General features: G+C 38.5%; 2 protein-coding genes and 1 long non-coding RNA gene across 21 annotated transcripts; 1 reads left to right on the forward strand and 2 right to left on the reverse strand.

Moving 5' to 3' along the window:
• Positions 1-3,392: 3,392 nt before the first annotated feature.
• Positions 3,393-79,937, reverse strand: LOC138064057 (dmX-like protein 1). Of its 5 annotated transcripts, XM_068924837.1 has the most exons (46): positions 79,730-79,937; positions 69,843-69,968; positions 66,758-66,835; positions 64,569-64,647; positions 63,800-63,932; positions 60,875-60,941; positions 57,793-57,968; positions 56,549-56,735; positions 54,967-55,135; positions 51,337-51,549; positions 50,423-50,676; positions 49,645-50,329; positions 48,965-49,086; positions 48,309-48,398; positions 47,874-47,976; positions 46,338-46,454; positions 45,416-45,643; positions 42,989-44,671; positions 42,305-42,415; positions 40,885-41,054; positions 39,608-39,705; positions 38,735-38,900; positions 37,768-38,020; positions 35,268-36,358; positions 34,857-35,048; positions 33,481-33,557; positions 33,165-33,292; positions 32,303-32,551; positions 31,816-31,929; positions 21,735-21,898; positions 20,497-20,633; positions 20,078-20,163; positions 19,236-19,437; positions 17,754-17,871; positions 15,816-15,878; positions 13,868-13,954; positions 13,035-13,156; positions 12,775-12,916; positions 9,109-9,159; positions 8,770-8,830; positions 8,086-8,213; positions 7,139-7,231; positions 6,621-6,712; positions 5,806-5,858; positions 4,066-4,283; positions 3,393-3,645 (listed from the first exon to the last, which is right to left on the reverse strand). In XM_068924837.1, the coding sequence occupies exons 1-46, from the start codon at positions 79,814-79,816 to the stop codon at positions 3,421-3,423; spliced, it is 9,288 nt and encodes a 3,095-aa protein (XP_068780938.1). In that variant the 5' UTR covers positions 79,817-79,937; the 3' UTR covers positions 3,393-3,420. The 5 variants fall into 5 exon arrangements, with proteins under 5 accessions (XP_068780938.1, XP_068780940.1, XP_068780939.1 ...); XM_068924839.1 differs by lacking the exon at positions 31,816-31,929; XM_068924838.1 differs by lacking the exon at positions 9,109-9,159.
• An 8,079-nt stretch (positions 79,938-88,016) lies between these two features.
• Positions 88,017-101,038, reverse strand: LOC138064072 (uncharacterized). 2 transcript variants are annotated; one of them, XR_011137321.1, is made up of 3 exons: positions 100,920-101,038; positions 100,292-100,434; positions 88,017-95,454 (listed from the first exon to the last, which is right to left on the reverse strand). It is a non-coding gene; the product is annotated as an uncharacterized lncRNA (long non-coding RNA). The 2 variants fall into 2 exon arrangements; XR_011137320.1 differs by lacking the exon at positions 100,920-101,038 and adding an exon at positions 100,729-100,828.
• Positions 101,039-107,921: 6,883 nt separating this feature from the next.
• LOC104150538 (tRNA-uridine aminocarboxypropyltransferase 2) lies at positions 107,922-229,772 on the forward strand. Of its 14 annotated transcripts, XR_011137311.1 has the most exons (10): positions 107,922-108,083; positions 138,864-138,954; positions 143,074-143,168; positions 163,405-163,594; positions 197,336-197,464; positions 201,512-201,661; positions 219,053-220,387; positions 221,829-221,977; positions 228,027-228,181; positions 229,684-229,772. XR_011137311.1 is itself a non-coding variant. In XM_068924928.1 (7 exons), exons 1-7 carry the CDS (start codon positions 107,929-107,931, stop codon positions 221,829-221,831), a joined length of 813 nt encoding a protein of 270 aa, XP_068781029.1. In that variant the 5' UTR covers positions 107,922-107,928; the 3' UTR covers positions 221,832-221,977. The 14 variants fall into 14 exon arrangements, 5 of the variants coding, with proteins under 5 accessions (XP_068781029.1, XP_068781026.1, XP_068781030.1 ...); XR_011137313.1 differs by lacking the exons at positions 228,027-228,181; positions 229,684-229,772 and adding an exon at positions 224,726-224,970; XR_011137315.1 differs by lacking the exons at positions 228,027-228,181; positions 229,684-229,772 and adding an exon at positions 201,863-201,993.
• The last annotated feature ends 29,007 nt before the right edge of the window (positions 229,773-258,779 follow it).

Here is a 258,779-nt window from a genome sequence, read left to right on the forward strand (position 1 = left end):
AAGTAATTTGATGAGTGTGCTGAATCTGCCATTAGAGGTGGTGCTGCTAGTCTTCGTAAAAACAAACGGTTGAAGAATTACCATGGAGAACGGATCCAGTCTCCAAGCTCGTCTCCTTTCAATCACGGTTGCTTTTTTTCTTTCCGCAAGTCATACCCATAGTAACTTATCAAACCTCACGTCCTGGTAAGAGGAAGGAAGTGCTACTTAGTGTAGGAGATTGCATCAGTTCAGTTCCTGTAAGTGGTTTCCAAAAAGCAGAACAGGTAAGCTCACCTTATATGCCACACCTGCAATAAAACTTAAGTATATTCCACTCACCATCTTTTTCCATAAACATATTTTGCAACATCAGCAAAACATCTGTTTACAACTCGTGCAGCAAGCCAGTTTAAGTACCCAGATGGCCAGAGTTTTAGCTCTTCCAAATTACTGATTAAAGTAATCGTGAAGAACTCGGATGACAAAGCTGTTTGAGGTAACTGAAACAATTAGCAACAGAAGAACGTAAATCTGATTGTATTACGTATTGCTCCATAGACTAACACAAGTCACAGCTCCTAATCTGTGATATTTAGAAGGGACATTATCAACTACAAAGTTTTTTTTTTTTTCCTGGACGTGAAGTTATCAGTGATTCAGCACTGGTAAACGTAGTTTTTAAGTTCAATTTGGACATATGCCCACTTCATGCCTAGAACCCTGGGTAACCAGTACTAATATTCTGTTCGAGTGTCATACGTAGCAACGGGCAAAAATCAGAAGGTGTTGAGGGCAACAGCTGGAAGAGCTTTGAATTCAGCTTTTCCCCCAATGACTAGATTTTGCGTTGAGAGTGTCCCTTTAAAAAGGTTCAGATACAACAGAAGTTGACTCATTTTAGATTTAGATCTTATAAGAAAGCTACCACTAAACTGACTTAACAGTTGTTAAGCATCAATGAATATTATACAAACAAACATCTGCTTTATAAATGAAGTAGCAGCAACATGGACTTCTAGGAGGTTGAGTCTCTGCAGGATTTATTTGAAAGATTATGATGTGGCAAATACACTGTGATTTTACATAATTTAGTTTTGAGAGTAGCTTATGGTAACTACAAACATTACTGAAAATGCCTGCTCCCAGTCATTACTTTTCTGGTATAAGCGTGAGTTCGCCAGGTAAATGAAGGAATGGATATTCAAAGTGCGGTTCTACTCAGAAAATTGGCAACATTCTATGTCTTGGCAAATCCCACATAAAATCTGCTCAGTTTACAGATGGAAAAGACAGCTTTTTCTAATTGCCAGGACAATAAGCTGAGCTTGAAATATTAACATTAACAAAATATATATATATATATATATATATATTTAAGGACAGAACATCAAGGACATCATTATACAATGTTCTCATGATTCTGTACATTTTTGTTTTCTGAATGTAACGTCTATTAATTCAATGCATTCATAAAACTAATGCATGTACATAAGCAACTACAAAGTCAGGGTTTCAAGGGATTCTGTTAGTGTTACTGCTAATGCCACAGCTTTGCTTCTTTAATAGGAATAAAGAGGAAGAAACTCAAGCCACTGAGCAGAGTATGCATTGGGCAAGTCTGTTCTGTAAAGTGGTGCTGCTTCTAGTCACTTTTTTGGTTCATCACTGTACTTAAACTGTTTTAATACCAATTTACCTCAATATTAATAAATGTGGAAGAACAATTAGAATTGAACCACTGAACAGCTGTATCAGTTTGAAATGCTGCCACATATTTCTTCATGTCAAAAGATTCACATTCTGTTTATTGCACAATTTGAAAGTTCAGGTAACGTGCATAAAAACCTTCTTAGTGTTTGCACTGTGACTTGCGAAACATACATTTAAAAGGACCTTAATACAATTTACAAAATCTTTTTAAACAATTTTATATTCTTAAGATAAAAGCATCCTGAGAATGTTACAAAGTTCATTTTACAAGCCCTTCATTTCTACTATGCTTTATTTATCCCCTCAACCCTAATCTGGCAAGTTTTTTAATATCTTGATGCTATATTTCACAAAATATCTTTTAGCAAAAAAGTACACCATTTGCGTTCAAGTAACCCAGCCTTGCATGTAATTTACAACTTAAATGTTTATCAAGCTTTCTCAAGTTTTGAAATAGGTCAGGAAAAGCAACTCAAAATACCCACAGAAACAGTTTTTAGCTAAAAAAAATTTAAAGGCTTTGTGCATTAATATTTTGGTCAAACATTTAAGTTATACAGTTTAATATTTTGGCAAAAAAAAAAATCTATCCTCTTCAATATATTTTTCTTTCATTTTATACCAGATGTAAATATACAGTACAAAGCAGCAGTATTAAAGTTCTTTGCTGTTAAGCTTTTTTTTTTTTTTTTTTTTTCCTTTGTTAAAGTACTTAGGCAAAGCAGACAAACAAGAACATAAGTGCTGGAAATCAATTGAGTATCTTTGGGCTAAATAAGGTCTTACCAGAAAAAATGTAAAAATAAATTAGTTTTTTCCTCTACAGACGTGTAAATAAATACTCTTTAAAGAAATTCTAATGTCATATCCTAAAGCAACATCTTCCTGTATTTCGTGATCAAGACTAAAGCTTCACACAATCTTGACAATTTTAATAGGAAGATATCCATTTAATATTTACATATTTTTGTAAAGGGAGTGTTCAGGGTTAAAAATATACCTCTTTTTAAAAGATAAGTCTGCCATCCTGATGGCAGTGATTCAAGCTATAGAACAGAAGACAAGTTACAGAATATCCTTCAGTTTCTTATACCCTAGATCAGAGAAAAGAGTTCAGGTGAATTGCAGAGGTAAACAGCCTGGATTCCAGGAACGGAGAGAGACAGTGGCTCATTCTATGAACATCTGCTTGGCCAGTTTCTGATACAGTAGGAGTATCTACCGAAATAGGCTTTGCTATTTTTCTAGACAGAGCTATACATTTTTATCTGTGGCTGACTGAAGTTTAGAGGAGAGAGCGGATGCCACAGTGAAAAAGTAACGTTATCTAAGGTTTTCATCTGGACCTGGTTTCAGAGAAAGGCCAGGTGAATATAAGCAGAGGCCATGCCCAGATGGTACACTCCAGGTGGGAGTATAACTACCAAAACAGGAAGAGTAAATCACTTCAGCCACACCTTAAGAATATCGTATATATATATAATTCAGTGTCATGTATAGCTTATTTTAGGCAACAATCAGAATCTGAAGGACCTCGTTAAGCTTTAAGGCATCAGTGCATCAGGGACTAAAAGATCCAGGTAATAAATATGAAAACAACAACAACAACAACGCAGCAGTATTTTTGTGGCATGAGCTATCACGGTCTATTTGCTTCATTGACTAGTACGGGAAAAGTATTTTTGGGGTGATGGTGGGGGAATGTTACACACTCTATTGAGAAAACTATTAGATCATAAACTTCACATCATTTTTTAACACTTCATTTAAAGGGCTGAATCTATCAGGCAAGATTCTCATCTTTACTGTTCCGTCGGCACCACAGGAGAATATGTGATTTGCTGGTCCTGCCTCAATTTGCATGACCCCTGTCCCAATGTTTCTGAAGAGGGACTGTCGAGCATGCTCATTGATGAAAGTGTGAAGAAGATTAAAGGTAGACAGACTCCACACCTGAAAAAAGCATCAAAACATCATCAATCTCAAATGTAAGGGTAATTGCTATGATCTTAAAACTAATCAGTCATGGAAAAATCGGATTGGACTACATATTGCATTTGTCTTTCTGACACCAATTGTAAAAAAATAAAGACATATAGCAAACAATAGTGACAGAGCTATAGAATACTAATAGAAATATTTCTTTATGAATAACTGCAAGGAGGACTGCAAGATAAGACTAAAATTTTGTAATCAATTAGTAAACACGAGGGTCAGAGTTGAAGACAAATGCAGAACGTAGGACATATCTGATCATTCCACACCTATGTAAGGTTTTCACAAATTTTAAAAAATGAATTTGAATTTATACATCAGCAACAGCAACCCTTCTCCCCCCTCCTCATTAAAAAAAAAAAAAAAAAAAAAAAACACCTTTATGTTGCCTTCAGCAGATCCTGTGACAAAATACTCTTCCGTAGGATCAACGGCAATTGCTTTGACTGGAGAATCATGACTCTGGAGTAACTGTTGCTGCTGTTTTTGGCGAAGATCAATGATACAAGTAAAGCCTTTTCTGCCTCCAGATATTAGTAGCTGATGTTTTGGAGCATATGCTAGCACAGTTGCTCCACTATCATGACAAATAAAAGCTGAAAGCCAAAGCAAATGAATTTAAATAAAATACACTGTACTAAGTTTAATTTTCCATCAACCTCTCTAATGGTTTAGGACAGTAACAGTGATTTTGAAACTGTAATGGAACTGGCCATAACCAGTCCGTTTAATACAATACAGTATATATTAAAACCTAGCTTCACATCAGACATCCTGAAGTTGTTGTATTCCCAAACTAAGCAATTACACTCTGCATGAAAATGATAAAAAAACACACAAACAAAACCCACAATGCTCCTTGCTGTCCCTCTGTAATCAGACAGATTCTTCTCACTTCTCATATATGCCTTTCACAATAATTCAATTAAGAAGGCTTCGCAGCTCATCTCTGCCCAGCCTTACTCTAAGTTGTAGATATTGAAATGTACTCTTCTCATTACAGTGAAACATTAGTAAGAAAAATAATGAAACCCAGTTAAATATAGTTATTTCATCTCTCAAAACAGTCTAATCAAAACAGATGCATGACAGTGATCACCACACTGTCACCATCGAGCCTACTCATGACAGTAGACTAATTTTTCTAAAGCATTTTTTCACTACTCTATGTAGGTATCTACACATGCACACATATGCTAAAAGCATTAAAACAATCCACCATTTGGCATAGTACCTAAAATAAAAAGGATATAAAATTGGATAACCTTTGAAATCAGATGCATTGTATGTTTTACAAACATAATAGTATCTTTAAAAGTTCTTCTCTAAAACTTAGTATACTAAGATCTTGATTTGCACATCTGCTTGCTAAACCTTTTCACTAGGGGGGAGGGGGGAAGGTCAATGAAGATTTTCTAGAAAATTTGGTATATCTATTTACAACCATAATTCCAGAGATTTATTTCCATAATCAGGACTTCCCTGAGGGTTGGATTTTCACAAAGGCAATGAAATTTATTCATTCATGAAAAGCATATCTGCTCATACACTTTACATACTACATAGCAACAGCTAATGCATCGGGACATGTCTGATGTTATCTTTGCAATACCATTATTTAGTCTAATACTTAAATGATAAAATAAATTAGAGAGGGCCCTCTCTAATTTATCAGCATGGACACTGCCACAAGAACACAGAATTGAAGGGTGTGTATGTATATTCATGTAAAGATAGCAACTGTAATTTAAAACTGTGGTTTTTATAGTTGTATAGCTATTGCCTTCTCAATACTCTAGTCACTATAAGCAGGAGTTGCTCAAAACATTAAAAAAAACCCCGAGAAATTAAAGACTTCTAGCTTTCAGAGGCTGCGCTCGTGATGCAAAGATACTAGGGATGCAAAGGAAGAAGCTCACGTCCGTGAAACTGATCGTTTATATATACCACTTATCAAGAATCTATTTTTAATATAGATTCCTGATGATGTACCCACATAGGACAGTGCAAGATGTTTTGCTACTAAGTTCAAGTTACTTCCCACAATAACACTTCCATAAAGATAGACACACTCACATTTAATATGATCAAATATTTTGCTGGATGTATTTTACTTACCATGCACCAAGCTATTTGTAGGTGAAACCAAAGTATCCCAAAGACAAATATTTCTATAGAAAAAAATAATGTTGTAATTCAGCAAGAAGTGTTCTAAGAGGTATTCTGAACACTTGAAATAAGTCATCTGAATTATTTTAAAAAGTTATTCCATACACAAAAACATTGAAAACAGACTTTTAAAAGTTAATACCTTTGAGCTGACTCCCAATTACTCTCATTTATTTCCCTTGTCTATGTGTCTATTTTTAAAGAATTTCTGACTTTCCCTAGTAAGAAACCTTCCATTGCTTAAATCCCAAATAAGAAACCATTAGTCCCTGGATTTGACAGAATCAGTTATACATTCACTGGAAGAACATGCCTGCTACTCAGTCATTCTTCTATTGGTTACACTCATAAAGGGTTCATGTTAAGATACAGTCTTTTGTGGCTGATATCACCTGCATGCTAGTATCGTTTTTGCTATTTCTTAATCAAAACTTACTTTAAAAGCTAAAGGTTAATAGAAATGCTATTGACAACCTCTGAAATCTGTTTAAAAACAAGCAAACAAAACACACACACACCCCTAAGAAGGGCTTACATCAAGCACGAATGGAGGATTTGTGCTCCCTTACAGAATCATCTTTAGTAGCTATGTGGAATTTAGATGTAAATTCATCCCCTCCCTGGAGAAAAAAGAGATCAGAAGTACGCACCTTGCTCTCAAACTCCTTAAGGAGGATCATTTAACCTCCCCCCCCCCCCCCAAAAAAAAAAAAAAAGGACACTTCATTTTCTCTTTATCACAGCAGCAATTAACAAATTCTTACTTGTTGTCTGTAGACAATCCTGCTGTGGCTATCAAAGATGATGAACTGATGAAAACAAAGTCGTTGGCTGTTTTGTTATGACACTGCCAGGTCTGAAAAATTGCAGTTCAGAAATTACTTATTAAATAAAGCAGATTTTGTGTTAGCATAAAAGCTTAAGCCTCCTCAAGGAGGTCAGCTGCTTCAAAAACACTTATAAAGAATACAGCATATAATGGTATGTGAATATCTTCTGATACTCTTAATTTTTCACTGAAGTAGACTTTCCAATTCCGTTTCATTGAAATCATCTCAAAGAACATTTATGTTATTTCAGATGTAACACTGCATCTCCAAATTAAGAAATATGATTAGCATTTGAGAACTTGTCTGTCAGATGGATCACATAACAAAATATCAGTAAACTTCAATCAATACAAGTTATTAGCACAGTCCTAGCTCACCCCTAACTACTCTAAAGGGGCCAGAAAAAAAAACACAACACAAATTTATGGAAGCCAGTTTAAGTTTCAGCTCACCAAATACGGTTTCGGTGAGGTTCCAGTAAGCGGACAACACTTCCAATTTGTTTGATATAAACTGATATATCCATCAGCATCAACAATTCCAAACTGAAATAAGAAATGTAAGTTGTAAGTATGTATGTATGTATGTATGTGTTCTATTGCATACTTAAAACCATATGCTTTCCATTTACTTCATACATTAAGAGCAACTATATTATCAACCATTTAGTCCACTAAAAATAAATTCCTTTGTCCCAGGAATCTTTACAACTGCTGTTTTTCAAGGCAACTTGTCAATCTAATTTGGTACATACACTGATACTGTACTAACACATAAGGAGATCTCTAGTGTACACCGCCACTTTGGAAACAGTGGCATGCCTTCTGATAATTTGTAAGACTTCAGAAATTTTTAGTCTTTCCATTATGTTTTGGGGGAGGAAACTACCAAAACAGCAGTTTACACAAGAGCTGGAACAAAGCGTTTATACAATTGTTATAGCACAGCAATATTTAAAATGGTAGCTGTGTCCATATATGTCTACAGAGACCTCAATAATACATAAAGATTCCAAGAAATTTTGCTCCAAGAAATTCTAGTTCATCCTTCAAATAGTGTGTGTATATATATATACACACACACACACACACACATAGAGAACGTGAACATTGACAGTACATATGAAGGATGACCTATTATTTTTCATTTTATTTACAGAAATAATATATAACATACTATATAGATATATCATACACAAATTTTAACATTTTAAATGTGCAGCAGAAAAGCAGGGCCTTGAGAATTATGCTGTCTTTCCATGTCTGAGAACACAGAAGTTATCTTCTACAATCAGAGAAACTAGTTCAGGTTTGAAGAATCAGATGTTTCTGCTAACCTACAATTTTTTTTTTTGTTGAGTACAAAAAGAGGGTAAGTGGAGAAGCGTTCTGTCAGTTACCTTATTTCCTTGGTAATTGAATCTCATTCGAGTTACCCTTGAATTGCCACCAGAACGAAAACATGTGATTTGCTGTGCATGACCCCATTCAAACATTCTTACACTACCATCTTGAGCACCTGTCAGATCTGCAACAGAAAAATATTTAAATAACTTTTCACAGATGTCCTAGCAGCTGAACAGGAAGGTTTCTTTCAAAATTTAAAGAAATGTCACAGCAACACACAAAATCCTCAAAATAGTCAGCACTATAACAACTGCATAGTACCTGCCATACCATAGGAGCACTGGGTACCACTGAAACTTAACACACCTACTACTCAAACCTTATTGAACTTTACTGGGAACAACATTTCTTGTTAATCACAGGAACTGTATTTAGATGGCCCTGAAACACGAGGCTACTTACTTGGAGACACTGAAGCACCTTTTACCCCCTACCTAGGGGGTAGGTTTAAAAATCACCGTTTCCAAAGGTCGTTCTACATCCCCAGAGGTTTGGGGGTTTTTGTTTGTTTGTTCGTTTTAGGAAATCATTCTCCTTTTTAAGTATAGGGCTTAAGTGATTTTTAAAACATGTGACAGATTGCTGTGCTAGTACCAGTTTGCAGCATATTAAGAAACAGGGCCAATAAGCAAGTATATAATCTTTGGATAACTTTGTTTTTAATAAAGTGAACTTACAATATGGTAATGTTGGATGAGAAGCCATTCTTCTGACATTATTAATAGCTTTCTTGAGCATCTGTTCGATATGCAAAATAAAAAAATAGTTAAATACTACCACTGAAGAAAATGTCTCCTACCACTAATTATTTTAGTTCAGTAGGTAACTGTTTCCTTGAGAAATTCCTATTGAAAGCAAGTATTGCTTTTAGAAATTCAGATAGAAGTTAGTCTCTCCCAAGACTAGCTAGTGTAGATGTTAATGCTTATGCAGCTTTTACGCCCAGGTAAATATTAACTTTTGGCTTCAGAGATTTATGGATCCAAATATGAACACTCCTTAGACTGCAGTCTTACCTCTTTTCTTGCCAATTCCTTTCTGATTCCATTAAATTTATTGGAATATTCCTGAACATTGTAAGACAAGCAAGAGAGGAAGAAGCAGAAGCATGTAAAGAAAGAGGTAAACAAACTTTAACAGAAATAAAAAAAATAGGAGGGACTACATTAAATGATTTTCAAGACTAGTTAGTTTATTGTCACTGACTGAAAAATAACTGTGATTATTTGTGGCCATCCAAAACAAGCAACATAGCTAGCAATAGGTAAACCAAAGATTTTTCAAGAGCATTTATTAACGGCAAAAATACAGATCCAATAGATTCTCAACAGCACTTTTAGTCTTATATTCCAAACTTTCCTTTGAGCAAGATACATTACCAAAACCCTATTTTTCCCATGCAGATTTAACTGATCAATTCCCTACTAGGAAGAAAGAGCTCAACAGATAACTGGAGACATCAAACAATTAAGATAAACCCCATCAAATTAAGTGGAAAGTCCAGCCTGTAATACTACCCCAATGGGAAGGACAATGTGGGGAATTTTCATTAGGGAAACGTCTCCATTTTTAACTTGCATGCCCCTCCCTTGGTTTCTTTCTGCTAATATATTCCAAAGTTAAGTCTTCATTCTTTTCTGTCAGTTCTCCCCAAAAAGCTTCTGTCTGTTTTGAGGACTGCCTTTCCTCAGAGAATTGCTGGATTCAGTTTGCTCCTGCATGAATAATCTACTTGAACATTCATGAGAGAAGAGGGTATAAGCTTATATTTGGACCAGGTGTTGTATTTTTAAATGAACACTTCCAAAAAAAGCTTGTTGTCACAGCATTCATTTCCAACATAGTAGGTTCTCACCTACTCTTCATCACTGGTAAGTTGACACTGACCCGTCTTCCTCAACTGCTGTAATTCTCTACGGTATTCTGCCACTACTTGACCAAAAAAACAGCATATAGCCACTCAAACATTTTAAGCTTGCCATTCTCCCTTGGCCTCCAATGACATTAATGTGCCACCTGACATGAAGTATTAAATTACAAACTGTTGCGTATTCCATACTGCGAAATCTGATCCAAAGAGTTGAAAAAGCAATGTTCTCTAGCAATCCCAACTTGCCAATCAAGGAAGATAAATAGCGCTAATAAATTCTTCTCCTGCTAAAATTCATTGCTTTCTGGATTAGGATTAGTGTGGAGTAATTGCATTCCTCCTGATCAGATTTTGGAAACAGATTTAGACCTTTCAGCTCTCAGATTTGTTGTTCAAGGGAAAGCTGTATGCCTCTTAGATAACTAATTTTATTTCAAAACGTTTTACTGAAGATCGAACGATAGATGAAAATAAGAACTCCAATATCTGTTTTTTACCTCACATCTGTAAAACACTTTAAATGACAAGGACAAACCCTGAAGGGGTTTGGTAAAATATTGGAAAACAAAAACAACATATACATTTTAAGACATTAGGACACGACAGTGGAGAACAACATACCTCAACCAATAGCACGTACACCAGTCAGTAAACAGTTGCAATACTTTGGTCTCTAACATGTAAGCTCGTCTATGCCCAAGTGACAGAAAAACTCAGAAGTTATTCATGCTCGTTATCTTTCTTCACCAAAATAAAAGGGGTGCGCTAAGCTTTATAGCTAATAGCGTCTATCCAGGAGTCAGTGAACACCTGCTTGCTTCATTCAACAGATAAACACGCACCATCTTCTCCTAAGCTGTCCTGGATGATGTTTTAGAAAAAGGGAAAATAAAAGCTTAAGGAGGTATGTCTTTGAAACACGTGTTAACACAAATCTTTGGTGCACTCTCTCTGATTCAGAAGCCAAACACCATTATCAAATGCAAATAACGTAATGGACACTTGATTCTGCTAGTCCTCAGCTTCCCACTAACTTTAGCAGATGGCTAAAGTTAGCCATCTGGGCTAACTGGGGAGTTGGCTGCTCTGGGCCTAGCATACTTAAGACTGAAAAAAAGAGCTTAAAATTTGACCAGCAGTTATGAAACTGTGGCGAGTAACAAAAAACTCAGAGCTAACGAAATGAAGTTAACTGCCTTAGCATTATAGAAGAGTCCACTATTTTTGAAATACTCTGCCCTGTTGATGGGGTGAAGCAAAAACAGGACCAAAACGCCAGTAAGAGTACCGAACTGCAGGCTATATATCTATTAAATGGGCTCCGAATTACGGAAACGATGGGAACAAGGATCACAAGCAGTATGGGAAGGAACAACGTAATAAATAGTAGCAACACAAAGTCTTCTGATGGAGGTGGTTTTCCTCCAGATTTGAGCCCTGCCACAGTAACTCCAGCTTCTCTCAACATTCCCTGCATCTTCCTTCTTTTACCTGCATCTCCATTCAGTACCTTCGCCTCTCCTCCCTAAGCAACAGTTAGTGCATGCTGTGGTTGGTTCTCTACTCCCCTATCGGAGTCTAACACAAGGCCAACCAAAATATAGGTTTAAGACAAGGTGCAGATGTACTCAGCACAAGGTGAGTACAGGCGATAAGGTGCTTTGTGCGACCATTCCAGTCCAGTTAAAGGTGGCTCCAAGCAAGCATCTCCCAGCTGACTAATCTACAGACCTGCATTAGTGAAGGGCAGAGCATCTACCTTGCATGGAAACTAATGTAAGTATGTCAATGGCCAGATTAGAACCATTATTCAACCTGAATTAAATCTGTGCAAATAGCTTTTTGCTGAGGTCCAAGCTTTATTCCAGATTCAGTCTCTTTCTAAAAATAAGAGCTACCATTGTACAGGTGTCACCGCTGCTACCAGAAGAATCACTCCAGTCTTGCAGACAAAGTCATACTTTACTAGGTGTCCTTCACTAATTTATTTCAGAAAGGCAAGACAGTGACATTGATTATCTCCTCTAGAACATGCGCCTCAGAAGTGCACAAATAATACTATTAAGTAAAGTTATGGAGACACTGCACAGCACTTCAAAAGAAACAAGAAAGAGCCAACACTAACCTTGGGGATAAAAAACCCACTGTCCTACATCCGTGTGACATGCAGTTCCAACCACATGTGATATTTGCAGCTGGTACTGTTTCTGCAATATCAGCTTCCTCGTTTTCTCATGACTCCAAAAATTCCCATTTCCCAGAGTTTAATTCATTTCACTTGAAGGCTTCTTTGTCCAGCCAATGAAATTTGCTTTAGGATTTCATTCACTATCACTTCTACAACACAGGATCATACTAGTGTACAGTGCAATAAAATGGCACTTTGTAGTAGAGTAAAAGTTGATATTTACTTTTAAATAAAAAGTGGAATAGCCTGGAACTCAGAATGAAGCTTGAGATTCTGCTTTAACTAAAAGCAACCTCAATATTTTACACAAACATTTCTACCCAGTCCTCATACATCCTCAGTTTATGCTGTTCAAGTACAGCATTTGGCTTCAGCTCATTAAAAAACAATTTAAACTGTAACCTCCTACCTAAGCCTTGATTTTTTTTATTCTATTTTTTAATGACTTATCTTAAGTATTTAAACCCATGGATCAGATCATTAAAAAAAGTCCAGCTCTTGTCTTGATTATACACATAGGCTGCATTTATTCACAGGCTAAATGTAAAATATAAGTGGCAACACTGAAGAGAAAGTAGAGATACAGATAGAGTAGAGAAAGCTAGTCTTTGGCAAGTTACTTACCACAGATGCACCCCGGCCAGTTTGTGTACTACCAAGCCAAGGCATATTAATAGGTGTGCCAGGATTACTGTGAGTATAAGGAGTAGTTCCCTGAACATTTACCAGATCATCACGAGCATGTATAACTAAGAAATCATCAGCCCTATAAATGAAACAACATTACAAGTTAGATTGCAAGGAACAATATTAAGCACTGTGCTTTCTTACACTATGCATTTATGAAGAGTCAAGCTGCATTACTGGAAACATAGAAAGTATACCCTTTATTTTCTACTTCCATGTCATCATCAACCCAGGTATAGATTTGGGTAGCTAAAATCGCAGAAACATCTAATTCTTGAATGTCATGACTTGATGCAATGGCAATGCAGTTTCGATTTGCCTGAAAAAGTAACACAAACAAGAACAGTTACAAAAGGAATACTCAAAACGGTGCTTTTGGACTTGCTCTGGTTTTGGCAAAATTGTTCACAAAAACATACAGTTAATCAGTTTGCAAATACAAACGTTTTTGCCTAATCTATATATTTAGGCTAAACTTGATGTTTCCTTTTAAAAAGTTTGTTTCTATCTGGGATAGCAACATAAACAATTTGTATTTTAAATCTTCCCTCCCAAGCAGCTCTAGTTTCTCCATACTTGTCTCAGAGAACCAAGAGGTTACTACCCAGCATACTATACTACATTGCTTGCAACCACCTCCGCTCTTCTCATCCACTTCTTAATGCTTAAATGGTTAGACAAGAGAAGACCACTATTTCCCTGTTGTCTTGGATGGAGAAGGAAGGGGTGTGGGGGGGTGGGGGGAACCACACACACACACTACTCTATATAAGCTTTAAGAAAAAAAAAAAAAAAAAAGTAGAGAGGCTCCCTCTCCCTCCCTTCCATCTATTGCACAATAATTAAAAAAATAGAACAGAACTGTGTGTCTTTAATAGGATAAATATGAAGTGCTTTAGAGAAAGAAACACTAAGAATTCAAGCTATCTCAGGACAGGTGGCAAAGGATATACCCATTCACAGTGAAATTGCCACTTGTTTAACAGGAGAAAGTTAACACAATTAAGTTACCCTACCTCTTTATACTCACTTTATTGACTGCAAAAGCAGTAATGATGTCAGACTCTTTATGAATTATTCTTGCCTTTCCTCCTGGGTATCCCAGATCTGTTTCTATCTGTATTTAAGAAGTAAAGCATATTATAAATGTAACAAGTTTCTACGCAACATTTCCCCCCCCCCCCCCCCCCCCCGGGAAATAGAGAGAACAGATACAACCATATTATTTCTCTCAATTTGAGGTATAAGAAATATGACAAATACGACCTGCAATTATCACGATAAAGGTTTCACATGTAATAATCTTGCTTCCCAGTGTCATGTTGAGATTACCTGAGAATACAGAAGACTTAATTTGTCCTAAGTCCCACTTACTGTGTCTGTTCTCATAGTTTTTCAGGAATACTGAAAACCAGTGAGGCTACACATAAAGTTGGGGGTGTTGATTAAAAAAAAAAAAAAAAAGTCTTGATCTATGCTTAGAAAAAAAAAAAAGTTTTGCTAAGTCTCTTCAAGTTGTTACCAAAACTTAATTTCACCACTAAAACTGATGAAATAGTCCAGAAGAAAGAACAGATAAGACCCTGAACAGGAAAATAAATTTGAGCTTTTTCCAATTCATCCACTCTTCACAATTGCATAAGTCTGCTAGGCTGCCCTGCACATTCCAGTATCACAAAACAATTAGCAGGTATTTTAAAAATTAACTTTTCACTATCGATTTTTGTTTTGTTACCCAATCTAATGTAGTATTTGACTTGTTTACCTTTTCTTATTTTAGAAAATAGAAAATTTTATTTTCAAAATGAATCCAGCCATACATCAGCACATTATTAAATTCTAAGCTGCATCTCCTAGCAGCACTGCAGTACTCCTATTCAAAATTAAAGAGCTCAGGATTTCAAGTATTAAATTGACAGACTAGAGGAACTGTTGTAGATACAGAACAATTTTACAGTAAGAAGAGACCCTGCAAAACATAAAAGGCGATGTGAAAATTCAAATCACACAAATGTAAAATTTTGTACTTCCTCTAAAACACAAAGCATTATTCTAGAACTACCGTTTTCCAGCCTCTCCAACTCGATTTCTTCATTCTCTAGTCCTCAAAAGATTTACCTAAGGGTATTTTATTTGAACAACAGTAAGACAGTGCTGTCCAAAAAGCTGCTCACTGGCAAAATATATACAAATTGCAAACAATCTTTCAAGGTTTGGAAAAAGGCTGTAGCTGTTACATACAACAGAATGGAATACTCCTTTTTCAGGCCAAAACCAGAATTTACAAAACACGTGTTGATACCCTAGTAATCTTATGTCCTAGCTAAAACCGCATAAAACTGCGGTGACAATCAGGTACAGAAAGTGATCTCTGATAATGCGGCGAATAAACCCTCAAGAAATAACGATTATTTTTTTTGCAGTCACTAATACTGTTCCATCATATATATGTGAACACAAAGTGGTTAATTATGTATTCTATTCTATTTCCAGAATAGAAAAATTTTAAAGACGTTGTACAGGCGAATTCATTGCCATGTCAAAACTAAGGCTCATTAAAGGTTTTAAATAGCAAACTAGTGCGATGCTAACAAGCAGCACTTTGACTTTAGACTATGATTATCCATCTTCACCGGGGGAGGGAGGGGGAGTGGGAAGAGATTTCTAGTCATTATACACACGTCAGAGCTCCTGTGCACCCCTTCCCATAATACTACTGCATTTTCCAGGCCACTTGGGCAAATCTCAGCCTGCACTCTGTGGCTGGAATAGCTATGGACTCTGATAATACTTACTGTGCTTACCTGGTTGTTTAGTCCAGCTTTCTAGAACATATTTAGTTTCAGATAGGCTCTCTATCAAGAGCAGTCTAACTCTTAAATGCTTGCAAGACTAAAGGTTTCAGTTTTTGTGATGCTGCCAAAAATTTTTAAGAGTTAATGCAAAGTCTAAACAATTTGAGCATAACTACTGTGTACCTTATTGACGATGGGCTCCTCCATCATAGGATTTTTCATGGCTTCATTGTGGTCCTCTAACGACTTCACCAAGAAAAGAACAACCACAGAACAACAAGAACAAAAAAAGATAAGACATAACATACAAGGAAATCCTTAACTACTTGTTATTTATCCCAATACAGAACAATTAAAACAGTAAGTTGGCATACACATGCACGTCACATACATATTTTGTTGTGTAGCAACAGTAATTCCCAAATTCCAAACTCTCTGTTGAGTGCAGAACACACTAATTTACATATTTTGTACTGTCAGATCTCTTGGAAAATAAGTGATCTCCACTGACATATTATCAGTAACAGCTGTAACCAAAATAAAGCTAACAAACCTATACTGTACAAGGCTGCTAGTGATCCTACTTAGAAACATAAAATATTTGAAAAATTCCAAAACACCTCTCCATATAGCATAGCAGCATGGCTGCATTAACATAAGACTATCAGAAATAGGGCATCTTCAAAGGATAAGGCAAAACGAACAGCTTCCTCTCAACTGCAACCTGCAGTGAACACAGGTAGCTTCAACACCCAACCAAGCTAGTAGTCTAGCTGTGCCGGGACAGAGATGAGCTCATGCAGAGCTCCTTGCTGCCATGGCTTTACTAGTGATGAATACTCCTTTCTCCTACATGCTTAGTGTGTTCTGATCTGATCCTCTCTCCTCCATTTCTGCTGCGAGGTATTTTTTCTATGATACAAGTCATTCATTTGAATCATTGCCGCACTTACTGACCTGAAGCATACAGCCTAGAAATAATACAGCAACGGAGCAAAAATTAAACAGTAATCAAATCCTTCAGTAAGTTTTGGCATGCTGAGGTTAGATGATTAAAAACTGTAGAGTTTTAGGCTGAAGAATTAAAATGAAAAATAAGAACAATTACAGGAGGAAGCTGGAAGTTTAGGGACATTCTACATTTAAAGGCATTCTGTACATTGTACAGAATTAGGTATAAGTATAGCCAAGTTCAAAGTTTAGGTTATCGCCCTACCTTTCATCTAAAGATGAAATTTTTAGAAACCACTAATCCAAAGGAAAATTCTTTTGAATACTCTCAATCTTGCTAATGTGCTGTTCTGAGACTGTAAAGGTCACAACTGGACAAGCGTGGGATGTGGAAAGATAAGAAACAACTATGTGCAATTTTGCTGTGTTACACCGTGACGTGGTCAAACAACCCTGTACAAGTAGACCTGATCAACAAGACTGCTCAGTTTAAGGCTTGAAAGCAGCTTGATTGATCAGAGGACAAGTGGCAGAACTATGGGACAGAATTCCAGGGAACAGGAAAAGATACTGCACACTAATAAATCAGTCCAGGAGTAGCGGTTAAACAAAACAAACAAAAAATCCGAGCAGCTATAGAGGGGAAAAACAACAACATGCAGACCTAAACTTCAAAACATTTAACTGAGTCTGTGACCTGGAATATATCTAAAGGAGGCTACTGTTCCTGTAACTGTTGCATAACCATTTTCTTTTTAAAATTGAAATATAACATGATAGAAACCAGCGGGTAAACCTGGGATGGAGAGAATAAATACGGCAAAGATCAACTCAGATTTTTACAATTTTGACCAATTACGTTACAAATATTTTGATCTTTGAAATTCTAAGGTTTGCCATTCTTCTGAGGTAACTTCTATAATGATGTTAAGAAAGCTAAGTTTTTCAGGCGATCTACAATTCAGACACTGGTTATTTCAGTTTTCAGTGAAATAATGGGACAGAGATTTTCAATGAAAAATACTGTAGATACAGACACAGTCATAGACAAATTTATTATTCATTCATGCGCTAGAAAGGAAAAAAAAAAAAAAAACACACCCCAAAGGGGCAGGTTTCTTAAATAAAAGCTCACAGATTAAGTTGCAATAGTTCATATACTATACCAACCTCATTTAGGCATCGCTTCTTTGTAAAAATATTTCTGATAAAGGTTTCCTGGACTTCCTCCTGTTTAACCAAGTACTGCCAAAGTCGCTTCACAGATAGCGCAACATGACTGTTAGATCTACAGATCAGAGTTAAAATGAATATTTATATCATGCTTATACTTATAAGAGACTGCAATAATTTATATACTAACCAAACTAAGTCAGAAGAAATGCTAAGGCTGAACTATAGCTCTCTAAGCACTGGACAACATCTATCCACAAATATTCTAGCACCAGCTTCCCGGCAGACCTACAGATGAGAGGGGGAGCAAAGGGAAGGAAGAAAAGAATATCTTTATATCCTACCTTGAGACAGCTCAGAAAAAACTTCTTTCAGAGATTATTACACAAAAATAAGATTAGGCTACACATTATTTGTCTACCTTCAAAATAGATCATTTACATTCATCACTGATAAAAGCTCCTAATACAAGGACAATTAATGACAAGCACTTCCTATTAAGGAACAGATCATCAGCTGTGCAACATCTCTGAAACCACCATGACAAGCTAGAACACTGCAGAATCAGTTCAGAAATGACAGTAGCCTTTTTTTGGTGTGGTTTATTTTAATAAAGAGTAATATATAGGCAACAAATCTAAGTTGCTCCTCTAACGAAATCTAACAATAGCTCCTCAAAGCAGGCCCCAAAGCATCAAACCCTAAATCACCTGAAAAAATTGTAAAAATAATGCCATGCAGCAGATGCACGCCTCATAAAACCTAGACCACACCACAAATGTTAGGCTTTCCCTTTTTTATCCACTCAAGTTACGGGGCAGGGAGGAACGTGCGATAAGCCTAAGGTATTTTGCAACAAAAAGTTGGACTTTCCTGTTGGTTCTGCAACTATAGATGACAGCAAGATTAAAAAAACAGAAGTCTAAGAAAGTGACAATTGAAAGTTGAGCATACTTCTCTGACTGGAATATGCAGTTTTACGGATTCACAACTACACAACTACACAATCATAACAAATGGAAGACATTTCCCCCCCTCCCCCCTCGATTTTAGGAAAGGGTATCGATAAGAATCTAATTTTATTCCCTCCTAAGGGGGAACAATTATTTAATTCATTATTACTCATCCTTAACGACTATCTTTCCCAAGGCAAGCTTGGTTTTTGGGTTTTTTTTGCCAACCATAGTCATTCTTTACAGACACTCACAATCAGTTGGCTATGTTAAGCTTCAATTAAAAAAAAAAAATTAAGAACAAAGTTAGAAAATATTACCATTTTTCTTGGTCTTGCTTTGGACCAGATATGCGTGAATTCTGATGCGTATCCACAATTTACGAATGGGATTATTATAGCAAATCTAGAAAGTGGCATACGTAGTTATCAAAGTTCTGGTCTATTACCTGCACTGACAACATAATACGCAGGATATATAATAAAATACACTATAGTCAGTGTTGGCAGAAATCACACACACTCACCTGAAGGGAGTGTTTGCAGGCTCGAGTAAAGTTTTATGGCGAAGTAGCGCAGGACCAGCAGCTAACGCATCCTCAGAAGCATGAACTGAAATATAATGTTGAGGTGGACCTCCATATAGCTCAAGACGTCGCAGAAGGACCTGTTCCCAGCGCTGTAGTGTTTTCAGAACTGCATGGCATATTGGGGAACTAACTGGAAGCTCTAAAAAGACAAGCAAACAATTGAAAAACCCCTGCTTCTCCATTACAATCATCATGCAGATGATTCCACTGCTGAAGGCTGGATGGTACTTCCAACATCCCCGAATTTAAGCTTCATTCAAACCTCAACTTAATACTTGCAAGTATTAAGAGATGAACTGCTTTATGCTGCCGGAACTAGTTACAGGAGCAGCATTCTCCAAGGCTGACTGAAAACAACCACAGAATAGGAACGATGTACTTTGAACAACAGTGTTGTTGTATAGTTGTTGTTGTTGTTGTTGTTGTTGTATAGTGCTCACTGAGAAATACATATTGTAAGCATTCTCGCATGCCTAAGAGACCTAAGGATAAACTAAGCGCACAAATAAAGTACTCGAGAACAAAGAGACTTCTGCTGTGACAACGGTATTTTGGATCCATTATCTGCTAACTGCTAGGCATTCCTTCACACCCAGTCTTTTAAACCACTCATCACATTAGCCCATCAACAGAATGATCAGAACAAATTAATCCCAAACCAGAGAAAAAGTTAGAATGTTTAAATTAAAAATAAAGCTAGAGCATTTTTATTACTCAACACATGACTGATTTTTAAACGTGGTTATTAAATACGAAAAGACAACTCTGCTGCTTATTACCTGAAAGATCATGTCCAGCCAAAGGGTAGAAAGTCTTCAAATTGTGAAGTACCAGCTGAACCATTGCCAGTCGCATCAGTGACCAACTAACAAGAAAGCACTGTGTCATTTACTAATAAGAAAATAAGTTTCTCATGTATTCACAATTAGGATTTTTTTTTTTTTAAATCTTAAATCCTCATGTTGTAAACTGTTCAGGACTATGAGCAGTATTTTTAGACTTTGGAAGACATTTTGAATGCAAGAGTCACTATATCACGTATCAGCAAAACAAGTAAAATATGAACTATAAATTACTAACCAAAAAGTCTAATGCACTTCTATGAAATGTCAAGTTAACTGCTGCATTATATCAAAACGAAATGGCCACAAATGCAAGTCCAACCACTGCAGAACACCTTGAATTCCAAGTCAGTTACCTGTATGAATTTGAATTAGAATGCTCTTGATTATGTGAATTTGACAGAAACACTTCTCCATCAATATCATCATCTTCATCACTTTCCTGACTCTCTTCTGAATCATATTCCACTCTACTTTGTGATGGAAGAAAAGGCTAAAAAAAGGACAATATTCCATGAGTATCTTCTATCCAATACTTACCAATATTTAGTGTTTTACATAAAAAATAAGTATATCATCTAACTCAATTTAGTAATATTTTGAGTTTGTACCTCATTAAAAGGTAAGTGTTCATGGACACAGCATACTTCAATAGCTTAACTGTTTTCTGAATTGCTCAAAATTCTAATGTCAAAAATGAAAGTTGTAACATTTTTCTAAGTCTTATTTTGCTTTACTTTCCCTTCAGACTTCATGTCTCTGTCTCCTTCTCCTGGTCCCTGAAAGGCTCAGGGAACTGAGGAACAAGAAAATCCTATCCCTTGACTGCAGAGCTCAGTATTTACAACAAGGGCACTATCACTGTCCCACTGTTTTATTCACTATTTGTGCTTTTTTTTTTTGTCCTTGCTCCTAAAACACTGCCTACTTTTTTTTTTTTTTTGGTTGATATGGCTGATATGTCAGTATACCATATAGAAATGTGTCATTTAACTAGAAATAATGACATAGCTTTCTGGAGAGGAAAACATACATTTTCATATCTATACAAAATTCAGGACTGTATCTGTGCATCTTTCTTACTCATATTTGTAGTCTTAAGAAAAGGTGCTCTTAACACAGCAAGCCTTCTGCAGGAGTAGTACTTCACACATCACATTTGCAAGATCTGCCACTGCAGACTTCGCACAGAACAATGTAACTTGATTTCTAGTTAAGCATACAAGTTTATTTCACCCATCCCCATTCGACACTGATGATCAAAAGCTTCTCCCATTTCCTTTTTCATCTAAACAGCTGATCCGTTGTTGCCTGCATATTTGTACTCTTTAGCTGCAAAAAGGCAACTTTTTACATTGTTCATATCGTTATCTGAAATCAAATCGATTTCATAATACAGTTTTAAATAAAGTTGTTTCAAATACAGCAGCTACAGCCAATATTTTAGAAACCGTTGAAATATGAGTAATGACAAAAGTTAGCTTTTATCACACATCTTAATTTAAATACCTAGCATAAAGACTAAGTAGAAAAAAAATTACTATTCCAGAAGTGATAAAAAGGTGCTCCAAATGTTATAATAGCAAAAAATTACCTTTGCAATGAAATAATCCCAAATACTAAGCTCAGGAGGAATAAATTTTTCTCTGTAAGACGAAGATTCCTGGTCTACCAATGGCAATGAAGGTGACTGAGAATTCTCTTTTGAAGAGGTTTTTGATGAAAGTCTGAAACGCTTTTGCTGTTTCTCTCCATCATCTACAGAGGAAGAAACCAACAGTACAATATATTGCTTTGCGTTGCCAGCCCCCCTGCCCCCTTGCTTTTTTTTTTTTTTTTTTTTTAAATAAAGAGATTCATGAGAGAAATTAAGTGTCTTCCTCATCACAAGTTCTTCCTCCTTACATTCTCAGAATTTTAGCTTAACATTTCTATATGAAACAAATGTAAAGAAAATTAATCCTCAGATATGCAAAACTAACAACTAGAACTCAAAAAGGGGACAACCCCAGAAAATATAATATATAGCAGTAGCATATGCACATAACTCCATTAAAAGCTTTCTTCTTGCAACATGGATGACATATCACAATTTAAATAACAATATCACAAAGAACTAGATTACTTAAATAAACCCTACCGAATGTTCATCTAAGCTGTTTTTTTAGGATAAGTCAACAGTCTTATCTTTCAAAATATGTAGTGCAAGTATTTAAGCTTACCATTCCTACTGCAAGTTTCTGCAAATGAAGATTTCCACCTGTTCTATAGTTGACCTGCTTCCAGAGGACCCCTTAACAGTTCGATCCTGATAAATCCACTTGTCCTAACAAAACTTCTCCAGCAAACATGAAAGGCCCCATTTTCACCATTACAATTAAAGATATGTCTTATCAAACTGAGAACTGCTATGACTAGTTTATTTGCAGTAACACCCTAGTTCCAAGGAGCTGAGGGTTCCCTCCTCCCTTAAGAGAGCCACTTTTTCCTACTGAATAAAGGCAAAGAGATTTCTTCCAACGCCATTCTCCAGGATGAGAGCACAAGGAAACTGTTTATCCAGACTATCAGAAAAATCTTAATGCAGTTGTTCTACAGCTACATGAACAAACAAGCTTTGTTTTGGAGCCTCTATTTTCCCTCTATCATTAGGGAAAAATAACGGCTTACTTCAGAGAGTAAGGAGGGGCTCACATAACCTTATCTGACGACCTGAAGTCATTCCTGCTCTTGCTGGCTGAACTCTACTCGAATAAAGTCTTTTTACCAGTAGAGAGGGAATGATGTGGATTGCCACTGTCCTCGAGCAAAAAAGCAGTGCTCTGATTTTCCACAACACTTCAGTGGTGGAAAGGAAGAGGGAGAAAGGGAACCTGTTCCGAGATGTAACATAACAAGACGACCTTCGTCCTTCTTCAATTACAGGAAGAACAAACAAACACACACACACCCTTGCATCCATTTCTTAATTGACAGTGAAATTGGCTCTTTATTTTCAAAGTCATAGATAGATATAATACATGAAGACTAATTACTATAGTGAAACAATTAAACGCAATCAAGGCTTAGATAAAACAAAGAAAGCTGAATTGTTAAGGTGAAAAAGAAGTCCTTCTAAACAGTCTCTATAAGAAAAAAATCCAAAATTTTCACCACCTATTTAATTGAGCACTGAACATTTAACTTTTTTCCTTAAGCACTTCAAAATCGTCACTTTAAGGCTATGCAACTAAGGTTCGAAAATTAGAATATCATCCAGAAGAACTATGAAACAAACCTGGACCGTGTTTTTCTTTTTGTAGTACAAAAAAGAGCTGGGGAGGAAGAGTCTAGGAAATCTTTCCATATAACAGTCGTTTCTTGTTCAAATAAGTGGCTTTTTCATTTTGTATACAGTAATAAGCAAACCAGGTGGCAAGTCGCAAAAGATCTCGTCTACATGCCTCTGCTAAGTAAAGGAGAGTGTGGGCTGCCTTACAGTTTAAATTTAACTGATGTAATAAAATAGCAGTAATAAATAGGCTCCAAGACAAGCAACCTGCAAGCTAAAAAAACGTAAGAACAGATAGAGCTGAGCCAGATTGGCTTTCAAGGATGAACACGAAGATCACAAACGCAAACGGCTGCTTTGTGTTCTAACCTTATTCCTTTCTGTTACCAAATGCCCACAAAAGCTTCCACTGAAGCTGCTGAAATTACTTTCTCCCGTTAATAATGCTGAGGATTACCAAAAGAGAGGCAGCAACCCTGTGTATGAGTGGAGGGAACTACTGCAAGTACTTCCTAGTTGTATTTTTTGTTTGCATGTCTTATCCGCAAGAGGTTTTTTAGTCTTGACAGATGCTTGAAAAACTATTTCCTTCTAAACTCTTCTGGGAACTCCAGTCACTTGAAAACAGAAGATCTAACACTCCGGACAAAAGAAAAAACAGAGCCAGTTTAAGAAGTTACACGCTACACTTACAACTTACATGCTCATAGCAGAAATGTCTCCCTGAGCCAACTGTGAACCCTGAGAAAAGCAGGATTTAAATCATTGTGGGCTTTTTTTTTTGTTTTGGTTTCAATAAGTTTGTCTTTTTATGCCTCACTGGCACATAAGAATGCTTTTATTATCATAATTTTTTTTTTTTTTTTTAAAAAGGGGCACGATTTATTCCACAAATTCAGTGGTTGATTTTTTTGCATATTAATTTCCTGAACATAAAATTGTCTAAGAATTTTCAAAAACATTTTTGACCACAATTGGACCATTATAACTACAAACAGCTGAACTACAAAATAATTTCTGTAGAATGTAATAAAAGCTGGAGACATTATTTCATCTTGCGCCACCATCTAGAAATTACGATATCGGGATAGCCTGTTATGCTACTATACTGTAACATAGACTTTTCCCCCGCCATTAGGGAATATTATTTGGAATTCACTTACCTGTATTAAAAGCTGCAAATATAATAGCTGTAGCACAATGTTTTCTCCTTTTATTATTTAAAGTTCATCAGCTAACAAAGAGCATGCACATGCATTACTCTGTATGGAATTTTAGCAACTGCTTTAAAAAAAAAAAACTCACTAGGCAGAAAAATAAGGAGCATGATTGCAGGTTGCAGACTGATAAGGTTGCATGATGCAGAAATAAGCAAGAATAGGTTTGCAAGTTGCTTTTCAGAGCAGAATTCAAAAACCAATGCCGTGCTTTGAAACCCTACTCTTCACGTTCTTTTTCAACTTTCATATTTTTAAGCATGTTACAGGCTAGGCATTGATAGATAACTCCATATTTAAGACAAATCAAAGTACAACTACCTAGACCTAGAGCGGTTTTGAAATACATATTACTGGTGCCTTCTTTGCATTCTAAAAATCTTTAAATAAATTTGCAAATTCATAAAAAAAACTAACACTGTCATTTAGGATTTCAGATAGATTTTTTCGCTTTCAAATTAATTTTCATGTATTTCTACTTAAAACTACTTCACCTATTTTGCATCCAAAGCATTCTCTTTAGTCTCATTAATTTCACATTTTTCTTTTAAGTATAGTATTATTTTCCAAGGAAAAAATGGAGTATTTCAGAAAAGAAAAATGCTTCCATTTCTACCAAGATCTAACACATGCAATGATGTTCCAAAGACAGGTTCGTTCACCTCACCTCCTTTCTGCCTCCCCAGGCAGACCAAAAAGACAGTTCTCTTTCAATTTCCCACAAAGTTAAAAAGCAAGTCAAAGCTACTGTGTCTTACTGAAGACGACGTGCATGCATTAAACTGACAACAGCCCAAAGAAACGCAAAATGCGAGCTTTCAGTTAAGAAATGTAAAATTATCAAGTCCTCCACTTACAAAATCATCATTCCAGACTGCAGCAGCAATAGAGAGCAGCCTTGCGGAAGCCCAAAACAAAGTGGAATATCAGAGATGTGACAGAGAACTAGAGACCAAGTCACATCTTGAATCACTGTAGTAAGCGCAAAGCCCTTTATAGATTGTTGCAATCCTTTCAGAAGCTATGAAGGGCAACGTGAACAGCCATCAAGTGAAAGCCTACACTGCTGGACTTTTTCAACTTTGCAGGCATACAAACTCTGAAAATCTCACCATATTTTGTTTATTTATGGACAACAGCCCTGATCTACATGGCTTCAGTCATCTGGCCAAAGTACCCAAATTTAATGAATAAGCACACTTGACAGTAGCAACCTGATGATATTCCATAGGATTACATTAGTCAAACTATACAAGACTACCACCTCCTTTGTTATATTTACCTACAATTTAATGAGCACTGATTCACTGAAAAACTGAAAGCAAGTGTACACTGAACACTCAGATGTTTTTGAAGATACGATATACATTGTGTGCATTCCAACACACTGTGAATGGAAACTTCTGAAAAAATTAAGAGATAAGCACAACAAAATACTTGGTGATGTATACAGACTTTCTTGACCTTTCCTGTTCTGAAAGATCTAAGGTTTCTTCTACCAAAATAACTCCTTCACTCACAGTGCAGACACTTTGAATCAAACATCCAATCTGTTTTTATGGTTGACTTAACCAAGAAAAAGACACAGTAATAGGGAGAAGACTTCCTTCAATATAGAATAGGAAGGCCAGCCAAGTAATGAAGATTGCTCAATGCTCCAAAGTGCCATAAGAAGTCCAGCCTAACACTGAAGCCTGTAATTCTGAGCTGGAATTTAAGGTGAGTAATCTCAGATGCATGTCAAAATTCCAACTACTAATCATATCATAGGGAATTCTGCATTTAAAAGGAGCAGTCTGACATGGCTATTTGTAGTTCCTTCCACAAGCTGAAAGGCTTTAGAACTTGGGGAATCTGTCCTTTTATCTATTCCGAGATTAAGCCATTCCTGAAGAAAAAGTTTAAGTGAGGACGCTTTTTACTATTGCTGGTGAAACTGATTATCAGTATCTGGTCTGAAATAGCAAGCTTCTACTTTGACAAGGGTTAGAAGCACGACAAACGCAGGTTGTTTTTTGTTTCTCTTTTTTCCTTTTAAATAGTGAAACTTGACGAAATTTTCCTCACAGCAGCACATCAAGCAGAGAAGTGCGAGTTTTGAGGTTCTGTTTCTTCTTTATACTTCCTTAAATAAACCTCGACCAACCAAACAATGATTTCATCTTTTGCTTAGGCACTCTGCTACGCTAAGGCAGACATTCATAAAATCTGTAATAGTAACATGTTCTGTTGAAAGTCATGAGTAAGTTTGTGGAAAACTAGGGAAAGCTACAAATCAATCCAGAAGATCCAAGGAAAAACATACAAGCATAAGACTGACAGCAGGTCTGCATGGTCTGTGGACAAGTTTTATCAGTACATCCAAATTATTAAGGCTTTTCCTTCTCAAAACCTCTGGCATGTTAGGCAAAAGTCAGCACAATAAGAGATGGAGTTCATCATTTTTCCCTACAGAACTACACCTCTAGCACTAATTAAGAATAAAAATGATATTAAAACTTTTTTAATTGTTTGAGAAGTTAGGACATCGGGGAGAAAATGCAGGACAGGGATACCTGCTTGAAACACCCGTCAAATTGTTTCACCCAAACTAACACCCTCTGCTCCCCAGGTCAAGATGTGGGTTCACTTCCCAGCTTTCACTATACACAGATGGAGGATAAAAGAATAACGTAAGCTTGCCTAGGCTTTCAATAGGATTCAAAGTATTCAATGCAAACGGTGCTATGCATACCGGAAGCAGAACATTTCTCATCATCGTTCCTTACTTTGTATAGACGACTAGTACACCGGACGTTCTTTAAAGACATGTTATATATCTGAAATCCAAAATGACTACTCAAAGTACATAATGCATACTGCAAAACACTCAGTTTTTTGAAATACGTTTTGCAGGTCATTTATTCTTGCAGCATGGAATAATTGAGTATATGAAATGAAACTATGGATTTCTAACTGTTAAAGTAAAATTCAAACTCATCCTTAAGAAACATCTCTCTGTAGACTTAAGTTACACGTTTTTCCTCAGGCTGTTCTGAAGAGAAACTATATGGGAAATAGACAAGATCTTCCAAAAATCATGACCAACAATAGGGTTATTTTTCAGAAGCTAATTTCCTCTTTGAAAATACAGTATGTCCACAAACTTAAGAGATTAATAAGAACACAAATTCTCATGTTAACCCACAGTTTGTCATAACTATTTACTGCAACTGCAAAAACAAGAAACGTGGCTGAGAAGTTTAACACATGCACCTCTGATGCAGCTCTGACACTATGTTTTGTCTCATCTTTACTATGAGACAAACAAGAAAACAACAGTTTTTCATACAAATTAACTACTAATAGAGGTCAAAATTTACAAGACCATCAAGACCTACTTTTTAGTTCCTGTTTTCCTGGGGTTTTTTTGTCTACAAATAAAAATTGAAAAACAAGGATCATATTTAATTACAAGAAATTCAAATTATGTATCAGGAAGTTGATTGTTCAAGTTACCCAAAGCAGGGGGCAGAGGGAAACGACACAATCCAAATGTTAACTTTGCTGGCCAGCAGCGTATATAACCCTGTATCTCTTAAAATAAGTTCAAAATTTACAGAGCTCAACATCCACATTCAGGCTAAGCTGCTAAAAAAAAAAATCACCTAAACATCAAAGGGGATATCCAATGTAGTGACAGGTTGTTTCTTGGAGGATCATGCTTTTTTGGAAGCTGCATTGCTTTATAAAAACTCAGGCCAAAGTCTTATTTATGAACAAAGAACTGAGCTTTAAGGGTAAGTCCTTCCAGTGGCTGCAGGTCTATTCTACCAAGTGCTATTAGTGCTTAGGAAGGATATCACTAGTGCTCTGGGTCATCTGGCTGAGGAGCAGACAATTTTCCGTGATGCTACTGATGAAACTTGAACTTTAAGGAAGTTCTTCTAATGACTCAGATGACTGGAAAAAAAAATCCACCTAGTGCAATACTGAACACATACCTTACTGCCACAAATAGTGGAGAGATGGCTATTCTTCAGAATATATTAGCTGTTAATACGAAGCAACTGATGGCTCAGCTGAGTAACTCTGCAAGAAACATCACCGCCGTGAACTTCTATGTCACTTAGGCTCTTCAGGAAACCTAAACTGATTCTGGTTTAATGTTATTTCTATTTCTGAATAGAAACAAAATTTGGGGAGCAGATGAAAAGATAGCAGGGTTAGCAGAACCCCTTTGTGAAGCCAGCTGGAAAGAGTGAGGAAAACAAACAGTATATTGTCAAACTCGTGGTTATCGCAAACAGGAAGCACACAATACTCCAGAAGACAGAAGTGAAGAAATATAGAAGAGCAGATCATCTTATTCAGCTTGCCCAATCACTTACAAGTATAATTCCTGAACTAGGAGTCAGTTTCCAGTAACACTACCATGTGGAGACACATGAGTAGCAGAGAGAAACAGAGTCCATCCTCCAAGGACTTGTATTCCTTTCTTCCTGCTGAGGGGTTTAAAGAAGGGCAGTGATTGACTCAGAATTTTTGGTCTGGCACCAAATGGTTGCCTTAAAAACAACAATGGAGCAGCTGGAAATCTTAGCCTCATTCTTCAGTGAGCACAAAAAGAACCTGGAAACTAAAGGGTAGGATTCTTCTTCTCACTCATGCTTTTTCCAAGAATAAGAGCACACAGAAGAGGAGGCCCAGGACAAAATATTTTCAGAGAATCTTCCGGCAAAGAGCTAGCACCTTCAGCCTCATGGTTTGTAGGTAACAATAGCCATGACAATTGCAAGAACCAGCAAACAAGTTGTATTACATGTTAGCTTAGCACATGTAGGCCAGAAAGGGAGAGGAGGAGGTTCCAGCAGCTAACACACCAGGCATGTTCAGTTCTTCAGACAACGAAGAAGAAACATACAACAAAAATAAACTTAGCGCCCACACCAAAACTTAAGTTCTGATGACCAGGTAGCACACACTGCATTAAAAATTGTCTGGAACAGTATTAGACCCTGGTATTGAGATTCCTCAACCAGCACCTCCTGCCCCCAGGAGAAGGTACCACTGGAGACAATGGTACCTTAAACTCAGATCCTTAACGTTAAGTGAAGAGAGAGCGCCCAGACAGGCCTGGCATGACGGGAACCAGCTGGAGACCGCTGCTGATCCCAAAGAAGCAGATGTATCAGGCTCTACTTTTAGCAGACCTTGCGAGATAAAAGGTATTAAAAACTCTGAGTTCTTTTAGGTTGGTTTTTTGGGGTGTTTTTTAACTGGGTTGGATGAGATAGGAGCCTTAACAAAGGCAAAGGAAGGAGAGAAACGGCACGTGAGACACCTTAGGATTACCAGATCCCAGTGCAGAATGAGAGTAGAAATAAGTTCTCTGCCAAACCCTTCAGACTCACTGTTCTAAGCTAAACGAAAGCGTGCAGGGACAAGGACCAATAAGCAGGGCTGAAAGAGAGTACCCAGGCCTTTCGCTTTTAGTGCGGGACTTGCATGACTGGAGAATTGTAATGTTTACGATAATAGAGATCCTTACCATTAAAAATTTTTTGCTTTGGATCTGCTTTTGGGAGTGAAAATATTTCACAAAAATCTGAAAATAAAAACTAAAGAAGTTTCTGGTTACACATAACATAAAATGGGAAAGCTATAGTCTACAGATTATAAGGACAGAACGTGTCATAGCTGACCGGACCAAGCAACTTAGTGTCCAGTCCATTCCTGGGCCTTTGAGAGAGCAAAATGACAGCGACAGTAACGACACAAAATTACAGTCGATTTTAATCTGACTCCTCGGCTTCACTGAGGCTCTATTTTTCTAATGCATTTTTTCTTCAATATTTAAAGCAATTTGAAAAGATTTTTCCTCCAAAATCTGCACTAGGTAAACAAATCACAGAGGTTGGAAGTGACACGGGGAGGTCACTGGTGCAACCCCCTGCTCAAAGTTACTTAGATTTATTAGATAAGGCTGCTCAAGGCCTGGCCTATTTAAGGATTCAGCTCCCAGTACGGAGATTCCACAACTACTTTGGGCCCCTCTACTGCTCTTTGATTGCCTCTACAAAATAGTATTAGAAAAGGTCCTTTCTTTCCTTAAATTCTCAGTCTCAGTTCCTGACTTTTCCAGTAATATGGTTTCACTAAATCTGCAATCAGACAATCAGAGCCGGTTTCCAAGAAAAATATACAGTAGACAGGCCTTTAATAACCTTCAGAGTTATCTTTCTGCATAAAAAAACCCACAATTGATTATCTCATTATTTTAAAAAGCTAGCAACAACGTTAACACACCTTAGTACATCGTTACAAACACCTAACACACCAAGAGAAAAAGCCAGTTATGCCTTCAAACAAACCCAATATGGCAAGTAGTTACTTTAACAAAAGGATATTGAGAAATATTTATCCAATGCCATAGTGAAAACAGTGAGATCTAGAACACAGCTCACTTTTGACTAGAGTACTATTTTAAAAATATTTTTCTAAACGTCTGACCAAATCAGTATTTAACCAGATCAGACTCTAGTTTTCTCTCGAATGCAAGGTTCTTAGGTCAGTTTATGTATCTACTTCACATATGATATATGAAGTCACCGTAGTTTAAGCAGATTCACGCTTATAAAGCCTTCCTTTTTTAAAATTAGATATTTACAGGATAGCTGCTCTATGTTTTATAGAAACCCAACTAAATTACAAAATAGGAACTTGGATCAAAAAGAAAAGCATTACATAAGTCATTCTGGACCTCAGGATAATTTATCATTATCTGAATTTAAAACATGAAGAGTTATTTGCTTTTCTAAAGGGTTCTCACACTATTAAAATAGCAGTAACATGACTTTTTTTTTTTCCAGTCTAGAGCAAAACACTTAGAAATCCACATGCATAATAATGCTTATATTCACAAAGCAAAACAAGCAGCTCTCCAAAGATGCGAAATACTTCTGATCTTTCCAAACCATGGTTAAAGTAATTTTGTATTTTATATTTGAAACTGGTTTCAAATGAAGTACTACATTAGCGCCATTGTTTTTAAAAGGTCCCATTCAACTGCCTCTGTGTTTACATAACATTGCTTTATATTTTGATGTCATGGCTTGCAAACAGAAGTTTTTCTCTCTTTCTACATATGCAAAAATCACACATGGCAAACTGCATGTAGAGGCCTAATACTAAATCTAGTGTCTTGCCTGAAGACTTGGTAGGACTATGAGTACTGAAGGCAGTAAGGGATTTGGAAAACCCCACACATTCCATCGAGAACACTACTACCTGATGCGGGCTAGGCATTGGGAAGTGCCTACCTGCCAAAGAAAGAAAACATACTGTATTTGTAAAAAGGGAATATTCCTGTTAGGACAGAACTGGAAAGCTTTAAAATAAACATAAAAACTATAGCAGTACTGAAAACGTGCTAGTTAAGATTAAGTTAGCCCCCCACATTACAGCAGTTGTACTACTTTGAAACTTTATTCCAATATCGTTCACTTGTTTTAGATTCTTTTCTATAGAATACCTAACGTCAATGATTTTAAATCCTTTTTTTTCCTTCGGAGATCTGAAAGTATACTGGATTCTTACTGAACACAAACTGTTCCAAGCAGTTTTTCTTATGCTTTCAGCAGTCAAATTATTTTCTAAAAAAGCTAAGAGTTTAATATAAATAAAAGAACTAACCAGTTTTTGTCTTTAATTGCACCTGTCCTCTGCTGCGAGTATGAGCTCCTCCTCCAAAGACAGCAGACCACATTTTGTCGTTAAGTGGATGAGCCATAATTCTATACAACTCATTGCTGGAATGTGTTGCTAGGCCATGGATGAACAGACTAAGATAGATTGCAGTTAGAATTTCACATAGTAAAACTGTGAGACCCGGCTGGGCTTCTTCACCAGCAGAATTCAAGAGACGTATTAGAGCTGTTATACCTAACATGGGGGAAAGGGGAAGAAAGAAAAACAAACACTCCCTTGATTATATGATCTCATTGGTATTTTGAGCGACAACCTATATCAGTTACTACACTCCTGCATAGAAAAAAAATTGTCGTTTCAGAGGAAACTGGAAACTCCACAAGAAAGCGAAATTTTGCTTATATTTAGCAGTTTATTATAGCTTTTTGTCTTCATATATTAGACTAACAGCTAATGAGATGCTTCAGAAATTTTCAAGAACAAATGAAAAAAATCACAGAAGAGCACTCAAATTTTGGGATATATCTTGAAACAAGACTGCCAGTTTAACTTGTGCTGAGACACTGTGATACAACAAGTAAGTCTACTAATATTAATCTTCCTTCCCATGTGTCTCAGACCTACTCTTTGCTGGCTCCTTAATTCTTTTAGGAAAGGCTTAGCTCTTTATTCTCTAAGTTTAATACAGTGCTCCATGATTTATTTAATACATTGCATACAATTCTTGCACTTTATATAAAAATATTAATTTCCCTATGGTCTTACTATGGTATGGTCTGGACTCTTACAGCAGATGCAGACAGCTACATTTTCCTTAAGAGGAAAAAAACAAAGCAACTATGAATACCTGGCCACTGAGCAGGTGATGTATTGGGAGTCACTGTTTCATCTAAGCTTGTCGTTCTTACAGAATGACGATGAGTTAGAAGCAATGTCTGATACACTGTTCCAGTGAACTGATTTGCTTGTAATGAGCTGTGAAATAAAGAACTGTGATGACATATTTATTTAAAAAAAAAAAAAGTATAATTGCTCAAGTGATAGCCCTTGGTAGATGCAGGCAAACTTAAGTACTGACTTTTGGTGCACTACAAATTATGGCATTACTATAGCGAAACAGAATCTTGACCTTTCTCTAACGTTTGCTTTTAATAAATCTTTACCTGTAGCTGTGGCCATCACAAAGACATTGGTAGATGCAAGCAGAGAGTGATGCTGCTAAGGTATGCATTACATATATCTGGAAGACAAAGTTTAATAGAAAAGATTACACTTCAAACTGAACAGCCATTAGTATCAAAGTACTTGAATATATAATACAAATTTGTAACTGCAGAACAAACACTGAATACAGAAGAGATAACAAGCGCTTATGGAAAAAGTCACTGACGCAGTATTCTTCTCATCAGAACTCTTCTCACTTAATTCCACTTACTTTGCACTGAAAGAGACAGGGGAAGCACTCACCCATCCCTCCAACCCATAATCACAGCTCAGCTCTACCTGTGGCATTCTTTAGTCCAGAGACAGCAACATCTTAAACCACTACACTCACAACAGTCATTAAGTGATTGGACTCCTAGAGAGTATTGACATGCCGGCTCAGAATACAAAGGCTTTACTTCAGAATGAAGCCTGTAAAGCAGCCTGGTTTTGAACAACTCTTGCTGCACCTCAACAACAGACACACACACACGATTTACTTAGTATACACTGAACACCACTATTTTTGTCATAGCTGATGTGTTTTACGTATCACAAAATATACTTACGTGAAGAGCTAGAGAGCCTGTTGATCACAAGTTTCAGTTAAAAATTAAGTTTAATATAAATATATACATTTGTTTGTTCCCTCTGAAATGAAGCACCAGACTAGTAACTGAGCAGCAATCGATCTTTTGGGACTCTCTAGAAATCCCCAGTAAAAGTTAACTGGATCTGGGACCTAACACATTCAAAACTTCAGAACATACTCAACCTAAAGCTTTAAGTTTAGTTTTCAGTCCCAGATTAACTACAGGAGAAACCTTATGCAAACTTAAAAAAAAAGACTTCATTGTATGAGCGCATACATTGTTTCACAGAAACAATGCAGACCTCTCTGCACTCTGCAGACCATCAGTTTTTGTATTTCAAATCTATCAATTTTACTTAGGTCTAAGAGAAAAAATACAGAACTTATTGTTAATATAACAAAAATAGTGTTCGTATTGCCATAAAAGGCAAAAGTGACACTGACAGCGTAGCACAATATGTTTTCCATAACAGGTGTCATCCCGGAAAAATATCCGATCACGAGTGTGGCCAGTCTACTTCAGCTTGTAGGATCGACGCTCAGCACCTCAAGAACGGGTAATAATTTTTCACTGGTCACTGTTTTAGCCCATATTACAAAGAAATATTTGTTACAAAGTTTTATTACTTGTCACAGACAGGCACACGAGGAAGTTTTCATGCCGTCAAAAAACATTCATCACTAAGCAAACTGGATAATAACCACACACACAAAAAAGCAAATGACTACAACAAGAAAACACACCTTGTTGTTCTGAGCGTCTGGATGAGGTGGCGAGTCAAGGTTTATTACGGCATGTAATATATCATGAGTTAAGTTACCAAGATGTAGCAGTGGATTAGCCACCACTGTTTTGGCACTAGCTGTGCAAGCAAATAGGAGAGGTATGGAGCTTTGCTCTGGTGAAGGGCTGGGAGGAGTCTGTACTGACTGTTCCTATAAACAAACAGAAGAAAAATGTGATAGTACAGCTTCTTAAAAAGAAACTTTAAAAGTGGGGGAGGGGTTTCTAGAAAAATCATAAAGTATCAGATTATTATAAAACAGGTATACACTATAATAGAATTATTCATTTCCAAATAACACAAAACATTCAACAATCTTGAATTGTTGAAACCTGAAGCAAACACAAATTACCCCCCACCCCCCACATACCTGCTGAGATTCCTGCAACAGCAGAATTAGTTCCATTCTGACAGATGCCAAGCCTCCACCATGAGAGCCATGAAGTATGCAGTAACTAAGAAACATTCTTAGGAGTGACTGGTATTTCAGGAGCCACTGACGTCTTCTCTGAAAGTTTTCTTTCTGTAGCATGTTTTTTTGCTGGTCAGGTAAGTCTTCAGCATTTTCATTTAATGCAACTTCCTCTGGCATCACAGCAATACCTGACTGTATCTCTTCCACTTCAGCACTGTATTCACAGGTTTTCTGAAGAGCTACCACTTCTCTTTCAAGCCACTGATAAAGCTGATACCTTAGCTTCCCACCATCTACCTCATAACCAGTGGATAGTGTACGAAGCTCTACAGTAAGAATTTTCAGGCATGCTCTGAATTTCAGCTGCGCTGAAATTATATCTTCTGATGCACTTAAAACATCTTTCTCATCAACTGCACTAAAAGATCCTGTGTAGCTAGAACTTATTTCATCTAATTTTTCACTTTCCTTCAAAGGCTTTAACTCTTTCATTACCAGGGAAGAATCTTCACTCTCATCATCTTTATCACTGTCCCACTGTAGTTCCAAAGGCTCATCTTGGAATACCAGACTTGGTTGGCTCCAGTCAAACGAAAGAGCTGAACTTGAATGCTTTCCTGATGAACAATCTGAAGAGGACCCCAGACCGTTCAACACTGGTTGTGACCAGTCAACAGCTGAAGATCGGTCTTTCATTTCCAACCCTTTAACTGGAGAAGATGGTGAAGAGTCTTTACTAGTATCCATTAAACTAGGGGATCTACAGAATGGCTTTGAACTCTTAACTACTTTCGGCATCTTTGATAATACCTCTAAAGCCAACATAGGACAACCAGCTTTTAAGTGAGCATATGCAGTAGTGAAAAACAGTCGTCTTTCCCCCAGGTTGATTTTATCAGCTAATCCATTTTCTACTGTTAGACAAACGTGCGTGGAAGATGCATCAGAAGAGCCAAAATGACGTCTCAACAAGAGAGGATGTGTTCTTAAGTAGTTATAGAAGTTAAACACTGCAGGGTTACAATTGGATGAGCCTTCTCCTTCCCCTGAAAAGATATTGCATCATGAGGAAAATCTACAATTCTGTATGAAATAATCCATCTACAAAGTTTTATCTTCATCAGAACGCTATTAAATCTTAACATCCATTTTACTGTCAACTTAACTGCTGTCCCCTTTAAATACTCTTAGAAGGAAAAGAAAAAAGAGTAAAAAAAAAAAAAAGACATAAGACCTAAACACCACTAAAGGAAAGAACAAATTTCAGGAGCTTGAACGGGAGCATGCAAGACCCATAATTTGGGAAAAACTATCGCTTCATTTCCTTGCAGTCAGACTAGTTCTGCTGCAGTCAAAGGAGACTGTGCTCTTATTCAGAGTTTAGATTTCTAAAGTCTTCATCGCCAAGTCACTGTATGATAAGATATTACATCATACTAAAATCTTCTGCCTCAGAAAATGATATTTTCTAAGTTTTAGATGAGTCTTTCTTAATTCATCTCTTAACAAATGCCACTCAGTACAACTGGGAAATCCGTAACATACATACAAGTTAATATCTGAATTATGTACAGCAAAGGAAGCGTGCAGCAATGTAGCACCTATGGATTTTGCTTTCATGCCCAAAACAAGTCTAGAAAACTAGGTACCATCTTATTCTGATATTTTACACATGGATGGTCAGAGAAGTCATTGGAAAGCTTCAGCACAGGATGATTCACAGAGCTTTCTAAGAGTCTGGGCTAGCTGAGATACACCCTTTTGTTTGTTGTCTGCAGTTATGACACAACTAACTACATATAATACAAAGACATGCATGAAATAAGAGCAACTATTAAGAAAGAAAACAAAGCAAAACCCCACAAACAAGTTATTGGGCTGATTAAAGAAAAATTAGTAGCACTTAACATTTTTTTTTTTTTTTTTTTTTTTTTTTTTTTTTACACAGGAGGAAGTGACCAAGGTGAAAATAACTGAACAGCATCACACTAAACCTCAAAATAATCTTTTCTATGGCAGTGTATGATTCTGGTCAACTCTTCCTGATGACTAAAAACTACAAAATAGTATGTTTCCTAGGCTCTGCTGCATAACTACGCAGTCAAAAACTTTTCTTAGATTGTTACAGAGTCTGATTAAGTTAATTAGTCTCTTAAGTTCCTGCAGGAGAAATAGCTGAAGAGCTACACCCCTGCAGGGTCATTCTCATTATACTGATATTCACATATTTAAAGGATAAATGAAGTACCCATTCATGCTACACAGGATAATCACACACACACACACACAAATCATTTAATACAAAGACCACATACATTGCTACAATAAGCTGTTCACTAGCAACAGTGAACAACTGTGCAGTACAGAGTCATACTCAGACTATACTTTACAATAACATTACCTAAATGCATTCAGTTACAAATTAACCCAACAGCCAAAGTATTTATATTCTTACCACCTTCATCTCCAACAGAATGTTTAATTAAAGTGTCAAGAGCTTTGCTATAATCTTCCAAAATCCAGTAAGCCATACTTCGTAGAAAAGGATCACAGTGCATATTTCCTGAGCTATCTTTTCCAGGAGACACACTTCCCAAAATTCTCTTCTGTAGTACAGATTTGTAAGTACTAGACACTTCAAACTCTGACTCATAAAGTCTTGATATTACAAGAGCCAATTGAATATCATTCAGTTTTTCAAGGCAGACCTAAATGAAAATAAATATATTAACAAAACCCAATATTACAAGTCCATAAAAATCAGCAGGAATTACGCATGACAGCAATCACCAACTGTTATGTGCAAGATCTGAGTTACAATTTTTCCTCTTAAGTCTGACATGACACTGGATCTTTGAAACCAAAGGGTTCAGTAAATCATTGTCAATGTGCACGGGCCACTTCCTGAAACTATGCTCTGATCAAGAAGCTTTCAAAACAATTTCTTCATTATCACACAGCAGAATTCCCTCCCAATTGTTATAGCCTTTTAAGGAGACCCAGGAAATACTTTTCCTGTGAACGGATTTTGGGAGGCAACACACAGCACTGTCAAAGAACCTTCGTTTTCAGATCTGGACCTCCTAATGCAAATTACGCTGCTTTCAGATGTGACAGGTCACAGTTTGATAGCCCGCTTGATTTTATTATGGAGAAGTGAATCACAGAACTTTTTGGTAACACTAAAGTGAGAGCTAAAACAGAAACAATAAGCAAACATCAAGGATTTGTATTTGCCATTAACATAAGGGAGGGGAGGGAGAGGAAGAGACAGCACAAACAAACTGGAAACTTCGAAAGTCATACTAGTTCAAACTGAAAGGTTTCTCACACAGTTCAGTCACTTTCAATACATTTTGAAAATTCAGAGTGCTAAATACAACAGTCTTAAACCTTAAAAAAAAGCCCAATTATTTTATTACCTCCACTGCATCTTTTAAGTGTCCCGCCAACAAGAAAAATGCTGCAGAATGTTCGAAACGCTGCTTGCCAAGCAAAGAAAAAGCGTTCTTTAATGCTGCTTTACGCCATCTGTCCTCAGTAAAATTGTTCCCAAAAAACTGTGTCATTTTAGTATCTTTTTGGGACCTGCAAATTGAACATAGTGGATAGAAATATTACATATTTTCTTAAATTTATTTTGGCTTTTGATTTCCTCACATGTCAGCAGAGTTTTACACAAGTCTTTTCGTTAGGAAAAGCAGAGGCTAGCACAACTCTGGGAACAAGAGAGACTTCATGTTTTGAAATGAACAAAAACTTTACTAAATAAGAAATCTAATGTTTCTGCATTAGTAACAAATAACCAGCTAGTCTGATGCAAATATAGAAAAGGCCATTTTTCCCAGTTGAGTTCTTAAAAGCAAAAAACATTTTTAAAAGGTTTTTGAAGTTAAGCCTTGTTATGAAAGGCTAGACTGCAAGCCAGTCTTAATTCAGCCTTCTGAATTTACGGTAAAATTTAGGTAGTGTGCTACTTTTAGAAGAGATATCTATTGCATTCCACACTTAACACAGGCACTCCTCTAGAAGTAATTCAGAATTAAGTAACAGGTGAAAGTTATAGAAAATTTGAGACTAAACTTTAGGCATCCACCTTTAGAAACAGCAACTAAATTACCACAGTAGATACAGGAAGCTTAATAGCTACTCATTTAATTTAGCATGTGATTTAGAAATTGCCTCTCCACTTTCAATGGCAGTATTTGTATTTCTCTTGAATTATCACATTCAACTTTTTTCCAGATTAGACTAGATACTATGAAACTCCATTTAAGAGCCTGGGTGTCTCCTACCTGTATAATCCCCAAATCACAGCCTTCTTTTTCATTGCAAGGTAAAAAATTGCTGCATCAAGTGGATCATTGTTTCGCTGAAAGGCTGCTTTAGCCACCTGTGAAGACAATTCAACAACAAGAATCCCATCAAAATTTAAAAGACTCTTTAAATAGGATACAAGAAGCACCAGGAATCCTATGTCCCATAGTGCTTAGAAATTATTTGATATATGATCCCTCCTCTCACTACAGGTCTGAGATGAGAATGTGTGTGGAAGATTCTGCTGCTTCAACCCCTTGTTTTCGTTTGATACCATTTAATTAATGCTTTTCCCGTTCTAGGAGGGTTTTTTTTTTTTTTAAAGCAGATCAAATGGGAATGCCTGCACTTGAAATCAGATCCACCATCATACTAAAATTACCTTATTAGCTGGTCTGGTAATCAATAGATAGATACCTGAAGAACACTCTTGGATCAGTCAGAACAAGAGAAAAGTTGTTCTTTTGGTGGATTCCCTTCCAAGAGCGGATGGATAAAGGGGGTAAGGGGCAGTAAGAGTAGTCCAAGACCCACGTGGGTAACCTTAAATGCAGGCCTATGAAACTCAGAGTCTAAGTGTTAGGCAGGTAAAGTTTCATAAACCGATGATTAACTACTGATGACTAAAAGGAGCTGAGACACGCGTTTACTAGTTCATGTTCTGTACTCAAAGTCTCTTGTACATGTTATTTTCTAGTTCAGCAGACCTGGCTTTTCCAAGAGATTAAAACAAGCACAGCAATAAGGCTAACCTCAACAGCATCTCTGACAGTTAAGACGTATTTCCAAACAAAGAACAACACAAGCTTTAGTTATCACGGAAACGTATTGACTTGCAAGACATACGGTAGCACTACTTTTCACAGTTTTCTAATGAGAATTTATCTATAATTTCTTTCCTAACCTAGGAGAGGCCCTTGCTATTAAAAAAAACAAAAACCCCACTCTGTTTGCTCAAAACTGTATATTCAGCCTCCACCATAAGGCTCATACACTACACCCCTCAAAACAAAAGATCTAAAAACTCAAAGTATACTTCCTGCTGGAATCTGAAACTTAAGCTACTGTTAAAAAAAAAATCTATTAAATACAAAAGTTCATATCTGTAAAGTAAACTAGATTCCCATGAGTTATAGCAAGAAGTATTCAGAAGCACTTAATATACCTCATAATTCATCACTATATTCATAGATAGTAAACACTAGAGCTATTTGAAAACAGTTTGGTTAATTTTCTTTCAGGATGCTATATTTACCTTTTCCATGCATTTCCGCAGGCTACGGCTATTTCGGACCCACCATCCTACGCCCATAGCTCTGAGTTCTGACCATGTTGGATCACCTTTCTGCATTGCAGGGAGCATGCTCAGTAGTTCTTCTTCTGCTACTGAATGAAACGCCCAGGCAAAATGACTAGTAGACAAGCCTAAATAATTAGCCATTAGAGTGAGCGAGAGAGAGAGCAAGACAGAGAGAGAAGGGGGGGGAGAAAGAGATAAAGAAAAAAAAAGAGAGCGTGATTCACTAATAAAATAATCCACAATATAAATTTAAGGGACATGGAAGGGGAAAAATGGAAAACAGTCAAATTGTTCATTTTGGATTTTTAAGTATGCCATTGATAAGACTGCAGAGACTTGGGAATACACGCAAGCATTACAATACTAAACAAATCCATTAGAGGAAAACATTTTTCCACTTGCAAACTGTTCATTATATATTTTGCAAGGAACAGAGTGACTCAAAATCTACTTATAATGAGGGGCCTTAAGATTAGCTATGATACCAAGTGCAACCAGCTAATTAAACTTTTTAAAGTTGTGAAAATTACTTTCACTATCTTGATTTCGAATGGCTTAGAAAATTTGAAATTTGGAATTATTCTGGTAGAAAACAGGTTTGAGAACAGGCGCACAAAAGGAAACCAGAAGAGAATTACTATTACTAATCAGCAACAGCTGATTAGCAAGTTTCAATCTCACCTGAGGGGTGATAAGCCATGAGACTGGAAATGCAGTCAACTGTCATGATGACTAATTAAAGGGTTAAGAAGTAATCACAGCCAGGCCCTTAGATTTGATCAGCAGATGTACCAATTAGCAAAAGTATCTCATTCTGCCATTTGTAGTATCAGGTTTAAAAAAAAAAAATTCAAAACTATAAGAAGAACACTTTATTTGAAATAGTTCAATGGATAATGATAGTAGGAATATAAGGACTGAATAAGCCATTAGAATCTTTTTCAAATAAGTATTCAAAAAACTCATTAGGCAAATACTCTATATTTTCTACTGCATTATTCCCACAGAAGGCTACTGGAACAACATGGTACCAGAAGTCCAAAAACAGCTCTGGGAAATAGAAGAGATCTGAAACCACAAAATTATTGATACGTTGAGGAGAAATAAAAAAAAAAAAAAAAACCACACCACACACATTCTAAGTTTCAAGACCTCTACCTAAAATAAAGTATGCATTTTCTGCTCTGGCATACATTTATATTGAACAACAACATATTGGGTTTTGCGGTGGGGGGAGGGTTTGGTTTGCTTTAAACAAAAGGACAACATAATTGTCTCGTTAACTTCGCAGAGGCATGTCAACAGCACAGCAGATCACATGCATAGCCACCTCACTGAATAGGATTCACATGACCTAAGAAAACGCTTCAGTTACCTTGGCGAAGCAGCTGAGCTCGATGTACAGGCGGGAGCGATGTTGTTAGAAACGTGTGAAGCCGCACAGCTAATAAAAATTTTAAACCACACTCATCGAGAGTTTCTCCACCTGTAATTAAACATTTTCATGTGCTTTTCAAGAGAAACCATTAAAAACAGCTTTTAAGTTGCTTAAGAGAAGAAACATCCTACAATTCTGACTGCTGACGCTTTAAATCCATAAACATAAGTTTAATCCAAAAATCTTCCCCTCAATACAAGAGGAAAATTTCAAACCAGACATTGTGAAGTTAGTTGTTTTTAAACACACAAAAAAAGAGAAAAGTGGTTTTTCATTTGATAAAAAATAACTTATTTATCTTAATTTCTCTACATAGTAGAGCTAACAGTGGCTCTTAAGAGTTCATTCTTAAAAATTGATTGAGAAACACAATTATGGTCTGTGGACTGACTAAAGGAACACCAAACTCGCATTAGCAGTTACCAATACAGAATTTGAAGTCTGAAGTCACGAAACTTTAGTGAAACATCTGTTGTGACAACAAATAATACAAGCAATACTATGAAACAAAACCATCACATGCTTCAATAAGCCACAAAAACCTCAAAGGTAACAGAAAAAAACTTAAAAATAATGTTTGTAAAACACAGTATTACATCTAATTTGAGAGGGACACCTTACCCTGGTTTCTGTCTCTACTTTCTCCAATGTCAGTACTGGTAGTAGCAATTGTATCTGCCAAGGCCATCAGTGACATTTGCTCCATCCTAGTGAGACCTGGTAAGCTCGAATGAAGCAAGTGACAAGAAAGAACTTGAGCATGCTCTGGCCCAAAGTAGGTTGGGCTATACTGAGAAAGATCAATGACCTTAGGTTTTGTGTCATCTTCATCTGCATCAAGCATTACAAGTTCCTCTGTACTTACAGCAGAATTTTGAAAAAGATCTTCATAATTGTCATTGGGTGTATCTTTATTATTTTGATTATTAGACTTTTCTGAATGAGAGGGATCATCATCGGCAGCAAGCAGAGCATATAAAGGCAACGGCGGAACTGAGTCTATTTCGATATAGTCTGTGTTCTCAGTTTTGCTGAATGTCTTAGGATCTCTTGCAGTGCTTCCACTAGCACTGATTGTAAGAGATCTGAGTTTCCTATCATGACTAGGTTCAGATTCATTTATAGCAACAACTTCTCCAGCAATGCACTTCACTAGATGAGACAGAATGGCTTTTGCTCTACGTACTTTACCAAGATCCATAAGCTCCAACAACTGGTGCGGGTGGTACTGAGGTAAAGTGGGAGATAATGCATGAGCGGCTTCAAAAAGACCAGAGTCTTCCATTTCTGTAGACAGATCAAAGGCAGTTCTTTTCCCACTAAGTTTCTGTGCAAGGCTGGTCATAGACCTGGTCAAGGTTCGTTTTGGTGGATGCAGACCTGAGGCAGCTGACTGGCTTTGTTTCATTAAGCTTGTTATACATGACGTACTTCCGCTGTAAGAACCCATACTAACCAGCTCCTGCTTGCAAGGAGGTTGCCACTGAGAATAGACATGCATTTCGCAATCCATTCCAACTACAAGAATGCCATCACGCACCCAAGACAAAGAGACCGGAAAAGGAGGTGACCCTTCTACAGAAGAAACCAAGTCAACACAACGCAGTAGAACAAACCTAGAAAGGGTTGTAGCCTTCATGCTGCCACTGTGAGAGATCACTACAGCCTCCTTACCATTTTGTTCTTGCGTCTTCCCAGAGAGTTGGCCAAACATATATAATTTTGATCCAATTCCCACTGTCAGAATATGTGAACCATCTTCCCTAGACATCCAATCTAAGTGAACCAAGTGCTTAGTGCTGGGTATAATATTCCCACTATGAGACAGACAAACTTCCTGTCGGTTATATGCCACTAAATTACTATCAACACTCATAGCAGGGTCTAACATAGTGCCTATTTCATTTAAATGCAGAGTCTGCTCTAGAATCCAAGAAGAGCCCCCTGTAGATTCACATTCAAAAATACTAACATCCATTATAAAGTCTTGAGAAAAGTGACTATTTTTAGACGTTGTCTGCTTGTATGCTACAGCTAATCTGTTTGTGTGTGCACAACTAACTTCAACTGGCCTTCCTGAAACATTAATGGCACTGCTGCTAAGAAGTCCATCCTCAATCAGTAATGGCCATTCTTCCCATATATACGTAACATCACTATGTACATTATATTCTGGCACTGAAGAAGCTGACGATTCGGTAGTCACTCTGCATCTCCAGAAACGAACTTTTCCATCAGAGCACGAAGTAGCCAGTAGATAAGGGGCATGACAAACAGGGTATATGGAAGAGGAACTCAGATGTCCTAAAATAAAATAAAATACACTTTTACCAGGACAATGTATTAGAACGCAAGCCAAGAGTAAAGACCTTTATATTCAGTTACCATTTCACTATTCTGAAAGAAAAAGCATTCGGATGTCCTCATACAGAGGGTTGTTTGCTGGTTTTCACAAAGGAAACACAAGGAGACAGAAATACGATGAATTTGTTTTGCCCTCAGTCCCCACTTCATTCTCTAGAAAGGAATTAAATTACATGTTTTAAACCTGCATACTAATTTTGTTAGGTGCCAGTTTTTACACTGTAAGAGAGAGGACTGAAGAGGGGGGGGGGGGGGGAAAAATCAATCCTCACTTATATTCTCCATGGCATGATTTTAATGGACGTTTATTGTTTCTCCTGTCAGACAAATACTTCTCTCAGAAGTCTAAAAGGTTTCTAACATATTTTTGAAAGACTGCTGATGAAAGCCTCAAAGTTTAAGAGCCAATCCCACAAAGAAAATTTCATGATGGTTTGCAAAAACAACCTGGATTTCTACAAGTATTATACCTTACATAAAAGCTTTACTTTAGCCATTCATTTCAGGATCCAGATAGGAAGTCAGGGTATCATATTTTAGCAAACCATTTGGATCCAGTTACAAGTTTTTAATTCTAACTAAAAATACCAAACTACTCGTTTGTCACCATTTTAAAATCTACTGCTAAATCAGAAAGGCAACAATTCCTTATTTTATTCAAAAAAAAAAAAAAAATTTACAAACCTGCTGATGGTTTAACGCTTATAATCTCTACTCCTTCTGGCAAATTCAACTCTTGACTATATACCATTTTTGAAGAGAGAGTAAGCCAGCTGGTGCTCTGAAGATTTGCTTTACAAGCCTGATACTTCTGAGTAAAAAGTGATTGGACCTTCTCTGGATCTGGGGAAGAAGAATATAATCCTTCTTGTTGTGTCGCTGCTTCAGCTGTACTTGAATCTATCTTTTCATCTACAAAAAGATGCATCGTTATTAAAGAGAGTCAATTAGATTTCTAACATAAGAATTTTACTCACGTAAAAACACACTCCAGAAAAATATGGACAGAACTAGAGACTTAAAATTTTACTTTCATGATAATGAAAAATGTTCCCCAACTCACATTTGAAGAGAAATATTGGCACACCACCTATATTGAATACTTCTAAAATTCTAGAACTGCCTCAAGGTCTAGCTTTGAATAGTCTTCAGATTTAAAGCAATCAAATTGTAACCAGAAGCAGCAAAACTGCAGAAGGCAGACATCTATGTGGTATCCATGGAAATTAATGTTTCATGAGGCAAACAACCCTCATAGCTAGAGAAAATTAAAGGCAGAATTCAAAGTCTTAACTCAAGCTGGAAAAAGGTACTTCCAGAACAGTTTTGTTAATATTCACTGAAAATGTAAGATCTTCGACGTTACGGGATATGAAAGCTTCATCCCCTTTTTTATGAAAATCAGTACTTAAAGTAGGAATATTGTTTAAATAATAGACCGTGCATTATAACAGATTACTCTGGTACATAGTAAATACTAGAATATAGAATACTAGAACAAAACCTTCTAACTGAGAAGCAAAATGAATCTGAACTGGTTAGCCCTTATTAAAACCAGTTAGTTAGTTTGTTTTTTAAATGTTTACATCAAAACTAAAGGGCTTACCTAATGAGACGGGAATTGACTTCAAGTGTAAGTGCCACATGTGTAGTAACGAGTGGTTTTGAGTATATTCTATTACTATTAAGTAGAATTTTTCAGAGAATCCATTCTGCTGGCACCCTGATGAAATTCAGAACAGGAGGATCTTAAGGGTTATTGAACCAAACATGACATGACATTTCGCCGGCTAGCAAATAATCTTACTTAAGTTATTGTAAACTGATATTCAAATGCAATGGCCTGGCTATACCCGACTGTTATACAGCTTCTAGCAACAACCATGCTCCAAGTTCCACATATTTTTACTAGGCACTCTGCGGAAAAGTACCTTCCATTACTTTCAACTTGCCACCTACTAGCTTCATCTGATATCTTCTCCATCTTGTATTGTAAGATGCAGTGAATAATCATTCCCATGCATTTATCTGTGAATATCATTAATTCTGGACCCCCAGATAGATAACTAAGCATATCTGTATGTATTCAGTTGTCTGCCTCTTTTCCAAGCTGAGGAGTTGCAGACTTTCAGCTGTTCCTCTTACCAAGGCTTTAGAGTAGCTCTTGTATTTCTTTAGAGATTTTTTTGCACACTGTATTTGAGATGCCAAAAGAAAACAAACTTATGCTGTGGCCTAACACTTTACTTTTTAGTTCCCTATTTTGTTTTAAATTTCTAACATTCCATATGCATTTTTTGACCTCTAGTGAGAGTTGGGCTAATGTTTTCATAGATTTATCTCCATTACTCCCGATCTTTCTCGAGTAGTAATAACTAGCTCAGAATGCAATGTGTACATACACAGTTCAGGTCATTTTTCCTAATGTCTCCCTTTTTTTCTATGAAATAAGTTTCACGTACCATGTTGTTACCCTCAACATTAGGAGGCCGTTCTGCAACCTTGCTCCTTTTTATTGAGCCTTCCTTTTACTCCCTCAAATTAGTTGGTATCATAGACTGTCATTTTATCCTGACCCTTGTTTTCCAGATCATTTGAAAATTTTGAACAGAACAAAAGTGAGATGCCTATATAATTCAACCATTAACCCACTTCACCAAGGAGAACTGATCATCTCTTCCAGTGGAATTAGCAATTGCCCAAAGAGCTACAGAATATCTTCTAAAACTACAGCTATGTAATACCCACACAATATTTAGAACACTGTATTTTACAAGCGCACACGTGTGCAAAAAAACAAAGTAAGCTTTGTCTATGTCATATTCCATAGCTACAAGCTTTGCCTTTAAAATACCTCTTCCTCCCTTGCTGATAACAAAGTTATCAGCAATAGAATGCTTCATACAGTACAGGATGGGTACCTCACGACAAACTACTTGGTCTCAAATTTGGTCAAGTGGCGCTCCTCAAAAAACTCCTATGAGTTCCAGGAAACTAGAATTTCTCTTTGGTATATAAAGATCTTAGATAAACATATTGGACATTACAATGCAAAAAGTTACACAGGTTCTTTTTCATAAAATAAATGTTGAAGATCAGGTATTGTATTTTTCATTCTACAGACAAAAAGAGATTTCTTTACCAGAGTCTGGTAAGTTGTTCTTCGTTTCAGGCATTTCCTTCTCCTGGTTATTCAAAATGAAGTCTTCTTGAAAAACATGAAATAACTGTGTTTTCCTACCGTGCTAAAAAAGAAAGAAAAAGCCACACACACGCGCACACACACACAGACACACACGTGAATATCGTGGAGTAAGTTAATAATGTTGTTCTCTAAGATGGGAGCCTTTAAGTTGATTAAGTTGGCCACATCAATGAAAGATTTCTCAATAAAAAACACTATCATTCAAGTTTTCTTCATTTACGGATATTATGAAACTAGAAGCAGGCACATGCCAGAGTCAAGTCTTTAACTACTTCATCTTTAACTTGATTGAGAGCTACAAATGTAGCCTTCATTTTTAAACACATTTTATGCAAGATATTAATGCTATAAAAAGAATACAAAAGATCTTACAAGCTCTGTGATGGCATCCAGTTCAATAATACATCCTGGACGGGCAGTAGATTGCTGACTCACAATGTTAAAAACTTCACCAACATATTTCTGTTAAAAAAAAAAACAAACAAAAAAGGAAAAAGAAAAAAAAGAAAAAACCACCACACCACAGTGGGATGGTCTTGTTAACTCAGCTTTTTGCATTTCTGAACAGGCTGCAATTCACCAACAACTTTCGTAACATGCTTAGTCTTCCCAAGAGTCACATTATTTTTGGTTGCTGCAAGGTTGCAAGAACTTGCATGGCTCATCTGGAAAGCATCGCAATCAGTTTATTGTCCTTTCACTAAGCTACAACTGTATCTCAACTTTTCCTTAGGACGCACACAGCACAGTTTCTTGCTCTGTTATTACGCCCTGCAGCATAAGTGTTTCATGAGTACTTCCCAACCAAACACTGACCTGACTCCATATGCTCAGTTGGAAAGATTAAATGGAATACAGCATGGCCGCAATGCTAAGAAGCTTTATCGTATCTGATTTTACAAGCAGAGCTAAGCAATTACAGCCTGCAGCAGCCTCTGCAGCAAGCTTGGTCAGATACCAGCAAGCCTGAAGCTCATGCTACTGAATTAAATTACAACCCCCAAAAACTTAGGGCAGGTTTCACTTACTGAAATTTCAGGGTTGGAGAGCTCACACAAAAGTTTTTTAGCATCTATTACAGCTTGATATAATCTCAAATGCTGTCCATCGCTAGCCACAAAGCAGGCACTTGGAGAATTACAGTATGCACCTGAAAAACAGAAAAGCACAAAGTACGCAAACGTGTATCAAACACCAACAGTCCCCCTTTTTTGGCCAGAGACGATTTGGACGTTATCAAAGAAAAAAATATAATATGAAAAAGAATTTTGCCTGTTAACTTCTGTTCACAAGCAAAAAACTACTAAGTTGAACCAAAAGTTACAGCACGTTAATGGAAATCAGAATTCCATTTATGAACTACCTACAAAATCTACCTCTGCTTTTGAGGTGTTGACCGTAGCCTGTAATCATTGTTGAGATGTTTATAATCTAACGTATACCAGCATCTAAGACCCGCACTTCACAAGCTCCTAAATCATCAAGTACATAACGATATGTATTAGAAGCTAGAAAGAACACAGTAAGTCTTCACAGAACGATACACAAGTTAGAAACGTCAGCAACTTAGAAAACTGTAAAATAAAGGGTCCCGGCTTAACATTTCTTCAATACTTTCAAGTATAACTATATTGCCTATTTAATAGCATTTTTGACACTAAATGACTTTTATTCTAAAACACTTAACAAGTCAGGAAACTAAACTCACCGAGGCAATAGCTGGGTATAAGTGTGGGCAGCCACGCAACATTAGAAAATGCAGAAACATGGAGGGAATTGATCCGAGCAAGTTCAGAAACTCCACCAGAAAAGGACAATGGCCCAACAGGATCAACTCGCCAAAGAATAAGCTCACTGTAAACTGCATTGGGATCCTGGGATGTTACATTTGCATTGCCTCTATTCTGATGTCTTAATGGTGACTCCTGAGATTTTAAAGAATCATTTGTCTGTTTTGCATTCTCAACCTCTGGTGACCTCAGAGCATTGTGATGCGAGGTTGTAAGCAGCAATGGTAACACTGAATGGCAAGCCAAGTCGTTAAGATGAAAACGGTGACCACAGTAACGGGATTTATGTGAAATACTGAGTACAGTTGAAAAAGCAGATTCCTCAGCAAAGCTCACTAACCACTGGTTCAGAGACCCATCTGCATGTTTGGAAATCATCATAACATTAGGTGTGAAGATACTTAATTTTAAGCTGTTGGTTGATTTACTGTGCCCAGAAGAGATAAGCATAGATGAAGATCGCGTAAGGCCAGGGGGCTTTTGTTTGCCTTGCTGAATAGCCAAGTCAACATTTTTGGTACAAGCATACATCACTATACTTCTGCAAAGAGAATTTGCATCACCCGTTGGAAATGCAACTGGAATTCTTGAGACAAACGACACCTAGAAATTTAAGGAAGAGAGAAGGAATTCAAGTTATTTTCACCGCATACTTCTCATTGAGTAGCGACACATAATGCAGAAAATATAAAGTACCTGCACCTGGCGAAACATGCCAGGCTGGTATTCATCTAGCCAGTCCACGTGCCATACCAGCAACGAACCATCCATAGGATGTATACTGAAGAGCATGTCAGCATTCTTACTCCATTCAGAAAGCAGTACTTCAATTTCATGATCGATAATGGCAGAAGATAAAGGAATAAAGCTTGAATTTGGAGTAGCTTTCTCACCACCCAGTTCCTTCTTTTCCTGATTTCCTTTTGGTTCAGCTCCATTTTCATTAGCTTCTAGAACATACACAGATATATCCACAAGCTGAAAGCTAGCAGGCAATGGAGCACCTTTCAAGCTTCTTCTACATCATTCATACAAGCACAATTTAAAAATAATGAAAATTCAAACTAGAAGTTCCATTGTAGACCTCAGTCAATGACTAACAAAGTAGATTATTTTGCACCTTAATATGAAATACTTTTTCTCCTCCCACTTAAATTCTTGAATGCATAGGCAAAACAAAAGCAGTCATCTCCCAACTACGCATATTTAAATAAATTGTTTATATAACATTATACAACAAAAATATTTAAATTGGGTGTAAATTAATATTAAAACTAAAAAAACCTCTTAGTTCTAAGATTGTATCTGCTTCCTTAAAGATATTAAAATAACATACCTCCAGGCAAAAGTCTTCAGGTCAGCCTAAACACCTAAGGTGACAGTTTTCAGCATAAAGTACTAAAATGCTCTGAAATAATCATTAACAAACTCAGGATTTCTAGAAACAGATATTTTAAAAACCATTTAGGTTCTTCCAGTGGAAGGGAAGGAAAAGCACAAAAATGCTACCGTAATCTATCTGCATCCTTAGATGCTGAGTCACCTGTCCCTTACTTTACACTGAACAACATTACTTATTACTTTATTAAATGATAGCCAAGAACTTTTACCTTCTTCTGATTTACCATCCACCTGATTAGATTCCTCAGCATTTGTCTCAGGAGAATGATGTTCGAAACTCTTTTTAAGTTGTTGCAAAAATACTTCCATGGATAAGGTAAAATGAAGTTCTTTATTGTTTAGCCAATGCACAACAAAAGGTCCATTTTTTTCTTCGTTTTCACCAAGACTCAGAGATGTGATAGAAGGAAGCAGAGGAATATCTACCAGAAGAAACATTAAAAACATTTTTCAAAACAAAGTAGTTTGAATAGGACAAAAAGTGATTTTTGAAAAATTGTTTTTAAGCAGAAGTGTTACTATGAAAAAAAATGCAGCTGGGAATAAGCGTATTGCTAGTTGTCATTCCTTTCACCAACATCATCCGCTTGTAGTATTATCCTGTTTGGCTGCTATCCACAAGAAGATGTACACAACAACCATGTTCTAAGGGAGACTCTTAGCCATGTTTATGTTAGGGTTAGAGCATGACCCTGGGCTACATATTCATGACAAAGCTGTCCATGCAGGCCAATTTACCCTGCTTTTGCTACTACAGCTCAGTACAAACCAAATCATTTCAGCATAGTTTGCTGATGTTTATTTCAGAACAGGGGCTACAGTATGCATATGTTGGTACCATGGACCACAGATGATGGCTAGGAAGAACTAAGCGACCAGATGTGTCCTCTGCAACGCTATCACACAGGATTGTGTGATATTTCAGGATTTCAGATTCTTATCAACCCCCTTACTACTTCACGCTGACAGGTTAATGTTAAAAATAAAGTAATTACAAAGTGACAGAAATGAGTTTCAGACTGATAAAAGAGTTATAGCATCTAAGATAAACATAGTAAAAAAACAAAACAAAACAAAGACAGCCAAGTGAATTACTGCAGTTTCTCAAATAGGCCATATGGCAATAGCTAAAGGCTCAACCTATACTTAATTCACGCCTAGAAGTCTCCATATTCTCATCTCCTCCTACTCGCTATTTATGCGGTAGTACATGAATTCCATCGCCTGGGAGACAAAATACTTTTTATTCCAATCCTGTTTTTTACACCAGCAATAGTTTTGAATTATTTATGCTCCAGTCTAAGCTAAGAAAATGATAACAGAGCACACAGTTAAAAAGAAAAGAAAGAAAGAAAGAAAAAAAAAGATCAACGTGACTACCTGCAATCTTAGCATAAAAAAGGAACAGAGGATTTCAGAAATACTGTCAGTCTTCCTAGAAAAGACAATTATTGCCAACTACAAAAACATGATAATGGATTTGGCAACAACAGAAAAATCAGAGTGGAGAATAAAGTTTTTTCTCTTAAGGGTAGATAACCACAGCAAACATGAACAAGGTGAACTGGAAAGATGACTTGATATTAGAACATAAATCTAGGTACTTTAAGGATTTTTGGATGTTTGATTGAAGGAAATCACGTTTTTCTCTATTTTCCCATCTCTATACTTCTGTTATTCTACTGTAGGACTACTAGGTCTTCTTGAAGACTACCAACTGTTAACTAATGCTCAGTTTTGGCCAAAATCCTTAGCTAGTGAATTTCTACGTGCTTCATAGTCGCACTTGTTTAAATCCAAAGGCCTTAGAAGGTTTTTAGAAAGAACAAAAAAAAAAAAAAACATTAACTCTTTCTGGCTTTCCCTAAATATAATTCTGTCCAACCAACTCTTGCTCATTCCTTTTACTGAACTCCACCCAGGCTGAATTTAAATTTGAGTAACTCTTCAGCAGAAAAGAAAGTCTCAAGAACTTTGTCACTATAAGAAAATTAGTTTCAAAATTAATGATAAAATTAGAAAATCATGTATCCCTTTATGTGACACGCGTGATGTTTTGACCTTAGTTTTTATCAAGTACTTTGAATATTGTAAAAAGGGCAGATCATGGAGTGAAAGATCATAAATTGATGCGGTTTGAATTAAATGAAAGAGAATACAATTAGGTTTTCAGATAAAAATTGATTCCAAACGGGCAAACCAAAAGGACTACTTAGAGAACCTGGCACTTAAGAAATTGATTGTGAGGCAGAACAGATAGTTCTTCAAATTAAAGCTCAAGATAAGAGTTACTTAGAACAGAGGTTCTAAATAAAATATTAAAGAATCATCCCTTCTCCCCCAAATCTACTGTAAGAGTTACAGACGAAATGATCCAAAGAACAGTATCAAGCAGGATATTACTAATACACAAAAACAAAGAAGAAAAAAAATTTAAAAGGGCAAAGACAGCTAAGGCTTAGACACCTAGAAAAATCCTTTACTACTCTTCTCCAAAATTATTTCCCTTCCTGCTCTGCAAGCTTGCTGTTTGGCTCAGTTACATTGCAAAGACTATTAAAAGCCAAAGTAAAGATTCCTTAGTCTGTATAAACAGAAGTGCATCAAGAGTATGCATTAAAAAAAAAAAAAAGAAGTGTGCTAACCACATGAAAAGGTTTATTAGCTCATTGTATACATTTGATGAGATAGAAATGCGAACAGGAGAACTTGAAGTCTCCAAGATTTGTCACACAAACTTTCCTTTGTGACATTATGTAGCAATTGATGTACTGACTGGAGATATTTTCTGCAGCAACAGGATTGATGGTATTGCACAAAACAGCTGGAAGTCTATTTTTGGCAAGCTTTAAGCAATTCTGGTCATATATGTTAAAGAAAGATAAACAAGAACACGTGAAGATAACTAACTCTCACCTTATAGGAGAAAGCATTTAGAGCTTGCTTAGCCTAGCAAATTGAAAGTAAAATAGGGTGAGCATTTCTCTTTAACCTAGCAAGGATATCACAGTTAAGTATGAACTAATCACGAATATATTTAGGTCCAAAGAGTTGCCTTTCAAAAAGAGCCAGTAGGAGTAAAAATCAAATAAATAAAAATACTATGTTTAAGATGGAACTTAACTAGTTTGTCAAGCCTTTAAAAAGTGTTATATAGTATGACTGCCTGCTAAGTTTGCACACAGGAAATCACATCACAGCAGTAAAACTTAATGAGAGGAAGTTCAATATTGTATTTCTACTCAGTTTTTCCATGACTGGACATACGCTTCATTTTCAACATAGACAAACTTCATTACAAAAGCAGAAGCACTAGTTTCTGAATGGGCTTCTGCTTAGTGCTATCAACACGGTGCTTGAGTGCAAATGAATATTAAATTTATAAAACAAGATGAAGCTCTAGGTCTGTTCCGCTCAGTTCAGAGAAAGTAGTACAGATATGTACGGTTACTTCAGACCTTTGATGTCAGATACTCATTCTGAGAAGCCTCGGAATTAATTTATCAGTGTGTTCTCAATGTGTTATTTTTTGCACCCAGCACAACTCCCAATGAACCTGCAACTCCATTTACAAATACTTACCCTTGTATATGTCAGTCTACTGTGAATCTCAGTTAAAAACAACTCAAAATGAAGGATACTATTACTGCAGAGAACATCTATTCCAAGCACTTCATTACTGTAGTTTCGTCTGTGCATTAAATGAAACCAATAACCTAGGGGATCTCGCACGATTGTATTACTATTTTACAAATAAACCTAAGTTAGGCTTATGCAGCAACACATATCTAACAGGAACCGTAGTTTATCCTGTAGCAAGGATTTACTGCGCTTCTCACCTGTGGCTGGATTGATGCTGGCAGCGATATGAAAGTGACAGAGTGCATTTGCATGCGGAGGGACGTTCCTGTGAACTTCATGAGCATCTTGCTGATGTGGAGAGTATCCAGTGTGTGCTACTACAGCACCGGATCTCCTCCTCCCTCGTCGGAAGTGCCTCAGGTTTAACTGCATGAAGAATAAGGTGTCATTTTAAATTCCTTTCAAAAAGAAAACAGATTTCATCCGTAAGTGGTTTTCTAGATATTAGTACATGAAGTATTTTTTTCACTTTAAAAGCAGCATCAGTGGATTTTCTCACAAAAATCACATTGCTCAGATTGCATCTGCAGTGGAGGGATACCATTACTTTCCAATTTCTTTATAAAGGCCTTTACAGTAGCCTGACAAAGCAACTGTTTTGTATTCTTGTGTGTAGACAATGCTCACTCGAACAGATAAATATTACTGCGTTTTGTAAACATACACATGCTTATTAAAGACACTGAACTAAAAAACCCCAGAAATCGGAATAATCTCCTTCCGGGGAGACTCTAAAAGGAGATTAGATCTGTACTTTGGATCTGATTAGATCGGTACTTCTACTCACACTGCAATGGCCAACTTTAAAAATAAATCTCTTCCACCACACAAACAAATTCATTTCCAAAGCAATTTCTATTAGTTTGGTATTACGCTCTTTGTATTCCTTTTTACTTGCTATTCTTGCCTCCTACTATAGCACACCCATGTAAAATCATTTTCTCCCAATTTTTACCTAATTGTTATTTCTGATATTTCATGTTATCCCTTACTTTCACAGCAGGAATACAAAACTGTCTCCCAACTTCACTTTTCTTTTCAAGAGTCTTTCTTTACTGCATTGTCTTTCAATCTGCCAAATTTATAGTCGACTATGCCGCATTTACTAAGAAAGCGGCCTGATCACGTGCAATACTTCATTCCACTAAGATAAAAACGCCATGTCCAAACACTCTCTACGCAGCTTTGCGGACCTTTAATGCTACATTTTCCTTTTGCTTGCCATTGATAGACCAGCTCATGAGGATCATTTGCCTTAGAAATACGGCTTAAAAGCAGTGTGCTCTACCTGAGAACTACAGCAGCAGAAAATGTCTCTCTCCTCAATATTATCACTGTTTTTCCCAATCGCATAGGCCAGAAAACATCCCACATCTCCTAAGGTGAAAAGCAAGCTCCTGCTATAGTTTTAAGGCAGCATCATTAGCAGGTTTCACAGAACTCATGTAACAAGCTACTCTATACCGTCTCTAGCTCTTTGAACTAGTAGATACTGTAAAGGTACCTGCTTCAGTGACCAGAGTAAAATAGGTAGTAGTGATATAAAGTCACTATATCTTCTAATGTGAAAGCTCAGACGGACTGCTGTCTCAGCATTACTGTTTTTTTCCAGGTTAACACATCGGGGAAGTTTCAAATAAATCCACTACCTTGTACCATAAGTCTGTATAAAATATTATGAAGTAGTTCAGTTTATGAACTATGTTTGAGGTATTAATTACAATCCTGTCTAAAACTGTGTGTGCACGTGTCAGTCTCCTGTTCAATTTCACTTCTTACCTCTAAAGCACTTTGCATTCGTTCCTTACTTGAAGTATTTCTCTTGAAGTTATTTAAGTTCACTGCTTCGGTCCAGCTGTCGTATCCAGCACCATACAACAGGCTGTCATTGGGTAACAAAGTCTCTGCCCAGAGACGACAGACGTTATCCTTAGAGCAAGTCAGGAGTACGTTGCAGACAGCACCACTAACGAAAGAAAATATAAGGTGTAAAGATGTCACTTCCATCATACAAAAAAAAAAAAACAGTATCACAATAAAATAAAGTCCATCAAAATAAAACAGTAGCAAATGATTTCCAACGTCGGTATTCAGAATTATACAAAGTAACTTAGATACTAAGGAAAGAAAAACTCAGCAACATACTTTTGAGCAACTGGACAAATAGCCTTAAAAAAAAGATTCAGCCAAGAACTATAAACGAGTCATACATGATAGGCTTTGACAGCTATTCAAGTTTCTCAATATGAACTACTTCAGTTGTATAGTAAGTTTGACATACACTTACTTTACAACCCTAAATCTTGGGTTCAGTTTGCAGAAGTAGTAAGAACATAACGTAATCATTTTCTGTACTCCTTTTGTTATTTATCCAGATCACACTACTACACAGTATTTGCAAAATTACATATCCAAACCAGAACAAAAAAATATATCAGGAATACAACTGCAAATCTTAAACGCCAAACTTCTCTAATGGCTACTCTTCTAAATAGAATTTGTGGTACACATATATCCAAAAGTCCCAATTAACCTCAACTAAGCTCTGCAAAAACTATACCTATCCTCAGATTTCCAGCCTGTATAAGTTTACAAGTTAGTTTTAAGCTAAGACTCTAAAAGGAGGTGGAACATCTGACAGTACTGTCCACCAACAAACTCTTAGGCGTCATAGCATGAGTGCATTTTCAAAAATCAATTTAACGACTACTTCACTGGTTTTAAGAAGAGTCTCCTATTTAAAGGCTGGTATAAGAGACAGCATATATTTATCCAACACACAACGGTAGGGAAAATTCAAATGGCTACTGATTGGAATATTACTTATGGCATTAGGAAGCTCACAGGCCACAGAATTACAGTTTAAATCAGGTTTCACAGAAAAATAAATAAAACCACCCACCTCCCCCACAAATTAGAGCGCTTCTACAGACGAAGCTATTGAAGCAAATAGAAAGTTTTGTTAAAGTGCTCTCCCCTCCCCCTGGACAGTTTACAACCTTCAAGCTGTTAGAGCTACTGACCGTGGCATGAATTTGCTGGTCTTCCTCCATGAAAAAGCATTTACTGATCGAGGATGGGCCAAATAAACAAATGAAAAATCAACTTCTTCTGCTTGTTTTCCTGGACTCGCACCAGGAGGTGTTACAGCTGATCGCCAACTGTCTGCATTGTACCATACTTTCACAAGACAATCATCCTGAACAACAACAAAGAACAAATAAAAGCATGTTTACTAAGTCGTCCAGCTTCCAATTGAAGAATCAAATGAAAGAGAACTAAGTCTGTTGACATAGACCCTATGCGTTTCTAAGTACCAAGTACTGCCGATATTTCTCTCATTTTTCGTTTTCCCTTCTAATCTGTCTTGCCATTGCTATATTAGTTTTCATTTTGCAGTTTCTGGTTAGGTGCCAATTTTCAGAGAATATTTATTTTCCATAATAGCTACAAAATCTCAAGCTATACTGGATCAAGCTCGCATTCAAATGCTAACAGAAATGTTAACTTATTGTTGTACTTTGAGAGAAACCCCTCAAAAAAAAAAATCTACGCATACAGTTTCAAATCTTCGGAATATAAACAAAGGTCAGAGATGACATCTCAAAAAAAAAAAAAAAAATCAAGCTCACTACTTGGTAACCCACTTTTCTTAGATATGCACACACACACTTTTGAACAATATGGACTTAATGTCCCTATCATTATATGTCTAAAAGGACTAGGTAAGCTAATGTAGATATAGATTTGCAAGTTGTCCAACTATTAAATACGGATGGCACTGAAATATTGTATTAACTTTGGTACATTTAACATGACCCAAATAGGAGCTCGTTTTGCTTTGCTGACCAGCATCCTCTTCGATTAAAAAAAAAAAAAAAAAAAAGGCATCAAAAGCATTCAAAAGATTCTGCACCTATGAAATTAACCTAGTCACGTAAAGATTTCTTTGTTAATTTTCCTATTGATTTAGTTACAGTAATAGTGCTTTCCTTGAGTTTATAATGTAATATAACACAATAGGACACAAAATATTTCAGTCATAAAAACATTACAAGGATAGCATGCCTACAGGAGCCATTTGTAGACTAATTCATTTTTTCCCAATTCAGTCATACTGCAACTTCATACTTGGACTTTACACTATCCATCAAAAACACTATACTGATATAATATATGTTGCGAAGAATGAAAAAACCACTAGGGTTTTGGGGTTTTGTTTGTTTGTTATTTTGTCAAGACCTGTATTTGAACAAATTTATAAGTAATAGTTACTCCAAATATGATTGGAATAATTCTTCTTTCAGCCAGTAAACGGCTAAAGACATCAAGGGACATATAGCAGCTATATGATATCCTGAACAAGCAAAACAGGGAATGTAAGAACTTCTTGCTTCTTTATTATACAGAGCATAGTTCAAAGTCTGGTACTTCACATTCATGTGTTGGAAATAAATCAATTGGAATATATTTTACCTGGAAAAAAAAAAAAATCTACGAGTTATTTTTACAGGTTTAGCTCATTTGTTACATCTTTCTCTCTTCCTTAAAAATAGCAAATGCCTTAAGAGTTATAGCCCTCTAAGCAAGCACTATGACCCAAAGTGACAAGCATAAAGGAAACAATCTACAAAAACGCAAAACAGATGTCATTCACCTGTTCTTGATGCATACAACTGGTTCACAGAAAAGGCATGACAAGACTGCCTTTTAAAAGCAGGACTTAGTTGCAACTTGAACCATCCCTGAATCTCTGTGCTTCAAGCATATATTAGGGGATGTTATGTTCCGAACAGCAAAAAAAAAAAAAAAAAAGAAACCAACAACAAAAAACCCCACATACTACTACCAGGTCAAACACTGTTCTAACTGATCCTTATGTGCGCATACTAATTTTTCATTCACATTTTCAAGACAGACTAAAGCAAAGTGCATGATTAATTTTGATTCTCACATCTGAAAACCTCATTCATGGTATCTCTTTGAATTCTGTGAAACTGATACTTAAGCCAGAGCTTTCCATTACTCTCAGCAATTGCACCATCCCAATGATCCTTACTACTACCATTTTGTTTCCTTTTCAATAATTCCGCAGCGTACGCTACATTCTTTAGTTGACAGCATAAACTTGATGCCTGTCTGCATCTGTTAACCTGTGTAAAGACTGGTTATAGAATAAGGTTTTTATTTCTGCTTTAAAAATCAGTAATCCTAACACATGATTATTTTCTCCACAACCTACTTTGATAATTCCATAAATTCTCACAAGAGGATTCAAAAGGTTCTTACCAAATCTTTTTGACCAATATCAGTGCGAATCTTCCCTCAAAAATAGTAGTATTTGCAGCAACAAAATATTCAGTTACATCCCTTCACAAGTAATAGAAATTCTCATAGGAATTAGTCATTTTTTTCATTGTATTCTCTACACCATCCTGATATTCCCTGCTTTGAACTGTTACGATGTTATTCTCTTACAAAAACCGAATAACTTTCCTAGTACAAATAAAAGATTGACTTGTTAGTGTTTTAGGAAGTCAAAAGATACGATGGTGACACTATGTTTTAGCCTTTTTATTTATTTTGCAAAGGCATTTTATTGCTTTTGCAGATAAACCACTCATTGCTGAGCGCACCAAATGAATCTGTAAGATTGGCCACAAACACTGACATCAAGTATGTGGGAATACACGACTGGAGGGGAACGTGAATTCTCTTATTAGGTATACACAGCTAGGCATACAAGTATATGTACAGTGAAAAAAGTGAAGAGCTATTTTTGAGTTAGAGTATCACAATATTGGGGAAATATTGAATATATTTCCTTACCAGCTGAATAACCAACACCTAACTTTTGCAGTTACTTCATTCACAGATCTCCCCCCACCAAACTACTCACTTTCTGATGTCTTATATTTTGGTACCGAAGTGTCACCCATTCAAAGCAGATTTTTTAAAATTATTTTTCAGTGAATATTTAATTTTTTTGCTGCTGAATTATCCTTCTCTCAAATTCTCATGTGCCAAAATGTAAAGATGCATAAAGGGATTACTGGAAATACTGAGCTTTCTCTCTCTCGCTCACACATTTTTTTTAATGTTTACCTTTCCAGCAGTGGCAAAAAATTCCCCATCTGGTGAGAATTTCATTAAACAAACTTGAGAAGCAGTTCTGCAAAATAAAGAAAATTAAAAATAAAAAATAAGTTTTAATACTTTTTCAGAACTCTAAATAGTTTTTTCCCTTTGAAATTATCAAAGTACTTCAATTCTTATATGTAACTGCCTGCTGTATTGTGTGAAACATTTAATTTAAGCTTTAATAAAAGTCCAGAGAGGCTAGCAGTAAACTTAGGTAGAACATTGGGTTGTGGTCAAAAAGAAGAAAAACTCAGGAAACAGAATGCCCAGTGTTCCAATATTTTATTAACAAAAAGCAGCTGCTAAAGGATTAAACCCGAGTGCTTTACTCCAAACACGCTCTATTTCCACTTCACAAGCCTTTCAAACTGTGCTCTGCCAGTCTGTATTATCCTCCAACTCACCTTTTGTTATACTTCCTGCACAGCTATAACCCAAGAACAAAAATGTGTAAAAGAGTAACTTGGTTAGGAAGCATTTTAAAGCAGTTTTTAAAGCAATGGTCACACTGGTAAAAGGTGCCACATCAAAATAATCTAGTTACACGGTTCATTTCTGCTGTGTTTTATTTTCTTTAGAAAACACTGATAAGTCTGCCTCTTTACAGATTTTGAAGCACTGAGAACAGGGTGGTCATCAGAATTTCACCGTGCAGGACAAATCCAATATAAATCTTAATCTTGATTTATTAGACATGCCTAAGAAGTTGTAAGGCCTAACTTTTGAGAACAATCAAGTTAGCCATCAGGTCAATGAAAGCACGATGCACTTAGCATGTGCAATAACAACAACAAATCAATTACAAAATGTGGGCAAAGAAAGGCAATTTCCAATTCTCAGTTTAAGCAATAGCCTCCTAGCAGAGCCAACATTAAGACATTTGGGAATGCCTATTCAGACGTTAAAACTGATTCAGACAAAGGTCAGTATTTCAAAATTCACCATCCTGCAAATTCTTCATTAAGAAAAAACTTAGTTTAAATTTAACAGAAGTACACATTGTCATATTTGCACTAGAAAACATACAGGCATAAAAGGTGACTCGACAGAGCAAATTCTCTTGATCTTTTCCAGGACCCACTAGTTCAAAGTGCACAAAACCAAGCTTGCTCTCCCTATCCCATGAAAAGAATTTGAGAGAGGAACAAGGAAAGCTATGAAACGAAGTCTGTTTGGACCAGCGATACAAATGCAGAACATACTATTGAAGGTTCAGAAGAAAAGCAGTATCTGTACGATCTTGACTACTAGTACTGCGCTCCAAGATTGCCGCACCATAGCCATGGCATTCTGTCTGCAAGATGACTGCTTCTTGCATTAGACCGAGATGAAGACCCAATAAATAAGTCATTGACTTTTCTTATTTATAAAGTTCATCATATTCAAAGGATAACTTTTCAATTGCCACTTGGATGATCTGATCACCTGCCAAGAACTGAAGTTAGAAATGTTTTCTCTCCACAGACCTGGCCACAGCATGCCAAGCCACACAGAACTCATTCAGAACTGACTGAAAATAACAGTCGTTATCAATTGTCCTAGAGATATAACAACGTCCCGCTCCTTAAACATTTACTGGAAAGTTCACCTACAAGCTTGAGGAATTTATCAGGAGGTTATCCAAGTGTGACTTTGATTTGTGATAACTTATCACTTACATGAGAAAGTTAGCAGACATGCAAATTAGTTATTAAATCCACTCCCTTCCCAAACACTTGAAACCTGTTTTATTAAGCGTTTGCAAACTGAGATGGAGAGAAGAACACCTGAATATAGTTCACAGTTGAAAAAACAGAACATACACCAGCAGTCCACTGAAGGATGAGAGAAGACTGGGCTTGAAGCTGCCTTTCTGCCTCACCCAAACGGCAACTCTGATTACTTCAAAGGCCTATGCCCCAATATCAGTCACATGACAATCTCAGCACTTCAGCTGCCTATGTATGTGATCTTGAGCTGCCTACAGATATGAGAAAGAGCTAAAAAAGATATTCAGTTGGTATCACTGGTGCATTCACAAGAACGCTTGTGGAAAGACTGTGGATTGTTCCTTGTGGAACGATTCTAAAGGAACGATTATAAGACTTTTCTAGGTATGCCCAGGGTACTACTCAATTAACATCAAGTGCTTCATGAAGAATAATTACAGGTTAGTCCCTCCAGCCAACCACTCAGTGAGACTTATTAAGGAGACTGCCATATGGAACATCAGTCCAAAGAAAAAGTCGACCCAGTATATTAGAAGTGCCTTCCTATGGCAGGGAGGGCTGTGATTTAGCTTATTAATTGAAGTACTAGACTAAAACCCTTTGACTTTGTGTGGTACACACAGATTAAAATGATTAATCAACATTAATACCATAAGAACATTCAGAGGTGCAGAATAACAGAAAGCATGAATTTTTGCATGACTGTTCCAAATATCCAGAATAAATAGAAAAAAAAGCAATGGGGGCTGCAGTGGGGAAGAGGGAGGAAAAAGAAAAAAAAAAAAGGACATACACACAGGACACTGAAGGAAGCCTATCTCAATCGGCCCTGCAATCAGAATTTTCAAACACACTACGTTAACCCTACCTATTGTACAAGTAACGAGAAACTGGGACAATGACAAAAGGAACCTTGCCTCAGTATTTTACTAATGCTCAGTGTAATTCAAGAGTTGCTCAAAAACATAAGCTACCTCAAAAATAATCGCAACTGATCTTGCAGGAAGAAAGAAATATCATGCATCCAAGGAAAACACGATTCAAGTTTATCATACCTGAATAGTATTTACCAAAAAACAGTATACCACAAGGTTTTACTAAATTACATTACATATTTCATCTGAAAGGTATGAACCAACAAGGAAAAAAGGAATCACTTGTTTTTAAAACAGTTTCTTACTTGCATTGCCAGATACACCTCCATTCTCCAATGCCAGCATCTGCTCTTTCAGTATTTCTACTGTCAGAAGGGTTTTCCGAATGAGCGTTGGACCAAAGCTGAAGACAACTGGAACCGGTCAAAAGGCGAGTGCCTAACAATATTTACAACAATAGAACCATGAAACAAGTAAAAGAGTATAGTCTTCTATAATGAGAAATAAAAAAATTATTTAAAAATGCAAATCTGTGACTGGCTATTGTGCAGAAAAACACGCCATAAATCTTAACCCTCTTTCTATGGCAACGTTGCTGTAAAAGCACCACTAACAGTGTAAAACCACTGCTACTACAAAACCCTTTTATCTTGAAGACGCTGACAGATTGGGTCAATCTTGCAAAAAGCCACCTTCTACTTTCCTACAATATTTTAATTTGAACAGCTACAGTTCAAACAGTCAAAAATCTATTAAACTTTAAAAGCAAGTTAGCTCTCTAAAAGAGACAGAGCTACTGCAAATGTCCCTCCTTCACAACAATATTTACCATTTCAGCCACTTTTTTGCAGTATTAGATTCTGCTTAGAGTAACGAGTAACACAATACATATGTAGCTAGTGTTTTAGCTCTCCTTTAACAAGTGACAAAGGGTAAATTTCACTCCACTTTGATATTCTGTGTTACGCTAGGAGAAAAGGAAACATTTACTTTTCCTCCAAGGAGCAAGAAAATTTAAGTAAGAAGTTAGCTGCTGTATCAAGTAGTTAGGTGCTACTTAAATTTCATTCTTACCTGTGGGATCCCATGTTAAATTATGTGCTATTGCTTCCAGTAAGATTTGAGCATTCTTCTGCCACTGATAATGTAGCCTCTGAAATTAAGCATTCACAAACATTAGTATGAAAGTTCTTAGTAGTGTTCCCCCCTCCCCGTCTATAATTTTAGAAGCATTACATCTTCACCGCACTCTCTGACTTTGACTCGGAATATACTTAAATTACAACATATCTAATAAAAATTGATCCATTCTGGTTTGTTTTTCAACAGAACATTAATTCGGTAATACAAATAGAAGCTTCTGACTTATTTTAAAAAGCTAACTTGAAAGAATCTAAGTACATAAATTCATCATCAGAAACTGAGTTTCTTAAAATGAAGTCTGATTTTATTTTGGAAAAAAAAAAAAATCAAAGAAAATGAAATATATCAAATGCACCCAATGTTTTTATCAGTAGTAGGGCTGAACTGAAGGATTTGGATAAGGTTATGATAACATGTATGATATTTCCCCTTGCTCATTTTTAAAAATCAAAAACGAAACAAAAAGCAGAATGGTCAAGTGTTTTCAGATTTTGTACTACTACTTCATTCACTGAAACAAGCTGAGAATTAAACTAAGGAAATTTTTATCTGGTTTGCCTTCATAGTAAGTTCCAAACTTGTGTTACTTTGAATTACACAAGAATGAATTCATTACTGAAAATAAAGAGCCAACTTTCTTCGTTTCTCCTAATTCATAAAAGACAGGCAGTTTCAAAGTAACCCTCCTCTACTCCAAAAAATACCAAACCAATATATATGAAAGCTAATACACAACTAAGCCTTTGAGATGTGGTGAAAAACAATAAGCAGCACCTGCAGATAAGAATCTAAAAACCAATGTGTTCTTCCAGCTGGCCTTGTTTGTTTTTAAGATTTCGAATATTCTAATAAATGGAAGACAACCTTACATCAACGTAAACATACTGGAAATTATTGTTTTGAAATTACCTGTGAGAAGGAACTAACTGAATATTTCTTCAGTTACAAATACTTCTGACATTTGAAAGCAAATGATGGGAGGAAGCATGCTTCCGCAGTTTACTTAGAGTTACTACAGTAACCGTCAAGTTTCAAGGTAAGTCTTTTTTCAAGGTAACATTTTCTAGTGATATAGCAAAACACATTCAGGATGGAATTGAGGGCTCTAGTGATCAAAGAACCAACCATATTTTTAAGTGCTCATATGAGAACACAAAGTTCCATTTTACTGTTGTTTGATACTACTGCTTTCCAGTGGTATAAAATGTTATAAGCATTTGATGACATATCTTAAATATATAAAACACCACTATTTTACAGGGACACCATGAACAATCCTAAAATGGAATCCACTATACACCCCTATAAACAATTCTACTACTACAAAGAGAGAGACCAAACCCTGGGGGGGGGGGGGGGGGGGGGGAACAAGCAAGCTCCTGGAGCAACTTCTGCTGCCAGAGCCCTCATATTGTCAAGTTGACTTTAATTAGACACTAATACTTCAATTACACATACTGGCAACCCTTGCCTAGTAAGAACAGTGGTTAAATAACTTGCTGTAGATCATATCATAAGGCAGAAATTAAGATTCTGATGGCTAAATCACTAACCCACCGTCACCCAAACTAAGCCGTGCTATCAAGAGAATATTGTTCTTGTTCGTCACCACAGAACACCTTTTGAAATACAAACACTGTCAAATGTTCTACAAAAGTCATGATAAACTTTTCAAGAAGTCATCAGAATTGCAGATTTGAGCAAGAACGTGCAGTTTCCTAAACCGAGGTTAATATTTGAGTGCTAAACCACATCAGGACATCGAACATACACAAGATGATTCAAAAAGAAATTCCTACTGTAATAGCTATACTCTTCGGAGGGCAGGGGGCTCGCATGTCTTCTTAGGTTCTGACATTTTTCAGACATCAGTTGTAGGGCAAGATAAATCAGTGATATGAAGCATTATAATAAGACCCAGTATAATAAGACCTAGAAACCTGTATGTTAACTAACATACACCTGTGCCTTCCTCCTACCATTTACGCTGCCCCCGGACCACCTTATCTCTCCATTTTATTTTAGCATTAAAAGAAAACATCTTCAAAACTAAAGCAAATCAGAGAAATGAGACAAGTTTTACTACAAGGTAAATGAAATTAGAGTGCTAAATTACTTACAGTATGATGACTGCTCTTCTGATTCAAAATGCTCACTGGCTCGAAGATACAAATCACATTCCCATAAGAAGCTGCAATCTAAAACAAGTATTTATATGTACATGAATACACACAGAAAATAAGCTATAGAACAAGCAGAAGTAAAACGTGGATTGCCAATTCTACTTTTAAATCTCCTTGTAGACAAATGTGAAGCTTGTAGCCATATTCCACATTTGACAATAGAAGAAAACCACATCTAGCAAAATCATGAAGCAAGTACTGATGATAACAGAACAATACAATTTTTTATTCACATATTTGTCCTAACCAGCTACTGAGACTATAGGTGGATATGCACACTTGTTAGATCTATCATCAATATTCTCTCCATACATAATTTCAGTAAATGCTCAAAGTAGTAGGCCAAGTTTGTGTGCTAAGAATAGGACCAACATCAGCTCAGAGTGGTTTTGCAGACTTCTCCAGCAGGGCCACATGCTAAGTGTAAAAACTATTCCAGAAAGGTCGGGAAGTCCAAGCTAAATACCCAATGCAGAGAACTGCAAAAAAAGTAGAAGAAACTAAAGACTAACACAAAACACTTCTTTAAAAGTTGTAGTAAGGTAACAGCTTTCTTGGGTATTTCACAGTCTTATTCCATCACTGGCACCAGCTACCACAAACCTGTGTTGAGATGGAATTACGGACACTTTATCCCAAGACAACTATATCAAAGCAAGTTTAAAAGACTTTGTAAGCAGGGCTAAAATGAGCCAGATGTTTGCTCCAGGCTTCGGGATGACAGCCACTGGTTGACAGCGTTTAAAACTGCTCTGAAATATACAGATGTACAAAAGGAGCTTGCATGGGTCATGCGGATAAAGGACATCCTATGTTCTCAAGTGATGCCTCACATCAAGAGAATCAATGCAATAGCTCGATCTCCAGCTCTGATATTCTGTAATAGTTAATATTCTCTTCTTGCGAAAGAGTAGAGTTTCTCTTTCCTTTTAACAAAATTGAAGAAAGTTAGAGTCATTTTGTAAGACGCATTTTGATTTCAGTAACCAAAACTCAAATAGCTTTAAGAAAACGTACCAGCCTATCATACCTGAATTGTTAGTATTATTTAAATTAAAACTGTGGGTGCATAGTTTCAAAGGCAAGAAGCCCTCTGCATTAAAAAGAACAAATAAATTAATAAAACTGTATCAAACTAACTACCTAAATATCAGTCTGACTCCAAAATGCCAACAGTAATTTTGTCATACTTGCTGAAGGCCTAAAGAAACCTTTTCCTTACATCTCAGGCTAATATTTGCTTTCTCTCGTCTTCTTTAAGTACCTCGTTTACTTTTTTTTATTCTAATAACTCCCTCCCGCATCTCAACAGTGAGTCTAAATAAGCTCAGAGTAATTAGATTTTTCATTTTTCTTTACTTCCAAGTGCGGACACTTGTTCTGTCTCTCCACGTTACATGAGTTTTCAAGACAAACTAACATTAGCATGCCAAAACACTAAACACATAGCATCCAGAGCGACGGCTACCCCATGATATACCCCATATCCAAAGGCTTCCATAATGATATAGCCACTCAGACCAGTCCTCTCTGAGCAGCATTCCACAGAAATGAATTATGCAAGTTTCAGTACTGAAAAACTTCCCAGATTAGCAAGATAAATTCCCCAGACAGCTACCAGATGTCTCCTGTATACTTTGAAAACTCAGTAAGGCTCCTCCACGAATCTTACTTCTAATAGCAGGATCAGAGAGATCACTACCACTCTTGGAGGCGGTACCTGAAGGTCATTTAGGAATAAGTCATCAGCCTTTGTTATTCATTGTCTGGTATTTCAAGACTCTACAAATACATCTAGTCTAATTGCTAACAGCAAATTATACCAGCTTGCAGAATCAAAATGACCATACCGGTCCACTTAAGAAATCCAAAGACTTAAGAAGCTTAATATATTTCAGTATATTAATATCTAGTCCTTTGCAGTTATTTAAGATAGATCATTATCCAAATTATACAGAGCTACTACCATGCAGTGCAGATGATCTACTAAATTTGCCTAAAGATATAGGACAAACAGTGACACGTGATCTGCACGCATATTTCGCCAACAACCAATACACAGCCAGTTCGCTCACACAAGAAAATTTTCTCGTTAACAGCAACCAATGGGGAAACATGCAGATTCTCCCCGGCTTCAAGCTACCAGACAGAGAAGCAGAGGAGAACATTTCCTCATTTTCATTAACATCACTTGAATACTGCTGCAAGAGCTTATCACTCAAAAATATTAAAAGGAACAGAGGGCAGCTGTGAATCATCTAGATCGTCCTCCTTAGACTTTACAGGTAAATACAAAGCTGTTTCCATGCAGCAGTCGTCTTCTCAAGATAGACACCAAAAGTCTAACTGGTAACAGAGTTCAACCACCGCGTGACAACCCAGTAGACAGAGCTACTTAGATCTTTCAAATTTTTTGTACAGAATTCTTCCTGAATTGTTCTGTGGTAAACTGCAGTTACTTAAAAAAAAAAAAAAAAACACACCACACACACACACACACACACCTCTGTAGCATACAAAATGCAACATTTCCAATCCAGTTTAGCTGCATTAGAAAAACAAAAACTGAGAATCAAGGAAAGGAAAAATCTGTCAAGGAGCAATTTTAAGCCTTTATGAACTGCTTGAAGGGGATGTTGTTTCTAGAGAAATCTGAAATTGATTTTTCTGTGAAAACATTCATCTGCTGCGAAACACTGACATGTCAAGGCACGTCCATGACATACCCAGCGGTGTAAAACCAGAATGAATAACTACCTTCGCTCTCACCTTACTCACCTTTTGGTCAAATGCTTGCCATCTTTTATACTCATCTTCCTGTGCAGTCCTCTCTATTTTCTACAATCTCACAACTATGCTTTGTAGTTCACTTTTAAGGTGCTATTCACCCCAAATAAAACAAAGCAGTTATTCATTTTGCCAGTCACTCTCATATTTGCCTTAACTTACAATCATCTCTACTCTTGAGAAAGAGCTTAATGTGACATTGTTGGAACATTATTCAAAACGCTGCTCTACGTACCTTCCCCTGTTGCATTGAACAGTCCACACATCCCACTTGAATGTTTCCATGTTTTGCTCCAGGGATTATCTGTAACCTTTCAAAGTCAGTTCCCAGTACCACAATATCACATCCTGATGCATATGCCTAGGAGAGAAGGGGAAAAAAAAAAAAAAAAAAAGTGAGTAAAGCTACAGTTACCTACAACCACCCAATGAAGAACAAACTAGCGCAGTCCATGTATCTCATCCATGTAGACCACCACAGACAGAGAGAGAGATTTCCAGAGCTCAAACGTCTCCCAACAAGTCTACAACTTATATCAAGCAACAGAAGTGACAGATCACTCTTTCCTTCGTCCAACACAACATTTGTGTAACAAGTAGAAACAGTGGTTCAAGACAGGAAAGAGGTGGCAAAGGTGGAATTATGAAAGAAAAGTCTCTTGGGAGGGGAAAAAATGGGAAGAATATAAAGTTTATGCAAAGCTGTAAAAAATATATTCAATTCCTACACTGGAGACAGACACTTAAAAATAGATATTTGAAATGAGGGAATAAAAACAAGAAGCTAAAATGGTATATAGCTTTCTTAGAGGTAAAATGCAGAAGGGAAACAACGAAGCTGAGCTATAAAAAAAGAAATGCTAGAATTTTAGATTTGTTGAGCCTCCTGCTATTTGCATGCCACAGATTCATTTTAGTGGCAACACAAACTTCAGAGTAAATAAGTAATTTGATGTAGCTAACACATCTATACAGGCAGGTGAGGGGCGCTGCAGTGTCCAAGTCAAGTATTTCTCCCTACCTTATATACATTATACAAGAAATGGGGCACAGATTAAACTGAAGAGGAAAATTAAATATTTGAGACTGTTTATGAAGTGATAGTGAGCACCCTTCAATTATCATAAGTATAAATCATTCAAGGATGGAATTCCAGTGATAAGGAACACATACACAGGGGGAAAAAAAAAACAAACCATAAGAGCCAAGGACCAAAAGGCAGAATTAAGAGTAAAACCAGTAGCAATGTGCCAGATAAATATGCTCTGTTGGGCAAAATGATTCAAGAGCAGAAGAGTCTCACAAAAACTGAAAATGCAGAATTTTCATATGCTGACATAAGGGATCACCCCTTAAGAGCAACACTGCTAATTTCTAGTATATTTACTGGAAACCATTTTTGACTTGAAAACTAGCAGAGAAATGAAATGCTAGCTTTGCAAATTTGAAAGTGACAGTCATGTCTTGAGCTGTTTCCGGTTACAGAATACTTTTTAGCCGAGCCTGTCCTAGACTAACATACTAATATATACATTAAAAAGAAAGAAAGAAAGAAAAGAAAAGAAGAAAAAGGAAAGAAAAAAGACATTCCATCCCAAGTCTTTTTCCCCTATGAATAGATTTAGCAGTATTTTCTTTTCAAAATTAAGTGATAAAGTAATTATTTTGACATCCAAATGACAAACTGAACTTTGGAAAAATGTTCTATGAGGAAGAGGTTCAAAGTTAAAAGAAATCTCTCACCTGGTGACTCACTAAGTCACTAAGTCTTCAGTCCACTGGGTAAAGTTTATTCAAAAAAAATTACACACACAATTTCTTCCAAAGCTATTTTGTTGCGTTTACTGTTTCCTACAAAAGCAGTTTGAAGAAACAACAAGTTCTGCCTTACAGCGACAACAAGGCTTAATTACAAAGCATCTTTAAGTGTATGAAGTGCCAAAGATTGTATGAAGCCCTCCATCTCTTCTGTACGTCCATGTAGGCCCCATCAGCACTTCACAGGCTTACTAGGCTTCTCTCCATCTGGTTCTAACTGCCGAGCAACACAGTCAGAGGCCCGAGATCCCACAGCATCACCCCTTTACAATATTTACATCATGGTGAACAAAAATTAGTATATATAACATCCACCAGCAGTAGTGAAACTAACTGTTTTAACCAGATCTAACCAGATCTGGAACTCTCTCAGCTTTAACCTATATATTAAAAACAAAGAAAAAAAAAAATTAGGTATACTTGGCACTTCTCATCAGAAGAACACAGAGGTAACTCCACCACCACAACATGCTGGAATCTTTACGCACTTACATGTTCATCAGCATTTCAGAAGCCAGTACTTAGAAAAGCACTGGAAGTCAACTTCCCACTACTCCTGGCTACACTGGACAGCAGCTCGGTTCAAGAGCCATGCTAACATCTTAGACATGTTGTTTCCCGAAAACATCCCCTTTACTAATATAAACTTTTCTCTGAGAGCTATAGCTCTTCTTCCCTTTTGCTATAATCTGTTAAAAAAACAAAACAAAAGAAAAGAAAAAAATACACCTATCCTGTGCTTAATTCACGTTATTTTTTGCCCTATGTCACATGTTGTATGCCAAAGAAGAGTTAGTCATATCAGAGGTGATCATTTGAAGAAAAATTGGGGAACATCTTCTCGTACCAACAGCTCGCAAGTCTAACGCTTAATTATATGTGCACTCATAAGAATGCAGATTAGGATGGGGGGCAGGGGAAACAACGTCTTTAGGAAAAGAAAAAAAGAAACCCACCACAACACTTACTCCATGAAGAAAGAGATAACTGTTCTATCCTTACAGTCTTTAAGTTGTTCACATACTGACAAAAAAACTTTACATATGGGAATAAAAAAATCATTTCTGATATTCAGATGGGTTAGACCACACTTGGTCATGTTGAGTTCCCAGTCTCGAGCGAGTTGCAGAATCACCAGTAGCTCTTAAGCCTCTGGAGTCCATCTTTCCCCAAAGAGGCAGGTATTTTAATCAGGGAAAAAAAAAAAAAATTCTCAAAGAACTTCCTAGCATAACTACAGGCAAGCAGAAGGAAAGCGTTTTGAAGGTTATTTAAGTTTAGCCAATGTTTGCCTGCAGGAGAACAATAGTTTCAAAGACAACAGGCACGGGACGCAGAAGTGACAGAGGTTAATGCACAAATGAAAAAAAGGTAGCAAAATAGAGCATAACCAAACTGTTTGGCAAATGAAATTGAGGCTCCATTTGCTACTTTTCCCTACCATCCCAATCGCGTTATATCTCACGCTGATCAGATGCAATATGAGGGAAGCTTAATAGCTCCCCTCTGCCTAAGAAAATCCCTCATTCATTCTTCATGCTTTGTGGAAATTATAAACCAAAAAAACTAACCTTGTGTAAGCTTAGTGTTATTCTTTCTTCAGTTCTTTCCTATCCCCACTGTAACTTTTCTTTAGCTCTTCTCTGTGTAGAGTCTAACACTCTCATGCACGTTCACTGGAACCCAGACTCCAACTCTGGAGGTAGTTTCCAAGCAGTAGTATAGTTTAAAAAAACCACTTCTCTAACACGAGAACACAAAGTTAACTGCTGGACTAATACTGGGCTTCCAAACAATATTTTCATTTCAGAAAAATGTATGAAGTATTTTAGCATAGTAAAATGGAAGAAGTACTCAGAAGTAAAGAGTACTTTTTGCACCCTAATGGTCTCAGAGGCAACAAAAATGAATTCCGCTAACTAGTCAAATTGATCTGCTTTTTTGCACGAGGGTTGTCTACCACAGTTCACATCTTACTCATTTTTGAGATGACAGGTACTACTGAGCTTGTATTCTTCTAAGCTACAGAAATTAAGAAAACGAATTCAAGTGTCCTATCATATTAGGGCAAGAAACAAGTTCAGGTATATACTCTTGTCTACATCACCTCAGTTTAAATTAGTCTTTTGCGGGGGAAGGAAGGCAGGAGGAAAGGGAAATGCTGCCATACAGAACTACTAGGAAAGGATTCCTAAATAGATGTTAAATTAAAAAAAGATAAAAATATCAAGAAGCCTTTTTAGAGCAAGCAGAGCCTCAAAGTCTACTTTTGGCAAGTCAGGTAAGTCCTTCACCTTAAGAATGTTCTAGGACACTTACAAAAAAGTTGTCTCCATACAATGACATAAGCAATAATGTTGACATTATCATGTTCTTGGAATGTTTATTAAACAATGCTTTGTTCTTTTGTTACACAAACAAACAAGGTAGAACTAGTTCCAGCTGCAGAAAGACGGATTTCACTAGCTGGTGACAAAGCAAAACAAGCCTGAAATTAGGAAGTGAAAGATGTTTCGGGCCTGTAAAAATAAATGTTATTTCACATGCAATACTGGGTTCTCACACAGCTTCTACCCATTATTTCAATCGAATGTCAGCTTGTATTTCTAGAACTGTATTTCTTTGGAGAAGATGAACTTCTATTTTGATGATAACCACTCATTAAAAGCTTATCAATTATAAAAGGAAGATATTACAGACATCTATCTGAACTATCCCCATTTCTTCCTAGAGTGACAACCTGATGCAAGTAACCTTTTAAAAACAGTCTAGTACTGGCAAACGGGACCTGAGTATCAAAAGACGACAAGCAAAGGAGAAAGATTCTTGACCTCTCACATAGCACGGCACCTTCCAAAGTCATTAGCTTTATATTTCTTCTATAATAGACATACAGAGTTTTTTTCTACAGGAATTGCTACATAAAGGTTGAGGTGTATCTTACAAGACCTGCACAAACTTTATTCATTCTGCATCTGTTATACAAAAGGAACCAGTACGCATACCATAATTTGCCTGCCTATTTCAGCTACTATCTGCAGTCGCATATAGTACTGTGTGTGCACATGCACATATGTAATTATGTAGTAATACCTGCACAATACATACAAATATATATGGGTATGATGAATGGACAGACTAGAAAGATACAGAACTCTGCTGGGCCCAAGGACGTACAGAACTATGCAGTTGAAGAGAACCAGGGGATGGCTTTTAATAGTTTACAGTAACTTCTTTTGAAATGCTGTCTCTGCCTTTGGCATACTGGAAGCCTAGCAATATAACAGCCCCCACTACCTTTTGGAGACTATTTGGCTACTGCAGAGGTAATTCTCAAGCCACATCTGAGCCATTTTTACTGCTGATGGGCATCCAAGGGTATTTATGTTCCTTGCAAATTATGCTGCACGTCTCAAAGGTCTGGATGCCTGAGCTAACAGCCAAACGGCCGGACTAAGAAGATTTTACTGAAATTCTGTAATAGCTGAATAATATTTCTACGGTATGTTTGAAAGAGGGGATATTCAGTAGGTATTTTTACTGTCTTTATAGCCATTTATTCCTTAGAGGAAACTAAGTTCTCAGTTAAAAGAGAACAGGCACATAAAAGAAAAAGAGACAGTGAAAGAGAGAGATTCCCAGGAGAGACGCAAAAAACATAAGGTACATCCTAGAGCAGGAACAAAAACTAAAACAAAGAAATCTGATCTTTCTTTGCTAATGACATCAGGTATCTGTTTCTTCTCCTTTCTTCATTGAAGTAGGACTATTAAAGTAAATTTATTTTAAGAAAGACTCTTACCATCCTTGAAAAAACATTTCCTAATTTTATCAAAAGTATTTTAACAGAAGATAATTCACCCAGTGAGGACTGATTGGCTATGCATTTTGAATCAGGGCTCATTGAAACAGCACTGCTTTTCTCACTGAAGTGTGAAGGAATTGTATTCAGTTTGGACTTTTTAGTTTGGTTCAGTTAAAAAATAACCTATTCAGAACTTAAACAGTGAACTGTTCACTGGAAAAGAAACAAAAAAAGTATCAGAAAGGCTTCCTTCCCTTTTCTAAATTACTATCAAGAAGGAGGTGCAAACAGAGTCTAATTTCTTGAGGAACTGCTATGACCAGTCATTTCATTTTTTTGACAATGGATACACATGGAGTTCTGGATAACACCAAATTAAAGTATTTTCTAGACAGATAAGTCAATTTTACCATGTTGCAGAATATGCTTTCACTTATCCAACAATTTTATGAAGCTAGAAACCTGTATTTTATATTGCAATCCAGTATCTTCGGAAAACACCGTGTGTGGTCTTGAATAAACTACTCAAAAACAAATTTTTCAAGAGCTTTTTAGCTTAACATTTAAAGTCCATAATTCTGTTGCTCCTACTAAATCAGTTGCAGATCCAGGATGAATTCAATGCACATACAGAGGGGAAATCTGACCAAAAAAAGATTCTGGATACACTGAACGAAAACTCACAATTTAATCTTTCTCTGCCAAAGCCTCATCCCTACAGACAACTGTTCTTTTGCAACTTTCAATGCCACTCCTAGGACTTGTACTTGTAAAGTCGCCATTGCTTATAGCGATTTTTTGTTTCTCCTTCTGATGTTGGCAAAGGGGGAAAAAAAATGGATAACTGAACTGAACAACGAAACCTGCACAAAGTCATTCAACAGTAGGAGCGATATCAGTGTTGATTACCCAATAACTTACATACAGGTCCAGTAATAACAACTATAGCAGTATCCTATGCACGTGAGAAACCCTAAACTTATTAACGCTTGGTTCTTATGCTCAAATATTTCAGACTGGAAAAGATTAAGGCGGCAAAGGGCATATTGTGTTTTTTTTATTTTCAGTACACTTGTCTGCAGTGGAATTTCTGGAGAAGCACACAGGGAGTAAACAGTCAAATTCTGACTTTAGCCATAGGATTTTTGTAGTTATGTAGCATTTAATTCAGGCAATACTGAATTACTAATAAAAGATACACAGCCCTTCAAATTGAAGGAAGTGCAGTACTGGCACACGAAAAATCATACTTAAACAGAATAGGTTACTGACTTGCATTCTGTTTTCAATTGAAATGAATAAACTGTACATTTGTGCTCACACACTGCTTTGCAAATTCAGCTCACACAAACAAAAAATTTACTTGGAGATTTACAGCCAAGTTCTTCATATTCATTTAACGTACCATATTTTCTTACCACCTGCTCTCAGCAGATATTTAACAACAGGGATGCTTACTGCAATATCTTGAAGCTTATGAGTCTTATGCTTGCTATATATAAATAAATGATGTGCAAAATCTCTTTATCAGTGTTTCTCCCTAAGGAAGCTGGAACCCTACTTGACACTTCACATCCTAAAAGAAAGTCAGTACAATGATCCTCTGCCATTTGCCCACCATTAGGATAAATACCTCAAATAAAATCTTAAAGCAGAACTGATCTAACTGTACAATCAAAAAACCTACATGAAATTCAGTTAGTACAGACACTTTTTACCACTTTGGCTTCCAATTTTCAGAGTTTTGGAGAAGAATTTGTTCTTTTTACACTTGAAGTGGGAATATTTGAAACCTTTTACCTTAAATATTCAGTATAGGACAGCAGATAGCGTCCTGGACCACACACTATCTGAAATCAAGGTATTACAGACCAACTTCTCTTTTCAGGCAAAGGCAGCTTTCCCCAGCTGCACAGTAAGTAATCCTGAAATGTTAACTCCTGTGAGATCTTAAGCCATAAAAATTGGAAGCATAGAAGTTTGCCGAGACTTGCATACAAAATCCATAATTGAGGGAGTGAGAGTCTCCAAAACAACGGTAGGAAGGTTAATCCTTCTCACTCTCTGCTCTGCTCTTCTCCGTGTCACTAAATACAAGAAGCCAAGATTAATTCCCAGCAAGGGGGGACCAGGGAGGGGCGGGGAGGAGAAAGAGGACTATACAATGTAATGAGTATGTTTCCGCAAGCTCTCTAAGTAAAATACATACACAGCTATAAACAGCCTATACCACCTTCTGTTTATGCTAAAAAAGAATCTAAAATTAAGCACATAGGAAGTCATTTATAAACTATTTTCATTTTGTTTCAAATGAGATTCTAAAAACTTGTACACATCCATACACTTCACTAAAACTTGCAAGTTGAACATGTCTTCTTCCACTTCCAAAAGATCATTCAATAGTATTTATACTTATTAATACATACATCATAACTTCAGATCTAGGAAAACACCTGTCAGTTTTTCTTGTTGGATTTTCTAAAGGTTTAAGGCCATCACAGTCTTTCCAGAAAGATAAACACTATTTTTTGTACCTTTCGCTTATTAATCTTTTGAAGTCTTCTGCTGAACTTGTTGTTGTTCATTTTATAAAGCTACGTCAAGAAGTCATCAAGAACATTTCTTAAGAAAAAAATGCATTAATAACCTTGGGGGAAGGGGCAGGGGATGACAGATCAAGAGGAGCGTGTCTGCTGAAAACATTGTTACTACGTTTATGTCAGAATAAGTCCTGTAAACAAGAGTCCATGGAAACAGTTACTGAAAACTGTATTTTTGGATCATTCCTTTCTTTCCAAAGGCCCACTCTCATTCTTTTCAGGCACTACCCATTTCTAACGCCTCTATCAAGTTAAGTTACAAAAGAAAGAGGGAGTTCTTCAGTGACATCAATAACTGGACCTCTTTTCCTCAAGAGAAGAGTGTCAAAATCAGAAACTTAAGAGAAGATACTATGAGGATTTACCAGCACCTAACTGTAAAGCAAACTTCATTGTCTCTTAGCCAATAGCTTCACATCACTTGTGGGTCTTTAACATTTCTGGACATGTGAGATTTACCTTAATTCAAATTCAGAGTCCCAATTGCTTCAATTCAAGAAAAAAATCCAATACTCCAATATGAAATTATCTATAGGATTAGGTTTTTTTGAAGCATGTACATCTCTTTACAAGGAGATAGATGAACACGTCAATGCAAAGCCAATCTAACACAGTGGCAGAAAGTCCAAAGAAGTCCAACGGTCTCACTAAAAGCAGAACTAAGTAGTCGCAGACGGAAAAAGCAGAAGCAGTTCCAAGATGTGTTTCACTCTGGAACGCTGACTATACCCCAGACTTCCCAGTGCTGGCATTGTGCTGCTACTACAGACTGAAGCTGGAAGAGGTCAGCTGAATTTAATTACATAGATAAGAAAAGACACAAAAATTAAGTTTCTTTATTCTTGCATTACTGTTTATCATTCTCCTATCAAACTTAAAAGCTGCACTATGCTATAAGCATAATTAGGGGTGGCCAGAAAAACTACAGTTAAAATACTCAAACGTGGTGCACCAAGAAACTTAGCTTAGTCTTACTTCATCTCTCAGTCTAAAAAGGCAGGCTAAAATGGTTTATTTTCGAGTGAGAGAGAGAAGGAAAACACAACAACAGCAATCTAGCTACTTAACAAAAGTGAAAGGGAGAAAAGTAAATACTTCAAGAAAAACACAGAAGCGCTAGTCTACATTACGTGCTCAAGTGTTTATTTTCACTAGAATTATAAACGCTGAGAGGGAGTTCAAAGATGGTGTTAAAACCTTAACGCTGGGCCACAGTATTATAGGATCTTCTTCAGCTGAGACCAGCATTTTAATTATATACCTGACTGAAAGCGAGCGCTAAAATTCCCTCGCACAGAAAGTCGCACGCAGAAGCCGACGTTTATGTAATCTTTCACATGCGTTCCCCAAGCCACCATATTCCTGCATCAGCAGACCTCCGTACGAACCCATGTGCAGTCCTACCTTTCGGCAAGCGGCATAAGAAAGCCACATCCATTTTATTTTTTGCCCAATTAAAAACACACCCCGCCCACCACACACGCTGCTGGCTGGCATCACAGCACTCCGCAACCACCGCCGTTAAAGGAAAGTTTGGCAGGTTCCCCCGCCGCGCCCGCGGCAGGCTCCCCGGCAGGTGTACCGCGGGCCCCGGGGGGAGAAGCCCCCCAACGGCGGCACGGCGCCGCCTGCGCCCGCGGCCTCTGCCGTTAACGGCCGATAACGTTATCGGGGGCCGCCCGCCCCGCCCCGCGCCGCGCCGCGCCGCCCGGCGGGGTCACGCGCCCGCCGCCGCGCCTGACGCAGCCGGTTTCGGAGCCGGCTCCGCAGCGAGCGCAGGCCGCGAGGTGCCGCGGCAGGCGAGGCTCGGCCCGGCCCGGCCCGGCCCGGCTGGGCTGAGCGCCGGCGAAGGAAGGGCACACGCGGTGCCGGCATTGTGAGGAGGCGCGGAGGACTCACCGTGAAGGGCTGGTCGCGGAGGCTCCCCACGGAGAAGCAGTTGTCGCCGGGGTTCACGGCCCCCGTCAGCACCTGGTGCAGGTTCATGGCGACACGCAAGCGCCGGGCGCTACCGGCCCCCGGCCGCCGAGCCGCTCGGCCGTCCCTCGTCCCGCGAGCGGCGCAGGGGAAGGCGGCGGCGGCGGCGGCGGCACATACCGGGGGCGGAGCCGCGGCGGCCGGCCGGCCGCGGCGGGGCGGGGCGGGGCGGGGCGGGGCGGTGCCGTGCCGAGCCGCAGCGCCCCCTGCCACCGGCCCCCGCCGCCGGCCGCGCGGCACCAAACCTCGCGAGAGCGCGCCCGGGTGACGTCCTCGGGCACCGAACCGCGAGAGCGTGAACGAGCCTATCTCCGCAGCCCTTCCGTCGCCAGGTAGGCTTTGGCTGCTGCGCATGCGCGCTAGCACGCTGGGAGCTGCGCCAAGGGAGGGGAAGAGGGGCGAGGGCCTGTCTGCGCATGTGCTGCGGGCCGGGGCTGAGGGGGCCCGCCCGCGGGAGGCCGCGCCCCTGGCGGCGGGGCGGGGCGGGGCGGCTGTGGGGGCCGTTAGGGCCGTTGGGGACGAGGCAGGCCAAGAGCGGGGGCTAATCGTCCGCGCCCCGTTTCGGGGAGGCTGGCCGAGGCAGACGTGGGGTCCCCTGAGGGAAAGTGCCCCATGCGAGGGGGCGAGGGCCAGCGCTGCTGCTGCAGCGTCACCAGGAGGGAAAGTGCGTGTTCCTCCCTCCCTCCCAGCTCGGGCAAAGTGCTGCGGATGCTTTTCGCATTGCACAGCTGCCCGGCCTGCGGCCGACTCGGCGGCGGCTCTCGCCAAAACTTCCCCCACTCAGTGTCTCTGGACGTCCTGCCACGCTGCAGCGGCCTGCGGTGATTTTTCTTTCGGGAGACGTTTAAGAAACAGCAGCTTTTAAAATGCTCGTTAAAAGTCGGTGCGAGGTGACAGCAGAGGGGTATAAAAATCAAAACCTCACTACTTGTAAAAAAACACAAGCTGCGTTAGCATTTTCTCTCCCTTACCTGCCAAATGACCAAACTGAAGAGGGTAGGCTGCCTTCATAATAAGTATTTACAATAATGTCCTTGGTAACTTAGCAGTGCTGCCCTTCCAAATCTTCCTGTTGAGCTGGAAATGGGGCTCACGTTTTTTCCCCTATGGCTTCTCAAGGTGGTAACATCAAGTCTTTTCTTCAAGTCACGCTATGGCTTACAGGCTCTGTGCTTATCTTGATTTCTGGCAGCAAAGCAGAGGCCTTAGTTTCTGCCTAGTTAGTGCTAGTAATTTTCCAAGTGCGTCTGTAAAGTACAAATGAATACAAAAAAAAAAAAACCCGAAGTACTTTTAAATTATTCATGGTCACTAGGACGTGCTGTGGATAATGGTTGCTGAATAAAAGAATTTAATTTTCATACTGAAATAGCTGCTCCTTTGGCCTGGTGGCAAGGCAGAGGATTTGGCTGACCCAGATGGGGGACAAAAGAAGGTGGACTCGGAGTGAGTCAAGTCTGCTGCTCCATGGCCCTCCTTAGTGGAGCTGACAAGGGAGTTTATAACTCCGAATGCATCCAGAGCTAGCCCATTTTATTTCACAGGCTGAGGGCAACGACTGCAACCTTTCTGTAGGGCGTTACAGAGGGAAGCAGTCTGGCTATGGCACAGCTGTTTGCTTGAGACTTAGGAAGCTCAGAAGAAATTTTCCTGGAAGGCCAAATTAGCTGCAGGTTTTTCACCATCTCTGCAACATCAGAAAAAAATGGAAGCCCTCTTAGATGGGTATTGCTTTATAGAACAGGGCTTAAGGACTGGAGAGCTTAAGAACAGAGTTTGTGAAAGGTTCTCACCAGTTAGCGCCAATGTGATGAGATGACCTCGAGTCTGACCCTCAGCGAGAAAGATGAAAAGCAGTGGGACTTGCACATTAGGATGGCGTGAAGATCTTCAGACCTGTCAGGTCGGGTATCTAGCCATTTGAGCAACTCCTCACCTCTAAATAGACTGAAAGATTGAAGTATCTTCACATTGTGGAAAAGCACGGGCATCTTCTATGCTGCACTGAGAGCAGTTTATGTCTGGTTATTTCTTACGATTGTTTTTCTGTAAGTAGTTTTTAGTATTTCATCGATTTCTCATAGAAACTATAGCATTACTTGTGCTTTTCCTCCTAAATTACAGCTGCTACACCAATTTCCATTCTTATGTTCACATTAACCCAGTAGGGAGTGTTAGAGCCTCATTCTGCCTACCAACTCTTCCAAGAAGTAATTACTGTGCACTGGGGAGGTGCTGGGTCTTTCTAGATCTCGGTGAGCAGGAATGCCCACTTGAATCTTTAAGTATAATACAATGTTTAATCAGAATATTCAAACATAGGATTGGAATAAAAGATTAGCAATTACATCTTAAGTCCCTTTTGATGCTGCGAGCCCTGAGGTAATACATCGTTGGACAGACCCCTCAGTTAGGACTCGCCACACTGCGCAGATCCCGCCCTTGGTGAGGCTCCCCAGCCTTTTGGTTTGTGGCATTCTTACAGGATTTTCTTAGACGAAAACAATTCTATTCATCATTCCTACTGTCAAGAAAAAGGATGTTTACATGAGAACATGCTGCTTCACTTTTGGATAAAGACGAGGACACGCGGGTGAGGTAGTTGCTGGTACCAAGTAGGAGCTGCCTATAGGCTCCTCTGTTAGGATTAGCCAGCTAAGTTTATCTTGTGGCCAGGGGATATGTGCAGCACAGCACAGGCCTGTGCCTCCTCAGAGCCCACAATTTATAAGATGCTGCTTCATATTTATACACAACAATGCCTTCTCTTCTTGTATTCCTTTTCCAGTTCTCGTGCAAACAAGGTCAACTCATACCCTTTTTGGCATGGGTCTCACACGTTATTGTAGTATGCATCCTTTGAAAAGCAGACTGAAAAACATCTTACTATACTGGTGGATCCTGCAATAATTCCAGCCAATGAAAGAAAGAGTTCTCTGATTTTTTTAAGGCCTTCTGAATTGAGAAAAACCTATCAGATTTTGTCTGCATGTGCATAGACAGACATTCCTTCAAAGAGTCATGCTTCTCTTGTGCTGGTTATAAACTGCTATCACCTTAATCACTTCTGTTTTGGAGAGGATCAAAAGCTTATCCAATTATCATCAGAGAATCATAGCAAAGTGATCTTATCCTTGCCAGGAGTTATTTGATTACAGCTGTAGAATCTAATGAAGCAATCTCAGTGGACTTTTAAGTTCACAAAAATTATTTTCATTGGTTCTGAGAACGAAAGTGAATTATGAGTGAACTCAATAAGAGGCCCCTGTCTGTGATTTTCAGCATTGCTATCTACCTCTGGTCCCTGCCTGTGAGGCGTTCCAGTTTTAGCTGTGGCCAACCTTCTTTAGCTACTTCTTTTGAATAGGACTGTTTCAGAATACTCTGGACAGAAAAGGTGAGAAATCCCATAGAGTTACTTTGGTTCTCTGAACCTTATTCACGCCACAAATGTAAAGCACATAGGATTTGCAGTATGACAAGATATGGAGTAACAATGGAAATTTAGTCCTAGCGCCTGGTCTAAGGAAGGTGAAGAATTTATGCAGAAGTGAAATTTAGGACACCAAGTAAAAGAATGAAAGCAATAGAGTTTTACTGACAACTGCTTTTTAATTTACATCTAATTACAACACAGTATATGTACAACTGACACACTCTAACATGCTGATGTGGTACGAAAATCGGGAACTTGGAACTTCGTATTTCCTTCCTAATCAGATTTGAGACTATTCAGATTAATATGTTTGGTTTACTTCATAACAGAAAGGACTTTTCCTTTTATCCTGTATTCTCTGGATAAGCTGAGAGCCTATATAATGGCAGGCCAGGCAGGTACATGTCCTGGCTCCCATCCCCGCTTTGATGAGTACTACCTGCCCCTTCCCACCTACCAGTGCCACCAGTCAGCTCTACTGCAGGAGGTCTCAGCCCACACCACTGGTACCTGCCGCTATGAACCTTCAACTTCTCCCCTGGGAGAGCAGCAAAGGAGCTACCAGAAGTGGGACTTGGACATGTGTCCTGTTTGGTGCCCCTTCTCACCTCTTTTGCAACATCTGTCAATTCAGCTACAGGTATAATAAGTATTTTACATTTTATTGTAATAACAAAGTGAGTGCATTATTGCTGGACACGGACAAATTTCAACTCTAGCCAGGACGGTTTGGCACTGCAGGCTTAAAAGGATGCTTCAACTATTTAAATGCAATTAAAAATGTATATCTACATTTTCTTCTTGACAAAGACATACCGGTTGGTTTTGCTCAGACTTTCAAAACTTGACAGTTGTTGGAAGCTAAAGAAAAATCTCAGAAAGTTAATGGTCATCACAAAAGAATTTTAGAATTAAAAAAACTTCCCCATGCACTTGTTCATTTTGTATATTTTTTTCACTCTCTTTTGAGCAAACAGTTTGTCTAAAACCCCTTTGTTTCTTCTTTCTCTCACAAGTTTCTAAAAAAAAATAAAAAGGCATTACATTTGCCCTACAGGGTTACAAAATACTACCTTAAGCTCCTTTTCATTGTTTTGTCCCCCTAACATCAGTATATCTTCTGTTCTCTGCTGGGAGCTCTCAGGAGCTGTAATTCTTTTCAGATGAGACGCTGTCAATTCCTGTCATTCGCAATTACTACTGAACACGCTCACCTCAGTTCTCACCTTTTCCTTTTAAAAGGACAGGATGTTCTCAATATCGGAACAGCAGAAGAGAGGAAAGACTATCACTTCCTAATGTTTTAACATACAGTGGCTGTGTCTGTTCTTAATGGCTGTCACTTACAGGATTTGTGCATGTACGGAAGGGCTTGGAAGTGAATGATATACTGCTTTTTGGATTATTGACCAAAGCATTACTATTTCAATAACAATCAGACCTTTGAATGCTCCAGAAAGCAGTACTAAATATATACATGCACTTTTTGCATTGGTACATCTTGCTAGTACTTCACTAATAATGTCTGAGAAAAATCCGAATGAGAATTCTAAATCATGCACATCTCTTCTAAAATCAAAATTGCACTTCTGCAAAGCCAGTCCATGATTAATAATATTCTTCAGGGTAGTAAAGTAGGAAATTAATATATATTTGTGAATTATTTTACTTGCACATGTCAATGCCATATTTTGTGTTCTTTCTGTACAATAAACATCCATGAGTCATTCATTAACAGCACTAAAATCACTTATGTCAATGATACACAGGCAGCTTTGAAAGAACCTGGCATTTTAAGTGGTATGCTTAGAGCTTATCAACCGAACTAGTAAATGTTGGTTTCTTCCCTGATATCTTAATAATCATCTACAGGTTGGTAGCGTTCTTTTTTTCTCTGAAATAATTATCGTATGCAATTCGTTATATTACTACTTACGATAATAATGCACTATAGCCAGGAACAACTGTACCACCTCATAAACTGTTTGACTTTGCTTGTCTTTGCTGCCCTTGATTCTTCTGCAGGGTTTTTTAGGGATGTGGATGCCTGAGGCAAAAGTCTGACCTTAGTGAGGTCAAGAGCAAAAGCCTTACTGATCTCCCTGAGATCTGGAATCCACCCTCTACTCCCACAGCGGGAATAAGTTGAAGGAGTACTTGATTCTGTTCTTCTACTGATGTAGAAAGAATCGTAACACAGCCTGGCATCTTAGGAAACATAGCATTCCTAAATATATAAACATTGGCATTTAGTAGTATAGACCTAAACAGTCAACCATTGTGAAACATTTCTTTGAGAAAAGCTTACTTTGTTCATTTTTTCACTACCCTATGTTTTCTGTCTTTCGCCTGCAGGTTACAGTGATATTTGCTTCATTTGGTGAAAGACATTTTGTAACAGTTCATGTTGTTATGACATCTCTTAGTATTTATAGTGCAGTACCTTCTCTTTTACATTAATTATCCGGTATAACCATTTCCTTGCTGGAGGAGAGAAACGCTGGCCAGTATTGTTTTTTAGAAGATATTAGAAATGATGCTGTGCTTTATTCAATGCATCTTTTATTTGGCTTGTGGTGATGCTTCCATTTTACAAGCTCAGAGTATCTTCAGTAGTTGTTTCCAAAGTAAAAGCCAACCATTATTAGATTCTTCAGGCTTACAAATTACAAGCTAACAATTAACAAGCTTTTAACATTTCCATTCACATTCAGAGTTTTATATTTATTTCATAGACTGAGATTCAAGCTACTTCTGAAGAAAATGGCTTACATAAGGGCTGCTGGATAATACATTAATTGTTATTTCCCTGTATGTTTATAAAATACCCTCTGACCGCTAGTAATTTAGAAAATGGAAATTAGAGCTTTTTTTTCTTTGCATTCATTGCTGCTGCCTGTACCAGTGAGCTCCATTTGTTCTTACCAGTTCCTCTAGACCTCCCTAAGTGACTTGGCAGAAGGATTGGACTGGGCCATTTGCTCCTATATTCTGTTCACTCTTTCTCTGTCCCTGAGCTCCACGTAGTGGTAGTTGAAAGTGTAATTTGGAAAGCTCAAGTCTTGTCCCCTGTCTGAATGGGCCGTAGAGCTGGTGTGTATTTGACTCTGTGCTAGATGCACGGGGCCTCCTTGCAAGAAGGCCGCAGGGCCTCTCCGGGGAGGGTGCAGGTCCACAGCCCCCAAATGAGGAGAGCAGAGTGGAGCCGGGGACAGTGACCATGGGCAGCTGCGGAGCTAGTGGCCACCACACCAGCCCCAGCACCGATGTGGGTCTGACGTTGCGCCAGGGAGCCAAGTCAGCAGGTTGGGGTCAGCAAGGTACGTGGCTGGAAGCAAGCATGCCTGCGGAACAGGTCAAGCTGGGGGTAAGGGAGGGCCTGAGCATAAACACATCTTCTGAGTGAAGGTGAGGAGGCCCCAGGGAGGCTTCTCAGGTCTTCCCCCAGCTCTTTCCCAGCAGGCTGCTCCAAGGGCACAGAGCTGTGCTGCAGCAGAGCTCTTAAGAGTCAGGTGAGCTGCCTGCGCGTGGAGCAGCTCTGCAAAATCTATGCCAATGGAGTGACCTCGCTCCACCCGTGCTGGCATGTCAACACTGCAGCGCATAGTCAGAGTGATCCCGTGTGGCATATGAGAGCTTGGTCCTACTGCAAATGCCAAACAGAGCCAGTTTCCAAATGCATCAGTCGATTTTCAAATTTCATCCATCAGTATGTCAATGTACACATACACACAGGGTGCACTCTATGTCATGCTGCAGGAATCAGTAACTTGGCAATGACTGAGTGAGGCTTTCTCTGCCAATATGAAGATAATTTCTGTAGCAGGTCCGTTCTTTGCGTAGACTTGGGAGACTCCATCTGGCCTTCAAGTTCCTCAGACAGTTCACCTACTGGCATTCAACTCTGATTAGGCTACTCACATGTACTGTGTTATTTGAAATTTATGTGAGACAACTAGGATATGTATTACCCGGTACTATTTACCAGAATGCATTTTTTAAAAATGTAAACACTAAGTTATTCAAGAAGTTATTGTTTCCTCAGAAATATGGTAGATTTCAGGCTGAGTATAAAAATACCAAATATGTTAACTTCTTAGGTTACCGTGAAATGTAAATGTTATATGATATGTAAATATATAGACGTGTCCACATTCACAAAATGAATGTTCTACTCATTTTGCATGACTCTTCCGAAGAGGAATATTCTGCGGTTTATTCTGAAGCTTCTTACATGTTTTCCTTATCACATTAGAAACGGTGTCACTCCTTATAGTTGTCCTTGTCTCTGACAAACTTTTTTGAAGTATAATGCAGTTGCTTTACTGTTCCTTTCGTAGCTATAGCAAGTATTTGGATGTATATGCGTCCAAATTTGATATCAGTATATCTCCACAAATCCATCGCATGAAAATATTTCTGTGTAGGCCTTTAAAATTTGCATAAGATGCTCAAGGGCTAGCTTGGAAAATCGAAAGCGATTTTATGTTCCTTTTTCAAACTTTTATCTCTTTAAAGAGCTCTATAGTTCAGTTTTATCCTCATGGGAGAGCGGTGTGAGCTTCTGAGGGAGTTAATTATTATTACTCTACAGAGTAGAGTACAGAGATTTAAGGAGACAGGCAGTTGAATATTGGGCAAGAGAAATACAAAATGCATCAGTCTTATTCTCTACTGTTACAGTGTAACTCAAACCATTTCCCCCTTAAAAAAACACTCCTTCTCTCATAGCCGCTTCATGGGGTAGTCTTTCTTTTAGTTCTTTTGCCAGTTTTAATGGTATACAGCGAAAGCTTGGGAGCTGTTTTTCTGCTTGCTACAATTCAGTAGTGGAGCCATGTTCTTCTGTTTAAGTGTTCGTGTACACATATAGAGGCAAGCCTGACCAGTCAGGCACACTTACTTTATTAATGTTGCTGTTATCTTCCCTCTGTTCTGCTTTTTACCTCCACAAAGTGGAGAAGACAAAGCGAGAGCAGTCAAATCAGGGAGAGCTGATTTTTGTGTTATTGCAAATTCCTTCCGCTATTTGATGGCATACAAACCCGACATATTCATAGCTTTCTAGATACATAAAAAGCAAAGGAGATCAGAGCAGTAAGAGACTAACATTTCTGCCTGATGGTAGATCCACAGTTGGCTGTTGTACGCTGAGTAGAAAATGGCATTGTAACTAATGATCTTCTGTGGAACTGACCAGCTTGCAAGGCGTGAAGAGAGCTATCAAAGTTGCCATCCTTCTCATCCCTTGATTGCCTGTATGTAATCTGTTTTTCTTTAACTGGCAATAAGCTGTTTATGTTTTTCTAGGAGAGGATGGGACTGAAACCTCTATTTTATAAATTACAAATTGTAAGATCTTTTGTTTAACACAATTGCTGTCAGGATCTAAAATTCACTTATGCCTGTTTTAAGGCATATTAAAAGGCGGCGGACTGCCCATCAGTATGAGACTTCATCTGTTGTGCAGCTGAAGAAATAAACTCTTGAACTAGATTAAAAAACAGGGTGCCCAGGTTCCTTGTTTTAATGTTGCTGTGACTGTCGATCGTCACTCTGTTGCATGAAGACTGTGACTTTCCTGAAACAGCATGTGGTTTTGTGATGTAAACTGTTTAAATCTGCCCCAAAGCAATAGTGCTTTCTCATGACTGTTTCTCCACTGCATACCGCACGGCTCCACCTCAATGGACTGATTTTATTTACTGCTGAGTCGCTATTTACCACTTTGCTACTGCTTGCAATAGTTGTAATTCCTGTTCGAGCAACTGAACCAGGAGCTTTCTAAAGCGTTTAGGCCTTAATCCTGTCATATGCAATGAGCGCCCAGTGAAAGTTAAGGGTGCTCAGCACCCCAAAGGGCTAGAATGAAAATCTGATTACAGAAACCGTGTGAAATGGAGCAGCTTTAAGAAACTACATTTATTTTTCCATCTACAGCTTGATTCTTCTGGTAGCATAACGTTATTTGTTATTACGTGAATTTTAATGTTTCATTATGCAGAGGCATCAGGAAATATTTTTGCTATATAAAACACTGGATTGCACAGAAGATAGTTGGCAGGGACAACTTCAGATTCTCTGCCTCTATCCTAGCGCCAGTTAACAGGTAACATTGCAGAGGTCTGTTTAAAGGTAATGCATAGAGAATAATTATGGCAGAGAATTATCTCAGTGTTTTGAAAAGATAAAGGGCTGTTTGATGCTGCTGATAAGTGCCTATCGCCAGCAGTTTGGAGGAGTAAACGGCAGCAATACTGAAAGGGGGGAAAAGCATCCTGTTGCTGGCAGTGGGGTCGGTGTGAGAGGCAGAGGCAGCTGCCCAGTGTGGCAGATAGAAGGGGATGAAGGAAGTGCAGGTTTTGCTGGTGTGTATATATATAGATGGTGTGTCAGAAGGAAGTTGGCAATGTTTTATCTGCCTATGGCTTGATTACTGCTGTTTATTATTTGTATTGCAATGGTTCCTGGAGCAGCCAATCGGGAAATGAGGAAATACTGTGCGAGGCAGGGCATGAATAAAACTTGGAAGGTGCATTCTCCACAGTTTTGTTTTACTGCCCCCATAGACCAAGTAACAGGGTAATTTCGGTGCATGTGTGAGCAGAATGGGGCCAGAGTATATCAGAAACATACACCTGAGAAAGAACCAAATCGAAGGGAAAGCGACGGAGAAATGAACTAATAATCGTCAAGACGTTGGTGTCCTACTCTGTTTTGATATACCAAATCACTTGGAACAAAGAGACTCGTATCCAGGCAAGGCTGTTTCAGTCTTACCTTCTTTTCTCCTGCAGTAGGTGTATTTTTTCCATAAGCAATTTACTCTCTCAGGTTTTCAGGCAATGATTTCAAAACACCAAATCAGGTTGAGCCATGTAGAGATTAACATGCCAATGGGGCTACAGTGCAAATATAAACAGCTCTCCAAAGCCTTATTCACAAAATACAGTTAGATCACGTGTAAAAACATTGTGACTGGTTGGGACAGAATATCAGCTGCAGTGTAGAAATGCCCTTAATTGCATTTTGGAAGAACAAATAATTTTTTCTACTTCCATTCCAGTATCTTATCCTGTATGCTAACTGCTGAGCCTCCCCTGCAAAGGCCACTGTGATTCAGTGGCACTGATAAATTTCCCAAACTGTAATGCTTTATTAATACGGTGGCTCTAAGGAAATCTTCTTTGAACTTACTATTAACTACACTATCTCTATTTTTCCAGAGGGACTTTGCAAAGAAATTGGTAGCAAATACAGCCACGAGTCAAAAGAGGACCATGATATGCATTCTGTGTTTGTTTTTACCCGAGTGTTTTCTTCTTATCTAAAAATAGAGAGACCCACTCTCCCTCCAGAAGGAGAGAGAAAGTCTGATAGTAATTGGGAATAATCCATAATTAGGTTCTATGTTTAAACATTCAGTGCAGAGAGGAAAACAACTAAAAAAATCCAGTACTCAAAAGGCTAAACCTGGCAGTTCAATCTTGGAAATCCTTTCCTGCTGTTGGCTTACTTGTCATATTAAATAGTCAAACTTAGATTTTTAGGAGTCTGTGTGTGGATATGTACGCATTTGTGTGGATATGTGTGTTTTTGTATGTGAGACAGAGAGAGACTATGAATCATCCTTAATGCGTGCTACTTGGCGTGTTTTTCAGAATACAAAACAATCAGCAATGATTACTTAAAATATGACAAGATATGAATCTTTAATGATTTCCTTGCCAGATGATTCAACCAAAAGCTCATAATGTCCCGGTTTACAAGATTTTTAGAATCCTAGAAACTCATAGTGTTTTCCTACTACATAAGCAGTACTGTCTAGTAGAACGTGGACTTTTTCCTACATAAAGGGACTACAGTGTCTAGACTAACACAATATAACTATTTGACAAATCCATATTTCATTATGCTAATGTGCTATATAATAAACAACAGAAAAGATGAGACAATTTATCAAAACCGTTAAGATTACCAAATTGGCTTTGGTTATAGCTAGATGACATTATTGTGACAACTGCAATTTTCCATTGAATGGCTGATGGACATGTAATTAAGAGTAACCGTCCTCAAGAAAATACCAATAAAGTATTATATATTGGTTTTTCTATTGCTTACCTAGTTTTACAGCTGTCATCCTCAATAACTTACTAAACTGTAAGCAAAAGAAGACAAAAATGTAACTGGAGACAGAGCTAGAATTGCTTAACAAAGCAAGGCACATATTTTATTACAGGATACAGTTATTTCTAGAAAATTAATTGAGTGTTGAGATTTCATATTCTGTAACTAACATGTTAATTCTGAAACGGTTTTCATGATGAGAGCTTTGAATTTATGGGGTTCCAACTTATATACTATCACTTTTATTTTTATATCGATACGATACATAAAAAACATAAATGCATTTTAGTCTTGGGAAATAGTAACGGTTATAAACTCATTTTGCATAATATTATATTACATAAAAAAATTGGAAGAAATTTAAAGATTCAGACAAGAGAAAAAATGAACAGACTTGCTGCACAACTGCAGCACTGGTCAGATGACAAAGGAAAATGGAAAACAAAGCCCAACGTGAATCACGTACTAAATGTGTTAGCTCTTGATATGATTAGTTTTGGAGAAACCTAATGAGAGAAATATCTACAAGTAATTTTATTCCCTCCTAAGGCAAATGATCTAAGCTTCACTTAAGTGTGGTTTTCGTTTACTGATCAGAAGGAGGAGTAGAGAGACAGGCCAGGGAACTTTCCGAACTCTGCTGTATATTCAAAGCACTAAATAAGAATGTGATCCTCTTTTATGTAAATCAGGTAAGTGACATCTGAAATGAGATGTGACGCTGATGGATAGTGATATATATAAATATTAGTGAAATACTGCACAAGGTGATATGCCTATAAACCAGCCACACAGAGCGCGGCTAGAAGCTCTCACTAGTGACTTCTAAAGATGCTATTTGCAGCCTTTCCATTAAAAGCGCGTGTAAATTTTTGGCAATAGCCTGATTAGAAGACTGTCACAAGTCACAGCAAGCAGGAATAAATTAACTAAGTAAAGAGGAAAGGCTGTAGCCTCTGTAGTTTCTCTTCCATTAGCACTGTGAAGTGAAATACGTATGTTCTTGGCCAAGAGTGGCCACTAAATTTACTCACAGGTGCCACTATTGACGTATAAGTTGCTTTAAAAATACCCTTCAGTGCTTTGCTGACAGGCACCACTGTCACAGCAGGAGCAGCAGCAGCGTAAAACAATCTTTCATATCTATTCAGGCTTTTAAGCAGCTCCATTTGTTGCTACTTTGAACCTCCTTACAAATGGGCTGTAGTCATGGGCCAAATCAGGTCACGTATAGACTGATACAAACTAGATTATTGTACAATTAGCTGCTCTCCATAAAAACTGCCTATACTTCTCTACCTCTATATTAAGGTGTTTATTCAGTGTAGTGCACATGCTGAGCACCCAAAGGTGGTGTAAACTCATGTTCCCACTAATTTAATGGACATGTTCTTACACCTTTCTGACTCCGCCGTATGCACCTCACCAACTAAAATTCTGTTGCACTCAAGTAAACAAGCTGTGTGCAAGTCAAGATCATCTGAAGATCATCCTTTTCATAGCTGTCTGTGAATCTGCCACCAGCATTCATATCAGCGTGGACTTTTTTATGGAAAAGCTATTTTATTCATTTTGCAACTGAGAATGGCATGCAAAATTGGTATTTCACTCTGTATTTCCCTTTCTTTGTTTTACAACTTTAGGTGGCAGCACCATTATAAAGACCTTTGCTGTACGTGATCACAGACATTCACATGACAACAGCATCAGCGTCAGAAGCAGCTCAAACTGGAAAACACTGAAATGCACAGCTTTGCATTTTGCTGTGCAGCCACAAGCAGCATTCATCTGCAATAATTTTGTTGTTTGGCCGTTAAGTGGGTTTTCTTTTAGCACAGTGCTGTTGCTTTTGTAATTTTGATGCTGTCCCCTTAGCTGGCCTTGAACATGCAGGAGATTGATTCCTTTGGCCTGTTTCCTACTCTTCACTGAAGTGCGTGCTGATTTTTTTACTGATCTCAGTGGAAGAGCATTGAGCCATCTTTTCATACCATCTCACGGCAGTTCTCTTTACTGTGAGAGCCACAGAGTGTTGCAGCATATGACTTGGAACTCCTCTTTGCTACAGATCATACTTGTAAGGGGAAATGACAAAGAGTTTGATTATTTATAGTAAGGTACTTCCAAATCCTCAAATAGAAGTCGGTATATATGCACACAATTAATACTGTGCAAAAAGTAACAACTTTCTATGTTTCTTTCTTCTTTTGGATTTTTTTTCCATGAAACTTTCAGTGTTTACTTTCTGACAAGGGGGCTACAGGGGTGTTGTGGGCTCCTTAAAGAAGCAGACCTGTAGCTGGGCTCTCAGTTCAAAACGTGGCTGAACTGTGCTACAACACAGGAGAATTTACGTACATAACGTATGGACAGCAGGCTGCCACGTTCCCGGACTGCTCCAACGGTGTGCACAGAGGCTGAGGGCTGGGGCTGGTCCAGCCTGCAGCAGGGACAGCTCCGAGAGCGCCTAACAGCAGCCTCCCCCCCCCCCCCCAGCACCTACAAGGGGTTATCGGGGGGATGGAGCCAGGCTCTTCTCCATGGCACGTGCTGTGGGGCAAGGCTCCTCTCTGAGGAAGCTGGGCAGGGGCGCAGGTGGCCCAGGGAGACTGGGCAGCTCCCTCCCTCCTCAGGGAGCTTCCAGCCCCGAGGGGACGAAGCCCTGAACCTGGCTGGACCTTGGGTCTGACCCTGCCGTGAGCAGCAGGTTGGGCCAGAGACCTCCTGAGGGCCCTCCCCACCTCAGTTATCCCCTAGGACTGAGATCCTATGAGCCTAGTCTTTGCTCACTCTTAATGACACTGAGGCTATTCTTGACATTAACAGAAAATTACTCAACCTTACAAGTTCATACTAATAAAACACACGTTAGGAACCCTTTCAAGAACTTTTCTAATTAAGTAGATCTCCTCAGGTGCACTTCTTTCTCCCGACTGCTTGCTGCAGCTGCTGACTCTTTTTTCCATGGGAGAGCTGGTAGAATGATCTGTTTCTACATATGTTCCACGTTATGTTTAGTTTGCTGCTACACGTTCCTCCTTCGTATCCCTCACTAAAGATACAGAAATGGGGAAATGGCAGCTCATTCCTGAAAGACTACCTTTCAAAATTTTGTATTTCACAGGGACAGGAGCAATATCCTCAGTAAGGATAGCCCTCTGAGCCCACAGCTTGCTGCTGCATGTACAAATACCATCTTGAGGCTTTAGCATCCTGGAATCCCAGTCATTTGATTATTTTTTGCATTTTTATGATTTTTTTAATTTATCAAGGTAGATTATACTTCCTGCTGTCTTGCTTAAACAAGGATTTCTGGTTACTATTTCATGTTAATTAACATTTCTGCTGGAGATTGTCTCTTTTTGCCTATTGTTCTCAAATTCAGCAGAGCCAAGCTGGGATTCTTTGTAAAAGGCTAAACTTTCAAAAATATATTTGCTCTTTTACGCCACTTCCCAGTAAGTAGCTCAGTGGGTAATACCTGGTACTGTATGTTTCTCACTGAGCTCTGAAATCTTCCACTATTTGTTTAAAATTCCAACAACTTACCATGAACTATTAGTAGACCTACCAATGCTAAGATTTTAAGTTTGGCAAATACAGATTTATTGTGTGCATGACATGATATGTTCTTAGATTCTCTAAAAATACAGTTTCAGCATAATGACACAACATTATAATATCCTCTTTGCCAGAATGTATCTATCTTAGAGTTTGTTTTCTGCATGTCTGGAACTGTGGGGATTTTTCCCCTTTGTCCAAGCTAAGATTTTTGACACATTTCATACCTTTTTATGTTTTTCTATCCCTACAGACTTTTCTTTTACCACCCTTTTTATACCATCTGACCTCCATATATTTTTCTGAAGCATACTAATGTCATGCCATAACACCTGTGCCACCATTATTTTATTACCTTAACTAATAAGCCATTGATGACATATATCTCTGAACTGAAGTGATAATATGGTATGTAGTTCCCTGGATGCCTTACTAGGATGGCGTTGAATGACTTTCTGCAGTGTTTCATCGTCTGCTGTGGTCTCTCCAAGTTTATTCCTCGTTATTTCTAAGACCGGATAATCTAAGAAAATGAATATTATAACAGTCTATCATTTGCAATTGTCAAATACCTTTGAAAGCAACCCTCTTATCAGATGCCTCTTATCAGTCTTTATTTCCTTGTTTATACTGTCATCAAGTCATAGAGTGATAGCTGGAAACCAACCCCCCTCAGTTGTCATATCACGGGAGGCATCAGTGTATTCCTCCTTTCCTGTGGATATCTTGAGTTTCCAGCCTGCTTCTACCATAAAGAATATGTCATAAGAAATGCCGTGTATTCAATTACTCCCAAGCACCTCAGTCAGAATCTCTTTCATTGTTTTACTTGCCGTAACTAATAGGCTTAAGTATTCCACAGGCTCTTCTGTTTTTAATATTACTTCTAGTGTAAAAGGATGTTTACTTTTTCTGCCTTGAGCTTCTGCCTCATGACCAGAGGAATGCCTCTGGGCTAAGGATTCCCTGGGCAGTACTTGGCATTCCAGAGCTTCAATAGCCAAATTATTTCTGCTACTACAGACACACTGATGCCAGTTTATTTGTTCATGTTTCTGGATTCCTCTACCATGCACACACTGCAAACTGCTGCTAGAGGGGGAAAAACAAAACAGAACAAAAGCTTATATTAGCTTTGTTCCTGGTTACTATAAGAAACAAACCAATTCTAAATTTTAATTTCTGCTAAAGAATGTGAAATTTTGAATGGGAAGTTAAGTTTGATTTTTTTTTGTTCAGTACCGTGAACTCTCATTTTTGGCGTTCTCAATTTTTTCTGTTTCTTATTCCGAAGTTACATTTTCAGATGCAATGTTTGCCTGACTATCAATGTTCAATTTATAATTTACATGAATTCCATCACTAGTGAAAGAATCTGCTCCTTTGGTTCAGCTTTTTATCTATCTAGTGTTCTTCTCTATCGCTCTCTGCACTGCCTTCCTATGAATCCTTATTATCTTGATTGCTACTTGTTTTCCTTCACTTCTTTTGCTCTTGATAGCAAATTCCTGCAAAATGTTGGCATCTTTTTGTAGCTGTTGCAGCATTTTGTAGGTGCTGGACATTGTTCATACCTGTGTATGCTCCAATTTTTTGTTCTCTGCAAAGTTTTCCAGCTTTCCAGGTTCCTCTTCCAGAGGATAGCCTGCTTACCATAGCTGTATATTGCTTCCTCTCTAACATTTTCATTCTAGCCCATTTTTTTTTTCTACCTAACACACCTAAAGAACTTTACGAAGGTTAGTCTGTATCGTCTATCAGTTTTTTCCATGTTTTTGATCTTTGATTTCAACTACTGTGTGATATCAGATAACGGAATACAATGAATGTGTCTGAATCATTATTTAGAGATCAGTCAAAAAAATCTGCAGTCTGGGGTGAAATCTGCATTTTTTCAAAAGTGACTTTTCCTAAGAATGCAGTTATCTTTGTGCTTACAGTCTATAAATTTTATTGCTTGCTCTCTCATCCTGATTTGTTATAAATGTTTAAAGATATCAAAGATCCATGATGCAGCAATATTCAAGAAAAACAATATTTTCCATGAGTCTCCTTTCTCCTTGGGTCCAGTTTGTTAAAAACTTGGTTAATTTTTTTCCCTAGGATTTTTGCAACATTATCAGTAAGTTTCAGTCCTTCTAAGTATTCCTTTTTTACCTCACATCCCAGAAGTCCTCTCAGAGGATCCGCTTCTGCTAGTGGCTAGGATTTCTCAGAGATGCAGGCCTGAATCAGGACTGGAGTAGGCTTAATGGAATTATATACAAATAGGAGAGTGGGCCACTGATTGCTTTCGCAGTCTCCCAGGCCAGCCTACGCCAGTTCTGTGTGACAACCCTTTAAAAGCCTATTCCTTACAAATGCATTTTGCATAGTAGTTTTAAGCTGGTTCAAGATGGTAGCTTTTCAAACTAGGTCAAATGACTAGTGAAGGGAAAAATCAGTAAAAAATTTTGGACGGAAAATGATGCCAATAGGCTCTTTAGGATTCACCGCTCCCTCTTATTTCAAAGCATGCTCTGATCCTTTTGCGAACATGCTCATTATTGAAGTGTCTGCCCAACGCTGTAAGCGGTCATTCTCCCTTTTAATGGACAACACTATAAACGAGAAATACACGCCTTAAACTCACAAACCTGGCGTTCCTGAAGCAGGAAGCTACCTCCTAGTAGCCAAATATCCCTCCTGTATCCTGTTTCCCTGTGCTATTTTTAATGGTTTTGCTGGTCTGTTATCTACAGTGCTATATAAAATAGCCCCTCACTCCTCTGTCCTCCCCTCCTGTGTAGCCTGACAATTAAAACTGTCTGCATGACGTACCTGAAGGAACACACTTGGTGCCCCCTTAGGGGCAGCCCCGTTTAGGAGTGATTCCTGGAGTTGAAGCAAACCCTGTCACTCCCATTTAACCTTGGCACAGTCCGCTGTTCTTGCAGGGACAACATCGGGGAGAAATAGTCCCAAGGTCCTTCCAAGAAAAGCCCCGTTGTGACTTGTTGCAAGGCCAGAGGGGATTTGTCGACGGCCAGAAATCAGGCTGAGCTGGGACTGCTGATCAAGGATAATACCGATGCCATGTCCTGATCTGGGGAGTACCCTAGTATACTGCAGAATCGTTACATCTACATTACATCAAGGTTTTTGCTGACATAATTATTTTGGGCATTGATCGCGCCTACTACATTATTTATCACAGCAGATGGTAGAGCTGCAGTAACACAAAATAATCCGCGCTACCGCAACTCTTTACTGAACAAAGCCACTCTGTGGAACTACATATGCAGGTTATTTAGCTTTGCTCAAAGTCTTCTTTGGAACACACACAACTTTTTAGGAAAAGAGATTCAGTTCTGTCCAAAAAAAAGAATTCAGTTGGGAATTGGCAGAGCATTCAAATTCTGCTATTTGAAAGGAAACTGAATGCTCAGCAAAACAGGAAAATTTCTGAAATAGTTTATTTTTACTCTCTCTGATTTGGTAACTACTGGAAGAAAAAGCATGTTTTGCCTGACAGCACTCCTTATTATGCAAGCAACTGTTTGTAGGGGAAACAAATCCATGAACTTTAATGAAACTTTCCTTACGTGCCTGAGACCATTAACATGATGTGAAAATATTAGCATGTGTATTACTAGAGTAAGCAAAATGTTCAGAAGCAAAGCAAAAACAGAATTACGAACCCCCAGGTGTTTCAGCACAGATAACTATGAGGGACATTAGCAGATCATGTATTATTACTAATATTCTGTGTAAAAATGATCTTAATTGTCCACATGCATCCATTTAACAACTCAGGCTCAAACATCCGAATGTATATAAACTAAGGGTATGGTATGATACATGCAGCTTGTCTCAACACGGAACAAAAGGACTATAAATCGTACCTCAAAGCAGGAGATTTGGGCCATCTACACTGCAAGGTACAGAGTGAGGGGACTAATTTCCCTTGTGACAGTGAGCAGGGAGCATGCAGAAAAGGTCCAGTAGCAGGTGCTATCCTGAATCGCTCCTCCTAATGCACTTGTCAGCTCTGCTAAACTACCAGGAGACAATGATCCGCTCTAGTTCTGTGCTGTGCTAACTCGCAGCGTTGTTCACAGTTCCTCCTGCTGATACTGAGTAGCTTGTAAATACCTGCTGTGCCCGGTACTGTTTTCTCCTCTCCTAATACAAGGGATGAACTAACACTCGTAAAGTAACCAGTGCAACCTGGTTCAGTATTTGCCCCTCACACCCTTTATTGGCATCTGCATTCAAATCACAGTGTGATCCTACAAGAGAGGGGCAGATACTCTGCTCTTGTTGACTGGCTGGCTATACTGTTTATTACTAGTGTGGGGTTTGGCCTATACATCCAAGACAGCTGCTCTGCATGCTGTCCCTTTGGCAGAAGAGAATTTCCTGGCCTGCTGCACACTTTCACATCTGTCAATAATTTTCATAAGCAGTCTAGAGATGAAAATGTGAAAGAGTTATGCTCGCATTTTGCAGACTGGTATGCTTTTTCCGTTCTTCTTTATAACAAACTTCAGCTGAACCTCCTGTGCTATTGCTGTAACCAGAGGCTTTTACTCAGTTTGGTTTAGGTTTTGTCTAGCAGCCTGTGTTTAAAGAACCAGAAAAGCAAAAATATGGAATGTATTATACATCTGTTCTGTGAAATTTCCCAGCCTAAGCAATGGCAAGATGTTGCTAAGCACATGGGCATGAGTAAAGTTGCCTCGACATTTCCCTTCTGTATTGTCATGTTTTCCAAATGATCAAAAACTCTAGATGTAAAAAGAGGTACTTCCTTTTTTGGAGACACATTATTGTGGCCAAGAATAAATCACACCGGTCATCTCTCTTGGCTGTAGATACGTTTCTGATAGAGGGAACACTCTGAACAAGCAGTATGTTGTATTGCAAGACAGGTACAGTTTAGACTTTTATCCGTAAAGCTTTTTGCTTGTTTGTTAAGTCAAGGGCAGTGCAGCTATTATTGTGGGAGGGGAGTTAAAGAACAGGGAGGGGTTTCCACTTGGTGACTCCACAGCTGCGTCCTTCACCCATGAAGGGAAGGATATAGCATTACAGACACTGGAGCAGGCAACACTAAAGCTAGAGCAGCCACAGTGATGAGAAATGTTGTAACTGTGAGGTTTGGCCTCATTCCCAGCACAGGTTTCTGAAACAAATACTTAGGTAATGTTTTTGTTATGACTTAGAAATGACTCTGTGGATGCAGAGCATCTAAAATCACTGGGAGAAGGGCTTCTGACATTCCCAAATGCCCTGTAAACGTATGATTGAGCAGCATATTGACTACCACGGGCTTTAATAAAAGCTTACAGTCAAAGATTTCAGGCAGTATTCCTTACCTAGTGCATTCCCAATCTTTTCTCTGCCTGTGACTTGCCGCCTCTGCTTCAGCAGTACAAGCTGATAAAGGTGAATTCTCCATTAGTGCTTCTCAGCTTCTCGGAGACTTTGCATAATGAACAGGAGTCTCTCATGGATAATCCTGAAAATAAGAATTGTGTTATAATTTCTTGTTAATATGCTTGTTTGGTTTTTCATTTGCTCTTTATATTTTCAATTGCATTTTACAGATCCCATATGATATATACAATGTAGCAAGACTGAGCTCGGCTATAGCTGTATCTCTATGCTGCATGGATTTTGAAGTTTCATTTTGATTTTAGACAGGGATGTTCAAATTAGCAGGTAGTCATCAGTTAACTATCACTGCACTGGGCTCCAGGTCATCAGAGTTGTAATCACAAACTGCAATTGCTGGTTTAGCTATGAGTATTACCTCTGTCATTAGCACGGGGTGGGACCATGATGCAATCACCCGAAGCATTCTTACTAAACTTGCAGAGTAGCATTGAAAAGACTGTGTTTGAAGATAAGGCGTGTACATTTTCCAAGCATTGTCTTTTTTTCTTGTATAATATGAAAGAAAAAGAATAAAAATGAACACGTCACGTTATGTATTTCACTTACCTGAGCTGTTTGGTCTAAGGCAACAACTGGCTTTCTCTTTCAAAAACGGAAATGACTCTTGCCATGTGACCGCCTATAAATACCTTTATGGGATTCCATGCGAGTTTAATACGCACAGTGTGAGATCTAGTTGCAATATATAAAAATGAACGTAACTGAGAAGATAGTTGCTTTTTAAAAACATAAAAATGTCCAGATTCATGACCAGACTTCTGCAGGAGAAGTGTGCTGCCTTATCCGCTGATTAAGCAGTACACTGGTATATCACTTAAGAAAGCGCTGTTGCATGAGAAAGATTAATGTCATAGCAGAAATGGAAAAACAGGAAATGTAAGCGGTGGTTTGAAAAAGGAAGACTAGCAGAAAAATATTAGCAAAGCTTTCACGAACAGTGATTTTTAGCTGGAAATATTTGGCTATATTACCAAATTTCCTTACAGCACATTTTTATAGTACTCTGAGCAGGGTTAACTGGCACACACGCTCGCTTGTGCGGCAGAGCTGGGACACCTAGCGGGCGCGCAGCGCACTCCAAGAAAAATAACTTGCTTACTGGCATTTACATTCTCACTGGCATTTTACTATTTTACTGGCAGTAGAGCTCTGAATGACGCAAACAAGACTGGAAACAGCATCTCTGCGTTGGCCTAGTTTTACTCTACAGCAAGGAGGGTGCAGATCTAGCTATTGCAGGCAAGCCGTGAGTCTTACCGCCTGAGTGCTAGTATCGTGGAACCCAGATTCAGCACGGGCAGCTCCCGAAATAACGGACTTTTCCTCTATTCCTCAGTCTTCCTTCCACCACGCTTATGCCAGCACTAATGCCTGGCTGGCCCCGAGGTAAACTGAAGTGATTGGGCTGAAAATAAGCACGAAAACGAAACCTGCAGGTTGTTTGTACAGGCGACCTGATCACCAGTGTTAGCGCAAGGGATGGGTCGAAGACAGGCAGGATCATCACCTCCAGCAGCAGTGACAATTTCTGCCAGATTAAGCTGACATTGGAACTATGATAATCATTTGTGGTCAGATGTTCTCTGCCAGATCCAGATGTGCCATTTGAAGAGGCCGAGTTTTTTCCTGCCCAGCAGCTTAAGACTGCTGTTCTCAGCTAAGACAGCAGAAGAGACGACGCAGCACTCCAGAGCCAGTTTAAAAAAATGTGTTAGCTCCGGCTGTGTCCCAGAGTCTCCTTCTCCATCCAGCCGTGCCAGTGAACAGGTGAATGAAATAGGTGACTGTACCTAACTTCTCAGCACCCACTGCCTGGTGTGAACAGTTCAGGCAAGTGCTCCCCACGGCAGGGCCCTGGGGCAGCCCTTTTCCCTGCCTGTGCTGCTGGGCAGCCCCGTGGCCAGCCCTGGAGCTGCCCCGACCTGCCATTGTCCCCTCCCGACCTCAGACACACCTCGGCGCTGGGGCTGGTGTGGCGGCTGCAGGTCCCTCAGCCACCCCTAGCCACCATCCCTGTTCCTGCTCTGCTCTCCTCGCTCGGGGGCTGCGGGCCTGCGCCCTCGTCGGGGAGGCCCTGCCTGCCCCGCTGTCACCCTCGGCTCCCTGGCACCGTAGCCCGCTGATGCCCCGGCAAGCTGCCTTAGTTCAGCCAGGACGTTTTGACTAACCCAAGCACCTTACCAGCATTAGGAAACGCGAGCAGGTTGCACGCGATTGAGGGTGGGCAGCAAACTCTTAAGAATAGGAGGAAAAATAACTGGAGGTGGCGCACTGGTTGGCGAAGCCCTCCACAGATCCAGCTGTGTACGTGTCAAGTCCTCCCGCCATTTCAGCTGCTGCTTAGGCCAGCCTTCGGCCTGTCCCTGACCGGCACCAGAGAATACGTTCACAGATCCTTAATGAACATTGGTTTGCAACCTCACCAACCAAACCTCTAGCACTGCTATTACTTTTACCTTATTGACTTTTACACAGGAGAAACTAAAAGCATGTATTTGACAGCATAAAACTAACTGGTAGGAGTTTAGCACTGTCCTCCCACAGTGCCTTCAGAATATATTTTGCTGTTAATGCTATTATTATCCTTATGTGTCAAGAGGCTGAGTCAAACCAGTGATAATTAAGTGCTCATTTTCAAATTATCTGTTGCATTTAGAAATGTACTCTTGAGTTTTTAAGTTTGCTAAATACATTTAGGCTTGAACAACATATCTGTTTGAGCTTCATGCGACTTGACCGGAGAGAGCCTGCAGTGGTATTGCATAACGCATGCTATGCTGCCAATATTCAAGAGTTTCTGAGTTGAAATAAGGGGAGGAAAACCATTTTTCATTCAAAACATTACTTTATTAAGAACTCAAGACATGGATGTTTGTTTAAAGTTCCAGCTAGGAGAATGGACAGATAATCCACCATTAAAAGTGACTATCTTATTGGGCGCAGATGCCTGCAAAACCACTGGTGTCACCCCACTGAATTCAGAGCATTGAATTCCAAGCACAGGTAGATAATAAATAGCCATAGGACTACTGCAGAATTTATGAAATTGCTTCAGAAAAGCTATCTTTCTGCCTAACTGGCATCATTTTAAGTAATGAACATAACCAAAACGCTCAAAAGCTGTCTTGCAGTAATAAAATTATGCTTTCAAAAACATATGTAACTACCTCATGATTGTTTTTTTTCCCCAATAAATTGTGTGTTTGCAGCAATGTACTGTGCATCATTATCAAATGAAATAGACCAAATCTGTTGCCATAACTGCATCCATGCAGTTCTGGCTTTGGGCTTTGCAGGTATATGTGTGTTAGACAAAATGTATTCCCAGGTGATAAATGATGCTTGCAGAACTCTGTAGATTGGTTGCAGACCAATCTTTAGGGTCCTAAATGTTTCTCTCTTAAAAATGGCACTAAACTCCCTAAGTCACTACTACTAACCTGAGAAATATTTTAAAAAGCAAGGCCGTTGTCTGTGTTGATATTCATCCTGCTCCAAAGCCTTCAGGTTTCTCAGAAGAAAAATACTACAATGTAAGTACCTTTATATAACTTAGCTGAAATTAGTTCCATTGCAGCTTCCCAAAAAAGTTTCAGTGATACAGAACTGCAGTGAAGGATTACGGCTCTACTCGTAACACTGATTACTGTGTACACTACTACCTTCTCAAAATGGGAGATGATTCTCCCCAAGTGAAAATTTTTCTCCCTAAGTGAAAGGGAGAAAGAAGAAAAACACTTCCTCATATTTACTGCATGTGAAAGCATTCACATTGACAGTTTTGGGATGTAGCAGTCACCTAGTAAAGCCACACCCTCATTTATTTCATGGTAACTCATTGTGTAGTTATAATCTAAACAGAAAATAAAAGTGTCTATACAAGAGCTAGTGTGAGAGCTGGGATGCAAGTTATTGTGAGCTATTTCCTCACTTAAGAATAGCTCTTAGCAGCTTCTCGTTACAGGATATCTCCAGGCTGATGGGGAAAAAAGGCTTGAATTGATGAATATTGCTGTCCCCCAAATGCTGTGATTTTGAGAAGACTATGTTACGGAAAATGTCTGTGTTTTGGCACAGGCTGTAGAAAGAGACGCTAAAAAGCAACAGCCCACTCTGCAGAGGGATTTCCATCAGACAGAATAAAAGAAGAATCACCGCTGCAAAGCATTTTGGACACGATTGCATAAATTTCAGTTCTTATGTCAACAGAAAGAAATGTAGATGAAGATTAAGCAACCAACAGGATGTTTTTCTTGCTGCTTGCTGCTGTAGTTTATGTAAAGGACATTTCAAACCACACCATAGTGACTAAAATATCCGTAATGAATTCTGTGTTTTTCAAGCCACTTGCTATCAGTTGTTGAAAAGTAGTAAATTAGCTTGAATGATGGGCAAATCCAAAGACATTAAACAGAACTGGCAATATCTGAAGCCCACCTAGGTACTGAGTCATGACTTTAAAGAAATATAATATATGAACAGATTAGGAGAAAATATTGTACACAGTTGTTACACTGTTGCTTACTATGCAATCAGTTTCTCCCTGCTGGACGGCTACGTCCTTTCTGCTGTTTTTCTTTTGTATGTGTAATCCTTAACTGCCCAGGCAAACAAACAGAATATGACAGTTTGCTCCCAGCTTTAAGCTGTAAGTCGTTTACAGTATGGCACATTCTAGTGCAGTCACAGGCTCAGCTTTTGCCCATAAGCCTCGCAGAACCTCTGCGCATGTGTAAAAACACGGCACCGCTTGGAGCAGTAGTTACCAAGGCCAAGTCCTTTGTGGGTGGCTGGAGCTGTATTATTCTGACCAGCTACCTTGTCCCTCTAAACCATTCTTTTTGCATCAAAAAGGCCTGCTTCAGGAAACAAGTGGGCTGGCAAACCAGATCTGTGCACGCTTGAGTCAAACAGAAACAAAGCTCTTCCCCCAAACTCACCAGTTCTTGGTTTTGAGTTCAGATGCTGCCAAACTTGTCCTGCAGGTACCTTTAGTCACCCAGGGTGGTATTTACCAGCATTGTGCATGACAGTCTGTAGGTGAATTAAATTTGGAAATCTCTCATCTACTATACAGCTTTCTAAATGTGTATACAGGCTTCTGTTCACAAAATGTTCCCTACTGGGGTGGTGCTTTGTTAATATCATTTTTATATACAAACAGCAACTGTTTTGTGTTGCGAGCAAGCGTGGCAGAAAGATGAGAAACTTAAAAACATTGTCTGTTCTTTTCCCCTGCAGCATGACAGTCTTTGTATGACTATCTCCTAGCTCGCCTGTTTCCAAACTTGTTTCCACTTGTGACTCTACGTCTCATTCCACAGCATCTGGATTTGATTCACAGTCCTCATACTAGTATAAGCTACTGAAATCTCCTTCATCCGAGGTCCCTTTGAGTTCTCCAGGCTCGTTCATGGTGCGCTGGGATTGCAGCTTAGCCAATGAATCACGCCTTCCAAACTCCCAGCCTGACCCCACTTCTACAGCCTGTGGCTCGTGCTGACACCGGTGGCCCTGCCGTGATCCTGTTCAGGCAGTTCATCCAACTTAAAACGAATTGTTTTAGGTAGGTTTCTGCATCAATTCCTTGAATGTATGGCCAACCATGGAAGTGGACAGGAAAGATCTACATCAGCCCTGGATCTAACCACTAGTTCCATGGGAGCACACCCTATATGAGGCTATAGTTTTTGCAACAAAAGTCAGAAACTCAACAGAATTTCAAATGAATATGTTGGTATCTGAAACCATGAGTCAAGCCTGGGAGTAGAAATGTGGCACTTGGACTTAAACTGGCTAAAGCCACTGGGGAACTACACCTGTCATTCAAATAGCCTTGCTTGAGAACTGCTCTCTTGACAGCTTCACATCTCTAAGACATGTATTAAATTTGAACTTCAGAGAGGGGATTTTTCTGAGTACACCACAAGTTACAACAAGAAATTTAAGTTGTTCTTAGTAAAGGCAAAACCTACAATACAAGAAAAATAATTTATTTAAGAATGCAGAAGAGGTTGGACATGTAGAAGAATGATACTTTCCGTAAAATTTAACGGACTTTCCATGCTACAGTGAGTCTACAGCTAGTCACTAAACACATGATCATCCATGATCCCCCAAAAAGGGAACAGTGCAGTACATTAGAGGGTATTAACTGCAAATAAGAAGCTCCCAGTCATGTCACCATTTAGTTCAGTAAGTTTTTAAATTGCAGAAGACTGGCCCAAAGCAGTTACTGCGGAGTTCCTCAGGTCTCTAATATGTGTGGAGAGGTTAATTTGGATTTAAACATGAACATCGGACACTCAAGCTAATTCTGCATTAAATCGGTAGTGGGAACATATGTGGCTATTAGCCTGAAACACAGATTGTCAAGATCTGTCATAAAGTGAGTTTAATATTTTGCCTCATATTTAGCACTGAGGGATTCTTTTTAAACTTTTTCTGTTGTTTACGACTCTTTGGCCTAGAAATCATGCTTCCAATTTTTTTTAGAGGAACATCTGGTTCCAGATTTTCCATCCTGTAGTGAGAGGAGTTGCTGGTTTCTGTTGAGTCCTGGAACAACATGCAGAGAGCAGACGCTGGCTGTAGTCCAAAAGAAGCTAAGGTTGGGCTGGTTTTGGATCCCTGTTACTTCTCTTGGTAAGCCAGGACAGCCATGCTCTGAAAACCAGGAATCCTCTTAACTTCCAGCCTACGTTTATTCACAGGCAGTTTATGTTCATTTGATCTTGTGGCACATTTTCCATCGGCTTAAACCGCTCACTTTCCTCTTCAGATGTACATACAGAGAGAACATTTGGCTACATCTACAAAACCACAGTGGAAAAATATGAAGACTAAAAGCCCAACCATCTTCATATTGTATACGCATCTACTACCACCAGGTCAGAATTACATCAGACGGCTCTGAAGACGGTAAACACGTACACACAATATACTTTATGTTGGATGCGGAAGTGATAACTTCGCAATTGCCTAACCTATCCACAGCTACTAATTTCAGGAAATGATCTCTTGTGTAGAAATTCACTAGTTCATTATTTCAGCTGATTTCTAGTGTGTAAACTGCAACAACCTAGGAGTTGAATTCGGTTTCACCCCAGAGCAGACTCTCTGTATTCTGTTTCCTACTCTACCTGGTTTACCAAGCGGAATATAGCCTGTATCTAAAGCCTGGGCTGTATCTACAGTGTCTTCGTGCAGGCACTGCTGAGGTCGGAAGAACCGAACCGAACCGAACCGAACCGAACCGAACCGAACCGAACCGAACCGAACCGAACCGAACCGAACCGAACCGAACCGAACCGAACCGAACCGAACCCTCCGGCACACTCCCCTCCAACGGCGGCGCAAACACCGCGCTCCCATAGGCAGGACGAGGGAGCCTCCGCGCTCTGATTGGTTGAGCGCCCACGAGGGGGCGGCCCCAGGCGGAGGGGCCGGCGCTTTTCAGTGCGAGGGAGGGGCAGCGCGGGTGCTTTTTCCTGCCCTCGGGCGCCTCCTGACGGCCGCAGCGGGCGCGGGGGAGGCCCTACCGCCAGGAGCCGGCATGGAGCGGGCCGCTACGGCAGGCGGGAGCGTGGCGGCGGGGGGTACGGGCCCGGCTGCTGCCCCCGCGGAGGAGGAGGAGTGCGAAGGCTTCGCGGGCCTGTGGGAGCTGCCGGTGGAGCGCTGCGAGAGGCGGCCCGAGTGCGGGCGCTGCGGGTGAGGCAAGGCCGCGGGCGCCGAGGTGCCGCGGCGCGGGGAGGCGGAGCCGGCGGGGGGAGGCGGAGCCGGCGGCTGCGCGGTGCGGGCGGGGGCCGGGGCTGGCGGCAGGCTGTGGCGCGGCCCTGGGCGACCGTTGGCCGCGACCTAGCGGGGGTGGGGCGATGCCGGTCTTGCGGCAGGCGGAAGCGCTTCGGTGGTGGGTTTTTTTAAATAAAAACTTTTTTTTTTTAGTAAATCTACAGTAGAGAGAGTTATTTGCTTTTCAAAACCGCTCGCAGGGTGATGCTTATATCAGCCTAGCCAGAGACCTTGTAGTGCTAAAGGAAAGGGGGCTGGCTTACTTAAGTTTTGGCTAGCTGAGTGTTTGAGAAGAGCTTACTTGTGCTGGTGGCTGGCTTATTAGACCGCTGACTGCGACACGGGTAGTGATGCCAGCTGCTTAACGGAAATTGAAATCCCCTTGGACCGCGGGATGCCTCTGTGGTTGTTTGTTGATGTGTGTGTATATATATATGTTTGTGTTGAAGCTAGCGGTGGAACTGATTTTCAGGTTGTCTGTTAACAGTTTAACTCTTCCAAAACTGTTGTCTTTGTGTTTGTCCCTGAGGGCTGGGAAACAACTTCTGTTACTTTTGGCACGGAAACATAGTGGATGCTTGGGAGACAGTACAAGTGGGAAGAGTTTGTGTGGATTTTTTCAGTGTTGGGCAGGCACTAGTGTAAAAATATATGTGCTATATATATATAAATTCTTTATGTAACATCAATATCTACCTGTCTATACATGTTTTTTCCTTTTGAAAGGGGTCCCTGCCTGTTTTCATGGAGAGCTTAAATTTGGCTGTACTGGGTTAGATCCAGTATCTGTCTTTCCCAGGATCCCACATGCATGGTCTGCATCTCTGATGCTCAGACACCTTAGAAAATGCCCCATAAAGACTTCAAGGATTTAATTTAAGGTGGGGAGCGGGGAGTCTAGCATGCTTGTAAATACCATAGGATGAAGTGCATAAAACCTCAGTAAAGCAGCCAGGTCCTAGTACCTTATCCAAAGAAGTTTAAAAGCAAGAAACTGCTCCTACTTAACAATTTTATAGATAGTTTTGAAATCTAATTCAGCACTGGAAAATGGAGATGTTAATATAACTTGATGTGAATTCAGATTCGTAAAGCTGTCAATGGCTCTTGATCTTATATCACAAACACGCGTGCTTCTTTTTAATAAAGTGAGTTGGCTGTATGTCAGCCTCAGAATTCAGGCATTTAGTGAAGTTCTGCGTGTAACTTCTGTAAATAATCTTTAAGAAAGTTAATGAGGTTTATTAGCAGACCTGTTATGTGGAAATTCTGCTACGATTTCAAAGTTTGAATTTATAGTTAAAAAAAAATTGTGCAAGTCACAGCATTTGTAAGTGCTAACTATGAAAAAACCAAAAACAAGCCAAACCCCATGGTACATGACAATCCCTCATTGATAATGTGCTGTTTTCCAGCTAGTTTTAGTTCAGAAGTTGTCTTGCCGCAGATGCGGTTTTGTGTTTATTTGGTGTGTCCCAGTAGATTTTTTCTTCAATGAATGTCTCCAGTCTTCCTTGAACCTGTGTAAAGTTCTTAATATCCACAGCATCTTGCTCACAAGGGGGCTAATCAGGCCTACAGCCCCTAATGTGGAGAATTAAATCCTGTTTGTTTTGGTTGTGGCTTCCTGCACACAGTATTCAAGGTGTGGCTAAGTCAGATTTGCATGCTGCAAGTTTCTGTTTATTCTTATAAGGACCTTTCCTTATGCTTGGCTGCTTAGTTTACTAGTAGGCTTTAGATGAGGAACTTTAAAGCTTTTTGGTAAGCCATTTTTTCTTCTTTAAGGGCTAGACAGACCATGTTCACCCATCTGTTCAGTGACCCTTTCAGAGAGCTTCAGTAGTTTTGAAAAGCAGGATTTCTGTTTGCAAAAGCTATATGAGTTGTTCTATGTAAATAATATTTTTCTAAGCATCTGTTAACTGTATTTTTAGTGTAGTTTCTGTTACACATGAACCGTGTTACCTGTTGCAAGTTTCTTTAAAAGTTGGCTTCGTGTTTGCCATTTTCAGTCCTTAGACACTAAGGAACTTTTAAATGAGAGTTAATCCACACTTATTCAGCTATTTAGCCTTGAGTCCTTTTAGGACATCTGTGGGATGGGATTACTTGTGGGTGTTAATTTTGTTGATGTTTTTCCGCAGCCTCTTTTAAATTCCCTTCAACTCTGGATGGATTCTGAGCCACCTGCAAAGGAGGCTTCCAGAATAAGAATCTCCCTATTTTCTTCTATAGTAAACCCTGATGGAAGGGGTATATTCAGCTCCTTATCATGTAGTACTACGAAACTTGCTTTTCTAAAAAACACTAAATGAATTACACCTCACAGAATCAGAATGGCCAAGGTTGGAAGGGACCTCTGGAGATAACCCCCCCGCACTTGCTGCGAAGAGCATGGGTGCAGTAAGGGCAGACAGTGAACTAATGAAGTGGAGAGAGAGGGAAATAGGGGAGGATAAAGAGACTGCCTAGATGCTTGCCTTTTAAGTAACAAGGAAAGTATATAGCAATGCTTTGAATACAAATACATTTCAGTGTTGATCATGCTTAACTGAATTTCGGGATCTATCTGTTTTTTGTAGGGTATTCCCATCTCCTTTCTTGGGACTAGTTTAAGTTATGGAAAGGATGCTTGTTGAGTGTGGCATTCTGAGGCATGATGTGGAGTAGAAGTGACTACTGCGGGGACTTAGGGAAGGTCATGGGATATAATATTATGAGACTTGTTTTTTGCCCTGAGTACTGTCATGATGATGATTTAGTGCAAGTTTAACGAAATCTCTCATTTTTCCAAACTGTAGAAGAGATTTTTGTCTTTAAAGCATTTTAATGAATGTGATTTAAGAGCTAGTACTTGAAATCAGTGCTTAGAGTAGGGTTTGTCTGAATTCAGTTCAAATGCACAAAAGAATGGCCTCTCATTTGGGGTTCCCTTATGGGGGGGGGGAGACTTAGGGTTTCAGGTGGGTTTTTTGTGTTGGCGCTTTTTTGATATGGCAAGGTATTTGTCATGTTTTTTTACTTCTGCGGTTCTGAGTAGGATATCCATACAGAAAAGTGGAAGGTTAATACAAGCAGGAGAAATGGGGCTTAATTTCGTAACTGTTGGCTGCAAGAGGTCTCTGGAGGTCACCTAGTCCTTATGACTCCTGGGAACCCAGGACTGATCACTGCATAGGCTGCCTCGACGTATGTTCTTGTTTCTAGTCCTTACAATCATTTGTAGTCATTAATCCAAGCACTTTTTTTCCTTATCCTTTAATATATTCGGCATCATTCTGGCCTCAGCTTGAGTTATGCCTCGTTCTATCCTTTCACACATTAATGTGCTACAACATAAAATTAGCAGAACTAATACACACACAAGTACCAAAGTCAATAATCCTAACAAATATACTGTCTTAAGCAGTTTTCTTAACCATCCTTTAAGGTCTGGGAGCCAGTCCCACTAATCAAAAGGTTTTTCTTCAGCTACTTTGTGTAAGACTGTTTCAGGGTCTTTAATGTGGTTGTCCTGAAATATCAACAGCATATATCCTTCTGAGGATAAGGGAACTGCAGGAAAACTGGGACTGCATAAAGTAGATTGAGTATCACCAGTATCAGCTAGGTGAGAAGCAATCTTGCTGTTAACAGGGTAAGATAAGTAAGGGCTAGTCTGATCTAAAGAAAGTGAAGAAGTGATGAAGTCTCTGTCCTTCTGGCTGTTCTAACTGCGTTTCTGAGATTGTCATGGAGAAAGGGCTGGGTGCAAAGGTAGGGTTACTGAATGCTGCTGGACTGAAGGACTCATGAATAGGTCTGTAAGGACACTCTCACTTCCAATGTCTTTGTTTGCAATAATTACATGAATTGGAGGATGGTCTAAAGGTCTCCCAAGTCCTTGGTCATGGCTTTCTCTGCGTTCTTCCTCTTCTCCTGCCCCAGCCTCTTGTAGCTCCTCTATATCTTTTAGTATTTCCTAGAGTAAAATGCTGAATTTGTTGTGTCAGGAGTTTAGTCTCACTGTTTATCTTTTTCCGCTCTTGAAGCGCACTGCGGTGATTAGCAATGGTAACAGGCTCAATAAGAGTCTTAGTCTGCCACTTGATGGCAATAGATTGTAATTGCTCTTGAATTTTTGGTTGCAAGCCTTGAGCAAAGGCAGCTGCTGCAGCTTCTGAAGCATTTTCAGTAGCATAGTCTATGCCAGAATGCCTGTTACAGACTTCCTTGAGGCAGTCCACGTAATCTGCAGGGGATTACCCCTCCTTCTGTTTACAATTATTCATTTTGGCCCAATCTATTTTCCTTGGGCGGACTGACTGGATTGCCTCAAGAAGACAGTCCTGAGCTGATATAAGTTCTCTGTTACTGGAAACATTGGGAGGCCAGTGAGCTTCGATTGTTCATTGCAGTCTGATTTCATGCAGCACAGTGGGCACACAGTTGGTTCTTACTGGCCCAGTTTGGATTATAACAACTGTAGGAGTAACTATAACAATTATATCAGTCTCCAATTCCTCTCTAAATTTTTGAGGGTCTTCCCTTATGTTTGGAAATTCTCTGACTAGGTTTAAGTGTCCAGGAGTCTGTGGGGCATGAACAATGACTGCACCAGGGGTCAGTCCTGGGCCCAGTCTTGTTCAATATATTCATCAATGACCTGGAGGAAGGGACAGAGTGCACCCTCAGCAAGTTTGCTGATGATACTAAACTGGGGGGAGTGGCTGACACACCAGAAGACTGTGCTGCCATTCAGAGGGACCTGGACAGGCTGGAGAGGTGGGCGGAGAGGAACCTCATGAAGTTCAACAAAGGCAAGTGCAAGGTCCTGCACCTAGGCAGGAATAATCCCATGCACCAGTACAGGCTGGGGACTGACCTGTTGGAAAGTAGCTCTGCCGAGAAGGACCTGGGAGTGCTGGTGGACAACAAGTTAAACATGAGCCAGCAGTGTGCCCTTGTGGCCAAGAAGGCCAATGGGATCCTAGGGTGCATTAGGCAGAGTGTTGCCAGCAGGTCGAGGGAGGTGATCCTGCCCCTCTATTCAGCCCTGGTGAGGCCTCACCTGGAGTACTGTGTCCAGTTCTGGGCTCCCCAGTACAAGAGAGACATGGCACTCCTGGAGAGAGTCCAGCGGAGGGCTACCAAGATGATTAGAGGGCTGGAGCATCTCTCCTATGAAGAAAGACTGCAAGAGCTGGGCCTGTTCAGCCTGGAGAAGAGAAGATTGAGAGGGGATCTCATCAACGTGTACAAGTATCTGAAGGGGGAGTGTCAAGAGGATGAGGCCAGCCTCTTCTCCGTGGTGCCCAGCAACAGGACAAGAGGCAATGGGCAGAAACTGAACCACAGGAAGTTCCATCTGAACCTGAGGAAAAACTTCTTCACTGTGAGGGTGACAGAGCATTGGAACAGGTTGCCCAGAGGGGTGGTGGAGTCTCCTTCGCTGGAGATATTCAAAACCCGTCTGGATGTGATCCTGGGCAATATGCTCTAGGTGACCCTGCTTGAGCAGGGAGGTTGGACTAGATGATCTCCAGAGGTCCCTTCCAACCTAAACGATTCTGTGATTCTGTGATTCTGTGATCTACTGGTCCTGGTACCTGCTGTAAAGGTGCCTGTATTACAAGTCCCCTCTGGCAGGTTCTGCCAGTGACTGGAGAAAAATTGGGCATGTTCTGATAATTTAGGGGTACTTGTGGCACTTCTGGTATTATGGGGGCAGGGCAAGGGAGTTTTCAAATAACCTTAGGGTTAGTAGGGAGTTGATGGTTTTTCTAACTGATTTGTAAGATGTTTTACTTGATCTTTCAATTTTTGCAGGGAGTCTCTACTTTAGGATTCTGTTTTTCTTTCAGAGGCCTCCTTTACTAATCAACAAATACATGTTATAAAGAGAAGTTATTTGAGTATTTCTTTTTGGATTGTATTTACTGCCACTGATGCTTTCTAATACTTGACAACATGATAGCGAGCTTGGTTTTGAAGTCCAACAGCTGCATCATGCTGTTGGTACTTGGCAGGTGGTCTGCTGTGCTCTTCTCTATACTGCGTAAGCAGAGGAGAACACTTGTGTGCTATAATATTCCTTGCTCTAGCAAAGAACAACCGTGCAATTGTCACGCACAAGCAACAGCAATATATCTTTGTGTAGGAGGGGCATGCAAAGGCTTCTTAATATGATAGATATTTGAAGTATGTCGTAAGATGGGTAGCAATGCATAGGACTGAGAGACTGTCTAATTTGATGCAGATGAATTAGCTGTTCTGCTGTTCTTGCTCTTTTGCTGGGCAGGCGTTAACGTTAGGCTGGCTGCCTGCTGTGAGCTGGGATATTGGACTACAGGTGGAAAGTGGAACTGGGGAAGCCTCACTTGGATGAGCTTAAACTGCCATGAAAGAGAAGGGCAGGATGAATCAATACCGCTAAGTGAAGAGGATCCCTGTTCAAAGTGAATTAAAATAAATTTCATATTTTCTTGAGATACAGGAGGTTACATAACTGCTGATGATGAGGGCATGTGAATGCTGTCATTCCTGGCCCTTGGACCAAAAGCTGGCAGAAGTAAGAAAGACGTATGATAGAGGGTTTGGTCTTGGCAAAGTTAGAGTAAAAATGAGACCTTGGCTGACTTAAGATGTGCTGGTAGAGCATAGGTAGTTTATAATAAAATTTAGTTCTGAGGAGGCGAAAACCTCTAGAAATACTCAGTTATCTTTCTGTAACTGAGAAACTTGCTTTCTAGTTCTTCTAGTCAAGGTCAAAGAAGGTTACATTATGATAATGCTACATAATACAGTTTTATGATATGACACCAGCTCGTGAATGTCCACCACATCAGCATTTGACGAGGAAGATATTTTGGTAGATAGTATTCACTGTTTTGCAGATAGGTCTAAACATGTCTGAAGAGTGATCACTCTGAAGAATTAAGATCTTCATCTGCCTTTGGAGTTGTGTGGAAGGACTTTAACAGTGTAATTCTGATTTACACTGGGGAGTTCCTAGCAGGGAAATACTGGAGAGAAGGATTAAGTTCTAAAAATAGTAATGTTCAGCTGCTGCTGCCACCAACTGGGTAAATATTTGTGTGTGTTTGGGTATAACTGAAGGAAAGAATAGCACTTTATAGACTTTCAACCTATAGAAATTAAGTTAATTTCTTGTAACTTTTTTCATTTATTAATCTTAAAAAACATGATGCATTTGCAATTCTGTGGTACCCTTGAGTTGGCCTAGTAATTGCATGCATAGATTATTCAAAGTGTATCCCAAATGCAGGGACAGAATTCCCTGAACTGGTAAATTGATAAGACTTTTGTAAACTAATTTAAACACAGATGTGCCTGATCAAATATTTGTAGAACATACAGCCTAGACACCTACAAGTCTGTTTCTTAAATAAATAAATAAAACTTAGAAGTATTAGCAGATTTCTCAAGCTGCCATTCAGTGCTTTTTAAATGAGACATTTCAAGATTGTAATTTAATACAGAGGGGTAAAGATGTAAAAATCTATTTCTGTTTCTACAAGCTTGTGTACATAAGCAACTGAGAAGGTAAGAGATCTATCTCCGTGAAAATCGGGTGTCTGACCCTGATTTGGAGCTTTGTCAACCCTGCAGCAAACATGAGTTGAAAGGGGAGGAGCTCTGTTACCATGACTATTTTCTTTTTGATACCTGATTTATGTGCATATAGCCAGCTTGGGCATCTGTATATTTACTCGGAGATCTGAATCAGTGCTCTTAGTGATCAGAAAGCTAGAAGGTGATTTAGACAATGAAATGTTATCAATATGCCTGCTCCCGGACTTTTGGTTGTGCCTTATTAGCCAGCAGAGAATCCATCTGCAAGACCACAGTCAATTTTTTTGAAGCTTATCTTTAAGGAATGTTTTCCTTGATGCACATATATTTAAAGTTTTTACAGCCTAGTGCACAGTTATTTAACAATGAACGCTTATTTCTACAACTGCAAAAGTTTGCTTACAAATTGTGAGTTTATTTCTACATGAAGTTATGTTGATTTTCCTGTTGCTGAAGCAACACAAACATTTATGCAGTAATATATCAGCTTATCTGAAGAGACTAAAAAATTTTAATGCTGTTGAGGATGTGGAGAGCAAAAGTACTCAAAAGCCTGGAAGGCTCTGTCACTCAACTTTCTGTTTCCTTATTTGGCATATACACTCCTGTATGTCTTTGAGTTTTTTAATTTGTTTTTAATAGAAGACTCTCAGATGAAGGAGTTTTAAAGAATGTAAGGAGGGACTCTTGAAATGTTGCACTTAATAAATAAAATCCATGTGAAGTTACTAACAATAGATTAAGCTGCAACTTTCCTGAAATCGATAGATATATGGAAGACTGCAGAAATAATATAGCCTGATGAAATGTGAAGTCTTTACTTCAAAACACAAGTTTGACTGGCAGTACATCTCTTGTCTTGCAGTAGAGCTTCTAGCTGCTGCCATGCTGTTGTTCCAAATCCTTAGGTTTTCAGTGTTTTTGACTGCTTCTGTGAATGCTGCTCATTACCAAGGCATAAACAATTTCTACCATGTTTTAGAGCCAAATGCTAAAGATAACTGAAAAAATTACCAAGCATTAAAACAGTTTGAGTGCTGAATGTCTTGGACCTCTTATAATCTTAACGTACTTTTATTCATGCTACTTTAAAGTTATTGAAGTTCATGTACTAAACTTTCAGTGGCTTATATTGGTTAGAATTGTAAATATCAAGATAAATATTGCTCAGTGGGTTTCAGTTAACTTTCATTCTGCACTTGATGGTTGTATTAAGAATTCCTCATGCTTATGTTTCTTTGGCCTGTAAAAAACCACCATGAGTGGTGCTAGTAGTGTTGATTAGCTTGAAAAAACTTTGGTGACTAGAATGTTACTTCCTTCTGCTTGGCTGAACTGCTAAGGCATTTACTCATTTCCTCTAATATTGTGATTAGACTAATGAGTAGTGACCTTTCTAGGACGCTTCAGTTGGCATCCATTTTTGGTCTGCTGGCCTTGAAAAAAGGGGAGGAGGATGGCAGCTGTATCCTCCAGGACAGGAGGAAGGCCACATCCTTTTAACTGTGGTAGCTGTTGGCTAGTAGCAGTACATCTAGAGGCAAGAGCTGCAGCAGAGAATAATCTTGTTAATTAAAGCAACTCCAGTATCTTTTGATCTGCTTTTCTGTAATTATATCAACTGCAAACTTTGCCCTGGGGAGGGTAGTTATTGTAAGAGAAAGCAAAGATGTTTCAACAATGATTAAATTGGTGAGGTCTGATCATAAGGAATACTAAGAAGACAAATGGTTCCTTTGCAAGAATCGCTATTGATTTTTATAAACATGGCACACGGCAAAACATGAAACAACATCTATTTTCCTTTTTATGGCTTAATGGTTATGAAAATAGATTAGAGCTGAAGACTTTTTATTCATACACCCATAAGAGGTTGGTTTAATGACAGCTAATTCTAGTAATGTTTTCTGGTAATTTTTGATAGACTTTGGCATAGATGAATTCACTTGAAATGTACTGCTGAGAAAGAGCAGTATTTTCTTCTGAGGAAAGCGGGTCCTGGCATATCCTAGTGTTGCCTGTAACATTCCAGTGCTGCAGAGCTTTTTTGAAAAAAGTCTGCTTGATGTTCTTCACTCTGATTCTTCTTTGATTTCACCACTTTTTTTTTCCCCCTCAAGCCTAGTCAAGTTTCATTTTTACAGTCCCAAGCTTTCCTGTCACTTCATATTCACTGTTCAAACCTTCCTCTTCACTTGCCTCTGTGTGCCTAGGATATCTTAGGGTTTTTTCTGCCTCCCTTTGAGAACGAATCATCAGAATGATCTGACTTCCTCTACCTGTTGGTTTTTGCCTGCCTTTCACTTGCACGTTTTTCTTGCCTTCTATTTCAGATTTGGAAGGTGGGTTTTGTTGTCTTCTCTGTTTCTTTTGGTTGACTGTATTTCATCCCACCATCTGATCTCCCTTTCAGATTCATCCTTTACAGTGCAACTGTACTTTGCTTTCTCATTTCTTAAGTCAAATACCAGCTTAGAAGCTCTGGATTCAGTTTTTTTTGGCTCTTCTGTAGTTGTACTATGCTGCTGCTCTTCAAGCTCTGCTGAAACAGCTACTGTCAATCTATAATACTTTTTGCTCAGACTATATAATCCACCTAAAGTTCCTTGCTGTGTCAGCCTTGTAGTAGTAGACTGTGGTGTTAATGGAAACAGCTCTCCTTTGGCTTCTCAGACATTTTCCTCATCTGTGTTTTCCTCCCTCCTCCTGCCTTCATACTGTTTCTGGCTTATACCAGCTACATTCACTACTACTAGTAAGGTTGTGTGTGGTTTTTTGGTTTTGTTTTTAATTCTTCTCCGTTTCTAAAGCTATTTGACCTTTTTGTAATATAGAAAACCTGCAGAACTCTCTGTAACAGATGACTTCAGTTTAATCTCAAGTTTGCCTCTTCAGTATCTTCTTGTAAATTTCCAGATGTATCAGATTGATAAAGGAGAACGTGTCCTTACTGCACTTCATTTACTTGTCTCCCTGGGCCCTGTGTGAAAAACAGGTAAAATGAGTCTTTGGAGCCTCTCACTATGGCTTTTCTGGTGCGATAGTAGTAGATAGAAAATTTATGCCATAAAGTTGAATGCAATCTTTTCTTATCTAATGAGTAGCTACCTACTTATTGTCGTTGCTTTTCTGTGTGTCTGTGGATTTGCATTAAGTTCTTCAAGTTTCAATGGACAAGATAGTTGATCTTGATTTCTTTCTACTTGTTTTTCTTAATTTGATGCATGCTGTGTCTGTGCTAATGGTTGATAATACCATTCTTTGAGACTTTTTAAAAGTAGTCAGCTGTCATCCAGAACTAATTTTGTATTAATATCTTTTCTTATGATGTCATGGAAAAAGACCTTCTTCCCTGTAGTTATATTTAGTTCAAAAGTCTGATTTAATGATGTTGAAAATAGGTGAATCATGCCCTGGGGAGACAGTAAGTGGGGCAAAATGGCATGACTGTGATGTGTTCAAGAATTTCTTCCTACTTTCTGAAGGGAGCCTTTAAGTAAGTCAGTAATCCTTAGCTTAAGTAAAAGAGAAAGCACCTGGAGTTGTGGGTTTAGTAAGGAAGCCTAACAAACTGGAGAACTCCACTGCCAGAAGAGTTGGTCTGATTTTTTCCAAAACTATAAAGAATGAAAGAAAGCTCCTTTATGGTACTAGCTGTGTGCTGATGTTTCTATTATGTTCTTAAAATGTTTGGAAAATTTATGATTTTTCAAAGGGAAAAATAGGGTATATTTCTGTCATGTGATAGACTTTCCAGTAATGTTGAGAATGCATGTTAAATAGCAGTTACTAAAGCTAGATGGTTTTGTTGGTCTGGATAACCTTTTGCAACTAAGATGTTTCAAAAGAAGTGTCAGTAGTTTCAGGGTAGCTAATACTGTGTTTGCTTTTTGTAAAGTCTTGAATAAAGAGGCAATCTCAGAGGAGTAGCAGAAAGCTAATATTGTGATTATGCATATTAAGTATGGTAGACTTCAACTTCATGCTAGTTGCCAGCTTGATTTGTTTTTTTCAGAGATCAGTGTTAGATAGAACTGGCATAAAATTTGACATAGAGCTATATTTATGAAGAAGGGGTTAATAAACAGAGAATTTAAAGAAAAACTGCAGAACTCACTAGCCCTCTTCGGCGTAATGTCCGTGAAGACATTGGTATAACTAAACTCATGTAGAAAAGAAACAGCAGTACTGAGAAACTGATATGATAAATGTAAAATGGAAACTTAGTAGGTTTCAGTATAACTACAGTCAAGGAACTTTAGAACAATTGTTTCTTTGGCTGATCACCAGAGACTTGTTTTTAGTCTCTGAGTAACTTTATGTTCGGGCCACAGGGAAGAAAAAGCTGCTAGTGACCTTTTTCAGGTATTCAAGGGTGGAATAATGAGAACTATTCTTGAGTAATCTAGGGGTGTTAGAGCAAAGAATTGATACAAAAGTCTTCCACCTAGCATTTGAGAATATACAGTGGAAGTGCCACTGAGAGGCAGGTGGCTGGTCACTGGATAATGGGTATCTTATGAGTCACCAATTTGTAGCTTAGCAGGCTTGGGCTCAAGTTGAAAGTATGACAAAATCACCTCAGTCATGAGGTGAGACTGGTGTAAGATGGCAGTAACTGTCAATGACTAATTTAGTTAATAGTGGATTATGTTAATTGGTAAACAAAGAGTACTCTTTTATAAGAGGTCAAAACAGCTGATTTAGACTGTTCTTAGGATTTGTTACTTGTATGGGACAGCAGAATTGCTCTACTCCAGTTTTATAACACATGGAACTTATTTTTCTTGATAGTTGTGAATTCAGTGTTACCTCTGCATAATTTGGGAGTAATCCTTCTAATTTTTTTCCTAAATTCCTAGTAGGATTTGTACAGAAATTTAACTGCTCGTTAGTAAAGAAATGGAGTTCTGAGACTGTAAAATCATTAAAGTTCTAATATGTCTTACTAGTTTTAATAGGGTTTAACTATGTCCTCTAATAGGGAATTTCTTCATTAAAATAGCAAAGAGCTGAGCAATTGCATCCAGGTGTGCTGTTTCTATTGGAGACGTACATATAATTTTTCTCTGAACATCTAAGTTCTTTTGAAAACCCTTATGTATGAGAAGGGCAGCTAATGGAAATCGTTAAGTTGATTTTAAGTGCCTTCTGGAATGCTTTGTCTTCAAGAGATGGTTGGTGATTTTTTTTAGTACAACAAAATTGCTTTCCATCTATGGCCCCCTTGTGCCTTATAAAACTTAAGCGGAGATTCTAAAGGGTACGTATGCATTTTAAACTCAAGTGGTTTCAAAGGAATGTAGGCATCTAAATATCTGAGTGCTTTAGACTCCAAAACCACTTTGGTAGTGACTTGTACGTTTATAACAGTACAGTGGATGCAATTGTTCAAACCCGACTGAAGTTGATTTCTCCTTTAGTATAATTCTGTTATGAGCCACTGCGTTGACTTGGTGTTTAGAGGTATCTGTTAGCGTTTGCAAGTATAGATTAAGTAGCAGTTTTCAGAGCAGAGGAAAATAAAATTTAATGAGCAGTATTACAGGACTGATGAAACAGTGTACCCACAAAGCAAGCTGGTGAAAGGGGAAGAAGGAAAAACGGCATGCCCACATGCGTTTGCCGGATTGGTTAGCGGATGTAATCGTATGTAGCCAAGCTTTCAGACTTTCAAATAGTGATGGATACATTCATTTGAGTTGCCAAGAATGACAGGGCTTTTGACAGTTTTCTGCAGTATCCTAATAGCCAAGCTAAGGAGATGGGGATTAAGTGAATGGGCTATGAAATGAACGAAGAACTGACTGGACCGTTGATCTCAAATTGTAACTTGATTTGAAGTTTATCTGAACAGCTGCTTAGGAGAGGTCTTCCCCAGTGGTTGATACTGTGTCCAAAGCTGGTTAACACATTCCCAGCCACCTGGCCTCGCAGGAAGGGACTGGAAGGTAGAGCTGCCATTCAGAGAGAAGTTGCCAAACTGTCTTGTCAACAGAAACCTCATGAAATTTAACAAAGACAAATTGAAAGCCCTGCACCTGGGGCTGAACAGCCCCTGTTAGCATTGCTGGGGCCTGGCTGGTGAGGGAGCAGCCCTGCAGCAAAGAACCTGGGTGGGCAGCAGAGCAGGCTGGATGTGAGCCAGCTGGGTGCCTGGCAGCGGAAACAGCCCAGTGCACTCTGGGCCGCTTCAGCAAGAGCATAGCCAGCAGCTTGAGGAAGCTGGTCGTTCCCCACAGTGTTAGTTGAGGCTGTCTGGAATGATGTCCTGTTTTGGACCTTCCAGCACAGATGAGGAGAGATGAGAGCGAGTCCAGCAGCGAGCTGCTGAGGTACTGGAGTACATGCTGGATGAGGAAAGGCTAAGGGAACTGGGTTTATTTAGTTTGGAGAAGAGAAAGCTGAGACCTAATTTCAGCCTTTCCCTACAATGGAAGGGTTGTTATTGATCCAGGTTCTTATAGTTGCACAGTGAAAAGAAGGAAGTCATAAGTTGGAAAGAGGGAAATTCTGTTTGGACGTGAAGAAAAAACTATTCCCTATGAGTGGTTAAATGCTGGAACACGTTGCCTGGTAAGTCTGTAGAGTCTGCATCCTCAGAGATGCTCAGAATTAGCCAAGGTCCTGAGCAACCTGATCAGACTTTGAAATTTGCTCTGCTTTGGGAAGCTGATGTAGAGGACCTGCAGAGGTCCCTTCCAATATAAATTATTTTAACTTTTTTTAGATTTGTACTGGTATTGTGCTCTGCCTGAGCTAGTACTTGTAGCCTCAGTGCAGGTAATGCTAGTTCTTTTTGAACTTAGAGGGGCCGCAACAGTTATGACGTGTATTCCCATCAGTCTCTTACTAATGTGCTCAGATGGAGTCTATCCCTGTTTTGTTGAATTTTATGAGCACGGTTGCCAGCTACACTATGTTAATTACAAAACAAATATTTCTGAATTATACAAGAAAAATTCATCCATGTGTTAGACTTCTAGCTTAAGCAAAAAAGTATTATTGTAAGGTGTTTTTCATCAGGAGTGATGCTTGCAAAGCTCTCTCAGTAGTCATTAGGTATAAGTCAGTATGGTTCTGGAGTTTGATGTGGCAAGGGCTATGTTTAGCATTTAAAAGCATTTGGGCTTAATTGCAGCTATAACTTAAAAACAGTGTCTTAATATATTCCCCCAAAAGCTTTAGAATACATAATTTAACTAGCGATCAACTGCATAAAGTCAAAGTGTCTTATACTCGGTAAAAAGTCAACAAGTTTTAATGTATTTTTTTGTTGTAGATTACTTGCTTTTAGGAATGAAATAACTAACTTAAATGACTCGCCTTACGAAATATATCGAACAGTTTTTACTTTTTAATAGCTAGTATATTTTAATATACATCAGTTCACTGTAGCAAAAGGCAGTCAATAAACAACTTGGCTAATACAATTTGTGTGAAAAGTAGAATGTTAAATTTTGAAGTGAAAGCATATCCAACACAAGTGCCTGCTATTTAGAAAAAGGACGCTAGAGTGCAGTGTAGCATTTACAGTAACACTTAAAAGCTAAGACTTAGCAAAGTCTTTTGAACATAGCATTCATTTGCTTGCACACTGCTTTTTTTATACAGTATTCTAACTTTAGGCTCTATAGAAATTCTCTAAATGTATTAGCAGAACTCCATTCTTTTACCACTTATGACGTGCTCCTTTTTTCTATTATCTTTTTGAGTGTTTACTATATTAACAAAAGAGGTTTCTAAGAATTAAACTGCAGATGGTCTAAGTGAACGTTAAAATCTCTGAAAGTTGGGATGGTTACAAAAGATAATTTTAACTTAACAAGGTTGTGTAAAGCTTTGCTAGGAAGTGGTGAGTTCACTGCACAAGTTGAAGATTTTTGAAAATATAGAACTATTTTCCTAATACAAGTTATCATATGAAGCTCTGATGGTAATTGTTTATGTTCTGTTGAAGACAAACTACAGAGTGAGTGGTAGATTCTGCTTTTAACAGGAGTCTGTACCTATTAAAGAAGTTGAGTAGAAGGCATCCACTTTTTTTGTTAAAGTACGAGCTAGAACACTTGCTTCTGAAAGGTGTATGGGTTCTGAGCCAGCTTTTATTAAAAATAAAATAAAAATAAAATAAATAAAAAAATAAATAATAAAAAATAAAAAATAAAATAAAGAGTGACAGAAGTCACTCTTGACTTCATTTGGTGCAGGGCTGAGCTTTAAATTCAACTCTCTCATCTTGTTTTGAAACTGGAATATTCTTGGAAAAGGTTTTTGATATGGAAACGCATGTTGTGCTAGTAACAAATACAATAGATGTGCCATAGACTGTCCTTAAAATGCTGTATTTAATAAGGTAATGTTGCGTAGTTAAACCTAAATTTCAAATGCTAAAGGAGTTATTGCTTATGTGGAGATCAAGTTACTTAGCCAAGTCAATTTTATTGATATTCAGTGTGTATGTTTTCAGAACAAGAGAATAAAACATAAAAAAAACCCAATCTCAAAACAAAACCAAAAACTTTTCATCAGCTGTGACATGGAAGCTGAGAATGTTAGAAGCTTTTTACTCTTGCACAGATTATTGCAAGGTTTCCTTTAATGACAAGGTGCAATTCTTTATTAATAAAAAATCCCCAACAATAATAAAGCCATGTATGAAGCTTTCAGGTAATTTAACTTCAGATGGTGGACCAGTTTTACACCACTTCATTTGCTGTTTGGACCACTGAATGCGTCTGAAAGTTACTGACACTAGCTCCGGCTAGCCTTATTTTAGTCCTTAGCCGCCTTCAGCTGCCTTTTCTCCTGCTCACTTTCACGTCCACTATTACTTTCTTCTACACAGGGTAAAAAGAGCCTACATTCCCTGGCTTCAGTGGATGCCAGACTGGGGAGGAGACGGGGAGAAGCAGTGGCCGGCTGTAATACTAAAGAGTCCTCAGCAGTGAGGCTTTTGGGGATGGTTGTTGGGGGCTATCACTAGCAAGACTATTGGGGACCACAGGCTGAAGAACATCCTGCGCTAGTCCTGGCAGGTTGGAAAAGTTATCTGTCCATGGCTGCACACTTCTGATGTGGTGTATTTGGTCCTCTTCTGAATTATCATGGAAGTTTGGTGCCAGCGAGGAATCAACTTACTCTTGATACAAGAGAACCATCTGTCAGATTTGTAGTATTGTTTCCTGAATGTTTTATAAGCTAATTGAGCAATATAGACACTGCTACTTCAGCAAAAGGCAGTTTAAACTTCCTGGGTTCTGTTAAAATCCTATCAGTGCCTGTGCCCCTCAAGAGTTTATGTAGATATTCCACCTGCTGCCTCAAACATTTGTGCAATTGTAACATAAGTAACACTAACAAGTAACTAGTAACACTAGTGACATGAGTGGTTTAAGTTAGCTAACAGTTTAGGCAAGTAGTAACTCTCATCCCAGTGCTGCCTTGGATCAAGATGGTGTTGCTGCTTCAGGTGTATGACTTCGCTTGAGAAGTTTTTTGTGTGTTTTTTGTAGCTGAAAGGAAGATGAACAACTTCATTTTTTCAATGGAAATAGTGGTCTGAGTTGCAAAGCACATGTTTGCTGATGACTTAAGGGCAGACCTGTCTTTCTCTTTGGAACTGGGTGTGGGTGCAGGGCTCCCCAAACATTTCCCACATGTAGACATGGGTGGCAGGAGTCTGTTTCTGCAGAGCAGCAAGCTGACTTTGTCTCTTCTGAATTGCCCTCTAGAAGAATTTAAAGCTTCATATGTAATATTCATGAATATGTAATATTCATGTTGTGGTGTCTTAATCTTTAACTGAACTGTATTTCCATGTCCAAATACATAGTTTCTGAAAGGATAAGATGAAGTCACTGCTTTGTCAGATAGCAGCTTTTGCTTTGGTGGAGAGCAGCAGTCTTCATTACAAAGCGCTGCCTATTCCAGAACTGCTGTTTAAACAGCAAGCAACTTTGAGTAGGTTCTGCTAAAACCATACATGAGAAAGCAATATGGTAGGGGAAGCTGTGAGAAACCTTGTGGCAAATTTGACTGTAATTTGATTTGTGTTCCCCTTTTTTTTTCTTCCTGGAAACATCACTTTGGTAAAACTGTACTTTCTCACTTAAAAAGGCAGTTGAGCTGGAGAGGGAAGCAAGCTTTCCTTAGGCTATGCTAGTGTTTCTCTAATTTATTAGTTGTGTGTGCTCTTGTGTGTGGAGATACAGATGTTAGCAATGCACTCCGATTTGTATTATGTGTTTTTATATAAAAATATAATTAAAATATGAAATTTGCAAATAACTTTGTATATATACAGTTAAGACTTTCGTAGTCATTATTCATTGCTGACCTAATATAGAAGTTGAGATGCTGTTAAGAGTATTAATTGTTTGTGGGTGTGTTATGCACAATAGTAAATACAATTTAATATTGCATGCCATTTTTTGTCTGTGAAATGACAAACTTGCTGAAAATGGAGCAGCTGAACAAAGTGAGAGTGAGACTGCAGAACGGTAGGTGGCACTGGCATTGCATGGGACTGATGTGCACTCCTGGGGCCCCAGCACTCAGTAGTGAAGGGATGAACTGCATATAAGGAAAAAACAAATTGTGTTCCTGCTTAGTGGAAAGGCCTGTGTAAAAAGTAACTGTTGTACAGGTTCCCTATGTTATCAGTGTGGATGAGAGCTGTTTTACTCTCCATTTTTATCATTTAGTGGGCTCTGAACTGCTCCAGCTCATGCCTTGAAGATCATTTTCAGCTTTCTATCTTCTGTTTTAGTGAAGAGAGTAAGGTAAGGGAAATATTTAAAACCATGGTAGGGCAGACAGACCCTCATAGGCATAGGTAAGTACAAAAGGCAATAACTCTAATTTTAGTCAAATAACTACTCACAACTCTTCACCTTTTTCATTGATAATCCCTTAGGAAGGAGGATATATCAGACTCTATAACTGGAGTTTATAAAATCGTGTACATATAAAGTTCCCATTTGGTATCTTTCAATTAAAATCAGTGAAGTGACATAAATTAAAGAAGGGTTAGAGATGAGAACTACAGTGGATCCTCTTAAAGAGTCTTTATTTTTGAGTGTTTCATGTTCTGATGTTGAAACTAGTTTGCAGCGTTTTCAGATGTGGACCCTTCTAATCATCTTTTAAACAAGCTGTGTTTCAACCTAAAGCATAGCTGGATCTAGCTTTATTTCATAATGCCAATGCTGCAGTTTCTCATTTCCTAATATATCAAAGACTAAAAGGATACAAGCATTTGGAAAAACAAAGCTCTTCAGTTTGAGTCAAACATTCAAATGAATGCTTTTCTGCAGTATTGTAAAAAATATCTGCAGCCAATGGTATGCAGTCTTCATTTAACTGAAGAAATATTTAGACATTTGTGCTCTTCAAAAATACATTATGCTGTTAACCAGAGTGTTCTCTGCATATATACAAATAGATCAAGTATCCAAGATGCTGAATCTGTATTGCTGGATTTTTTTTTTTCCCTTCCTGGATCAGTTGGTTCCTCTGTTCCCAGGAGAATTTTGAGCTTTTCCACGACACCTTTCTGGTTACAGAATTTGCTAGAGTGTCTTTGCTCATGGCAGCCTCTAAGCTTCTAAGAAACAGGCGAGAAATTATAAAGCTGGCAGTGGAAGACTTCAGTTAACACCTTAATTTTAGTGTCTCAGTCTTAATGGTTGAGTTGAAATGGCATTACTGCCTCACCTTGTTCAGCAGATTTCAAGCTCTGTTAATTATCTGGCATCAAGCTTGTCAGAGTGCCAGCTGTCTTGCCAGACTGTAGACCAAGATGCACAAAAATGTCAACAATTTCAAGCACATTAGTTTTTGACTTTCCTGGCCTCTTTGTAATGACTCCAGTGCTGCATAAGCTAAATCCTATTGTTTTGTTAACTCCTATTAGGTATAATGGAAACCATAGCCGATTGTAATGTACGCGGTTGGAGTAGCTGTGTCCTCCTATGCTTTGTTCATTTCAGTTATTAAGGAAAGTTACCTGCCAAGATCTCCTTCTGTATAATATATTAATAAAATATGCAGGGTGTATATATTGTGTTCTTGACTCCTTAGTATCTTTTGTCTTACATGGCATAGGAAGATATTTGTTGTTTTTAATATGTTCAGATTAGCCTTGTAAAGCTGTCATGAACATCTGAGGTTTGAAATTAAGTCAAATCCTCCATTTTTCCCCAAACTTATTTCCTTTATTTATGATGTAGTTTATCTGAAACTTATTTGTCTTGGGAAATGGTTGTTAGAACTCTACGCAATTTAGAACCTTGAACAAAGGCAACGTGCACCTTGTCCACATCTATATTATGTGAAGTGTATTGACTTTTGTCTTTATACCTTCAGTGTGAAAATATGTAAAAGAATATACTCCTTAAGGGCAACTTATACTCTACATTTAGCTTTTATACAAATGCTGTACTAATGAATCCAAACATTTTGTTGGTAATGGTTACCTTCTGTTGTAATGTCAAAGTTCAGAATAAGTGTCTACATTAATTTAAAGCACTAAGGTAATTGCCTACCACTGTAGTGTTATAAATTTCTCCATAAAACCCAAATTCACCCTGAAGTGGTAATTCTGCAGATGCAAGTTTCTCTTCAATACAAAAAAAAAACCTGAAAATTTTCTATTGTACTCTTTACTTACTGTTCAAATCACATATAATAAAAATAAAGCGGCAGTTTGGAGTGATATGTGGACTACAAAAAGCTTTGGAAGGAAAGCTTTCTTGTTTACTAAATGTAGATATTTAGATACAGATATTTCTTTGTCTCTTTCCAGGAAATGAGTGTTTACTTTCTTCTTGAAAAAACTAAGCAAATTTATTAGCTGATTGTCTTTCCCAAAAGACAGGAATGTTGTCCTTAAACAGAACTGAGCTTGTCAGGAAGTAAGTTGCTGCTTCCATCCTTCATCTCCAGAGGTGCTTTTTTTTGTCCAGTTTTGGTCTTAAATCTAGGAAGAATGGCATCTTGTAATCTCTATAAGTAATGCTTTCAAATGTTTGACGGAAAATCATTACAAACTGATGGCTGTTTGGTGCTGGAAAGGAAATGAATTGGTGATGTCAATCCTTTTTTAATGGTTGGTGTCAACAGCAGAAAACCCTGAGATCAAAATCAGCACTAACAAACTTTAAGACTTGAACTGAGGATAGTTTTGGTGTTTGCTTTTTTGAGATATTTTGGTGCTTTCAGGACATTTCCCGAAATGTATTAGGTTGCTCTGGAAGTAATTGTTGAAATGAGAGCTCCTGTAATCTGTGCTTGTTCTGAATACTTATGTTGGTGAATGCTATTTCCTTTGGTTGGGTGTTGGAGCTGGGTGTTGTCTATTGTTTCATTTTTCTTATATCTGTGGTCCTACAATTTGTTTGCGTTGTTATTCAGCAACAGTAAATACATGCTTGTTTTTATGTTCTGCTGAAGCCTGAAGGACCTGAGAACTATTTGCACATGGCTTTACAGCTCTATTCTTTCATGTGTTGCTCTGTGCCATAGTAAACTATACTGAGAATGAATGGACCAGACCAAGGTTTGTGTGGTGGAGGGCTGAACAGTAAAGAATAGCAGCTGCTTAGGGAACAGCATAATACAGTGCAACTATAGAGTGATGTTTTCTGGCTGATAACAGTTAGTGGTTCTGGGATTTTTTGTGAGCCAAAAACTCGTCTTCCTGTTACAGCTCATGATGATGGGTACTTGTTTCCTGCCAGGAATTATTTTTCCATAATCATAAGGTCTACAACTCAACTAAGCGTTTTGTTGATAGCTATCTTCTTTTGAACTTACAACCTGCTTGTATTGTTTCTCCTATTTTTTCTATTTATAGGAAAAAATATGTATTTATAGGTGAGGCAAGTATTTTCTTTTTGGCTTCTCCATGCGCCTTATGACTTTCTCTTTCACTAGTTGTTTCTGCTCCAGACTGAAAATTGCTAGTTTATTTAGTCCTCCTTCATACAGGAAGTGTTTCTGGTATCGACCTGCCTTATTTTTTGTATGGGTTTACTGAAGTCTTTTGCCCAGGGCAAAGGCCCATGAGTTAAATTTACAAGAGAGCACGAGTCCTCTGGGTTCGCAGGGGGTGGAGGGGCAGAACTGATGACAGCATTGTTGAGGAAAGAGTGGAAAATGTAGGGAAGGGCAAAGGGTGTGTGTTCCTACTGTAGCACTGAGGAAAAAATTGCTGAAAGCTGGTACAGAGGGAATCTGAACTCTAGGAGCTACGGTATGATCAGTAGGACCTGCTTTGTTGAGAGGTGGGACTCTCAACTGCTTACACTTTCTGTGTTTCTTCACTGAAGTATCTCTGGTTTGGGTTGGAGGAGGCATTTTTGTATGAAATACTGCACAGCTTTTGTGTACCTCTGCTGTCACAGCTGTTATGGTGCGTATCATGACTGTCTATGCCTTGACCGCACTAGGTATGTTGATAGTGTGTTATAGCAAGAATAGCAGGTAGAATGTTGTCTCAATTGTAGAACTGTCAGAAGACTTTTTTGAAAAAGTGCTTTTTCAAATAGAATGGTAATCTGTCTGTCATTGATCACTTCTATATTTGTGCTACTTTGGAATTAACCCCTTGCAAATCCATGGTTCTGCCTTGAATCTCTTCTACTATAAAATGCTTGTTTCAGTATATTTTAATGAATTTAAAATGTGATGTTATAATGGCTTTTACTGGAGCTAGGGAGAACATGCAGTGGGCTGTATTGTTTCTAGTTCCAAGTTTAAAGTGATCCTGTCTGCTGTTGCTCTAAATGCATGCTCCTAAGATGCCTCTCCCTGTTTGTGTCTGGCATTCCAGAGCAACAAAAGAAGGGAACTGACACTTTATATGCCTTCATATTGAGGCTTGATGTTCTGCCTCAGAGTGCTTCTAGCTACTTAGCACCATTCATGTTTCCTACATGTCTGAAAATGGCCTTTTGCAAAGTGTAAAGACATATCAAATTAACTCACAACTGTCTCATGGTACAGTGGAGGGGCTCTTGTGTAAGTTGGCAATAGTGCTCCAGACTTCTGATTGCCCCAGTTAACTTGTTACAATGTCAGACTGTTTGAAGTCGCTGGGGCCTTTTTTGTTTAAAAAGGACAGTAAGAGCTTTTGTATAGGATAACTTTAAAATGTCTTTACTTCTTTACACCTAGAGGCATTTTGTTTGCAGTGGTTGATAGTGTGTTGGCTGGTAACGTTTTTTTTCTTCTGTTGTGTGTGATCTTTTCCACCTTGGATAGAATGCTTTTATGTGCGTGTCTTTATGGAGAAGGTGGTACCAGAATAATTAGTTTTGTGCTCTTTAAATGTTTCTGGAGCTGATGAAGAGGTTGAGGAACTGGGAAAGGGAATGAATGTTTCTGTGAATATTTTACATATGTATATATATGTGTAAAAATTTATGTCCAGAAATGCAAGTTGAGTAATCAGTAGGTATAATCATCAGTTTAGAAAGCTGTATTTTATTAATATAAATATATAATTATGAGCCCTTTAAGTTACATATTTAAAATTCAAAAGGCATAAATAACTTTCACTATGATTCATATTGTATCTTTCTCCTTTTAAATGAATCAGTTTATTTAGGAAAGTGTGGTATATAAATTTGCTGGCTTATTTTTAAGTTCTTGTGGGAAGCAAAAACTCAGCAATTTGCCTTTGAGTGGGGTGGGGGTATCCCCTCTCTTTCCTGTAGTAGGCTCATGCTATGCTGGTCACTGAGTGAACAAGTGGGTTATTGCTTGTTCTCCATATTCTCCCAGCTGTGTTTCTGATATGGTCTATTTTCTCTGTGCCTGTTGATGTTCATGAACTCCATAAAAATTAATCTTAAATTTCTGTACCTCTTGACTCAGTTTTGAAAGCCTCTTGAAAGAGGTTAGAGGAACAGATGGACATTGGAGCATGGTGGAGGCAGAACGTAATCTCATAAGCCTGATTGATCCATGACTTGGATGAAGGGATAGAGTGCACCCTCAGCAAGTTTGCTGATGATACAAAACTGGGAGGAGTGGCTGATATACCAGAGGCCTGTGCTGCCATTCAGAAGAACCTCGACAGGCTGGAAAGACGGGCAGAGGGGAACCTCATGAAATTCAAAGGGAAGTGCAGGGTCTTGCACCTGGGGAGGAATAACCCCATGCCCCAGTACAGGCTGGGGACTGACCTGCTGGAAAGAAGGAGGAGGCTCCTTCTCTGAGGAGAAGGACCTGGGAGTCCTAGCGGACAACAAGTTGACCGTGAGCCGGCAGCGTGCCCTTGCGGCCAAGAAGGCCGACGGTATCCTGAGCCGCGTTAGGCGGAGCGTTGCCAGCGGGTCGAGGGAGGTGATCCTGCCCCTCTCCTCAGCCCTGGGGAGGCCGCACCTGGACTACTGTGTCCAGTTCTGGACTCCCCAGTACAAGAGAGAGATGGAGTGCCTGAAGCCAGTCCAACGGAGCGCTACAAAGATGATGAAGGGACTGGAGCATCTCTCCTATGAGGAAAGGCTGAGAGAGCTGGGCCTGCTCGGCCTGGAGGAGAGAAGGCTCTGGGGAGATCTGATCAATGTGTACAAGTATCTGAAGGGGGGTGGGGGGGTGTCAAGAGGATGGGGCCAGGCTCTTCTCCGTGGTGCCCAGCGACAGGACGAGAGGCAACGCGCTCAAACTGAAATACAGGCAGCTCCGTCTGAGCGTGAGGAAAAAGTTCTTTGCTGTGAGGGTGACTGAGCCCTGGAACAGGTTGCCCAGAGAGGCTGTGGAGTCTCCTTCCCTGGAGACATTCAAAAGCCACCTAGACACAATTCTAGGCGATGATGCTCTAGGTGACCCTGCTTGAGCAGGAGGGTTGGACTAGAGGATCTCCAGAGGTCCCTTCCAACCTCAACCACTCTGTGGTTTTTCTCAGGAAACGATATTAAACTAAGGGTTGGCAGTTTTGACTGTTCAAAATAAGCAAACTAGAGACTTACCAGTGCTGCTGAAATGCAGATAATTTCATGTGGTTAAGAGCTGTAGTACCTCTCAAAGATGGTTTTTGAAACCTGTTAGAAAGGGAAGTGACGAAGACGGAATGCATGTATGTGGAAAATTGAGACTAAAACAGCATGAATTTATATCATGTTGTTTCTACTAATGGTTTTTTAACTCTTGATCTTGTCTGTGGGGATTAGTCTTCTGTAGGCTAATTGATTTGAATAGTCATGAGGCTAGTCATAGGCATCTTAACTGCCCTGCTTGCATTGCTGTATTTAAAACAACTAAACGTGATGACCATGAATCACTCGGCTGCATTACCTACATACTACCTGCTGTTGGGAAAATAAGAGTAGCGCATGATAATTGAAGCAATGGTAACAGTTGAATTGGGTCATCCTGTTTTCTTATAAAACAAAAGAAGAGAGAACTCCAAATGACTCATTCATCTTTTTCAGTGTTACAGTCTACAGTTTGCCTCTTACAGTGGGGGTTAAAAGCAGGTGTGTGTTTCAATTACCAGAGCGTTGCAAAAGAGCTTGGATGTTTGGGCCATCATCTGTGGAGTTTCTAGTTTAAATCTAGCCTTAATAGCTTTGAATCAGAGGGTTGGGAATTCTTCAGAAACCTGAAGCTTACTGTGCAGGCATAGCTAGAATGAACTTCAGGCCTGTCTTTCACTCAGTGCAGCTGGTGGTCAGGGTGTTTTGGCTAGAATTACAGGATCTGTGTTTATTGTCAGCAGAGCTCCAGGGAATACCAAGTGTTCCTCCTGGCTGCGCTTGCCCTGAATTTGCCAGATGAGTCTTAGCTGTGTAGAGGAAGAAGTAGTTAAACTAATTATTTCCCCTCTGCTTAGGGAAAGAGAGATAGGCTTTCGTTGAATAGGGATGGTTTCTTATCTATAAAGTTGCAACAATTGCATCAGGTCACATACTGTAGCGCTATAAAGAGGGAAAGCAGAAATACTGTCTTGGCACTTGACACTTGGCAATGTCTTTTTAAGACAGCAGTTAAGTCCTGTCTGTTACAAAAGACTGCCTTACAGTTCCTTTAGGACTTGCTTAGAGAAATTCAGAAGTATATAAAAATAAAATTTTACAGCCACAGTACAAGGAGTAAGAAATTCTAGGTAGATTATCTCTAGCCAATGCTATTGGCATTGTATACATTCGTATTAAATTGTGCTGAAATGACTGAGCATGGAAGAATGGCCATTTGAGAGTGTATCAAAGGTCCATCTTGTTCAGCATGCGATCTCCAAGCATAAACAGATCTTAGTCATGAGTATATATCTGAGCAAGAGTTAAGAACAGAGCAAGCATATGCGGCTATTTCTCTCCTTTCTCCAAGTGCCTTTTGCTCAGGGGACTTTCTGAGCCAGATGTGGCTTTGTGTATTCAATGCTAGTGTTTATGTATTCAGTGGATTTTTATTCCATGAATTTCTTAGTTTCCCTTGAACTCATGTAAAGTTGTTGTATTTGCAGCATCAGGTAGTGAGGAGGCCTCTGGCCCCTGGCCTGAGCAGTTCCTGTCTCTTGTTTGTTTTGGACTGGCTTCTGTAGTCTGTCTTTGCGCTCAGTACAAGGTGTGGATAAGCCAGAGACTTATGCTGTGGCGTAAGGACCTTCTCCATTTAGATCTTTCTTCCTTTCCTAATAATTTTTAATGTCTGATTAGCCTTTTTAAGCACTACCAAGCATTCAGCTGCTGTTTTCACAGAAATGCTTATCGTAAGGGCTAACTCCTGAGTACTAATATTTGGCTCTGACCTGAGATTTTTATGTTGGGCTAGGATTGTTTTTTCTACTCCCACATTCATTGTTTTATGTTTGTTTAACTTTATCTGCTGTTTTATTGCTTTGTCACTCATAATTGGAAGGCTCTTATAGAACTGTAATGGTTAATGTTGAAGGCTGCAAAATGTAATTTTAAAATTATTTTTAATGTGTTTGTTGCTGGCAAAACTGAAGTTTGTTCTCAGATTTAAACCCTTGGCACGGAGTTCCGACAAATCTTTATAAAATTTCTGAACATGGTTTTCATGGCTATATCTAATGAACTTGTGTGAGTATAAAACATGTATCAAAACACTAGTATAAAACAAATGCACGGTGACTTTGTGTCTCTCCAGGCTTCTCAGGTGGGTTTTGACCTTGAGAGGCATGATGCTTTGTCCTAAATACCAGAGAAATCTAATTAACTTGAAGCAGCCATTTCTGTTTGGCCAGGCATGTTTCTTTGAAAATACCAAGTCTGGGGCCTGACCTTGGCAATTTGTTGGAACATGAAAATGTTGTCACAATTCATGGTTGTTCAAAAACATCTGCTTCCTTTTTATTTTAATATTTATTAGATAGGTATTTAGTAGGTACTTAATATCTATTTCTAGAACATATGTTGTGGTGCACTTAACCTCTTGGTATGTTTCCCTAGAAAAATTTACAGATGCTGAACATGAAAATGTAACCTTTTTCTTCACTTACTCTGGGATAAAATGCTTGATTTTTTTTTCTTTAGTTTTCTGAATATAGCCATAAGAGTATACTTATTTGCATTCCCAGGATGGTGCCCGTTTTCAGAAGTCCTTTGGGTGTATTGCTTCAGGTTTAACTGTTACATCCTCAGTTGTTTTCCGAGCTGCTGCATCCTCACTTTTAGAGTGTCTCTGCCCAGAAACTACTGGTCAAATTAAACCTCACACCATAGTATGATGCAATCCATTGTCTGGATTCAGTTCTGCTGGGAAAATATACTAAATGTTATTCTGAACATCATAATTAAAATGCAGGAAAAAATGAAGGGAAAGCTGTGACATGACTCTGTGCATGGTTGTTTTCTCTTGCGTGTGAAATATTTTTGCTAGACATAGAATGATTTTTTTTTTTTTACTCCCACTAGTGTCACAGGTTGCTTTGTAATAAGATCAAACAAGAAGTGATATGCTGAAAAACAGGTGAGAACCTCTTGGATAGCTTTGAGCTATAGTGAAATTGCATATAAGTGGATAATACTGCAGAAATCATCCCCTTCAAATCCTTTCCCACTCAAGTTTTTCATTAATATTCCAAATACTATAGTACCTGCCTGTGACTGTATCCTTACTTTGGAGAAGGTTTGACTAGTGAGAGCTTCATCCCTTCTGGAGTTTGGTGCAGATCATTACTTCCGTTTCCGGAAATGGAAGAAGGCGTATGTTTATTGTTAAGTTCTCTGTTGCCGCCCCTACTCTTCTGTACCATCAATTGCATGTGGAGGGCAAGAGTGTACCAGAAACTTCAAACAAAAGAAAAATACAAAAGGCCTTTTCTGCCTAGGTGGCCTTTCTCAGAGTATAGGCAGCTTTTGTGGTGGTGGAACAGAACTTCTCTTGTTCTGAAGTGTTTTCCGTCCTGCTCTTGCAGGCTGATAATGTAGGTTTCATGTAGGGGTAAAGTTTTAAGTATGGGGTGTTTTTTTTCCTTCCACCCTGCAACAGCACAATAACTATTAGGTACCAAAATGAAAGTACAGAAGTAAGTCCTTATGCCCCCAGGATGGGGTTGTAAAAATACATATTCAATGTAATTAGGTACCTAATTGGGTGCTTAAAGCTGAGTGATGTATATACATATGTTAGTAATTAAATTATATTGAAAAGTGCTCTATTTGTTGTGCTCTGCTCCCTACGAATCAAATTATAGGTAGGATTGTTTCTTTAACTACTTAAATGCTTGCTTTCTGGGTTGTTTCCTTTATTTTTATAAGGTTAACAAAGCTCAGAAAAGCTACCTGTGAAAGATATAAACCAGTGTGGAAAATACAAAAAGCATATGTGAAAAGGAGATTGAAAATAAACCAACTAAATCTAGCCAACTTTGCTATAGTAAACACTCTGAGGTCAAATCTTTGGAAACTGTTTCTGTCTGGTTATAAAAGCTAGTGAACAATGCAGCTCTTTGACTTGAAGTCACCAGCTAACTGTTTTGAAATAGTTTTACATAGTAGATTTTCATGCCTCAATCTCTCCAGGAGAAAACGCCATTGTGGCGAGAATGCCCACAAAAACTCTTATTAATGAGAGGATATAATAATGCGGAGAAACCAAGGGATCACACTTAATATATAAATGAGTTTTCAGTAAATATGATGGAAAAAGGAGGGGAGCTTTTACTTAACTCTCAAGGCAGAAGTAACAAACAGCCTGTGGGAGTACTTGCTGCTTCCAAGTTGTTAACAAAACTGATTTTGGAAACTTCTGTTCCAGTCAGTTGCATGAACAGAGGCATTTCTGGAAGAAAGACTGGTGCAGTGCTAGAGAACTTCAGAAATACAGGCTGGTCCAATCTAGAAATGAGGTTGGTTTCAGTGTGCTCCCGGTGAAGGTCCCCAGAACACCCCAGTGACTCATGGAATTGAATGCTTAAATTTAGGCTTGAAGCCCGTGGATTAATACAACAGGATATTCTGCAGTTATGCAGAATATCAACAAGAAAATGACAATGCTAGAAGTGCAACTGAAAAAGAAGGCAAGCCACTTGAAATTTTACCAGAAAGGTGTATTTGAGCAATTTCCATCTAAAATTAAGTTCACCTACTTGGTCTTGAACCTTTTAGTCTAAATCTTTAGGTTTTAGGTTTTTTCCTCCAGTGCTTATTTTGACCATTACTAATTCCGTCCCCTACTCCCTGCCCCTTCCAATATGGACTTAGGTTGTTGTTAGCTAACCTTTAACTGGACTCTAAAGAAAAGGAGAGTAATCTCAAAATAAACCTCAGTCTTGGTAGATAGGACTAGAAGGGGTAGACTTAATTTAACACAGCTGTCAGCTGTTAGAGTTCTTATCTACTGTCTTTCTGCAGTGCTGCTGTTTACTGGTGAGAAGTAATGCTTTATTTCCACATGCTCTAGGGAATAGTCACCCTGGTGTGGGAGAGGGTAACATCAAGCAGTGCCCCTGACTGGGTGTTTGCTCTTGCAGACAAGCAACTGCAGGGTTGAACGGCCTGGCCACAGACTTCATCTCGGCCTGTCTTACGAATTAGCCTCAGTAAATTGCACTTACTGCAGTAATTAATTGTTTTGCATGTGATCAGTCTATACAGACTGTTCTCAGGAAAGATTACAGGGAGCCTGTGGGTCAAGTTATACTTGGAGTTCCTAGGAGTCTGCTGAAAATGCAACTTTTTTTTTAAACCCAGAGAACTTTGCAGACAGGGTATGATTGATTTTTATATGGTGAACATTAGTGATAGCATCAGTGTTAAGGAAATGTATCATTTTTTGAAGTTGCTGATTAAAATATGCTAGTAGTTAGTGATTCCTGTGCATGTATGTATGTGTGTGTATGTAGAAACATATAGGGATTAACAGCTTTACTTCCTCTTTGTTTGACTTTGAACTTAATGCTTTGCTTTTCCCTTATTCTTGATCTTCTAGCTTGTCATGTGCCAAACTTTGTTTAAGTATCATTATTCCACTAGTTATTTTAACAATAACATGTGGTGCACCGAAGACTTAAATAGCTCTATCTATTTTGTATTCTTTTTGTTAGACTTAGGAATTTCAAATTTGAAATGGCTTTTTTGTTTTAATGCTTCTTTTTTACAGTCCAATGCTATTTATCAACATAGTTAGAATTATGTAAAAAAAAAGGAACGTGCTCATAAATATAGCATGTGTGGGGTTTTCTGTGTTTCGTTCTTTAAAGTATTGTTTCTATTGTTTTATATTTGTTGAAAGGCTAACTTGGTGTGAAATGCTCTGACAGATTTTTCCCAGTGTGGCTACTAATAGGTTGCTTCTCTTGCAGAAAGTAAAAGGGTTTTTAGAATGCTTTAATACTAACCACACTGCAGAAGTTATTTGAATGCTGTTCTTAAAACTCATTTGAATGAGGTCTTTCAAAATTTAAAAGTTTTGAACTTTTTTAATTTTTTGTTTCTAAAATAGAAAATTTTTGTTGTTGTTTTTCCATTTTTAGAAACAGGAGTGATCTTGCGAATAGAAAATTACACCAGCTGGTTTAGTATGTTGTGTTGTAAGGGGGAAGCTATTAGTGTGGCTCCTGGGATGGGATATATATTTTAGTACACTTATTCTGTCTGTCATAAATTGCTCATTCCTTTTTTCCTTCTCCTCTCCTATGTCTTGTAGCCGTCCTCAGAAGGTGTGCCTGTGTCCATTCCTGCCAGTACATCCACTAAAAGTCTCCACCTGCTTATATATAATTCAGCATCCAGCAGAGGTGAGTAAGGCTATGGGCATGGTCAGGGTTCCCCTAGAACCTTTGCCAGTTCATCTGAATTACTGAATTCATTTTTCAAATTTAGCCACTGTTGTTTTTCTTCACTTATGTTCTGGAGTCATGCCTTAGTTCTGCAACACAAGACATCTTTCCTTGTCAAAATAGTCCTGTTTAAAGTTTACATACTGTGGTATGTTATAGCATGGAGGCTTCAGGTTGATCCAGGGAGGAGTGCTTTTTAATTGCAGCAGTCCCCTTTGCTAGTGTTGCGCTAAATATTTGAACTAAGCAATTCTTAATGGTGACCCTAAATAGTTAGACAACAAAAACGACAGCTGCAGTTCAGAACAGTATGTTTTGTGGATTTTTTTTATTTAGAGGAGTGCATTTGTGAACCACAAAACCAGGAGCTTGCTTTGCAGTTTGCAGTGTCTCCTTTTAAATGTACTCTTGCTTTTCAAAGATTCTAGGTGAAGGTGAAGTATTTCCTATGTTGGACTTAATACACCTAGTGTATCCTTTTACATTTCCTGTTCCATGCTTTTGAAGATCTTGTGGACTCTCATTTTTGGTTTAACTAACAGCAGATTTTATATTAATACTTTTCTTGCTTTCCTAACAATCCAGTATGATGGTGGGTTACAAGGAGTTTAGGAGCTAGACTGGTTACACGAAGTTGGAGAGATGCTGGGCCTACAAGTAAGGATATGGAGTTTGGAAACCTGAGTTCTAGTGCCACTGTTTACTTACCTAGCATTACACGGTAGCTCAGTTAGCAGATACAGTGTCAGTCCTTGCCTGGGAGAGCTTTAGTGGAGTCTAAATGAGCAAATTGGATAAAGCCTCTGGAGAAACAGAGGCTATGAAGTATTCAGTCCCTAAGCAGCGAAGTGGTGGTTTTTAAGTGGCTTTCCTAGATGCTGCTATAATAAGTGATGTTGTGTATTACTTCCGATTTCAAAAGTACTTAAGTATATGCTTAAATTATTTGCTGGAAAGAGGTTTAAAAATGTGCCCAAGATCTTTGAACTGGGAATTGAATTGGCTTGCATTTCCTATTCACAGTAGAAGGTATTAGAAAAAATAGGCAGATTCTCCTTAAAATTTTTTCTTTATTTCTGTATCCTTCTGAAAGGCCACCTACACTTCTTAATAAGCTAGCTCAACAGCTGTCTATTACAATGGAATGTAACTTTTCCATGAATGTCTTAAATAATGATATTTCAAATGATAAACCAGTAGTAAGTTTTTGCTCTGCTATAAACACAATAGGGACTTAATCACTGGTGGGTGACACCTTTTGGCTAACGGTTCAAGAGGACTTTGAAGTCGTTCTTAAACCACAGAGCAGACAGTACTTTTTTCCTAGAAGGCTAAAGGACGTTATTAACATCAAATCTTTGAGGAAAGATATAGGTCTTCCAGGATGTGTAGAACTTTTGGTTAGGCAGCTGTTTTGATGAACGCTACAGTAGATACAGGTTGGACTCTGAAACCTCTGAGAGGTGACTTGCTCCCTCTCACCAGCCTTGGTGTGTGCCCATTAAAAACTGAGCACTTCATTATTATGCTGGTGGTTTTCTCTCGCTGCCTTCTTCTCATCCCCCTTTCTAATGTCTCTTCAGGGACCTTGTGACTTTTTTAAAAAGGACTTACAGAATTAAATATCAGACAGAAGGGAATACAGAGGATGGAGCCAGACTCTTCCCAGTGATGCCCAGTGACAGGAAAGGAGGCAGTGGGCGTAAATTGAAACACAGGAAGTGGGGACTTGGCTTATCAGAGATAAAGCCAACTGAAACTGTGGCAACCTTACATGATCTTTGAAAATGTTTGTTTTAGATGATAGCGGGTGATGCTTTTGACTCACACCTGCCAAAGGATAGGTTCCTTTTGCTACATCTGCTAGTCTTCAGAATAGAATCAGTTTTGAAGGCAGGTAATTCTTCTGGATTTAGTAACAGAATCTGATCCTTCATTTTGCTATTTCATTGCAGATACTTTTGAATTGGACCATGGAGTGTATGTCATTATAGCAACCAGAGAGTGAATGCCTTTCTCCCACTGTACATCAGTGCTGACTTATCTTCCATGTGCTTTGTTAATTTAGTGGTTTTGGGAGTCTGCAGTGTGATGGTGTGAAATAATCCACTAACCTTGGCTAAATGATATTAGTAAGAGTAATACTATGCAAGCAAGAGGGTTACTTAGGAATTTGGGAGCAGTGTTTCCTGTGTGCTGCAGTTAATGGCTAGAGGGCATGCTGCCAGGTAGACTTGTGCAGGTGTTAAGTATTGTGAAGGAGGAATCATTTATTGTACAGCAGGAGGAACCTTACCATTCATCTTCTGTCCTTGCATAGTAGGTCCTTGCCTTGATAGTTTTTTTTAACTTGTGAAGCAATTTGAAGAGAATTCAGCATTACATGTCAAAGGGTAAATATTTGTTTTTTGAATAGTGTTGGTGCACCTGCTCATTTATTGCCACCCTTTCCATCCTTATGAAGAAGGAAGTCTTCTGACTAGTGAATTAAAAACAAATGATCCCATACTATCAATGATTACTGGTTTAGCTTTGCTGAGATAGAAGGAATCAATGGTATTTTGAGGGCTAATTCTCCTTTCTCTTGCTAACGCTTCGTTCTCCAGGTACTTTGATCTTCGTCTGTTCCTGGGAGACCTTGTGCTACGGTTACAGAGCAAAGTGGTGGTGAATGTAGCAGGATTTCTTCTTCCTTTAGCTCTGTAATGTTTTGTTTATACTTTGGAGGATCAGTAAAATTAACAGAGGGTCTGTGCAAAACAGTGGTAAAATATTCAAAGAACTAATTTAACAGCAATTCTGTGGTCGAAGGGAGAGCTCTGGGCAGCTGTAGATTGATGCTTGTGGAAGGTAACAGCCATTGAGAGCACTTAGCTAATAGCGGCCTTACTTGTTCACAAGTACTGAATTGTTGATATATGGCTCTAAAATCAAGACAGACCAAAAAACCTCATAGGTTTTTACTAATTTATTGTGTGGTTTAGGGACTGAGCCTGAATCCTGAGACATTCAGGTTAAGAATACTGTACGAACTCAGTTTTACTGGGTTTAAGGCTTTCATAATTGTAACTCCACCTTGAGTGTCTTGGCTCCTGCTAGATTCAACTAAACTTCCTTTATTCCTGTTGCAATAAATTGCGAGTTTCTCCTTTACTTTCATCACTCAAACAATTTTTGCTGTTGCTTTATTTTCAGTACTTATCTGCACCACCTTCTCCTTGAGTAGCAGTTTAACATTTTCTAACTCTTACTCATGACGTCTGAAGTATTTGAGCTCAGTTTATGGAACTTCTTGTCTAAAGAAATTAGTGTGTTCTCAGCTATGTTAAATTAAGTACAGAAATTGATTACTGTGTTTAATAAGTAGGTAGTTCTTCAGTTAGCTCCTCTTCCTCTGTGTTTGAAGCGGAAGTCCCCTGGTTCAACACAGTTCTCTCGCTCGCTCTCTGAGATTTGAAGAGACCCTTCTCTGCTCACAGGCACAGTATCTTCTTGTTGTTCCTAGATAGCAAAGATGTAGGTGGAGGCCCAGTCCGCATAACCTGAACAGTGTGAAGTAGGGTACTCATGGCAGTGTTGGTGCTGTGATGTTGGTTACTGTAAAGTGAAAATGGAATTCAATTCCTATTCTGCACTGTCTGTTACTTCTCATACATCTAGTGTTTTTTGTTTTTAGCACCTGTTTGTGAAAGTCAGGATCATCTATACTGGCAGATGAGTTTCTCAATATTGGAAAATGAGTGAAGTTAGCTCCCCAACCTATTATGTTAATGTGAATGCTCTTTCCTTGGCTAATTTTATTATTTTGTTCAATTTTGGTTTTTTTCTGATACTGATAGCCTACCTGAATAAACTTATGGTGATGGTCATAGGTTAGGACAAGACCAAGTTTAACACTATTGGTCAGAACAATATGATTTGATTACATCAGAATCAGGTGTGTGTTCTTGCAGATTTTTTTCCTGTTAGCTGATACGAGTTTTTTTGTGTATGTGTAGTTGACAAAGTTAAATGGAAACTTTAAGAATTCACAGAAGCCTCCTTGGTTTTTATTAAGAAGTAACTTTTCTTTTTCAGGAAAGTCGAGTGTTAAGGACAGTACCTCTGCTAGCTGCTTGTCTCCCTCCAGACAAATGTAAAGTTTTGATTGGTCGACGTTTTAGTGAAGACAGGTGAGCAGGATTGTGAATATATTTTTCTGGTTCTCTGTATATTATTGAGATGTTTCTTCCAATTTCTTTAACAGCACTCAGTGTTCTTAGTTGTTATTTCAATGGCACATCTTCACTTTTGATGTAAGCTTCTGACTTGAAGTAAATATAAACTTGGCACAGTAGTCTGAAACAGCTGATATGTTTTCTTTTACTCAGCAGCTTCCACTATGTTAGCAAGATTCTGTTGCAAAATATTCTTTCATAATGGGCTGATGTGCTCCCTTATTTTTACTCTTCCACAGTATGCTACAATGCCATCTATATTTCAGGTGGGAGGAATGGCCAGTTCTTCCTTGGCTATGCCAGTTAATGACAAGGCAGCCAGTTTGCTGGGTTGCTCTCTTCAGCTGTGGTGCTCTTGAAAGTTCATCTAGTTACTCTGCAACTCTTTATAAAGCTTTTTGTAACTGTATTCTTAGCGGGTACTTGGCTCATCTTGCTGTTTTGCGTGGTTCTTGCAGTGTTTGCCTTGTTTGACAAACCACTTGGTGCTACTGAAATAGAAGTAGTAGTTTGTACTTGAGTGTCTGAGATTGTACTTGAGAGCGGAGTTCTCACATGAAAAATTCTTGGAGAATATAATTTTTGTCAAATCCTTTTCTCTTTCTGGAAAACTGATTATAAGGGATCATGGTGCTTTCAGTTTTTTTTTCTCTGAGACTTTGGACAATATTGGTCTCTAATGTTTTTCATCGTCATTTGTAGCAAGTCTTAGAAAACAGTTCCTGGTAGAAAAGCTGATTAAACTTTACATACGTTTTCAGTGAAAGCAAACAAAAATCATGAATATCGATGAAGCAAACTTTAAATTTGAGTTTAATCTTTGGAGAGAACTTCTCTAGAGTTCACTGAACGGAAACGTTGAGAGGTGATTCAGAGTGCTGCTCCCACTCCATTGCATATAATAACTAGAGCACATTAGAAATACATTACTTTCCTGTTAGTCTTGTATGGTAATAACTCTAATAATTATCGAAAGTTCCAGGCTACAGGGAAACTGTACTCTTCCCGTTAAAGCTGAAAATGAAGCAACTTTTTGTGCTGACGTTATCAATGCAACCTGCTTCTGGTAAATCTCCTTAGAAGTTTTTCTTAGAAGTGATGAATAGTCTTTAAAGCTCCTTTGGGTTCCACCACAAGGACGTTGCTGTAACATAAGAGCCCGTCCAGGTGAAAACCTGTTGTGGAACATCTCAACCCCAGCGTAACTTCAGTAGTTCCAGAATTACCTAGTCCCTATGAGATCAGTATGTTTTTTGGCAGAAAACACTTAAGATGGTGAATTATCAACATACTACCAATGGACTTGAAAGAGATGAAAGTTTTTCCTCAAGTTAATGTGACTTTTGGTGAATTCACTTACCCTGATGCAGAGCTAAAAATATTTTAGGTAATAATCAGGGCCCTACTTTAAGTATCTGTAATATACCTACTTCTGTTGTGCACATATGAGTGAGATGACAGCAGTCTGCAATGCATAGCAATTGAAATCATTCCTCCCTGGGAGGAAAAGGTGAAAAAAGCAAAGATGTGTTTTGTGCTTTACAATCTGTTATTTTCTATATCAGTTTATTAGCTATATATGCCTCTTGTCAGTGTTTTAATCCATGTTTCTTACTTTCAGCTAGTAATCAGTGCTTGAGTATGTGGCTAGAGGATCCTATCAATGTTACTTTGGACTTCTGGTGTCCTGTCAGGATAGGCCATAAACTAGGCAAATATATTCAGAGAGCTCAAATTAATGACCTGAAATGACTTGACGAACTGTTCCTTCTCTGTGGCATGTGCAAGGAATGTGTATCTGCAGATAGGGGTAGAAACATCCCAGGGTTTACTGTGAGTTGGGAGGATCGTAGTGGCTCCTGCCCTGCTGTTAGGATGGAAACCTCCGCTAATGGAGCGCTTAAAGGCTCACAAAATACAAGCTGAACCACTGGGATTTCTGGCTGGTGTGCCAAACTAACCTGGCCCTAATTGGTGGTGGTGGGTTTGGTTTTTTCCCCTTTAAAAGCCATGCTGTTTGTAAGCAGTTTGGTAGCTGCTACACAAGCATCTTCATCAACCTTGCAGCATGTAGTGGGAGGACTTCTGTCTCTTATTTTAAGGAAAAATTATTAAAGGGTGTTTGCTGATAAATTGTATAAGCATTATTGTTATGAAGCTTATTAAGGCCTTACCTTTGATTCTTTTGAAGATCAGTGTGACCTTATTTGTCTTTTGCAGCTTCCACCAAATGCGTGGGAGGAGGGGGGAATAGAAACAAGTATAACTGAATTGATGCCTGCACTTCCGTGTGAACAGTGTCTGCAGATGGAGGGATAACTTGGTGCATGCATTTCCTTGCTTTCATGTTTATTTAGAAGCCCTACTGCACAGTCCAAGACTGGCCTGTAAAAGAGTGATACCCTTGGTGGTTGCTCATATGTTGGTAAATCGTGAGAGTAGAATGACATTAGGTGTACTTGTTAACATAGGATTCAGCAGCCCTTTGCAACAGCTTCTTTTGAACAGAATTCAAAACATCTCCAGCTGGGCTTTGGCGACCCAAATTTTCATTATGGTTTTATGTGAACATTAAGCCATCAGCTAGCTGATACTCTGTCAGCAGCACTGTAGCTCTAGCAGTGGCACACCAACCAGCAATCCGATCAGCTTTCAGGGGTGAACAAACATTACCTGAGGGAGGTGGCCCTTCCAGGCTTACTATATCTTTTTCTTCAGGGGAAAAGTAGATTGTCACCCAAGTATGTGCAGTTTATTTTTCTCAAGTTGTCTTAGCTCTGCAAAATTGTGTGTTCCCATAGTTTGTGATCGTCTGAAACTAGTGAGGAGCACCAAGGAATTTCCTTTTAAAAAAAACCTTCCCATGGAATTGAGTGCTCTAGAGAAAAGGAGATCATTAAAGCTTAGGCTTCTGATGTTTATGACAATAAGATTGAAAATTAGGCAGGAGTTTTTATTCTTGGTGGCTTTTGGTTTTTCTGAGTTCTTGTGCTTAGGTGAAAAAAAAGTCAGGCTGAGCTTTTTTGTTTCCTCTACCCAATTCTACCTCATTTGCCCAACTTTTCTTGTGATTGATAATTGATACACAACTTAATTGAATTTCATATACCTTATTATTGATGATATATTGCAGAAAAGCTGAAGAACCAACTTAGTCTTTCTAGAAGAACACACAGCTAATCAAAGCTTTCTGAAGTTAATGTCTCTAACATAATATTGACACAGGAATAGAAAGATGGGAAAGTGACTTAATGTTAACTTTTGTTTTTTCTTCAGTCTTGTCTGTTCCTCATGCAATCTGGCATTTTAATTCTCTTGAAAAGTGTATAATCAAGTATACTGTCATAAGGCAATGGGCAGAAACTGAACCACAGGAAGTTCCACCTAGACCTGAGAGGAAACTTCTTCACTGTGAGGGTGACAGAGCACTGGAACAGGTTGCCCAGAGAGGTTGTGGAGTCTCCTTCGCTGGAGATATTCAAAACCTGCCTGGATGCGATCCTGGGCAATATGCTCTAGGTGACCCTGCTTGAGCAGGGAGGTTGGACTAGATGATCTCCAGAGGTCCCTTCCAACCTAAACGATTCTGTGAAGTCTTGAAGTTTGACTTGACTGATCAGATAGCATTACTGACTTGAAAGACCAGTTTGGTTGGTTATCTGTAGCTTATGGTTGTGTGTGTGTGTTGTTTTGTTTTTTTGTTTTGTTTTAAGTACTGCTACTTTAACTTCTGAGCTATACTGTTTTGGTGTTGACTACGTTATTGATAGATACTGGTGTTCACTTTTTATACTAAAATGAGTAAGGCAGAATAAACGTTCTGGCAGTAGTACTTATCAAACAGCATTACTGCAGAAATAGCACTTTTGTGAGCAGTTAAGAATTACTGTTCACTTCTGTTTTAGATTGACAGTGAACCCAGTTTTGTAGTAGCTTGTGGAAGGTGGGGTGGGGCAGCACCACTGTCAAGTGAGAGATTGAAGTTTACGTGTGTAAAAATACTTAGCACTTTGTGCATCTGACTTACCATGCTAGTACAGATGGTGAGCCTGTTACATATAGCATCTTCTAAATGTTTTAGATGCAGACTAGGACCGCATACACCAGTAAAGGACTCGGATCAGTCATACTGAAACTTTCAATACCTTTATGTACAGTAAACTTCCCTTCTTGCGCAGTTGGGCTGATTTTGTGGGAACTGGAATTTCACTTCTGCCTTTATGAAGTGACCGAGTAACATGTAGTGAGACACGGGGAAGTTGACAGTAAGGATTAGTAACACCTACCAAAATTGTGCAATAGGACAGCAGTTAGTTTCTACGTGGCTAGTAGTTCATTTCTACTCATTTCTGATATAGGGCTGTTTCTTTTGTATTGCTGCTGCAAAGCACAGGTATTGGATAAAGTATGTAGGTTGGTTATGCTGACAAAATGCATTTTACAAATAAATGACTAGCAACTGCTGTCTGAGCCTTATCTGAGTTTTTTGAACCTTACAGGAAGGAGAATGTCAGTTACTTATTATTGATGTATCAATTTTTTTTTAGTATTCATAACATGGATTTTAGCGGTTTGTAATGACTTTTAACGTCTGCACCTTAATCTCCTTTACTGGGAATGTTAGGAAAATATTTACACCTGTCTTCTAACCATTTCTTCCACTTTATTTTGCTTCTCTGTAGCTTAGAAACACTGCTTTTCTCTTGACTCTAGTAGCTGTTTGCTTCATATCTCTGAGGTTTTTTTCCTTAGTGACTTTACCAGCATTCAAATACCACTCGTTGCTCTTTTTCTCCATGTTAGCATTCACTACTTAGGTGTAGTTTTCCTTTCCTTTTTTTCCTGGCTTTCTAGGTGTGTACATATGCTACAAGTTGTATGATCTTTTCTTTTTCCCGTTCTTTGAAGTCTTCCAGCAGCAGAAGTCCAGGTAGCGTTTCCCATTTTTTTTTTCCATCTGTAATATCATTGTGTCTGATTACTTCACAAATCCTCCCTATGCTTTACATTAGCTACCGTCTATTTGAACACTATTTGACTTATGATTCCTAGGTCTTCCTTACTTTGTGGTCTCTCCAATTCTGTAGCATTAGTTAGGATAATTTCTGGTTCGCAGTTCTTAAAACTTATTGAATCTGTATCTCTGGTTCAGTGCTTCTACTCATCAAAGAGATATGGACGCTTAACTTTTTCTCCAGCTTTGAATACCCCTACCTCTCTGAATATTGTCCAGCAGCTTTCTCCTTCATCCTCTTACTAGGTCTTCAGATGATCTCCAGTTCATCCGTGCTTGTTACAGGGATCATCAGCCCAAACCTGCTTCCTGTTCTCCGCTGGCAGGACTGATCTCTCATGCTATGACAAACGTACTTTCTCTGCTCACCTCACTCTCCTTTGGTTCTGCTATCTTTCCTGCTAAACAACTCTAAATGCTTGTTTAATTCTGCCTAGTGTCTTTTGCTACCAACATTTCTACTGTCTTTGATTCTTTCCTTGAACCACACAGTTCTGCTGCAACTCCTTTTGCTGTTTTTTCTCAATTTTAAAGATTTCTTCTGGGATAATATTGACAGAATGTAATGATGTTTGTTCTTTTTGTTATCTTTCCTTCATTCTGTTCTGCACTGGCAAAAAAATGTTTGTCTCATCCTTTCTTCTGTCTTCTAGATTATGTATTTGATCTAGTGACTGGATCTTTTGATTTCTCTTGGCCTAATCTCTTCTTATTACCCTTCTTTCAAAAGTTTAATTTTGGGATCTTCTAATGCCTGATATTCTTGCACCTTTTACTTTCTGTTGTGCTATCATTTTAGCTTCAAAAATGGTGTTCTTTGGCTTGCTAGATGCTCCCTTGTTGCATCCGTATGTGAAACCAATACACAAAACAAAAGGGAGGATCCAGACACCTGTTTGTGCCTTCTCTTTCCTGTACATGTGTGGCTTTTTCTTCCACAGATTATCCACGAACACATGGTCACATCACCCGCATACTGATCTACTCCTTTGGAATAGAATGAGTGATCTTAATTTTCTGGTGTGTTCTGGTGAATATTAAGCTTGAACTGACAATTCTTGTCCTGACTTGCACCTGTTTCAAAGGTTCTAGCATGCTTTTCTCGGGCCTTGACAAACGAAACAGTCTTTTCCCTTAAGATTTATCCGAAAAGCTACTAACAGCTGTTTTCTCAGCTTATTGACCTGTTTTGTTCTGACTGTTTGACAAGTCAAAACATTATCTCCTCTTGTCATACCAATAATGAGCTTGTTTTCAGAGGTTTTTCTTTGTGCAGAGTACTATCATTCATTTGCTCTTCAAACCTGTGCTCTCACCTCCAGTTGCTCAAAGCTATCAGTTTCTTTTTGATTATTGGTTATGTTTTCTTCTAAGTATCTCTTTGGGCTTGCTTGGTTGTCCTGGAAACACTTGCAGAGCTGATTAACCTCCTTTGTGTGTGTCCTGAAAATTCAAATTGCAGTGAGTTTTAATATGTGCCTGTAGAGGTGTGAAGTTAGGTTCGTGATATATAGAGAGTACTTGGTTTGTGCTCTGCATTTCTTTATTATTAATATTATTATCTGCTTACTCCCTTACTTAAAATGTGTTACTTCTGGTTTGTTAATTCCTTGACAGGAAGTAACTTGGGTCTGTTTTGTTTTTTAACTCCTGGCGAACCTGGGATTTGGCTTCAAAAAGCAAAGATCTTCAGTGCTTGAATTAATGTCAATTAATACATTACCACTTACACCTTTAACTTGTATATTCAGTTGTAGTGTTACATATGTATTTGTGCTAATGCACTTAGTATTCTAAATGCATCATATGTTGAAGTTTTCCCTAGGTGGACTGGTGAGTGATTATATATGCAGCAATCAAGTAGCTTGAATCAAATTTGGTCATGATCATATTTGTTAGCATGGGAACATGGAGGGTACTGAAAACGTACCCTCTTTCTCCTCCTTGTGCCTTACCAACTAAATATGCTCTTGTACATAAAAACTATTTAATACTGAATTATATGCAAAAGACAACACTTTGAAAATATTTCATTGGACTTTTAGTTCAATGGCATATAAGGGAGGGCTCACTCATACATTAGATGTTACATTTAAGTCTTGTTATTCTAAGTTTGATTGGGCATTGTCAGCAATAAACTTCAGTGTTTGCAGCCGCTTTTGGAGAGCTTATTTCTCATGGGTTTCGTTTGCACCAAGAATGTTCTGGGAAAGATTACCGAACTCCCAGTGCCTTGTGGAAGTTATGTTGATAAATGTGAAAGTTGCAGTGATGAATGGGAACCAAGGTGCCCATTTGCACAAGATGCTGGTGCAGCTGAAAGGAAGGTCAAAGGCAATAGTCTGCTCAGTGACATATGTTCAACAATAGATTTGCTATGAAAGATCTAAACTTCAAGCCCTGCCTGTAACTTGCAGTAGTATTGCAATACATGTAATACATTGAGCGAGGACAATTTTGAAAATAGAAAGTGTGGAGATGGCAGGAGGAAGCAAGGGCAAGTGCTGACTCAATTTATCTAGATAAACTACTGTTTATTCTTTCTTAAATAGAAAGTTGGTGTATTTTACGTTGCTGGATATAGACTGCAGAGTGTATGGTGATATTTTTTGAAACTAGGTGCAGAAGCATGTATGTGTTAGATATCTATTGAGATATTTTTGATAAAGGCAATACCTTGAAGAGGAGAAAGGAGGCGGGGGAAAAAAGGATGTGTCTTAATTTCTCTTCTTGGGGATCATTCATGGGACCATATCTAAAAATTGCTGTAAACTCTTTGACCAGTAGGTTTGCTCTCCGCTATGAAAATACAAAGGGACAAACCCAACTAGATTCTCGTTCTTGAATAAAGTATCACTTCTGGAATTCATGTTCTTAGACTACTAATAAACTTGTTGCAGGCAATTTTTTCTTGAATAATAATACTATTCGTTCAGCTCAACAGGATTTTTTGGCATATACTGAACAGAACAGCAACTATATCTGAACTCTAACATGTCAAGAGTCTGAATTATTTTGATTTTTGTCATAGTTACATGAGCAGTCTTGCTACTGCTGTTTGAGTTTCATTTTATACTTTTCCCCTCAAACTGTGGTGACAAAGATTATTTTGACCCTTTATTCATTTTTTTTAAAATGAAATGCTAGTCTTGCTCTCAAACCTTTTCCCTTGGCAAGTGTTCACGCTTACGTAGTTTTCTGATTGTGTGCTGTGATGGAATTATATACCCTAATGATTGATCTCTAATGGGGATGCTGACACATCTCTGCATCCATCACCCTATTTGGGACAGTGAGGAGGTAATTACAAGCTTATTTGCATTGCTCTCTAAAATCAGACTGCAGAAATCTCTTCAATAAATTCTGTAGAGAAAAACTGCCAGCTGTGCTACAGATCAGTAGTTTAGATCAGAAATGAATTGGAACACTTGGAGAAAATTGTAACTCAAACCTATATTGAAGTAATAAAATGCAGCTTACTACTTTAATTTTATAAAGCTCTTCATGGCATGTGACATTTTTCTTTTGCTTACTCGCAAATATATTTTCACTGTATTAAATATCAGCTAATCAAGTTTTACCATTTACCAAATACTTAAACTGTTTATAATATATGGCTTGTTGTTTATTCAGGTGGGCTTTATTTCATGTTTTTCAGTGTCATTATGTGTATTAAACAAAAACTACATCTTTCTCCTTATCTTGGTTAGCACTAAGTAGAGAGCCTGAGCTTAGCCAGTCAGCCTTGTTACTGTATTTAAAAGTAGAGGTCAATGTGCTATGCTAGAATTCACTAAAGCTGTGCTTTACCATACCAGGTTTCACATTTGCTCAGTATAACTCTGGATACATCTTCTTTGACTGTATTGGCTTTGAATATTGCAGCTTTTAGCTCCAGCGTAGACTTAAACTCCTGTCTTAGCTGATGGGATAGGGGCTGTTACTGTCTAAGGCTAGCTTAAAAGGAGTGACACAGTGCAAACCAAACTGAATTCAACAGTTTTTATGAAGTAACATGAAGCTTGTACAAAAATCTCCGTTATATTTTTTTTTACTGCTGGGAGCAGGAGTTGAGGTAGTAGTTATGAGAGCATGGTCCACCTCGAGTTAGCCTTTTGTGTAGTTATCTGGGAATGAGTATGTGGTATCTAAACTGGTGCCAGGACCATATCTACTGATGGTACCAGACACTGGCTGACTTAGTTGTGTTACAGAACCTACTAGAGAAGGTTCAAGAAGCACATTGTCAGCATAGTTTGTCTCTGTACTCTGTCAGGAAAAAAGTCTCCAACTAGGTGGTTGGGTGGAGAAGATTGGTGTTTATTGCTGCAGAAGAAAATTCACTTCATCATAAATACTTTATCATTATGAATACTTCATACTTATTGTGAAACAAATTTCATTAGTCCAGGTTACAGAGGAGAAATACATGCATTACTTGAAGCAAAGTTTGCAACTTTTTTGGAGAAGTAATTGTGGCTGTGCTTTACTTAAAAGGATTTGGCATTTCTAGATATATTAATTACCACAGCTGTTGAAATGTGCTTTGCTTCTAAATACTAATTTCCTGGGCTTCCGTTTCTAATTTGCTTGAATATTTTTGCTTTAGTTCTAAGTCTTCCTCTAAATTCTGCTCTCTGGACAGTTCTCAGATTTGTCGTCTTATAATACTTTGTGGTAGAATTGCTGTGTCTTTCTCCTGGGCTTACGGCATGTTTGGAGAATTCTTCCTCTGCTGGAAGGAGTGGAAGACTTTTGTCCCTACTCAAAACACTTCACGTGTTTGTTAAGCTGCCAGGTACTGTCTCAAATTTGTTCCTCTTTCTCCCCAAAACTAGTAGTTTGAAGAAATGCTGGGTTTTAGAATACATGCAGTTAATAACTTTTCTGTTCTAAAGTATAAGCAATGCAACAGAGATTACAGAAAACAAAAGTTTAATAGAACTTTGACAGGCTGAACAGGGGAAAAAAAGGGATCTTGTTAAGTTGCAGGATTTTGGAAATGCTAATAGGTAACTAGTTTGTGTTGCAGAAGAGGCATCTTAAGGCTCAGTGAAAGATCTATGAAAGTCTGTTAGCGTTACTGGAACTTCTCTGGTGCTTCCTGCACAATTCTCATGTGCTGTGAGTGAGGACTGACTTCTTAGTCTGCATGTGTATGTTCCGTAGAAGAGGAGTTTTAGTCTGTGATTATAGCTGCTAGGTATGGCTGAGCGCTGCTGTCCATGGTACAGACTAGATTTCTCCATAGTTCATTTGGTTAAGTTATACCCAGCTTCTTTAAGCAATTGTCTTCCTTGCTGCTTTTTTATAGAAGGAATGTTCATTTAAAAAAACCTGTATACTGATTTTCTTACCTTGTTCCACAGTGCTAGATAAGCCATGAAGTGTTTCTGGTAAGTTTAAGATTATATAAATAGTAGATAGAAAGGAAGTATTGTACACAATGCAAAGGGAAAAAAACTTCCATAGAATATGGAAACCTATGTTTTCAGGCATGACGCTTCCCCCCTGCAATAAACATCTATCTAGGAAATCATTAAATATTTGAGTGTTTTTTGCTGTTTGTTTTTCATATTTAAAGCTCAAAACTTGCAAATAAGTGTAGTAGTTCACTTAAAAGCAAAACAAAGCTCAACAGTGGAATGGCTGGAGTTACTGTAGCATGTATATATTTATGCCTTTGTGCAGTGCAAGACTTGCTAGCTTTAAATCGTTGCTGCTGCTTTGCCCCAGACAGATTAACCAGAAAGTTACAGCACCTATCCGGTGGCGTGCGATAATATTAGATGGAGAAATGGCTCCAGTTTTCAAAACAGAAGAAACTATCAGAAAGGACAGTGGTGGAAGTGAAGATACACATGGTCGGAAGGGAGATGACTGTGTTCTTGCTCACCTACTTTTGCTTTCCAAAATGATACTGAGGTCCACTGGCAAAGCCAGAACTGCTAAGATAATGGTTCCTGCAGCTCTCTATTTCTTGACAGAACTTTCCCTTCAACTGCCATTGCATTCATCTTCAAAACTAATCTGTCTATATTAACAGGTATGACTGTTGGCATGAAGACTGGGTAGGATGTTCTGCCCATGTAGTCTAATCCATGGATGCTGATGGGTTTGTGGGATTGAGGCTACAATATTCAGCTCTCGGTTAGTAACATATGGGGGCCTATATTAGTTGATAGTTTTTGTAGTACAAAACTTCAGCCATGTTTGCAGTCCAGTGAGTTGAGAATTCAGAGGAATAAAGAACGTTCTTCTGACTGCGTTCCCGTTTTGTATATTTTCATCTTTCCATTGTTTTTCCTACACAACTTAGCAACACATCAAGTAGCTGAATACTTAGTTTACTTGATTAAAAAGTTGTATGTTTGTGTTCGTTTTCTGTTCTAATGTCTGTGTTCTTTGAGAATTATTATTAGTAAATACTGTAATGCTACAGATGGTACAAATACCAAGGTAAATATATTTTAATTAAAAATGAAAACCAGATGCTGCTCCAGTAATTTCAAGTTGTAGAACTGTCCTTCTACCTTAGATATTCTTCTCAGTAGCCCTTAGTTTACATCATGATAGGATAGGTGGATATCTGTTTTTTTAATAAACAAACAAAAACCACTTATCTGGTCCTTAAGAAAAAGCGATTTTCTCCTTTGGTCCTGTGTAATGACAAACTGAAAAGATCAGTATTTTTCTAAAAGAATTGCCTACAGGCTGCCATACTACAGGGGGTTTTTCTTATGCTACTGCAGACTCTTGGATTAACATCAATTTTCAGACTTTTTTTGGCCTGAGAATGGTTCATGTCACTTAAACGACTTCAATTTTCTTTTCCATAGTTATACTTTCAACTTCACAGCAGCACTTTCACAGTTGTGTTTTCACTGATAGTTCTCAGCTGTGGTGGTGGATAATTCTTATTCTTGGGGGGTATGCCAGGAGAAAGGACAGAAATGGACTGTGCAAATTAGTGTTTTTATTAGATTAGTCGGACAAGAGGTTCATCGCTTTTGCCAGTGTCTTAATGTTTCCATAGTGCTTTGGGGTAATGGAATGAGAACTGAAAATAGTTACAAATTAAATACGGTTATGAACCAAAATGATCTCTTTTTAAGATGGCAGAGAGAAATAATGTTAATTAGAAGATACTCATGTTTTTAAACTAAATGCCAAGGTTCATTGAAATCTATTTTTCTAGAAAAATCTGCAAGTACACTAACAGTGCAAGAAACAGTTTTCATTTTATGAAAATACTAAACTAAGTATTATTAAAGCACAACACCTCAGAAAGGAGAAATAAATGGAAATAGGAATAATAGAAAGCAGAATAAAGAGAACCCATTGTTCCTTTTTTCTAGTTCTTACACTGTTGCAGGCCACCTCCAGTTCTGACAGGAAAAAAAAAAATTTAAGATCACACACTACCAGCCTAATGGTAGTGACATGCTGAGTCCTTAAACAAGGAAGCTCCCTTCTCCTTTATTTACATGTTTATGTTGTAATAGCTAACGTTATTCAGAGGCATTGACAATGGTGGATTTTCACTGTGGAACTCACCAGAGTGTTTACTTAAAGTATGTGATGCACAGGTTTGCCTAGATTAAAAAGGCTTACTTAATAAGCAGCTTTTGTGACACCTCCCTGCCCAGTAAATGGTTAAAGAAGTCATAGAATTACAAGCTTCCAAAAACCTTAAATGTTTTTGTGACTTCATTTTGTGACCAAAGATAAATCTGTGCTGCTTAAAAGGGGGAAAAACATAGACCTCACTGGAGGTTAGTATGAAAATGGCAATCTTTCTCTTCCTTATGCTTCAGCACTGATCCTAAGGAATTGTGTGTACTCTCCACAGAGTTGTTGACTTTATTCATTTAATTACCTTATGTGAACTGTGGGGATCAGTGTTCTCACAGTTGGAATTCGTAGTGCAGGGGCTGGTTAAAAGGTCTAGTGACCTGCCAAGGTGAACCAGTAGTGATGATGAGGTGGAGGAAAAGTGAGAAGTTCCTGTTAAACTGCTTGTTTTTTAAAGATGCTAAATTAGCATCTATTCTCTAATATTAGTACTATTTGCTAACTGGCAACGTGGCTTTTTTTATTTGAACACTTTTATTGGCACTGACAAAGTTTAATAGTCTCCTATTGAATTAAACCCATCAAAGAATTTGACAGAAACTGGTTATAGCTGTGTGATTAAAAATGTTTATGCTGCAAAGACTGCAGTGTTTAACTTCCATGCTTCTAGAGCATGCATCTCAGGAATAATGAGATGCTACCTGTCTTAAGTATGATCATGAGAACATAAGAATAGTCTATGACAAAGTGGTTGGATACAATTTAGGCACAAATGAAGAAGATCGCAGTACTTTTGGCTAGCAGAATGTTGTAAGACTAAACAGATCACATGGACCTGTAGTACCTGCTGCGTACTAAAACTAAGGCTGAATAGTGGTTTGCATGAGATGTATTATAAGCTTTTCTCTTAGGATTCAAGAACATAGCTGTACCTTAAAACACCTTTAAAGCACATAATCTTCTTACAAGCTGTACACTGTCTGCGGAAAGGATGGTAATAGATAAGAAATTTAATTTTAATGTGTATGTACATATAGAAAGAAGTTGATCTTCAGGTTGGTTGAATTTTTAATTACTGGGGGAAAATATTAAATGGAATGAAATGGAATGCTGCAGCCGTAACTAAAAACTGATTTTTGCCTGGGAATTATTGTAGTTTTTAAACTCCACAAACTGGTAATGAAAACTTAAAAGCTATTAATATATGCAAATACTGCAAGTATAGCACCTGTAGCGAGTGTTCCTGGGAAGATTGTTACATTAAATACAAGTGTGGGAACACTGGAAGCATGGACATCTATAGATGAGATGTTCCTTCGGGCTAGCGCCGTTAGTGGAAGTCATATGTGAGAGTAAGACAAAGAGTAAAGACCATTAGCACTTGGTATTTGCTGTAACATACAGCAGCACGCTTACAGAAGTAGAGCTTGAAAGGTCCTCAAATGTCACTGTTATTCCTGTACAGAAAGCAAAATCAGCTGTGTACATGCCTGGTGTTAACACAGTCCAATACTGGAGTCTCTATAGTATTCTCAGTGAGTCTATTTTAGTATGTGGTCTTAATTTTTTTACTTTTAGAAAGCTTGCGGGGGTTTTTCCCTGTTCAGTATGTATCTTTGTTGCTATACTTATGCTTGATGTTTATCTTCCTGTCTGCTGTTGACATAAAGAATAGGTTACCTTCTTCTTGGGGTCTTGGATACTGCTTAGATTTCCCCTTGGCCTTGTTTTCTAGAAAATATACAAATTCAGTCTATTCAGTTCCTCTGTAAAGGCTTTGACTACTCTTGCTGTTCTTGTCCATAGACTTTCTCCAGTTCACATGTATTTTTGAGGGATTTCTTTTCAAACTGTTCTAGAACGTGCACAAATTGTTCTGAGGTAACATACTTTGAGGTGACTATATTCTAACTTAAGAGCTGGCTTGTTTATTGAAGCCCATTGCGTTACCAATATGATTCTACTGAAAAGTTTAACTGTAAGAATCAAATTTTGAGCTTTTATGTATTGCCAGTTTTTCCTGAGTTGCAGGCCTGTGTTGTTTGTGCGTGGTTTCTTTTTTCCTCCTGCTCTTGATGTACTTGTGCAAGAGCTGCTTATTCTGGTTTTGTACTTAACCATCCTTAGTATCTGAGCGAACATCTATTGGCTGTGTATTTGTTATACTTATTTTCTGACATTATGAAGTGATTACAGTTTAGGTGAGGTATTCCTGTTGGGTTTCTATTTCATGCTTTGTATTTCCTCTTAATTTGTGCTGCTTTCTTTCATGGAAATAGTAAGACTTGAATTTCTTTTCTGGTATCATATCTTCCTGCTTGATTAACCTCTTAGTCTTGTCCACCAATTCTGTGAATTTTTTTTTCCTCCTTAGCCATTGCTTAGACCCACAGAGGAGAGAATGGGTCTTGCTCTACTTTGTCCTTTTGAGAGAAGGAAAGCAACACCTCTTTCCATGACTGTAACCTTGAGCAAGCTCTTTTTCTATTCATGTCCAATGCATGTGAATTTAAGGTCTCTTTAGTTCCCCTCAAGCATCTTTTACATCATTCAAATGTATATTTTCATTATATTGCCCATTTTCCATTATACATTAACTTACAAACCTAGATCATGCTTTAGAGGCAAAGTCGTGTTTGTTATCAGGCCCTTTCAGGTTATGCCAGCTGAAATCTGTTATGTAATGGTCATGACTGTCAAATTTCCAACAGAATTAAGTTGTCTTCTCAACTCTTTGCACAATATTAAGAATTAAGAACTCTGTTACAGTCATCTTGGCTGGGGTGGAAGGTTAGATCTGCACGTTTTTTTCCTTGTTACATATGTATGAGTGAATTGTGTATATTTAACTTCATCAGTGATTCACTATAATTTTATTTCATTTAGATTTTATAAAAGGACCTAGGTTCATGACTTGAAAGTCATAATCATAACAAATCTGTAAAGAGCTTTTGATAACACCTGTTAAAAGTACATGAATACAGGTGACAAATGAAGGATTTGCTTGGTTGGTTGTCTTAATTGTTAAGTTAACATATAACAACTGTGTGTTTGAAGTTCTTTAGCAGATCCACTTTTTAAATGAGATGAGTTATTTGAAAAGTAGCATTTAAAATGAATTCTAAATCCCACCAAATTTGACAGTACACTGAAGTTCAGTACCTAAAGCCAGAAATGAGTTCTCATTTCAGTTTTGAGGTTTTACCACTCTCTTGAAGGCCCTTTGGAAATGTTAAGGCTCTGGAGGAGCTCAGCTGTTTTAAGAAAATATATATTTTTTGCAAATACAGCAACTTCCTCTTTCTTTTTTTCCTTGACTGGCAGAGTTGTAAAATCTCTTAAGGTCAGCTTCTGATCTGTAGGAAGTCAAGTACTGGTTGTTTAGAAATTCAGCTTCAGTCCCCTCTTGATTTGGTAGCTTCAAAGAGTCTGTCATGAGCATGCTGGCTGAGGCTGCTCATGGTAAAATTAAGAGCCTTTACTTATTTCAGAGTAAGCAAAGCTTCTATAAAAGCATGAGGGAATGAATGCCCTAGGACACACTACATATAAGTAAGGTATACTTTAAGTCTCTCTCGAACAATGGCCAATAGCCACACTGCAGTTTGCCCTCTGCTTGTTCTGAGCTCCTATGCTAGCTGCTGTGCCCCCTACTGTGCCTGGTGTTTGCCATGTTTTCCAGCGTTAGGCCACAGTTGTGTTCAAGCATTTGTGCTTGAGGCCTCAAAGACAGCGGAAGACTTCCATGTCCTAAACACCACTGAGAAGGGATTTGATTGCAACAGGTACTCTCACTGAACTGCTCCTGGATTCAAGTTATAACGTAACTAGTGGCAAGACTGTTTGAGAAGTTTCCTGAAGAACATCTGAAAGAAAGCTTCATTTTGAAGCATGTGGTCCTTGTATCTTGTCCATAGCAAATGCTGACCCCTGCACAGACAGATCCCTGTTCTTCAGCTGGACTGCCAAAACTGTGTGGCTGGATGGCAAACGACATGTTGTCTTTGGCCATGTCAGAAGTCACAAACGCTGTGAAAGCTGTTGTGTGTTCGATCAAAATATGGCAAGATGAGTAAGAAAATCACCTTTTGACTGTAGGCAGCTGTTATGTGAAATTTTCTATCATTACTATCAACTCTTCTGTAGCCTGAGCTAGCTTATCGTGATGTGAGCGTCTGCACTTGTGCTCCTTGTGCTTACCCCTACTGAATCTTTGCGCTCCTGCTTTACCTGTGTGTGTGTTGGATTTCATTTCCCCACAATCACTGGTCTAGCTGGACTATAGAATTATGTTTCTGAACTTTAACAGCAGTTTAAGTTAAAACAAAACCACAAAATAACAACCTGATCCCCAAACCCATCCCACCTCAAAAGATGAACTTGGGTGGTTTATAGTAGGTTAAGCCTGTATTGAGACTTTCCCAATTCTCCTTTCAGCAGTTTAGCAATTCTCTGGACTTGGTCGAAGATGGTGTCCTTCTAAGAAGTTGTATGTCTCCTTCCTAATGCAGTGGTCTAGTATGTGGCCTGGGCTTTGTGTCTAGTCATTTTTAGTGCTTCTATACACAGCAAGAGTGGGCTGGGTAACACACGTGCAAGTGGCCTGGTGCTGAGTTTTTTAGCACCAGCCTTGTGTGGTGGGGATGAAAAGTAAAAATACCTTTCAGTGCGTAGCATGGCATTGAGCAAGGAGCTTCTGCTGTGGGTCTGGGGAGAGTTTCAAAACTGGCATATGTTGTTTAATATTTCATGAGTTGTCATAATTTTATTAAGGTTGATGTTTATATTCATCTCCTGTATTTTTAATGAGCCATACTATTTGTATCAAATTACTCTTGTACTTAAACAATGGAAGAAATTGATGACATTTGGGGGAAAAAAAAATCAATATTGATGTTCTTTTAATGAATTTTTATTGTAGGACTATATGCCCTTGCTTTTAGAAGTAAAGATACGTGAAGATGAAATCTAATTCATAATCTTTTACTTGGTGCTATAGTAAGCTTAAGCATACAAGTCAAAGCTTGTAGGCCAAAAAAGCCAAGAAAACTGTATTATAGTGTGTGGATCAGGTTTTCAGAAGAGCTGAGCAGGCAACAGCTCTATTTCAGCATTTCAGTGAAATGGCTGATTTTTCACAATTGTTCCCTCTAATGGTTTAGTTTTAAAACATCTGGCTCTAGGGTATCCATCTCAGCAGATATCCTGCCCTATTGCAGTATTTCAATAGTAGTGTGTGATTAAATATATTGTATTACAGCATTTACCCAAAGCAAGCAGATCAGAAGCATGTTCTTGCTAAGTGGCTGTGAAAAGTGGTATTGTTGATATGTACTTGCCTTTCAAATGCAACATGAAGTTGTTCAGTTAACACAGATCCATTTTACTTATCAATGTTGCAGATCCAGTCTCTTTAAGTGAGACTGTTTCAATTTTTTTATGCAGTTATAATTAAAATTGAAGGATTCACATGAAACCTGTTTGGAGGAGAGAGGCAAATTCTTCATAGCAATGGTGATTCATGAGTAAGAAAAGGCTTATTGTGCTATGTTTTGGCCACAAACTAACAGAAAGCAAAGCCTTAGAAAACAGGCAAAACTAAAGCCTGATGTGCCATGACCTACAAGGAGCTGAGCAGCATGTATTTCTAGGAACCTCTTACTGTGCAAGGAAAGTGTGGTAAATCTCTCTACATACGCTCAGCAGCACTCAAGGTCGTGGGTGTTTTTTGTTTGCTTTTGGAATGGGGTGTTTTTGGCCATCACCTAAGAGGTCTTGATTATTTTTAAGCTCTTAACATCCCAGAATTAGGAGACTTGGCTCTTCTGAGGAGTTGGGCTCTCAAGATAAGCATCTGAAATTAATGACCACTATTATAGATTTAAACCTTGAATGTTTTGGTAGCCTGTAATGAAATATCCCTTGTATGTGACTGAGTAGCATGATTTCTGGTTAGGCTGAAGTGATTAGAAATTACCAAAATTTTAAGGTTAAAAGTTGTGTGCGGATAGGTTTCCATGTAGTCCTTGGTAGAAAGTTATTACAGACTTATTTTACAGCTTTTCTATCTCTGTTTACATTTTTTATTTATTTTGGAAAAAAAGATGGTTACTTTTTTGGTAAGTAACATTGACAGTATCGAACAACGTAGGGTTGAGCCAGGTCTATCTGGATTGTTTACCTGGAGTGAGGATGGTCAAATATGGGAAGGCTGGCTCTGGGCTAATATTGGTATGCTGAATTCAATTTCTCTTCCATTTTGAATGTCTCCCATGTGGTCCTAGGCAAGTCTTGAGCTTTAGAGTCTCAGTGTCTTAGGACTGAAATTCTACCTAAACCTAACAGCAATCAAACTGTATTTCCCCATCTGTCCAGAGTGTGGTGAGGCATGCAGGTTTGAAGTACACCTAATAGATGTCAACTCAAGAACCATTAATAAGCATTGCTTTCTTCCCCAACCTTTTTTCTTCCTCTTTCCTTTATTGCAATAAAGGAAAGGAGATGCTTGCTTGAATTTTAGAGAAATGATGCAGGTGCCCCGCTCCTGGGGCTTCAAGACTGAGTGCACAATAGTGTTAGGAATTTCCCAGCATGAACTGACATCTTTAAATCCTGCTTCTGTTGGTGTCTTGGTACATATACTTGTCCTTTGTGGTTCTTCTAAGATAGCATGGATAGCCCACTTGATGTGCTGGCTATTGAGAATCCCATTGTATTGCTTTGCACCTTATTTCCACAATGCCTTGTTGCCTTTTGTAGATGGTATACAGTTGGTGCTTTGGTTTCTTAGCTTTTTTTAAATGAGTTGTGATATGTGCTGTATTTCACATGACTGTTTTGGTGTACTATCTTCAGAATACCGTCAAACAAGGGGCACTGCTACTCACCAGTTGATCTTAATGATCAGGAATACTTTTGGCCCTCTTAGCAATCTAATCTTAAAGAAGGCGAGGAGGCCAGAGCAGTGCTAAGCTCTACTAGCTTTCCATTTGACTTCCGAGTGCAAAAACAGTCATAGACTATTTAAACTGCTCGTTACTCTGCTCCCTCTCCTCACTGGCAGTCGCTCTCTGTAACCTCTGAAGTACTATGCAGAATTAATTTTTTTTTTAGTCTGCTGCATATGCTTTAGTCAATCCTTGCTTTGTATTTTCTTCTTCCTGAATTGAGGCAGTTCTGAAGACTGCAAGTTGATGTTAACTGAAACTGATTCATGACTGTAGGTTGTAGTATTTTTGCATTTAGTGTTGGAATAAATTTTAGATTAGTTTTTATGGTAAAATTTTAGTAAACAATTCAAAACATCCTCTAATGTTTATCTGAAGTGAAGGTCTTAATCTCTACTGATTAAAGCATTGGAAAATATTGCTGATTGCTTCATTAAGCTTTTTACTGATTACTACTGTGAAGTTCCCCTTCCCCCTCATTAGGAGGCAAGGGGAAAACAAGAACTGTACATGAAGTTTTGAAAAGAGATTGGCTGAGTGATGGACTTTTGGAAATTTAAAATTGAGATGAGTTGGATTTAGTAGCTTAGAATATCTGAAAGTATGTATTTGTCGTGGAAACATTCAATTGTCTTTTTATGTGTGTGCATTGAAGGTATCCTGAATTAGCAACTGTGTGCAGAAATCCCAATGCTCTAATTTTGTATCCTGGAGCTGAAGCAACTAATCTGGAAGAAGTTGCTTTGATGCCTTCTAGTCCATCTGTGATGATTATCATCGATGGAACATGGAGTCAGGCTAAAGATATATTTTATAAAAACTCTCTCTTCCGGCTTCCCAAGCAGGTAAGTTATTTTTTTAATGTATAAATATACATGTATTTTAATTTTTTTAATATGCATAATATGCTTGATTTCTGACCAACCGAAAAAGGAGCCTTTCAGTTAAGGAGGAAATGATGGAAATGCTGCCCCCTGTGTGCTTCCTCCCTGCCATTAGAACCAACTGTTAATATAAGGAGAACTTGTGCAATAAAAGTAACTACGTGATTATGAAAAAGATGACCTGCTAAATAGTAGGATTTTCACTTTATCACTTGACGTTTGATTTGTTGAGTTAATGCATCTAATATAATGAATCAACCCCCTTGCAAAACTGAGAGCTATTTTAATTTATGTAGAAAACTGTTGCCTTCCTGTTATCTGAGACATTCTAACATGTGCAATGAAATAGGCTTTTTCTTCCCTGGACAAGTGCTTTGTATTGCTTCCTTATTGTTAATAGGGAAGCAGAAAGTAGAATATTGCAGTCACTTATGAAAACGTCACCTTCTGAATTTTGATGAACTTCCTGTAGAATTTGAAGCCATTTTTTGTGGGGGGGGTGGCACACTGCCTCTGTCTCCAACCCTGAACTGCCAATAAAATTTAAGCTGTGGTGGTGTAATTGTTATAGTTCTCCCTGCCATTATTAAATATCCTACCTTATATCATCTTATTAAAACTGATGGATGTGGGTCTTGTTGCTGCATTATGAGTAGTATGACACTATGTTCCAGGCATTTTTAATGGAGAACTGAATGTGGCTTTGGCATCAGGAATTTTGCCTGTAGGCTTTGAAGGTAAAGCTTAATTTCATGTGACTCAGTCACGGCTGTTCAAGACATTTTTCTCCTGTTACTAGATTGAACTTGTTTTATATATATTATATAAACACATTAGGCTGTATTCTTTTATGCTACTGTGCTGTACCTGGGTTAAATGCCTGTTTTACAGATCTTCTAGGGAAGGTGCTCATTTGGCATACTTGCAGTTGTGTCCAGATTGTTCTTTTCTTGATTAACAGTTACATTGGCAGCTGATGAAAGATGAGTAATAGGCTTTCTGGAGTGTTTTCGAGGAACTGAGTTCATAGTGGGGATGGTGGTGGTGGTCCAGGAAATACAGACAACTGAGACCCTTGTGATGTTTTTAAACTGTATTGGCATGTGCGTTTTTGTTCTTCCTTTCTATACTGGAAGATGTGGAAGTAGCTACTTCTCAAGTCCTGAAAAAATTTAAGGAGACTATATGCACAGGGGATCTGTGTGGTGAAGGCTGTAGTGTTTTGTGACCTGGTTATGGTACAGATATTCTTGTTACTTCTCCTTTGATACATTTATGAAAAATCTAAGCACTGAACTGGCATGGCCAAGTTCATATTCAAGTCCGTATCTGACACGGAGGCATGGAAAAGTGAGCAGTTTTCTTCGGATCAAAATAAGAGGCAGTACTTTGTCTTCATCTCTTGGTTTCTTGTAGCTGGAGTTATGTCTAGAATATTTCTCCCCATATATGGGTGTAGTAGTTGGGACTCAGAGGACGATTTTTCAACATGTACACAAATTGAACCCTAGGTGGTATAAACAAGACTTTTGCTTCTCTTTCTGAAGTATTGCTATGAGATGATTTTGTTGTCCAGGTGTAATTTGTTAACAGAGTTTGTATATTCTCTCGGGGTGTTATAGGAGTATGCCATGGAAAAAATTGATATTCCCACTATTAGTAACAGAACAAATTGTCTTCATTACTGAATTTTGTTTTCATCAGTGAAGACTGGCTGTGTCCTTCTGGGGATGAACAAACTGGCAACTTGCAAACTTGTAAAAACCAAACCCTTATTGCCCTAGGATGTTAGAGTAGTTTAAATGGAATACTGTTAGTTAACATGCTGTCAATTCAAAAACCAGGTTGCTGTATGTTTAAGTTGCAAATTTCATTTAGAAGGTGAAATCTCCATTTTATATCAGTGGGAGTTGCGTCTGGGCTCTTACTGTAGTATAACAGTTACATTATGTTGGTGCAAGTGAAAGGCAAAATAAATCTTAAGTTTTAGTCCAATTATTTTTGTTTCCAGAGAAAGATGGTAAGACAGATGAAATCTACAACTAGGAACTTACGGAATTCGTTTCAATGTATCTCAATTCCACTGCAGTTTTATGAGTAGATTTTATAGAATTTATTTTACTGCAATTCATTTCAAATTCTGTAGAACACTTGTCGTAGCCTGACGCACCTGACTGCTGATATATGATTTGCCTTTAAGTGAGAAAATGTTTCAATTCAGAGTCTCCTTAGTTGCACCCTACCAAATTTGTGGGTAAGTCACACATCTCTAATTCTGTAAGCTACTTATTCTCAATCCAGAGTGTATTCTCAAATTAGAAAAATCAGATGAAGTCATTTCTCTTAATACATTCCCTTGGAGGAAGGGAGATAAAGGAGAAACTTGGTCTTTTTTAAATTGTCTCTTTTCATAACTTTTTGAATTATTTCTAGTTTTATTAGCCAGAAACTAAGTATTCCTGTGCTTTTACAGCTTTAATCTACTTAGTCCATGTTAAAAAAAGAGAAATCTCTTACAGATAAGATCCAATGGTTACAGCAGTTCAACTCCAGCCTGCTATTCTACAGCAGACCTTTTGAATTAATTTGTTCTCTAATTGATTTCCCTTATTTGAAAATGAACTTGGAGAATAGCTTAGCTGGCTTTCTTTGCCTTACCTTTTGCTTGCCTTCTCTTATATCCTTGCTGCTGACTGAACTGTCTCTCTGTGATTGCATGTAAGAGGCAATCTATTCAAAAGCTGGGACAAGCAGAAGGGGGTGGATGTTTTCTAAAGTGTTTTTCTGTTTTGTCCAGTTACTCAGAGTGACTAATTCTTTTCTTTTGTGTGTCAGTCAACCATCTGTGTTTGGTGGGCTGAAGTTCATGCTGCCTTAATCTATGAAGCTGAAACCTAATCATCCTGTCAGGTTCCTTTTTGCTGACAGTTGGATTGGCTTCTGCAATGGAACTTGATTTTTTTGGAAGAGCAGTTATTGAGCTGTATTGCAGGTGATGACTCCTTTATGACATTTAACTACTAGCTATGTCTCCCCATCGTTAATGCTGTTGGCAGATCAGATCAGTAGGAGCCTTATGACAAGAGAGGATGCTGAGTAGATAATCAGTGTTTGTCATCTACCTCTTTATCAAGATATCTTCTTCCATTTCTCTTTCAAGATGTTGATAAGAGTGAGTAACCTCTAGGTTTTTCACTTACTCAGCTTACCTTACTGTTATTTCTTAATCTTTAAGCTCCTTTCTCTGAGGAGTATGACTGGAAGAGCTGACTGATCTTGTCTTTCAGATCTTGTTTTTAACTGTTTAAGGCTATACTGTATAAGCTTATTGTCATGGCAGAACCTATTTCTTGTTCTGTATTGTAAACTATGAAATCTCATTTTTGTCCAAACAGTTGTTAGCATGTAAGCTAATTTTCATTTCTGAATGACTCCTTGAAATAAAAATATCTGAACTGGAAGAAAATGACAGTATCTTCCTTTTTTAGGAAAAGGTCAAGAAGTGACAGACTATTAAGGTACAAGCTTAAGCTTAATGAAACTCGGCTATGATTTTATTCCTTCTTTGCTCTCATTTTAGCCTACTCCCTTGTCACACGTTATTGCTGAGGAAAACAATTCATGAGCTAACAAACTACTAAATCAATGTTTGATCACAGCAGATAACTCTTCAGAATAATTAAGATAGTTAAAAAAAATGCAGGGTGTAGTTGCATATTCTGATGGGGAAAAATATTGGAAATTAGGAATATACTTGGAAGGTAATTTAACAGCTGTATGCTAGAATTTTGTTGCCAGTGTTATGCGTCCATGCTGCCTAAGAACCATAGCATTATTAAAACGAGTGTAAAGTCATGCATAAACCAGCTAATTTCAGTGATTACTAACAAATCAAAAGGGATATAGCCAGCCAGTTTTGTCCAATATTTGAAAAAATTTAAGCACAGAACTGAACTGCTCAAATATGCTGCCAAGTATGATGTAGGGGGACAGAACTTATTTTTTTAATGTATGAAGCTAAAATGTTTGTTTTAACCTACCAAACTTAACATTAAATCAATAAGGAACAGAAAAAAACAAAACCTGGGAACAAATTAACCTCTCACTTAAAATAGATAAATGTGATTATAGTGATGTAATTAAAACATAATTTGATTCTTCTCCCTCAAGCTGTATTCCTTAATTACAGCTTTTATTGGCCATTGAACAGTATTGTACGCACCTTTTCATGGTGTGTAAGCTATTTGGGTCAGGAACCCATTTTGACATGTCTGGTCTGGATACTGTGCATGAACATTTCTGATGTTTGGTTACACTATTAGTTGTATGACAATCTTTTGGGTAAATAGGATCTGCATAGAGAATTTCAGTAATCCAAGTAGAAGAACTCTTACCAATTTTTGAATTGGAGCCTTAATTTCCTTAATTTCCTTAATTTAAAAAGAGGAAAGACAGAAAGCAACTTGTGAAGAAAATAAATGTTAGTTAGAAAACTTTGTAGGGATGACTTTTGTGTGTGTGTGTGTATGTGTATCTCCTGACATACTAGTCATCCAAATTCTTTGTTTCTGATTGTAGCAAGTATCTGAAGGCACAAAAAAGTTACTAATCTGACTTGTACATCACCTTTATGGAAAAGCTCATTGTTGAAAATAAACTCTGTTCTTTTGAAAATCCAAAGGGGTTTAATTATGCATTTCTAACAAAATCCAGAAATGTTCTCTTGGGCCTTTTGGAAAATCTAAGTGGTTTGATCTTATGAGTGAAAGAATTTATAGGTAACATTTTGGAGGTCATAGAAAGTATTTAATAATTAAGGCAGAAGTCCACAGAGACTCTGAAAATGATATCAAGTCTGTAAATGCAGGCCTTGCAATATGTTGTAGAATTTACTTTGTTCCTTCTAGACTTTCTTATGTTTTATGATCAACTTCTTTCATTTTCCATGTGGGACTGCTTCTTCATGCACTTTTCTTTCATACCAGGCCCCTTGTGAAAGTCGTCTGGAGGATATATAGGCAATCCAGCTAGAGAGCATAGCCTGAAAGCCAAGGAGTGGGTGGGAAAGTTTAGTTCAGGCTTCAGGAGAGCTGATCTAGAGGAAATGTAGGAAGTTTGCTTAGACCCTTATGTAAATCCCTTAAGGAAATGTGAGCGTTTCAGAAAGCAGTTAAGTTCTTTCAGAAGACTCGAGAGAGGATGGATGTATTTGAGATCCTGCAGAATTTATGAAGGAATGAAAGAAACCCTGAAGGAAAGGGCTGAAATCCTACAATTTGTGTTCTTTATTACACCAATTATTGACTTAACATCCTGGCACACGACATCTGCCTTCCCCACAAGCAGTATTAGCTGTTTACTCTTTTCCTCTTCTTATTCAGTTTGTAACTAATGCGTTCCTTGCTATGAGATTCATTAGTCTGATTAAATGTTGATGTGGCTTTTCACATAACTCTTACTGACTCTCTTGACTTCTCTCGAGTCAGTCCCAGCTTTGTATTTAACTTCTTCCTTGTGTTGTTTGTAGATGAACACTCAATTTAAAGCTTTTCTTGAAGCTCTGACAAGAACAGAAAACATTTTATGATGGCTTGGCTTTACTGGGTTTTGTTCTAGTTTTAACATTTCATGACACTGAAGGTTAAGATAAAGTCTAAAGTGTTGTTTCCTTTATGGTCTGAAGCATCATCTAAATACAAAAATTTATGGGCTATCTACCTTATTTTCTTGCTTTCTAGTCAATGTCGTCATCCTTGAAGGTAAAGCATAAGGACAAATATTTTGTATCTCTGAATAAAATTCAGAAGACAATATACATGCTTCTAAATATGTTTTGATTTCTGACACTTTAATTCGTGGCATGGGTCAACACAGATGTGATTATGACATCAGACAATATATAATGGAGAAACTTAAGCAGGTGCCAGGAGGAAGAGTTAGCCCTATGCAGGACTGCTGCCTTAAAATACGTAGAATTTAAATGCTTGAGGAAAAACAGTAGACTTTCTATTTAAGATGAGGAGTTCTAACTGGAGTGCTCAGCATGGTTGCACAAGTTTGAAAGGCTCTCCAACTAAAACAGAGTACAATCAAAGCAGATAATATATTCTTTTCACTCCATTTTAGATTGGTAGCCTTTTTCAGGGAACCAAGCTTGTTCGTTTTACTTCTGATTTCTATATGCTGATATTGAATGTACAAGAAACTCGCATTTCTTTGGTTTAACTAATTTAACAGGTGTCTCTGACATTGTTGGACCTAAATTTATAGGAGGCTTGTGACAGAAATACAACCTAGACCTTCAGAGTTGTTTTAGTTCTGTAGCATTGAAAGGATTTTTCCTTTTTCATCTAACACTTCATTTTTCTGTAATCTATGAATATGTGAATTTTTATTTTGAATTTGTTCAGTCTTGGAAACTTAGTGGAAAACGTGCAGTGAGTTCTTTCTAGGTGTGAACTTTACACCCAGTTATGCATTGAACTGCGTTTTGAAAGCAAAGTGGAGTAAAGAGTGTTTTGCCTGAGTTGCTCCCCCTTGCTGAAACTGAAGGACTGCCTATTATATTATCTGTGAGTATAGTCAGCTCTGAGAGGGGAGAAGCAGGGCAGATTGTGTTTGCCTTTACATGTTTCTCAATTATTTATGTAGGATGAGCAAATTGGGATCTTCAGTTTATTTCTGAAACTTGTTCCTCTTCATATTTTGTGTGAATACCATATTTAGTTTCAGAAGTTTGCTGCTTGGTGCTTTGACGGAAATAAATCTTCCTGGCAAAATGGGCTCTTGCACCTGGTTGAGTTGATAGGATAAAACCTGTATCCTTTACAGGACTCTCCACTTTGATAGTGATATGCTATAATAACTGCAGTCTTAGCATTCAGGGTTATGGCTTTAAAGCATGTAGCAATAGCTTTCTGTTGTCATTCTCTAGTTCTCTATGCTTTCCAATTATAGAATTAGTGCATATTAAAATGAAGTTTTTAAAGCATTATTCTTAAAATTAAAAATGCTTCTGAAAAAATCCTATATATCAGTCATTGCACTTCCTGACAATATCATGGAATATGCTTGTGTAACTAAGTTAGTTAGCAGACCCTTGCAGTAGCAAGCTGAGTTTAAAAATGATGAAATGTAGCCTGGGGGGGGAGGAGGGTATGTAGAAACATATATATATAGGATATGTGTGTATGTAGATACATATATATATAGGTGTCTTGGATTTTAGTGCATGTTCAGATTTTTACCTCTTGCAATAAATTTGCAGTGTCAAAGGCAGAATGCAAGTCAAAGCACTTCACATTAATTGGGGAGAAAAACCTTGAAATCTTAGGAATAAATTAATGCAGAGAACTCAAATATAAAACATTTTCTGAGAATAAATTTTTGAAAGAGGGAGAGTGGGCCATGTTAGCCTTAGTGGTATGCTGCTGCTGGTATGAGAGCCATATGGAGGCAGCCTTCTCATATGTGATGGATCCTTATCTATTAGCTATTCGCTATGGGTTTTAAGATGCCTAAATTTGAGGAAGAGTGCTTTTTTCTTCACTAATAATGCTTTCTGGGGTGCTTCAAACAGGGATCTAAATTCAGGTTATTTTTTTCTCGTGGATTAAAAACAGACAAAGCTTCTTGGGAAGAGCAGAAAAGGAACCTGACTTGTTCCATTATATAGCTCCTTTGTAACTTTCACATGTTGTCAATTCCTTTGTGATAAAATTTCTGCCTTCTTGCTTCTAACACTTATTATGCTTTCAGATAGGTGCTGTTCCTTAGTTCGGTGTTACAATCACAAATGCAATGTTTTAGCCTCCTGATAAGGAGGTCTTTCTGAAAAACTGTAGGTCCTTTTGGAAAATAGAAGGGTTTAATAGGTAAAATTCATAGCATCAGGGGAAAATAAAGAGCTTTTAATTTAGAGATGGGAAACGCGTAGATCCTTCTAGCTGGGGAAACAGATTTATTTAAGCTCCTCGCTTTGAGGCTGAATGCTGGGGCTTAAGCATGACATAAAACTCACCAGTAGGAGTGCTCGGAGGGGCTTGCTGGGTTGCTCAAGCTGCTACCTGAATGTATAGAGTGGTCACCAATGTTTCAAAACAAGTTTTGTTTAAGAGCTGTAGCCAAAGGTTTCTTGTTCATAAGCAAGACAATTTGAAAGCTTATCAGAAAATATGCCCATCTCTTGTACCGCTATTGCTAGCGAGGAGGTAAGTTCCTCCTGTTTTGCACAGCAAAGCCATATTGAATGGTTTAATAGAACATCCTTAACGGAGACCATCACAGTCAGTGCCATGGCAGGAACTTCTGGCTGTGCAGATCTGAAAGTAGCTGGGGAAGGTGAAACTAATTGTGCTTTTTTTCCCCCTCCCCCACTGTTACAGTTGAGTGTAAAAAGCTCATGTCTGAGGTTAGTGCATGCAGATAGCTTAACTTTAGCATGTGGTTTGACAGTAATAAAACTCAGGCAAGTCATCTTGAGGCTATAATAAGAAACAACAAGACTAGAGGCTGCCACGGGAAGCTATTGATTTGGTGTAACTGGATATTTGTAGTGTTTTGGTGAAGTACAAGCTTACAGCAGTTTTGTCCTCAGCATTTCAGATTTTTAGGACCGATATGGTACTCTTAAGGCAGACCTGGTTAGTGGTTTAGGGAAAAAAAGGCCAAACCTTTGGAAAAGATTTCATTAGAGAGGCTTCATCCTTTTGCAGTCAGAAGTGTGCGAAGAATATTTAGAATAGATGCTTTTTGTGCACGGAACAAAAACAATTATGCTCTTTTCAGGTTACTTATATAAAAATGAAAAAAATTCTCTCCTAGTATGATCTATGTTTGCACTCATTCTGGTGTGTGTGCAATCTGTATCTGCACAATAGGTTCTTGTAATTGCTTAGTTATAGAATTAATGAATATCAAGTAATATTCTAGTTATTTCAAAATACTTTTTTGCTCTTTGAGCTCTTAACTGTTAAGGAAGGGCTAATAGCTTAGTTTTAGGTGTACTAACTGGCACTAATGATTGTGCTTGTAACTGAGGGGTTTTCCGAAAGATCTTTTTCAACCAGGTTCAAGTTAAATTATTTAGGCGGACCTCTGGCTCTGGGACTTGTACTTGTAGTTACACTTACTGCTTTCCTGTGTAACATGTTTCTTTTCCCCAGTGACCATCTCCAGCTTTGGAGAAGATATGGTTAGCATATGACTAAATGCATGATTGGTAAGTAACTTAACTGTGTTTTATTGGATATTGATTTTATCAGATACTCATTTAATGACTGCTTATAAATACGGACATACATAGCTGAAGGTTATTTGTGCGTATACCTACCTAATTTGACACTAAAATCAGTTTTGTTAGGACAGCAGACTTTTGCCGTAAACTTAGCAGTAGGTACCTTCCTCACACTTTCAGTGCTGCTTTGGGGTCAGTATAGATGAGCTATACCACATGTGACTTAACCTGGTATGATGTGCGTCATCTTCAGTTAATGCACTGCTGCGTGACTGACTTGGGGCAAACAAGTTGGTTTATGGGACCGTGAGAATCCCGTATTTTAGCAATAGCCTTAGATCATGGCTTGAGTGCAGCTGCAACTTTTAGGATTTTGAGCTCAGTGTTATGTGTATGCTATTTGTACATGCTGCTACTTAATTGGATACATGTTATATCCAGCAATATGCCTGTATAAGCAGACAGGGAGCATGTCAGCTTTAATTATTTGCTGATATTGCATCCTTACATGAAGTAGCACAGATGTATTGAGTTTCTGCTAGTGCTAGGGCATGTATAACTTCATGGTAATATCTTGATTATAAAGGTATATAATACTGAAAGACACAAGTTACCAGGGTGTAGTATTAGTCTTAAGTCTTGGTATTGGTGGTGGTGTCCTCTGTCCCCCTCTGCAGTGTTCAGCACAGCCCTGTTGTCCACCTGCTCTCAGTGTGCTTTATGATGTGTGCCAACTCAGCGGTTACAATTATTGAAACATGAAATGTATTTTAGGGTAACTTTTAATGACTTTAGCTTCCTAGATTTTAAGCCAATTAGAATATTTGATTGCAGACTGGGGTGGGGAGAGTACATTCATATGTAAGACTAAATCATGTGAAAAGATCTACTAGAGTTATAAATTTAAGTTGAAGCAGGATGTTGGTAAGGGAAAAACATATATTCAGTGACAATCTCATTCCATATGAATCAGAAATACAATTTTCTGATTGCAGCAACAATAATGGCTTGATTGCTAAAATTGTTTTTTTGCATAGATGGCAGATGTCTTGTGAGAATGAAAATGGTTTGCTCCCCAAGTCAAATAATGTTAGAGATGTAAGTAAATGACATCTTTGTTTACACTTTTAAATCTCCGATTTACAGCCTGACATCATCCTTTCCTATATCTCGTGCTTTCTTCTGCCGTGTCTTTGACAATCAAATTATTGATTGTCAAAACACAAAAGGTTTCTTGTAAAATTCTGAAATCCTCTGTAATGCAAAAGGGACTTGAAAGAAACTGTAGTAGTGTGACAAAAAAAGATATAGTGGACATAAAGTAAGATAATATGCCAAGGAAATTTGGGGCAAGTGGATAGTAGTATTGACTATATAGTCAGGAACAGTTTTCCATTTCTGAGACAGTGGTGCTAATGGTGGTAAGTGGAGATAGAGATGAGTGGGTTCTGGGTTTTGTTGCTGAGCTGAAACATGCATTTGCTGGATACTCTCATCATTCCAACTCTAGGTTATTGGTGGCAGTCCCAACTCTGTATATGTTTCTTTTTCTAAAAGAACAGTATTGATATTTATTCATTAAAGACTGCCTTTGACTTTTTAATGGTGGAGAGATCTTAAGGATAAGATGGTAGGCAGAGAATAGTATTTTGCATACTAAGTGGAATTCTGAAAAGGTCCCATTGAAGTTGTTACTCCTAGGTGTTGAGTTTTTTTGGTTCAATGATTTTAAATGAAGAGACCAACTATATTTTTTCTGAAACTTTCATAATTTCATAAGAATTAGTGATATTTAATAAGTGATGTAATATTAAAAGATACAGTAAAAAAAGCGGAACATTTCAATCTAAGAAGTAGTAAAATACATTTGCATACTGTGGGAAATCATTTGCTGTCTACAGAGCCAAACTACTAGTACTGCAGGATTTTTTTAATATTAGGCTAGATATGAAGTCATGAGTAAATCATGTGATTTTTAAAGAAACTTAATTTACCTATAGCAGTTTTCTTTTTTTGAAAAATTTTGCTTGCATAAACAGGTAAGAGCAGATGGCAATTTTAATCTGGAGCCCTCCTTATGTGGATATGGATAAAAGCATATAAATGCATGGTGGCCCTGAAATTCAAGAATCACAGAATGGTTGAGGTTGGAAGGGACCTCTGGAGATCATGTAGTCCAACCTCCCTGCTCAAGCAAGGTCCTCTAGAGCATATTGCCCAGGGTCACATCCAGACGGGTTTTGAATAATCGGCCCTCCAAATGCTGATTGCTACAGGGCACTATGTGCTTTCAGTTGTAGTATGTGGCTTTATAAAGAACTCAAGACTTGAAAAACTGAACTGTTAGTTTTAGTTTATCATGGGGGCAGATAAGATGCTCTTTGTGAGAAAGTTTTGAAGCTTTTCTGAGTTTTGTGGAGCAGTGCTGCAAATGATCACACTGAGCTTTTGCGGGGGGAAAATGTGAGCAGACAGCAGGAATATCAAAAAGATCCCTAGCGGGTTTCTGGATAGTGTAAATTTGCTTCTTTGTGCAAACTTGAACCCTGCATTGCATGGGTCACAGCCTTATAATAATAGTGGTTATAGCCTGTCTGAATTAATACTCCACATTTTCTATCTGATCTTTCTTTAAGAGAAAAGAATATGCTACTGTTCCTTCCCTTTTTACTGCAATTGCATTCCAAGTCCTGTTTTAGGAGTTTTAAACTTTTACTGAAAATGAAGTCCACTGACTTGTGGAGCATTAAGGATCAATTTAATAAGTATATTAAAGTAACTCTCAAACTAACAGATGTGTTGATTGTTACTAAATTACTAGAGCTAATATCAGTGTTTGTGTTCTAGCTTTATGTACTAGTTGATACCTGCAGATACTCAGAAGAGCTGGAGCTGTCCAGTGTTGTAACAACACTGGTATAGTTCTCCAATGCAGGTATAACTTTCTGTGAAACAAATTATTTTCCCATATTCAAGTGGGAGCTAAGTGGCTTCACTCCCTTGATCAAGTTTAAAAATCATATATAATGATTTGAGTATGAGTTAAGTTTTATTTGAGCAATCCTGGTAGTACAGTAGTGAACCACATCTAGTGCTGTGACTCCAAGTAGTTATCTCTCAGACAAGTAGTACACATTTAAGACACCAATTGAGTATGGAGCAGTACAAAGATAAGTAGGTTAGGTTTAAGCACTGCCTAAACAACAGTGTAGTAAACTAATTTAGGTTAATTTAGGCAGAAATGAATTAGAGCTACTTGTGCAATCCACTACAATTGATAAGATCAACAAGCTACTCAATTGTTGAAATTAGCAGTCAGGTGGTAAAAGATAGTTCCAGAAAAGTTTGGAAGCACACAAACTCTTGCAGCTTAAGTTTTGTTCACCCTATGAATTAAATTTTGTTAACCCTATGACTCTTGTCTGTGTTTCTCCTTCTGCACTGTTGGCTACTGTCTTGCTTAATGCGGTTTTTCTTGGCTGTTTTCTTTCTGCAGTTTTGTTCTTGTCTTGATGAGAAGCATGGGACAGTGATTTTGTAGCTGTGAACTCCTTCAGTTGTGAGCCCAATGTTCCTTCTGCTTTCTAACTTTCTGTCTTGCAGTCAATTAAGATAACTATCTATGCTGGCTTTTAATAGCCTCCAATTGCTGAACTTAGCGAAAGATCTAACCAAAAACTTGAAGCACGTGAAAGCAAAGACTCACTCATGGGCAAGGAGTGCATTTTACTTGTGTTTAAATATTCTGTGAATGGTTCTGTATTGGAATGATTTTTTTCATGTTCTCAAAGTTTGGGTTGATAATGCAATTATGCAAAATCAAAATGATAAGAATATCATTATATTTGTAACTTAGGAAGGCATTTTTATGTTTCAGAAAGAGAATGAGGTAGATACAACAACAACAATATACAGAAGAAATATTAAGGGGGAAGAGAATATGATACCTTTAGGGGTTACTTATAAATGAAAACTGTTGGTTGCTATTAATCTTCTGAAATAATGATTTCAACTTCTGACTGGAATGCTTTATAGGTAGAAAATATTTTTAGTAGTTAAGAGGATAATCAGTTCTTAATTGCAAGATATACTACAAAGACAGTAAATTGGAGGCATTAAAGAATCACATTGAATTATTTGTTATTGCTTCACTGGTCTTGGATAACAAACAGTTAGACTGAATGATTTTAAAGATGATGTTGACTATTTTAATGAACTTTGTTTTAAATTAGTATTAAAATCTGCATGTCTTCAGTAAAAAGCTGTAGAAATAAATAGCTCAGTCAGCAAAGCCAGTTCCTTTGAAAATATTCTTTAAAGAAATTCCTATTTGACTCTTGCAGAAAGTGCCAGAGGAGATATATTTATGGTGGTAATGTATTTAATTTTACCAGAAATATTTAAAAGGACTAGCTTCATTTATATCTTGATCCAGCGTTGTTCTGATTGTCTGATCTTTTTCTAAATAGAAAAAGAGCAAGCTTGGAAAAACAGCAGCTTGTATGAGATGCATGGTTTAAGGTGACTTTTGTAGTTTGATAATATGATTACTTTGATTGCTTTGTACTCTGAACTGGCACCCTTTAGAGAAGCACATCATCCCAGGATGTTTTGCATAGCCACAACTAAGGAAGAGGCCGCAAACATCAGGGTTTGCACTGCAGGCTTGCTTGCAACAGCTGTCGTGGTTGGCAAAGGTGGTACAGAAAAAGTATTGCATTAACTTGGCCCAGCGGATGTAATTCGTTGAGGGAAGAACGAGCTGGTTTGCACAGCAGGCAAGCTTGGCACAGTTCGGCAGCTGGTGTATTGTATGAAGCACTCGCAGAGCACCATGGGTGAAATCCTCCATTTATGAGGAGACAGACATGACATAGTGGAAACAGATGGCTAAAAAAACCGTATGACCTTCTACTACTTCGTCACCCAAAAGGGTTGAGAAAAACAACCTATGGACAAGCACAGAAATAAAACATGGATGCGTTATCCCAAATATTTTATGAATAAAATTGTTTTACTCTTTGTGGCACTTACTAGAAGTAGAGAGTGAATGAGTGAGTATTATTTATACATTTGTATTTCTTGGTCCAGTGAGTGTTATTTATACTTTAGTATTTCTTGGTCCATTGTTGTCAATCTGTGCACCTGCTGGCAAATACCTGAAAAGGATTATTTTTGCAGCCTGAACTCTTGTGTTCCTTCGTGAAATGGCTACCAAACAGCTCTGTAATACTTATGTTGCTGTTCATACTGCAGGCTTCCAAAAAGAATCATCCGTCTCTAAAAAATGTTAAGCTTTGGAAGTGCTACACAATTGATGTTGAGAATTGGGGAAGGGGAGGATTTCACATACTGGTCTTCAAGTATCAAAAAATAAGCTAGATGTACACTGGTGTATGAAAACTGAGTCTTGCCTTCTAATGTTAAGCTAAAATCTATCTAGCCAACTGTCAAGAGAAATGCAGTCCCTGATATTCTGGAAAGGGACATAAAGTGTAGCTCAGTTAGTAGCTTTGCTTTTTCCTCCTTTTATGCATAATACTTACACCTGAGAGTCTGTAATTCTGCCTTGACATCTTGCACTCACCAAGTACTTTTTTAATGCATTAGAAGAGCACCATGTGTTTTCATGAAGTTAAGAGTGTTTCAGCTGTTGTAGTGTTGCCACTTGCATAGGTGGTATGGCCTCTTTGCTTCTAGCTGTATTTACTCTAATTCTGAATACTGCCCCTGCTTGTGTGGTGGGAGGCAGTTTGAGGCTGGAGGCTGGGGAGGGCATTCATATTCACTTTTGCTCTATAATTCTTGACTTATGTGCTGCTCTGCTATTTTATGCTGCTGGTATTATGCCTATTATACCAGTAAATCATCCTGTTCATTATAGCATTGTCATTATACAGACTTTCAGCACCTCATTTTTTCTCATCAGCCTTTTAGCAACTTCGGATATATCTGTTCTTGTTTGGCTTATTTTCTTTGTTATATTAAATTTGGTATCATCAGCTAAAATCTAGTTTCTTACAGCAGATTTTAACACTTCAGGTTTACCTTACATTTCAGCTTGCACTGTATGTAGCAATCTGCTAGACGGGTAATGAACACATGTGAGTGTATGTCATTGTTTCCAGCTAGTTCTCAAATGAGTTGCTGTCTTGAGATCTGAGATAAGATTATGCTTATGATCTGTCTTGCTCTTCTGTCCCTCCCCAGCCTTCTATCTGAGTCCTACATTTTCCTGTCAGCTAGCTTCCTCAGAGCCCAGGACATGGCTTGTAAAGATGTAACAGAATTATGTGCTTACTTAATTGAGCTTATATTTAAAATAAAAAATAAAAAAAAACCTTTGAGATCATGGCTCCCTGGTAAAACAGACTCATTGTAATCAGCATATTAACAGTTGAAAATGATTTATTTCTTCTCTTAGAAAAGAAGTTTTAGAGTACCACACACCAGCCAGAACATACAGCAGAAGCACTCCAGGATGACAACAGTATGTAAATGCGTAGATTGCTGCTCAGAGGTTTTGGCAAGCAATGTGTGCAGTAATTGTAGTGAATATTTAGACTTTGGAGTTAATGTGCATCAGAAACACTTTAGCATGAGGTTGCCATGCACAAAGGAGGTGTTTTTGTTGAGGGCAGGGTCCTTTAAGATCTTAATTATCTCTTTATTGATCCATACACTTAATACTTGGCACACAAAACATTTGAGGGGATAGAAAAAATAAGTTAGGTGAAAAGATCAAATAGTGTTGGGAGCAATAAACCAGCAGGAGGTTGACATGGAGGCTCTGAAACTTGATGGGGCTCTAGGTGGACAGGGCAGTACAAATAAAGTAGCAACTGGTAGTGAAAAACGCATAGCCCAGAACAGAGAATACATTCTGGAAAGGCCAAAAGAAACCATTTTTCCGAGAGCTTTCCATTTCATCTTTTCACGATGTTAACGCAACTAATATTGCAGGAGTAGTCCTTCACTGTTAATGGCGTTGTGCACGTATATTGTTTCCTCAATGTATGGACATTCTATTGTTTTTTATTTATTTCCTTTTTTAATTAAGGTGCTTTCTGAACAGTAATGCTCACTTCTCTTCTCCTGCAAATTCATTAATTTACCAGGAGCCTTTTTGTTGTCCTTGAATATGTTTAATATAAACTAGTTCAAAGAAAACAAATAAGCCAATAATTTGCTCTTATATTTCCTATTTGCAGTTGCTTCTGTTTTTTCTTCATCTTTTTTGTTTTATCTTTTCAATGCTTTTTGTTACTGGATCTCTTTTTTGACTCCTAAAATGTATGACTTGACTTATTGCTGTGATGTTCCCAAATTCTGTAGCTGAACGCATTCCTTTTCTTATTTTAGTTTTATGTTCTAATATAAGCTGTGTTTTACTAGCTCTTCCCATATCATTTTAGAAGAAATAAAGATATTCTAAAAGTAGTCTTTCAGCATATGGGAAAGCTGTGTCATTTTTTTGGCCTCACTGCCTGGAAGTTCACAATGTCAAAATCTTTTATTGAAAACTATTTTGTTTCCAAAAAGTTTGTGATAAAAGTTCCTGCTGTTGATAAAGGTATTCTGCAGTCGTTCTGGGAGAGTTATGAATTTGCAGGGTTTAGTTATGAATCAAGGGGGTGACTATGTGTTTTAAGAGTAAAAATTTGAATGTAGCTTTCAGTGCTTACAAAGCAAAAATAGCACCAATTTGCTTCTCTTAGTCATTTGATAAATCAGTGACACTTATTTGAAAGTATCTTTACTTAGTATCTTACTATGCAAGTGAAGGATAGCAGAATTTAGTCCTTGGTTTTGAAATTTTGTTCTGTAGTCTTCCTCATACCTATTAGCAATTCCTAATTATTAATTTAAGAAAGTGCTCAATACTGTAAGTAGTGGCTTTCTTACAGCACTTGGGCTTGTCAGCTTTGGTAGTAATTCCTGTATCTGCTTAAAAAGATATTCTCATTTAAGGGCAGAACCCAAGAATATTGGATACCTAACTGTATTATCTGTATTTTTTGGACTTTACATACACACAAGACTATTCCAAATCTAGTCCTGAATTTGGAATTGCTAAATCAGCTCGTTCCTTGGCAATACTTTCGTGGATGATTTTTGCTTTCTAATCTCATTCAGTTAACGAACAGGAATGTTAACTGGAATAGGTTGAGGCTTATATTCACGAAATAAATCTTAAACACTTTATAGCTGCACCTACCAAGAAGAGAAACTTGTGCTAAAAAAGGTACTAGTGCAGAAATCCTAGTTTTTCTCCTTTAAGCTAATTAAAAATGGGCTTTCACTTAGTTTGTTAGACAGCAATAATCAAATGTGGTGATAGATAAACCTAGAAGGTATAGAGATTAATCTCATGCAAGACTCTTAACAAGAAATCTATATAGCCTTACTTCCATAACATGTAATGTAATACCCATTCAGCTGTTATTTGCACTTGGGTCTATTCCAGCTGAGTGGTCTTTTTATCCGTACCCCTCAGTGATTCTTACTGTTTGTTTTTTTCAAAACAGTGTTCTTACTGTCTTGTTTTTTTTTTTTTGACAACTGGTCTCTGATCTTCGAGGCACGGGTTAAAACTTGTCTTACAAATCCTGAAATGCAAAGTGGTGTTATGAGGCATGAGTGGTGAGGCTGGCAATGGATTGAAGAAATCCTAGTATGTTTCTTCAAAGACAGAAGAAGGTATGATTAACTCCTGAACAGCAAGGCAAAAGTCTTTTCACCTGGAAACAGGATCAGTTCTTACAGTTGGCAGGAAAACTGTCTTTGGTCTATGAGCATTAGTTACAAAGTTTCTTTTCTACTAATTCATTAGCTGCATGGGAGATGGGGCAATTCTAAAAAGAGGCTACTTGACTGAAGCTTTGTGTTTTGTATGGGGTGTTTTTTCTGTGAGTTTTCTGAGATTACTTTCAATCCAACTAGCTCTTTTTTTTTTTTTTTAGGCAGAGTGAAGAAAGTGTTAGAGTGAGGAAAAAATTATACAGAATTCAGGGACTTCACAAGGTCACAAGCAAGCAGCAGAGTTAAGGGGACTGAAGGATTTCATCTGTAAATCTCATAGTTTACCTGTCCATCTATTCATAAATCTATTTCACTGATTGCAATTAATTAGGGTTTATACATTTGTTTTAGCAATTATTAGTTAGACTCTTCAGCGGAATGGAAATGAAAAGGCAAAGTTATCTTTTTTGTAGCTTTACTAGGAAAATGTGTATGAATACCTAGCTGTGAATGAGATAGGAATAAATTTGTTTCAAATGCTGGAGTCCCTTGGACAAGAAGTGCTTATAGCTTTGAAAAAGGTGGGGGTGGGTGACTCACTAGTATCTTCCCTTGCTTTTGTTAATTTTGCAGTGGCTGCTTGACTATTATGTATGGAGAATTTTTTTTTATTACAGCAGTCTTTCACAAGTCCTAATACACTGATGCAGAAAGGGATAAAAGCAAAATGTTTAGTATGTGGTCTGAGTTTAGAAGCCTTTGTTGCCCTTCCAGCCTTGGAAAAGTAATTTTGAGTTTTGTTAGCACATTGTGGCTTGTCTAGACACAAGTGATGTCAAACAGGATCTGATCACTTGGGTTTTGATCCGCACAAACTGTATTGTGAAAACTTGGGATGAAGAGATTGCAGGGTGTTACTGTTAAATCCCAGCACTGTGAATGATTAAGTATGAAATTAACTTCATATGCCTTGGTAGTCCAGTTGGGTTCAGCAGCAGTGCTTATATAAAGTTGCTGATTTGCATATATCTAAGGTCAATGCAATCATATTCATGCATATTTAGCTTTTATGAAAATACTGTCACCCTTTTTGGAAAATAGCTGCATTATTTTCTCATTTTACAGTTCTCATAAGTTTAATGGATTGTATTGTCTTTGGGAAAGCGTGCTTGCAGTGTGTGTACATACAGGTATATATGTGTGTATACATGTACATACACACTTTTTATACTGAACTTCATAATAAATCTTTGGTAAGAGAGTTGGAGACATTTAAATATGTGTATATGTATAAATACACATGTATATATCTCAGGATCAGAGCTATGCAAATAAAGATTAATTGTATTTCACCTTTAGCACCTGAAACTAGAAGTAATAAAAAATATATTTTAATTACCCTAAATTCTAAAAAAGCATGAAGGGGAATAGTGCTGTTCAAGGGTAGTACAAGTTAGATAGGAATTCAGTTCTGTCCAGTCCAATGAATTCCCTTTATTTTTCATACAGATTTAACTTCTGATATTTATGTTTAGTTGAGCAGTGTTGTACAGTCTGTTTTGTCCCTGCTTCTGTCTTGTCTTCATTATTGTCCCTTCATAAGGGCTCTTTTGAACCCTTTTGAGTTTGTTTTGAGTCAAGTTACTGTCCAATTTTCCTAAGTAATGTTTGTTTTGGTTGGTGAGAGTATGAAACTTGTTAAAATGAGAAACAAATTTCTACAAGTAGATGAGTTTTCTGCTTTGACTGAATGTTACTGCTTAGCTCAGAGCCTAGTAATTCCATTCAGATTAGTTATTTGGTGATTCATGTTCTTGATCTCTCAGATCAGCAAGTATTAATATATGACCTTAAGAGTATTTGTTGCACATTTCTTCTGTAAAATATGGAACCCTTCTGTTAACTTTTTTCAGAAATTCCTTTTAATATAGAGAAAAATAGTCATTTATAATATAGTTACTAATTTCCAGGCAGTAATATGAAGTGTAGGTGAGTTACTTTGGTTATTTTTTGAATAACTAATGTATATCTGTGTAAGTGTTTTCTTCATAATAAATGTCTTCCTTGTGCAGCCTAAATAAGGCTGAAGAAGAATAAGATCTTCCCCATTGCAGGTTGTGTAGTGCCACACATGCTTCAGCTTTTGCCAAGTTGTTAACCTTTGGATCCCTATTAGGTGGGAAACAATGGCTCTCACAAATGCTGTGGGTAATACCAAGTTCCCTAATGCAAAGGGATGTGGTTGGCCTTTTGTGCAACGCTTGATTTTTCTACAGGCCTTACAGAATCGTTCTTCTTGTTTTGGTGCTTAGCTGTATAGCTAAATTAAAGGGAGACAAAAATTTCCTTTAAAATAGTCATTAAGAGTGAGCTGGAGCCACAGCATTAGCTAATGTCATTAAAAAACCTGAGAGAAAGCTGCAGTTGCAGGAAGCTAAAGCCTACTGTGTTCTTTCATTATTACCGGGAACATATGGGTGGGCTAATACTAATTTTAGGATTACTTTTAATTTTTGAATACTGTTCTACACCAGAGGCATGCTTCCTCTCTTCAGGTGTTTCCTTTCTTCCCTGTAGCCTCAGCTCTTCAACCTGTTTGTATTATCTCCTTTTCTTTAGTTGCTCTTCAGCTTAATTTGCTTCAGATATGACTTTATTGCTAGATTCTAGGTCTTTATCCTTCAGACCCACTTCCTGCTTCCTTCCCCTGTGCTGGGACCTTAGGTTGCGAGGAGAGCAGGATGAGCTCCAAAATGCTCTGGGAGCAACACAAGGGTTTGCCTCTGTCCTGTGAGCAAAGTGGGAGCGTGGCTCCCTGACAGCACTCGGTGCCTGGGAGTTCATCCTACTAGAAGTATCAACCAGGGCGAGAATGCCTGCGAGAGGAGGTGTATTAGGTGGTCAGTTGTGGAGCATAATGCTTTCCCTTTGCTCCAGATTATCAGTGCTGAGTGTACTAAATATTTGATGGGTTTCTCTCAAACGGCAGCAAAATTCTGAGTTCCAGCCAAGTGCGTTCTCTCCCTGGCATACCAGGAAAAGGCCATGAGTCATGGGAGCTTCTGCTGCTGGAGATACTGCTTCACTGAAGTGCTTATAACCCAGCTAAAAAAAAGTGGGAGGGGAAGGGAAGCACACATCTTTTATGCTGTCTCTCTGTGAGCTGGGGCTGTTAACTCAAGTATCCTAGCCAAATACTTCTCAAAGTAACCAGACAGTTTCTTAAACTAAATTCCCCTGTGGTTTCAATTGAATTATGTATTCCGTTAAGTGTTCTGTGTTATACAACCTGATAGTCTTGAAATCAGCTGTTAAAGTAGACAAGTGTTACTTATTAGTAGGTGAGGTAGATCCTACCATATGCTATCTCTTTTCCAGTTACTCATATGCAATTTTAAGACTCCTGTGATAAAAGGTGCTTTGTATATGTACAATCATAAAACTAGCTCTCAAGAAGTTGCACTTTTACAGGTAAACATTTTTAAGCCAAGACCCTCAGAGCAGTTTGTTTAGGATCTCATTTGTCACAATGAGCTGCAGAGTTCCAGGATATTACACAAATGCTCTTTACTCAGCACTGAGTTTATAAAAGGATTGTTCTTGCAAAATATATTTCATTCCTTCTCTGGCTTTTGTATAGCTTTTCGAAAAGAATGAGGCCCTTGACTCCGTGCATAAGATGAACACAGTCCACTAAACATGCTTCAACTTGTAATCAGTAGAAGCAGATTTTCAAAAGTCTTTATTGATAACTTAAAATACCATAGTGCTCCGAAAACCCATCAGAGTACCTCAATACAATTGTCTCCCATACAAAGGTGAGGTTTGCAGAAAGTGTTATTGATGACAGGAAGGTATAACCTTTGACCTTAGACTGGTATTATAACCAGTTTGTCCTCTAAAAAGAGGAAAAAAGCCGTAGAAGTTGGCAACCTCGTGGTTTGGTGCATCTTGAGTGCCAGTCAATGAAAGAGAAATTTAATAAATCTTGACAATGTATTTGATTTGTGGGTCTTATCTTCAGCTTCTGAGAAACATGGCCAAATTGGTATGTTAAAATTAGAAGACAGTGCAATGAAATACATGTGAAACACTTAAGTGTTTCTGTTTCTTCCCCGTTGTTCACTGACTACCCTGGAATATCTGTGGGATCAGTGGCAGAAGGCTAGTCAGAACCCAAGGCACTGGTTCAGTTGCCGGTTCCTGAGTGTTTGGGGAGTTTGTGCCCTGCCTCGCAGCCCTCCGCCTGCCAGCAATGGTTTTCTGGTATTTAACTGGAGCCTGTGGATTTGTAGCTCTGCTAGTTTGCATTTCGGTGTATCTACTTGCACAGTTGTAGTGGGAGCAATTGTAGGACTACAGGTCCCAGAAAGGAGCGTGTGTTCAACCATTCATCCTGATTCCAACGGAAGAAAAATACCTTGTTTCCACTGATTTGTTCTGTAAACACTTTTGATTTAGATCTATGCGACACCTTTGATTTTACTAAAAAATATCTCCTAGGAGAGCCTAGAGATCTGTAGGCTGTAGAAGACTTTGAAATCTTTGACAGTGAGCTGCTTTTCTTGTTTATGTTGGTGTTTTTAAATCATTTTTGTTGTTGTTGCAAGGAAACTGTTTTTGTTGAATAGGTAGCTCATACCTTGTGCTATATAATGAATTGAAAGATCAAGAAAAAATAAAAATGTGGCTTTGACTAGAAGTTAGAAATATGATTTCTCATTCTAAAATTTTTATGAATGTGTCCAGATTGTACCTGCTGTATTAGAACTGAACCATTGAAGAAAATATCTTGGACCCTAAAGAGCAGAGTAGACTATGCCAGAACCAGTTTGAGCAGACTGGGGTAACAGTGAGAGAACTGAAAATTATCTTGGGTCAAGCCTTTATGTACAACAGCGATGCGATGCTGAGCAATCAACAGGATACTGTCCTTCAGACATTTAGATTAATTTGAATGACACAGGTACACTTTATTTGACCTGTGGTCATAAGTACTTATTTCCTCTCTACAGTGACATTTTCTTTGTGACTTGGTCTTGGGTGGTTTGGCAGATCTCAAACATATGCCATTTTCATACTTGAATGTTGGGCAGAAGCATTCTTTGCTTTAAATTTGTTTCTTTGCCATTTTTTCATAAATATTTTTAAACTGTTTACTTTTATTTTATATATGTATATGTGTGAATATCTTGCTGCTAGAACATTTCAAGAGTGAGTTTTGTAGTGTTGCACCCATGCTGAAGTTCTCATGAGATATGAAGACTCTGTAGCAAGGAAACTAGAATTAATCATTTTTTAACTGTGATTGACCTTGTTTTCAAATAACCATGTAATTGAAGGATTTTCCCCCTCTTAAACTTTCTGCCATGTACCTTCATTTCCCCCCACCACTGAGATTTTCAGGAGCTGCTTCTGCTTTTTTCTTCCTTTTTCAGAGGAAGTGCTTGCTACCTTTTAACATATAATAAGGAAAAAAAGAAACCAGAGAAAGCAAAAGTAATTAGCAGATTCCAAAGAACAATGTCAGTACGCTGATACTACTTTTTGACACTGAGGTATTTAATTTTCCTTTTCAATTTTCTGATATTTGCAGGTGATTAAAGTTAAATAGCTGTGACAATACATGTAATTACATTTTCTTTCTTCGTTTCATGACCCTGTTCTGTAGATCTGTACTCTGCTCACTGACTGAATTTACTTGCAGCACTTTCCTCTTGTATTAATTATTGAAAGAATAGTGCTGCATAAAATATTGATCTGAATGTTGCCTGACATTCATTTTTGAAATGCAAGCAGAGCAAGAGGTAATACTGAGAACCGTTTCTGGATCTTTCCTTTCTCTAAATACAAAAATATGATGCATGAAAGAAATTTAACTAAATATGCATATTTATTTTATGACATGCTGGGCATGCACTGTAAAACTCCTATTTAAATGTGTATTTTTACATAGCATAATGCTACTATTATATAATTCATTTGTTATAGGTAAAAAGCTGCAGCTTCAGAAGCTGAGATTATAACTAGATGGTATTTCAATTATTTATAGGAAGTGTATAGTCCAAATCCTATTAGGTTAGTCCTGTCTTTTCTTTCATCTTAACTGTGAGGCCTTTCCTTTCCTTCAACTTCAGTCTTTTGGCTCTTAATTTTATCTTAGCTGTCAGGGGAAGCTCAAGCTGCCTTCTATTAAAAGAATTCAACCGACTATCTTAAAACCAGCTTGCCTTATCTGTACTAGGGCTTTATTTCAGTTAACCTTTTTAACTGAAGACTATGTTGTTTGACTTTAAGGTCTTCAGTTTTTGATAGTGTTCCTTATGCTTTTAAATCTTCATGCAAGAAACATGGGGCAAGAGTAAAGAGAATCTTGATTTTTCTGATATCCCTATGTATAAGGAGGATTCTCCTAATCCCTGTTTACTTCTTTGTCCTTGCCACTCCTACAGCTTTTAAAAAAAATATATATATTGCTCAAAAAGAGAGGAAGGAAGATACTCCTCCTCAGTAGTAACTTCTTGCTGTTTTTGATTTGTCCTCTACTTTTTACATCACCCTTTCCCTCAGCCTTCAAATTGCTTTACAGTATTGGGTAAATATCTTACAGAGAGAAAACTCGGAGCCCAGAAGAAGGTGACTTGCCTAAACTAGCACAGTGACTTAGTGAGGTGAGGTTATTTCCTGAGATCTGGTCCAGTGTCCTGTTTTCAGAGAAGCAGGATACGTAGATACAGACATGCTTCACCCTCCTTCCAGCACTGGAGGCTGATTCTTGTCTGTCACTGTCAGCAGCCTATGGTAATGCCACCTTAGAAAGTGCTACTTTAGATAACTATCACTGATAAAGATTTTCAGTAATTTAAAAATTAATGTTGCTTAATTAGTAAGTTAAATACTTCCTGCAGACCAGTGGTACAAAATAAAACCAAAAGAAAACCTTTTCTATGTATAGTTACTATTTACGTCCTTATTAAAAGTAAGCCATAATATCTTGCTTACTCCTTTGAAAAAGGACTTTCTCAGGTAAGCATAGGTTTATTTGCATAATGATTTTTTGGGTTGGGGACCTACTTCATGCTCTATTTTCATGCGTGCTGTAAGTGGTGAAAGACATAGGAGATGGTGTGAAGCATTAAGAGTCCGTAACTTCACCCCCTCCTGTGTTGTACGTAACATCTACGATGCCAAATAGGCAGATGGATATAAGCAACCTTTGGAATATTTTCAAAAACAAAGTTTATCATGTAGATATTTGAAAGTTAATTTTAAAAAAAAGACCCACATCCTACAGCCTTTAGTCTTTGGACACTGGGATATGAATACAATGAAAGTAACAGTCACAATGGTGAATAGCTTTAAAAGATAGTGTTTCTTTGCGCTAAGCTGAGAGCCTTTCTTTGAGGCACTTAATTTTCCATTTTTCAAATTATTTTCCAAGTTAATTTTGAAAGTTGTATCTCTGCTTCTGGAAGTAATAGAACTTTCTAACAGGTATGAGTGTTATGTTGCTTTTTTTGGTTTAAACTTTGTCTCTGGTAGGATTAGGATTAGTTTCTTCCTTGTTTGATTTACTCTAGTGTTAGCTTCTTTCTTCCTCAGTTAATATCAATTATACAAGTTCATTTTCCATTATTTTTCTGAGGAGGAAAAGCAATACAAAGGCCTCTATTTTGGTGGTATTTCTAAATTACTAGAGTTTGCAAGTATGTCTGCTACCTTGAAGCTAAATGTTTGAGAACCTAAAGGGAGAGGATATTTATTTCATTTTAAATGTGTGACAAGTGCTCAACTGTTGAATTATCTTAGCTTCTCTGACAAGATGCTCAAAATTTGAGTTGCTGTGAAAGCTACTGTGACAGTATCCTGATGGAAGGCACCTTAGAAATGAGTAGATAGGCAGAAGAAGTGGTAAATGTAAAGCACATGAAGTGTGAAGAGGGCCACTGCATGCTTTTTATTTTTGCATAAATGTCTTTGATTTTGTATAGTATTAGAGAAATATTTAGCATCAAGACTTACTAATAAGCTGTTGGGCTGTCTCAAAACAGTCTGCATGTTTTATAGTGAGTGTTTTGAAGTATCAGGTTTTCCTGCAATGAAACTTGTATTTTGGAACCTGAGTTTTACCTGACTTTCAAACATTGTAACTTTTAAAGATGATCAGTATAGGTATATACGTAAATTAGCTCATTAGAATAGAGAAACTTGATTGCTGTTTTCCTAAATTTAGTAGGCACTTGACATGTTAATTGTCGTAACTACTTAATAAATGAAAGCTTTTTGTTCTTGTGTGAAATACTCCTCCCATTTTTATTCCGACTGAATTATGAAGCAGGAATCTTGCTGTGTAAGAAACTTGTATTCTCCAAATAGTGATACTTTCTGTAAGGCTTCTGTTTACGATAGTTTTTTCTGCTTGATTTACCACAATTTTGTACGTGTGGAGAATGTAGTGTTATATTTTAATACCACAAGAGCTTTACCTATATTCTGATTGTCTTTTTAAAGGCAGTGCTTCTGTTAAGTTCATTGTTCACTTACCCAGCTCTTGGAAAAGAGTCTATATTGAACAATTTGGCTGAGACGCTATAAAAACCTGAAATTGGGGGGGAAGTGCATATGTTTCTGGTTACAAGATTTATTGTTAACTTTTCTGTAGGAAGGTGGTATAAATCTGAGCATGTTCCTTCTGCAGTTTCAATTCTCTCTGGCCCTCAATTATGCTTGAAAATGAAAGCAAGGCACAGAAATCTTCCCTATGTTCTGAATTATTCTTGTTAAAAAGTTATTTTGAAAGAAAAGTCAGAATATGAAACACTGAATAACTTTTTTTCCCAGACTACAGAGAAGTATCTGAGTATCAGTGCATCAGATTACAAGATATTCATTTTATTCTCTTTTGAACTCTGGCTTTTAGAGTAACTGGAAAGATTGAAATAAGTACAGAGATAATGCTTTTGAGAGATCATTTGACATAGCTGTGGAGCAAAGAGACAGATCTTGTAGGCTTATATTCAGCTGTTGAGCATTCAGTCATTCCGTGAGTAGCTCTGCTGCTTTGATTTGGACTGTTTATCTTTAGTGAATAATACTCTGCAACAATAAAAATCTGGTTCTTAAATGATTTTACTTTAAGAAGCAAACAAAGAACGTCCTTGAAACTACGTAGAAATTTACTGTGTTTTCCCACGTGAGCCTTATGTTTCTCCCTTGAAGGAGAATCTGGGCACTCCCAGATCCCTGAGAATCTCTTACTCGGGTCCTTTTATAAGGAGGTAAGAATACTATCTTTGACCTGTTAAACAGTTAATCACAATTGCAATCCCGAATCCACGTTCTCCTGCGCAAAGATGAAAGGAGCGTGAGGAGGCAGAACACCTTGCAGCCACGTTGTGCTGTTCAGCAGAAGCAATTCTGCTGCTTTTCTGAAGAAAGAATATGGTTACCATAGTTCCTGTCAGTGTGACAAGGCTTGTTGTAGTGATAAAACTGTAGAGTCTAACCCGAAGTGATAAACTGGGAGGAAAGGCTTGTGAGGTACCAAAAGGGAGAGGAAGCCTCACCTAAGCTTTTTAGTTCACTGGAAATTGCCTGGGGAAATTGTCTGGGAAAAATAGCTTGTCATTTCAAGGAGTTTGAACAAATTGCTTTCCCTGAAGTTTACTTCAGAGTTGCCATGTAATCTGTGACTTATTTCAGCAATTTACATGCAACAAATACTCAGGAATGCATAGGTGCATCTAAACATTCAACCAAAAGACATGCAGAGTGGGGAGAGACCTCCACAACATCCATTTACTTTTTCTGACTATCCATTTGTGACAGTTGCATGACAGTTGTACTCTGCAGAATTTGAAAACAGAGAGCTCTTAAGATGTCTCTTCTAATTAGAGCCAAGATTTTGAACAAATAACTTATTTATGTGCTTGATGTAAACTTCAATAGCATGCTGAGGCTTACTTTACTCAGGCTATCTTCTCCATCACGAAGGTAACTTTAATTGTGTGAGATTTTTGTGTATAATATATAGAAAATAGTTTGGCTTGCTAGCAAAAGGTATTGAGCAATTGACCTTTTCCATGCCAGGCTCCCCTTTTTGTTAAGAGGTTGGTTGTGCAAATAGCATATAGAGAATACTTCTCTTCAGCACCCTCCAGTTTCTGGAATTGATGAGCAAGGTGGCAGGATGTATTTGTATTCTTATTGGGTTTTGTACCTTTAGAGTTCACTTTAAAAAAAAAAAAAAAAACATATTTTTCTGGAAGATACTTATTAAAATAACGAGACTTAGGAATAATAGCCACTAATTATGTTACTAACCCTTATGGTCATTCTATGTTCTTGGAGGTGCGTTATATTCCCAAAAGTATTTTAAGGTAATGTTTGGTTCTATTTGGAGAATAAAGCCAGTAAAAGGGCAGCGGAGGAGAAATTGGCATAGACGAGGTGGTGGCCAAAAGATAAGGATACTGACATTCAGGAGAGGACAGGGGATAGTGCTTATAGCTTTCTGCAAGAGCTCCAGTCCCTATATTTAAAATAGGAGCAGAAACCAGTTGCCTGGCCTGCTTTCTGAAAATTTCACACAGTAGGTTTTTGACCGTATCAAAGCAACATTTCAGCTGTTCAGGACTCATGAAAGCATAACAGGATCAGCTGGGTCATTATTTGACTGGGACATTCCCAAAGAGTGTCTTAGAAGAGCTCAGCCCTGAGAAATGCTGAAGGGCTACTACTTCTACTGGGATTCAGTGTTGATTAAATTAGTATAATAGCTGGGGAAGTGCTGACTTTAAGATCTCCGGAAACCCTGGCTCTTGAGTTACACATAGAAGTGAAACTTGGTTTTAAATGTTGCTTCAGGCTTCTGATGGCTTGAAAACTAAGTCTCTAAATTCCCTGGCACTTGCGAAAAGAATAGATATGCTAATTTCAGTGTCTTGGCTAAATTCCACCGAGTAACTGCATTCAGCTTATCTAAATTCCCCTCTCTAGTTTGAATTGGTTGAGATATTCTCCATTTTCTTTTTTAGGCTATTGTTTAGTTTTGCTGAGTGCTGTTAAATGGGCTGCTGTCCTTTGAACCTGACACTACTGTATTTTGGTGGTAACTACAATGTTGTAGAGTACGCTTATCACTTTGCAAATTGCTTTGACAGGCTTAAAATTAAACTATTCTATCATTACACTTGCATCATGTTATGGGGAAATGGTTATGAAATATGATTCTTGTTTTGAAATATACTTGAATAGGATATTTAAGAATGCTTATTCTGAGGTTGTTTTCAGATGTAAAGCAGAAGATAGATAAAGTCTGACTTTGTTTACATAAGGTACAGAGGGTGCACTTCCCTAACTCACTGAAGCTTGTTCAGATCGATTTGAGATATACAGGTGATTAATGCTTTCTCTATGGACAAATGGAGCAGTTTTGATGAGATTGTTGCATTACCTTACCTGAAATGGCCTTGTAAACTATTACTTTAGCTCCACAAAAGGCCAGACAAGTCGCACGTTAGAGTCTTGTTGTTTAAAATTGATAGAAGTAGTAGTCTTTCCCAGCCACATTTGAGAACAGTAAATATTTCATGTCTTTATTGATTTTTAGGCACATTTTCAAGAGGGTTTCCCTGTGTCTGAAATATGTATTGACTGTATTTCATTTTGATTTCTGTATTGGTTTCGTCTTGCCCCCTTAGAGCCCTTGTGCTCTAAGTTGGTAGAGCTCCTTCTTGATGTATTTTATTTAGTCAGTGAGCATATGTAGCTTGTGGTACACAATCACTCCTTCAGTGAGCGTATCCAAATTATGGTAGGCAGTCAGGCTACCCTGCTTGTATTTCAGGTGACGTTCTTGTGTCTAAGGATCTCTTATTTAGGTGCTGTGCTTTAAGAGCAAATTGCATCTTTGAAAGAAATCTGAGACAAACTGTAGCAGGAAGTTGTCCTGGTCAAGTATTCTTTCTCTGCCCACCACTGTACTGTCTGTGAGGTGTTTTGTGTGCGAGTCAGCTGCTCATTATTTTCATCCCATCCCTGTGAATGTCTCATTTTTCAGAGAAGTGGTTTGGGATAACTTCTCTCCATCCTCTCTCACTTCTCCCAAGAAAGAAGAAACAACTTGGTTGCTGCTACTGATTTAAATATAAATTTGTCCTTATGTACCATGTCAGCTGTTGGAAGGCTGTGCTCAACAGATTTCGGACTTTACAGCATAAGGCGGAGTACAGACAGAGTTTCTTCTGTATAGCTTGTTAGAATCATGAAGTTAGGGTCAAGTTTCCTTTTGCTGGAATATTGATCTGACGTTTTCCAGCGTGAGCCCAAAGCAGTTCATGAAGGGTAGGAGCCAGCAGATAGACCTTTTCACAGACAGCTCTTCCAGAAAAAAGTTTTAAGGCACTGTTGCCTGGGCCCAAGGAAAGGGATGTCAGTGCATCTTCAGGTAGTCCAGTATTACAGGAGGTGGTTTCTCTGAGTCTTTGGAACGACTGTGAAGAACGTGATTGTCCTCTGAGAAAAAGATTTCTTTCTGGTGAGGTTAAGTGCCTGGTCTGTTGCTCAGGCTACATCCTGGAGAACTAATGGAGTGAGCTGGCCCTTGTTCTTAACACCTGGCTAGGAACTAGCAAGGTTCCTAGCAGGGACTAAAAACTCCCTCCAGCATGCAGCTCTGTATAACTGGAAAAAAACAGCTTTCCTGCTATGTCATGGTCCCATGGATCCTGAGATCCATACATGGTCCCAGGAAGGAAATGTAAAAATAAAGCAAACCTTAAAGAACAACAAATTAAAATTATAGTCTTTTCATTTACTTCTGCATTTTGTTGTATATATAGAATTTGGAGGTCTGGGTTCTGCCTTCTCTCTCCTGAATCAATTTCTCCTCTATCTTTTTACAATACTGTGAAAAGTTGAAGAAAGCAGTTGGCAAAGGCTAGTATATATTCACTAGTTTCCTTTTTGAATCTGGTCTGGATCTATTCTTCAGTATGGGGGATTAGATTTGCAGTTTAATAGCCAAGTAAGTGTTAACATCCTTTATATAATGTAAAATATATGAAAGTTCTGCAGTATGACCATAAATTAAGAATTGTATGATGGGTTGCTGGCATAGTGTAATAGCAAGCATAATCTGCTAATGAGGTGTTAAGTAGAAACTCTTTCCCATCCCTGGGTCGCATGGAGTACAGAGCTAGAGACTGTAGACCTTGATTTTTGCAGACATGAAGTAGCTTCAGATAACTCGGCATTAAATATAAAATATTTTCACCGTTATAGTTAGTAGTTCACATGCATTAATTGAATAATTTGTCATATGTTGTGCCAATCCAGTTGCAGAAATATGCTGAATAGCTGCAGAAACTGAAAGTGAGTTTTAAGTGAAGATGACACTGAATTTGCAGGAAATAACTCTCAAGTGTCATCTCTACCTGTTTCTTTCAAATACATAGGAATACTAAGTAATGTTTGGGAAAGATATGTTTCTATAGTTGAGAACACCGCTGCATTTTAGAGTTAATTAGCAGTTGCTAATTGTATAACCTGATTAAAAATGTAATGCATCCCAGGTAATTACTGTGGCAAGCAACCTTAAAAGCATCGCTCTTCACTCAAATTTCTCATGCTGTTGTCCAAGGACTGATATATCTTGAAATACTGATGTGAGCAAACTGAAGCTATAGGAGCTGAAAGATGGTGTTTAACTCCTTAGGATCCCTTACTGTAAGGAAGCATGTCTTGGCATATTTGCACGTCTGCAGATTCTGATGGAGAGATGTTGCCTGTAACAGAAGAATTTTTCATGACGAAGAGTAAGGTTGTTCTGGAGAGCGGGCATACCAAGGTGTGAATTTAGCTTGGGTCAAGTGATTTAGAAGGTAGGGTTGCATATTATATAGAGAAGTAATAAGAGCCTAGTCATGCACTGGGGTAGTACTGAATTGGAATAAGGAGGAAGAGAAAGATTTTGAAAAATGAGAGAGTTGTAGGAGACTGAAGGAAGAACACTGCTAGAGCAGTGAGAAGAAAAAGGGGTTGAGAAAAGGAAGAGAATATCAGAAAATGACAAAAATATGTCAGAAAGGAAAGAGGGCGCAAAGTGGTTTCTGGAAGGTGTGCTTTTAAGGGACTTAAGAAGATACCTCTAATATTGCAGTTTTGAGAAGACATGTATTTTATATACTGCAAAAATAATGCACTGTATTGCTTTACATCAACTTTTTAATTGAAGTGCGTATTCTTTGGGTGTTGAAGTGGATCTCTGTTATCTTATGTCCTTGCTAGAAACTTCTAAAACATTCTGAATCATGCATGTCTTTGTCCTTTAAACCTACCCAACAGCAACTAAAGGCCAGCATTTCAAAACAGAACGAGCTAGAAAAATGCATCTTTCTGAAGATGGTTCCTTTTCATGTATTTGAGTGTACTGAGCTTTTATACCTAACCTACTTTCCTTTCCAGAATGGCTTTGCTCTTTTCATGTTTTTCAGTTCCCATAGTGTCAATTAAGGTATTGGAATTTGATCTCAGTCATCCCGCATCATCCTCTTTGGGCAGGTTGGAGGTTCGCTTTCATAAATGAGAAATCTTAACTTTAATGAAGGAATAACTGAACGTGAGAGATGAAGGCACTACAAATAAAAAGCAAAAAGTAGAAAAGTGAGAGAGAAGTCTAAATAGAGAAAAGAAACTTCAGGCAACCAAGGTGGGAGCCATATTGCAATGAGCGGGAAAGTGTCGCCCATCTGGAGAAGATGGGGAAATAAAAGACAGAACTGCTGGGATGAAAATGAACAAGACAAATGAATTGACTTGCACTTTTAAAATAATTCCTTAGGGTTTATTGCTTTGTATTGTAATTGTTTGGGAAAGGAATTGATTATTGTTAACCAGGAATTATGTTACCAAGCCTTAACTTGTATGACAAAGCTACTTTAAATGTATGTGGAGAAGGCAATAAAAGTTTTTGGAGCAGTGTAATGGTTGAAAGAAGCTTCTATTTCTTAAATGTTTAACCTCTGAGATAGTATGAAGTGCTTATTGCTTGAGGCAGAGCCAGTAAATCAGTTTGAGATAGGTTTTAAATAAGCAAGTCAGTTCTAATCAAAGTGACCAGTAAATTATGTGGACAAATGCAGTTTCTAAAGGACATTTTTGCTTCAAAATATGCCAAATAATGTTTAAACAGGGTCAGTAGTGTCAGTGAGTATATACAGAGCCATTGTATCCTGTATAGGAAGGAGCATGTATGTATTCAGTGTGTATAATAAAGCACACATGTGTGATTATGTGTAAGTCAGGTTAGGACTTTCATGGCAGGTATTTTATTTTTGTTTTAGGGCATCTGAAATTGGTTCCTAGTGTATTTTATTCTTTTTCATGGGGTTTTTTGCTAATGAGAAAAAGCACAGAAGAGTAACAAAAAACTTTGTCTTAATGTATAGCCTCTGTTTCATTCAGTTTTTCCTCTGACAATCAGTTGTATTAGTTAGACATGTTTGTACATTGGGAAATATTCAGTTCTTGTCTGTGGTGGCTCTCAGGGTATATAACTGTAGCATAAAGTCATTGGCTATTGGGAGACAAAAACGGCAAAAAGGTAAGAACACAATTGATTACCGAGTGGAAGGGGACTGAGGCTTTAGTTTTCTTAGTGTAGAAAAGGGGTGCTTATTTGCTGGACTGAACTGTCTGCTTCAGGAGAGTTTGCTATTTTTCAGGTGCAGTTAAAAACCAGCATTTCAAGTCAGTATGTAATTCGTACACAGCCCACAAACACTTGTCTGTCTACACTTGAATGCGCAGCTGTTGCTCTTTCCATCATGGAAAAAAATAAGAGTATACAAGAGGTATGTAATTAACTTAAGTTTCTGTTATGAATATCACAGGTACAGCAAAGTTGGATATTAATATGGCATTTGACAATCCCAATCTTAAGAGCCATGTAAGGGCCATAGCAAACTAAAACAGTGTACTAATGCAACAGAAAATAGATTTTATATTTATGAACTCTCTAATATAGTTAAATTATTATGACCCTCCCCTGTGGTGTTTCAGAGCCTGTATACTCTTCCTAGGCTTATTCAATGTTGCTGTCAAACTGTTGAGAGAACTTGTAAGGTACAATGCCCTTGATTTTTATTTTGATGTTATTTTCAGTACATTGAATTGTGGTACAGTGTTTATACTCCTATATCAATAATGGGATTAGATAGGCTTTTTTATTGTGAGGAGTTGTCTCAAGATAAACCTTGGCAAGGTTCAGGCATAAAAATCTTGCTTGGGTTGTATTTAAAGTACCAGTTAGTGTCAGATATCTCCTGTAACAGAATGTATTTGGTATTGGCATGACCCTCAAGGCTGAATGCAGATTATTTATCTGGACTAATTCTGTCTCTGGCAGCATGTTTTGTATATGGAACAATATATTGATTATTGAGAGCTGCTACATTCGTAACTTGTCACCTCCGTTCCTCTTTTCCTTTTTCTTTGTCTAGCACTTTTCCCAGTCAGTTCACTTTTATGTTCATGTTGCGCTGTCTACAGGTTCGTGTCACAGGATTTGCATTTCCTTTTTCCTGTACCTGTTGCTCACTCTTCCTTCTGTCTTCCTTTTTTCTACTTCTCGTTCAATATTTCTCTTCTACCTTTTATGCATTTTTATCTTAGCGGTCCTTGTGTCCTGCAGTTCCTTCTCTCCTTCTACCCCATTTTCTTTCCTATAAGATTATCTTCCACCCTCTACCACTTTCTTAAACCTCCTTTCTCCTCTTTGAAATCTCTTGAGAAGGGTGATGACTCAAAGTCTGTTCATCTGTACACTTAGCCCAAAATAATTGGAAGAAGCACTGTTGTTATGTAGCAGGACAAATAATGCATGTGGCTTACGAGTATCTCTTCCTGTGATGTTTTCTGAAGTTCACTTGATGCTTTTACTGCAATACTGTGCAACAACTTCCACAGACTGTGCACAAGGCATTTGTAATATGCTGAATTGCACTAATATAACCTGTTGTTGATATTTTTAACATTTTTCTTTGCTCATTTCTTAACTGTAGCTTATCAAAACCTACTGTTTTATGTACTAGTTAAACGAACTTTATGCTTAGTTGTCGTAACACATGAGCTTTACGTGTTGTACGCTTATGTTACCAAAGTTGTATTTCCTCTAAAAGTATGACTGGTATTTTGTATCGACAGAAAATACTAGTAAAATTGGCTGTGATTATAGCCTATAATCATTCTGTAACATAACTTTCATGAAGGCAAAAAAGCATGATGATTGAGTTGATTAGGGATTCGTTGGTACTGAATGATGTGGCAATTTGTGTTTGGAATGAAATTTTTGTGCTGAATCTTGAAAGCTTTGTGCCTTTGACTTTCTTGTGCTTCTCCCTAGTGGGAGATGAAACCTAAATCAAGTTAGTCAGTCTTTTCATCCTACACACTGTACATAATATATATATATGGGGGGGATGTATATACTCTCCCCCCCCCCCCAAGAAAAAAGGATTATTTCACTTGAATACAGAATAGAAACCTTTAAATTTTCTTTTACAAGTTATCATGTTTACAAGTGGCTATGTAATCTAATAATGAGGAGTAGAATTATTTGAGTTACTATCAGAAATCCCCAAGAGCCTCTAACTAAAATAGGTTTGGATAGAATTTATTTAGAAGGAAAAGTATATCCAAGATTTAAGGAAACTTAAATTTTGAAAAGTAGCATCAGTAAAATTTCTGTCCTTAATTAGCCTTTTAACTGGCTCTTATAGGTAATTTGCTTAGCTGAGATCTGAATTTGAAATTACTGGACTAACAAATGTTGTTGAGAATGGCTGCTGTTAGATTCTAAAGCAAGTTAATGTAATGATCTGCCATGATTCATTTCCTTAGTAGCTTTTTATTAGTCTCGTAATACTTACTGGAGATAAATAACTTACCTTTTGAATAGATAAATATTTTTAAATGATCTTCTAGAAATGAAAACACAGCAAGATGATCTCAGAAAACAAAAGCTGATCCAATTCAGGATGGGCAATCAAATATTACTATATGGAAAATAACAAGTTTTTCTTTGCAAGAGTTAGGCTGCAGGGACTGAATACACCCTGTAACTAGACTGAAGATAAACCGCTTTTATAAGCATGCCCCGTGGATTGCCAGCATCTTAGGGGACGCAACCCGCTGGCTTACCTCTTCATTATTACCAATCAGTTTATAGCAATTTAGTGTCATTGGAGGAAATTAATTTAAACTGGAGGACTTAACAGTACTTACGTTTATTCCAAATTAAAGAATGTCAATGTATAAGCCTCTTTAAAAAAAAAAAAAAAATCTAAGAGTAATCCAGAGGGGTCTGTAGAAAGAGACTGAAAGCTCATCCATGCGTTCATTGCATTCTGGTATCCACTGCAGGTGTTGGTATTTTTCTCCATCAAATAATGAATGCTTTAATACTTGGTCATCAATTAAAATGGTTCCCAGGGCAAAAAATTGCATGTGCAATTGGCTAAATGTAGAATATACCATCCCTTCCCCTTTTTTCTCCAGTAATCCTCCTTCAATTTGGATTTGCAAGGATGAATGGCAGAATGCCATAAATGACAGTCTGCCCTGTGACATTAGAGAGTCACCTCAATGCTAAGTCAGTGCCTTAAGAACCAGATTATGATGCAGTGTGTGGCCCTACAGGAAAATGTGGCTCAGAAATTTGAAATCTGGGTAGAGAAACTTTCCCAGAAAGTTGTGTACTTCTGTGACAGCGCTGATATCATATGCTGTTATGCTGAAAGAATACAGTTACTGTAGAAGCTAAATACAAAACAATGAGAAATAGTGAAATGAAAGTCAGATTTGCATATTTCATTTTGTTTCCTTTGGTGTGCTAGGACAATGTTGGCATACTTTTTCTTCATTTGACCTGCTGTCTCATTCATGCCCAGGAAGAATACTTTCTTAGTGTCTACAACTCCCTGCCTTGTACTGTTTTGTCCCTGCTGCTTGGTATTTGCTCCAGCCTACTTCTCAGACAAAACTGTCAACTTCTCAAAGTGCTCCTACAGATGTTACGATACTGCGGAGTTTGATCAACATCAGTGAACTCTTTTAATAATCTCTCTGAATTAAGTGAGGGCTGCCTTTCCCAGCATAAAGGTGGTGCATTGAGGTCCAGAAGAATGGAAGTTAAGAATGGCTGATTAATTTGATGCCCAGTATAAGTCACTTGGCTTTTTAGTGTGCACAGAAGAGTTACGTTTTTTTGATTGAACTCTGTTCCTGCTGACTGAGTTACATGTGTGATTGCTTTACACATCTGTACATGAGGCTGAATAATAAGCCATGCAACCAGAAAATGAAGAACCTGCAGTTAGTAACCACTTAAACTTATCTCAAGTGGTTTAATTAGCCTTATGTAATATCAGTAGGGGCAGACAGGGATGAAATCCAGTCTCCAGGATAGCAGCCCAGCTACTTTGAACATGAGACCCTTTTCTCTTTCTAAAATGCTGCCTTAAGGTATTTTTATGCAACCATGAACAATTTAGTCATTTGTTTTATTACCACTTGTTGACTGAGTCATGGTAATTGATCGTAGTCCATTGCTAAGGTGAAGTAAAACCATAGCTCTACATAATGCAGCTGGGGCTAAAGACGAGAGCAAGGAGGTTTGAGAGAGGAGCAAGGAATGACAGCAGTTGGATGTGTCTCTATTGTGTGGCTTTTTTAGTATGTCTCTTATTCATTTGTACCCACTATGACCCCACTGGTTCTGCATAAATTATATTCAACCAGCAATTTTAATAGTAGCCCTCAAACACAAAAACTGGAGTAAGTGATGTCTCCATCATGGCTTACTAAGAAGTTGGTTTTTTTTCTCCCCTGTTTTTCTGCAGACTATGCTCCGTCCACTTCAAGCTTTATGTTCTTTCCAGCTTCAGCATGGTGCCCAGATCCATCACAGCAAGGAGCATCTTCTCAAAAATGGCCTATATGACAAGCCCATGCCAAAGAATAAACGCAAACTCAGAAGAATGGAACTTTTGGTAACTAATGTTAAAATCTAGGAAAACTATGCTGATAGTGAAATGTAGTTTATTTGAAGCTAGCAAATGAGTCTGGATTTAATCCAAACAGCAGTCCATATGGTAATAAAATAACTTTTTATTGGATGAGCCTTTTCATTTTGCAAAAGGCCAGGTGCCTTTGTTCAAATGGTAAAAGATCATTCTTCCTATTTCCTATAGAAAAAAATTCTGAGAATAATTTAGAGTTATGTTCTCTCTTGAGTGAAGAGTGATCCTCAATATGACTGGATAAATATACTTTGGAGAAGCTTTTGTCAGTCCTCAAAGAGGAATTTGAACATAATGCAATGGTAAGGCTCCAGCATTTAAGAGTATATTGAATTTCTGTTGCGTATTTTAATATCTAATTACAGTAGGTTTTCAAACTGTAATTCCTTATATTATTTAGGCAATATTTGTATAGCTTTGTAAACTCTGAGACTTTCATTTATTACACTATTAGAATTTCTTTTTGTAAATTTATATGCCTTTTACAAGATTGTCAGATTTAGTTTATCCCTCAGACTTTATTAAGATCAGCCCGTATGTATTTTTACCAGAACCTGAATACTTTTGATTTAGGTGGGAGTTGGGGGTGGGGGGGGGGGGAGAAAAGGGGGGAAAGTGAATGTAGAGGTATAATTATTGTAACTGGAGCTCAGGTTCTTCACTTTTTACTTGAGCAAAAACTGTTTTTATCTGCCTAGGGACGGCAAAATACAGATGATGTGTATATACACACCTATACCTGTCCTACAACAATTGTATTATTGAAGGGATTAAACAAGCCCAATGTGAATAGCCCTTTCAGAAGTATCACTCAATGGCAAATGGTTATTTCTGGATACAAACTTCTAACATGTTTGCAGATCCATTAACGTGTGTTTAATTAGTTTCTCTCTTCCATGCAAAATATAACTGTACTTCTTTCTTATGGGAAGCACTAGGAAGCAGAAGAATTGGGTGTTTCAAAGTAACATTCACTGTGAAGTAACATTTTATAATCTGTAAGAAAAGAAAGGTGAAATAAAGGCTTTGACATTCCTTTCTTCATGTTTATAAATGCTTCCTTCATGAAACAGATTAAAATGCTTAATGCTTGTCTCTACTATCAGTTCTGCTCTAGGTAACAACATAGAGCTACTCAGGTTTCAATTATTCTTAGACTACAGAGATTTTTGTCTTTAATTTATGACCTGCAAGGAAAGAAACCACAGAAGTGGGGGTATACAAAGCTCACCAATATATTAACTTGGAAGTATTTCTGCAATTAACAGAAGAGGTCAAAATTAGGTCAGAGATTAGCTAATAAGTTTTAACTAACCCTGAGCTGACAGTGACCTTTCGTTTAGGCATGGATTAACAATTTAATTTGTCTGGCTATCTTAGCAAAGTTTATATAACCTTATTCTCTTCTGGTCTAGATAAAGCGTATATCTTTTGCTAACATCAGTAAACCCGAATTAGTTTTGACAAATCTGAAGCAGAACAGTCTAATGCGATTAATTATTGTGTAGATGCACTCCTCATCGGAACAGAGAAAAGGCATGGTTATTCCTGTAGCAGAGCCCAGTGCAGGAATTGACAAGCTGAAGTTGCAGTCTTGTGCAACTTGCCTGTGCACCGTGTTGGGTGTGTGGTGCTGCTTCCCGCTCTAGGGCTGGTATGAGTGGTGCTGGGATGCAAATCTTTCCTCCATGCTCCAAGACGAGGTATAGACATGTCCAAGTTTTCCTGATAAAGGAAAACAAGGTATTGGGCTTCATAGTTAATGCCATGTTTACACAGTTGGAAGATGTTAACACTTAATGTTGTATCTGTTAATTTAGTTTGCCTTCTTCTAGACCCATCTAGAATAATAGGGCATCCTTAGACCTAGCATGCGAAGGTTATTTCCCTAAACAGAAGGCTAAATATGTCTTTTCATAGAACGTGAACTTGTATTATGAAGAACAAAAAGAAACTTATTTTACTGCCTGGGCTTCAGACATCTGCAAAATGCCTTAGAATTACAGGATCAAAAAATAGTTGTCTTAATTGACTTATCCTGCATTAAATACTTCTGTGTGCACAGTTTGAGAGTTTAGAGGCTTCATGTCATTCAGTAAAGGACAAATTTCACAGTAGTCATGTAAGCATATTTCAGTGATGTGAATAATCCTGTTGATTGAGGCTGTTCTTCTAAATTTTTCTCCTGTGGTTAACAGGATTTGTAGGATTGTATTGCTGGACACATGGAAGCCTTTAATTGCTAATTCTTTATGTTGTACAGTACCAGAAGATCAATCACTGTGCAGTAGTTGCTGAAGGAATGAAAAATAATTCACTGTAACTTCCAGATGTCTTATTTTTGAGCTTTTTGCAGTCCTTTTTTTGGCAATAATAGAATGACCATTTAGATGCAGCACGGTAGCCATATGAAATTCAATCTCAGATTAAGGATTTGTTTGATGCTATTAAAAACATAAAATAAGGTTTTTTTTTAATTGTTGGTGAAACTTGTGTGGCTTTAGAAATATATATGCAGTAGAAAAATACATTTAAGAGTTTAGAAAGTGTGTTTTAAGGGCTTTTGGATTCAGGATTTACCTCTAAATTATGCCAAAGAAATGGGTTCTCCAAATTCCAAACTCTTGAGACAGGGGTTTAAGTAGGAGTCTTTGCATGCATTTTTGTTAAAATAAATTTAATTAGCAGTTTTATTTTGTGCTTTAATGGTCAATCTCTTTCACTTACTGAAAGAGTAATGAGTCAAAAGCACCACTTTGACAAGATATTGGCTAAGAAGAAGAATATGTTTGCTTTTAATGTTTGATCCTTTGTCCTTGTCCATTCTGTACTTGCCAATATTGAAATCTGCCTTCCGAATGCTACTGTCATGCTTTGGGGAATCGGTGACATGGATAGGCTTCTGAGCATACGTAACAATTTGCAGAGGTGGGAATTCTTAAATCTGCATATTTTCATAATATGTAAGAGGAAGTTTAAAAATTGATAAGGCAAAAAAATCTTTAAGAACACACCAAAAAGCTTTTGTTTAGAAAGCTTCAAATTAAAAGTTAACACTGGCCCAGAAAAAATATAAGTTTCTTTTTGCCTTCAGGTTTTACTCTCATTGTCTCGTAACCCCACTGGAGTTCTAGCTAGGCGATGGTGTTGAAGTACTCCAAGCAATTTCTCTTTTTATTAGTTTTCTGTTAAGTGAAAAACAAAAACAAATCACTTTCTAACTCTTTAACTGACTTCAGAAAAGGGTAAAAATTATTTTTAGACCAAGGGTTTTCTTCTGAATTTAGGTTAAAAATTGTTCATGCTGTGTTTCCACACAAGTTTTGGTTTTAAAATTTAAATAAAAACTGAACTTTTAAAGGTGTAATGGCTCATGTTTTTCCCTTGAGGCTTGTTTATTGTACCTATATACATGAACGCACATAAATTACATATTTGTTTCTGCTTCAAAGCAATAAAAGGTTTCATTTACTATGGTCGTGTGCCGCTGCTTCTGCACTGAAGTAAGTTCACATATGCTAGTATCACAAGGATGTAAGCTGATTCCAGTGCTGTGTCTTTTTTGCACCACTCAAGTGAGGAAGAAGTGTGGCTTCTCTTGTGCCTTTCTGAAGAAGATTCTTTTGTTATCCATTGAGACTTGCATGAAGACCAAATTTCTCTGACTGTAGCTCTGAAACATGTCAACCTCAGCTTCCTTCATGCTTTCTGCACTAGTTGCTGGCTTGTTTCCCACCCCACAAACCTACTTGTGTTCCTGTACTCCAGCATCGCCCAAGCGCTGCGCCTCCCAAAGTTGTGCCCTACTAGCAGTAATGGTCTTTTCCTCATGTTTCTCACCCTTACGGTTTCCTTCTCCAAATTCTTGCCCTCAAGTTCAAACAAAGCTGGTTCTTTCCTTGCGTGACCTTTCTTCATGTTCTGCCTGCTACAAAATGTGCACTTGAGGGGCTCCCATACTCCCTTAGCTGCCAGCTTGCTTCCTTGTGTCCCTTGTCACAATCCCTCCAAAACCCTAGTATTTCCTCTTCTGAGAGCTTGCTTTTTTGTGGAGAGAATGGGGTAAAGAGAAAAGTAGATTTAAGGGTTCAGATGAAAGCTGCCTCTGTTGCTATGATAAGGCTGGTAGAAAGCTTGATACACATTGCCATGGCTTGGTGCTAATACTAGGGCTGTCCTAACAGCTTGGCTTATCTGCAGGCTATACACCAGGGCAGCTGCATTGTTTTACTGTTTAAAATATACTCAAGTAGTCTTCGGACTCCTTACTTCCTGAAAGATGCCATTCAGGTTCTATATGAGAAGGCACATTTACCACTAAGCAACAGAAAAATTGCTGTACATATAGGGCAGCAATGTTTATAGCAGTTATTGCTTATGTTGATATATATACAACACTTGGTCTGGGTGGATTGTGTTTGCCTGCATCCTGCACATCTTGTGTCATAGATGGCATAGCCAGCAGAGGCTCAGTTGGAAGTAGCTTTGAACTGTTCTCTCTGCCTCTGAGTTATAACTAAAAACCTTCCTAGCTGTAGCAAACCATATGCTCTGCTGAGCCCTAGTGCGCCTGTGAGGACAGGTAACAAATTTTAGCTGTTATAGCTGAACTGAAACTGGGACTTCCTCTGCCGTGTGAAGGGTGTTTTAACCAAGCAAAGTTAATTGGGCTTGAATATTGGGATTAAGCCTTAATGAAGACATACATCAGAGTGTATACAAATAATTTAAAGCCTATTAAGACAAATCTACTTCTTTGTGTTAGAGGAGCAGAGCAACCTACAGAATTGGGCAAATTAATGTGTAATTTTTTTGCATATATGCACATACATATGTATTTAACACAGTTAACCTATGTTGTAAATATATGAATTAACATCAGATTTAAATTAGTTTCTTTAGAATTTGCCTTTATTAAAGAATGGTTATTGATTCTAGCTTCACGTTTTCCTTTTGCTGATGGAGGCCTGTGAAAACTTACAAGTACAACAGATGGTTAGATGAAAGGCATCAGGTAAACTTTTTCTAATGAGCGTTGAAGAATGGGTCATGTACTGGTTGTGATTAAGCACTCGCTGAACTAAGGTCTGCATATGAACCTTTTCCATAGTTCCTAGCAGTAGAAAATGAGGAAAAGTGACACTACAGTATATTAATTTATCAAGTTATGTTAGTTTATTATACTGGTAAATCTCTTCTAAGGGATTTTCAGTTTTGCACAGCATCTAGTTGTCTTGTTCTTTTGAGTGCTGGTATTAGATAAGATGGCTTAAGTCTGTGCTAGATGTGCTAGTGTATGCCAAACATGCAGTTGCTACTGTGAGGGAAAACTAAATTCAGATGAAAAAATGGTTTTATGTAATTTTCCCTAGAAAGGCTGCATGGATTTCCTTTTTGACTAAGAGTGTGTATGGAGTAGGGCTGTTTGTCTTCTCATTTGAATGTAATGAAATTATGCAGAACTGGAGTATTGCTGGTTGTTCTGTTTCATTATGGATTGTGTTAATGGCATTTGTTACTGGTAGGTGATACTCGGATCTTAGCTAAAATAGTGAACACTTTCAATTTGTGACCCCTTTCCTTATTCAAAAGAATTGTCTTTGTTTTTGAACAGACATCTGCTAGTAGAGAAAATACGTATTTTGATGGATCTTAGGATAGTTGTTAGATTCTTGTGTGTTGCTTTACTCATCTGCCTCCCCTAAAACAGACAACAGTTCTTTCATCTGTGAATCATATTGATGGTCTCCCTGTGATCTGTAAGAGCTTCATGTTCTTTAATAGGGCAGACTGAATTTCTGTGTCTTCCTGAGAAATGAAATCACCACTACTTCTCTGCTCAGACACCAATCATGTTTTCTTTTTGACCCCATGGTCACAGTGGAGTCGCAAATCATGTTTTACAGACCTGTTCTGGCATTGCTGGGGCGTGGTACGTTTTTAACATGAGGAAAGAGAAGCCAGTGTGAGTGTAAGTTTCTGTTGCAGTTCCTGTTCAACAGAGTTTTATTTGAAAAGGGAAAAACAAAAAAGTCTGTGTTTGTCAAATAGTGAAGGACCAAAATATGAAAGTCTGCTCTTAAGGAACGGGCTTTGTACCTTGCCTGGGAGCAAGCAAAGGGAGATTGTCGTTTACGTGCCCTTCACAAGGTGCAAGCAGAGTCACAGCCTTTCTATTGAAGGAAAACAGGGACAGTTCCTTCTCTGTATCTCTGGATGCACGTGTCCCTTCAAAGCGGGAGGGAAAGGGGCATGAACACTGTGTAACTCAAACGTCTTGTAACACTATATGCTATCACTATAAAAACGAGTCTGGGGATAGATGCAGCTTCTTTAGGGTAAGTTCCCTGTTAAGTGTGTTAAGGCTTCACCGCCAGAGGAAGTAATGGATTTTAAATCCAACAGAAGTGATTCACTTAACTGGCAGCATTGTAAACTAATAACTCATCTGCATTACTGTTGCTTTCACAGGGTGTATATGAAAAAATAATACCTACTTCATAGTGGTACATATCCACAACAGGAGAGAAAAACGCAAGGTGTCACTCTTAAGGTTTTGCTTACGGACGCAGCCGTCTTTGTTTTCTGTAACAATATCTAGTGCTCTCAATTTTGTAAGTATTTACTTGTGGGAGAGTTGCAGGTTTCGGGGGTTTATGCTTTTTTTTATGGTAACTATAAACAAATTTGGGAGCAAGGAGGAAATTACTGAAGAAGTTGGATTGGATCTGAAGAGAGGTACAAGTTAGTTGCAGATCCTGAGATTTTAGACCTTGTAATTTGTACCTACTCTGAGTTGCTAGCATTTTCATGTTATAAAAGCTGCGAGGTGAATGTTACACCTTTCAGAGAAGTAGCTTGAAGTCTTTACCATTATATTCTATGGCAGCACTAAAACATGGTCCTGTGCTGTCCTTTGCAGACAAGTGAACTTTGCCTTTGTGAAGCTTTGGATGAAGTTTTGGTTATTCGGATTGAGTTCACTGCAAGTTTTATAGCTAGCTTCAGTTTTATGCCTGTAGTACGCAGGGTGCATTCTGCCTCCAACATTGCTGAAGCAACCATAGGAGACAGAAGCCTATTTCTGACATAATGATTCTTTGTGTTCGTCTCAGACTTTGACAATGAAACATTAGCTTTCTATAATAATGGTAGGAATAGTTTCTCCAGCTGTACCACCTGATTTCCCTCCCCCCACCTCATGTAAGTTACTATCATATTGATTACTTGGAAAAAATTAGTAGGTCATAGAAGTAGGTATTCCAGAGATAATGTTATTTATCTATGTATATCAAAATGTTATTCAATTCTACCTATTTGCATTTATTCACTAATTTTTGGGAACCTTGTGATTCGCAATACAGACTTCTCTCCTTTCAATCCGAGATGCTATTGTTGATGTGTGGCAGGCAATAGACATTCATGAATGAAAGCTTCAAATGTAATTTCTTCTTCAGGGGAAAAAATCTAGTGCTCTTGACTACATTAGAGCTTAATTCAGGGGAAAAAATAAAATATGACAGGAGTTTTCTGCAGAGTGGCTTTTCCAGTTAAGTTGACTTCTAGAGGGGAACACCTCATGAATAATTCAGGTAAGATAGGAGCAAGTGCCTCACTGGCCAGTGATTCGGTGAAGAAATCATGTTGGAACCAGAGCATCCCATGTAAAATGCATGGTAGTCTTAATGCTCATGGTTAAGTATTAATGAGTTTGGATAGGCAGAAGTGCGGCTCGACTGAAATCCCACACAGCGCCTGTGTATATAGCTTCTGAAGCTGTCACAAATAGTCTGCTTTAAAACAGAACTAAATGGATGGTCTATGTTGCCTGAAGTAGTACCAGCCTCCATTTCTCAGGCAAGTTGAATTGGCTTATAAAAGAGAATGCGGTGTCAACGTTTTATGGATAGGTCTGGAATGACTATAGGGAAGAGGCAGATAAACGCCCTTTTACATTGCTGTGCTTCCTGAAGAGTTGAACTTGTTGGTGCTAATGTTTGTCAGCAAGAGCAGAAGATAGGTTTAATAGAAATGAAATACCTTAAAATTAACTATGGTAGCTTATGCAAGAAATGCATAGTAAATACAAAAAATTGCTTTAATTTCCATATTTATTAAACAAGTTAAAAATTTGTTGTTCAAATAGGTCCCAGTTCTGCATGCATTTTATCTGAGAATCTGTGAGGAATTTACAAAGGTTACTTAATTTCTACATCCTGATTTTGGTTTCAAAAACTGCTAACGTACTTGCTTTGTGCTTGGAAGAAGTTACTGAAAAGTTAATGGGTGAATTGTCATTTATCTATTTCAGTACTGCTGTTTATTAAGGCAACAATATTATATATAGCTCTTGCATGCTGCCTTTGTCTTTTGTAATGTACCTTACAAGACATGTATACAATTAAACCAACTCTGGCAAAAAATATTTTAGTGCTCTGTATGTCAGTAACTTTAATTTAATGTTGCTTAGAGTGCATTGATACAGGGAACTGCTGTAACATGTTTATATTTCAGGGCTCCTTGGATCAAAAGTCTATGCTTAAAAAAAAAAAAAAAACACACACAGTATTTATAGTGCTCTCTGATGCATAGGTCATGAATTCAAAAGGATGCAAGGAACAGTACGGCATAGTTGAAGAAAAGTAGATGTCATTCCACAGAAATTTAATTACCGCTTTAGCAAGAGTATCTGAAATTCAGACCTCTTATAGTTTCCAATTTCTTTTAAGGATTTCTTTTTTAAATCTGAGTTCAAGGTAATAGGTTAAATTCAATTTCAGCCCACAGAACCTGGGACTTGTGGAATAAAACAAAAGATTTCAATGTATTTTATTCTTTAAAAGAAATCTCATTGCGTCTATGGTGAGTATGTTTTTTAGTTAATGATATGAACAAAAAGATGTCAGGTGTAGTTGCTGCAGGCTAACAAGTATTTCTTATCGGGGACATGGTAACCTGCCATGTGCTTCTCTCAGACAAGCTGCAAGGTCAAGTGGTTAACTTAGAACATTGTTATGGCGTTGGCATTTTGTGATTGTGTTTTTCAAGTCTGTGAGCTATCCAGTTAGCTTCGCATGTTCTCTGGAGCAGTGTAGGTCGTACTAGCCTTTGAGCTTGTCCCTGCGAAAGTACCTGGGGGGGGGGGGGGGGAAAATCTGTAGCATTAGCATAAAGAACATAGTTTGTATTAACGCCTTTTTCCATTCTCTTCAGAGACTTGTCTCTCTGAAGCAGAGAAACTGGGTTGGTACACATGCTACAGGCTTCTCATTCAAGCTGCAATTTATAGCAAACTACTAGTTCTCATAAGTTGCAAACGCTGCTTACACTTTACAAAAGCTTGAGATACTGCGGATGCCTGCTTAGGACTGCTTGGGTTTCTTCAGCCTTTCACTCTCCTCTGTCCTCTCCTTGATTTTCAGCATCTTCTGACTAAGAATTATTTTCTGCCCTCCTTGGTTTTTCCTCTTGACATCCCTTCCCAAATTAGGACGCAGGCTGACCCACTTCTATGAAAAGCTGTGTTCAAATGCCTTTGGCTTTTGTCTGACTACTTGCTAAAAAACAGATTAGCTCGTTTTCCCAACTAATAAATTATCAGAACCTTTCTCTTACTTCTGTGTCTCTCTTGCTTGGACACACTCAAGAATTATTTCTCAGAGTCCCTGGAGTTTAACTGCATATAAATTAGTTCTTTCACTTGCCTTACTGCGCTAACCACTTTCTATTAACATCGCTTTCAAAGATCACTAGCAACACTTTCCATTTCCTTTGCTCCAAAGGACTCATGTCAGTATGAAACTGCAATGTTTAAGATAGTCTTTTAAATCATTTAACTGCAACATACAATTATGTATTGTTGTGGCATCTGTTTTCTGTATGCTTTTATGTTTTAAACTTGCTCCTCAGGAAGGTCTTACTAATTTTATATTAAGGGACCTCTTTGGCTTTCATGTATGTTAACTGATGTTTTATCAGATCATAGCTTTCTCTTTAGCATTTATTGTGCTATTAATGACTGCTAGCCAGCTTAAGGTTTGCCTCTTGTAAGGAGTCTCTCCATGTTGCTCAAATTAGAGGGGACGTATAAGGGCATGTTTATAAGGTCATGCTGGTGCTCTCTTGTTTTATTTAAATCCTGTCCCTCAGTCGTTTGCATGTTGGTATGAACGAGGCCTCTGCTTTGGTGTAAGTCTACTTCTCTTTGAGGAAGCTGAAGTGCAAGGCAGGAGATGGAACAGGAGTGGGCCTTGCCTTTTCCAGCACGGACGCGGTCAGTGTGCTCTGACCCTGTGCCGCAGGCACAACGAGCGTGCACAGCGTTCAGCAAGCGGAGGCGCGTGGGTGGAGGTGTTTACTGACGTCTAGCTTACATGGCTCTGCAACAAGGTCACTGAAGGTGTTTCGGGCCTCCTGGTTTCACCACTGGTCCCCTCTGGGCTCTGCCTGCTCCACGTGCAGTGCGTGTCTGATGCAGGAGAACTGACTGGAAACACTTGAACCCGCTAACGCGCACAGCAGGGACAGGGTGCCTCAAGGCACAGATCCGTAAGGCAGCTTGTTCTCCTCCCCATCCTTCCCCCCCGCCCCCTGTAGTTTTTCTCATGCCTCTTTGGACAAGGAGCCAAGACTTCAATGGTTGAAGGAAATACAATATTTAGATGTTTTCTTGAACATAATTTTATTTGGCATAAAATTTCTTTGCACTGAAAGTGACTACAAAACTGATGTTATACCTTCCTTGGAAAGGAGCTTAAGCACAGTTAATGTTTAATAATGAACAAAGCTGGAGGGTGTTTTAACCTTTTCAGCTTGTGCCTTAGTGTTTGTTAGCGTTCTATCTAGTGAGAAAATACCATCTTTGATTAAAATGAAACTTTGCGTTCTGATTTCTCTAAGACCCCAAGGGAATCCCATAGTTTGGAATGCTAATCCTGCTGAAAGTCACTTTTACTTATGCTAGTTATTTGTTTTAATTAGCGGCTGTGTGTAACAGGGGTATAGGCTTCTGATATTTACTTAGTTTTTGTTGTTATTGTGTAAGCAGTTGTGCTTTGGAATGGGAATATTTATGCAAAAGTTGACTGTAGATGACAACACTGGTAAAGTGTTGGCAGAGCGGTCGGGAACTCCCATAAAAACTATATGAGAACTCAAGAGAAACTGAAGTTCATTAAAGGTTGCTAGGAAACAAACCTGCTAAGCAGAAGCTTAATGGAGCTATACGGCATATTAGACCTGATCAACAGGTCACTTAAAGTCTACTTATTTTTCATTGTTCTTTATCTGCCACTGAAAGGTTCGCGTCTGTGACAGTTTAAGACTATAACAGAATCATGTTAATGACTAAATTGATTCCGTTTTCCTTTAAGTTTTACTGTAGATCTAGATAGTCTAGATAGCCTTATGTGGTACCAAACAGTGTTATTTGAATGCTTTTCAGATTGTACTGGATGCTCACTTCTGAACATGTGTAAGCACTGAAACTATTGTTATAAAACATGAGTTTCCTGGTGTGCGTTTGAAGTGTGCTGCTTTTAAGAATGTTGAAAAATAATTTTGAATTTTTGAGTAACTTTTCTCATGTTACAAGTGAATCGTAGCAAATAAATTGATCTGCCTGTTAGAGGATTTATCTTCTATGGTGATAGAATGGATTCTTTAGTCCAGAAATAGCAGGATGATACTGGGAGGAAGACTGAGTTCAGATGGTTGAGAATCGGTCGTGAGACTGAAAAACAATGACAGTTCAGTGGAGACGTGTTGTTAGTAAGGCTTCAGTAAGAGTGTAACTGGGAGAGAAGGAGAATAGCTAGGAAATTTCCCAGTCCTACAGAGACGCTGAAAAATGTGGTTAGAGGTTTCCTGGAGCTGAGAAAGTGCTGGTACAGCAATGGGAAACTGGGTGGATTTGGAAGTTGATTTATCAAGTTGTGTATATCAAATACACATGCATGCTTGTACGCATACTTTGTCATCAATGTATACATAAATGAAGGCTGTAATTTCACTCTGAGCTTTTGAGAATGTGCTTTTTAAGCTTCTGTCTTATAGTTTCTGATGTTGTAAGAATCCCTTTGCTGGGGCTGTACGTCATGGTGTACTACTGGAGGACCTTTATGTATAATATATTTTCAAGTAGAATTAATCAGTGGTAAACCCTGGCAATAGCTTCCTCCAAAGGAGAAATCACATAACACGTTATGAGTGTATGTGGAATTGTACACAGAAGGTACGTTTTTGGAATTTGTCTCAGTTTTCATTCTTTTCTTGGATATCTGTTCTCTCATACTGAAAAACATTTAGAAGTGGAGTTCTACAGCTCCTGTCCCCATTCTAACTTCAGCGAATATAATTTAAGAGGGATGTAGATCCTTGAGTTAAACAGAGTTCATGCGTCTCAACTTAGTAGGCTCTTGATATCCGGTTACACTTTTCTTCACAGATGTGGACAACAACAAACAGTAAGGTACCTACTGGTTTGGGCTGAGATTTTGTTAGGTGCCGAGTCTTGTGATGAGATTTGGGTGGCTTTGAGTTCCTTTGAAAACCTATGTGTCAAATAGTACTTGAGAGCATTGTTGAACATTGCTAAACACAGCAGTAGTGACTAAGTTCAAGCGCACAGACAAGGGTCTTGGCTAAAAGTGCTGCTGCGAATCAGCAGCTCCTTTCAGCTACAGCAGCAATTGTGGCTATTTATCACTAGGAGCAAGCCCTGAGGTGCTTCACTGGAAGGCCATTTGAAGTTTTAAGCTTAACGTACTTAATTGTCAAAAAACTAGAAAATCTTGAAGTTGTATGTGGCTTTTTAAAGGGCTCAAATAGTTATGTAGATGACCCACTGAGCTATGGAGGAAAACGCAAATCTGTAAGGCTATTTAGGGTTTTGAGACAGGTTCTGGGGAATGAATCGGGGTGGGGGAGCGGAAATACCCCTTGCTACCTGAAGAAAATTAACTTCATGATTTTCATTATCTCTCTGCCAGGAAGAACACATCTGAGGAAAGTGTTTACTCGTGTTCATAATTCAATTCCTGTTCTTCACACAAGAACTACTTTGCTATTGCAACTTTACTAGCCCGCAGCAGAGTTCATACATAGCCTGTAACAGTTTTTTTCCCCCCTTCCTTTGTAAGCACCTTCTTGAAAGTAAAGATTTTTGTCATGGTTGAGTGCAACTCCATGTCATAGAAGCATCCATTAGACCTGATGACAGACTGATTAGATGCCTGCCTTTTGGTACGTGATATTGAAACTTAAATTCTAGCACACCTAAAGTTCATGCAATTCCAGGCCTCAGTCAATTAGATGAGGGAAAAACAGGTCAATTTTTTAGACTCCATGACTTGGGCAGTTGATAATCCTGAGAAAACACAGGACTTGGTACTTTAACAGAGGGTTTGCTTTTGTAATTGATTAACTGCTGCCTCCTGCTCTATTGACCTTCACTAATTTGTGGTAGTGTCTGTCATTCCTTATCTGCAGCTGAGTGGGGAGGTACATATGTAAACATCAACATGGCTGGGGTCAGAGGGGACTTCATCTGTCTCTGTAGTCTGTTCATTTTAATTGTGTATAGAGCCAGGCTGCAAGCTTGCTGGTTTGTTCCACAAATCCACCTGAAAATCTGCAGCCGTTGTCACGCTGTCGCCGTTTTAATTGTGACAGCATGAACAATGAAAATAGCTATGGATCATTTAATAGCAATGAGAGTTTCTTTTGCTGTGCTCCCACGGCTGCCCCAGAATCCTGCCTTCCCAAGGGGGGTGAAGAGGCTGACTGTGATTTGCACGCTATTTGCTGGATGGACCATTTAGGGGCGTGCTGGTTTGCTCTGGGTGACGTGGTGGCCTATAACAAAGGCTTTACGCTGCTGTTGTGATTGCAGTAAGGCCCTACCTTGACCTGTCAGCAGGGAGGCTGCAACTGGGAGAACTGCCCTAAGCTTTCACTTAAAAAAAAAAAATAAATAAATAAATAAATAAAGTTGCAGTAAATACCCTAAAGCTGTATTTCTCAATGTTTGGGATATGCCTATATGAAATGGAAAAGCATGTCAGGGTTCACTGGGGCCTGCCAAAATTGTGCTGCTTTTAAGGAAATTTTTTACTGTTATTACCAATGTAAATGCACAATTGGCACTTGTATTAGGTAAAACATTGTGACAAAAGTGCTGTAACTGTCTTTTTGGCAGTTTCTATATCTCATTTCTGCTGCAGGATGATTGTATATACAACGAAAATTGCCTTTTTCTCCTCTAAATAGCTTCTGATAAAGTATGAGTTGTTGGCATTATTTTCTGTAGCCGTATGCCATATGTATGCCGTAATATATTTAATATATTTTAGCATCAACTGTTTTTTTAATGAGCATGTTAAATGTCTTTATTTTAATTTCATCTCAATGTTCAGCCTAGCAAGCTTTGTACTTCAGCAGATGATTCTTCAGTTCCTTTGATGCTTCTTCCCTTTAGATATTTGTATGCATGTACCTTATTTTCCTCTTACTTTACATTGGCTAAGCTGTTACATGTGGTAGTTCTTCCAGATTTTTTTCCGCTAGACACCTATGCTGTTTGAAGCTTTCCAGTAAGTTGTCTAGATACGTGCTCAGAAGTCTTGGCGCTAGCAATTAGCAAGCAAATGACTGCTTCTCTGCCTCTAATGGAGAAAATGGAGAACCCAAACATGCTTTTTCATTTTCCTGTTGTATATCCCTGTGTGCTCTCCCAATTATTAATCAGCTTCATTTCAGGGTTTGAATCGTTTCTCATGCAGAGATTCTAGTTTGACATTTTTCAAGTTGATTTGCGATGCATTTTGTATTCCAAACCTTCCATGTTTTCCAAACAATACATGTATGTATTCATAACCACTGCTGATGTGATATCAATCAGGAATAGAATTTATGATACATTTTCTTCCTGCTATAGATTAGGAATAAGAATACTAAATTTATTTCCTACGCTCTAATTTGAGCAAGAAATACAAGAATAAAGGGAGAAGATTCTGAAGCACTCTTTTGTTTACTTTTCCTTTGCTTACTCAGTCTTGGATATCTGGAAAGACAATGGGTGAATTAATGGACAGTCAGCAGTTTCACTTTGGCAGAAGTCAATGAGAGTCTTTTTAATGGCATTTTACTCTCCTTATCCTCCTTCCAGCCTTGCTACTTTAAATTGCTGTTCAGAAACCAATGTTAACCCATATGGAATGTGGAAAAGTACTAAAATTCATGCTGTGCATCTTGATGAGCATCTCAGAGACAAAGGTCTAATGAATTTGAGTCCAACGCTCCAGTTTTTGCAAAGAAACTGCATTTCTGAAATGAGGCAAGCTGAGACCAAGTTACTGCCTATAGCTTGAGAGCTTTGCTCTCCCTTTAACTGATGCTGTGTAGCTGTGAATCCTTCAAGGTGACGTAACAAATCCTGAACTGTAAACTCGCAGATCTGGATGATAAAGCAGAAAAATAACTTGTGTGCATATTTAAGCCTGTAGCTGTGTTAAACTGTTTCCTTTAACTCGTGCTCCTGTTTTTCTTGCATTGTTTTCTTGGGAAGAGCACTACTATGTTTGTATGTGAGAGCCTTAATGGTGAGATTTCTTCTCCAGTATTACAAAGCACTGCTGTTATCCACAAGTGAAGTACAGATGGAAGAAAGCCATTTGGTATACTTGGGAAACTGCAGTAAAATACTTTTCTCCTCCTTTGAATTTGCACATTGCAAAGAGCTTTAACAGAAAGGAAGCAACCACAATTTTCTGGGAGGTGAGGAGAAAGGGACAAGATCCTACGTGAAATGTGTTAAACTTCTTGTGCAGCTAGAGGGAAGAAGGAAAATCCTCAAGAACTTTTGGGTCTTAACAGAGTTTCCGTAGACATTGCACCTGTGTAAGGACACAGGTTTTATTTTCCCCCCAGCAGCCAGCTGACATCTTTCTCACTTCCTTAGTGACATTGCTGGAGTGAAGCGCAGATGAAGAGCAGAAGGAATTGAAAGCAAGGTCAGGCCCAAAATAAAAAGGCACTGTGGCTTTCACTGAGCTCCTTATGCCCACCCAGAATGGAAGGCTTTTTTCTCCTGTTAACAATGCTTCATCTTAGTAATGAGTAAATGACTGAAATGCTGGGTGAAGCGAGGTGGGGGGGTGGGAAATTGGGTTAACTTAATTTTGCCTGTATTTCCAAGATATGATCAAAGACCAACTAAATAATTTGAGGGAATTTTTTAAAAGAAAGTTATAGCTTGTAAGAAAATTATCACAGCCCCCTAAACTTATCAAATATTGTGTGAGATCTAGGTTTAACAGTGATACAGATTGTAAGTAATAAATTATTTACACAATGCACTTCATCAAGAATAATCTCAAACTGCTTGCAAGAGTGGCTGTGGCTTATGTACAAACATATGTAGTGTATGCTGGGGCCAAGTGAGTCTAATGCCCATCTTACAAAATTACTTTGAAAATTTTTTTCAGGAGTTAGGTCCTTAGTACTGCTGAAAATTAGGCAGTCTTAGTCGCAAAAGTGAGATGTAGAGGTGTTTGCAATTGCTGTATTAAGAATGTGTCATACAGTCTGTGTGTATTTGTATACAGTGCTTTGCCTTAAGTTATTTGTATGGAGAATTTTTCTTATCAGGAGTATACCAGTCATCTTAATAAAACAGTTGGCATACTTTGATCTAATGAGCACATGCATTTCAAGGTGCCCACAGGAAATGAGCCTGCTGGTAAGAGAAGGGAGCGTTGCAACTGGGAGGAGGGGAGGGATGATGAGCAAAACTGCCTTTATTAAATGATGGGAGAAGGTGGCAGTGCTTGGAGGAAGAACTCAGCTGGAAGCTGAAATGGGCAAATTGGTGTCAAGGCTGGGAGGGAAGTCTATGAACGTGGCCCAATGGGGAAGAAATGCCAGACCATGCAGGAAAAACCCAGCAAACTTCCTTTCGAGTTACGAGCAATGTGTAGTACTTAATGTTAGCAAGGTCAGAGCGCGTGAGGTTAGCGTGCTCTTGTATTTTGAGCAGAGGTATTCAATGCAAGGAGGGAATTTGCTGTCCTGCAGTATGACAAAGCACAGAACTGGGAAATTGTCTTAGCAGGTTCACAGAGAACCGAACTGAGGTTTGGAGGTGAAAGGAGGCAAATCTGGCCTACTCCAAGAACCTGATGATAAGGCAGCTAGATCCCTTTAGGGAGGAATCATAAATCAGCTAAACAACCTAATCTTGCTTTTCTGATTTTGTATTATATAGATATATATAGACTTCCCTATCTTTTTCTGGTGTCTTTCTAGTTAATCTTATTATTTTGGGAGAAAATGTTAATATTTTGGTAATCTTTATGCTTCTAGGCCAGAGAGCTACAACCTTGTCTACAAGAAGACAATTGCTCCTGTCCAGAGCACCTGGATATATCAATGCCATACTTTGAAAAAGAAGAAAAGAATTACTGAAGAAAAAAATTACTGAGAATGTACAGGGAGATTATGGGAGTAAAAAGCAAACTTCAACTATATAAGCAATTTTTACCATACTCTGCTGTGTTGCTTTAGTACTTTTTTTTTTTTTAAGGTATACTTAAGACACTGTTCTCTTGTTTGCCTGAAAGTAAATGTGATATGTTATGGTACAATGAAATAATGCTGCTTCTGTATAAACCCAGGGATTAAGTCTACTGCTCTGCTTATCTGGCCTTGTCGTCCATGAATGGAGCTTTGAATAGAACATCCAGCCGTGGCCTTGTCTGAAGAATTCAGGCTTCCTGGGAATGTGATACTTGTTTCACCATATCAGAACATCCCAAACTGCTGAAGGCACTGTGAGCTAAACAACAATGGGGAGAGGCAGTAGTTTTGTTCCTGAACTAACTGCAAGCAAGCAAGTCGGTGATAAGAGAAACTGGATATTACTGCTGGCTGTGGTTACAGGCATAGCTGTACCTGTGACTTGCCTCTCTGTAAGGGGCCCATTTTTAACTAAGCATGACTCCTTGGTTTGATTAAATGTCCACCTGCCTTGCCTGACAGGGTCAAATGAGGTTGACTGCATGTAGAGGTATGTTGGCATGCTCTCCCAGTTTCTGATGACTTGTAGCACAGGCATATGCTGAGATAAAAACAGTATCTTAATATCTAATAGGTCTAGGATATTTTTTCCTTATTTTAGTTCTCTGAGTAGAATCCCAAATTTAGCCTGAGTTACCAGTGTGAAACACTGGTTTTTATCAAAGGCATTTTCTTTTTCGTTCTGTGTGGGCAGATAGATGCAGCAGCCTTACTTGAAGTTTCTACCCTAAGATGCCCCAAATTCTCTTGTCTTCTGTCTATCTTAAGGTATTAGCCTCATTTGAACAAAACACAGAATTTCCAAGGCTGCAACTCCTGTGCTGTAATGCATTGGTCACTCGGAGATACTGACTTTGTTCTTACCAATGGTCAAGCATCACCCAGGACCAGGCTAACTCTTGACTTATGATCTAGCTGATATCAAGATGGTAATCAAATGCAGAAATGCATATTAATATTAGTGAATATCCTTTTCTTCCTTTCTACAGACCTATATTTGATCTGTTATTTAATGACCAGTTTTACTACATGTCCCTGATGAACTGTTGTTGATCCTCAAGTACTTCTACTTTTACCTTCTTGTTCTTCCCTGTGAAGGCTATGTTTCACAGGACTTGGCAGGTATGGACAGAACAGAGATCCTCTTAAACCCATACTACCGCTTAGTCAGGAAGATGGGTCTGGGATATCTTTCCCCATCCTTCCCTGGACCAGTCATGTTGCTTCTGTGTTGCATCTAGTTTCCTAGTCTCTTCTAGTCTTTTACTCGCGAACTAGGATCAAGGCATAAGAGTATAATGTGTTTTATCACTCTTGACTACTGCTTTAAAAAAAAAAAAAGAACTTAGAGCTACTAAGCCACCTATTTGGATTAGGGCAAAGATAAGATTTAAAGGAAAACCTATTTTGCCTGTATTTACAGGATTTGGGAAGACAGGCAGGAAATAGAGCTGGTGCTGTGCAGTAGGGTTGAGTAGCCAGGAGGTGGCACCTGAAGTATTCCATTGCACTGAGAGCAGAAAGCAACCTATAAATAACACTGCTTTTGCTTCTTTGCAAGGGGAAAGGCTGTACTTTGTTAGCTGTGTGCTAAAAGGAAAAGTCATAATGGAGTGGATGCCTGCTTTCATCCAAACATCTCAAGCATCCCTTCTGATCTTTGAATTAATTCTGGGTATGATTATGGAGTGGTACCCAGAATTAATTCAAAGGTTGGAAAAATGTTTGCCATTTGATGCCTGTTCAGATTCTTTTTTTGACTGACTTGAAAATTGCTAGGTAACTTCTGGGCTTTTGGGGGGCATGCTTTTGTTTTCTTTAATGTGTTTTGTTTTCTGTTTATCAAGAGGCTAATGTTCTGACTTGTTGTGCTTGGAGTATCATTGATGCTGACAGGCAATCAGAATATTTTTTTCATCTTGGCAATGCTTTTAATCTTACCAGCTTGGTTTAAGTGGTCTCCAAACAGCTTCCACCTGACTAACACTCTAGTCTATATATAAATAAATATACCTGATGTATATTTTAAGTCTGCAAGGCAATGTGAATAAGGAGAAATCAAAGCACAGCTCGACCATTAGTCCATGACTCTGTTTTCCCTTACTGACCAGAAGCTTTATAGAGCGGCATTGTCAGCTGGATTATTAGTGCTATGGAGAAGATGGCTGTTTCAGCCACTTGCTTTAAGTGGTTAGGAAACCACAAGCTACAGCTGATCTGACTTCTTCTGTAGAAGAAATTACATAGCCTGAATCATAGCTATTTAAAACATTTTCACCTTTAATAAGGTGCAACAGCCAGCTGGGGAATTCTAGCTTTTGATTAAATGCTTGGAGCAGCCAACCCTTCAACTGTACAACTTCCAAAATGGCAGGTGATGCTTTTTCTCCCTCAGGTAGCAAGTGAAAATATGCCTGTATTCCTAATTACATTGAAACTCACCAAAACAAACAAACAAAACAAAACAAATGGACTTTTTCTTAATCTGGTTTCTGAAGAACAGTATTTACTGTTAGGAGAATGATAGTAGCTAAATCCCTCTTGGTTTCCTTTTGTCTTGCAGTGAAAGATGCCTCCTGACCTTGGATCTCAGTTATGCCTGTGCCTTTAGGTGATACTTTAGCAGCATAAATGGGTTTTAAGTGAGACTTATGGGATCCTTTCAGGAGAGCACAGGTGTGAGGAGCAGGCATCAGCCACCCCAGCTCTGAGGTATGTAATTAGGTCAGATATGGAAGACTACTGTACAGGTAGATACCAGAAGTGTGTGGAGTGTGCTCCTAGCAGCTACGTGAACCAAAGCCTACATTTTAAGGGTGGATGCACCAGGATGTCAGGAAACTATAGCTTTTGCCCTCCGTCCTTGTTAGCACTGCCCAAGAGCAAAGTAGGCTCCATGTCATGTGATAGTGCCAAGAACAGCCTGGCTACTACCTGCAGCCTGGCTTAAACCTTTCTTTGGGCCAAAAGAGAGCCTGGTTCCTCTCCAGGAAATGTAAGAGCTCACAGTGGAGGCTGAGAAGTGCCTATTCCATCACTGAATGGACATTCAGCCTTATGGCCAGGTATGTCTCGCACAAGTGCGCTTACAGATTCCCACATCCCCACTTGCTTCCCACTGTGGTGTGTGTGGTTTGGGGGGTGAGGGGGGCAGGGGTTTTTTGTATCTGTTTTAGATGTTTTTCTTAGCAGATACTGCTAGCAGAATAAATGCTTTTACTTGAAATGCCTGTTGAAGATGAACACAAAAGAGCACATATGTAATGTTGTAGCAAATTTATGAAACTTACTTTCAGTAAATCTTCCTTCAAGTGTTCTCCTTTCCCTGAACTTGGCGCTTGTGTTCATACACTCTCCTGGCTAATGGTAAAACAAAGTCTCCTTCAGAAAACAGCCTCCACCACCACCTCCTTCCCCTAGAATATAACCTAACTGCTCAGCCTGTCCTGACATGACTGGTGGGGTTAGGTTTCTGTGCAGTGTCTATCAGCTATGCTCTGCTTCTAAGCTGATTTCTTTCTAGTAGAGACCTTTGGATAGGGTAGCAAACAAGTCTAGGCTGATCTTCACATATGCTGTGATCTGGTCTTTTCTGACATTTAGGTGAAAGTTGTGTGTGTGTCATAGGTTTTCCAAGGGATGAACTGTAGGTCCAATCTACCAGAAGCACAAGTCCTAAATAGCTTGATACGACTCAGTTTTAGTGTTTTTATAATGTCAGCACGCAGGAATAACTGATACAAACAGGCGTATCAGGTGGGGGCACTATTGTAGCCAGATGCTCAGATCTGATCTCATTTGCATTTGAAAACTTATAGCAGCAGAGTATGTTTCTGCTAAAGTTTCCAGCCCTCCTAAAGCTGCTGTTTATCAGGAGCTTTCTTGTGGCTCGACTGCTGGTTATCGTTTAAAATGATCTGTGCTACTGAGTGGAAAAACAACAGCAAAAAAGGCTAATATAGGGAACGTAACTTCCTGGGTTGCTTGCTGTTCAAGTTTAGTTTACTTTATTAATGAGCCAAACCTTATTTTTGTCTATAAAAATTTCCTTCAAAACAGTAACAGTTTCCCTATGAGTTCTGCCAAAACAAATATTCCCGTTGCTTTATTTTGTGACATAAGCTGATGTTCCATACACTTTGTTTCTAGATACGCTTTCTACCATAAAAAGACAGTCTGTATCCAAGACGAGTTTCCAATATCCCTGTCTTATTTAAGAGATAAATGCTTTGAAAGCATTTATTGGACTCATTTCTGGAATTAACTCTTACACCAAACAGATACATCTGTCTGGTTTTATTTTGTGGTAGCTGACCAGAAATAGAAAGTAGAGAAAGGGGAGATTTCAGTTGTGTTTTGTTTTGTTTCCCATTCTGTGATAAAGTTGCAATGAAATGTTAAATGAACAGTTTAAAGCTGCTGACAAAACAAAAGCCATGCTATTTGTGATATCTCATATGCTAAAAAGGTTGTCAGTCTCTAGAAATAAAAAATGTAAGAGCTTGTCACTAATGCTGTATGCATGTTTTGTTCTTGGGAAAGTCAGATAAGTGTTGTATTGAAATGGACCCGTATTACACATTCTGCAGATTTTCTTCCTCTTTTCTTCTGTAATTGTAAAAAAAAAAAAAAAAAAAAAAAAAAGTAACATAACAATAGAAGAATAAAAGTGCCTCCTCCCAAGTGGTAAATCTCAGTAACAGACTTTTGCAAAGGAAGGTACTGAAAATATTAGCTAGGCAGAGGCATTCTGTTCCAGCAAGCAATTTCACCTTTCTGCAAATAACGACTGTGAGAGTGTTAAGATGTAGCGAGTAGATTTTTTCCTGCACAACTTATTACTTGTGGCCTTTTGTAATATCCCTTCAGCAGGGGGATGACATGACCTTTTTCAGCATATTTATCAGTCTCAGCCTCATGGGGAAGATGATGCGGCGTCAGAAATATAGATGCTGGGAGGAATGACCAATTCTAGAAGACTGGTCCAGAATCGGTTTTTGGCTGGGATGCTTTGAAATGCTCTTATCCTGGTGCCTGTACATGACTCTCCTTTTGAAGCTCTGCTTTCAAAGAGTGAAGTGTAATGCAGAATTCTATTTCTAGAACAAGAGTTATTAAAAGGAACTTAAAATTAGACTAAATAGTAGATGAAATGCATCTGACGAAGCACGTGTTAGGTTCAATGAAAGATGGAGAATGAAATCGTGCTTTGTGCTTTATGAAAAGGAAGGAGAGGGGAAGGGATTTTATGTGCCTTGTTTTCAGAGCAGAAGTATTGCAAAAATTGTGAAATAAAGGCATAGTTTCTGAATAACATAATGGATTTACTGATTTTGGAGGCTAGAATAGATATTTATAACACAGTACGTTGTCCTCCAATGAAACTGTTTTTGATCTTGTGAAAAGTGCTTTTTGCCTTTTTTCTACAGAGGCATGATCCTTCTCTCTTTCCTCTTGCAGAGAGTCTCATGTTGAAAGAGAGAGGATTTGATACTTGAGGGATGTGCTGACTTATTCAAATTGTTTTCTGATACTGCATTATGGCATTTCTTGCGTGTTTCCAAGAAGCTTCAGATATTCACTGTACTCAGAATATTTATATTAAAGGATTGATCTTCATTTCTTTGAAATCAATGACAAAACTTCTATTTATTTCAAACTCGCCAGGGTCAAGACTTGGAAGAACTGCTGTACTGATTCAGGAGGTCTGTTCTTTTACTCTTAAAAGACTGTGTACTGTATCCCATTTCCATTTAAAATATTTCTACAAAAAAGATTGTCTTGCTGCATTAATCCATTTACAACAGAAAAATTAATGATGTATGTGTATGAATACATATGTTACATTCCTGGCACTGTTCTGCACCTCTTGCACTCCCTCTCGGAAATTTCAGATCTTCTACAGGGAGATATGAGTAAGCAAAGAAAATAGCTGTACCCTAAAGGTAGATGGGCATGACAAGAGAATGCCAGAATTCACTGATAGTGATATGGGAAGAAACAAGAATATGGTATTTAAATGGTCACTTTATGTAATAGCTCATAACTTCTCATACAGCAGGATTTGTGTACAATGTCAATGACTTCAGTGATTCTTTGTAAAGCTTGTTAGTCATTTCTGATGTGTTATGAAGGTGGTTTCTTAACCTTATTATTTATTTATTCTTCCAATCTTCTGTTTCATAGCTACCCTGCAGCACTTGTTTTTTCCACTGTGTCTCGGTTACTGACATTAATACCTGTTTTAGAGGCTGGAGCCTTTCCAGGGCAGGAATTTTTCATAGTGGGTGATGCATCATAAGGCTGTGAATGAGCAGTGAGGAAATGCACATTAGGGGCCTTCCTAAAGCTTTAATTTTCCTTTTTATATAGATAAATAGTATTGCTCTTTGCCTGCTGACTTTATATCACTAAACTTGTGTGAAAGTTCTGTTAAGGCTGCTGCTGAATGTCAAGATAATACTAAGGACAAGATAATGCTAGGGACTGTCCCTGCTTCTTACTGGGACTTGCTGTTTGGAGAAGTAAAAATGAGAATCTAGGAAATGAGGCTCGTTAGATGCCGTGGATTAAGGAATCCACTGACTATTTTAATTCTATACTAGCTCTAACGCTGCTCATGTTGCTCGTTGTTGACTGTGATCTGTGAGCAACTCCTTGTTGACAGAAAAGTGTTCCCAGTTATTGCTCGTCATGCTCTCTATGCAAGTGAGTTAAATAGGCAAACGGACTTTTTTAAACTCATACTCTGCCAGTAATGTGAAAAGGAACAGACCTCCAAAGGGTTCGTGTTCTGCTGGCCAAAATAGCTGAGGATCCTCCCAGTCCAGGTTTACGAGAGAAGATTAAGTGGAGGGAAGAAGGTGGGGGGGGAACCCCCCCCCCCCCACACACACAAAGACTCAACAAATTTCTGGCTTCATGAGGTGAGGCCCATAGAGAGGGAGTCCTGCATTAGTGAAAATGTACAAAATAATCAAGTAGAGCACAGTATATGTTTAAGGAATGACCTCTTGTAAACTTTTATAGACAATTCCTCTGCTTGTCCAAAGCTGTTCCCTGAGGTACTGCTGAAAACCTTTGCCAGAAGTAACAGATTCGAATAGCAGGCATCTGATTCAAAACATTTTGCAGCTCATAAACAGGGCTACTTCTAGAAGAGGCAAATCACTTCCACAGAGGCCCATCGTGGCTTGTGACGTTGTGTGCGTCATGGCAATACTGAGGTGCTTGCGAGCTTGCCATTGCCTCCTTGGCACTTGTATAAAGCAAGTGGTCTTACTGCAGTCACTTCCACTGTCATATGAAGAGACAGTGATAAACACATACGAGGAGGTTAGGATGCTGCATCCAGTTGGAGTCCCTGAATTACTCTTTGAAACCTATGCTTTAATTTACCTTGGGGCGTGACCATTTCCTGCCTCTTCCCCCACCTTTCATAGTCCTATCATGAGGTCTAGCAGTGCTGGCACATGCTGGTCTGGATGGAGATAGAGACACCACCAGAGCCCAGCTGAGACAAGTGGGCAAGCTTGCTGGAGAACAAGCAGGAGGAGGCTGTAGTATGGAGATGAAGTTAAGGAAGAAGGCGGCATAATGAGGTCAAAGCGAGGTAAACCTGTAGAGCAAATTGATCTTTCAACTTATATGTTGGCAAGACAAGGCTTACTAGGGGAGGAAAAAAAAAAGTCCCATTTTTAATGTGTTTTTTACTTAGTAGCATGCTTTCAGTTTGTGTTCTGCTTTCCTATTCTGTTCAGAAGAACTATGTGAATGTTTCCTAGGATGACTTGTGTTTTAAGACGCTAATCCTGATGGTGTTTATGCACAGGCAAAGGTTTAAGCACTTGTTGGGCCCAATGGCTTATCCTTAAGGAAGTCCAGAAGGGTATGCAAGACTTTGACATAAGGGGAAAAAAATATATAATAGGATATAATAGGATAAAATGTTCTACTCTTTAGAAAATGTTAAATAGGAGGGAAAAAAAATGAGCCACTTGGATGAACTTAAAATTATGTTGAATTTAAGTGTTTTCAAACAGTGCATGGTAGTTTCTGCATGGAGTTTAGGTTTTCATTTTTCCTTATATACTGTAAAACTTCAGTTCCTTTAAAATTAAGAACAGTATTACTTCAAGAAATATGAAGAGTAACACTATACATTGCACTGTCCAAAAAATTTATAGCCCATCTTAAATGGGAAAATCTTGCAGAGAGCAGCTGTCAGGATGGTCAGATGTAGATTTTCAACTACTTTTTTTTTTTCTCTCTCTCTGCAATCAGTGTGAGAAAGGGGAAGAAAAAATGTATATAAACCATTGTCAGGTTTTCAGCTGAAAACAAATGGCGTAATTATGGAAAAAGTTCCAATCACAAGACCTCGTGTTTCCTCCAAAACCTCCATCTTTGAAGAAAAAGGTATACCTTGGACCTCTCTCAATGTGGATGAAGCTGAAAATATGTTGAGTAGAAGTAATCAAGTTAGTCAAGCGTAACCTAGTATGTCTAGGATTTATATGGCCAATTGGAGGAAGTAGTTTTTAATTAAAACTTGGTAGTCTTTTCTTGGTTTTGATCTGTTTAATGTTAACAAAAATATTTGATGGTCTATGCTTTTAAAGACAATATGAAGGGCAGAAAAGCCAAGGAATATCACTTGATGCTGAGTTAGTGGGTGATAGTGCTGTATTTTACTCTAGGTATTATATACCATTAGTTACACATAATATATTGCAGCTATTATCCATTTTTTCCATTAAAGACATGGAGAAATCACAGCAGAAAGACTTCAGTGATTTCATGCTGATGTTTTAAGGAGCATAAGATGCAGTTTTCAGCGTTGACTTGCAGTCTGCTCCAGCAGAGCTCCAATTCAACTTCAGGAATGGGGCAATAGAGCTCAGTTTAATAGAGCAGGTAAGTGACTTTCTATTTGAAGAAATGATTTGTCAGAATCTATCCCTATGGCTGTCAGCACTGTGATGACATCCAATCCAAACAATTGCCAAATATCTGAGAATTCCACTTAGTCATAGAAGTATTGATATACGTACTATATACCTTTGGCTGCATGCTAGTAACATCTTTTACTTAAAATACAGTACAGAAGCCTTGGGCATCTCAAGGTAGTTCACATACACTAAATGAGTGAGCTCTGCATTTTCCAAGCCGCGGATACTGTGGGAGCAAGTTCCTTGTACACAGATAGACTTGGGGAGAATCTGGGAATAAAAACTAATTGACTGAGTAATTTACTGATCCTGCTAAGAGCTCGGTCTGTGGATAGCTTTTTTTTTTGTATTGCCTGAGATTAGTCTGAGAACGTTCATAGGGCTTGCTTTTAAAGTGGTAATAACTTAAAATGGTGCATCAGAGGAATGTGTCAGAGTAAAGTTTTGTTTGTTGCGTTCCCTGACGTCTACCTGGGGGAATTATTATGAACACAGCTCATTGTGCTGAACTTATATTACTCATTTTTCCTGCCAGCCTGTTCCTCAGTAGGCTGTGCAGCATTTGCATTGTGAATGCTTCCTGCACTCACATCCCTTTGCAGATTTCTCCTTTATGCCATGCTTTTTTCTTTGTTGTCCTGTTAGGCTTGCTAACCTTTTTCATTCTTACAGTAACTGGGATAGAAAGAATGATTTTTTTGATAGTCCCCTAAAAAACTGTTTCTAATCTCCTCAGGAAGAGGAAGAGCAGTGTATGAAACCCCCTGTGGGAAGATCTTGGCAGATATTATCTTTTTTTTTTTTTTTAAAAATCTTGCTTCTAGAATGTGCCACTATCTCTACCCCAAACTCTATTTTTATTTCTGGTTTCCTTTGCAGAACAGAGCAATAATAAAACATTCATTTTATCTATTCATTTAAGTCATTTTCTAACCCAGCTCCAAAGAGCAGCCTGAGAGCAGAGATGACTTTTCTCTCCTCTGTGAAGCAGCCTTATCCAGCCTGAGCCTGCTAGATCTCTTGGCAGAGCTGTGTTATCCCTGCCAGGTGAGGAGCAGGCTGCTCGCAGTCATGCTTGACCTGTTGGCTGGGCAAAATTTTTTGTGAAATCTTCAGTTTTCCTTTGTAAGCTTGAATCAGAGCTGCACTTCACTGAATTTGAAGCAGAGTTGAATTTTACTGCTCTAAGCACTGAGGAGGAGGCACCTGGCCAGGTTTTTGCCACAGAGGGGAGGTATGGAGATGGGAGCAGAGTGCTGTGGGACACCAGGCGTCCTCCTGCTGCTGCCAAAATGGGTGAAATGGGAACAGCAGTAGATGCCAATCTGCGCGCACTGACTCTTCATTGTGCTGGTGGCTGCGGCAGCCTGTCCCCAGCAGCTGTCCGCTTTGCATGTGCAAGATAGCTGGCTCTATCCTGAATAGTCTGAATAGCAATGTTACTGTTGATTCTTTTTCTTTTCACAGGGATGAAAATGGTAGGAGTGATCAAGATGTCGTTGCATGGGAGTGAGCATACCCACATCTACTCCCACTCCCTTGAGTTTTTTGATAAGGTTGTGAGCGGTGGTGGGCCAAATTCCACAACATTTCTGCTCAGTTAAGAGAAGCAAAATCCATGTCCTTATGTGAAGGGTTGAACCTTCTCAGCCTGCCTACATTGCAGAAACTGTAATAACGTTGAAAGCTATTGCATAAGACGAAGAACTCAAAGATGGGGAAAAGGGAAGGGGGGGTTTTATACAGAAGCAGATGAGGTGGAAGCTATTCCATCTTTTATCCGCGAGTGGCTGGATAGGATAGGTGGTACCTAAAGAATATTTCCTTATAAGGATAATCATAGAATTTCAGGATCAGGCAAGGACATAAATGAACGAAAGAAAAATGTTCTCACAGTACCAAAGTACATAATTAAAATTGCATTCCAATCAAAAATGCATTTGTTCATTATCGAATACATTCATCAATCAAAAATGCATTTGTTCATTATCGAATACATTCATTCCCGGTTGCTGTATCCTGAATGCACTGCTGCACTAGGGAGCTTCTTTCCAGGTTCAGGCAAACTTTCCACAAAGCTTTGTGATAAAGGTGTTCTCTTGTACTACTTTAAGCTCTGTGTCATCTAGCTAGCTGTCTTTGAGGGCACAAGTTGCACTGGTCTCTCTTAATACTGAAATATCTTGATTTCGACATTGCTAAATGTAGAAGAGGGAGAGAAGAGCAGTATTTCTGCAGCTACCAGATAAATAATTGCTCTAGGTGTACAGACAAATCGCACGGAACGGATCAGAATAGGAGTGGTGTTTGAAATGGTTTGGCGGGGGGGAAGACACAGGTGGCTTTGGGTTTTTTTCTGTCATCAATGGATGCAATTTAATTAAGGAAAGACTTTATAGGAAACTTATGGTGATAAAATGGGTATTCATGTGGGAGCAAGGAGAGCAAAAGGGCCTCCTGTAAAACACAGAGGCTTGTGTTTGGCTGGAAATGAGATCTGGATATTTTTTAACAAGGGTGCTATAGTATTTGTCAGCTCTGCATCTTTAAGAAGTTTCTATGAATTTCAGTTGTTCTCCATCTTCACTTCCTATTATTTGTCTTCAAGTTCAGAGTTCATGTTCAGTGATTTGTCTGTATGTTCGTTCAGCTCTTTGTTTTAAATCATGAAAATTCTGCATAGAGATGTAATGGCTGCAAGGTTTCTGCAAGTGAATGGAAAAAAAAATACAATGCAGCAACTAGTAAGGATATCAGACACTGAGCTGGACCATACTGTGATCATGGAAAACAGCTGACTTTGTTTTACAGTTAAGGATAGAGAGGCAGGGAGAATGAGTATCTTGTCCAAAATACATAGCAGCTCTTGCGGAGTTAGGTCCAGGATGTTGGTCTGAGTATTGCTCTATGCTCTAGTCACTCTTTCAATAAAACATCAATTGAACTTAAAGTGACGTTTTGCCTTGTGCAAAATTATGTTACAAAATACTGTAGCAGCAAGTACAATGTTTAAACTTAACTCGGAGAAAGAGATTAAGTACCTTTAAGGGTTACTGCTTTTCTTGGCTGACCTCTTATTGTAGCTCTGTTTCCTTCTTATTTGAGCAGCTTTCATCAAGGGCATTTGCCCACAGATTCTCAGGAAAAACCACCTACCCCTTGCTCTGGGAAGGTTTGAGGAGAGCGGAGAAAGGTGGAGGAGGGCAGAGAATGAGAAGCCAGCGGCCTTACAGGAAGCAGCAGGTATTAGTGACACCAACGGCATAAGAACATTCATTTACAAATCCAACCAATTTCAGCCAGGAAACCGTAGCAGGGATAGCGTGAGGGAAACCTGCTGCTGGAGACGAAAGCGCACCTCTTGCACTGACTTGGCTGCTCTGCTTAGGAATGGGTCAGCAGACCTACACAGTGCATGGGAAAACATCTGTTTCTGTTTGAGATAATGGATGAGTATTCTGAGTGTGAATGCGAACTGAAATAATTTAGATTTACCAGAAAAGAAAGTGATCTCCATAATGTTGGCACTGTTGGAGAGTTTAAATGAGCCCTGGGGCACTGTTTCTCCTTTGATTTATAAGCAAAGAGGGAGTGATGTTTGCTAGAGAGCTATGCTATACACCTTTAAAGGATCTGGCCTCATGATTTGAAGGATGAAAGTCTTGTGATATGCTTGGCCCTTAAGACTCCTGTTTGCTTGACTCAAATTTTCTGGCAGCTGAAGGTAGAGAGAATAAAGCATCCTGCAGAAGGCGGTTCTGTTCTTCAGGCTCTTCAAGAGAAAACTTCTAATTGTGTCTAATGAAAGGATTTTGAAGGTTTATTTTGTTACAGGACTGCCTAGTGGTTCAGATGCCATTCTCTGGTGTGTTCCTTGTCTAGTCCCAGTTTTGTCTGATGTGTTGTATGATGCTATTGAAGATCATTTTTTTCCTTATCTTTTGATTTTTTTTTTAATTTAGTTTATCTGAGAAACTTCAAATATTATGGGCTCGGGGCAGGGTGGGGAGGGGAAAAGGGAGTATTTATTCTCTTTGATCACAGGCCAGCACTTTCTTTTGAAATGGTATTGTTGTATAAATACTCTAGAAGGGCTTCGAGAAGTTCTGCTCGCAGAGGTGGGTGAGGACAGAGGAGTGATCTTTCTTGAGACAGATTGCTGAGGAGCAGTTGCTGGCAGCATGCCCATGAAGCTGAAACTGGTGCTAGGCTTTCATTTCCAGGGTGAAACTCCTATTTCTATCTAGTTAGTATAGAGCAGGTATGTCTAATAAAATGCTTGTGTTTATTCCTCTCAGAAACTTCTGGCCAGATGTGTTCTCTCAGAACAGAAGGACAAGTTATGATTTATTAGGCAGATAAAAGCTTTCATTCCTCCAAAGGAAATTTTTGCGGCTATAGCAAAATGAGAAAGAAACTTTTTCTTTTCCTGTTGTGAAGTGCATGTACAGCAAGCAGAAACAATTGTAGCACGCATCAGTATGCGCACAGAAGGAAAACAGGCTGTGGGGCTTTAACAAAAGTCTACAATATTATCCATGCTTTCGGGAGTGCCATGAAACAGGGTATCACCCAGCACAAAAGTTCACCACTAGCCATAACTGAGTTGCGCTGGGTCGTCTTTTAAATAAGTCGCAAAAAAATTGCCCTCACTTTCCCACCTCTCTAATTTGCAGTAGAAAGTTATTCCTGGGACCGAAGACACATGAAACACTTGGGAGTGACTGCCTTTTTACACAGCTACACTTACAATATCATCCAGTGTTTGTAATCTCTCCAGGCTAATACAGTACCTTGATCTGAGCAACATTAGAACTGTGTAACAGTAATGATAATGATAATGAATTTTGTATCACCACAGAAGTGAATTAAAAATATCAGGCATTAGAAAGCCAATCAAGATGGCAGGTATGCAGCTTCTTCAGCACCCCATCTTTGCGGTTACTCTAACAATACAAATAGTGATGTTAAACACGTCAGGGCAAATCCTCATCTAGATAATTCTAGCTGAGTCCTCTCAAAGTGAGAGAAGTTCTTTTGGATTTATATCACTGTCACCGAAAGCAGAACTTGACATGCGTTGAAACTTCTCATTTGTCAAGATTTGTTACTTCCTGGCAAAGAGATGAATGAAGATAGATGACTTTGTTCTGGTGACGCCCTTTACTAACTGGAAGAGCTCTTTCACTCTGGTCAGACAGTTTCCTCCGCACAAATTTCACCCTTCTTTGAACAGGAGTGGAGCCTCAAATTCCCACTAACCAGTGGTTGTGTATTCGGCAGCCAGGACTCCCAGACCTGTCGTCTCTGGCAGCTAATTATATTTCCCAAATAACAGCTATGATGTTTGTGCTTACAAAGTAATGTATCTAAAAACCAAACCCCTCCACCAAATGCGCAGTGGTGGACTCCGAAGAGACAGCAGCAGTCGGGGAGAGCTCTTGGACCAACTGTGGCCTGTTCTCTGAAAACATGGCCTTGGCACCGCAGGCATGCGACGTGTCCCGGATGCTCCAGCTTGCTCTTGTTCTGTTTCAAAGAGAAAAGGTGCAGAAAGAAAAAGGCTGCAAGAACGATCAGATGTACGGCATGGCTGTTTCGCTCAGAAAGAGCGATGGAGTGGGATCTGGCAAAGGTCTAAAAAAAAAATCATCAAAGATACAGAGAAATAAAGCAAAACTTCTATTTTTTTTTCTTGCTAGGACCTTACATCTAATGATGAAGTTAGGGGCACTAATTAAAAATGAATCGTCTGCTTCACAGTTCAAAGAAATAATCTAACCTTTTGTGTTTGTGAGGGCTTTTTTGTTTGTTTGTTTTTAAAAAAGGAACCTTTCCTCAGACTCAGAAGATTCAGCCCAGAGTAGACGTTGTCTGGTACAACGTTCAGGTTAGTAGTCTTCATGTAGCTTTTTACTTGAATGTGAAATTCTTGAGATAATGTAAACAGGATTTTAAGTGTTCTCTGAAGTAGCCTTTGTATCTTTGAAGCTAATTATGAACCAGAAGACTGAGTGTGGTTCCCCCCCCTTTTTTTCCTCTCCGTTACTGCACCCATGCGACAATATATCATAGTGACAAGGGAAACGACACTAAGGTTATATGCTTATGCCATGCTACAGTGAAGCTAGCCAGGCAGTGGCCTTAGTATACCTATGTTTGTGACTAAAGCTGACTCTTATTTACCTTCAGCCCATATGATTCCCTGAAGCCTTGAATCTGGATTAAAAAGAAAAAGCTTTTGGCCAGTGTTAGGCTAGTTGCTTCACACCTAAGATCATTCTTTATAAAACTTTATGCAAATCTAGTCAAATTAGATTTATTAAAAAATATGAAAGAGAGCAGGGAAGTTCAAATGAGCAGCGATGCTGTGCATTATCTGTGCACAAAGCAGATGTAATGATGCATTATAAATGCTGAGGAAAATTTAATCAGCGTAGAAAAAAATATAATGAAATGGTTGTTTAAACACTGTAAAGCTAATGTTATAGTAATTACTTCCCATTGAACAAGACATGGTACACATTATCCAGGCTGTGTTTGATTAGTGATCCTGCCTGTGACATCTTGCCTCTTCTTAATTTTACTTCAGAATCATTTTTAAAATCTTCAGTTGAAACCCCAATTAAAAAAATAGAAGTGAGCATGTTATCAACATCCAATTCTCCTTCCTCTTCCTTTGTTACTTTGCCTGCTTAAAAGTCTGCTTTAATTTACTATTGTTGTATGAGAGGACTTTGAACGCTTGCACTTCTGTCTGTCTTTCCCCTGTGAAGTGACATTAGCAGCATTACTTGTAATGAAGTTCATACTTTCTAGCATGTCCTTGTGGAAGATGGATTGGAATATACTGAGGTTTAGCTATGCATCTTTTGTAAGATTCTTTTAAATAAGACGTGGATTTCACCACTGATGTTTCTCAGTTCTTCAGAGGCTTTGGGGATTAATTTTGTTTATACTAATAACTATATTCCAGTCTCTGAAAGGAAACACATGAAAAACTTCTACTTGTAGGCCCCCTTACAACTATAAAGCTTAGATATGAATATAAAAGGAGTTCTTATCCATCTTGTCCACTGATAATTATCTACAGGGGCCAGTTAGGGCTTTGTCTTTAGAAACTGTCTTAAAGTTGCAGAGATTCTGAAGTGTGGCTGATACTGTTTAAGTTATATTGGATCATAAAGGATAGAGGAGAACTGAATTTTGTTGGTGATCTCCAGTCATCAAGATCTGCTTCAATGTTAAGGCTCGTTCAGCACTCGCTGAACTCGGTGAGGGTTTTCTACTGCTTCTGAGAACTGGATTTGGCACTTCTCATGGGGAAGGTATAGAAGCCACTGTCATGCATTACTTCAGGTCAGGCAGGAATTCTTTTTCAAATCTGGAGCTACAGCCTTTTATAGAGAAACCAGAGCAAGAGAGAGAAGAAACAGCAAACATTTGAAGAAAAGAAAGAATACTTTCCCAGTAAGTATCCTTCAAAATACAAAAATGTGTTAGACTAGCTATAGCAACATTACAGGTTCTGCACGTGTTCATCTTTGCAAATGTTAGAGCAAACACATGACTCTCTTGCTTTTGGCTTGAAGCAATTAACTCGTGCATGTTTCTGCTTTCTAAGGTCTTTCTCTAAGCATTTCCATAGTTATAAACTGAATTTTAACTGTAATGTTAAAAATTAATTTTTATGTAAGTCCTAAGCTGATATTTTCAGGGTAAAGTTTGCCAATTTTAGAAAAAGTAAGAGCTTACCCTCATCAAAGATACTAGAAATAGAAAAGTGAAATACTCAGATTTTGATTTGCATGTGGGCAGGAAAACATTAACAACTTGCTAACAAGTTGCTAGCAAGGATTTTTGAAGGACTGACTTAGGATTTTGAAGTCAGCCCATTACTAATAAGAAATTCACAGGCTACTTAATGAAACCATTTGCTCTGTTTTTTGCTAAAATTGATTGCTCAGTTTCTTGGAGGTGACATTATGTACTTCAATGCTCCTCAGGTATATGAAAGTATCTACAATGTATCTTACATATATATCACTGAGGAATATTTTTTGTATATTCTTGAACTACTTTTCTAAACCTTTGATTCCAGTCAAAGATCAAGAACACATCACTTCAGAAGTGAATGGTACTCTGATCTCAGGCCTAGGTACCAGTTGGTGCAGTTGCTACTGCTGGCATAACCCTAGAAATGAAAAACAATTTTGGGCTAATTTGAGAGAGGAACAGGTGAAGCTCAAGTAATGTAGGCGCAGGGAGAAAAAGAGCAAGTGGCAGCTGCTCCAAGAAACATTGGCTTGTATCAGTGCAGCATTTGGAAGGGGAGATCATAAGCATATAATTTCATCGTCTCAGTATAAAGGCTCTGCCTTCAGATCAACAGTGCACCAATTTTATTATCATTTTGAATAAATGAGTTTGAGTTAGTGCTGCACCAGGAGAATCCTGCAGACTCATGAAAGAAGCCAAGGCATGGCTTTCCTTCAGAAATATAGCTTGCGTGGTGAGACGTGTTAAATCAATAGCCTCTCTGCTGAACTGAAGTGGCAGTGCAACTTAAAGGTATTCACTTAAGAGAAGAGAAGGAAAAGAAAAATTGGTGTGTGTTTAACTAGTTAGTGCGTTTGGTTTTCCTTACCTGGCCCTCGTGCACTGTTTAAAGCTTTTTTCTAATATCTAGATGTTGCAAGATAGCTATAATAGTTCTGAAAGTAAATAGTGTGTCACTATGATGCATTCTACTTTGCACGGAGACTGCACTTTGGGCTCATATCTGTAATAGCAGTCATGACATGAAGATACAGGGCAAACCTTACAGCTTGATTGATCTTTGTCAGAGTGGTAACAATGTTCAGCACTGAAATCCAAGATATACGTAACTCTAAAAAGAGCAATTTGTCAAGTATTTCATTGACACAAATTGAAATGAAACTAGTTCGTAGACTCTAGAGGTCACTTTTCAACAGGAAGAATTCATTATCTAAGTATACACAGAGGAAAACTGTTTCACAATTGAAGTTGATTTGTGAGAGATGGATGTACACACGTGAAACTAAAAAAATCATAGGTCACACTTGCCAAGTAAACTATAAGAAGCTGCAGCTTCAAGTACTCCCCAGCTAATGAGTAGCCCAACGGTTCCCTCTGAAAAACCAGAGCAGCTGTTGAGTCATATTGGAGCGTGAGGTCTGTCAAGTACTTTAGACTCTGTATAAGGAAACATAGATTACCTGCTTTGCACTTTGAAGCAAACGTGTTTGAACAGTTATTAGAACTATATTGGGGTACAGTACACCATCCTAATAAGGCTTTTTAAAGTTTGTGTTTTATTTCAGTGACTGCCTTCCATCAAACCTATTAGAAAAATGCTCCTTTCTTAAGCACATTCAATTTCAAGCCTGTTGCTTCAGAGGCTAAAATAGGCTCAATTTCAAAGTTTCCCAGGTTAAATCTTTCTTCTGTTGTGGAAGAAGAGGAAGTCTCTTATGCAGAAGCAAACTCCACATCCCACACTTGCTCAGAGATTACTGGAATATGAAAGCAGAAGCTTAAGAGAAAGGGGAAGCAGTGATAAAGTTACGAGGAGTGTTTATGCCTGCAGTGGAGTTTATGTTCTCCAGTGTTTTATGGAAAGGGAACATAATCACTGGTGACACGGTGAAGTCATCAAAAGGAGTGTTGTTGATCAGCAGTGATATCTGAATAGTCTCAGGGATGCGGATCTCCCGAAGGAGGGGTGTACTGCTCTCCATCCAGGTTCTCCAGCCTGTGCCTAGGCTCTCCTTTTTTTTTTTTTTTTTTAAAGAAAAAAGAAGGACTGCAAGCTTTTTTCTTTGCTTTCACTTGTGTAGCTGTTCTGGTCAGCTGAGAACGACAGCAATTTACACCTACTTTTCACACAGGTGAAAGATGCCAGGCTGTGGCTGAAGAGGCCCAATACACAGGATTTTTTCATGTGGTGGCATCTCTTGGTGGTATGTTTTCTCACAGAAATTATTGACAAGTTTTCACCCCTCTCTTACGGGGGGTGAAAAAACAGATTGAGTAATTAAAACAAAAAACAAAAACCTACCCCAACCCAAAAACGTAAAATAACAAAACTAAAATGTTTGCAAAAAGTTATTCTATTTACAAAATGCCTTCATTCAGGCACCCAACTAAGAGATGGGTATAGATGCGTGGTCTCTAGATGTTTTAGACCAATAAACAACTGCTAATCCTTAAAATAATCACCACTACTGTTCATCCTTTTCTAAAATTTTCTACTTTTTTTTGTAGACTTGTATACTTTTGTAGACTTTTATAGCTTGGAGCAAGCTCAGTTGTCTTCAGATAGCATGTTGAGAATCGGTAGCCCAAGATGTATTGGGAAAGTGAGAATGAATTTGGGATTACGGGTTTGCTGGGCTAGATAGGAGCATTACTGAGAAAATGAGCTAAAGCATCTGACCTAATACGTTGTCAACCCGGCAAAACGTGACTGGCATCAGCGGAAACTGCTTCTGCAACTCTCTAGCCTATCTGGATAAAGGTGTACAATGCCCTAGATCGAGTATCCCCCTGGGAAATAAAAGCAGGCCAGAAACCTTTTCTTTGAGATGTGTCCATAGCAGTTTTAGCGTCCTACTACCTAGTGACTGTTGATTGGGACTGGTTTTGTGTTTTGTATCCCTATGGAGTATTGCCAAATATCACAAATACAGCAAAGGTTAGGAAATCATTGCCACGGATGGCTTTGAAGAAAAGTATTTGTGATATGGTAACAGAAAGAATTAAGTTTTAACTAACAGTCTGGCGATTTCTGACTCACGAAGAACGACCACCCAGAGTTACTCAACTTGCCCAGAAATTTTTAATGCTAGTGAATGCACCGTTCAGCCACTGAGGAAAACAAATAAATACCTGATAAGCAATTTTTTGATATGAGTAAAAACAACTTTTTTCTGCGGATAGGGAAAAAAACCTACCAATATTGAGATGACTGATGATTAGTCATTGATGATACTGAAAAATTCAGCACAATACGTTAATGTGATAAGCTTTTGCCCTGAGGGGGGAGAGAATCTTAAATTATACATGTAAGATTAGGCCAGAACATGGAGTCTTCAGAAAATTTCATCAAAATAAGTATATAAATTGGAGCAAATTAGATGACAGCATGTTGCACAATGCAGTTTGCAGAAAGCTTCTGGAATTACGAAGAGGAGCAGAAAAGAACGTGGTTAAAGTAGTCTTTATCTGCTGGACAACAGAGAGCGAGAAAAGGTAGGAAACGCGTTAAAACATTCACTGTCTCTGAAGTCTTTGGATTTTGGTCTGCATCTCGTGGGTAGAGAAGGCTTCTCTTGGAGACTTCCTAGAGCAGGCTCTATGGTCTGGTGCCAAAAGGGAGTGCTAGGGAGGCAAATTTGACACAGGCTAGAATGGTAAATGAAGAAAAAAATTTTTCCATTAGTTGAAAAAGAATCGTCTATTAACTTTTAATTAATTTTAATAATTAAAATGAAAAAGTAGGAATAGTAAAAATGCAAATAACAAATACAATGAATGTACATAACAAGCAAGAGTAAGTGGTAAATCCACCTGGTGACCAGGGAAAAAAAAATTACATAACTGACATTTCTAATGCCTGATTGGAACTATCTGTCAATATTGAAACATTACAGCCCTGTCAAGAGTTTCTCTTAAGAAGTGTAGAGTAGCTCAAGTAATTGGTAACTAGTGAAAATATGTTTTGGAGCTATAACAACTATGGCTGAGTATGTTACGGTCTTAATCCTAGAACGATGGAGATATTTAACAATTGTTGGAGTTATTTGATTGTTGAAGTTATTAACTGTTGAATGAGAAGTTACTCTTCAAGCACTGTTTTGAATATATGAAAATGAGAACTCTTGTTCATGTGGAACTTTAATTTGGAAGAGACAAATGCAAGCAGCCATAATATCAAGTCACTCAAATCTCTAAGTTACAGATGGTTTTCTTATACTGAGGATATTACAAGAATATAAATTTGTCACATTTAGAGCCTTCATTTGATGGTTAAAAGTAAGGTTATAACTGGACTGGAAGTTGGTGGTCTGTAAATTAGTAGCTATGATCTGTTTACTTCTAATATGAGCGAAGAGAACACAATTCCAAGCAGTCAAATACTTGTCTTAAGTTGAAAAAGCCTTATTTTACCAAAGATAAGGAAGACTATAAATAATATGCAGGCAAAAAAACATGAGTAAAAGTTTGGAATTTAAGTTTAGGGAGAAGTTTAAAAACCAACAAACAAACAAAAGCTCAACACCCCCCAAAACCCCACCTGCAGTGGTGCAGTTGAGAAATAGGACAATTTTTACTAAGCCTTCTTGATTCAGTGATGAAATGAAGATATCAATTAAACCAATAAAAGTAGTATTAAAAAAACGGGAAAGAGGAAATATGAATTGCTATCAAATTTAAGTTAGGGACATAGAAAATATTGTTAAGGGAATCCAGAATTCTAGGAAGGCTACGGGAAGCAGGGGATTTAAAACGTGTGTGTACATAGGGACATGCTAATGGACTACTTAGGATGGAGATGGTAGAGAAATAAGTACTTAATCACTTCTCTTCTGTATTTTCAAACAAAGTGCATGATTCCCTGTATCACCTGAGGTTGAAGGAGTTTCTTCTTATCCACTAAGAAGAAGAGTACTGACAGGAACAGTTCAAGATAAATGCTTTAGAATCAGGAGGCCGGGAGAGCTTGCAAACAGTGTAATAGCACTTGGTGAGATATCTGTAGATAAGTGTAACAAGGCCTCATATTGGATTTGATTAAACTAAAAAGGAATGCTGCTGGTCTAAATCCACATTCTTCTGTGGAGAATAGGCCTTATTCAATGAAATTATGACTTTGGATGATCAGAGTAACTACAGAGTAAACACACTGGTTCTCATCCAATAATATAATTTTAAAGAACATTAAAATAATACCAGTAATGAATGTGTATTAAATATATTCAAAGCTTATAGAACTGAAAGGAAAAGAAGGGGGGGGAAAAAAAAAAGCCAGACTGATTTTGTTGTTGTTGTTCTTTTAAATCTTTATCTCACAGTTGACAGACTTGAAAGAGTCTGTGAATGATTTTATGACTAAAATAGCTGTAGATGCTTTTCTGGAATGTGTAAATAAGGGTAGTGATTACGAGAAAATAAAATTGTACAAGTGATAAGTGGAATTATAGAATTCTGCGTATTATCTATGGCTCTGCAGTTTGCCTTTTGAAGAAGGAATTAAAGAACGGAGAGCAATGTCACAGATATCCACCAAAACGTTACGCAGGTCGGGTGAGATGACTTGATGTGACACCTTTAACTCAATACATCTCGATTACCAAGGAAAGTAATTTGATTACAGAAAATGACAGCTCCCTGAAAGAAAAAGGCGGAATACTTAACTGAGAAGGCACAACAGGAAGATTCAGTGGCTGAAAACTGAATTCAGATAAACTCAAGTAGGAAATAATTTTTTTTTAATTTTTATATTTTTGAGGTAGGGTGTTAGTAATTGGGAGAAATGATCCAAAAAGTGGTGTTTTTTCAGCACTTCCTGTCCTGCTGTCTTCAACTCAAGACTGAAGGACTGTTTAGAAAATATCAGCAAAGTTAAATTTAACAGCCCGTCCTGTATAGGAGGTCAGCTGTGTTGAAATGTTCTTTCTTGCCTTTATCTGCATCAATGCACCAAGCAGAAGGAACGCCTTGTGCTATTAATGCTTTTCCCCTACTCCCACAGTGACTGCAGAGGGCCCTGTATGAACAGTTGGAAAATGAGAAGAATTAAGCATAATAGCTTCACGGGGCGCTCACGAAAGGTAGTCCTCGTGAAGTTAACAGGTGCTGTTTGAAGTCTTCTTCTCTGGAGTCAGTAGTACGTGGGTCACAAGCCAGCCTGAGGGACCTGTTATAAAACGTGTGTTTTTGTTGCTGAGCCTTGCTGTCAATTCCTTCTGCTTGATTGCAGTTTAATGTCTTGCACATAATAAGTGCTAAAGGTATTTTGGGCCGTTTCTTCTCTCTATTCTGCTTGAAGCAAAACATCATGAGAGCAAAAAATACTAAAGCGGCAAGTGACTCATCCTTTAGCTGGAGTTAACTTAATCAACAACATCTAAACAGTGGAGATGCTGCACACTGATTTCAGTAAAAGCACAGTTTTCAAAATTACCTTCCTGTTTCCTATTAAAAAAGAAGTAAAAGAAATTGGTTTGACTGAAATGGTCAAATGCAAAATAAGAATTTGGTGCAGATTTTCAGTTATTGTATTTGTTATCTTGAAATGTGAGAAAAAGCAGTTGTAACTTTCCTGAATTATCTTATTTATTCCTTTGCTAGCTACAGCTTAGTCAGTGCTATCAGTGGAAGACAAGAAAATTAAATGCTTTTGTTAACTTTAAGTCATCAGAAGTTCAGGGTTCAGAGGGTTGATAAAATCCTATGTGTTGTAGAGCTGTAAACATTAGCTAACCAGCTAATGCAAATTTCTTGGTGTTAACAATAAACATCATCTTTCTTGCAATCCTGTTGTTTCCCAAATATCTCTTCAAAATTGCTTCAGGAATGAAGTTAATTGTTTTTCGGAGCTCTAGGAGATGAGGGCTGAGAAACAAACAGGAAATAGTGCGGCACCACCTTGTAAGTAGTTCAGTTTAGCTGCAGGCATTTTGGTCTTGGTTTTTTGCTCACCTGCTTAGCAGGTTCAAGTTACATTGGCGTCAAGTGCTACTATAACACTTAGTAATGGTTTTCAGTACAGCAGCACTTACTGTGTGGTAGGTACTCCTCAGAGCCTCCAAAATTTGTATTTATGTAATTAAAACTGTACAAAATAAAAAGTGGCAATGAGATCTGGACAGCTGGAAAGCAGATGACGTAGGTAATGTGAGCAGGACTTCAGTGGGCAGATATTCTAATTCTACATGTATTATTTTAGTAGACTTCCGTAGGTCTCGAGGAAGGAGTTGAATTACCTTGGTGAGCTGTAGAAGAGTTACTTCATTGTGACTGAGGTGCTGGGGGAAAGAGGGAACTTAGAAACTTCTGTTTCTAAGTATATGTATACACTGTATGTATAGTCACAGGTTTGCTGGGAACAAGGAAAGCGGAGAAAGTTTTCCGAGTGCTCTAAACATGGTAATACTCCAAGCAGATTTCTTACTGTTTGGTAACCGATTTGTATCGTGGTCTTTGAAATTTGAGTTTTCTGGGTATTTCTTTCTCATCATAATCATAAACTGACCCCATCTAAGAATGTAGGGTTTTATAACCCTGTTCCAAGGAAACAGCTGGTTGCGTTGACACTACTGATTTTATCTATTGTCTGCGTCGCCTGTGCAGTATAGCACTTGCCACAAAAGTTACAAGGCAATGCTTTAAATGGCTAGTTATCCAGAAATCATGGGGGGAACGTGTTTGAAATCAGATGGAACAAGGTATACAGCCTCGGAGAGGGAAAAAGGGAAAAACGCAGGGAGAAGAAATCACTATGCTGCTTTTGAGACAAATGAGGATATTGCTGTCATAACCCTAAAAAGCTGCAACCCTGAAATATGATGCAGACTCAGGGATGCAAAAACTTGCTGAATAAATTGGACACTAATTTTGTCTGCTCGTTCATGGAAATAATTTTACGCAGCTCTGCTTCCAGCATCCATTTTCAATCTGTGGAATGATTGATTTGTCATTGTTCCAATCCCTACAAGCTTGTTCAAGTCGGCAGCATGTTTCTCAATAGTAAACACAGCTTTAGGCGTATATGAAATGAAGCACCTATCCCAGTGGAAAGTGATAGAAGAGAACTCCCTTCAGTACTATAAGCTAACAAGGAAACAATTGGTCCAAGTGAAAGGTCTGTGTTATAAGTCCCCGCAAAAACATTGAGCATTCCTATTTTAGTATCACTGAAATCTCCCTTCATCTCACACCAGTGAGGGCAAAATAAATAGCCATATGCACAGCAAATTTCACTTGCAGAAGAACATCTTGTAGGAATATTGAATATTTCCGTGGAATGCTATCAAGCCATCCGTTGACTGCAGCTGTAGTGAGGATTTTGTGCACTGCAGAGCAGTGGCTCACCGGAGTGGCCCGTTGCTTGCTAACATTTTGGATGCTTCATCTTTCAGATGTCCTGTTTTCTTGGAGTTGCACAAAGCGTGATCATGCCTTCAGAACACATCTTCAGGGTAAGGAGAGGAGCTAGTGACACAGCAATGGGATCTTCTCAGATAAATATCTGGGTTAGAATCAGACTGTCCTTTCAGGTTGCACTAAGGACTGGAAAAAGACATTAAGAATAGGTGTTTAGGATGCACCTTTGTCCTGGCCACATTAGAAGCTAAAAAGTTGGAAAATTGAGACCTGTGGATTGGACCTTAATTAAAAAGAGTCCACAGATTGAGGGTGAGTAGCTAAAAACCTGTTTCGTACAGGAGCTACATGTTCTTTGCTGCAGAGGTTGGATGAGCTATATAGGCAATGAGGTAAGCTTACAGAATAAAAAGCAACCTCTTATAGGAAAGGCTACAGTACAAATTTGGCCGTTGCAGCCTAAATTTAGCCACTGGGACCTAAATTAGATTTTTCATAGATGATTGGCACCTGTTCCTTGACAGAGACCTCTAAATTGCAGGAGGACACCTGAACTGTGCTGTCAACATTAGGTTTTATAGAGCGCTAAGCACTTTGCGAAATAAGGTTTTAGTTGCCTTATATTGAGTGTCCAGATAACATGGAACGTTTTGACCTTATTGTTTCTGTAAACGGTAGTTTCAGTATCCATCACATCAGCCTACTGGGGTGTTTCAAAGTTGTATTGGTTACTATTTGTGAGGCATTTGGCCACTTAAGAAAACTGGACAATAAATGCAAAGGAATTGGTTTACGTTTTGCTGTATTTCTGTAACTGTTAGGTAGAGAGTCTGTGGCTGTGCTTGAGCGTTCAGGATGCCCACACAGGCTCTTGTAAATGTAATCTCCTCTTTCATAACCCATTTTTTATAAACAGATAGATCAGGAGTTTGCTGTAAAAGCTTTTGCTCCTAATAGACTATAAAATCAGCTATTCTTAGAGATGGCTGACTTTTCTCATTGCCTTGTTTAAATCAAACATTCTTTTGCAACCAGCATCTTTATATTTTTTGAAGGGAGAAGACAGAGGTGGTGGTAGCAAGGACTAGTTTGACTGAGAATATACAATACAGCTCAATTAATGTCTAAACCTTACAGAGATAATCGCTCCTTCTGACTGCTGTATCGTTAAGATTAGAAGCTGAAAATCTTAGTTCATGAAGATTCTCAGGACTCAAATAAATCTGTGAGCTTTACTACTTTCTTTTTTCACTTTTATTTCCATTCAGTTTTACTGATTGAGCACAAACTGTAGGAACCCCAAGTGCGTGCACGCAAATGAAGAAATGAAGTACCTTTTTTATAAGCCTCAGAAGGACTATATTGCTTTCACTCAGCAAAAACTACTTTAAAAAAAAAAAGATAAAACCACATTTGATGGCTGCTCAAAGGGAATAATCCAGCTACAGACATTATGGCACAACATGCCGTGCAGTTTCAATCTGCTACACTTTAGTAGCACATCGGTCACAATGAGCCCATTGTGAAAGCTTTTCTCCTCTTCATATATTTTTTAGAAGACCTCTGGAGGTAGTGGGAAATATGTATATTTGTGTGTGTGAGAGAGTGAACAAACTATGTCTTTGGGATAATCTGAACAGTTGCTGATTGATAATTCTTGTATGAATCCTAAAATGGAGGTTTACCAGCTGTGCTTGATGAGACTCGACATCTCATGCAATGCTGATAGCTCCTGCAAGGCTGCTCCATGTCTTGTCAATGTGTGTGTGAAACATGAGCTGGGTGGAGCAGGCAGTAACAAGTGCCTGCTTTACAGAGCCCCCATTCAGGCATTGGGTATCAGCATTTGCCAGTAGACAGCAGTTGGAGTCAGGCTAGAGACAGACAAGGACAGATTTAGCATCTTGCTCCAGTTGTAAACGTAGCCCAGTGCACATGCACAGACTTGCAGTATGAAGAGCATGCTGAAGAGCTGCCAAAGCAGCCGTGCTATAAACGGCACCTGTGCTGCCAAATGGTGCCGGGGCTCCCCAGCCGGCCCCTTTTGCCCTGCCTGGGATTTGGGGAGCGGATTCCCGAGGTCAGGCCCCGCTTCCTCTGGAGGTGAGGTGGGGTTCGAATTTAAAGATAAAGATTCCCTTTCCCCTGCTTTTGTGAGCAATTAGCCAGATCATAGGAGGCTGAAGGCTTTCTGAAATTAAGCACTCCACTTGGTCATTAAAAGCAATTTGGTTCAAGTAGTGTGACCAGGAGTGAGCTCTGTGGTGTTGATTAGCCTCTGGAAGCTTGCTTAACCAGTTTCAGGTTAAGGGTTTCTCTAACCTTACCTGTCTGCTACTCTGATTTGCCTTCAATCAAATCTAGCAAGGGGTGCAGGACTGAGAAGCTGCTTGCATCTCCCCTCAAGCGCAGTGACCTTTTTTCAATATTCAAAAAAAAATTTAGGATAATCTCTACAACTTGTGCTTGCATTAAATATTCTGTGCTGTACTTAATATCCATGCAGGTAATGCACAAGCAATGGCAATGGGAATTTCTCCCATTCCCCTCCTATGCTGCTGTGGGAACAGATGCTCATCAGACAAAGTCCTCCAAAGTTGCCCTTATGCCAGGTGAAGTTGCTGATATTGTACCCTGCCCAGAAACTGTATATGTTGCTTCCTGGGCCAAAGTGTACATCTGAATTTCAAATTGGTATTTGCATATGGATGTCCTGCACACTTAAAGTCTAGTAAGACTTCAAATCCAGATATAGGCCTCTGGCAGTGAGTTAACCCTACAAGCCTCCAAACCTCCCATCACTTACAAATAAACTATTACTTCAAAAAATCTATAAGGAAAAAATATTCTGTACTAAATGCTGCATATGTATTTTGTATTTTACAGTCTCCTACTGACATTAAGGGAAAAATGGGTTAGGAAGTGCCAGGGGAGGCTGCCGGGGGAACTTGCATTCAACTCTCTTTGCAATACATTTATAAATCATTTTTAAGCATACTATTGGATACTAATTTTTTATTTCAGCCTGGACAAAACACCTGATCATCATCTGTCATTCTCCACTGAGGAAAAAAAATGGTTCTGATTATTTTAGAGTTGAAGCTGAAGCTTAGAAATGACATGGGAAATTTCAGCCTAAGCAATTAGTGATGGACAAAGTATTAAGCAACTGGAAACAGAGCCTTATAATGGAAAGTCCTGGGTAACCTTAAAACAGGGGAATACTGTCCATCCTCCCTTACTAAAAACATCAAGAAAATCCCAGAGGTTGTTATTTAGACTTTACCTGTGTTTTCCTCTAGTGACTCTATGGTATGCTGGATTTGTTCTTGATCATAATGTAGGGGGGGAAAAAAGGTTAATATTGAAAAACAAAAGATAAGTACTTCACAGTTTAAAACAGCATCTGGAAACACTTACCACAATGGTATCTGAAATATTATAGTATTCTCTTGAAGTCTCAGGGAATATGTGTCTGGAGTCTTAGCTGAACTCAGTAATAACTTCGTCTGCAGGAACCCTACTGCTTATAACCATAACCCTAAACACCTACTCTAACCTAGGGACTTCCCGCGCAGGCGTGCATCTGCAGGGGGAAAACCTGACTCTTGCCTTTATAGTAGTGATCGCTGTGAGCCTGGAACTAAGTTTTTAAACCTGGAGCCTTGCAGTTTGGCCTGTTCTTTAAGTGCTGTTTCCTACCTTTGTAGGACAAGCTCTCTGGCGTGAGGTCTTGCAGCTGACTCACTGCAGTTCGTCTCTCAGCAAGGCTCGTTTGGCAGGACACCACGTGGAGCTCACTTGTTTGCACAGCTTTGCTGGCCAAGCGGGAGGCACAGGCAGAGGAAGACGGCATCAATTCACCCCCACTTGCACAAACATGCTCTTGGTCAGGCCTCGCGTGTGGTACTCAGGGTCAGTTTCTAAGCTGGTTTGAATTAGAGATCATTATGTTGCGTGATCTGATTTGTACAGCAGGAGTGGCTGGATGCCAGTTTTGAATTCCCTTTTCTCTTGTTGCAGGCACGTGCTCAGGACAAGCAGGTCTGTATCTTCTACTTCTCCTGTGTGGCTATGGTGAAAACAGGTCCAGGCTTAGAGCCCGAGCTTTTTCAGGGCCCCAAAAGTACTAAGTGTTGTTCTAACAGCCGTGCTCTGACTTTTCTGAAAGAACGGTTAGCTTGGTTAAAAGCTCCTCTGTGCTGAGTCTTGCTCTGTCTTTTGGGCAATGTGGATTTAAGGTATCTGTTGAAATCTGAATTTCTGTTGTATATGTGCCTCGAGGTGTTATTTAACAAAACTTAGGTACATCATCTTGTACTAATTTTATTACGAGAAAAAAAAAAAGTACCCAAGGTAGATGTGCTTTTTTTAAAAGTAAATAAATGTTCAATAACATTACCAAGTCTTACTTTATATTAACATTGACCTTTAAGTTATGCCACATCTTTCTTTGCATCAAGGAACAGCGTTAGATTGGTGAGTTGAATAGGTGGCTTCTGGGAAAGTTAAAGCATGGAAAATTATTCTGAGATCACCCCATACTACCAACCTAGTTTTGTACGTGGGCAGCTTGTACAAGCTGCATGGCAATGTTTGCAAATGCATCTAACTCGTTTTGTTTTTTGTATGTTAAGTATTTTTTGAAATACTGCTTCTCGGTTGAAAGTGAAGTTAGGTTATGGGTAGTGTTGATGAACAGTGTGTGAATCAATGTCTACTTATGTAAGATTTCCCCCCCACACACCTGTCTTTCCACAGGGTTTGTTGAACCCCACTATTCTATTTTCATCCTCAAGAAGTAATAGCTGTGTAGCAGTAGGTAACATCTTTCCCAGTACAATCTCCCAGAAAACCTGTGTGGGTAGGTGAAATAATTTTTCGAGATATTCATAAGTTCGATAGTAGTGTTGTTGCCAACTGGCTCCCCTTTTAAAGTATTTTCAACCTTTTTTTTTCAGTTCAGATTTCATTGTTTTTAAACGTCAAGCAAGCCATGTGTGTTACATGATGGAATCACATTTACTTGTATGAAAGATTTAAAAACAAAACAAAACAAAAAAAACCTCTGTTATGGTTTCCAGTGGAAGACTTGTTAGGCATATACTAAGAAAGGGAAGGTGGGGGGATGGGGGAAGGTGTTTTATGAAGAATGATAACACTGTTTGCCATCTAGAACACATCTGTGATGAGTTGCCTACAGATTGCCTCTAAGTAGACAGGGTCCTTGTTTATGAGATCTCCCCTTCAAACATCTGGTGTTTTCAAGATATTTCTGGAGGCAAGTAGCTCCCTGTGCCCAGGAATCAGGAAGACCTGAAGAGTCTTCCAGTTACAATCTCTTCCAGTGAAGGCTGTCATCCAAGTTGATCTGGGCAAATGGCCAATAAAGGGAACAACTTCTGCCTGTGTGGCATGAAGCTCAGTGTAGCAAAACGTGGTGCTGCGACTCACCAAGGAACCGCAGCATTGTCCCTGCCCTGGCTCCCAAAGCTCTCCTCTAGAGCTTGGAAGAAATTTCTACATGAACTCTCACTAATTCACTGTTAATAACTTTCTTGCTGCAGCAGAGTTTCAAATTAAAAAAAAAAAAAATTGTGAGCATTGCGTTATGAGACGCCATTTCACTGGTCCAGGTGTTCAGTGTCCCTTTTGTGGCATGAGAACACCCTTTATTAACTAGAATCGTGTCTTAATGCATTATCTAACAGGCAGCAAATAGCATTTTGCTCCCGAGAGGATGCTACATTCAGCCAGCTCGTACGTAATGAACAAGTGGCCATTAGGTGAGGATTCTGCTCAGTGCTCTGCGCTGATGAATTCAAACTGCCTGTGTTTCTTAGGAGCACTGCAATTATTGGGGAATTGAATATTGTTTATATAAGGAACGGTTGTAAAACCTGGAGATGACAATCTGGGTAGTGAATTTTTTACCAATTAGGCTAGCTACCTTTGGGAACGGCGGGGAGTGGGGAGAGGAAAAGGAGAGGGCAAATCAGAGCAAAAGCAGTACCTTGGTGCACATGCGGTTTTATGGGGACTGCTGTCCAAACACAGCCTTTGCTTAAACAATATAGGGCCAGCTTTAGCTGTGTATTACTTTCATAGTCATCAAAGACAAAAGATCCTAACATCCTAATTAGGAAAACATCCGAATTCGGTATATTTCATAAGACTAGGTTTATGTGTAACTTATTCAAAAGGACTGAAACAAATACATACACACACACACACTCGGGGGGGGGGGGAAGCTAAGGGGTGCTCTAAATAGGAATGATCACAAACATATGCTGAGCTGCTTTTACTAATTGCTTAGTCAGTCCTTGGTCCCAGTTACGCAGCAGTATCATTGCAATTACTTAAGAGCGTACAGTTCATCATGCTTATCCATTTCAGTGGCCAAACTGGCATTACATGCAGAGTGAGACAGAAATAAATTTAATAGGAAGAAAGAATTCCACCTTCTCTCGAAATACAACAGCAACAACAAAAAACCTACCAAGACTCAGGCTTCACAAAGCCCGGGACAGTGTGCTACCCTGTTGGTTTTGTTGTGGGGGTCAATTGCAGTGCGCAAAGCGACTTCTGAGCAGTGACCGCTGTAAGGAAGCGTACTGTCATTCTCATCCGAGAGGCTGCTGCTTACTTGTCCGAGCTGAGGTAATAAAACTGTTGTAGCCCAGCTCACTTTTGGATTTTGCATGTATGAGATAGAAGCCATCACCACTTTTTTCAAGGGTTAACAATAGCATTGTGGTTACATCAGAAAGCTGATGATTAGGTCCTTGGTTTGCTTTCTTCTTACCTGATGCCAAATCAAAGATTGTTTAGAGCAGACGTTTATAGATGCAGAGAATGGATCAAATCCACGGTTCCTTACCGCTCTGTTCTTATTTATCCTAAATGTGATTTTTGTGAAGAAAAAAAACTAGGCAAAAAGTGGATAAAGTTTTGCTGTTTGGCCTGAAGACAGCTGGGATGACTTTGATTATATCTTGTCTCCATAGCTACCTTAATGCTCAGTAACCCCAACTAATAGTCTTCCAGCTTCATTTTGTCATGATTCCTGAAGAGGTTGCCTCCTTGTTTACTGTGTAATCTCAGGGTCTGAATCTGCAGCCATGAAAGACCATAGAAATGCTGCTATTGACTGAGAGACTAATTCAGTGCTGTGTGGCGAGCATGCTTTGCTACGGGCATGGCATGAAGGAAGTCTAGCGGACACCAGCTGTTGCGGAGTGCCTCCCCATGCTTCCTCGCCTGATGTGCGCTCCTGTCGAGCCCCTGCTCATATTTCCAGTGCACAATTACTATTCCGGACAGGTCCTTTAAAAAAAAAAGTGGCATATAATCAAGAAACAGAGTGAATTTTGGAATGTATCCAGCCATCCTGCAGAAAGAACAGAAGAAGCGTTTTTAAACAAGGGATCTTCTAGGAAAAGCCTGGAGAGAACAGTCTTTTATATATACATATATGTATATGTATGTATATATGTGTGTGTGGGTATATTTGTATGTATGCATCTCCATGAGAACGTTTCAGAAAGAACAGGCCTGGGGAGGAAAGTAAGCAAAAAGCAGCTGAAGTGCCAAGATCTGTGTTCGGGGGTTTGTAGTTTTCTGTATTGGCTGTTTGTTATTGGCGTTGCTGTCGGTTTTTAAACGATGCGTGAGTGAGTGATGTGGGAGAAATTGTTAAGGAATAGAATATAGAAGAGCATCCAGGAACCGGATTTAAATCTGATCCAAGTGGGCTAAAGAACATGCAACAAAATATTCTTATTAACCCGGGGGGTTATTTTCATGACTTGAGTTGGGACAGCTGCCCCCCATATCCATTTTTTATTTCTTTGTAAACTTAGAGGCTTTCGGAAGGAAAGGAAGAAGCTGCCCAAAGGTGCCTGGATGAATGCTTTGCTGATCTGCCTTACTTATATTGAATGTTTGTGAGTGTATCGCTTTGTTATTAAGTGCCACTTTACTGCATACTAATTGTTTCAGATATTGGCATTGAAGATTGAGGGCTCCATTACTGCAGTATTGTGCAACAAACTCTCTGTAAGGGACTCTTTTTAGTTTTAGCGCTTCCCATAGCGTTTACCCTTCTCAAACGATGGTGCACATGTGTATAACACCTTAATCCGTCAATGATCTGACGTAATCAGTGTTTCACTGTGCCTGTGGAGTCAGCTTGGGAAGCAGGCCTAGGAAGTCCAGTTTTCAGGGGTATGAATGCATAGATTACTAAGGAATGAAATAGCATGTTAAAAGAAGGGATATGACTAAGGCTAGAGGGTAACTTCAGCTGGATGAGTGATCATTAACTAAGAGGTAAGAGCCCAAAAGATAAGTCAGTGTCTTGTCTACTAAACGTTTGTAGGTCAACATTTAATGCTAGTGGAAAAAAACTTGTTTGCATGCAATTTCTGGAATGGAAAGCTAGATCCCAAAGGTTCAGCGATATCTGGATGCTTTTCCTTGTAGATTTGGACCAAGATTCACTGTTTCTTAGTTTTGTCCTTGACTGAGTGAATTTCTCAGTGCTGTCATCTTAGCTGTTAACATATTCACGGTAAGCTATGGAGACTCTCACTAGAGATCTCACTGGTAGTGTACAATAGCCCTGTATACATCAAAAGAACCTTTAAACTGCTACTGTTGCATTATTAGTATTTGTTAGTCTTGACATACTAATAGATGTATTCAGGTTTGAAACCCTGGGTGTCTGGGTTGCTTTTCATGGGGATAAACATGTAAACTCTGAAAACTCCCTTATGTAATAGTTTAAAAAAAATGAAAGCAGTCATGAAAATTTGAATGCTTTCAAGGAACTCTGCTATGAAAGATGTATCCCTATGAATTAGAGCTCAAACAAGATCAAAGTCTTCTAATCTTGATGCTGTTTTTATTCACATACTAGTATAATTTGCTCTGAATCTGTGACTCAAGGTATCACTTTGGTTAGAGCAATGTGAAATCTGATTGACTGCATTTTCAAGCATCCTTTTGCAGATATTCTTAATCTTGCAGCGAGCAAGACAAAGCACTTTGGGGGAGAGGAACAATTTCAGATAACTTGCAGATTAAGGAATAAAAACGTAAGCAAAAATTCAGTGTGCCCTAGATATAAGTAAGCAGGCCAAAAGAAGGAGAAAAATGAATGGCGAGAAGATCAAAATGCAGTCCAAGCTAGAAGGTACGGTCCAAAGGCTTGTTCATTTAGATTCCTCTGAGGTGGCTCACTATCTTCTCAGAATTTATTTTTGAAGAGGAAATAGAGGACAATGCAATGCCTTTTGAAGTCAGAGTGCCTTTTTCTTCTTGTAATGAAGTCTGACAGATCATCTTTGATCTCGGAAACAATCTACAATCATGTATAGCTTTGATCGCTAGCATAATGGATGTATTGTTATTTTCTGTATGGACTGAAAGTGGGTCTTAACTGATCTGGTTAGAATGGCTGCTAATTAAATTTACAAAGCCGCTTTACCTCATATGGAAGTAAAGGGGTTACCAAAGGAAGACAGACCTGCATTTATGCCTTGTCTCTTCAGGAGTGAAAACCTAAAGCGGAGAAGCATTGTGTTGTACTGCCTTCTCGTGTTGTAGACGCGTGCTTTTACAGGATTAATACAAGTAGGCTATGTTTATGCCTCTCGGTTTGTATAAGTCTTATCTTGCTGTGTCGTGTTTCTGGAGAGCCTACTAGTGTTTGCCAGCAAACACTTCATTAGCGCAACCGTGTGATGACAGACTCCCCTTTCTCTCGCTGGCCTCCCGCGGCGAGCATTGGCAGAGCAGATACGTGGAAGGTGCTGGGAGAGAGCATCCCGCCTCTTGCTACCAGCTGCCTTCAAAGGATTAATGCAGTAATAGGGAATCAAAACTCAAATTTAGGCCTGACATTGCAATCGGATAAACCTTGTTTCTGAGACCAACGGATGGAGGTGTATAGGCGTATATTCATGGCATGTACTGGAAGGAAGGGGCTCAAAAGCCCCATGACATGGCCACATAGAGGGACCCATTTAAACTATGGAGATTAGCCACGAGCATCACCGGTTATTTTAACTGTGGGGGCAACGTTTTTGCTCCGTCGTTATCTGCGAGATAGCGTTTTGAACGCAGGGCTCTGTTCTGGAAGCAACGTATGGGAAGGCTGGGGAAGGAGCTGGAATATACTTCTGCTGTCCCGGGCAGGGCCGTCCTCCCTGCTCACATGAGCAAAGGTACCACTACTATACTACGGTGAAGTATGGCAAGAGCCAATGGGATAATAAAAAAGTTCAGGATATTAGGTCTGTATGAAGAGTTTTATAAAACTGTTTTTGAACGACCATTTCCTGAGAGGAATAACTGTGATCACGGCATTAAAATGATTTGCTTGCAAGTGTGTCAGGCTCAAGCACAAAGAAATCATGGACTTAAGTTCAGGACTTCTTGAAGGGCTTAGTTTTCAAAAAATAGATTTATGGTGTAAGTGGCTAATCTAAGAAGACATAAAAGTACCTTGAAAGTATAGGAAAGGGATATAGATGGAAGCTCGTGGAAGATCTATGGCCCTATATGCTAGGCCTCATCCATGCTTGCAGTAAACTTCTGTTTTTGAAGAACAGAATAGCAATTTCAACATAGGTTGTTAATAGGAATAACGCATACCCACACATCTCTCCTTTTCAGAGTGAGGAAAGTTACAAATATAAAGGTACGAATAAATGCAGCTTCGCCAACCTTTCTACAGGTATCCGTGCTGCCAAGGCTATTGTCTAACCAAAATATTCAGAAGGATTTTCTGCTCTGGAAACTCTGAGCAGGCTGCTGTTGTGTGTAGGTGGGGTCCCTGTGTCAGTGAAAGCCTCTGTGTTGAGCTTCGCTGTTGTACCTGTACTTCACGGCTGAAGAAATCTCTGGGGAGCAGGGAGGGAAGCAAACACTTTCCTGTCTTGAGGACTGGCTTTGGCAAGATCCCATATATCCTTCTGGACAGCAATGAAAGCTGGTTTGCCTTGGCTTAGCTTTGGTTCATTTTAGTTGCTGTAAATAGTGCTTTTACTTGCTTTTGATTCTCACTCGAGATATTCCTTTATGGAGGCTTATTATCTTAGGTTTTTAACATTTTCCAGTTACTTTTTCTGAATTTTGCAAGGGCATTGTAAGACCTCACATATTTAGTAATGATGGTTAGTGCACTTGCTAGTTAATAAAATTTCAATATTCTCAGAATTTGCAGGAAATTGAATTTCAACTGAGAAAAGTGCTTTCACTCTTTTAAAACTCCATTTCTAGCTATTTTCCTGGATGTAGGGCACGCTCTCTTGTGTGCATTTGTGAGCATGGAGGTCTAAATGCCAGCAAATGGCGTGGGAATTATAGGTCAGAGGGGCCCATGTGTCTGTGGTGTCAACAACTGCAGAGACCAGAGAGAGTGCCTATTGTGTGGATGTGTATGTCTGTATAGTAGCTAGTGAATATCAAGCTGGACTAGGCAACAAATAGGATAAGAGGCTTAGGAACTGGCGTAAGTCTGGGCCAGCTACTGGAGAGAGACCAGAGTGATTTTTGAGAGTTGGCTACTGGAGCGACCAGGGGTCCCAGCCAGCTATTGGAGAGCCCATGGGGTCTGGGGGTCAGCTAATGTTAAGGCCATAGGTTTGGACCAGCTACCAGAAAAACCCGTTTGCGTGTATGTGTGTGCATGTGAGACAACTGAGAGACTTGGGAGCCACCGGCAGCTACTTGCATAGGGTATCTGGATGTCTAAGGCCAGCTAGTGGAGAGATCCATAATGTATATATGTACATTTATAAAAGTATATATATATTTTCCACTAATGGCCTTTCATGTTTTCATTCCTAGAGAGGGCAACAGGACCAGGCTGTTGGCGCTATTTTTAGCACTCAGGTAGCTGCTAGGTGGGTTACATTTGATCCCAAATCATAGGGCATGTCTTCCTCTCTTGTATAAGCATGGAGAGCTCTGGCAGGAGTAATGACAGCAATTTGAAGAAAATTCATTTAGATGCTATAGATCTTGAAATCAGAGTGCTGCAAAAAAGTAATGGAAACCATAAATGTCATCATAAGGGAGGGTATTAATGTCAACTGACGGGCAGGAGTCATGACTGGCTGAGATCATGTCAAACTGAGGTGACTTGTACAGTGAGGGAGCAGTGGCAATTTATCTTACAGGAGCAGTCTTGCAATATTATGGTGCCTTGGATGAGGAATATGCTCAAAATCATGTGTTCTCTTTTTGCATTCATGTAAAATGAGTGAAATTATGAAAGAGTGCAAAATACTCCTTTTTACTATGTTAGGACAGACTAAATAAAACGTAAGTACGTGACAGATGTCAAAGCCTGGTTGTTTGTACATACTGGGTTCTTGTTGCTGAAAGAAGGTGCAATCTTTATCTGACTGCACCTACCACCTTGCCCCAGCTTCCTGTTGATGCCTGGCATGATGAGTTGTAATACTGTGTGATTTATTATATTGCGTGACTAGATAGCGAAACCTTTGGCGGTCCCAAGGCCCGATGCAATAGCCAAGCTGTGGGTGTTTGTGGCCATGCCCCCCCTCTCGGCCGCAGGCAAAGAGCAGTCGCGTGGAGCAAAGCAGTTCCCCCTTCTCTGAGTGCTGATAGCTCATCTTGCCCCTGCCATAGGCAATGCCGCTGGCTTCAGTGGTGTGGAAAGGGTCCCACTTGATCGAGACTCAGGAACTACACTCTGCACCCCTCAAAGAGGGATGGGGGAGAAGAAAGCAGGATTTTTTTTTTTTTTTTTTTTGCTAGAGGAATTCTTTATTCTCCAATAACAGCACCTGGCCGCTTATTAAAAAGCGTTGGAGCTTTGCTTAAAACTTCACTAGGAAATTCTCCTTACATCCCTGTTGGATAGCATATAATTAAGCAGCTTCAGCTGTGCTTAAATAAAAAAAGAAGAGAGGTTTTTGTTTAGAATACAAGCTTCAAATCAGCAGCATCAGAGACAAAACTGGATTGATATAAATCCTTCCAAGGATAAAATACATTTGCAGATTAACCCTGACCCATACTTAAAAACTCCCAAGCGCGCTCTCTTCTGTATTGATTTATCTAAGCAAGGCCACCTGGCTGCACACAATGAAATGTTTCCTCCGTAGTAGGTCAATTAGCAGGAGGCACCTGGGTGGCATTCAGACTTTTGTTAGGCGTAGAAAATCCTGTTAGATATTATCACAGGTGTTTGCTGTGGGTTTGCTACCACTATGAATATTATATTTAGAAACCTGAAATAGAGGGTATGAAAAAAACCTGACAGCTATAAGTCTCGTATTTGGAGCGAACAGCTTTATTGACTGCTGCTACCTTTGAGATTGAGAAAAGGGGGAATCTGTTCTAGCCCTTTGATTTACTATGCAAGAGCACTATTTAGGGATGATTGATGGCTGAAAAGTGACTTACCAAGTGCTCTGCATGATTGTATTACCCTAGGTAATAGGTTAAACAGGAAAGAGGGGCTCCTGAATTTGAAGGCACTAAACATCATTTTATTGCAAATGAGAAAAATCACTGCAAGTATGGCATGGATATGTTCATTTATATTCCAGACCAAACCGAAAGAGCATCTTATAAATTATTAATTTCCAGACTAGTTGTGTGCCACCCTGAACTGTTGTCTGGGTCATGCTAAATTTCATGCTTTTTCGGTCCCTGTAAGGAGATACTTTGAATGTATTTGGAAGCTTTCCGATGTCTACCTGCCCCTGAAATTTAATGTTGCCCTAGAAAAAATTGAGATGGTGTCAGCCCGTTCACTACTGTGTATTGGGGTGCATCTGTCTCACTTCCAGTGGTATTGTAATTAGGAATGTCACTGAATTTTATATTATAAAAAAGAGTCAGAAAGCTACTTAAGAATAAAATCCTACCTCCGTTGAAATAAAACGCAAAAACTCTCTTGCCTCGTGAGACTAGGATTTCTCTTGAACTTTTCCACACGTGTGCATTTAGATTGTGCCCCAGAGCACGTGGATAGGCGACAGTAAAATCATTCAACCTGCCTGTATATCAAAAATCCAATCTATACAATGGGGTGGATACATCTCAATACATCAGAGATATATTAAGAGGATAAGTTAAACATTTTGACTGCTTCAAATTGAGATGTAATCAATATGAAGTTATTAGACATTATAGTATTAACAAAGATTTTTAAGCATAGAGTTGTATATTGTTACTTACTAGAAACATGTCTTTTTAACTCCGAGGTTATCAAATAAACAGTGAGGGATAGTCACTGGTGCACAGATAGTGAAAGATCTCTTTTCTCCCGATTATTGAAATGCATTGAGGATTCAGCTGACTGCAGTAGTTGACTGCCATACCTGCAAGGCCCAGCTAGTTTTTAAATGCTTGAAGCTGCTGCTGAGTGAGAGTTAGGACTGGGAGAC

This window comes from Struthio camelus, chromosome W (assembly GCF_040807025.1).
Source record: "Struthio camelus isolate bStrCam1 chromosome W, bStrCam1.hap1, whole genome shotgun sequence".
NCBI classification, from domain to species: Eukaryota; Metazoa; Chordata; class Aves; order Struthioniformes; family Struthionidae; genus Struthio; species Struthio camelus.

Bases quoted from the DNA above. Each gene is read 5' to 3' on its own strand.
- LOC104150538 (XM_068924925.1), top strand. From the start codon at position 107,929: ATGGAGCGGGCCGCTACGGCAGGCGGGAGCGTGGCGGCGGGGGGTACG. The intron at 138,955-143,073 runs GTGAGTAAGGCT...TTTCTTTTTCAG, and splicing joins TAATTCAGCATCCAGCAGAG to GAAAGTCGAGTGTTAAGGAC. The intron at 163,595-197,335 runs GTAAGTTATTTT...GCTATTTTTCAG, and splicing joins TCTTCCGGCTTCCCAAGCAG to GTGCAGTTAAAAACCAGCAT.
- LOC138064057 (XM_068924837.1), bottom strand. From the start codon at position 79,816: ATGAACCTGCACCAGGTGCTGACGGGGGCCGTGAACCCCGGCGACAAC. The intron at 69,969-79,729 runs GTGAGTCCTCCG...CTTCTCTCCTAG, and splicing joins TCCGCGACCAGCCCTTCACG to GCATATGCATCAGGATGTGA. The intron at 32,552-33,164 runs GTATTCATAGTT...CCCCCATGTTAG, and splicing joins ATCACCTGCTCAGTGGCCAG to GTATAACAGCTCTAATACGT.